The sequence below is a fragment of the Ranitomeya variabilis genome, chromosome 1 (assembly GCF_051348905.1).
Source record: "Ranitomeya variabilis isolate aRanVar5 chromosome 1, aRanVar5.hap1, whole genome shotgun sequence".
Taxonomy (NCBI): Eukaryota; Metazoa; Chordata; class Amphibia; order Anura; family Dendrobatidae; genus Ranitomeya; species Ranitomeya variabilis.
The window spans coordinates 38858331-39146688 of NC_135232.1; positions in this window are offsets into that span (position 1 = coordinate 38858331).

A 288358-nucleotide genomic window follows, 5' to 3' on the forward strand; every position below is an offset into this window, starting at 1 on the left:
TTAGACGAAAAAATGGGTTGTGCTTCTATTGTGGTGATTCAACTCATGTTATATCAGCATGCTTTAAGCGTACTAAGAAGCCTGACAAGTCTGTTTCAATTAGCACTTTACAGTCTAAGTTTATTCTATCTGTGACCCTGATTTGTTCTTTGTCATCTATTACCGCGGACGCCTATGTCGACTCTGGCGCTGCTTTGAGTCTTATGGATTGGTCCTTTGCCAAACGCTGTGGGTATGATTTGGAGCCATTGGAGGCTCCGATACCTCTGAAAGGGATTGACTCCACCCCATTGGCTAGTAATAAACCACAATACTGGACACAAGTGACTATGCGTGTTAATCCGGATCACCAGGAGGTTATTCGCTTTCTGGTGCTGTATAATCTACATGATGTTTTGGTGCTGGGATTGCCATGGCTGCAATCTCATAACCCAGTCCTCGACTGGAGAGCTATGTCTGTGTTAAGCTGGGGATGTAAAGGAACTCATGGGGACGTACCTTTGGTTTCCATTTCATCATCTATTCCCTCTGAGATTCCTGAATTCTTGTCTGACTTTCGTGACGTTTTTGAAGAACCCAAGGTTGGTTCACTACCTCCGCACCGGGAGTGCGATTGTGCCATAGACTTGATCCCGGGTAGTAAATACCCTAAGGGTCGTTTATTTAATCTGTCTGTGCCTGAACACGCTGCTATGCGAGAATATATAAAGGAGTCCTTGGAAAAGGGACATATTCGTCCTTCGTCATCTCCCTTAGGAGCCGGTTTTTTCTTTGTGTCTAAGAAAGACGGCTCTTTGAGGCCGTGTATTGATTATCGACTTTTGAATAAAATCACGGTTAAATATCAATATCCGTTACCACTGCTTACTGATTTGTTTGCTCGTATAAAGGGGGCCAAGTGGTTCTCTAAGATTGATCTCCGTGGGGCGTATAATTTGGTGCGAATCAAGCAGGGGGATGAGTGGAAAACCGCATTTAATACGCCCGAGGGCCATTTTGAGTATTTGGTGATGCCTTTTGGTCTTTCAAATGCCCCTTCAGTCTTCCAGTCCTTTATGCATGACATTTTCCGCGATTATTTGGATAAATTTATGATTGTGTATCTGGATGATATTCTGATTTTTTCGGATGACTGGGACTCTCATGTCCAGCAGGTCAGGAGGGTTTTTCAGGTTTTGCGGTCTAATTCCTTGTGTGTGAAGGGTTCTAAGTGTGTTTTTGGGGTTCAGAAGATTTCCTTCTTGGGATACATTTTTTCCCCCTCTTCCATCGAGATGGATCCTGTCAAGGTTCAGGCTATTGGTGATTGGACGCAACCCTCTTCTCTTATGAGTCTTCAGAAATTTTTGGGCTTTGCTAACTTTTATCGTCGATTTATTGCTGGTTTTTCTGATGTTGTAAAACCATTGACTGATTTGACTAAGAAGGGTGCTGATGTTGCTGATTGGTCCCCTGATGCTGTGGAGGCCTTTCGGGAGCTCAAGCGCCGCTTTTCTTCCGCCCCAGTGTTGCGTCAGCCTGATGTTGCTCTTCCTTTTCAGGTTGAGGTCGACGCTTCTGAAATCGGAGCTGGGGCGGTGTTGTCGCAGAGAAGTTCCGACTGCTCCGTGATGAGACCTTGTGCTTTTTTTTCCCGTAAATTTTCGCCCGCCGAGCGGAATTATGATATTGGGAATCGGGAGCTTTTGGCCATGAAGTGGGCTTTTGAGGAGTGGCGTCACTGGCTTGAGGGGGCCAGACATCAGGTGGTGGTATTGACTGACCACAAAAATTTAATTTACCTTGAGTCTGCCAGGCGCCTGAATCCTAGACAAGCACGCTGGTCGTTGTTTTTCTCTCGGTTTAATTTTGTGGTGTCTTACCTACCGGGTTCTAAGAATGTTAAGGCGGATGCCCTTTCTAGGAGTTTTGAGCCTGACTCCCCTGGTAATTCTGAGCCCACAGGTATCCTTAAAGATGGAGTGATATTGTCTGCCGTTTCTCCAGACCTGCGGCGGGCCTTGCAGGAGTTTCAGGCGGATAGACCTGATCGTTGCCCACCTGGTAGACTGTTTGTTCCTGATGATTGGACCAGTAGAGTCATCTCTGAGGTTCATTCTTCTGCGTTGGCAGGTCATCCTGGAATCTTTGGTACCAGGGATTTGGTGGCAAGGTCCTTCTGGTGGCCTTCCCTGTCACGAGATGTGCGAGGCTTTGTGCAGTCTTGTGACGTTTGTGCTCGGGCCAAGCCTTGTTGTTCTCGGGCTAGTGGATTGTTGTTACCCTTGCCTATCCCGAAGAGGCCTTGGACGCACATCTCGATGGATTTTATTTCGGATCTGCCTGTTTCTCAGAAGATGTCTGTCATCTGGGTGGTGTGTGACCGTTTCTCTAAGATGGTCCATCTGGTTCCCTTGCCTAAGTTGCCTTCTTCTTCCGAGTTGGTTCCTCTGTTTTTTCAAAATGTTGTTCGTTTGCATGGTATTCCGGAGAATATCGTTTCTGACAGAGGGACCCAATTCGTGTCTAGATTTTGGCGGGCATTCTGTGCTAGGATGGGCATAGATTTGTCTTTTTCGTCTGCTTTCCATCCTCAGACTAATGGCCAGACCGAGCGGACTAATGAGACCTTGGAGACATATTTGAGGTGTTTTGTGTCTGCGGATCAGGATGATTGGGTTGCTTTTTTGCCTTTGGCGGAGTTCGCCCTCAATAATCGGGCCAGCTCTGCCACCTTGGTGTCCCCGTTTTTTTGTAATTCGGGGTTTCATCCTCGATTTTCCTCCGGTCAAGTGGAATCTTCGGATTGTCCTGGAGTGGATGCTGTGGTGGAGAGGTTGCATCAGATTTGGGGGCAGGTGGTGGACAATTTGAAGTTGTCCCAGGAGAAGACTCAGCTTTTTGCCAACCGCCGTCGTCGTGTTGGTCCTCGGCTTTGTGTTGGGGACTTGGTGTGGTTGTCTTCTCGTTTTGTCCCTATGAGGGTTTCTTCTCCTAAGTTTAAGCCTCGGTTCATCGGCCCGTACAAGATATTGGAGATTCTTAACCCTGTGTCCTTCCGTTTGGACCTCCCTGCATCCTTTTCAATTCATAATGTTTTTCATCGGTCATTGTTGCGCAGGTATGAGGTACCAGCTGTGCCTTCCGTTGAGCCTCCTGCTCCGGTGTTGGTTGAGGGTGAGTTGGAGTACGTTGTGGAAAAGATCTTGGACTCTCGTGTTTCCAGACGGAAACTCCAGTATCTGGTCAAATGGAAGGGATACGGTCAGGAGGATAATTCTTGGGTCACTGCCTCTGATGTTCATGCCTCCGATCTTGTCCGTGCCTTTCATAGGGCTCATCCTGATCGCCCTGGTGGTTCTGGTGAGGGTTCGGTGCCCCCTCCTTGAGGGGGGGGTACTGTTGTGAAATTGGATTCTGGGCTCCCCCGGTGGCCACTTGTGGAATTTAACTTGTGTGCATCATCCCCTCTGTTCACCTGCTCCTATCAGTTGTGGGAGTCGCTATATAACCTTGCTCCTCTGTCAGTTTCATGCCGGTCAACAATGTAATCAGTAGCCTTTCTGTGCATGTTCCTGCTACTAGACAACTCCCAGCTAAGTTGGACTTTTGTCCTTGTGTGTTTTTGCATTTTGTTCCTGTTCACAGCTGCTGTTTCGTTACTGTGTCTGGAAAGCTCTTGTGAGCGGAAATTGCCACTCTGGTGTTATGAGTTAATGCTAGAGTCTTAAAGTAATTTCTGGATGGTGTTTTGATAGGGTTTTCTGCTGACCATGAAAGTGCCCTTTCTGTCTTCATGCTATCTAGTAAGCGGACCTCGATTTTGCTAAACCTATTTTCATACTACGTTTGTCATTTCATCTTAAATCACCGCCAATATATGTGGGGGCCTCTGTCTGCCTTTTGGGAAAATTTCTCTAGAGGTGAGCCAGGACTGTCTTTTCCTCTGCTAGGATTAGGTAGTTCTCCGGCTGGCGCTGGGCATCTAGGGATAAAAAAACGTAGGTATGCTACCCGGCCACTTCTAGTTGTGCGGCAGGTTTAGTTCATGGTCAGTATAGTTTCCATCTTCCAAGAGCTAGTTCTCATATATGCTGGGCTATGTTCTCTCGCCATTGAGAATCATGACACTGCCCCCTATGTACAAGCATATAACTACTATAATACTGCCCCCTATGTACAAGAATATAACTACTATAATACTGCCCCTATGTACAAGAATATAACTACTATAATACTGCTCCTATGTACAAGAATATAACTACTATAATACTGCTCCTATGTGCAAGAATATAACTACTATAATACTGCCCCTATATACAAGAATATAACTACTATAATACTGCTCCTATGTAAAAGAATATAATATAGCACTATAATACTGCCCACTATGTAAAAGAATGTAACTACTATAATGCTGCTCCCTATGTACAAGGATATAACTACTATAATACTGCCCCTATGTACAAGAATATAACTACTATAATACTGCTCCTATGTACAAGAGTATAACTACTATAATACTGTTCCTATGTACAAGAATATAACTACTATAATACTGCTCCTATGTACAAGAGTATAACTACTATAATACTGCCCCTATGTACAAGAATATAACTACTATAATACTGCTCCTATGTACAAGAGTATAACTACTATAATACTGTTCCTATGTACAAGAATATAACTACTATAATACTACCCCTATGTACAAGAATATAACTACTATAATACTGCTCCTATGTACAAGAGTATAACTACTATAATACTGCCCCTATGTACAAGAATATAACTACTACAATACTGCCCTTATGTACAAGAATATAACTACTATAATACTGCTCCCTATGTACAAGGATATAACTACTATAATACTGCCCCTATGTACAAGAATATAACTACTATAATACTGCCCCTATATACAAGAATATAACTACTATAATACTGCTCCTATGTAAAAGAATATAATATAGCACTATAATACTGCCCACTATGTAAAAGAATGTAACTACTATAATGCTGCTCCCTATGTACAAGGATATAACTACTATAATACTGCCCCTATGTACAAGAATATAACTACTATAATACTGCTCCTATGTACAAGAGTATAACTACTATAATACTGTTCCTATGTACAAGAATATAACTACTATAATACTGCTCCTATGTACAAGAATATAACTACTATAATACTGCCATACTGCCCTTATGTACAAGAATATATCTACTATAATACTGCTCCCTATGTACAAGGATATAACTACTATAATACTGCCCCTATGTACAAGAATATAACTACTATAATACTGCTCCTATGTACAAGAGTATAACTACTATAATACTGCTCCTATGTACAAGAATATAACTACTATAATACTGATCCTATGTACAAGAATATAACTACTATAATACTGCTCCTATGTACAAAAATTTAACTACTATAATACTGCTCCTATGTACAAGAATATAACTACTATAATACTGCTCCTATGTACAAGAATATAACTACTATAATACTGCCCCTATGTACAAGAATATAACTACTATAATACTGATCCTATGTACAAGAATATAACTACTATAATACTGCTCCTATGTACAAAAATTTAACTACTATAATACTGCTCCTATGTACAAGAATATAACTACTATAATACTGCTCCTATGTACAAGAATATAACTACTATAATACTGCTCCTATGTACATGAGTATATCTACTATAATACTGCCCCTATGTACAAGAATATAACTACTATAATACTGCTCCTATGTACAAGAGTATAACTACTATAATACTGTTCCTATGTACAAGAATATAACTACTATAATACTGCCCCTATGTACAAGAATATAACTACTATAATACTGCTCCTATGTACAAGAGTATAACTACTATAATACTGCTCCTATGTACAAGAATATAACTACTATAATACTGCCCTTATGTACAAGAATATAACTACTATAATACTGCTCCCTATGTACAAGGATATAACTACTATAATACTGCCCCTATGTACAAGAAAATAACTACTATAATACTGCCCCTATATACAAGAATATAACTACTATAATACTGCTCCTATGTAAAAGAATATAATATAGCACTATAATACTGCCCACTATGTAAAAGAATATAACTACTATAATACTGCTCCTATGTACAAGAATATAACTACTATAATACTGCCCCTATGTACAAGAATATAACTACTATAATACTGATCCTATGTACAAGAATATAACTACTATAATACTGCTCCTATGTACAAGAATATAACTACTATAATACTGCCCCTATGTACAAGAATATAACTACTATAATACTGCCCCTATGTACAAGAATATAACTACTATAATACTGATCCTATGTACTAGAATATAACTACTATAATACTGCTCCTATGTACAAAAATTTAACTACTATAATACTGCTCCTATGTACAAGAATATAACTACTATAATACTGCTCCTATGTACAAGAATATAACTACTATAATACTGCTCCTATGTACATGAGTATATCTACTATAATACTGCCCCTCCGTACAAAAATCCTGTTTTTTTTAAAGATGCTCAGTTTTTCCTGCACCACTGCTTGAGGAAAATGTCTCCTAAAAACTGGCAGCAGGTTTTGGATTTGATTTTGAGTCCATCTTCAGCCTGAAATAATGCAAGTAGCTCATCATTAATAATACAAGCCCACAAGTCCATGTCCATTACTAATCCAGCCATTGCCCATATATCTGCTCCGTCAAGAGTCACTCTCATCTCATCAAATCATAAAACCTTTGTAATATCTGTCTTCAGATATTTCTTGGCCAAGTCTAGACATTTTCACTTCTGTGTCTTGTTCAGTGGTGGTCGGGCTCGGCCTCCTAGTCTCGGCCGTGTCTCTGAGCGCTGAACATCTTGTACTTCTGGCCTCCAGACAAACAGTTCTGGAATATGACAACATTGGAGGATAATGGCTTTCTGGTCAATTCACATCTGACTTTTCACCTATCTTTGGCAATTTTTCTGCAGGTTTTTGTTATCAACACCTTTTTGCTCCCTGTTGATTTTTTGCTGCAAAATATTTTCGGGTTCTCTGATCACCCCGATATGTGAACAATCTCAGGACCTGCCTCCTCTGTAGTCTAGTAACAATGTGACTTTTCAGAGTCAGGTAAATCTCTATGTTGGTCCATTTTTCCTGAGGAAAACAAGCTGCCTAATGAATTCTGTACACTCTGATAAAGGGAGTTGTACCCTTAGGCCACCCCCCCATGACGCTAATACACATCATATGATCTGCTTCATCCAATCAGCATTCACATTTATACAGCGCAGAGGTAGAAAAATCTGCAGAAAAATGATAAAAGTGAAAATACTCACTGCCTACTAATCCTGCACACAGTGTATAATACCGCTTGTCAAGGATAACAGCCGTGGTGTCACGCAGATCCCACAGATGACACTGGTGACTGGTGCTGCCTCCAATCATCAGGGCAATTACACAATTGAATGAGGAATGATGGATGAGGCTACGGCTGCTTACACTACAAGACCAGTTATTGGGGAACTCATAGCCATGGCCATGGTATGATATATACATCTCCAGTTCCAACACATGGAATATATACAAACCCCAGCAGGGTCACTGCCAGCTTCAAAATAACAAAAGAACTATTAGCAGTCACCACCAAATGTTTATAAAGGCAGATTGGACACCCCTGATACAGATAGCACATGGCTTCAGGTGTGCGGTTTACAGAGCAAAAGGAACAGAGCTATTACATTTTATATATTTAATCCGGAAAGGTAGAGATTGTTTATAAAAATACTAGATGGGGCCCGATGCTACCGCATCAGGAGGGCGATAATGTCACGATGGGGGCAGGTGTTGTGAATTCTGTTCTCGAACTCCCTCCTGTGGTCATGAATGGTACTTCGGCGAGTTCTGTCCATGGACTCCCTCTGGTGGCTGTGAGTGGAGCTGCTGGTTCTGAGGTTCCTTCTCCAGCTGACCTCATTTAGTTCTAAGCTGGCTGCTCTATTTAACTCCACTCAGATCGTTACTTGATGCCAGCTGTCAATGTTCTAGTACTGGTTCAGTTCTCTCTTGGATCTTGCAGATGACCTGTCTACTCCAGCAAAAGCTAAGTCCCTGCTAGTTAAATTGTTTATCTCTGTTTTCTTGTCCAGCTTGCTATCATGATTTTGCCAAGCTAGCTGGAAGCTCTGGGATGCAGAGTGGCACCTCCGCTCCGTGAGTCGGTGCGGGGGTCTCTTTTGCACACTCTGCGTGGTTTTTATAGTTTTTTGGTGCTGACCGCAAAGTTGCCTTTTCTATCCTCAGTCTGTTTAGTTAAGTCTGGCCTCCTTTGCTGAAACCTGTTTCATTCCTGTGTTTGTGACTTCCATCTTAACTCACAGTTAATATTTGTGGGGGGCTGCCTGTTTTCTTTGGGGAATTTCTCTGAGGCAAGGTAGGCTTTATTTTCTATCTTTAGGGGTAGTTAGCTCTTAGGCTGTGAAGAGGCGTCTAGGCAGAGTCAGGTACGCTCCACGGCTATTTCTAGTTGTTGTGATAGGATTAGGGGTTGCGGTCAGCAGAGCTCCCACTTCCCAGAGCTGGTCCTGTATTACTAGTTTGCTCATCAGGTCATTCCTAGTGCTCCTAACCACCAGGTCACCATAACAGGCAGGCTTTGCAGCATTGAGAATCTCCCCCCCATGTGCTCACCCACCTATCCACTCTCTCTTTCCCCATGTGTTGACTTCCCCAGTCTGTGCTCTCTTCTTTGACCTGTCTACCCTATGTACTAACCCCCCTGTCTGCTCTCTCTCCTTCCTGTGCTGTGTTCTCCACTCATGTCCTGTACCGTTTGAGCTGTCTCCCCCTGTGCTCTGTCTCTCTCACCCCTGTGTGCTTTCTCTCTCTCCCCCATCTGCTGTCTTCTCCTCTCATGTAATCTCTTCTTTCACCTGTTTACCCCATGTGCTCTCTTATATGGCCAGACACAGACAATTTTTAAAATGAGCTTTCGTTCGTGGGAAAACCCCTTTAATGTGACCGGCTTCCTCTGCCTGTAGACACTCCGTGCATCAGCCGCCGGGATCAGCCGAATGATTCACTGCGCCTGTGCGGAATTTGCGCAGGCGCAGTAAATCAGACTGCCGCCATCTTTGTGCAGACAGATAGCCGTCGTTACATTAAAACTGCGCATGCGCTCCTCCTGTACAAAGATGGCAGTGGTCAGTGAATCATTCGGCTGATCCCGGCGGCGATGTGTTTGTGACGGTGTTCTGCTGGTGGTAAGCCGCAAGAGGCTGAGCACGGCGTATACTGTCATGATTCCCAATGGCAGGGACTTAGGCAAAAACGGACTAGCTCTAGGATGATGGAATCTCAGATGACCGCGATACTGAACCTAACACACAACTAATAGTAGCCGGGGGGCGTACCTACGTTTTATCCCTAGACGTCTCGCACCAGCCGGAGATCTAGCTACCCCTAGTAGAGGAATACACAGACCTGGCTTGCCTCCAGGGAAACCCCAAAAGTGATAGTAGCCCCCCACATATAATAACGGGTAGGTAAGAGGAAAACACGTACGTAGTATGAATATAGGTTCAGCAAAGAGAGGCCCTCTGACTAGATAGCAGAAAATACAAAAGAGGACTTCGCGGTCACCTCAAAACCCTAACAAGCCATCCTGAAATTACTTTAACTCCGATATCAACTCATGACACCGGAGTAGTAATTTCAGATCACTAGAGCTTCCAGCAGCAAGAGTATATAAATGCGTGCTGGACAAACAAACACAAAAAAAATGCAGAAGATCCAACTTAGCTGAATTGCAGACTTGGAGCAGGTAGCAAGCAACAGAGGTACTCTGGTAACATTGATTGCCGGCACTAGAATGACTGAAAAGCCAGACTAAATAGGAAACTCCCAATTCCTGATGGGAACAGGTGCACTGGAAATAAAAGACAAAAGTAAGCCAGTACCACCAGTAGCCACCAGAGGGAGCCAAAAACAGAATTCACAACAGTACCCCCCCCCTTAAGGAGGGGGCACCGAACCCTCATGAGAACCACCAGGGCGATCTGGATGCGCCCTATGAAAGGCGCGGACCAAATCAGAGGCATGAACATCAGAGGCAGTCACCCAAGAATTATCTTCCTGACCGTATCCCTTCCATTTAACCAAATATTGAAGTCTCCGTCTGGAAACGCGAGAGTCCAAAATCTTTTCCACAACATACTCCAATTCACCCTCCACCAGCACAGGAGCAGGAGGCTCAACAGAAGGAACAACCGGTACCTCGTACCTCCGCAACAACGACCGATGGAAGACATTATGAATGGTGAAAGATGCTGGTAGGTCCAAACGAAAAGATACCGGATTAAGAATCTCCAAAATCTTATAAGGACCTATGAACCGAGGTTTAAACTTAGCAGAAGAGACCTTCATAGGGACAAAACGAGAAGATAACCACACCAAGTCCCCAACACGAAGACGATGACCCACACGACGATGACGATTAGCAAACTGCTGAGTCTTCTCCTGAGACAACTTCAAATTGTCCACCACATGACTCCAAATCCGGTGCAGTCTATCCACCACAGTGTCCACTCCAGGGCAATCCGAAGATTCCACCTGGCCAGATGAAAAACGAGGGTGAAACCCTGAATTGCAAAAGAAAGGAGAAACCAGAGTGGCAGAACTGGCCCGATTATTAAGGGCAAACTCTGCCAACGGCAAAAAGGCGACCCAATCATCCTGATCAGCAGACACAAAACACCTCAAATAAGTCTCCAAGGTCTGATTAGTTCGCTCCGTCTGGCCATTAGTCTGAGGATGGAATGCAGACGAAAAAGACAAATCAATGCCCATCCTGGCACAGAACGCTCGCCAGAACCTAGACACAAATTGAGATCCCCTGTCAGAAACGATGTTCTCCGGGATACCATGTAAACGAACCACATTCTGAAAAAACAAAGGAACCAACTCCGATGAAGAAGGCAATTTGGGCAAGGGTACCAAATGAACCATCTTAGAAAAACGGTCACAAACCACCCAAATGACGGACATTTTCTGAGAAACTGGAAGGTCCGAGATAAAGTCCATAGAGATGTGCGTCCACGGCCTCTTCGGAATAGGCAGGGACAACAACAATCCACTAGCCCGAGAACAGCAAGGCTTGGCCCGAGCACAAACATCACAAGACTGTACAAAAGTACGCACATCCCGAGACAGGGAAGGCCACCAGAAGGACCTGGCCACCAAATCTCTGGTACCAAAGATTCCAGGGTGGCCTGTCAACACAGAAGAATGAACCTCCGAGATGACTCTACTGGTCCACTCATCTGGAACAAACAGTCTCCCAGGCGGACAACGATCAGGCCTATCAGTCTGAAACTCCTGCAAAGCACGTCGCAAGTCTGGGGAGACAGCAGACAAAATCACCCCATCCTTAAGGATACCCGTAGGCTCAGAATCACCAGGGGAGTCAGGCTCAAAACTCCTAGAAAGGGCATCTGCCTTCACATTTTTCGAACCCGGCAAGTATGAAACCACAAAATTAAACCGGGAGAAAAACAACGACCAGCGCGCCTGTCTAGGATTCAGACGCCTGGCAGACTCAAGGTAAATCAGATTCTTGTGATCAGTCAAGACCACCACCTGATGTCTAGCACCCTCAAGCCAATGACGCCACTCCTCAAATGCCCACTTCATAGCCAAGAGCTCCCGATTACCGACATCATAATTTCGCTCGGCGGGCGAAAACTTTCGAGAGAAGAATGCACATGGTCTCATCACTGAGCAATCGGGACTTCTCTGCGACAAAACCGCCCCCGCTCCAATCTCGGAAGCATCAACCTCGACCTGAAAAGGGAGCGAAACATCAGGCTGGCGCAACACAGGGGCAGAAGAAAAGCGGCGCTTAAGCTCCCGAAAGGCCTCCACAGCCGCAGAGGACCAATTGGCAACATCAGCACCCTTCTTAGTCAAATCAGTCAGAGGCTTAGCAACACTTGAAAACCCAGTTATAAATCGAGGATAGAAATTAGCAAAGCCCAAGAATTTCTGAAGACTCTTCAGGGAAGTAGGCTGCATCCAATCACAAATAGCCCGAACCTTGACAGGATCCATCTCAATAGAAGAAGGGGAAAAAATGTACCCCAAAAAAGAGATCTTCTGAACCCCAAAAATACACTTTGAACCCTTTACAAACAAAGAATTGGCCCGCAAAACCTGAAAAACCTTCCTAACCTGTAGAACATGCGACTCCCAGTCATCCGAAAAAATCAAAATATCATCCAAATACACAATCATAAATTTATCCAGATATTCACGGAAAATATCGTGCATAAAGGACTGAAAGACTGAAGGAGCATTAGAAAGACCAAAAGGCATTACCAAATACTCAAAATGGCCCTCGGGCGTATTAAATGCAGTTTTCCACTCATCTCCCTGCTTAATCCGCACCAAATTATACGCACCCCGAAGATCAATCTTAGAGAACCACTTTGCCCCTTTAATACGAGCAAATAAATCAGTCAATAGAGGCAAAGGATACTGGTATTTGACTGTAATCTTATTCAACAGGCGATAATCAATACAGGGCCTCAGGGAGCCATCTTTTTTACCCACGAAAAAAAAAACCTGCTCCTAAAGGGGATGAGGATGGACGGATATGTCCCTTTTCCAAGGACTCCTTAATATACTCTCTCGCATAGCAGCATGCTCAGGCACAGACAGATTGAACAAACGACCCTTAGGAAATTTGCTGCCAGGAATTAAGTCTATAGCACAATCGCAATCCCTGTGAGGAGGGAGAGAACTAAGTTTAGGCTCCTCAAAAACATCACAATAGTCAGACAAAAATGCTGGAACTTCAGAGGGAGTAGATGAAGCAATGGAAACCAAAGGTACTTCCCCATGAGCCCCCTGACATCCCCAGCTTAACACAGACATTGTTTTCCAGTCAAGGGCTGGATTATGAGTTTGCAACCATGGCAATCCAAGCACTAAGACATCATGCAAGTTATGCAACACAAGGAAGCGAATCACCTCCCGATGGTCAGGAGTCATACACATAGTCACTTGTGTCCAGTATTGTGGTTTATTCCTAGCCAATGGTGTGGAGTCGATACCCTTCAAAGGGATAGGGACTTCCAAAGGCTCTAGGCTAAACCCACAGCGCCTGGCAAAGGACCAATCCATAAGACTCAAGGAAGCGCCAGAATCCACATAGGCATCCACGGTAATAGATGATAATGAACAAATCAAAGTCACCGACAAAATAAACTTAGACTGTAAAGTGCCAATTGCAAAAGACTTATCAACCTTTTTTGTGCGTTTAGAGCATGCTGATATAACATGAGCAGAATCACCACAGTAGAAGCACAACCCATTTTTACGCCTATAATTCTGCCGTTCACTTCTGGACAGAATTCTATCACACTGCATATTCTCCGGTGCCTGCTCAGAAGACACCGCCAAATGGTGCACAGGTTTGCGCTCCCGTAAACGCCGATCAATCTGAATAGCCATTGTCATGGACTCATTCAGACCTGTGGGCGTAGGAAACCCCACCATGACATTTTTAACGGCGTCAGAGAGACCTTCTCTGAAATTCGCCGCCAGGACGCACTCATTCCACTGAGTAAGCACAGACCATTTTCGAAATTTTTGACAATATATTTCAGCTTCATCATGCCCTTGAGAGAGGGCTATCAAGGCTTTTTCAGCCTGAATCTCCAAATTAGGTTCCTCATAGAGCAACCCCAGTGCCAGAAAAAACGCATCCACATTGAGCAGCGCAGGATCCCCTGATGCCAATGCAAATGCCCAATTCTGGGGGTCACCCTGCAACAAGGAAATAACAATTTTAACCTGCTGAGCGGGGTTTCCAGCGGAGCGAGATCTCAGAGAAAGATACAATTTACAATTGTGCTTAAAATTCAAAAAACGAGATCTATCTCCAGAAAAAAACTCAGGTATAGGAATCTTGGGTTCAGACATAGGAGCATGTATAACAAAGTCTTGGATATTTTGAACTTTAGAAGCAAGAGTATTCAGGTTTGAAGCTAAACTCTGGATATCCATTTCTCAACAGCTGAGATCTGAGCCATTCAGGGATTAAGAGGAGAGAAAAAAAACAAAAACAGCAGATTACAATTATGGCTAGACAGAACTTCTGAGTAAAAAAAAAAAAGGTGTCAGAAACTTCTTTTTTCTCTCTTTCTTCAGCCAATACCTTTAATACATTTTGGCCGGCAATACTGTCATGATTCCCAATGGCAGGGACTTAGGCAAAAACGGACTAGCTCTAGGATGATGGAATCTCAGATGACCGCGATACTGAACCTAACACACAACTAATAGTAGCCGGGGGGCGTACCTACGTTTTATCCCTAGACGTCTCGCACCAGCCGGAGATCTAGCTACCCCTAGTAGAGGAATACACAGACCTGGCTTGCCTCCAGGGAAACCCCAAAAGTGATAGTAGCCCCCCACATATAATAACGGGTAGGTAAGAGGAAAACACGTACGTAGTATGAATATAGGTTCAGCAAAGAGAGGCCCTCTGACTAGATAGCAGAAAATACAAAAGAGGACTTCGCGGTCACCTCAAAACCCTAACAAGCCATCCTGAAATTACTTTAACTCCGATATCAACTCATGACACCGGAGTAGTAATTTCAGATCACTAGAGCTTCCAGCAGCAAGAGTATATAAATGCGTGCTGGACAAACAAACACAAAAAAATGCACAAGATCCAACTTAGCTGAATTGCAGACTTGGAGCAGGTAGCAAGCAACAGAGGTACTCTGGTAACATTGATTGCCGGCACTAGAATGACTGAAAAGCCAGACTAAATAGGAAACTCCCAATTCCTGATGGGAACAGGTGCACTGGAAATAAAAGACAAAAGTAAGCCAGTACCACCAGTAGCCACCAGAGGGAGCCAAAAACAGAATTCACAACAGTATACAGTGTGTGTAGTGTGTATGTCATATACAGTGTGTGTTTGTGATTGTGTGTGTGTGTGTGGTGCATACGGCATATACAGTGTGGTGTGTGTGGTAGGACGGTGTTCCGCTGGTGGTACCATGCAAGAGGCTGGTACCACCAGCAGTTTCCATATTGAGACACCCATCCCTTCGGTGTCCCAATATGGTGGTCGGTGAACTTCCAGCCCTTGGAATTCTGGGATCCAGACACATCTGGACGGAACAGGATGTGAAGACATTACAATTTAAGTATATATTAAGATACAAAATAGGAACAAAACAATACAATATATACAATTACATAAAATATAAGAAATATTGAAAGAAAATGATTAAACCTGAAGTTGCAGGAATGGCTCTTATCTTTATGGAGCGCTCTGTTTCGGAAAATGGAAAGCTTTCACAGCAAACTATGTTTTCCAGAGTGACAAAGACAGACACCCAACTTCTGCTCTTTATTAGGTCAAAGTTACGCCCACATTCCTCCCCTTGATGAACTCCTGTGGGAGATGTTTGTTGGACGTGCTCGGCCCTTCATAATTTTATAAGATCCCCAACTTACAGGATATCTTTGCCCTGGAGGTCCCAGGTGGTAGATATTGATGTCACATGTCTAATCACGATTTCACAAATCAAACATGACTTGGATAGCATCATCTATTGGACCGTCATTAAGATGGAGGGTTTTACTAGCCTTATGGTAATGCAAGTGAATGCATTTTGTTTGTCCCTTCACTATGACACCAGAAATCTATATCCCATGAATATCAGATAGATGCAAACCGCAAATATTCTGGACACTGGAGTCAGAATGTATACTGCAGTTTTCCAGTTTTTCTTTAAAGAAAGGAAGCTTATGCCTCTTTGTAAATGGATCCCCATGTTGGTATCTGGTTCCTAGAGTAGATTTTCCTATTTTAATTACCTGGTTTCTGCAGGGGGGCACAACTTCAATGGAGATTACATGTCAGATCTTCTCCTTTATTTCCCATGCTATAATTAATTTCTCCCTAGCTGTTATTAGTATCACATGTTCAATGTGTAGTCCTACTTCAAAGTAAGTGTCAGGGAGTGTTTTCTCTCTTCTTGATATATCTTATGGATTTTATTTTTCTCTATGATACTGCTCCTTCATAAACGAATATAACTAATAAAATACTGCACCTGTGTTTAAGCATATTTTTCCTTTGTATAAGAATGTTACTGTTTTTATAAAGATATGTGAACATGTTGATTTTTTGATGCATGTTTCCTTTGCATTTTTGTTCCAGCAAAGTGTATGAAATTTCTGAACTCTCATACACTCACTACTTAGTTTTTCCTTGCAGATTTGAAGCATTTTCACATTTGTAGCAGGTCAATGCCTTCAGCATTTTACAGCGTTTTTCACTTTCAATTCTAATGAACGGAGAACAAAATGTCATAAAAAACATCTGCAAAAACACATAAAAAATGTGGCACAAATGCAGACTGTGAGCAGCTTTTTTCACGACAAAACATCAATATTTGCAGCCGATTTTTCTTTGTTGAAATTTTCATGCTATCACACCCTCTTACTACACTATTTGTCATTGTCGCCTATCCCCTGTGCAGCCTCCAGTGACTACAGTTTGTACACTAACTTTTCTTCATGTTATCCCCTTTTCCTCAACCTTGTCTCTTACTATCACCTCCCTTCTATGCTGTCTCCAGGCTACATGTAATTCAGGAACTTTTCTTTATGTTATCACTTGCCCTTTACTAAAAACTGTTTTGTTACTGTCACTTTTCCTCTATGCATCATCCATTGACCACAGGTAACAGAGGAACTTTTCTTCATGTTATCGCCCCTTTTTCTTCAACCGGTCTCTTACTATCATCTCCCTTCTATGCAATCTCCAGGGATCACAAGTAATACAGGAACTTTTCTTCATTATATCACTTCTCCCTTACTAAACACCCCTAGTTACTATAATACAGGAACTTGTCTTCATGTTATCTCCCCCCCTTACTAAATACCACCTGTTACTGTCACCTCTTCCCTATGCAGCCTTCAGTGACCACAGGTAATTTAGGAACTTTTCTTCATGATAGCACTCCTCCCTTACTAAATACCACCTGTTACTGTAATACAGGAACTTTTCTACATGTTATCACCCCTCTTACTAAATACCACCTGTTACTATAATACAGCAACGTTTCTTCATGATATCACCGCTCCCTTACAAAAAACCACCTGTTACTAAAATACAGTAACTTTTTTTTATGATATTACCCCTCCCTTACTAATACCACCTGTTATTATAACACAGGAACTATTCTTCATTATATCACCCCTCCTTACTAAACACCATATGTTACTATATGTATGTTAAATATGCTTATTCTGCACATTCATTTAAATTAGGACTTAACCAGGTGCGTTATTCTTAAAAGAAAAATGTCGTCATATTCACATAAAAAGTATAGTGGTTTATTGATTGTCCATAGAAAAATCACCTTGCAGCAAAAACATAAAACAGATGAAAATAGTTACGAACGGATTGTCCATGTGTAGAGAACAGCATTAGTTACCCCTCTTTCCCAAGTCCTGAGTGGAAGCCATCTGTCTGTGTGTCTGAAGTTTGAAGGTCATCATGGCTGCAGCTACCAGCTGTTGCTTCCTCGTCAGACATCCATGGAGAGAATGAGGTGAAGATGGGAGGTGACAGTCCCACGTGACAAAAGACCCCCACACCCTCCTAAGAGACACTTATATATCTTCTCTACAGATCACGTGTTGCCCTGTATATGGAGTGGACTTATGCTCTGAGCTCCTATATACATAAATAGCTTTTGTAACGTCAGCATGAAGCAATGTGTTCTATACTGCATCAAGACCAAGAATAAGTCAATTAATTAATATTTAACAATGTAACAACTCTGCTGGCATCACGGCATGGCCTCTCATCTCTCACACTATCTTACCCACTGCTCCAGGCCATGATGTGGTTTCTGTTTCTTGCCAGCTCCATATTCTGTTCCTCTGCTCTCTGCATGCTTCCTGGCTGTGTGTATAGGGGGCGGTGCCTGAACTCTCTGGTTCTTATAGGAATCAGGTGCACCTGTCTAATCTGTTCCTGACCAATTACTAAGAGGCCTCCAGTATTTAGTGCAGCTCCACCCAGTGGACTGGGCCTGTGCAATGTGTTAGCTCAGTTTGTGTTTTGCTTCTGAGTTTGCCAGGCCTTGCTCTGTGTTACTCCCTCTCTGGAGGCTTTTCTCCTTGTCTTGCCTTGATCTTGTTGTCCGCCCTCCAGGAGGCAGAATATCTTGGTCCCTGTGTCTTTGTCCTTGTGTCTTGTTCCATTGCCTTGTCTGTACTTAGTCATATCTCGGTCTTCTTGTCTGTGGCTTCCTTCCCTGCTGTGTCTTTCCTTGTGTTCTCAGTCTGCTTTTGCTCCGCACTCTTGTGCCTCTGCCTGCTCTGTAGCTTTGTGGCTTTACCTCTGCTCCACACTCCTGCGGTTCTGCTCCGTTCTACTCTGCTTAGCTTCTGCTGCTGCAGTAATCTCTTGCTGCAGCTCCTCTCCACATTCCTTGTGGCTCTGCTCTGCTTTGCTGCTGCAGAAACCTCTTGCTGCAGCTCCTCTCCACATTCCTTGTGGCTCCGCTCTGCCTAGCTTCTGCAGAAGTCTCTTGCTGCAGCTCCTCTCTGCATTCCTTGCGGTTCTGCTCTGCTTACCTTTTGTTGTTATGCTATCTCTTGCTGCTCTTCCGCTCCTATCTGCAGCCTTGCACTTCTCTTCCTGTGTGAACAGGTCCCAACCTGTTCCTTCATTCTCCTTTCCTTCTGGCTTATTTCCGTACCTGCATCTCCTGTGTGAACAGGTCCCTACCTGTTCCTTCATACACCGCACCTTCATACACCATTCCTGCCAGTCCTGTGTTCCTGCCATCCCTGACAGTCCTGTGTTCCTGCCAATTCTGTGTTCTCTGCCGTATTCCTGCCAGCCCTGTGTTCTCTGCCGTGTTCCTGCCAGCCCTGTGTTCTCTGCCATGTTCCTGCCAGCCCTGTGTTCTCTGCCGTACCTACCAGCCCTGTGTCTCTGTCGTTCCTGCCAGTCCTGTGTCTCTGCCAGCTCTGTGTCTCAGCCGTGCCAGCCTACTCGTCTGAATCTCATCCGTGTTCATCTGCTAGTCCTGCCTGATGCCCGCACCAATCCCAGTGTTCCTGATTCCCAAGTGGGATCAGCAGCCACAGCCAGACACCACTCTGGAGTAGCACCTGGCAGCTGCCTGCTGCACAAGCCTGACCTCACCATCAGAGGCTCCAGGGAAAACTCAGGCAGCTGTCATAGTCACGCCCCTTCCAGGGTAGTCTGGTTTGTGGCACAGTGGGGCCGCAAACCCCCCGAGCTCACGCCCACCAGTCAGGGCATGAGCGTGACACTATAATACAGCAACTTTTCTTCATGATATCACCCCCTTACTAAGCACCACCTGTTACTATAATACAGTAAATTTTCTTCATGATATCACCCTCCCCTACTAAACATCACCTGTTACTATAATACAGGAACTGTTCTTCATGATATCACCCCTCCTTACTAAACACCACCTATTTCTATAACACAGGAACGTTTCTACATGTTATCACCCCCTCTTACTAAACACCACCTTTTACTATAATAAAGGAACTTTTCTTCATGATATCATTCCTCCCTTACTAAACACCACATGTTACTATAATACAGGAACTTTTCTTCATGATATCATTCCTCCCCTACTAAACATTACCTGTAACTACAATGCAGGAACTTTTTTAAGCTATCTCTCCCCTTATTATACACAACCTGTTACTATAATACAGGAACTTTTCTTCATGTTATTACCCCCCTTACTAAACACCACCTGTTACTATCACCTCTTCCCTATGCAGACTCAGGTGACCACAGGTAATTCAGGAACTTTTTTTCATGATATCACTCCTCCCTTACTAAACACTACATGTTACTGCAGCGCCCCAGAGTCCTGGTCGTTGCAGTACTGTGGCTCCGCCGCTAAGGGGGGCTATGGTACGTCTGATGGCACTGAAGGAGTTCATCTGACCAGGTATCACATACACCAATACATTTCACAGTCGGGCCTCCAGGGGGAGCTAAGGGTGCTATTTATTAGGCCACTCCTCACCGTGTGGGTAAACTGGGGGTCAGGCAGGAAGTTAGACAGAAAGCTGACTGGGTTGGAACCAGGCAACACCTTGTGGCAGGGGGTGTTGTGGGGAAGATTCGGTAGGGTCCCTGTCAGGTTTGGGACCCTGACAGAGGCCTGGCAACAAGAAAGAACGTAACGGGACCGCGCCTGCTCAGCATAGCGGCGGTGCCCTAAGAAAGGATCAGAAGCGAGATATATTGTGCTGAGTGAGAAACGAGATCAAAGCAAGAAGGAGAATACCAGTAGGAGTCGTGCTGTAAGACCGAGGCAACATCCTACTGAGGCGCACAACCGGCGGCCGGAACGCCGAGGAAGTATTCATATATCTAGCTCCAGGCAATACTTCAAACCAACGGCAGGACAGTCAGTCACAGGTGGGCTGTCTCACCTAAATCACCTATGCAGACATGGGGGGCAACCTGTGGAGAGGGGCGACGCTAGGGTCCTGGAAGAGCTCCGAGCCTACCCGTCATACGGGTGCGTCCCAACCATAACACCGGGAGGGACGGAGGATTAGCAGAACATCATCTAATCGAGTTGTTGTGAGGGAACACGAGAAACAGACACAACAGTTGTGGGGACTATCCCGTAAGCACAGCAGGGGAGGACCACAATACATAGCGCTAGCAGGAAGGCACAGATTTCCACCTGCAAGGAGAACTCTGGAGGTGCCATCGGACCGGCCGGACTTGCGCAGCCTGGTGAGCTGTATTCCGGACTGAGGACCCAGAGACCTTCAGTAAAGAGGTAAAGAGACTGCAACCTGTTGTCCTCGTTATTTACTGCACCACACCACCACCACTATCTACATCTGTCACTGTACGCCCCTCAGCAGGGTCACGGACCGGGCCTAGCCACCGTGACAACCCCAGAGCAGAGACTCAGAGGCCCGGTACCGGGTACCCCTCGGCCCTGCGGCAGTGGGGGCGCTACATTACTATAATACAGGAACTTTTCTACATGTTATCACCCCCTCTTAATAAATACCACCTGTTACTATAATACAGCAACTTTTCTACATGATATCACCCCTCTTCTAAACACCACCTGTTACTATAATAAAATAACTTTGTTACTATAATAAAATAACTTTGATACATGTTATCACCCTCTCTTACTAAATACCACCTGTTACTATAATACACAACTTTTCTCCATGATATCACCCCTCCCTTATTAAACACCACCTGTTACTATAATACAGAAACTTTTCTCCATGATATCACCCCTCTATTACTAAACATCACCTGTTACTATAATACAGGAACTTTCTTCATGACATCACCCTTCCTTACTAAACAACACCTGTTACTATAATACAGCAACTTTTATTCATGATATCACCTCCCATTACTAAACACCACCTGTTACTATAACCCAAGAACTTTTCTACATGTTATCACCCCCTTACTAAGCACCACCTGTTATTATAATACAGGAACTTTTCTTCATGACATCAACCCTCCTTACTAAACACCACCTGTTACTATAATACAGGAACTTTTCTTCATGATATGACCCCTCCCTTACTAAACGCCATCTGTTACTATAATAGAGCAACTTTTCTTCATGATATCATCCACTTACTAAACATCACCTGCTACTATAATATAGGAACTATTCTTTATGATATTACCCCTCCCTTACTAAACATCACCTGCTACTATAGTACACAAACTTTTTTCTACATGTTATTGCCCCCCTTGCTAAACACTGTTACTATAATGCAGCAACTTTTCTTCATATCACCCCTCCCTTACTAAACATCACCTGTTACTATAATACAGGAACTTTTCTTTATATTACCCCTCCCTTACTAAACACTACCTGTTACTATAGCACACAAACTTTTTTCCAAATGTTATCTCCCCCCTTGCTAAACCTCACCTGTTACTATAATACAGATACTTTTCTTCATGATATCACCCCTCCCTTACTAAACACCACCTGTTACTATAACACAGGAACTTCTACATGTTATCACCCCCCTTACTAAACACCACCTGTTACTATAATACAGGAACTTTTTTCCATTATATCACCCCTCCCTTACTAAACACCACCTGTTACTATAATACATGAACTTTTCTTCATGACATCACCCCTCCTTACTAAACACGACCTGTTACTATAACACAGGAACTTCTACATGTTATCACCCCCCTTACTAAACATGACCTGTTACTATAATGCAGGAACTTTTCTTCATGATATCACTCCCCTTACTAAACACCACCTGTTACTATAATACAGGAACTTTTTTCCATGATATCACCCCTCCCTTACTAAACACCACCTGTTACTATAATACAGGAACTTTTTTCCATTATATCACCCCTCCCTTACTAAACACCACCTGTTACTATAATACATGAACTTTTCTTCATGACATCACCCCTCCTTACTAAACACGACCTCTTACTATAATGCAGGAACTTTTCTTCATGATATCACTCCCCTTAGTAAACACCACCTGTTACTATAATACAGTAACTTTTTTCCATGATATCACCCCTCCCTTACTAAACACCACCTGTTACTATAATACAGGAACTTTTTTCCATTATATCACCCCTCCCTTACTAAACACCACCTGTTACTATAATACATTAACTTTTCTTCATAACATCACCCCTCCTTACTAAACACCACCTGTTACTATAATACAGGAACTTTTCTTCATGATATCACTCCCCTTACTAAACACCACCTGTTACTATAATACAGGAACTTTTCTTCATGTTATCACGCCCCTGTCATGATATATTTTTGGATTTGTGGCAGCTCTGGTTCCACTTTGTTTAAATGTAGCTTTATTCCTTTCAGTCCATCAGGGGTTAATGTCAGTTCCCCCCACTGGCAATCTGGTGTAACTGCAGTGTTGCTGGGTCAGCTGATGTGGGTGGTGACCACTCCTACCATCCTTTAAATGGTCACCTGATGCATCAGCTGGTTGTTGGTGATAGGTCTATCTTCAGTGACAAAGCCTGAGTGAGGAGCTCTTTGGATGCAGTGGTGCCTTTATTCTGCTGTGCGGTGCTTTGCAGCAGAGAAAGCTAAGTGTTTATTTCCTTGTCCCTTTCGTGTTTGTCACTATCCCCGTGTGTTAATATCTGCAGTGGTAAGGCTAGCGCTCCTTGCCGGCCTGTGAACTAGACAGGGCAGTGTGAGGTGACAACTAGGGATGAGGTATCCTGACGGCAGTGGGGGGAAGGATCCACTTAAAGCGTTAGGGGAGTGCAGGGACAGGTTCAGTCTTGAGCTCAGGGGTGTCCCTTTCTTCATTTCCCTATTGGTAGGGCCTTTCTCCCCCCTTTTCCATCCCATTGTTGGTGTGTTGTGTCGTCCGCTTACCGAACCCCCGTAGCGGTCACTTTATATACCATGATAGCCCCCTCACTAAACACCACCTGTTACTATAATATAGGAACTTTTTTCATTATATCACCCCTCCTTACTTAACAACCGCTTGTCACCTCTTCTCTATGCATCCTCCAGTGACCACAGGTCATACAGGATCTTTAATTTATGTCATTGCCCTGCCTTCCAATAAAATAGTATATTTGCCCACTGATTTTCATATTTTATCAGGGACATCTTGTATGTGAATTCACCTTTTCACCTAATCAGGACATTTTGTTGACTTTGTGACTCAAATGTCCACTGTCATTTAGACCATGTAAATTTATATTGCCTTTAGTTCTGGTGAATATTTGATGATATGTGCATTTTTATTTATATACAAATACGTAACGTACAAATTTTGCATTCTATTACTAACAAATCCATTTCCAAAATGTCTGTTATATACTATAAGGAAAAACGTGTGAGAGAGTAGCGCTTTTTTGAGCATAGTAGGTGAGTATTAATGTGACCACTAAAAGAAAAGCCTCTCACCTGCTAATGTTATGCAGGTTGGGCACAAGTACATAAACCTCATGAACAACTGATGGATGGCTCAGCTGACTTTGTTGCTATGGAAAAGTCTTTCAGGGAGAGTTCCAAGAGAATGTAATCAGATTATTATTATTATTGATTCCATGGTCTGTACATGAAAAGGGGTTACATACAAATTACAGATATCACTTACAGTAAGCAAACTAACAATTACAGACTGATACAGAGGGGCGAGGATCCTGCCCTTGTGGGCTTACATTCTACAGGATGGTGGGGATGGAGACAATAGGTTGAGGGTTGCAGGAGCTCCGGAGTTGGTGAGGCGGCAGCTTCAGTAGTGGTGAGGAGGCAGCGGGGTCAGTGCAGGCTGTAGGCTTTCCTGAAGAGGTGGGTTTTCAGGTTCCGTCTGAAGGATCCGAATGTGGTTGATAGTCCGTTGTGTTGGGGCAAAGAATTCCAGAGGATGTGGGATAATAATAATAATAATCTTTATTTATATAGCGCCAACATATTCCGCAGCGCTTTACAGTTTAACAGTTTCAAACACAACAGTCATAGGTAACAACGCTAACAATACAATAAAGCAAAATAAGATGACCCTGCTCGTGAGAGCTTACAATCTACAATGAGGTGGGGAGATACAAAGTACAGGGGTGTATTTACAATGATGTATTTACAATGATGGTCCAGCCATCTTCAGGGAGTGGGGGGTAGATGGGGATAGTGAATGGGCTACACACACACAAACATAAAATGGCTTTGATTAGTTAACATGATAGGCCGCTCTGAACAAATGTGTTTTGAGCGAGCGCCTAAAACTATGCAAGTTGTGGATGGTCCTAATATCTTGGGGTAGAGCATTCCAGAGGATTGGCGCAGCACGGGGGAAGTCTTGGAGTCGGGAGTGGGAGGTACGGATTAGTGCAGAGGTTAGTCGAAAGTCGTATGCAGAGCGCAGCAGTCGGCTAGGCCGATAGACAGAAATGAGGGAGGAGATGTAAGGGGGTGCCGCACTATGGAGAGCTTTGTGGGTGAGAACAAGTACTTTGAATTGTATCCTGTAATGAATGGGCAGCCAGTGTAATGACTGGCGAAGAGCGGATGCATCTGAGTAACGATTAGCCAGATGGACAACCCTGGCTGCTGCATTAAGGATAGACTGGAGAGAGGAAAGTCGAGTAAGGGGGAGGCCAATTAATAGAGCATTGCAGTAGTCCAGGCGGGAGTGGATTAGGGCGACAGTGAGGGTTTTTGTTGTCTCCATGGTGAGAACAGGTCAGATTCTAGAGATGTTCTTTAGGTGTAAGTGGCACGAGCAGGCAAGAGATTGTATGCGGGAGCTGAAGGAGAGATCGGAGTCAAACATAACACCCAGACAGCGCACCTGCGGCCGGGGTGTTATTATGGTGCCACCCACGGAGAGGGAAATGTCAGATTTAGGGAGGTTAGTAGAAGGCGGGAGCAGAAGAAGTTCAGTTTTGGAGAGGTTGAGTTTCAGATAGAGAGCGGACATGATGTTGAGACTGCGGACAGTCAGTGGCGTTCTGTAGTACAGCGGGGGTAAGGTCAGGGGATGGCGTGTATAGTTGTGTGTCATCAGCATAAAGATGGTACTGAAAGCCAAATCTGCTGATGGTCTGTCCAATTGGGGCTGTGTAGAAGGAGAAGAGAAGGGGGCCAAGCACTGAGCCCTGGAGGTACCCCGACAGTGAGAGGAAGAGGAGATGAAGTGGAACCAGAGAATAGAACACTGAAGGAGCGGTCAGAAAGATAGGAGGAGAACAAGGAGAGAGCAGTGTCCTTAATGCCTAGTGACTGGAGCCTAGAGAGTAGGAGAGGGTGGTCAACAGTGTCGAAAGCTGCAGAAAGGTTGAGGAGAATGAGCAGAGAGTGGTCACCATTACATTTTGCTGTCAGAAGGTCATTGGTCACTTTGATGAGTGCAGTTTCTGTCGAATGTAGGGGGTGGAAACCGGACTGTGAAGGGTCTAGGAGGGAATGAGTGGAGAGGTAACGGGTAAGGCGGGAGTAGATCAGGCTCCAAGAGTTTTGAGATGAAGGGGAGATTGGAGACCGGTCTGTAGTTGTTTGTGCAGGATGGGTCGAGGGTGGTTTTTTTTAGTAATGGAGTAATGATAGAGTGTTTGAAGGAGGAGGGGAAAATGCCAGAGGAGAGGGAGAGATTAAAAATTGTAGTTAGGTGATTTGTGACGACTGGAGAGAGAGACTGGAGGAGGTGTGAGGGAATGGGGTCGGTGGTGCATGTAGTCGGACGAGAAGGGGAGAGGAGCTTGGAGACTTCTTCTTCTGTGATGGGATCAAATGGGGAGACTGAGCCAGGGGAGATGCAGGGAGGGATGGGAGTCAGTGAACTTGGTGTCTGGGAGCGGATTTCCTGATGGATATTGTCTATTTTCTCTATAAAGTGGGAAGCCAGGTCATCAGCACAAATGTCTGTGATAGGGTCTTGTGCTTTTGGCCTGAGGAGGGAGTGAAAGGTGTTAAAAAGTTTCCTTGGGTTGTTGGATAGTGAGGAGATCAGGGTGGTGTAGTAGGACTGTTTGGCGAGGTGAAGGGCAGAGTTATAGGTCCTTAACATAAATTTGAGGTGGATGAAGTCTTCTGGTGTGTGAGTTTTCCTCCATAAGCGTTCAGCACTCCTAGAGCATCGTAGGAGAAATTGGGTTTGCGATGTGAGCCAGGGCTGTTTTACTTTGTGTTTGGAGGTTCTGAGGGTGAGGGGAGCTACTTGGTCAAGGGTGCTTCTAAGAGTGTCGTTGTAGTGATGTACAGCCAGATCAGGACAGGAAAAAGAAGAGATTGGGGACAATGATGAGCATAGGGAGTCTGAAAGTGTATGAGGGTTAATGGCATGTAGATTTCTGAATGTGTGGTAGGTAGGAGAGTTCTGGGGTGGGCGAGGAATTGTGAGTGTGAAGAATAGAATGTTGTGGTCAGAGAGGGGAAGCGGTGAGATATCTAGGTAGGAGATTGAACAGAGCCGGACAAAGACCAGGTCCAGGGTGTTACCGTCTATGTGTGTTTCAGAGGTTGAGAGCTGTGAGAGGCCGAGAGAAGTGGTTAGTGATAGAAGCTGGGATGCAGATATGGAAGTGGGGCTGTTAATGGGGACGTTGAAGTATCCCAGGATAAGGGTTGGTAGTTCTGAGGACATGAAGTGCGGCAGCCAGGCTGAGAAGTGGTCCAGGAAGTGGGTGGGTGAGCCTGGGGGCCGGTATATGACCGCTACTCTGAGGGAGAGGGGACGAAAGAGCCTGATGGTGTGGACCTCAAACGAAGGGAATGAGAGTGATGGAACTGGGGGTATAACCTGGAACGTGCATTGTGGGGACAAGAGTATGCCGACCCCACCACCAGGTCTGTTTGTGGGTCTCGGGGAATGGGAGAATTGTAAGCCACCATGGGAAATGGCAGCAGGGGAGACAGTGTCAGAGTCCTGGATCCAGGTTTCAGTGAGGGCCAACAGATTCAGAGAGTTGTTCACAAAGTAGTTGTGCAGGAAAGGAAGCTTGTTATATACAGACCATGGTATATTCTGGAGAAGTCTTGGAGGCGGTTGGGTGAGGAGCAAATAAGTGTGGAGGAGAGAAGGAGGTCTTGGGAGGACCGGAGATTACGTGAGGGAGCATATCGGGAGATTAGTTCAGAAATATATGGAGGAGACAGGTTATGGATGGCTTTGTAGGTCAGTATTAGTAATTTGAACTGGATACGCTGAGGGAATGGGAGCCAGTGAATAGATTTTCAGAGGGGGGAAGCGGAGGAGTAGCGAGGAGAGAGATAAATTAGTCAGGCAGCAGAGTTAAGGATGGACGGGAGAGGTGCAAGGGTGCTAGCAGGGAGGCCACAGAAAAGGATGTTGCAGTAGTCGAGGCGGAAGATGATGAGGGCGTGCACAAGCATTTTAGTAGATTGAAGGTTGAGGAAAGGACGGATTATGGAGATATTTTTGAGCTAGAGGCAACAGGAGGTGGAAAGAGCTTTGACAGAAATCCAGGTAAATGGCACTAACAAAGGCAAAAACTGTATCATTTTATCCCTGATGAAGCATGTTGTGCGAAACATGTGTCAGGCAGGCTGAGCACCTTGACTTTCCCCTTGCCTTTAACACCTGAGGAAGGCTAGGTATAGTCGAAACGCATTGTGTTTTTATTAAATTTTTATTTTTGTGAACTCTCTCTCTCTCCATATGCACAGTGACACTGCAAGAGCTGAACACACAGTGTAAGTGCAGGTACGCTATGATCCATATCTGCTTTCTACAATGCTGCTTGTTGCACACTGGATTGCATAGTATTGAGCAGCCACAGCATGCAGCAGAGAGTGTTGAGAGTGCACACTCAATGACATGGTGTGTGCTCCCTTCAGGTGCGCAGCATGTTTATTGAAGGGGTGAAAGGAACCTTTGGCCACTTTAAGTGGAATCTGTCAGCATCATTTTGCAATGTAATCTGAGAGCTGCATGATGTAGGGGCTGAAATCCTGAAAACAGCAATGTACCACTTACTGGACTGCTTGATGCAGTTTTGATGCCACCACAGTTTTCTCTGCTGTAGATCTAGTAGAGCTCAGAATGCTAAACCCTGTATAACTTCGCCCACATCACTGATTGGAAGCTTCCTATGTACATTATCAGCAAGCTGCCAATAAGGGTTGTGGGCGGGCTTATACAGATTAGCTTGACTGGCCTGCACCTGAGACCTAGTCTGGCAGTGATAATCTCCTGCTAATAAAACACTGATTGTATTGAAACTACAGTGCACAGCCTAGTAAGTGACACATCTCTGGAATCAGTTCTCAGCCCCTAAATCATGCTGCTCTCAGATTAATAGCAATAACCTGATGACTGATTCCCTTTAAGGATACTCTGAAGAGTCCTTGTATGCATACTATATGAAATAAACCATTTTTTTCTTTACAATTAAAGAAGTATAATCTATATTGTAGGTGAGAGTTTTATAGAGCTTAGTTATGTCCTCTATTGGACTGTATAATTATAGTAGTTTAAATTGAGGGTTTCCTTAAGAGCCTAACTATAAAAAAAATTAAAAAAATTAAAATTTGCCCATTTTCTTTACAAATTTCTTGATTGGGGTCTGTAATAGAAAAATCCTCCTGGTGAAATTAATAGCTGTATTTTTGTAACCTAATGACTGCTCTTTCAATGCCATGCTGAAGAAGCTGTAACGTTTGGCGGATGAATGATGTCTTGGCGCTGAGTGCACGGCTCGCTACAATGATATCAGCAACTTCTTTTCCGAGAGCACAATGTTACTCTGCATATACACAAGAGGCTGGCAGAAGGCTCTGATCTTATCCCATGTATCCTTTACACAACATCTGCCCGAGTGCACAAGGATCCAGAGGAATGTCTTTACAAGGTGTAAAAGTACAAGGAGGCAGCCGCACTTGGCAAGAAGCTGAGGAAGAATAAACTTATCACTGCAGAGCTATGAAGGAAACAATCTGGGGCTCAGATGTCACTTACAGGATGACACATCATAAGATGTCCAGAAAACTCCGTCCTTTCATCTGCTTAACCTGCAAGACGCACACAGGCTCTAAGGTTATGTTCACACGTTGCTTTTTTGCTGCGTTTTTTTTTCCTCGGCAGCCTTAAAAAATCAGGTTTTGCTGCATATTTGCTATGCTTTTTGTTGCGTCTTTTTGTCTCTTGTGCATGCTTATAAAATTTAGCCAAAAATTTAGACAGCAGCACCTAATCTACAAAGAATGTAAAACAAAATCTGTACAGAGTGCAAAGACAGAATGACATTTTCACATCTTCTATACTTACATACAGATGGCACCACTGGGACCAAGAAGGAGGCACTGGGATCAAGATGGCGGCACTGGGACCAAGACGGAGGCACTGGGATCAAGATGGCGGTACTGGGACCAAGACAGCAGCACCTAATCTACAAAGAATGTAAAAAAAAATTAGTACAGAGTGCAAAGACAGAAAGACATTTTCACATCTTCTATACTTACATACAGACGGCACCACTGGGACCAAGACGGCGGCGATGGGACAAAGACGGCACCACTGGGATCAAGACGGCGGCACTGGGACCAAGACGGAGGCACTGGGATCAAGATGGCGGTACTGGGACCAAGACAGCAGCACCTAATCTACAAAGAATGTAAAATAAAATGAGTACAGAGTGCAAAGACAGAAAGACATTTTCACATCTTCTATACTTACATACAGACGGCACCACTGGGACCAAGAAGGAGGCACTGGGATCAAGATGGCGGCACTGGGACCAAGACGGAGGCACTGGGATCAAGATGGCGGCACTGGGACCAAGACGGAGGCACTGGGATCAAGATGGCGGTACTGGGACCAAGACAGCAGCACCTAATCTACAAAGAATGTAAAAAAAAATGAGTACAGAGTGCAAAGACAGAATGACATTTTCACATCTTCTATACCTACATACAGACGGCACCACTGGGACCAAGAAGGAGGCACTGGGATCAAGATGGTGGCACTGGGACCAAGACGGAGGCACTGAGATCAAGATGGCGGTACTGGAACCAAGACAGCAGCACCTAATCTACAAAGAATGTAAAATAACATGAGTACAGAGTGCAAAGACAGAAAGACATTTTCACATCTTCTATACTTACATACAGACGGCACCACTGGGACCAAGAAGGAGGCACTGGGATCAAGATGGCGGCACTGGGACCAAGACCGAGGCACTGGGATCAAGATGGCTGTACTGGGACCAAGACAGCAGCACCGAATCTACAAAGAATGTAAAAAAAAATGAGTACAGAGTGCAAAGACAGAAAGACATTTTCACATCTTCTATACCTACATACAGACGGCACCACTAGGACCAAGAAGGAGGCACTGGGATCAAGATGGTGGCACTGGGACCAAGACGGAGGCACTGGGATCAAGATGGCTGTACTGGAACCAAGACAGCAGCACCTAATCTACAAAGAATGTAAAATAAAATGAGTACAGAAAGCAAAGACAGAAAGACATTTTCACATCTTCTATACTTACATATAGACAGCACCACTGAGACCAAGACGGCGGCGATGGGACACAGACGGCACCACTGGGATCAAGACGGCGGCACTGGGACCAAGACGGAGGCAGTGAGACCAAAATGGAGGCACTGGGACCAAGACGGCGGCACTAGGACCAAAATGGAGGCACTGGGACCAAGACGGCGGCACTAGGACCAAGACGGAGGCACTGGGATTAAGACGGTAGCACTGGGGCCAAGATGGAGGCACTGGGATCAAGAGGGCGGCACTGGGACCAAAACGGCGGTACTGGGGCCAAGACAGCAGCACCTAATCTACAAAGAACGTAAAAAAAATCTGTACAGAGTGCAAAGACAGAAAGACATTTTCACATCTTCTATAGTTACATATAGACGGCACCACTAGGACCAAAACGGCAGCGATGGGACCAAGACGGCACCACTGGGACCAAGAAGGCGGAACTGGGACCAAGACAGAGCACAGGGATCAAGACGGCAGCACTGGGACCAAAACGGAGGCACTGGGATCAAGACGGTGGCACTGGGACCAAGACAGAGGCACTGTGATCAAGATGGCGGCACTGGGACTAAAATGGAGGCACTGGGATCAAGACGGTGGCACTGGGACCAAGACGGAGGCACTGTGATCAAGACGGCGGCACTGGGACCAAAACGGAGGCACTGGGACCAAGACGGAGGCGCTGGGATCAATATGGCGGCACTGGTACCAAAACGGAGGCACTGGGACCATGACGGTGGCACTGGGACCAAGACGGTGGCATTGGGATCAAGACGGCAGCTCTGGGACCAAAACGGCGTCACTGGGACCAAGACGGCGGCACTGGGACCAAGACGGCGGTACTGGGACCAAGACCGCAGCACCTATTCTACAAAGAATGTAAAAAAAAATCTGTACGGAGTACAAAGTGCAAAGACAGAAAGACTTTTTCACATCTTCTGTACATACATATAGACGGCACCACTGGGACCAAGACAGCTTGGATGGGACCAAGACGGCGGCACTGGGACCAAGATGGCAGCACTGGGACCAAGACGGAGGCACTGGGATCAAGACGGCGGCACTGGGACCAAAACGGAGGCACTGGGACCAAGACGGCAGCACTGGGACCAAGACGGCGGCAGTGGGATCAAGACGGTGGCACTGGGACCAAGACGGCGACACTGGGACCAAGACAGTGGCACCGGGATGGCAGCAACAAACAGTCTAGAAGCAACAGAAAAAAAACATAAGTACAGAATGCAGTGAGAGACAGACAGACCTTTTCAAAGCTTCTATACTTACATCCTGCCTTCCTCCAATATCCTGTGCCCGCATCAAGAGTCTTGAGAGTAATGGACTTCCTGTCTCCAGGCCCCCTTTTATACAGCTGGCAATTTTCAGGTGGTTACATCATTTCCAAGTCAAAAATTAGTCAGAAGTATGCATGCATATCGAACGCAAGCGTACGCATGTCCTTGCGTAACCATGCGTTCCCATAGACAGTAATGCGTTTTTTGATGCAATCATCCGCAATCGTATGCATGCGGACAATTTCTCAATTTTTGCCGCTACAAAAAATGCAACATGTTGCATTCGCCGGAACCCGCTGCACACCTCCAACCGATGCATGCGTACGAATCCGCAAGCGAACACATGCAAAAACGTGTCACTGCATACATAAAGATATGTACGCGTGATGCATGTGGATCGATGCGGATCGTACGCTGCACACACAGACGCCAATGTGAAACCGGCCTAAACATAGCCTAAGACTTCAATGTGCACAGAAGCTGCAGAATCCCCAAGAGTAAGTTCTATTTGCATTATGAGAGTTTTATAGACCTTACACCAATTTGTTCTTTTACAGCACATTGCATTTTTATATACAAAAGCAGGTTTTTATAAAGTGCCGCAGGTTAAAGCTATAGTAGTTATATTCTTGTACATAGGAGCGGTATTATAGTAGTTACTAGATGGTGGCCCGATTCTAACGCATCGGGTATTCTAGAATATGCATGTCCACGTAGTATATTGCACAGCCCACGTAGTATATTGCCCAGTTACGTAGTATATTGTCCAGTGACGTAGTATATTGCCCAGGCACGTAGTATATTGCCCAGTGAAGTAGTATATTGCCCAGTGACGTAGTATACAGCACAGAGCCACGTAGTATATTGCACAGCGACGTAGTATATTGCCCAGCGACATAGTATAATGCCCAGCGACGTAGTATATTGCCCAGTTACGTAGTATATTGCCCAGTGAAGTAGTATATTGCCCAGCCACGTAGTATATTGCCCAGTTACGTAGTATATTGCCCAGTAACGTAGTATACAGCACAGAGCCACGTAGTATATTGCACAGCGACATAGTATACAGCACAGAGCCACGTAGTATATTGCCCAGCCACGTAGTATATTGGCTAGTCACGTAGTATATTGCCCAGCTACGTAGTATATTGCCCAGCCACGTATGTCACAGGTTAAAAAATAAAAAATAAACATATACTCACCTTCTGAGGGCCCGTTGTAGTTCTGTCGCCTGTGTGCACTGCACGCGGCAGCTTCCGGTCCCAGGGTGTGATGACGTCGCGGTCACATGACCGTGACGTCATGGCAGGTCCTTCTCGCACAGGCGCGCAGGACCTGTGATGACGTCGCGGTCACATGACCGTGACGTCATGGCAGGTCCTTCTCGCATACCATCCTTGCCACCGGAACCTGCCGCTTGCATGGAGCGGTCACTGGAGTGTCGCGAGGAGCGGGAAAGGCGGCGGAAGGTGAGTATATAATTATTATTATTTTTTTTAATTATTTTTAACATTAGATGTTTTTCCTATTGACGCTGCATAGGCAGCATCAATAGTAAAAACTTGGTCACACAGGGTTAATAGCGGCGGTAACGGAGTGAGTTACCCACGGCATAACGCGGTCCGTTGCCCCTGGCATTAACCCTGTGTGAGCGGTGACTGCGGGGAGTATGGAGCGGTCGCCGGGCACTGACTGCAGGGGAGTAGGGAGGGACTAATCGGACTGTGGCCGTCGCTGATTGGTCACGGCAGCCATGACAGGCAGCTGGCGAGACCAATCAGCGACTTGGATTCCATGACCGACAGAGGCCGCGACCAACGAATATCCGTGACAGACAGAAGGACAGAAAGATGGAAGTGACCCTTAGACAATTATATAGTAGATATTCTTGAACATAGGGTCAGTATTACAGTAGTTATATTCTTGCACATAGGGGCAGTATTATAGTAGTTATATTCTTGTATATAGGGACAATATTATAGTAGTTATATTTTTGTACATAGGAGCAGTATTATAGTAGTTATATTCTTTAACATAGGAGCAGTATTATAGTACTTATATTCTTGTACATAGGAGCATTATTATAGTAGTTACATTCCTGTACATAGGAGCAGTATTATAGTATTTATATTTTTTTACGTAGTCTTGACAGACTTAAACCCTCCACATAGTGTTTTCTTACACATTCACCCCCCCCCCGTTCTCCTCACACATTTCAGACATGCAGCCGTGGGAGCTCAAACATATTTTTCAAGCATGCAGAAGACAATTGGTTAGCGGCCAACCATGGTCAGATAACAATTTGCCCAAAAAATTTTTTAAGCCACCTCGACAATGTAGATTCTTTTGAAAGAGCACTACTCTACTCTAAACTATTAAACATTTCTTAAAATATCCAATACTCTTTTTTGGTATATTTTTATTTAAGGAAATGAGTCATACATTTTTTAAAAATGAGCAATAGTACCACATACAAAGGACAAATACCATCACACAGAGGCTGGAACATATATTACCACCACATAGTGATCGAATGATACCACATGCAGGGGATAAATGCTGTCACACCATGACCAGACCACAATTTACCACCACATAGTGACCAAATAATACCACATACAAGGAACAAATACCGTCACACCATGGCCGGACCACATATTAACACCACTTAGTGGACGAATTATACCACATACAAGGGACAAATGCCACACCATGGCCTGACCACATATTACCACCACGTAGTGATCAAATGATACCCCATACAAGAAACACATATCACTACACCATGACCAGACTACATATTACCACCATATACTGACCGAATAATACCACATATAGGGAGAAATACCAACACACCATGGACAGACCACATATTACCACCACACAGTGATAGAATAATACCACATACAAGGGATAAATACTGTCATGGACGGACCACATATTACCACCACATAGTGACTGAATAATATAATGTACAAGGGAGAAATATCGCCACACCATTACTAGACCACATATTACCACCATATAGTGAAAGAATATTACAATACTGATCATTAATAAAAAAAATAACAACATTACCATAAGGGCCATTATAGACAGGAGCTCTGTACATAGTGTACAATGTATAGTATCAGTATACAGGTAATACAAGGATCACTTTGGACATTATACACAGGAGCTCTGTATGTAGTTTCAGTGTACAGGTAATACAGGGATCACCAGTGACATGATACACAGGAGCTATGTATATAGTGTCAGTGTACAGGTAATACAATGATCACCAGTGACATTATACATCGGAGTTCTGTATATAGTGTACAGTGTACAGGTAATCCAATGATCACCAGTGACATTATACATAGGAGCTCTGTATATAGTGTCAGTGTACAGGTAATACAGGAATCACCATTGCGATTATACACAAGAGCTCTGTATACAGTGTCAGTGTACAGGTAATACAATGATCCCCAGTGACATTATATATAGGAGCTCTGTATATAGTGTACAGGAAATACAGTGATTATCAGTGACATTATACACAGGAGCTCTGTATAAAGTATACAGTGTACAGGTAATACAGGAATCACCAGTGACATTGTGCACAGGAGCTCTGCATACAGTGTCAGTGTACAGCTAATACAGTGATCTTCAGTGACATTATACACAGGAGCTCTGTATATAGTGTACAGATTATACAGTGATCATCAGTGACATACACAGGAGGTCTGTATATAGTGTCAGTGTACGGGTAATACAATGATCACCAGTGACATTATACACAGGTCATGGCATCGAGAATTGCCTTAACGTGGCTGCCAGGTACATATGAATTGTCCAATTTATGCACTAAACATTCTCAATTTTTCATATTTCTAGTGCAGTGATGCAATTCAATTTTCATATTTTATGTTTGCATGCTATAGCGCTACAGAGTGCTGCCTTATCTGTTTCTTTGTGAGTTGGCGACTCTAGGTAACCCCCTGTTCAGACCTGATTTATGCTTGGATGTGACGGTCAATTTTTTTTATTATTATACACAGAGGTCCTGTGTATAATGATATACTCAAGAGTGACGTCGCTAGTTGAAGTTCTTCATTTTCGCTTTTCTTCTTCATCCAGCACAGATCGCCATCACGTCTTCCAGCCAGAACTTGTCTCTGCAGAAAATAACACAGTTATCTAGAGCACATTCCACCAATTTCTCCCCAACTTCTACACTGTGCCAGATGAAGAAAAAAAAGAAAAAAGCGACAGTGTTGCCCTGTACAGTAACAGGACCCGACCTCCCCCACTGAAAACAGTATCCTCAAAAATAGATACACCAGAGGAGTAATAATATCCCTTAATTAGCCCCTACAGTAACAATGTCCCACATCCTGCTCCCATATCTCATTCCTGGCCCCTTGTGTCTCATTTCTTCCCCATGTGTCTCCATTCTGCCCCATGTGTCTCCTTTCTGTCCCATGTCTCCATTCTGCCTATGTGTTTCCATTCTGCCCCAGGTGTATATATTCTGCCCCAGGTGTATCTATTCTGCACCCATGTCTCCATTCTGCCCCACATGTCTCCATTCTGCCCCATGTCTCCATCTTGTCCCCATGTGGCTCCATTCTGCCTCCATTTGGCTACATTCAGCCTCCTGTGTATCTGTAAAAAAAAAGTTTCTCCTTACCTGGCCACAGTTGGCGTCCTCTCCTTTATCCATCAGAGACGCTGACACAGCGGCGCATGGCAGTGACTTCATACACTGGCAACTTGCGCGTCGTCGTCAACTGCCGGCCCGTGGAGAGGTGCACATTTACCCTGTGGCCATTAACAGACACAACATAGGATAACAACAAAATGGCCAAATATTCTGTATAAAGGAAGCAAATAAATAATAGTAATACATGTAAATAACGTAGTTGACACTATTTTGATTAAAAAAAAAATCGGAAAAGCCATCCCACCGCTGTTATGTCTGCCAGAGCACAATAGAATGCCAGTGCCAGGTAGACAAATACCTGAACCTGACAGGTCCCTGTTCAGACTAGTAAAAGCCCTTCTGTGACCCTGGTCTGTCCCTGCCTGACCGTGGAGGTTGGTACCCTAAGATAACGCTATGGCACCCCCACTCAACGGCGGCTTACCCTGAATGTTCAGAGCAGCTCTTGGGATCACTTGAGTAGTAGTTCCATAAGGAGTGAAGAAGTTTGTTAAAAAATATTGCAGTGTCTCCATTTTCTGAGAACCGTAACCTTTCATTTTTCTGTAGATCGAGCTGTGTGAGGCCTTGTTTTTTGTTTGTCGAGCTGACGATTTTATTGATACCAATTTGTGGTACATACAATGATCGGTTGATTGGTTTATATTGCTTTTTTTTCTTTTTTAAAGAGGTGAGGTGACCGAAAAAATACAGTTCTGAGGTTTTGATTTTTTTTTTTCCTTTATAGGATTTTCCATCCCTTGTGTGAGGAAAGAGTATTAGAATTGTATGCAGCTGTTGCTTTGTTATTGATATCATGATATTTTTATAATTATCCCTTTTTTTACATTATGTAATTATAGTTATACTTTTACATCTGCCTATATTACTATAATTATATTTTTACAGTTTTATTATATTGTTCATTTTGTGCGTTTTTTATTGTATTATATTTTTATTTTCAGACTGTTTTATGCTTTATAATATGATTTCAGCATTACATTTTTACACGTTATTATAATAGTTATTTCTTTTCACGTTTTATAATTTTAAACACTTATTTATTTTTTTTAATTACCCATTTTTTTTTACATCTTATTATATTATTATATTTATTTTGTTACTTTTGATTATATTTATCAATTTTATAATTTGTTTTACACTTATAAAAACCGAGGAGCTACAAAAAATAATAAAATATATCTTATTATTATTATATTATTTTACTTTTTTTCTTCATCTTTACCATTTATTTTATCTATTATTTTTTTACACTTATATTTTATTCTTTTTTTATACTTCCTCACATTTTTAGATCTTATTATATTATTTGACTCTATTTATTCATTTTTACATTTTATTGTATTATTTTGATGCGCCGATATATATATATATATATATATATATATATATATATATATATATATATATATATATATATATATATATATATATATATATATTATTTTAATTACTCAATTTTATAACTTATTTTTATTATTTTATTGATCAATTTTTACATTGTTTCAAATTATTTTATACATTTATATTGCATAATTGTTTGGAAGATTCTCATTTTTTATGTCTTATATTAATTTATTGCACTTACTTTTCATTATTAGATTTAATTCTGTTCACATTTTATTACATTCTTATATTTTATTAGATTAACAGCTACATGTTTTTTATGTTTTATTATATTATGATATTTATACATTTTTTTTACGTTATTATAGTTATTTTGAATTTTTTTATTATTAAAAAACGTACACTTCCCAGTGGATTTGCAATGTGTCACTAAGTATGTGTACCCTTGAAACCTTGTGCCTTTGTACGCTGGCACTGTCCAGAGGGGCTGTTCATTAGGGCACTGACTTGTCATGTGTATTATGAAAAATAGCATCCGTTTGGTGTAATTTTTCTCCATTAATAAGTCTCTCAGTGACTGCTCCATCCCATGTCATGTGGAGAATGCAACATGTTCATAAGTCTGTGGGTTTAGCGCGTACCCTTGGCTGTGTTCAGGGCACTTATCATTTTTTTTAATCAGCCTCTGTATTAAACAAGAAGAGTTGCGAGGAAAACAGGGCTCTCAGACGTAAACTCAATTTACTCCGGAAACGAGGCCCATTATTAACCCCACCAGTAAAGTCAGCGGTGCATATAAATGGAGGAAAATCAGTAATGGGTCCTAAGTATACTAGATTGACATTATTAACTGGCATACAAAGGGCATTTGTTACCCAAGCATTCTACACTATCAAAGATATCAAATTAATATAATTTTCATTAGACGCTAATTGGCCGTAAGAGCGGAACTATTTCATCTATTAGCAGCGCTCTTCTATCCAAAATACCGTAGATCTTTCTATATTTTTTCTTTTAGCAAATGGGTAACAAGTCTTTACAGTTTATTAACCCATTACTTGCCAAATTAAATTTTTTACAAGTACGGATATTTCCGAAAAGGGTGTCCCAATATTTAATTAAAAATGACAATGACATGATTTCCTATTTTGAAAACATTCATTTTACAAACACAACACAAAAAATTGGACCTAATTATAAAAATTATAAAATCTTAGTTGCTAGAAGCTAAAGATTAGGCGTCCCTAAAAAAGGACATTGGTAGATAATGGGTTAACCAAGCGCGATACGATAATGAATGAAAATCAATGGAACTGGTTTCAAAGGTTCTATCATCACTGTAGGATAAGAAGTGTAATAAAAGACTACATAACATGAAGACATTAAAAAGTATTTACATTTTTAAGCATAGTTATTATTTTCTTTTGAATTATTCTTACATTTAAAACTATGATTTATTTTTAGGTTTAACCCCTTTACGCACCATTATGACCAGGCCAAATTTTACAATTCTGACCAGTGTCACATTCCGAGCTAATAACTCTGGAACGCTTCAATGAATCCCACTGATCCTGAGAATGTTTTTAGTGACATACTGAACTTCATGATAGTGGTAACATTTATTTGATATGACTTGCGTTTATTTGTGAAAAAAATAGAAATTTGGCAAAAATTTAGAAAATAAAAAAAAAGTTAAATTTAAATTTAATGCCCTTAAATCAGAGTTATGTCCCACAAAATAGTAAATAAATAACATTTCCCACATGTCTAATTTACATCATCCTAATTTTTGAAACATATATTTTTTTTTTGTTAGGAAGTCATAAGGCTTAAAAGTTGACCAGCGATTTCTCATTGTTCCAACAAAATTTACAAAACAAAATGTGATGTGGTCCCTAAAACAAATGAAGTGACTTTGAGGGGCCTATATTACAGAAAATACTCAAAAGTGACACCATTCTAAAAACTGCACCCCTCAACGTGCTCAAAACCACATTCAAGAGGATTATTAACCCTTCAGGTGCTTCAAAGGAATTAGTGGAATGTGCAAGAAAAAAATGAACAGTTAACTTTTTTTCAAAACAAATTTAATTTAGACCACAAGGATAAAAATTTTTAGGATAAAAATGGACCACAAAATTCATTATGAAATTTCTCCTGAGTGCGCTAATACCCAGTGTGTGGGGGATAAATTCTGTTTGGGTGCACGTCAGGGCTTGGAAAAGAAGGAGCGCCATTTCACTTTTTGAATGTAAAATTTGCTGGAATAATTAGCGGACCCCATGTCGTGTTTGGAGAGCCCCTGATGTGCCAAACAGTGGAAACCCCCCACAAGTTACACCATATTGGAAACTAGACCCATCTGGAAACTTATCTAGAGATGTGTTTAACATCTTGAACCCACAGGAGCTTCACAGAAGTTTATAGCGTTGAGCCGTGAAAATAAAAAAAATAACATTGCTCCCACAAAAATATTATTTTAGCCCCAAGTTTTGAATTTTCACAAGGGTAAAAAGAAAATTTGCACCATACAATTTGTTGTGAAATTTCTTCTGGGTAAGCCGATACCCATTATGTGGGGGAAAACTAGTAATTGGGTACACATTAGGGTTAAAGGGAAGGAGCGCCATTTGACTTTTTGTATGAAAAATTTGCTGAAATAATTCACGGATGCCATGTTGCGTTTGTAGAGGCCCTGATGTACCTAAACAGTGCAAATCCCCCACAAGTGATACCTTTTGTGAGGGACGAGAGAGACTCCATTTTGGATTTATTAATTCAGGCCCCATACATTATAGAGATCTCCTTTCACAGCAGGTTTGTGGCCCCCACCCTTGGGATAAGTACACAATTCCTAAAAGAACAGAACTTTGCCATATGGCTAGGGAATTAGAGGCCAGGTGTTAATGAAGGCGAGGAGGAGCGGAGCGGAGCTGGGACCCCCTGCAGTCTTTTATGCAAGGTGGCCAACATCAATTAGCTATCAATAGAAGCTCTAGGCTGAGCGCCATTGACACCTAGAGATGAATTATGAGAGTACTGTGCATCTCAAGGTTAAGTCCAATATACCACCAGAACCCTGGGAGCCCTCTGCACACACTCCTGTGTCTCATTTTTCTCTAGCTGTCCCGGATATCGAGCTATCAAGACTGGCTCTCCAGAACCACTTAGCTGACCCAAGTTTGGACTCTCCATATTGGTCCAGCCCCAACAAACCCGTTGAGACTTCAGTCATCCTGTTTGGACCTCCCACTAGGAAGTTATGACCCATCCCAGATATTGGGAATTATTTCAGCTAAGAGGTCAAGGAGCGAGATTTCAGTCAAATCCAGAGGGGCAGTGGCGAATATGGGAGGGGGCGATCTAGTGGTTAAAAGCTAGCTACACACCTTTAGCCAGTGTCCTTGTTCTGCCACGGAAGCCACGTCATGTCACACGTGAAGACGGACCAGAAACTAAGAAGGTGCCTGTGGATACGAGAGCTTCCCTTCATCCACAAGTTATAAGGAATGGTAATGTGACACATACTGCTAACTGCAATCTTATACCGATACCCTACCTTTATCTGTACTTCTGGCTGTAATATCTGTATATTACTCTGTATATATTTGCATTATCTTGTGCGCCTTTCAGTAATTAAAATATCAATTAATTTTGGGCTGCTCTTTTAGCTAGAAACCCGATTTTCCATATCCTTAAGTCCGGCTAGTACATAAACACTACCTGGTGTTGCTTTCTGACCTGATATAAGCTTGTTAATGGACCGGGCTTATATCTAATGAGGAACTGGTGGCAGCATACTGTCCTGGTGTTGTTGGGGGATCCTGACTGTGTAAGCTCTGTCACAGATTGGTGACGGTGGGGGGATATCCGTATCCCCCGGCTCTCTTGTGTTTTTCTTCACACCATTCATTTTAGAAACTAGACCCCTCAAGGAACTTATCTAGATGTGTGGTGAGCACCTGGAGCCTCCAGGTGCCTCACAGAAGTTTATAACTTTGAGCCGTGAAAAAAAAAATTCTTCCCACAAAAATGTTCTTTTAGCTCCAATTTTCTTTTATTTTTACAAAGGTAACAGGAGAAAATACTCATTTGTTGTGTAATTTTTCCTGAGTATGCCGATACCCCATATGTAGGGGAAAACTACTGTTTGGGTGCACGGCAAGGCTCCCAATTGAACCATTTGACTTTTTGGAGCAAAACTTTGGCTGTAATAACTAGCGGACATCATGTTGGATTTAGAGAGCCCCTGATGTGCCTTAACAGTGGAACCCCCCCCAAAAGTGACCTATATTTGGAAACTAGACCCCTCAAGGAATATATCTAGATGTGTGGTGAGCACCTTGAATCCCCAGGTTCTTCACAGAAGATTATAACGTAGAGCAGTAAAAATAAAAAAATAAATTCCCACAAATTTTCAGCCCCATTTTTTTTATTTTTACAAGGTTAACAGGAGAAAATGAAACCCAAAATGTATTGTGCACTTTCTTCTGAGTAATGCAGATACCTCATATGCGGGGGGGGGGGGGGGGGGAAACTACTGTTTAGGCGTACGGCAGGGCTCAGAAAGGAAGAAGGGAAGTGTTTTGGAATGCAAAATTTGATGAAACAGTCTGTGTATGTCATGTTCAATTTGGAAAGTCCCTGATATCCCTAAACAGTGCAAAACCCCCACATGTGACCCCATTTTGGAAACTAGACCCCTCAAGGAATATGTTTAGATGTGTGGTGAGCACCTTGAACTCCCAGATGCTTCACAGACGTTTATAACATAGAGCCGTGAAGATAAAAAAATACATATTTTTCCCATAAAAATTTTAATTTAGCCCCAATTTTTTATTTCCAAAAGGGTAACAGGACAAAATAGATCCCAAGTTTGTTGTGTAATTTCTGCTGAGTACATTAATACCCCATATGTGGTCAAAAACTACACAGTGAAAAGGTCAGAAAGGAAGCACCATATTGGATATTAATTTTGCTGGACTGGTTTGAGAATGTTATTTCACATTTTACAAACTACACTTGTCAATTAATTCATCTAGGGGTGCAGTGATCATATTGACACCATAGTTGTGTCACAGAATTTTATACTATTGGACTATGAAGAAAAAATAATTAAATGTTTACCACCAAAATTTTGTTTTAGCCCCAGATTTTACATTTTCACACAGCAAAATGGGTAAAAATGGCACCAAAATTTGTCACACAATTTCTGCTGAATGTTGACACACCCATATGTGGCTGTACAGTACTGCTTAGGCATACAGCGAGACTCAGGAGGGACAGAGTGCTATTTGCCTCCTGAAGTGCAGATTTTCCTAGAATAGTTTGCGTACTCAATATACATAGCCCCTAGGTGCCAGAAAAGCAGAATCCCCCGTCAAGTGACACCATTCTGGAAATTAAACCACTTTCAGAAATTGTCTACAGTGGTAGTGCCGATTTTGACACCATAGGTGTTTTCCAGAAACAAGCAGCAGTGGATGTTGCTGAGTGAAAATTGCAAACTGTCGTTGCAGTCCATAGTACATTATAGTGACCAGTACATTGTAGTGACTAGCTCGTGCTTCTGGAGACACACACCCATAAATTAGGTGGGCTGTCATCACTACAAAAATGTTAAACATGTGGACACTAAATGTGGGGCTCAGTAGGGAGGGGGCATTTGAACTTGCAAGAACAGAATTTGCTGAATTTCTTTTAGGGGCAAGGAGCCACTTCGCTTTTCCAAAGCCGTTGTAGTACCAGTAACATGAAAAACTGGTATATTTCCGGTAACAGATTATGTATTTAAGTGGAAATTTGCTTTTTTTGTAGATTAATTTGAAGCTTTTTTTGGGAACATTTTACATAACATTTGGGATCATATTTATCCTACGCTTATATTGGGGTTTTCAGCTAAATCTCTGAGTAATTTGATTCTGATGAACCCCCGAGTGATTCCTTCACTACAGTGAGGCAGCAGAGTTACTCTGAACTCTGTCTGGCCTCTGTTTAGCGTTGTCCTTTACAAAAGTGCACAAAGCTGCGGCGGACCGTGCTTTTATGCATGTCTAAAAAGATGGACACCGCTGGATTATAAGCCAGACAGTGTCCAAAGTGCCTCCATCTGTCTCATTATAGGGACTCTTCTGCCAGGGGTTCCGTCTGAATCACAGATTTCAAAGATTTACACAGAAACGCTGCTGTAAGCACTCAGTGTAGAACGCAGGATAAATGTGAGATGAGCCTTATTGCAATCTTTGGGAGGCAGAATGAAAAAATCAACAGCAGGTGAATAATTGATTTTATTTATTTTTTACTCTGCTCCTTGTGCTAAGTGATAAGACGACTTCATTCTTCTGGTCAGTGCGATTACAGCGATACCACATTTATATCTTTTTTTATATGTTGAAGCTTTTACACAATAAAAACTATTGTAGGAAAAATAATTGTTTTTACATCACTTTATTCTAAAATGTATAACTTTTTTATTGTTTGGCTGATGGAGCTGCTTTGTAGCTTTTTTGTGTGGGGAAAAGATGACGTTTTCAGGGTTTCACAGTTATAATATATATGTTTTTATGATTTTGTGATGTTTTAAAAAATATTTTTGCATTTTTTTTATGTTTTTCTTTACGTTTTTTACTTAAACCCACTATGGGGCTTTCACTTTTTGCTGTCTGATCGTAGTTTTAAAGCATTGCAATATATTGCCCTGCAGGCACTAGTTAGTTAGATCATGCACTGTGCATGATCTAATTTACTTGCTAGTGCCTGGTGACTCGGATGTTATTGTGACCATGGCAAACCATCAGGGTTTTCTCCACCTCCACCACCAGTTCTTGCACCCCCTTCTCATGATCCTCCATCTCCTAATTGTCATTTTGGAGCACATGTCATCTATATCAGTAGTTGATTGGAGGACAGAGGGGACTGGAAGATGAGGTGGTGGATGATGAAGTCACTGACCCAATCTGGGAAGGTATCATGCAGCGTGTGGACAAGAGAGCAGGGGGGGAGGAATCCACAGCACTGTAACAGGCAGGAAGAGGCAGTGAGGTGACCAGAGGGAGAATCCGGACAACTGTTCCCCAGGGCACCAAAATGTGGCAGTTAGGTGTTCTCCAGTCTGTCGCTTTTTTTTTTAAAAAGTGCGGACAATAAAAGATTGGTCATTTGTATCCTGTGTTGTACCAAGACTAGCAGGGGCCTGACAACTACCAGCCTGACCACCACCAGCATGCTCAGTCACATGACATCAAAGCACCCGACTAGGAGGGCCGAGCACAGCGTTCAGCTGTCCCTATTACAGGCCTTGGAACACAGACGCAAATACGCAGCCACCCACCGATAGATCCAAACTAAAAACGGTCAAATTTCCAGACTGCTTGCCCTGGAAGTGTTGCAGTTTAGGCTTGTGGACACTAAGGCTTTCTGCAACTCATGGCGGCAGCCATCCCTCGGTACTCGGTCACCAGCCACCACTATTTTTCCTGGTGTGCCATCCGCACACGTACTATTCCTGGCCCACTTCCTCAACTTAGTAGTTCAGTGGTTTCTGAAAAGCTACCAAGATTTGCCTGTGCTACTTTTGAAGGTACTCCGCGTGTGTGCCCATTTTTGCAAGTCACCTACAGCTGCCACCGGTTTGTCAGTGCTGCAACAGCACTTGCAAGTGCCAGCTCACCTACTGTTGAGCGACTTGACCATATGATGGAACACCACATTACACATGTTGGCAAGACTTTATGAGCAGCAAAGGGCAGTAGTTGAATACCAGCTACAACATGCCAGTCAGTATTCCTATTTGCCTCTATGCTTAGCATCTGTTGAGTTTGCTTGGATGTTTGACATCTGTGAGGTTCTACAAAGCTTTGAGGAATTAACCAAGATGATGAATGTTGATGATCTTTGTTTGTCGGCCAAGTGGAGATGGAGGAAGACAGTGCACAGAGTTATGATACCCAGGCCATGCTCATTTTATCTTCTCAGCATGTCTTGGATAATAATGAAGAGGAGGAGGCTGAGGAGGAGGAAGAACAGGAGATGGTTGCCTGCGCTACAAAAGGATACTACCCACACCAGCTTTATCCCATCTGTTCAGTGTGGATGGGCTGAAGAGGAGGAAGAGAGGGAGGAGGATGAAGAGATAGCGAGCCATCCTCCTGGTGGGGACAGGGAAATCTTGTTTGTAGGGAGTCCGGCACACATGGCTAACTTTATGACCTACTGTCTTTCCCATGACCCTTGCGTTGTACGCATTTTGGCCAATACTGGCTACTGGTTGTTCACCCTTCACGACCCACACTGCAAGGAAAACTTTCCATTTCTCCTTCCTGTGGTGGAGAGGTCAAGTAAAATAGTGCAATACTGGAAGGTCCTAGTCGAACAATTAGTACAAAATTTCCCATCTGACAATGTTGTTGGCATAGGTCACAGTTCCTTGGGCAACCAAGGAGGAGAAGCGATGGATACATGCACCAAGTCCAACAAAGACAGGGGAACACCATCAAAGGTCTGAGACAGTTCAACAGACCATCCCAGCAGCCATGCCCAGATGTGCAGGGTAGTCTTACAAGGAAATAAACGTTTTGGAAGATGATGAAGGAGTACCTTGCTGACTGAAGCAGAGGGAATTAGACTTTGGTGACTTTCTCTGCTTTAGTCAAGTTTGATAAATCTCTTTTACTCTTATATAAACCCCAGAACTTCCTGTTTGATGTTATTACCAGGATTGCACAACACAGACTGTGACATCACAATTAATGATGTTACTAAGGCTAGGTTCACACGTTGTGACCACACTGTGAGTGAGATGTGCTTGCAATGCACCTAGAATCTACTCCAGCACAGAGATTTGCATGGTTTTCAAATGGCAAGAGTTAAAAACACTTTTATTGGTAATTGTGGCCATGTGGTCATCTGCTATTGGACTGTACAAACATACGGCTATAGCAAATAAAAGTGATTTTAGCTGAAGTCATTTGAATTTTGTGCCAATCCCCATGATCTAGTACGGTGGTTCCCAATGCAATAGCCCTGATATGGAGCTATTCCGTTCCCTGTTATCCACTCCCATGCAGTGTCCACAGCCGATTGAACAACCACAGACAACAGGTCTCGGCCTCTTGGGGATAACAGCTGCTTTACTTCAGCAGAACGGGGAGATATAACATGTACTAATGGTTTACAGTTCACATGGGGAATCAACGGCCAATACAGTTCAGAATTGGATTCTGACACAGAATTGAGATACTGGAGCCTTAAGAACTGGTATTAGTAAGGAGCAGTACTTGCAGGTAATTATAAGAGAGTTCAAAGTCTTTTGGGGAATATGAGTAGAAGAGGAGATGCATAGTAAGGGTATTTACAGTCCTGGTGTCCTGTATCCATTTCACAGCTTGTCGCGGTCCATGATGAGAAATACTTGAAGTAAATAATGGATAATTTGCGGTAAGGTGGGAGACCCTCAATTTCCTCAACATGTGGGGCAATAGGTTCTTCTGCGCTCTTCAGTGCGACCTAATGCTGGAGAAGCATGGGTAAATCCAGACAGCGCAAGACCCAGGGTTAAAAGGAAAATTTAAAAGTCTTTAGCCATCTTGGCTGTAGAAGCCAAGGGAAAATTCCTAGGTGTTAGGCCTGGCTATAAGTCTTTAGATGAATAACATGAAAAGAAGGATGAACCTCCAGGCAAGGCGCCTGGAGGGGGTGAGAAGACCCCTCACATGAGGTCTGCTCTGGGTGACATCTTGTACCAGGGAACTTTTTAGATCCCTGACTTGTCTAGACAGAGACTGGAGGTAGCTCCTCTTATTGAATCTTGGTGACAGGGTCACTGACCAATAGGATCTATGCTCAGTTCTGTGTGAGATCGTACATTGTGAGAATAATATAAATCATGCATTTCACTAGCAGATGGTGCTGGATCCCACCAAAGGAAAAGTGCACTTAATAGAACATTGAAACACATATCTGGCTTAGAAATATATTAGATTAGTGAGTTTTGGATTCACTTAAACCATATAACAGTAAGAGGATAACTTAGGAGTGAGTTGCAGTGTACAGAAGCTACTCACGGTCCAGGGTTACTTGAAGGGACATACACAGTCTGGACCGGGTCACTACACTAACCTTTCTTATCCTGCGAACCACATTCAGCTCTGAGAGATGGCTGAGAGCCACATCCAGGCCACTCTCCACCGTAGAGATCCGCAGAGTCCACCATTATTGGTATGATGACCTTATGCCCCCTCCTTTTTAGGCAGTATAAATACATTCAAAGGTTCCCATCTCACCCTCATTTGGTGTTTTCGTATCCATCACACCCTCCACACTATTGTGCTTATTGACAAGTTTACTATATTTATTTCTCCAGTACTCCCCTTTTCTTCACAAGTATATGCACGTCCACATGTTCTCTTTTGTGCAGGGTTACTCACAATAGTCACCATCCGGAGACCTTCTCTTCATAGCTAGTTGCTAAATCAGGCGCTAATGCACCAAGTTGGCTGACAGCCGTGAGCCACACATCTTGCGTCCAGGAACCACATGTGGCTCCAGAGCCACCTGTATGGGGCATCACTGGTCTAGGGAATAAAGTTTTCCTAGAGGTGAGAGTCAAGCTGGTGTAGTGAGACTTTTTAGCCCAGCAGTGCTCCCTTGGAGAATAATAAATAGCCTCTTGGAAGTAGACAAGAAAGACACTGAAAGAAAGGTGAAGAAAGCTAGAACTTGCCAATCAGAATATTTGACAAAATATGACCCTTGTGTAATTCTATTCTCCCTGAATGGATTTAAATGTTGGTTTTCCATTTGTAGTTCCAATTAATGTAAAGTAGAATTGTCAGGGGGTTACCACAACAGAGGGGAGCCAAAACACCACAGCGTCTGATTGCTCCTACTCCTGTGCTGAAAAAAGCACTTCATCTTATTTTCAAATTATATTAATGTTTTGGGCAGAACAGTGGTTAATCGGCCATGTTGGGAGCTCTGGGAGTCGGTTAGCAACTCCTATCCCCTATATAATTTAGGTCCTGATTGAAACCCATGTCAGAACTAGCTTATGCTGCATGGCTTGGAGGAGAGGTGCTTATATGAGAAGGAGTTGTGAAGGAGTTATCTGTGACTGTTGCATGGGTTTGTAAGAGTGATGATTCCCTTCCCTCCTCTTACTTTGGTTTTTCCCCATCCTCCACTCCCCGATGCATTCCTCTGTTATATGTGAGTGAATATTTGTATGCCTGCTATTTTCATGTACCCTTGTTTGTGTTGCCTTGTTCGTCGGGTTGATGTACTGTGGTGCATGGCAGCTCCCTTCTTCCCTGGGTGGGGTAAGGGAACAGACGGAGGGTTGATTCAGGAAAAAAGGCAAGGGTGTAGTCCCGGCATCTTCACCTTCAGAAGTGTCCCGGGGAATAGGGCGAGCTACGGAACCCCTTAGTGTTAGGGACATGGAAGGAGTCCCTGATCTCGGGTCACCTGACAGATGAGTCGTGACAAGAATATTTTATATCATATTTTTCTCATCCATGCTCCCAATATGTAAGATATTCCTTGTTTTAAAATGAATGCTGTCAAGTCTATAGTGATGTCACTTCCTGCCACTGTGGTAGCCAATCCCTGCTGGACTCAATGCAAATTCATTCACAGTGGCAGCACATGGCGAGGATTGACTGTGATGTCGTTGCACGTGTTGCAAAACAAGGAGAACTGGAAACCAACTTGATGTTTTGTGATAGGGATAAAGTGAGAAGACTAAAGCTCGAATTTTGTCCAGGAAATTTTATTTGAATTAAATATACAATGGTGTTCAAAAGTTTTAGTCAGTTGTGGAAAAAATGCCGCAGAGTAAAAATGCTTTCAAGAATAGAAGTGTTAATAGTTTATTTTTTATCAATTAACAAAATGCTTAGTGAATGAGCCATCTTTGGCATCTTTCGGCACCCATCATCTTTAGTGCCTCCTACACTGATAAGGCTAAGCAACATTATGACGTCATTATGAGACACAAAAGATACTGGACTCCAAAGATAGTCCAGTGAAGACCAAACTGGTGACTGGACGAAAGAAGATAAGTGGGAGTATACAATTTTTATCCCCTTCTTTGCTCTTTTGAATCCAGCAAAATGGTGGCCATGTTCAATTCTTTCTAATTGAAACCACAAAACGTTGAATCCAAACTTTTTGGGGAAATTCAAGGCAAATTTGATGTCAGATCCCCAATATTATCAAATAATAAGTGAGTTGGTAGACTAACAGATGGTCCCATGTAGGCTCAATTCATACACCCTAGTGGCCAGTTATGGAGGAGTTGAATGGTGTGGATTGTGGGTATCATTTTCAGTTTTTTTTATGTGACCAAAATGGTGTTGAAAAATGTTTTATTGATGGTTTGTTTTGTTATATTGAGTAAATGTGGCTTAATTGTTAAAGCCAAAAGCATCCAAAATGCCGTTGGATGATATCTAGGGGATGTGGAACATCTTTATTCACAGTCATTTTGATTAACATAAATTATAATAAGGTGAATATTTCCTCTTTAGGAGAGAAAAATCCAGATCTTAACATGTCAGCAGATATTTAACCTACCCATTGTCTGCCAAACTACGGCTTTGGACCAAAGTTATGCTGAGATCCTTTGAAACTATTAAATGTTAGTTACTTCAAAAAGCAAAATTCTGTTTGAGCCAAATAACTCTTAAAGATCTTTGTGAAAATCTACTTCTTATGACCGTCATTTGGGAGCTTGTCATCCTGGAGTACAGCAAAAGTTCTATCTAGATGCCCTTGGCCCGTTGCCCAGTACAATGAATACCAGGACAGCAGCTGTCTCCTTTGATAGTATAATTCAAATCATAGAGCTTTGCCCCTCTCTTGTCCAGCCAGACGTAAAATAATTTGGTTTCTCGAATGGTAAACAGTCTACAAACGACAGTCTTAGACTAAACACTTGAAGAGTTTGTGCTATCGGAGATGAATTTCCGACACAAATTTCCTTTTCCTTAGGAAGACATAGGTTACCGTACAAGACGAGTACAGATGTCATAGGCTACATTGTCTAGACGAGCCAGATGTTTTCTATAGTGTCTTGCACAAAAGGAGGATGCTTGTCTTAAACCTTACCAGCATATATGCAATAAAGGAGGTGTAACTTTTGTACTGCAAGGCCAAGCTTGTAATGAGGCCCCCCAACCAACCATGTGTTATTTATAATATTGGTATCTTGCTAGGTGGCAAATCGACTGAAATTGACCTAAAATATCAATAGTTTAATGAGCATGCTCTGTGATACATGCTGTGCTGGAAGAATGTGGAAGGAGGAGACGGTGACATGCTTGATGCTTCCATCATCTATTATCAATCTTGGATCTTGGGTTATCTGTCTCTAGTTCTAGAATAAATCTGTTTCCCTTCATTACAATTATTTTCTCTTCTTCTATCTTCAAGAACATGCTGTTCCCCTACCTCCAGTCTTCCTGCTTGCTGGGCGACATTGGACTCCTGAAGATTGACAGTTCAGATCAGCGGCATGGTTCCACTGCTGGTCGAAATTGTGCCCTCTCCCATGAATTGAGAGATAATTTTTCTTCTGCAGAATACAGTAGAAGGAGCAAAGGGGCCCTGAAACTGTCTGGATCCAGTGATACAGGAAGCTTCAGAGCAGCGCTTGCAAGCTGTAAAGCAAAGAGCTTGTAAGTACTTCGCTCCATGAAATCTTTCAGGGGTGAGCAGTAAACTATATTATTAAAAATCCCTCCATGTTTGAGCAGCGTTTTATGTAATTGATGGATGAGAATTGATGGACAGATTGGGTAAGGGCCAGTTAAAGGGGACATCAATTATTGGAACATGAGGTCTTTTTTTTTTTTTTATTAAACAGAGCTACGCTTCTCCAAAGGGCTTGAGCAGACGACCATAGTTTTGTTCCATGTGCAACCCGATGTTATTCAATGAGGTTGTGCACATGTCCAATTATTTTCTTTGGGCTGAGTAGTCAGAGGATGAAAATTGCAGCATGTACGATTTGCCTCCGATAAATGCATCTCACGTGGCCATTCAATACTATGGATCCATGAAAAAGATCGGACCCCACTTGGATGACATCCGAGTGAGGTCTAATTTTCATGGTCAGACAGAATAGAGAATTTTTAAAAAATCCCAATAAAAACGGATCCCACTCTGATCATACGCTGAGCAGAGTCTGAGTAGCATAATCGGATAGTTTGTCTCCGATGGCGAACATACGGTCGTGTGAACCTAGTCATAGGCTGTATTTCGTATTTCAACACATTCACATTCAAGTAAATGGCACCAGACACAACCTACAGTAGGGTCACGCGATCGTTCTCCATGAGAGAGTCCGATTATGCTACTCAGAGTGGGATACGTTTTTCTTGAATGTGTAAAATTAAAAAAATAATAATAATAATTCTCCATTATGTAGGTCCATGAAAATTGGACATCACTGGAATGTCATCCGAGTGTGATCCAATTATTTTCACCGATCCATAGACTTGAATGACCAAGTGCGATCTGATCAGATCATGCATGCTGCGATTTTTTTTTGGGAACACTTGGTCAGAGGACAAAAAAATTTAACATGTGCACAGCCTCATTAAATAACTTTGTGTGATGGTGTGATATGCTTTGTGGGTATCATTTTTGTGTATATTTCTATTTTACTGATTATCATGGTGTTACTGTATCTTGTAGGATGAGTTGTTATTTGCCATCTGATATTCTCACCACAGTTCTGTATTGTTATCTCTCCACAGGGTCAGTGAATAATGTTGTTTGCTAATATGCTAATGACATGTTGACCTAGCTTGTTGAAACAATGAGCCCCTGAGACCTTCCCCCTCCTGACCTGTGAATAAGGGGGGAGACTTGTAAATATCAGGGAGGTGAGACACAGAGATCAGTCTTGTGTGGAACCTTGATGTGAAGAGCATATCAGAGAGAAAGAAGGGAATATGGACTGCTATCCTCTGTGCTGGATTGTTGGACTTTTATTCTGTAACTGAACTGCATTTGTATTCTGGAATATTTTATCCTTTGTGTGATGGATCGTATATATGGACCTTTCGTGTTTCACCTAAATAAAGGTCTTGGAATTGTTCACTATTCTCTTGCTCTGTTGATTGTGTGTGAAGGAACCTGTGACACTTTGATTCTAGTGCAATCCAATATTTCGACAGATTGTATTTGGACCGAAACTACGATCACCTGCATGAGTTTTATGGAGAATAGTGGCCCTTGTTTGGCAAAAATATATCCTTTTTTTCTAATTTGGTCTAACCAATACTCCCAATATTTGATAATCATAGGATGACATATAAGAACATGACCCACATACTGTTTTACAGGGAGGTAGTTTAAAGCTTGTCCTATATAATAATGAATGAATGAATTAATGAATGAATTAATGAATATCTGCATATATTTATTTATTCTTCCCATCATTTTGTGATGTCTGCACCTAATTTAGTGCAGTTTACAGCTTAGGAAAAAGGTGCCATTTTTTTAAGCCTCATACACATACAATCCCAGAACAAAATACATAAAATCCCTCCATCTGGTCCACCCAACCCCATAAGTTAATTATCCAGGATATTCTGAAACGTCTTTGCAGCTGTTGTTTTCCTGGGTGTCGTAGGAATTTTTGTGAAAATGAAATAGATTTTTTTTTTGTAATTACTGTTGCACATCAAAAGTCTTTTTCCATCTGGCACTTTAAATAAGTAAAATAACGCCCCATAATATATTAAGCTCTTGCTTCTTCCTATGGGAAATCCATTATTGTTGGCTATTTAGAGAGGAATAGCAGATGTAAGATATGTAGCAGTAAACGCACCTTGCAAAATGGACCATTATTTATTGTGCTAGTTATTGTTTTGCTACCTGGATTCAATGCTAATGGAAAAATCCCAGGAAAGTCAATATTTTATTATTATTGTTTTTATTATTATTATTATTATTATTATTATTTATTTTTTATAATGTAATATTTTTAGAATAATCTGTTATTATGTTATTCTTTTATTTTGCAAAAATATTGTTATTTTAGGCATTTGTTTTGTGACAAACCCCCTTAAACACCATAATACATAATATCCTATTTGTTAAGATGGACATATGCCTCAAAATTCCACCTAATCAAACCAACAATTCAATACCTCTTGACTATTGGATCATTCATTTGATACATTTTTTCAGTAACAGGATATGATAGCTTGCAGATATTAGCAGATCCAATCATCAGTGTCACCAAATTTTTTCAGTCCATTGGATTGCCTTGTGGCCGTAACATTGGTCCAATTTTGCAATGCATTCTGGTCACAACAGCTGGACCTCTGGCTTTTAAAACCGTAATAAACTTAAATCATCATAAAAGACACAATGACCTTTGTTTTGTTCACTTGATTCACTCAAGGTCCAAAATTTTAGCTGACTGAACATGATCTAATGATAATTTTCCTGAAATAGGTGGCCAAATTAGATCAAGAAGGGCTTAATTGAACCTAATATTTTTGTATCCATGCATTTTGGACAAAAATAGTGGGTGGAGAAATTATTCCTTTCTTTCGAACTTTGAAATAATTCCTTCTCTTACTTTGGAATAACCAAGGGTTGTAAATATAGGAAGGAAACCATGGCCAGCCAGGCATTTCTATGGAGTAGACCTTCTAGGGAAAATGAGTCTGCCAGAATGGCAACCACTCTTACAGGCTGTCCATTATGGTCAAAGGGTCTCGAAAAGGATAACATTTGTAAAGTTCATGCCCTTGAAGAGAGAATAGAAGTTGTCTTCAAAAAGCAAACCCTTTAAGTTTGATGAAGTAAGAAGATATAAAAAGCTGAGCAATGGTTGAGAATAGGAGATAGTAGGTTGTCATGATAGCATAAAAGATATTGAAAGCCAGTTGAGTTGGCCAAAAATTACATGACGAACATGGATATGAGTTCTGACTTGAGTCCACCAGTTTGGAACCTCTTTTCCAGGCTTTTCATTCCAGAGAAGGGTCAACATCTCTGGGACATCCATATAGCCTTATAACACACATGGACAGTGGTCGTCTTCACTAGCCAAACCATTTAGGTATGAAGAAGTATGAGAATATGAAAAATTTGATAGAATATTGAAAAAAGAAAATATTGGGGTGGAGTAGTAGTATGATAGATATAAAAAAAAAATTGAGTTGGCCAAAAATTACATGGTGACCATTCATATGAATTATGGCTTGAGTCCATTAGGATTGAAATCCCTATTACAGGCTCTTTATTTCTCAGCATCTCTATGAGGTCCATATGTTCCAATAGGGCACATGGACACAGGTTGTCTTCACAAATCAGCCAATATTAGGAAGCAAAAGCATATGAAAAAATTTGATAAGATGGTTGATGACAGAGTATAGTAGATGGCATCGTAGTATAAAATAAATGGTTAGCCATTTGAGTTGACCAAGACTCTTGGTGTAGATGGAGAAAAGTAGAAAGTCTTGAGGAGGACAAGGAGATGAAATGGTATGGCAATTTGAAAAACTGGGTTATTAGGAAGGATGGGTAGCAAAGGATACACTGAGAAGAAAGAGTAATTGGTTTCATTAAAAAGCCAGAAGATCATCGTTATCATCCATAAATGTGGAAAGAGATTAAAGTGGGTTAGTAGAACAACGTGCTTTACCAGTCAATGGTCCCATTCCCACACACAAACAAGTTGTTAGGGCTGGCGGAACACACAGAGTAAATACAGAGATAGTATAGGTGCGTTCGCAGCCCGGGGTCCACCGTGCTGGAGTGGAACCTGCTGCTAGTAAATGGCGGCACTATATGGCGGTACTACGCCAGAATAGACACGGATTCTGTCACCCGGTCTGTATAAGAGTGAACTCTGTTGCTTCACAGAGTCGCCGGGATTAAAGATAACGCTGTGCCCTGTTAGCATTCACAGGGCGCAGCAAATAGATACTAGTGGGATCCCTGCAACTCACCCCCACTATGCTGGTGGTTGATCCCACTCTGACCCTCGGTGGCTTTTGAGCCCGCGCCAGAGGACGCCCTGAGTCAGATGCTGGGATCAAACGGGAGCTCCCACCCTACACTGATGGATTGTCAGGAAACGCTAAAGATAGCCGCACAGAGTGCGTACAGTACCGCAGCGGCGGTCACTGCAGGATAGATGCAGTATATTTTGTGCCTGGTGCAGGATGGCACTAACTGGCACTAGACAGCTACAACACTCACGAGCATTCAACATCTCTAGGGATGGGAATGGTTCGGAGCTTTCACCAGAACAGGCATACATCCACACTCACAAAAATACAGATTTATACTAGCGCATGGCCGTGCGGCCATGCAAAGCTTTTATAGCTGTAGCACTCAAGGACCTTCCTAGTGGTCCAATAGGAGCTGCTACAGGACCTGAGTGTGTGACCCCCGACCTCCAATGGGAGGTCGTCCTGTGGATATGCTCAGTATGGGAAAAGCAGGACTTAGGCTACTTTCACACTAGCGTTAACTGCAATCTGTCACAATGCGTCGTTTTGCACAAAATAACGCATCCTGCAAAAGTGCTTGCAGGATGCGTTTTTTCTCCATTGACTAACATTAGCGAAGCATTGCGACGGATTGCCACACGTCGCAACCGTCGTGAGACGGTTGCGCCGTGTTGTGGCGGTCCGCCGGGAGCAAAAAACGTTACATGTAACGTTTTTTGCTCCCGACGGTCCGCTTTTTCCGACCGCGCATGCGCGGCCGGAACTCCGCCCCCACCTCCCCGCACTTCCCCGCACCTCACAATGGGGCAGCGGATGCGCTGGAAAAATGCATCCGCTGCCCCCGTTGTGCGGCGGAGATAACGCTAGCGTCGGTGACCTCGGCCCGACGCACTGCGACGGGCCGAGCCCGACGCTAGTGTGAAAGTAGCCTTAGTCCCTGAAATGCCTGCTCGCTGCTGGTCAGTACTGCCTGGAAAGGCAGCAGTAACCAAGCACACAGTATCAGCTTGAGCCAGACGCTGGGACCGATGTCTCTGCTGAGCAGGCTCCACCGTGGTTGGAGGAGAATGGGAGACCGCAGCGGACATGGTTCGAGATTCCCCCTGTGCAGCGGTGGGAACTCGACTCAACACAAGTGTTTTCAATATGTTTGCACAGAATAATCATTACCCGAATTATAAAAACCCACAATTTGGAGTTAATTTTGCTTCCATGTCTTACCCTGCCTCTTCTTCCATTCTCTCAATTGTTGGTAATGACATATCATAGACAAACATATTATAATTCAATAGAATCAAGCAAATCCTATCCGCTCATTACAGCTTTTAGCACGGCACAGCTATTTCTGTATTTTTTTTTGTTCCTAAAACACTTTATAAATATTCAAAAATGCCATTAAAAAAAAGTAAAAAAACCACCCCCTCTCTATTTCAGCAAATGGATGGCAAACAAGCGCTAACAGTCGTTTCAGCACAATTACAGGGTTAAGGGGTGAGGAATACAGAATAGGAAGCAGTGGCTGAGTTCTCTTTACATACATTTCACTGCGGCAGCCATGCATAATTCATAGAGAATTAGTCGGTGAGAAATTAAACTGTAAGAAATTATTGATTTGCTTGCATAGACAATTAAAAAAAATAAGCACTTTATGGACACAGGGGAGGGGCGAGGCACGACGGTACCTTGGAGCGATACAAGTTGCTTTACAATTTGCAGGCTTTTATCGGAGCTTGATTTGGCAGTGATCTGACACGTGCTGAAACCGCCTAATGTCATTAAAAGTTCCCGAGGATTATGCCTCTCTCTATGAGCACATAGATTGCAGGAAGCTTACATAACCCTCATCCATAAAAATGCTGCAAACATTTTAAAGCCTGTTTGATGCATGAAAAAAATTCTATAAGCAAAGCACGTTTCCTGGTAAAACATAGGGAGTTCTTGTCGGCCAGGTGTTCTGTAAGACTAGGGGCCCCGCTGGTGTATAGATGTGTACGGAATATAGAAAAGGGAAAACATGCATGAACCGCCTGTAGCTGCAGTTAGAATGGGGGCAAATACACCTTGGAGCATTTTGAGTCATTTTATGGCTTTCCACATATACAGTAGAGTGAAATATTTGAAGAATAACACCCAAAATTGCAGTAAAAATGCTACTAAAAGAGATGGTCTTGTTTGTACTTACGCGTGTAATACGCTTTTATGGGTCCAGTGTGGTTGCATGTGTATAATGTGTATGTATGTTTACAATGTTGCTGAATGTGTGTAATGTGCATGTACAGTATGTGTGTAATGTGTATGTAAATGTGTATTGTGTTTGTATGCATGTAATGTGTAAGTATGTGGATAATATATTTATATATTTGCAATGTGCTTGTATGTGTATATTGTGATTGTATGTGTGTAATGTGCTTGCATGAGTGTAATGTGCTTGTATGTGTGTATGTATGTGTTTACTGTGTATGTATGATTGTAATGTGTGTATGTGTATAATATGCATGTATAAGTGTCATGTTTATATATATGTCTGACATGATTATATGGGTGCAATGTGCTTGTATTTATGTAATGTGTAAGTATGTGTAATGTAACTGAATGTGTGTGTGAGCATGTTGTGGGATGCAGTTACAGAAAGGAGGCAGAGCAAGGGTTAATGTAAATTTTTACTTGAACAACGTATACTCCAGGCAGGGAGGAGGGAAAAGACAGGCAGCGCTATGGTAGGTGATATGGGCACAAAGGGTATGCTGGGGGAGATAATGGGGCAACTGTATAACAAATGTTCATGAAGATAAACTTATCAATATGACTGCTTCCTGGTTGTAGATTTGTGCGGTGGTGCCAATGTGGTTAGCACTAGGGTTGAGCGACTTTCATTTTTTTAAGATCGAGTCGGGTTTTGCGAAACCCGACTTTGTCCAAAGTCGAGTCGAGTGAAGTCGGCCGATTATTGCGAAAAGTCGGGGATCGACCGAAACACGAAACCCAATGCAAATCAATGGGGAAGCATAGTCGGCAGTGAGTGGAGGCCAGGAAAACACCTACAGTGCCCATTTTAATGCCAAAAACATCCATTCTTGTTTCTGAAGCTTGTCAATCTTAATTAACTTTATAATAATAGTTGGGCATTGGAAATTGGGGGTCATTTGGCAAAAGTTGTGGGGGGTAGGGCTGGTTCAAGGTTTTAGTGGGCCCAGGAAACGTGGACTACGTCACGGCGGTGGAGCAGTGAGAGGTAAGTATTTCAACTTTGCAAGTGCTGTGATCCTGAGCAAGCAGGGGGGGGCCACTCGTTCGCATTGGCACTGGCACAGGGCCCCTCAAAGTACGGTGGTGTGTTTGCACGGCGGGGGCGCCTCCCACCGGCAGCGACACTTTTGCGTACTCTGAGGGGCCCTGTGCCTGTGACGTCGCCAACGAGTATGCCCCCCTACCTGTTGAAGAAACCTGCACTTTCATCTGCACCTTCCTCTTTGTCCCTGTGTAAGGTGGTATAACATGCGGGAAGGGGAACCTGACTTTCAGCAGGGTCAGATTGTGGCTGTGTAGCGTGCAAGGGGAATGTAGTGGTCTTGGTCAAAGTACCACAAGACTCATCTAGCACCGGCTGGGCAATGGGCAGGATGAAGCGGAAACACTGATATAGGCCCAAATAATAAAGTGGGTAAAATGCAGGTCAAAATTGGTAACAGGACTAACCAGGTGGCATTGCTTAGTTCAGTGGATTAGAAAACCCAGGAGCGGCAGACAGACACCATTAGTAGGGCCGAACCACACTAGTAGGCCCTATGCAGTTTAATATTACAAATGAAGGCCGAAAGCCTGAAGATTAAAGGTCATGAAAATAACACAGGACAACACCAAGGTGCGGCACACACCGTTACTAGGCCCAACCAAAGTAGTAGGCCAACTGCAGTTTAATTATTTAAAATGTAAGCCGAAAGCCTGAACATTGAAGGTCGGGACAACAAAACAGGAGAAAACCCAGTAGCGTCAGACACCGTTTTAAGGGCCCAACCACACATTTTAAAAACAACTACTTAACAAGAGCTTTAAGATTGAAGCTCAGCTTTATACAGTGGAGGACAACACCATGGAGCGGCACACACCGTTAGTAGGCCCCAACCACCAATTTTTACCAACAAATACTTAATGAGAGCCAGAAGGTTGAAGCTCAGCTTTATACAGTGGAGGACAACACCAGGGAGCGGCAGACACCGTTAGTAGGCCCCAACCACCAATTTTTACCAACAAATACTTAATGAGAGCCAGAAGGTTGAAGCTCAGATTTATACAGTGGAGGACAACACCAGGGAGCGGCAGACACCATTAGTAGACCCCAACCACCAATTTTTACCAACAAATACTTAATGAGAGCCAGAAGATTGAAGCTCAGATTTATACAGTGGAGGACAACACCAGGGAGTGGCAGACACCGTTAGTAGGCCCCAACCACCAATTTTTACCAACAAATACTTAATGAGAGCCAGAAGGTTGAAGCTCAGACAAGGAAACCTGGAGGAGAACACCAAGGAGGAGGAGAACACCAAGGAGGAGGAGAACACCGTTACTAGGCCCCAACCCAAGTAGTATGGCAACTGTAGTGTTACATTTAAAAATACTTAATGAGAGCCTGAAGGTTGAAGCTCAGACAAGGAAACCTGGAGGAGAACACCAAGGAGGAGGAGAACACTCAGGAGGAGGAGAACACCCAGGAGCGGCAGACACCGTTAGTAGGCCCCAACCACCAATTTTTACCAACAAATACTTAATGAGAGCCAGAAGGTTGAAGCTCAGATTTATACAGTGGAGGACAACACAAGGGAGCGGCACACACCGTTAGTAGGGCCCAACCAAAGTTGAAGGCCAAATGCAGTTTAATATCTGCTACTATAGGCCGAAAGCCAAAAGGTTGAAGCTCAGCTTTATACAGTGGAGGACAACACCAGGGAGCGGCAGACACCGTTAGTAGGCCCCAACCACCAATTTTTACCAACAAATACTTAATGAGAGCCAGAAGGTTGAAGCTCAGATTTATACAGTGGAGGACAACACCAGGGAGCGGCAGACACCGTTAGTAGGCCCCAACCACCAATTTTTACCAACAAATACTTAATGAGAGTCAGAAGGTTGAAGCTCAGATTTATACAGTGGAGGACAACACCAGGGAGCGGCAGACACCGTTAGTAGGCCCCAACCACCAATTTTTACCAACAAATACTTAATGAGAGCCAGAAGGTTGATGCTCAGATTTATACAGTGGAGGACAACACCATGGAGCGGCACACACCGTTAGTAGGGCCCAACCAAAGTTGAAGGCCAAATGCAGTTTAATATCTGCTACTATAGGCCGAAAGCCAAAAGGTTGAAGCTCAGCTTTATACAGTGGAGGACAACACCAGGGAGCGGCAGACACCGTTAGTAGGCCCCAACCACCAATTTTTACCAACAAATACTTAATGAGAGCCAGAAGGTTGAAGCTCAGACAAGGAAACCTGGAGGAGAACACCAAGGAGGAGGAGAACACCCAGGAGCGGCAGACATCACTAGTAGGCCCCAACCAAACTAGTAGCCCAAATGCAGTTTCCTATTTTTTTAAAAAGCCCAAAAACCTGAATTGAGGACAATTTTAATTAGGGACTGCAGACAGACTTAGTAGGCTGTCCCCTGTGGACCATGCATCCACCACATTAACCCATTGCGCCGTAATGGACACGTAACCTTCCGTGGCCATGCCTACAGGTCCATGCGTCTGTTGTCAGGTGCACCTTTGTACTCACAGATTGCCAGAGTGCATGGACAATGCGGTCTTTTACATGCTGGTGGAGGGTTGGGATGGCTTTTCGCACAAAAGAAGTGTCGACTGGTTAGCTTGTAGCGTGGTACAGCGTAGTCCATCATGGCTTTATTAATATTAAATAAAATATATAAATAGGCTCTATGAACTTTTAAATAGGTTCCAGGGGTACACGGGCAGCATTGGTGTGGTCAGCGGAGGACAATTGCAAGGAGGGACCGCAGACAAGCTTACTAGGCCTAAAATAAATAAAAATAGGCTCTAAGCAGTTTTAAATAGGTTACATGGGTACACAGGCAGCATTGGTGTGGTCAGCGGAGGACGATTGCGAGGAGGGACCGCAGACAGGCTTACTGGGCCTAAAATAAATAAAAATAGGCTCTATGCAGTTTTAAATAGGTTACATGGGTACACAGGCAGCATTGGTGTGGTCAGCGGAGGACGATTGCAAGGAGGGACCGCAGACAGGCTTACTGGGCCTAAAATAAATAAAAATAGGCTCTATGCACTTTAAAATAGGTTACATGGGTACACAGGCAGCATTGGTGTGGTCAGCGGAGGACGATTGCAAGGAGTGTCTGACACAGTTAGTACTCCCAAAAAATAAATAGATGTTAATGTCTCGCAAAACAACAAAACAAAAAAACAAAAGTGTGGCATACTTAGGTACAGGGGTGGGCTCCTCTGCTGAGTTTCAGACATAGTAATTTGGCACTAAGTATTTACTGGTGTCAATATAGGACACTGACCCAGACTATTTTAACTAGCATCATAGATGTCAACAAATTGGTATTGTCAGTGCCAGGCATTGAATGATGTCAGCGCATAGACTAAACAGTGGTGGAGCTGTGAGAGATAATTTTGCACGTGGTAGAGCACAGTTTGAGCTGGGGGGGGGGTGAACGCTCTTGTGGCCGGCGGTACCGTCCCAGGGCCCCTCATGTTACAACGGTGTGTCTGACGTTGGGTGCGCGCCACCACCACCAGAGACACTTTATTGTACTATGAGGGACCCAGTGGCAGTGCCATCGACCAAAAGCGGGCACACCCACCTCTTCAGACAAACGGCACTCTAACGGGTGCTTGCGCCAAGTGGCGAGACTACGGCCCCGTGGGGGGAGTTTTCCCATTGAGGGAGGTGTCGTATGCTGGACAAACAGCTGCTGCAAATTAAGAGATTGGAACACTCAGTAAGACCAGTCCACAATCAAGACCTTTTCATAGAAAAGCTAGGTGTCAGCCGGGAAAGGTGGGGCAAAATAATTTGAAATCCAGGAGTGGTTCATTTTAATGAAGGTTAGATCATCCACATTTTGGGTAGCCAGACGAGTCCTTTTTTCGGTTAATATTGAACCAGCAGCACTGAATACTCTTTCTGATAGCACACTAGCTGCTGGGCAAGCAAGCTCCTGCAATGCATATTCTGCCAATTCAGGCCAGGTGTCTAATTTGGATGCCCAGTAATCAAATGGGAATGACGGTTGAGGGAGAACATCGATAAGGGATGAAAAATAGTTAGTAACCATACTGGACAAATGTTGTCTCCTGTCACTTTGAATAGATGCTGCAGTACCTGTCCTGTCTGCGGTCATTGCAAAATCACAACCTGGTCAGAAAACCCCTCTGTCCAACGCCACTTCTGATCTGTGCACCTCTAACACCTCTGCCCTGTAGCCCCCTGCAGCTCGTGTGAGAACCATCACCGGCGCTGTGTGCTGGGAATGCCTGAATCAAACGGTCTACAAGAGTTGCTTGTTTGGTTGCTAATATTTGTTCGAGGTTCTCATGTGGCATAATATTTTGCAATTTGCCTTTATAGCGAGGGTCAAGGATGCAGGCCAACCAGTAATCGTCATCGGTCACCATTTTAATAATGCGTGGGTCCCTTTTGAGGATACGTAAGGCATGGCCATGTGGGCCAAAGTTCCAGTTGTCAAATCTGCGGTTGTGCTGGTTTGAGGGGCAGTTACAGGCAAATCTACGTCACTTGTCTCCCTTAAAAAACCAGAACCCGGCCTTGCAACGCCACTAATTTCTGTTGGCCCAGGAGAAGCTTCCTCATTAAAAAAGTACTCATCCCCATCATCCTCCTACTCCTCCTCTTCGCCCGCTATCGCGTCCTCTACACGGCCCTGACCAGACAATGGCTGACTGTCATCAAGGCTTTCCTCTTCCTCGGCTGCAGACGCCTGCTCCTTTATGTGCGTCAAACTTTGCATCAGCAGACGCATTAGGGGGATGCTCATGCTTATTATGGCGTTCTCTGCACTAACCAGCCGTGTGCATTCCTCAAAACACTGAAGGACTTGACACAGGTCTTGTAGCTTCGACCACTGCACACCTGACAACTCCATGTCTGCCATCCAACTGCCTGCCCGTGTATCCTCCCACAAATACATAACAGCACGCCTCTGTTCGCACAGTCTCTGAAGCAGTTGCAGTGTGGAGTTCCACCTTGTTGCAACGTCGATGATTAGGCAATGCTGGGGAAGGTTCAAAGACCGCTGATAGTTCTGCATACGGCTGGAGTGTACGGGCGAACGGCGGATATGTGAGCAAAGTCTGAGCACTTTGAGGAGCAGGTCGGGTAACCCCGGATAACTTTTCAGGAAGCACTGCACCACCAGGTTTAAGGTGTGAGCCAGGCAAGGAATGTGTTTCAGTTGGGAAAGGGCTATGGCAGCCATGAAATTCCTTCCGTTATCACTCACTACCTTGCCTGCCTCAAGATGTACAGTGCCCAGCCATGACTGAGTTTCTTTCTGCAAGAACTCGGACAGAACTTCCGCGGTGTGTCTGTTGTCGCCCAAACACTTCACTGCCAATACAGCCTGCTGATGCTTGCCACTAGCTGTCCCATAATGGCACACCTGGTGTGCAACAGTGGCAGCTGCGGATGGAGTGGATGTGCGACTGTGGTCTGTGGACGAGCTCTCACTTCTGCAGGAGGACGAGGAAGAGGAGGAGGGGGGGCGAACGCCTACAGCCAACTGTTTCCTTGACCGTGGGCTAGGCAGAACTGTCCCAATATTGCTGTCCCCTGTGGACCCTGCATCCACCACATTCACCCAGTGTGCCGTGATGGACACGTAACGTCCCTGGCCATGCCTACTGGTCCATGCATCTGTTGTCAGGTGCACCTTTGTAGTCACAGACTGCCTGAGTGCATGGACGATGCGGTCTTTAACATGCTGTTGGAGGGCTGGGATGGCTTTTCTAGAAAAGAAGTGTCGACTGGGTAGCTCGTAGTGTGGTACAGCGTAGTCCATCAGCGCTTTGAAAGCTTCGCTTTCAACTAACCGGTAGGGCATCATCTCTAATGAGATTAGTCTAGCAATGTGGGCGTTCAAACCCTGTGTACGCGGATGTGAGGATGAGTACTTCCTTTTCCTAACAAGAGTCTCATGTAGGGTGAGCTGGACTGGAGAGCTGGAGATCGTGGAACTAGCGGTGGTGCCGGTGGACATGGCAGACTGAGAGAGGGTTGGAGATGGTATTCTTGCCGGTGCCCTACATGCATTGTTTCCTACTTCGAACCTGGTGATTCCCTGACTGCTTTGGCCTGGAGACAAAAGCTGCACAGATACTGCAGGTGTTGCGGGAAATGATGGGCTTACAGTGAGGGAAGGGATGTAGCGTTGCTGACTAGCTTCATTGGCCGAGGGTGCTGCAACCTTTAGGCACGTTTGGTAGTTAGTCCAGGCTTGCCAATGCATGGTGGTTAAATGTCTATGCATGCAACTTGTATTTAGACTTTTAAGATTCTGACCTCTGCTTAAGGTAGTTGAACATTTTTGACAGATGACTTTGCGCTGATCATTTGGATGTTGTTTAAAAAAATGCCAGACTGCACTCTTTCTACTATCAGATACCTTTTCAGGCATTGCAGACTGAGCTTCTTTAACCGGATGGCCACGCTGTCCTCCCACTAGTTTTGATTTTGCCACGCGTTTTTGGCCAGATACGGGCCCGGCAGATGGAACCTGTTGTGATGTTGATGCCTGCTGCGGCTCCTCCTCCTCCTCCACTTCAGAACTACTGCCTCCTGCACCCTGTTCCCCCAATGGCTGCCAATCGGGGTCAACAACTGGGTCATCTATGACCTCCTCTTCTATCTCGTGTGCAACTTCGTCTGTGTCACCGTGTAAGCCGGTGGTATAGCGTTCGTGACGGGGCACCATAGTCTCAGCTGGGTTTGATTCTGGCTCAGTACACTGCGAGGGCAATGTTCTGGTCTGAGTCAAAGGAACAGCATAGTAATCTGGCTGTGGCTGTGCATCAGTGCACTCCATGTCCGATTCAACTTCTAATGGGCATGGCCTGTTAACTGTTTCACTGTCTAACCCAGGAACGGTATGTGTAAAGAGCTCCATGGAGTAACTCGTTGTGTCTCCTGACGCATCCTTCTCTCTTGTTCTGGGTGAAGAAGACAAGGAAGCGACTTGTCCCTGACCGTGAACATCCACTAACGACGCGCTGCTTTTACATTTAGCACTTTCAGAAGAGGAGGCAAAAGAGCTAGAGGCTGAGTCAGCAAGGAAAGCCAAAACTTGTTCTTGCTGCTCCGGCTTTAAAAGCAGTTTTCCTACTCCCAGAAAAGGGAGCGTTCGAGGCCTTGTTTAGCCAGACGACGAACCTGGCTCAACAACTCGAGACTTAGGTGCTGTACTGCTTTTACCTCGACCACCTGATGCTCCACCACCACTACCATCATTACCAGCTGACAATGACCACCCACGGCCACGACCTCTTCCACCAGACTTCCTCATTGTTTGCAAAACGTAACCAAAGTAACGGTATTTGTTACTGTAAAACAACTTATAAGGTGAACTCAAACTTCTGTAGGATTTATATATACCTTTATAGGTGGCTGACACTGAAAGGAAAATCAGGCCCAATGTTACACACTAGGTTTTCTGTGCCCCAATAATTTGAGACAGATGGCACACACAGGACCAGCACCCAAGCAGAAATGCCAATCTTAATCTCACACTATTTTTTTTTCAGGGAGAATTAAAAAAAAAAAAAAATTAACAGTATTACACACTAGGTTTTCTGTGGCACACAATGAGAGACAGATGCCACACACAGCACTGGCACAGAGGCAGACTTGCCAATCTTTATCTCCCACTATTTTTTTTTTTCAGGGAGAATTAAAAAAAAAAAATGGCCCAGTATTACACACTAGGTTCTCTGTGGCACACAATGAGACAGATGCCACACACAGCACTGGCACAGAGGCAGACTTGCCAATCTTTATCTCCCACTATTTTTTTTTTTTTTTCAGGGAGAATTAAAAAAAAAAAAAATGGCCCAGTATTACACACTAGGTTTTCTGTGGCACACAATGAGAGACAGATGCCACACACAGCACTGGCACAGAGGCAGACTTGCCAATCTTTATCTCCCACTATTTATTTATTTTTTTCAGGGAGAATTAAAAAAAATAAAAAAAATGGCCCAGTATTACACACTAGCTTTTCTGTGGCACACAATGAGAGACAGATGCCACACACAGCACTGGCACAGAGGCAGACTTGCCAATCTTTATCTCCCACTATTTATTTATTTTTTTTCAGGGAGAATTAAAAAAAAAAAAGGGCCCAGTATTACACGCTAGGTTTTCTGTGGCACACAATGAGAGACAGATGCCACACACAGCACTGGCACAGAGGCAGACTTGCCAATCTTTATCTCCCACTATTTATTTATTTTTTCAGGGAGAATTAAAAAAAAAAAATGGCCCAGTATTACACACTAGGTTTTCTGTGGCACACAATGAGAGACAGATGCCACACACAGCACTGGCACAGAGGCAGACTTGCCAATCTTTATCTCCCTGCAGTAATCTCAGAAAAGTATGGCAGGCAGCTATAGAAAGGACTGCTGCACACAAGTGTGGACAAACAAACAAGATAGCTGTGCAGAAAGGAAGGAACAACAGGATTTGTGCTTTGAAAAAAGCAGTTGGTTTGCACAGCGGCATACACACACAGCAACGCAGCTATCAGGGAGCCTTCTAGGGCAGCCCAATGAGCTACAGTGCTGAGGAAAAAAAAATGTAGCTTCCACTGTCTCTGCAAACAAAAGGTGGTGTTGGACAGTGGAAATCGCTACAGCACAAGCGGTTTGGGGGTGACTGTACCCTGCCTAACACTATCCCTGCTTCTGACGAAGCGGCAGCAACCTTTCCCTACGCTCAGAACAGCAGCAGTAAGATGGCGGTTGGCGGGAACGCCCCTTTATAGCCCCTGTGATGCCACAGAAAGTAAGCCAATCACTGCAATGCCCTTCTCTAAGATGGTGGGGACTGAGATCTATGTCATCACGCTGCCCACACTCTGCGTCCACCTTCATTGGCTGAGAAATGGCGCTTTTAGCGTCATTGAAACGCGACTTTGGCGTGAAAGTCGCGTACCGCATGGCCGACCCCACACAGGGATCGGGTCGGGTTTCATGAGACGTCGACTTTGCCAAAAGTCGGCGACTTATGAAAATGACCGATCCGTTTCGCTCAACCCTAGTTAGCACATGTTGATTCCGGTGTTGTGGAATCCCCGTTGTCTTGCATGGGTCCCTGGGTCCGGGGTTCGGGTAGCAGAGTGAAGAGCAGGTTCCAATGCTGATGGAGCTTAACGACAGACATATTTGGATGGGAAAACGCACAGTTCATGGTGAGTCACCCGATCCTTCTTAGGTGGCACACTCGTGATATTTACTGTCCTGCTGAGTTAGGTACCTTCAGCAGCAGGAGCCAAAGGACAACAGACAGTTCTCTGGTCACAGTTTCTAGAAGTCGCAGAGGGAATCTTATAGCGCTGACTTGCGCTGTCACGGTGCTCAGGATGTGGAGCATCAAACTCCACCTGCTGCACGCTGAGTGCTCCCGCCAAGTCTGTCTGCTTTTTTGCGTGCTCTCCCCTTTTTAGTCCAGCTACCCCCTGCTGTTGATTGCAAAGTTCGGTCCGGGTTTCTAAGTTCTCCCCAGACAACAAAGGTGACAGTGCCGACAGTTCCGGCCCCGGCGAGAGGAAGCTACCCCGAGTCCAATCCCTCTTCTTACACTCCCCCTCTCCTTTTGCTCACAATTCCATGGGTGAGAATTCTTGTAGTTTGCGTTGACATTCTATTAGTCCTTGAACGATTTGTTGCCAAATATATTGGTCCTGATTGTATGCGCTGGGGGGAATCCCGGCTGTGGCCCACTCTGTGTGCCTCAAATCAGAAGGAGTAGTTGAATCAGATTGGGTAGTCGAGTCGGGCTGAACAGACAAGGGCTGGGATGATCCCATTTCCATTGGAGCTACAACTTCGGGAACCTCGGGAGCTTCAGGAATTTCAGGACCTTCAGGAACCTGTCCCTGTTCCAGATTTACAGGCGGCAGATCAGATGACTCTTCTTCGCAAACAGCAATGGGCGGAGAGGACATTTCAGGAGCACTTTTCTCCTCTTCAATTTGGATCTCTCGACATGCAGGAATGCAGCATATTCCGGTGGACTACTCGAGTGTAGGCATCTGCTTCACCCTCAGGTGGATTTCATAGACGGGCCCTTCCGAGCTGATTCTCCGCTTCACGCGATACAGGATTTTTTCCCACTGGTAATCCAGTTGGTCCTTTGGACGTTTATCTCAGACCAACACTCGGTCTCCGGCTTCGAGAGCTGTCCCTCGCAGAGGAGCTGTCTCTGGATGCTCAAGTTCTCAGAACCTGGTCTGCAGATGATGACAATGTTCTCGGACCCAGGTGGACACCCCGTCCATGAGTAGTCCTCCTCTGGATCCAACTCCAGCTTGGTAATCTCTTTTCCTGGCCGGATGAACAGCAGGAAATATGGCGTGTACCCGGTGGTGCAGTGTACTCGCTTGTTATATACCCACACTAATGCCAACAGCTCCAGTTTGAGCGAACTGTAGTTGTCCAGATTCGGTTTGGAGTCGTGTAAGGATCTGTTTGCATAGGCGATCATCCGCTCTTTTCCATCTTGGATATGAGACAACACAGTTCCGAGTCCATGCAGGCCTCCATCAGTGTGGAGAATAAATGGCTGGGAGAAGTCTGCATAGGCTAACACTGGCGCTTCAGTCAAAGCCACCTTCAGAGCTCGAAACACTTTCTCCTGGCATTCTCCCCAATGGATAGTCTTGTTCTTTGCACCATATGGTACCCCTTTCAGTAGTTCTAGTAGCGGGTTCACAATGTGAGTAAAGTTCTTCACAAATCGCCCAGTGAGCCCCAGGAAGGCCCCAGATCTTTCACGGTCTTCGGGATGGGCCAATCTTGTATTGTGTAACAATTATAGCATTACACTCAGTAACCTCCTGGCTTGAGACAAATAAGGCAGCAGAACCAGAGTTCAGTGTAAAGTCTGTATTTTACACACAAAACGTAGGTGCAGCATGTGAGCACAGTGCAAATAAACACAGCAGCAAGGTGACGTCAGAAGAAGTTCATAGGCTGCACTATTGCAGACAATGCAGATAAACTTGAATGCAGCATGAGAGCAACAGTTCAAATCAACACAGCAAACTAGATGAATTCAGAAGAAGTTCATAGGCAGCTCTGCTGCATGTAAAATCTCATGGTCAAGGCACTCACTGTGAAATGCTGATACAAAGACCGTTCAGATCAGGGCTAGCAGTCTCAGAATAAGGGTCCGGAAACAGTGCAGAGCCAAGAGTCCAGAACAGTCAAATATACCGGCACTGAATACCAATGAAGTTTAGCAGAAGCGAGCCAAGCTTACGTGTCCTGGCAGGCAGGCAGAAGCACAGAGACACTGTTCGTAGCACAAGCACCACTGCAAGCTGGGAAGGTTCGCTGGAAAGGCCGAGCCGGATTCACTGGAGAGGATCAGTCTCTAGGAACACAGAGCCAGGAATTCTTAGCAGAATACACAAGAAAGGACTGGGAGGGGAACCAGGGTTATAATAAAGACATGGAAGGCGGATCACATGAGCAGAAGCGAGGCAGCAGACACCATCTTGGAAAAGGGCAAAAAGCACTACAGATGAAATAGGGAATCCAGAGTCCTGACATTCTGTGGCAATTTTCTCACGGGACAGTCTCACCCTGTCTACAGAGATGACATGTCCCAAGTGCTGAATCTGGGTGCGGAATAAATGACACTTCTGAGGCTTTACTTTCAAATCATGTCTATGTAGACGGCTCAGCACTTGTTCTAGTTTTTGCAGATGTTCCTTGAACGTGCCAGCATACACAATGATATCATCTAGATAGATGAAAGTGGTCTCAAAGTTTAAATCGCCTAGGCACCTCTCCATAAGTTGTTGGAACGTAACAGGAGTGTTAGCCAGGCCAAACTGCATCCGGTTGAATTCATATAGGCCCATAGGGAGTATGAAGGCCGTCTTTGCTCGGTCATGCTTACACATAGGTTCTTGCCAATAGCCACTGGCTAGATCCAATGATGAGAAGTATTTTGCGCTCCCTAGTGCAGACAATGATTCCTCAATCCCGGGTAAGGGATATGAATCTTGCACCGTGCAGGCATTAAGTTTGCGGAAGTCCACACAGAAACGTAAAGTTCCATCTTTCTTTCGCACCAGCATGATGGGAGCAACCTACGGGTTCTGCCTCTCTTGAATGATACCATTCTGTAGCATCTGTGTTAGCATTCCCTTCACCTCCTGGTCCATTTGTGGTGGGATTTCCTTGTATCGTTCTCTGATGGGTGGGGCATTGGCGTTCGGTATGTCATGGGTGATTGCCTTAGTGCAGCCAAAGTCGTCCTCATGACATGCAAACACATCTTGATATCGCCCTAATAGAGCTTCTACTTGTGGGACCTGCTGTGGTGTGAGTTTTGTTAGTTCAGCCCGCATTTGTTCAAGAATACGGCATCTTTCTTGCAAATGCTGAGGTTCTGGTGCCAAAGACGTGTCTACGGTCACGGTCCAAGGATCTCCCTGTTTCACTCTCAACTGTACGGCTTGTGGTGGTATCAGCTCTTCTGGCATACCCAGAATTTGAGCAACTTCACTCCGGGGTGGGAGCGTGAGATTATCTTCTCCCAGATTGACACATTGCACTGGGACCATCCCGTCATGCACCGTAGCTAACGTCCATGCAACAAGGAGCCCTGGAGGTAGTTGCTCCAGACAAGTTGGCTCTATCTTTATCTCGACTCCTTCCAGAGGGGTACACGCTCGGAAGGGCAGAGTGAGCACGGTCTGTCCTGGTGGTAGAACTAAGTTGGCGGCAGCTGGAATGATCACTTTCCCCAACATCTTCCTGTCACTAGAGGTTTCTTGAGCTTGGGCCATACGAATTAGCTGCTGGAACACCCTCCTAGGTTTTTGACACAGACAGAGATTTACATCCAGACCACCCCTGCCACCGGGATAGGTAAGTGATTGGCAGCCGTTAACTTTATCACCGGGCCCCATTCAGGACATATAGCTTCAGGGAAATGTCTCCGAAAGTAAGTTTCAGACATCGTGGTCACCTGTGAGCCTGTGTCAACGAAACATCGTATAGCCCGACCATCCATTTTGGCCCAGACGAGAGCGCACATGGAAACTAGACTAGTGGGACTTCTGATTCTCCTTCTAGACTGTTAAGGCTCCGGGCAGCGTCCCCCAGCCTCGGAGCCTGCTAGTTTAATGGACGGTGCCATAGGGGGGCGGTTTCGTCATATACAGACCCGAGCCAAATGTCCAAGCTCACCACAGTTGTAGCAAGTGCGGAGTTCTTCTCTGCGGGACGTCCTTACCTCACTACAAGGTTCAGGGCCAGATCTGCTCCCAGGCGAGTTTGATGGGGCTGCTTTCTTCTTTGATTCAGATAATTCTTCTTGTATGCCCTGGATTTCTTTCAGCAACTCTTCCACCCATGTCGGTTTGGTGGCCATTGTCACAGATACCTCTCCACTCCGGACCTTCCCCACTGGGACTGTCACCCTTTGCTACTGCTAGGGCATGCGCACCTCGCTACCTACTTCAGAAAAGGTCATGCGTGGATTTATCCGCAAGCGCTCGTGCAAGCCCTGTTTCAGTAGTACGTCTCGCAAACCCATCACAACTGGTCTCGCAGTACTACGTCAATAGACCCTATACCCACGCCATCTTTTCTAGTAATAGCAGTGTGGATCTCCTGTAGTGCAATCATGTACTGGGTCACTGCCTCCCCCTCCTTTTGTACCCAGCAAAATAACTGCATGCGTAACTCCCCTATGTCCCTTGGGTCTCTGTGTGTCTCTTCCAGTATCTGCAAAACTTTATTAAAACTGTCCCGTTCTCGAGGGGGAGCATAACATAGCAGAATCCCTTGCCTCTCCATCTAAAGCCATCATGACAACCTCCGCCTCTAATACAGGAGTCTGTTATGATCTGGTGGCCTAGGAGCAGCATGAGACGTACTCTGGAGAAGGTGGTACCTGTACTGACCGCAGACCCTGAACCTAACACCGCAACTAGAAGTAGCCGTGGAATGTACCTAGCGCTCCCTAGACATCTTGACACAGCCGGAGGACTAATTACCCCTAGAGATAGAAAAGGGAAAACTATCTTGCCTCAGAGAAAATCCCCAAAGAATAGGCAGCCCCCCACAAATATTGACTGTGAGAGGAGAGGGAAAAAACATACACAGACTGAAATCAGAATTTAGCAAAGGAGGCCACTTCTAGCTAAATAGAAAGGATAGGACAGAGTACTATGCAGTCAGTATTAAAACACTAGAAAATATCCACCACAGAAAATACAAAAACTCCACAGCTAACTAAAGATATGGAGGGTATATCTGCATCTCCAGAGATACCAGCTTGGCTAAACAAATCCTTATACAGATCAAGCTGGACAAGACAAAAACATGGAAAAGAACTGAACAATAAGGCCACAGCATGTGGACAGCAAAAAATCAAGGCCAGAACTTATCTTTGTTGAGAAGAACTGCAAAGCAGGAGAGACCAGGCAGAGATGTGAATCCTCCAGGAACAATGGACAACTGGCACTGACTAAAGGGTGAAGCAAGACTAAATAGCCCAGTCAAAATTGCACAAAGTGAACACACCTGATAAATGCTGCGATTCAGAGACAGCAGCGCTACCACTTACAACCACCGGAGGGAGCCCAAGAGCAGAATTCACAACATTACCCCCCCTTGAGGATGGGTCACCGAACCCTCACCAGAGCCCCCAAGCCGATCCGGATGAGCCAAATGAAAGGCACGAACCAAATCATCAGCATGAACATCGGAGGCAACAACCCAAGAATTATCCTCCTGGCCATAACCCTTCCATTTGACAAGATACTGAAGCTTCCGCCTCGAAAAACGAGAATCCAAAATCTTCTCAACCACATACTCCAACTCCCCATCAATCAACACCGGGGCAGGAGGATCAACAGAGGGAACAACGGGCACCACATATTTCCGCAACAAAGATCTATGAAAAACATTATGGATGGAAAAAGAGGCTGGAAGGGCCAAACGAAAAGACACTGAATTGATAATCTCAGAAATCCTATAAGGGCCAATAAACCGAGGCTTAAACTTAGGGGAAGAAACCTTCATAGGGACATGACGGGAAGACAACCAGACCAAATCCCCAACCCGAAGCCGGGAACCAACACACCGACGACGGTTAGCAAAACGCTGAGCCCCCTCCTGAGACAACACCAAATTGTCAACAACATGAGCCTGTCATGAGCCATGCTGCAACCTGTCAACCACAGAGTCCTCCTAGGACAATCAGAAAGCTCAACCTGCCCTGAAGAAAAATGAGGATGAAAACCAGAGTTACAAAAGAAGGGTGAAACCAAGGTAGCAGAACTAGCCCGATTATTAAGGTCAAACTCGGCTAATGGCAAGAAAGCCACCCAATCATCCTGATCAGCAGAAACAAAGCATCTCAAATAGGTTTCCAAGGTTTGATTAGTTAGCTCGGTTTGACCATTTGTCGGAGGATGAAATGCGGAAGAAAAAGACAAATCAATGTCCAGCCTAGCACAAAAGGCCCGCCAAAACCTAAAAACAAACTGGGAACCTCTATCGGACACAATGTTCTCCGGAATGCCATGCAAACGAACCACATGCTGAAAAAACAACGGAACCAAATCAGAAGAGGAAGGCAACTTAGGCAAAGGTACCAAATGAACCATCTTAGAAAACCGGTCACAAACCACCCAGATAACTGACATCCTCTGGGAAACCGGAAGATCCGAAATAAAATCCATAGAAATATGCGTCCAATGCCTCTCAGGGACTGGCAAAGGCAAAAGCAACCCACTAGCGCGGGAACAGCAAGGCTTGGCCCGCGCACAAGTCCCACAGGACTGCACAAAAGAACGCACATCCCGTGACAAAGAAGGCCACCAAAAGGACCTACCAACCAAATCTCTGGTACCAAAAATCCCAGGATGACCGGCTAACACAGAACAATGAACCTCCGAAATCACTTTACTAGTCCATCTGTCAGGAACAAACAATTTCCCCACTGGACAGCGGTCAGGTTTATCAGCCTGAAATTTCTGAAGAACCCGTCGTAAATAAGGGGAGATGGCAGAAAGAATCACCCCTTCCTTCAGAATACCGACCGGCTCAAGGACCCCAGGAGAATCAGGCAAAAAGCTCCTAGAGAGGGCATCAGCCTTAACATTCTTAGAACCCGGAAGATACGAGACCACAAAATCAAAACGGGAGAAAAACAGGGACCATCGGGCCTGTCTAGGATTCAGCCGTTTGGCAGACTCGAGATAAATCAGATTCTTATGATCGGTCAAGACCACAATACGATGCTTGGCCCCCTCAAGCCAATGTCGCCACTCCTCAAATGCCCACTTCATAGCCAACAACTTACGATTGCCGACATCATAATTGCATTCCACAGGCGAAAACTTTCGAGAAAAGAAGGCACACAGTTTCATCAAGGAACCATCAGAATTCCTCTGAGACAAAACGGCCCCTGCCCCAATCTCAGAAGCGTCAACCTCAACCTGAAAAGGAAGAGAAACATCCGGCTGACGCAACACAGGGGCAGAAGTAAATCGGCGTTTAAGCTCCTGAAAGGCAGAAACAGCTGCAGAGGACCAATTCGTCACATCAGCGCCTTTCTTCGTCAAATCGGTCAGGGGTTTAACCACACTGGAGAAGTTGGCAATGAAACGGCGATAAAAATTAGCAAAGCCCAAAAATTTCTGAAGGCTCTTCACGGATGTGGGCTGGATCCAATCATGAATGGCCTGAACCTTAACCGGATCCATTTCTATAGATGAGGGAGAAAAAATGAAACCCAAAAAAGAAATCTTCTGTACTCCAAAGAGGCACTTAGACCCTTTCACAAACAAGGCATTATCACGAAGGATCTGAAATACCATCCTGACTTGTTTCACGAGACTCCCAATCATCTGAAAAAAATCAAAATATCATCCAAATATACAATCATGAATTTATCAAGATAATTCCGAAATATATCATGCATGAAGGACTGAAACACAGATGGAGCATTAGAGAGTCCGAATGGCATCACAAGGTATTCAAAATGGCCTTCGGGCGTATTAAACGCAGTTTTCGATTCGTCACCCTGCTTAATACGAACAAGATTATATGCCCCTCGAAGGTCAATCTTAGTAAACCAACTAGCCCCCTTAATCCTAGCAAACAGATCAGAAAGCAAAGGCAAAGGGTATTGGAATTTGACCGTGATCTTATTCAAGAGGCGATAATCAATACAGGGTCTCAAGGAGCCATCTTTTTTGGCAACAAAAAAAAAACCTGCTCCCAATGGTGAAGAAGATGGCCGAATATGCCCCTTCTCCAAGGACTCCTTAACATAGCTTCGCATGGCGGTATGTTCTGGCACAGACAGGTTGAAAAGTCGGCCCTTAGGGAACTTACAGCCCGGAATCAAGTCAATAGCACAATCACAGTCCCTATGCGGTGGAAGGGAACTGGACTTGGGCTCATTGAATACATCCTGGAAATCTGACAAAAACTCAGGAATTTCAGAAGAGGGGGAGGAGACAATTGACATCACAGGAACATCACCATGAACCCCCTGACAACCCCAACTAGTCACAGACATAGATTTCCAATCTAATACCGGATTATACACCTGTAACCATGGGAAACCCAGCACAATAGCATCATGCAAATTATGCAACACCAGAAAACGACAATCTTCCTGATGGGCTGGCGCCATGCACATGGTCAGCTGTGTCCAAAACTGAGGTTTATTTTTAGCCAACGGTGTAGCATCAATGCCCCTCAAAGGAATAGGACTCTGCAAAGGCTGCAAGGGGAAACCACAACGTCTGGCAAATTCTAAGTCCATTAAGTTTAGAGCGGCGCCTGAATCCACAAATGCCATGACAGAAAATGACGATAATGAGCAGATCAAGGTCACAGATAACAGAAATTTAGGTTGTACAATACTGATGGTAACAGAACTAGCGATTCTCTTGGTTCGCTTAGGGCAATCAGAAATAACATGAGCAGAATCGCCGCAGTAAAAACACAACCTATTCTGACGTCTGAATCCTTGTCGTTTAGCTCTAGACACAATCCTATCACACTGCCTAGGCTCAGGACTCCGCTCGGAAGACAATGCCATAGTGTGCACAACTCTGCGCTCGTGCAAGCGCCGATCAATCTGAATGGCCAGAGACATAGAATCACTCAGACTAGCAGGCGTGGGGAACCCCACCATAACATCTTTAACGGATTCAGATAGACCCTTTCTGAAGATTGACGCCAAGGCATCCTCATTCCATTTAGTCAGTACAGACCATTTTCTAAACTTCTGGCAATATGATTCTGCTGCTTCTTGACCCTGAGACAGGGCCAACATGGTCTTCTCAGCATGATCCACTGAATTAGGTTCGTCATACAATAACCCAAGCGCCTGAAAAAAGGTGTCTACATTAAACAACGCCGGATTCCCAGGTTCCAGGGCAAATGCCCAATCCTGGGGGTCACCACGCAGCAGAGATATAATAATTTTAACCTGCTGGATGGGATCACCAGAGGAACGGGGTTTCAGAGCAAAAAATAGTTTACAGTTATTTTTAAAGCTCAAAAATTTGGACCTATCCCCAAAAAACAAATCAGGAGTTGGAATTCTAGGCTCTAAAACTGGAGTCTGAACAATATAATCGGAAATACCCTGTACTCTAGCAGCAAGTTGATCCACACAAGAAGCCAATACCTGAACATCCATACCAGCGCCGAACTCCTGAGCCACCCAGAGGTAAAGAGGGAAGAGAAAAAAAAAACACAACAGACTACAGAAAAAAAATGGCTCAGCACTTTCCTTCCCTTCTTCTGAGATGCGGTTAACTCATTGTTGGCCAGTTGTACTGTTATGATCTGGTGGCCTAGGAGCAGCATGAGACGTACTCTGGAGAAGGTGGTACCTGTACTGACCGCAGACCCTGAGCTTAACACCGCAACTAGAAGTAGCCGTGGAATGTACCTAGCGCTCCCTAGACATCTCGACACAGCCGGAGGACTAATTACCCCTAGAGATAGAAAAGGGAAAACTATCTTGCCTCAGAGAAAATCCCCAAAGGATAGGCAGCCCCCCACAAATATTGACTGTGAGAGGAGAGGGAAAAAACATACACAGACTGAAATCAGAATTTAGCAAAGGAGGCCACTTCTAGCTAAATAGAAAGGATAGGACAGAGTACTATGCGGTCAGTATTAAAACACTAGAAAATATCCACCACAGAAAATACAAAAACTCCACAGCTAACTAAAGATATGGAGGGTATATCTGCATCTCCAGAGATACCAGCTTGGCTAAACAAATCCTTATACAGACCAAGCTGGACAAGACAAAAACATGGAAAAGAACTGAACAATAAGGCCACAGCATGTGGACAGCAAAAAATCAAGGCCACAACTTATCTTTGTTGAGAAGAACTGCAAAGCAGGAGAGACCAGGCAGAGATGTGAATCCTCCAGGAACAATGGACAACTGGCACTGACTAAAGGGTGAAGCAAGACTAAATAGCCCAGTCAAAATTGCACAAAGTGAACACACCTGATAAATGCTGCGATTCAGAGACAGCAGCGCTACCACTTACAACCACCGGAGGGAGCCCAAGAGCAGAATTCACAACAGGAGTCATGGGGTGCATCCTCATCATCTCCCAGATTCGCTCAGTCGAGCTCCATAACATGGTGTTGTTCCCATTGAACTTTGGGAGGTTACTTAACATTGCACCCAGGGAAATACTGGACCTTGGGCCCCCCCAACTGCTTGGTCTGCTGCCTCCATGCTGTTGGACTGCATCCTGCCGACTATGCCAAGTGTGAGCAGGTTGCGGGATGCAGTTACGGAAAGGAGGCAGAGCAATGGTTAATGCAAACTTTTACTTGAACAGGGTATACTCCACGCAGGGAGGAGGGAAAAGACAGGCAGAGGTATGGTAGGTGATATGGGCACAAAGGGTATGCTGGGGGAGATAACGGGGCAACAGTATAACAAATTTTCATGAAAATAAACTTATCAGTATGATGGCTTCCTGCTTGCAGAGTCTTAGATTCGTGCGGTGGTGCCAATGTGGCGAGCACGTGTTGATTCCAGTGTCGTGGAATCCTCGTTGTCTTGCACGGGGTCCTGGGTCCAGGGTTCGGGTAGCAGAGTGAAGAGCAGGTTCCAATGCTGATGGAGCTTAATGAAGCTCGGCAGACGTATCCAGATGAGAAAAGGAACAGTTCATGGTGAGTCACCCGGTTCTTCTTAGGTGGCATGCGCGCAATATTTACTGTCCTGCTGAGTTGGGTACCATCAGCAGCAGGAGCCAAAGGACAATAGACAGTTCTCCAGTCACAGTCTCTAGAAGTCACAGCGGGAATCTTATAGCACTGGCCTGTGCTGTCACAGTGCTTGGGGTGTGGAGCATCAAACTTCCGCCAAGTCTGTCTGCTTTTTTGCGCGCTCTCCCCTTTTTAGTCCAGCTACGCCTCCTGCTGTCAAGTGCAAAGGTCAGTCCGGGTTTCTAAGTTTTCCCCAGGCAACAAAGGAGACAGTCCCGACAGTTCCGGCCCCAGCACGAGAAAGGTACCCCCAATCTGGTCCCTCTTCTTACATGTGTACTGTGCATGTATTAGTGTAATGTGTCTGCTAAGGTATAATGTGCATGTTTGTATGTAATGTGTACATATGTAATTTACTTGTATATGTAATGGGCTTGTATGTGTGTAGTGTTTTTATATGTGTGTAGCGTGCTTGTTTGTGTGTCATGTGCATATATGTATTTATTGTGTATGCATGTGTTTAATGTGCTTGCATGAGTGTAATGTGCTTGTATGTCTGTAATGTGAATGTATGTTTATACTGTGCATGTACAGTATGTGTGTCATGTGCTTGTAGGAGTGAAATATGTAAGTATGTATGTAATGTGCATGTATGTGTGTAGCGTGTTTGTGTGTATCTAATGTGCATGTGTGCAATGTATGTGTATATGTGTAATGTGCTGCATGTGTGTAATATGCTGCTGTTATGTGAGTAATCTTTTTGAACGAGTATAATATACGTGTTTGTGTGTAATGTGCTTGTATGTGTATATTGTGTATGTATGAGATTAATGTGCTAGTATCAGTGTATTATGCTTGTATGTGTGTAATGTTTAAGTATGTGTATATTGTGTATACATGTGTGTAATGTGTGTTTATGTGTGTAAGGTGCTTGTATGAGTGTAATATGTAAGTATAGGTGTAATGTTTTTGAATGTGTGTTTTTGAATGTGTGTTTTTGAAAGTGTAAGTATGTGGGCAATGTGCTTGTTTATGTATAATGTGTAAGTATGTGTGTAAAGAACTTGTATGTGTATAATTTGTATTTTGTGTGTAAATAACTTGTATGTCTATTGTGTATTTCTGTGTATAATGTGCTTGTATATGTGTAAGGTGTATATACAGTATGTGTGTAATGTGTATGTATGTGTGTAATGTGTATGTTTGTGAGTAATATGCTTGTATGTGTGTAATGTGTTTTATGTGTGTAATGTGCATACATTTGTGTAATGTGTATATAATAAAGATGAGCAGATCGATCCGTGGATCATTGAGTTTACGTTGAATTTCCTGAAATTCGAGGTTTCAAGAGAATTGGAACATTTTGAGATTACTGTAGATTCACAGTTCGCAAAAAAAAAAAAAAAAACTTGTTCGGCACGATTTCCCACACTGCTGAAGCATCAGTGAGCATGTTAACTTCATTTTGGCCCTGCAGCAATGATATAGAGTTGATTATCATACCGTGTGCAGTGATGGTCAGTGCCTGGGTCATCTGAGATCACTGTTTCACACAGCCTAAATTTTTGAAGACTTTTTTGAGGGTTATATACCAACAAAATGTACCCAAGAAGATGTAATACCCTATGGATGAGCAATATAATACAGATACATTTTAAACAAGTTTTTGAGGGTTATATACCAAGGAAATATACTCCAGATCACGAAATAGTCTATGGGTTAGCAATATAATAGCGATAAAATGTTGAACAAGTTTTTTGAGGCTTTCACAGAAGTGAAATGTACCCAATAAATTGTAATACTCTATGAGGGATGAATACAATAAAGATAAATTTTAATTAGTTTTTCGATGATTATATACCAGTGAAATATATGTAAGAACACGTAATACTGAATGGCTGAGAAATCTAACCTAGCAAAATTGTTAAACTTTTTTTTGAGTCTTAAATATCACAAAAATGTACCCCAGAACACGAAATAGTGTATGGGTAAGAAATGCTAATAAACAAGCAACATTTTCAAACACTTTTTTTGTACTGTTATCCACAACAAAAATGGGACAGAAAACATGTAATACTGTATGGATGAGTAATTTAATTCTTGAATTATTTGTCTACGCTGATTGTACTTTTTACATACCATCATAATGCAACAGTAGTCATGTTAAACTGTATGGATGAGTCATTCCATAAACAAATTTTGAACTAAAATATAGGCGGGCGGGCCTCATTATTATGTTGAATATTACAAACACTTTATGTGCTGCTTTTATCTAGTGGTGTGGAAAAGTGTGGGCTTGTCTGCATTCTCTGTTGACAGGCGAAAGCTCCTGTCTGTTATGACCCCCTTCCCGGTGGCAGTACAAACCCAGACAAGACACTAGCGGCAGGGCACCACAACACCTCCAAGGCATAGAGGGACAGGTCATGCCAGGTGTCCAGCCTTGAGACCCAATTATTGAAAATCGCAGATGAATTAGGGAGTACACTGGTTTTGTCAGCCAAGCATTGCTTGACCATCTTTTAAAACTTTTCCCTTCTTGTCAAAAATATCCAGTAATCAGGCCCTGGGTGCTAGGCTGATGTCATGAAATTGGTCCACGCCTACGACAGTGTACCACTGTCTTTGCCGTGTATCTCCTTGGCCTCTCCTCCTAGGTTGGGCAAGGAAGCTGGCCCCCTGCTGCTAGCATTAATTGATTGTAATTTTTTCAATATATTTTCCACCATGGCCTTCTGGTATAGCACCAATTTAGAAGACCTCTCCACCTCAGGAAGAAGATATGCAAAGTTCTCCTTGTAGCATGGGTCTAGCAGGGTGAACAACCAGCACTCTTTTTTGGCCAAGATGAATGTAACGTGGGGGTCACGAGAAAAGCAGCGGTATATAAAGTCGGTCATATGTGCCAAGCTCCATAAAGCCAACACTTCCCTATCTCCACCATGATGATGACTCTCAATCTCCTCCTCCTCCCTCTCTTAATCCTCATTCCCATCCTCAGCCCATCCACGTACGAGAGATGGGACGAAGATTGTGTGGCTACTAGCCTCTGTTGTGCTAGCCATAAGCTCCTGTTTCTCCTCAGCGTCCACCTTCTCATTGATACCCAATCCACGCTGAGTAGATGAGTTGAGGCTGGGCTGGCTACAATCTTTCTGTTATGTCTTCCTCCATCCCCAGCTACTCCGCATGCAAAGTTTCATGTTTAATTGTGAGCAGCGACTGTTGATGTAGGTACAGAAGCAGGATAGTTCTGGTGATTATGGAGTCATCGCCGCTCACCATCTTTGTGGAGTCCTCAAAGTCTTGGAGAATCACACAAATGTTAGATATCTATGCCCACTGTTCAGTTGTTATATGCAAAGGCTGCTTAGAATGCCAACGGGCATGTTGGAGCTGGTACTCAACCACTAGCCTCTCCTGCTCACAAAGCCTTGCCAGCATGTGCAATGAGGAGTTCCACAGCATGGTAATGTCGAACACCAGTCGGTCAGCTGTCACTTGCATGCGCTGCTGTAGGACTGGCACTGTAGATAACTTGCGTAAATGGGCGTTGATGCGGCGTATCTTGACTAGACGCTCTGGCAAATCTGTGTATGCTTTCAGAAACTGCTGAACTACCAAGTTGAGCATATGTGCCAAGCATGGTACTTGTTTGTGCTTGCCAAGATTAACGGTCACCACCAGGTTACGGCCATTATCACACAAGACCATGCCTGGTTGAAGGTTCAGTGGCAAAAACCACAGATATGTCTGGCCTGTTATTCCTTTAAGTAACTCTGCCTCAGTGTGTGGTTTGTCCCCTAGACAAATTAGCTTCAGCAGAGCCTTTTACATCTTCGCTGAGGCAGTGCTGCAGAGCTTCCAGCTTCCGGCTGATATGGATGATGTGCTCTGAGATAGCACATTGGAGATGGAGGATGAGGAGGAGCAGGAGGCGGTGCAGGTAGTGCTGTAGGAGGTGGAGGAAACTCTGATAGAAGTAGTGTCCAACAAGTATCCAGTGCGATTGAAGACCAAAATCAGTTGAGCTTATTGGTGGAAACTGGAAAATGATAAAGGTTCTTCGTTCAACCCTTTAGGAAGAGAACCAGAAGGGGCGGTCGGAGGTGTAAGACGGCAACCGTTCTGCAAATGGAAACAAGTGTCATGGAGACAATAATGGAGGAATTAGACATGGACAATACCACCGTAAATCTTACAGACCATTAACTGGATAAAAATTGTGTCTCGGTCCTTTCTAAAGGTTTGGAGTTCTGTATTCCTAGTGAGTTTGACATCGTGGAGTTCAAAGTTGATTTATTCAAAGCAATTTGTAAAATACATTTGTATGAGTCATTTGTTTCCTCGCAATCACACCCCTAACCTTCCCCTCCAGGAAAAATACCCTGAAAGATTGGTTCTTTGGGTTTCATGGTTGAAGAAGATATGCCCTTGAACTCAGCTTCAGTAGCGGGTGATGCCGCTCTCCGGTTGAGTATCAATGATAAAAATTGTAATGCAGATAATAAGATCTCTAATGTCCCCTCGAGACCTTTTGTTAGTGGGTTGAAATCTAAATATATGCCACCAGTATCACCGGGAAATGTCATTGACATCTTCCATGATCAAATATTTAAAGATATGGAGGCACTCATATATCCTAAATCACCATTCAACCTGATGATGGGGGAAGAAAGGACGTTGAAAACAATAAGCTTGGAGGATATGATAGTCAGACAAGCTGATAAGGGAGGCAATTTAGTACTACTCACAAGGGATTACTATCTACATGAGGCACAGACAGCTTGCCGACACGGACACATATATAATGTTCCCTTTTGACCTTACAAATTAATTTCTTTAAGAATTACTTTCCTTTCTGAGACACCATGTTGATTTAGGCACCATTGCATACAAAAAGGCCGAAAAGTTGTTTCCTGAATTTCCTAAAAAAAACCATATTGGTACTTCATACCAAAACTCCACAAATCGCGAACAAACCCTCCAGGTTGCCCCATAGTTTCTGGGATAGGGTCTCTAACAGAATCCATTTCTCAGTATATGGACTGGCTGTTCCGATCACTCCTAAAAAGCATACCCTCCTACTTGAGAGATACTGGTGATTTCCTTTGGACATTACAGGAGTTAACCTGGCGAGAAGGCTTCTCAATAACATCCATTGATGTCGAAAGCCTTTACACCAGAATCCCTCAGTAGCAGGGTGTGGAGGCGGTACGCTCAATTTTGTGAAGTACCGTTAATACTGGGGAATTTATTGATTTTACTTGTGGAGCTCTAAATTTCATTCTGAAACATAATGCCTTTAAGTTTCTAGACACATGAGAACTGGTACGGCCATGGGCACGCCAGTAGCATGCACATTTGCAAATCTTTTTCTTGCTGTGTTTGAGCAAGGTGTCATCTACACAGGATGAAATCCCTTCTTGAAATACAGTTGTGCTCAAAAGTTTACATACCACGGCTTCATTTTTGTTTTCTTGACCTTTTTTCAGATAATATGAATGATAACACCAACCCTTTTTCTCCACTCATGGTTAGTGGTTGGTTGAAGCCATTTATTGTCAAACTACTGTGTTTCCTCTTTTTAAATCATAATGACAACTCAAAACATCCAAATGACCCTGATCAAAAGTTCACATACCCTATTCTTAATACCATGTATTGCCCCCTCAAATAACAATTACAGCTTGAAGTCTTTTGTGGTAGTTGTGGATGAGGTTCTTTATTTTCTCAGATGTAAAGCTGCCCACTCTTCTTGGCAAAAATTCTCCAGTTCCTGTAAATTCCTGGGCTGTCTAGCATGAACTGCACGTTTGAGATTTCCCCAGAGTGCCTCAATGATATTGAGGTCAAGAGACTGAGATGGACACTCCAGAATCTTCACTTTGTTCTGCTGTAGCCAATGACAGGTCGACTGGGCCTTGTGTTTTGGATCTTTGTCACATTGGAATGTCCAAGTACGTCCCATGCGCATCTTCTGGGCTGATCTTTGCAAATTTGTCTTCAGTGTTTGCTGATAACGTGCTGCATTCATCTTTCCTTCAACTTTGACCAAGTTTCCTATGCTTTTGTAGTCCTCACATCCCCAAAATATCAGCGATCCACCTCCGTGCTTTACAGTAGGAATGGTGTTCCTTTCATCATAGACCTTATTGACCTCTCTCCAAATGTAACATTTATGGTTATGGCCAAAAAGTTCAATTTTGGTCTCATCACTCCAAATTACCTTGTTCCAGAAGTTTTGAGGCTTGTCTCTGTGCTGTTTTGTGTATTGTATGTGAGATACTTTGTGGCATTTGTGCAGTAATGGCTTTCTTCTGGCGACTCGGCCATGCAGCCCATTTTTCTTCAAGTTCCTCCTTATTGTGCATCTTGAAACAGCCACACTGCTAGTTTTCAGAGAGTCCTGTATTTCAGCTGATGATATTTGTTGGTTTTTCTTTGCATCCTGAACAATTTTCCTGGTAGTTGTGGATGACATTTTTGTTGGCCTACCTGACCGTGGTTTTGTTTTTACAGAGCCCCTCATTTTCCATTTGTTAATCACAGTGTGAATGCTGCTGCCTGACATTATCAATTCCTTGAATATCTTTCTGTATCCCTTTCCTGTTTTATACAGTTCAACTACCTTTTCCCGTAGATCCATTGACAATTCTTTTACTTTCCCCATCACTCACAATCCAGAAACATCAGTGACTGGATGAAAGATGCAAGAGTCTGAGTGGAGAAAAAGGTTTTGGTGTTATTCATATTCTCTGAATAAAAGGCCAAGAAAGCCAAAATTCTGCTGGGGTATGTAAACTTTTGAGCACAACTGTATATATATATATCTATATAAACAATTATAGCAACAGTATAGAGAAATCTGCTCCACTGCTACATAATTCCATTAGGATTATGAATAAACTGTGAAATTAGTCATGAGTGATTAATATTTTAATCTCAGGTTTCTGCCAGTCTTCACAAGTCACTTAACCTTTCATTTTGCCCTTGTGAACCTATCAAAAATCTTTAATGCATTTTATCGTTCTTCAATCTGATGGAGCCCAGTAATTTTACTTGTGTTTACAGCATCGCAGTACATGACTGACACAGTATTTATTAATATTTCAGTCAGTATTTTATCTGTCATCTGCGAGTGAGAGAAGGAAATATCAGTGCATGAATCAATCGAATGGTGCAAGAAAACGGCTCATTAGTAATGTTCTGTGTGCCGTGTGTCCAATTAAAGGAAACTTTTCATGTGTGTAATTTCAGTCGTAATAATTAAATATAAGTTTGTAAAAGATAAATAATGTTCATTGAAAAATGTTGTAATTTTTATTTTTAGCAGATTCCATGGGGCCGCCGTATTGGAGATACACACTTCAATATTTTGACAGCGCAGTGGGACGTGTACGCTTTTTGGTAGCTGCAATGAATGGGCGCTAACAGTTAAAAAATGAAAATCATCAGAAGCAGGGATATAGTTAGGGAGGGAAGATTAACCCCCAAACTGCTTGTGCTGTAGCGATTTCCACTGTCCAACACCACATTTTTTTGCAGGGACAGTGGAGGCTATATCTTTGTGCATCAGCTCTGTAGCTTATTAGGCTGCCTTATAAAGACTCCCTGATAGCTGCATTGCTGTTTGCACTCTGCTGTGAAAACCAACTGCTTTTTTCAAAGCAAAAATCCTGTTGCTCCTTTCTGCACAGTTATCTTGTTTATTTGTCCACACTTTTGTGTGCAGCAGTCCTTTTTATTGCTGCCATACTTGTCCTGAGATCATTGTAGGGAGATTGAAATTGTACTACAGTCCTTGTATTTTTTCATATATCTTCCAGCCTCTTTCTGCCCCTTACATTGTGTTGTTTTATACACTGGGCCTGAGTTTTGGTTCAGTCTCCCCAAAAAAAAAGTGAGATTCAAATTCTCACAAAGTGGATATACTTCAGTCCTGTTAGTTTGTCGTATATCAGCCAGCCACTTTCTGCCACTTACATTGTGTTGTTTTATGCACAGGGCCTGAGTTTTGGTTCAGGCTCCCCCCAAAAAAAGGGAGATTTAAATTCTCAACAAGTTTATATACACCTTCTACCTTGTTTTACAGTACCATATAACGGTTGTTATTTTAGTTAGATTTTACAAAAAAATGAGGAAGTCTGGTGGAAGAGCCAGTGGGCGGTGGTTGCCAGCTGGTACTGATGGTGGTGTTGGTGCATCTGGTGGTAGTGGGAAAAGCAAAATAGCAGCTAAGGCGGGAGGTGTTGAGCCAGCGTCATCGTCTGGCTACACAAGGCCTCGAAGACTCCCTTATCTGGGAGTAGGAAAACATCTTTTAAAGCCGGAGCAGCAGGAAAAAGTTTTGGCTTTCCTTGCTGACTCAGCCTCTAGCTCTTTTGCCTCATCTTCAGAAAGATCCAAATATAAAAGCAGCGAGTCGTCAGTGGATTCTCCCAGTCAGGAACAAGACGTTTCCTTGTGTCCTTCACCCAAACGAAAAGTGAAGGATGCGTTAGGCGACACTACAGGTTACTCCACGGAGCTCTTTACACATACCGTGCCTGGGTTAGAAAGGGAAATAGTTAACTGCCCATTACAAGATGAATCGGACATGGAGTGCACAGATGCACAGCCACAGCTAGATTATTATGCTGTTCCATTGACTCAGATCACTACATTGCCCTCGCAGTGTACTGAGCCAGAATCTGACCCTGATGAGATTATGGTGCCCCATCCCGAACGCTATAGCACCTTACACGGTGACACAGAGGAAGGTGCACATGACATTGAAGAGGAGGTGATAGATGACCCAGTTGTTGACCCAGATTGGCAGCCATTGGGGGAAGAGGGTGCCACTGCCAGTAGCTCAGAAGCGGAGGAGGATGATCCGCAGCAGCCATCTACATCGCAACAACTGTCATCTGGCAGGCCCGTCTCAGGCCAAAAACGTTTGTCAACCAAAAAAACAGTTTTAGGACAGTGTGGCCATCCGGTGAAAGTAGCACAGCGTGCAATGACTGAAAAGGTATTCCATAGTAGGAAGAGAGTAGTGTGACAATTTTTTAACCAAGATCCGAATGATCAGTCAAAAGTTATCTGTAAGAAATGCTCAAAGACCTTTAGCAGAGGGAAGAATATTCAAAATTTAAATACAACGTGCATGCGTACACATTTAACCAGCATGCACTTGCAAGCCTGGACTAGCTACCAAACATCCCGTACCGTTGGTGCACCTGCTCAGAATGAAGGTAGTGAGCAACGCTACATTGCTTCCCTCACTGTAAGCCCACCGGTTAGGACACCACCAGCAGCAAATGTGGAGGTATCGAAGCAAGGCCAAAGCAGTCAGGGAATCACAAGGTTATTGGTAGGAAACACTGTATGTAGGCCAACATCAAGAATACCATCACCAACCCTCTCTCAATCCGCCATGTCCACCACCACCACCACCGCTAGTTCCACCATATGCAGCTCTCCAGTCCAGCTCACCCTACAAGAGACTCCCGTTAGGAAACGAAAGTACTCATCCTCTCATCCGCATACACAGGGTTTGAGCGCCCACATTGCTATACTAATCTCGTTAGAGATGATGCCCTACCGGATGGTTGAAAGCGAAGCTTTCAAAGACCTGATGGCCTACGCAGTACCACGCTATGACCTACCCAGTCGGTACTTCTTTGCGAGAAAAGCCATCCCAGCCCTCCACCAGCATGTCAAAGACCGCATTGTCCATGCACTGAGGCAATCAGTCAGTGGAAAGGTGCACCTCACAACAGATGCATGGACCAGTAGGCATGGCCAGGGACGTTACGTGTCCATCACAGCGCACTGGGTTAATGTGGTGGATGCAGGGTCCACAGGGGACAGCCATAGTGGGACAGTTCTGCCTAGCCCACGGTCTAGGAAACAGTTGGCTGTAGGCGTTCGCCACCCCTCCTCCTCCTCCAGAAGCGAAAGCTCGTCCACAGAGCGCAGTCGCACGACCACTCCATCCGCAGCTGTCAGTGTTGCACACGAGGTGTCCCATTATTGAACAGCTAGTGGTAAGCGTCAGAAGGCTGTGTTACAAATGAAATGTTTGGGCGACAACAGACACACCGCGGAAGTACTGGCCAAGTACATGCAGCAACAAACTCAGTCATGGCTGGGCAGTGTACATCTTGAGGCAGGCAACGTAGTCAGTGATAATGGAAGGAATTTTATGGCTGCCATAGCCCTTTCAGAACTGAAACACATACCTTGCCTGGCTCACACCTTGAACCTGGTGGTGCAGTGCTTCCTCAAAAATTATCCGGAGTTACCAGCCCTGCTCCTGAAGGTGCGAAGACTTTGCTCGCACATCCGCCGGTCACCCGTACACTCCATCCGTATGCTGAACCATCAGTGATCGCTGAATCTTCCCCAGCACCGCCTAATAATTGACGTTGCAACAAGGTGGAATTCCCCACTGCACAAGCTTCAGAGGCTGTGCGAACAGAGGTGTGCTGTAATTAATTTGTGGGAGGATACACATACACGGGCAGGCACTTGGATGGCAGACATGGAGTTGTCTGGTGTGCAGTGGTCGAAGCTACAAGACCTCTGTCAAGTCCTTCAGTGTTTTGAGGAATGCACACGGCTGGTAAGTGCAGACGACGCCATCATAAGCATGAGCATCCCACTAATGCGTCTGCTGATGCAAAGTGTGATGCCCATTAAGGAGCAGGCGTCTGCAGCCGAGGAGGAGGGAAGCCTTGATGACAGTCAGCCATTGTCTGCTCAGGGAACTCTCCTGGATGAGGTGGCGGACGAAGAGGAGGAGGAGGAGGATGATGGGGATGAATATTTATGGGAGGAGGATGCTTCTCAGGGGGCAATAGAAACTGGTGGCGTTGCAAGGTCAGGTACAGGGATTTTTCGGGACACAAGTGATGTTGATTTGCAAGAAAGTGCTCTTCAACCCAGCACAAGCAGTGAATTGACACCTGGAACATTGGCCCACATGGCTGAGTATGCCTTGTGGAGCGGCCCCCAGACGCAGGGCAGCGGGGTACTCGGTACCGGGTCTCTCGGTTCTGGGGATGTCACGGTGGCCTGACCCGGTCCGTGGCCCTGCTAAGGGGCGCCCAATTAAAGATGTAGGTGACGGTGTAGGTCGCAGTAAATAACGAGGACACGGGGTTGCAGTCTCTTTACCTCTTTACTGAAGGCTTCGGCATCCACAATTCAGAGCACTGCTAACAGGGCTGGCTGAGACCGGAAGGTCCGAAGGCACATCCAGAGATCCCTTTGCAGGTGGAAATCAGTAGCCTACCTACTAGCGCCTGGGTGTTGTAGTACTTCCCTGCTGAGCACCACGGAATAGTCCTCACAACTGTCGTGTATGTTTCTGTTCTTTCTCTCCGTCCCCCAGATGATATGGATAGGACGCACCCGTATGACGGGGTAGGCCTGGAGTTATTTTATAGGGACCCTAAAGACGCCCCTCTCCCACAATTGCCTCCGTTGTCTTCATTAGGTGAAAAGGTGAGACAGCCAACCTAGAGTTAACTGCCCTGCCGTAGTTCAAAGTAATGCGTAGAGTCTATTACTTCCTCGGCGTTCCGGCCGCCGGCTACGCGCCTCCGAAGGATGTTGCCGATCTCGGGGCACGACTCCTTCTGGTTCTGTCGCCTTTGTGCTGTGATCTCGTTTCTCACTTCTCCACAATATACTTCGCTTCAGGGCCGGACTGGGACTAAAATTCAGCCCTGGCATTTGAAGTCACACAGGCCCACTTGTCGCATGGTGACTGTATAATATCTTTGTACACTTGTAGGCTACAAGAAGTGAGGGGAGTGTAACACGACTATATAACATATAACTACAGCTGTATCCAGCATTACAGCTCAGTCCCCATAGAATGTGATACAGCACAGCCCCCATAGACTATAATACAGCACAGCCCCCATAGACTATAATACAGCACAGCCCCCATAGAATGTAATACAGCACAGCCCCCATAGAATGTAATACAGCACAGCCCCCATAGAATGTAATACAGCACAGCCCCCATAGAATGTAATACAGCACAGCCCCCATAGAATGTAATACAGCACAGCCCCCATAGAATGTAATGCAGCCAGCCCCATAGAATGTAATACAGAACAGCCCCATAGAATTTAATGCAGCACAGTCCCCATAGAATGTAATGCAGCACAGCCCCCATAGAATGTAATGCAGCCAGCCCCATAGAATGTAATGCAGCACAGCCCCCATAGAATGTAATGCAGCCAGCCCCATAGAATTAAATGCAGCACAGCCCCATAGAATATAATGCAGCACAGCCCCATAGAATATAATGCAGCACAGCCCCATACAATATAATGCAGCACAGCCACCATACAATGTAATGCAGCCAGCCCCATAGAATATAATGCAGCACAGGCCCATAGAATGGAATGCAGCCAGCCCCATAGAATATAATGCAGCACAGGCCCATGGAATGGAATGCAGCCAGCCCCATAGAATATAATGCAGCACAGGCCCATGGAATGGAATGCAGCCAGCCCCCATAGAATGTAATGCAGGCAGACACCATACAATATAATGCAGCACAGCCCCCATAGAATGTAATGCAGGCAGGCAGCCCCCCATAGAATGTAATGCAGGCAGGCAGCCCCCATAGAATGTAATGCAGGCAGGCAGCCCCCATAGAATGTAATGCAGGCAGGCAGCCCCCATAGAATGTAATGCAGGCAGGCAGCCCCCATAGAAAGTAATGCAGGCAGGCAGCCCCCATAGAATGTAATGCAGGCAGGCAGCCCCCATAGAATGTAATGCAGGCAGCCCCCATAGAATGTAATGCAGGCAGGCAGCCCCCATAGAATGTAATGCAGGCAGGCAGCCCCCATAGAAAGTAATGCAGGCAGGCAGCCCCCATAGAATGTAATGCAGGCAGGCAGCCCCCATAGAAAGTAATGCAGGCAGGCAGCCCCCATAGAAAGTAATGCAGGCAGGCAGCCCCCATAGAAAGTAATGCAGGCAGGCAGCCCCCATAGAAAGTAATGCAGGCAGGCAGCCCCCATAGAAAGTAATGCAGGCGGGCAGCCCCATAGAAAGAAATGCAGGCAGGCAGCCCCCATAGAAAGTAATGCAGGCAGGCAGCCCCCATAGAAAGTAATGCAGGCAGGCAGCCCCCATAGAAAGTAATGCAGGCAGGCAGCCCCCATAGAAAGTAATGCAGGCAGGCAGCCCCCATAGAAAGTAATGCAGGCAGGCAGCCCCCATAGAAAGTAATGCAGGCAGGCAGCCCCCATAGAAAGTAATGCAGGCAGGCAGCCCCCATAGAAAGTAATGCAGGCAGGCAGCCCCCATAGAAAGTAATGCAGGCAGGCAGCCCCCATAGAAAGTAATGCAGGCAGGCAGCCCCCATAGAAAGTAATGCAGGCAGGCAGCCCCCATAGAAAGTAATGCAGGCAGGCAGCCCCCATAGAAAGTAATGCAGGCAGGCAGCCCCCATTGAAAGTAATGCAGGCAGGCAGCCCCCATAGAAAGTAATGCAGGCAGGCAGCCCCCATAGAAAGTAATGCAGGCAGGCAGCCCCCATAGAATGTAATGCAGGCAGGCAGCCCCCATAGAAAGTAATGCAGGCAGGCAGCCCCCATAGAAAGTAATGCAGGCAGGCAGCCCCCATAGAATGTAATGCAGGCAGGCAGCCCCTTCCCCCAATAGCTCCACAATCCAGTCATCACTCATTGATAAAAAAAAAACCAAACACTCTACTCACCTCTCTCCTCGTGCCCCGCGCTGCTCCTGGCTCCCGTCTCGGCAGCTGCAGTCTGCCCGCCCGGTCACACAGCAGGTGCGCGATGATATGACGTCATCGCGCACCCGCTGTGTCAGCGGCAGGCAGAGCGGGGAATGATGGGAGAGGAAGCGTCAGCAGACGCTCTCTCCTCCATCATTGCATTCAACTGTACCGGCGTCTATGACGCCGGTATAGTTGAATGCGGGGCCGGGAGTGTGCCGCGACAGCTTGGGGAGTGTGCCGACAGCGGCACATTCGAGCGGCCCACTACTGCCATCGGCCCTTCTGGCATTTGCCAGAACTGCCCTATGGCCAGTCCGGCCCTGCTTCGCTTCGTGTCCTTTCTTAAGATGCCGCTGCAATGAGGTGCAGGCACGGCTCCGTAACGATCTGTCCTGTGCTAGGCCACTGTCAGGATCCCACCCCTGACAGGGACCTCCCTGTGTCCTTCCAAGCAACCTCTTCTCTCACTAGATGTTACCTGGGCAAAACCCAGTCAGCTTCTTCCTAACTTCCTATCCAAACCCCAGTTTTACCAGAGTGTGAGGAGTGGCCTAATACAGGCATGTCAAACTCAGGGTACCCTGAGGGCCACATGAGTAACAAGAGGTTGTTGCGAGGGCCGCACTCAGCAGCTAATGTCACACATGTATTTTAACAGCAGTCATGAAAACAAGATATGAAGTAGTAATATGTAACAGCAACATATATTTGCAGTGCGCAACAGCAACTAATATATTTAACAAAAATACAGCAATTAAAAACTAAACATTTATTTGGACAGGCCACAAACTGCAGGAGACGGAGCCGAGCAGAGACTAAAACAGATGAAAACACCAGAAGGTGAGTATCAGACAGGGGGCAGGGGACGCGGATTTTCAGCACCGCTCCAGCAATGAAATAAAAAATGATGCTGGAGTGGTGCTGTAAATGTGATGCAGCTCTTGGTTACTGTATGCGGGCTCCTTATACTAATACTCATAAAAGACCCAGGTGGTACGTATCAAAAGCCCCCGACCCCCATCTCCAGCCTCCCCAGACAGCAAATGTTATGTGATGGCGTACATATAATATCAGAACTAAACATTATAATATTCAGCCCCCAGTGACCTGTCCCCCCTCCCCCACTTCAGTCCCAATACTCCCATCAACTCACATCCACCCCCTCAGTGCCCTGTCCCACCTAACCCACCTTCTGCCCCCACAATACCCCCTTGGTCTCACATTCACCCCCCCAGTACCCTGTCCCCCCTCACTCACTTTCAGCCCCCACAATACCCCAACGGTCTCAGTGACATACCTGAATTTAATAAACCTAAAATGTTCCATCCCCAGCACTTACTGATAACGTTTGCACTGCAGGCAGGACCAGGAAGTGTGAGTGAAATGTGTTATGATCTGGTGGCCTAGGAGCAGCATGAGATGTACTATAGAGAAGGTGGTACCTGTACTGACCGCAGACCCTGAACTTAACACCGCAACTAGAAGTAGCCGTGGAATGTACCTATCACTCCCTAGACATCTCGACACAGCCGGAGGACTAATTACCCCTAGAGATAGAAAAGGGAAAACTATCTTGCCTCAGAGAAAATCCCCAAAGGATAGGCAGCCCCCCACAAATATTGACTGTGAGAGGAGAGGGAAAAAACATACAAAGACTGAAATCAGAATTTAGCAAAGGAGGCCACTTCTAGCTAAATAGAAAGGATAGGACAGAGTACTATGCGGTCAGTATTAAAACACTAGAAAATATCCACCACAGAAAATACAAAATCTCCACATCTAACTAAAGATATGGAGGGTATATCTGCATCTCCAGAGATACCAGCTTGGCTAAACAAATCCTTATACAGACCAAGCTGGACAAGACAAAAACATGGAAAAGAACTGAACAATAAGGCCCACAGCATATGGACTGCAAAAAATCAAGGCCAGAACTTATCTTTGTTGAAATGAACAGCAAAGCAGGAGAGACCAGGCAGGGATGTGAATCCTCCAGGAACAATGGACAACTGGCACTGACTAAAGGGTCAAGCAAGACTAAATAGCCCAGTCAGAATTGCAAAAAGTGGACACACCTGATGAATGCTGCGATCCAGAGACAGCAGCGCTACCACTTATAACCACTGGAGGGAGCCCAAGAGCAGAATTCACAACAGAAATGCAAGGTGTGGGCACTAGGACCCAGCGTGCCTGAGCCAATCCCAGCGTGCACAGAGTGAAGAAAACTGCAGCCAGAGGAAAAGCTTCATGATCAGGTCAGAGGGGCGAAACCATTCACTGCAGGGGGGAGACTCTGCAGCCGCCACTGTGCGAGCAGCGTGCAGAGTCTCCGTCAGACGGGAGCACACATTATACTGCTGTTCTCCTATGCAGTGTTCTGCCCTGGCTCCCAGTGGGCCCCTTCATGTGACAGGGCCCGGGTGATGGCCCCCTCTGCCCCCCCAGTAGCTACGCTAACAGCACCAATGGCAGGTTACATACAGATGGTGTTCCACCAGTTCATAGAGTAACAGCTCTCCATTTGCATCACAATCAGGGCCGCCATCAGGGCATTACAGCCGTGACTGGCGTATGGGGCCCGGTGGGCAGAGGGGCCCGCATCGGGCCCCGTCTCATCTGCCCATCGGGCCCCTACCGGCAGCCGCAGGCTGAACCGGGCCCTTAGCTGCGGCCGGCGCTGCAGCGCTATTGAAGTGCGGGCCCGAGCCCGCACGTCAATAGTTAACAGCCGCCAGCCAATCTGAGGCTGGCAGCTGACGTCAGCCGCAGCGTGCATGTCGCCGGCGTCTGACTTCATTGTCACGCAGCAGAGAGCAGGAGCGCGGGACGGGAGGTAAGTAGAACTTTTTTTTTTTTTTTTTTTAATTGAGAGCGGCGATCCGGCGGGGGGGGGGGGGGGGGGCCCAGGGCAGAGCGCTGGACACAGGAGGGGGCAGAGCGCTGGACACAGGAGGGGGCAGAGCGCTGGACACAGGAGGGGGCAGAGCGCTGGACACAGGGGGGGCAGAGCGCTGGACACAGGAGGGGGCAGAACGCTGGACACAGGGGGGGCAGAGCGCTGGACACAGGAGGGGGCAGAGCGCTGGACACAGGAGGGGGAAGAGCGCTGGACACAGGAGGGGGCAGAACGCTGGACACAGGAGGGGCAGAGCGCTGGACACAGGAGGGGGCAGAGCGCTGGACACAGGAGCGGGCAGAGCGCTGGACACAGGAGGGGGCAGAGCGCTGGACACAGGAGGGGGCAGAGCGCTGGACACAGGAGGGGGCAGAGCACTGGACACAGGAGGGGGCAGAGCGCTGGACACAGGAGGGGGCAGAACGCTGGACACAGGAGGGGGCAGAGCGCTGGACACAGGAGGGGGCAGAAAGCTGGACACGGGCAGAAAGCTGGACACAGGGGCAGAAAGCTGGACACGGGCAGAAAGCTGGACACAGGGGCAGAAAGCTGGACACGGGCGCAGAAAGCTGGACACGGGGGCAGAAAGCTGGACACGGGGGCAGAAAGCTGGACACGGGGGCAGAAAGGAGAAACGGGGCATGATTGGAGACATGGGGCAGGATGACAGACACTGGGGCATGACTGGAGACACTGGGGCAGGAATGGAAACAGATGGGGCAGAATTGAGAAATGGGGGCCTGATTGGAGACGGGGCAGAATGGTGATACGGGCATGATTGGAGACACTGGAGGCAGGATTGGAGACAGATGGGGCAGGATCATGGGGCAGGATGGATACGATGGAGACAGATGGGGCAGGATGGGGAGATCATATGGGGCAGGATGGATACTCATTAGGGCAGGATGGGAGAACATATGGCTGACCCCAGTAATGAGACACACGGGGCCAGGATGGCAAATATTATTACCATAGGGGCTAATTAAGGGATATTATTACTGCAGTGATGTATTTATTTTATTTTTTGAGTACACTGTTTTAAATGGAGGGGCGGTCCTATTACTGTGTAGATTGACACTATGTCGCCTTCTTCATGTGGTGTAATGTAGAAGTTGGGAAAATTAAGTAATGTGTTCTGCAAGTGGAACTCGAGATAACTGTTATTTCCTGCAGAAACAAGTCCTGGCTGCATGAAGTGATGGTGGTCTGTGCGGGATGAAAGATGAAGGACTTCACCTAGAGACGTCACTGGTGAGTCAGTGTGTTACCTATACATTGACACTATACACTGTATACTATATACAGAGGTCCTGTGTATAATATCACCAGTGATCACTGGATTACCTATAGACTATATACAGAGCTCCTGTGTATAATGTCACTGGTGATCACTGTATTACCTGTACACAGACACTGCATACTAAGTACAGATCTCCTGTGTATAATGGCACTTATGGTGATAGTATTGTGCTTTTTTTTTATTATTGATCAGTATTGTAGTATTCAGTCACTATGTGTTGGTAATATGTGGTCTGGTCATGATGTTGTGGTATTTGTTCCTTGTATTTGATATTATTCGATCACTGTGATTGTAATATGTCATCTGGTCATGGTGTGGCGGTATTTGTGCCTTGTAGATAGTATTATAGGTCACTGTGGTGATAATATGGTGTCTGGTCATGGTGCTGTGGTATCTGTTCCTTGTATGTGGTATTATAGGTCATTTTAAAAATTGAAAAATAAAAATATACCTAAATTGTACTGCATATTTTAACAAATATTTAATAGGTTACAGTAGAGTAGGGCCCGGCCAAAAGTGTCTACCTTGTCATTTTGGTGGCTTAAAAAAATCTATTGGCCAAAACAAAAGCTGCCGGCTACATGTGTGATCTGGTGATGGGATCTGTCAATTTGTGATAGGTGAGAAGTGGAGATTTTCCAAGAGAGAGCGGTGGGACTGTGGACAGTTCGAGGGGTGGAGCGTGGAGGCGGGGCTGGGGTGGAGCCTGGGTGGAGTCTCAAGGGGGCCCCGGAAATTTTGCCAGTATGGGGCCCCGAAATTTCTAGTGGCAGCCCTGATCACAATTATTTATAATCTGAGTGCTCACCCCTCTCTTTAGTTTTTAATGGTTACATACAGGAGGGCCACTCACTTGCTTGGACTTTGCCTGTGCGGCAGTGGGTCCCTTCTTCCTCAGCACAGTCACAGTATCCCAGTCACTCTCAGCCACGACTCTTCCTCCGCTCACAACAAAACTGACTTAGGTGATCAGCAGCCACGCGAGCCGCAGATGTACAAAACTCACGATCAGCACTTCCGGGTCGTCATTCATTGGCCCATATCCCTGCATATGACCTGCTTACGTGATCAGCAGCCGACCAAAGTACACGCGTCATGGATTGACACGGAGCTAGTTGGTCTGCTGCTGATCACGTAAGCAGGTCATATGCAGGGATATGGGCCAATGAATGACGAGCCGGAAGTGCTGATCATGAAGTTTTGAGCATCTGCGGCCCGCACAAAAGTCTCAAACTTTGTGTTTAGAGACAAAGTTTGAGACTTTTGTGAGGGCCGCAGATATGCCTGTGAAGGGCCGCATGCGGCCCTCGGGACGCGTGTTTGACATGCCTGGCCTAATACATAGAACCTTTTGCTCCCCCTGGTGGCCAGAGTGTGAAGTGTAATGTGTGACTTTGATACCTGGTCAGGTGAACTCCTTTAGTGCCATCAGACGTACCATCACTCCCCTTAGTGGCGGAGCGACAGTACTGCAACGACCAGGACTCTGGGGCGCTGCACTTGCGTATCCTAAAAAGGGACCTCCGCATTATCAAAATGATGACCGATGACGATTACTGGTTGGCCTGCCTCCTGGATCCATGCTATAAAGGAAAATTACAAAATATCATGCCACATGAGAACCTTGAACAAATATTGGCTACCAAACAAGCAACTCTTGTAGACCGTTTGATTCAGGCATTCCCAGCACACAGCGGCGGTGATGGTTCTCACACGAGCTGCAGGGGGCAACAGGGCAGAGGTGTTAGAGGGGCACAAATCCGAAGTGGCGTTGGACAGAGGGGTTTTCTGACCAGGTTGTGGAGTGATTTCGCAATGACCGCAGACAGGACAGGTACTGCAGCATCTATTCAAAGTGACAGGAGACAACATTTGTCCAGTATGGTTACTAACTATGTTTCGCCCTTATCGATGTTCTCCCTCAACCGTCATTCCCCTTTGATTACTGGGCATCCAAATTAGACACCTGGCCAGAATTGGCAGAATATGCATTGCAGGAGCTCGCATGCCCTGCTGCCAGTGTGCTATCAGAAAGAGTCTTCAGTGCTGCTGGTTCAATACTGACCGAAAAAAGGACTCATCTGGCGACCCAAAATGTTGATGATCTAACCTTCATTAAAATGAACCAATCATGGATTTCTAATTATTTGGCCCCACCTTCCCCTGCTGACACGTAGCTTGCCTGAAAAATGTCTTGCTTTTGGCCTCCTCTTACTGACTGCTCCAATTCCTCCATTTGCAGCTGCTGAATGTCCACCATAGGCCATTTTTATACCTCCCTAAATGGGCTGACTCCCCCCACAGGGCCGTGGTCACCACCTGGCGCAAGCACCCGTGCGAGTGCCGTTTGCCTGGACAGGTGGATGTGCCCACTCTTGGGCGACGGCACTGGCACAGGGTCCCTCATAGCACAATGAAGTGTCTCTGACAGTGGTGGTGCACAACCAACGTCAGACACACCGTCATAATATGAGGGGCCCTGTGCCAGTACCGCCGCCCACGAGAGTGTTCCCCCCCCCAGCTCGAACAGTGCTCTACCACTTGCAATACTTACCTCTCCCTGCTCCAACACTGTGTAGTCTGTGCTGTTAAATCCTTCAGTGGCACTGCCAATACAAGTTTGTTGAAATGATAGATGATAGTTAAAATATACAGGGACCCTGGGCCTCCATTTAGACCAGTTAATACTTTGCGCCTACTACCACTGTCTGCTACTCAGCAGAGGAGCCCACCCCTGTACCTAGCTATGCCACCTGTTTATTTATTAACAATTTTTTGGCAGACATTTATCCCACTTTATTATTTGGGCCTACCAACTTAGTCTACTACTCATTACAATTTTCCGACACTGAGCAAAGCAATGTCGCCTGTTTATTTATGAACAATTTTTTGGCAGACATTTAGCCTACTTTATTATTAGGGCCTACTAACTGTGTCTGCCACTCATTACAGTTTTCCTCCACTGAACAAAGCTATGCCGCCTGTTTAGTGCTGTTACCAATCTTGAACTGCATTTAGTCCACTTTATTATTTGGGCCTACTAACTGTGTCTCATCCTGCCCATTGCCCAGCCACTGCTAGATGAGTCTGCTGGTACATTGACCCAGACCACTACATTCCCCTCGACTTTACACAGCCAGAATCTGACCCTGCTGAAAGTCAGGTTCCCCTTCCCGCATACTATACCACCTTACACGGGGACAAAGAGGAAGGTGCAGATGAAAGTGCAGGTTCCTTCATCAGGTGGGGGGGGGCATACTCGTTGGCGACGTCACTGGCACAGGGCCCCTCAGAGTACGCAAAAGTGTCTCCGCCGGTGGGAGGCGCCACCCGTCATCAAACACACCGCCGTACTTTGAGGGGTCCTGTGCCAGTGCCAATGCCAACGAGTGGGCCCCCCTGCGTGCTCAGGATCACAGCACATGCAAAGTTGAAATACTTACCTCTCCCTGCTCCACCGCCGTGACGTATTTCGCGTTTCCTGGGCCCACGAAAATCTTGAGCCAACCCTACCCCCCCCACAACTTTAGCCAAATGACCCCGTTTTCAATGCCTAACTATTATTATAAAGTAAATTAACATTGACAAGCTTAAGTAATAAGAATGGATGTTTTTGGCATTAAAATGGGCACTGTAGGTGTTTTCCTGGCCTCCACTCACTGCCGACTTTGATTCCCCATTGACTTGCATTGGGTTTCATGTTTCACCCGACCCGACTTTTGACAAAGTCAGGTTTCGCGAAACCCGACTCGATCCGAAAAAAGTAAAAGTCGCTCAACTCTACCTTGGACCACTGAGCAACAGTCCAGTTTTTTTTCTCCTTCGCCCAGGTAAGACACTTCTGGTGTTGTCTATTGGTCATGAGTGGCTGACACAAGGAATGTGACACTTGTAGCCCATGTCCTGGATACGTCTGTGTGTGGTGGCTCTTGAAGCAATGACTCCAGCAGCAGTCCACAATTTGTGACTCTTCCCCAAATTTTTGAATGGCCTTTTCTTAACAATCCTTTCAAGACTGCGGTTATCCCGGTTACCTTTTTCTACCACACTTTTTTCTTCCATTAAACGTTCCATTAATATGCTTGGATACAGCACTCTGTGAACAGCAGCTTCTTTAGCAATGACCTTTTGTGGCTTCCCCTCCTTGTGGAGTGTGTCAATGACTGCCTTCTGGACATCGGTCAGGTCAGCAGTCTTCCCCATGATTGTGGAGCTACTGAAACAGACTAAGGGACCTTTATAAATGCTTAAGAAGCCTTTGCAGGTGTTTTTTGTTACTGAGATAATGACTTTTGGGTTTTCATTGGCTGTAAGCCATAATCATCAACATTAACAGAAATAAACATGTGAAATAGATCACTCTGTCTGTAATGACTCTATATAATATATGAGTTTCACTTTTTGTATTGAAGAACTGAAATAAATTAACTTTTTGATGATATTCTAATTTTGTGAGAAGCACTTGTACTTGCTATGACGCTTCCTGGTATTACATACTGGTGTCCCCTGCAGTTACATAGTTGTTATGGTGCCACCTGATGTTACATACATGCTATTGCGTCCCCTGGTGTTACATACTTGTTATGGTGCCCCCTGGTGTTACATACTTGTTATGGCGCCCCCTGGTGTTATATACTTGTTATGGCGCCCCCTGGTGTTACATACTTGTTATGGCGCCACCTGATGTTACATACATGCTATTGCGTCCCCTGGTGTTACATACTTGTTATGGCGCCCCCTGGTGTTATATACTTGTTATGGCGCCCCCTGGTGTTACATACTTGTTATGGCGCCACCTGATGTTACATACATGCTATTGCGTCCCCTGGTGTTATATACTTGTTATGGCGGCCCCTGGTGTTACATACTTGTTATGGCGCCCCCTGGTGTTACATACTTATGGCGCCCCCTGGTGTTATATACTTGTTATGGTGCCACCTGGTGTTACATACATGCTATGGCATCCCCTGGTGTTACATACTTGTTATGGCGCCACCTGGTGTTATATACTTGTTATGGCGCCCCCTGGTGTTATATACTTGTTATGGTGCCACCTGGTGTTACATACATGCTATGGCGCCTCCTGGTGTTATATACTTGTTATGGCGCCCCCTGGTGTTATATACTTGTTATGGTGCCCCCTGGTGTTACATACTTGTTATGGCGCCCCCTGGTGTTATATACTTGTTATGGCGCCCCCTGGTGTTATATACTTGTTATGGTGCCACCTGGTGTTACATACATGCTGTTGCGTCCCCTGGTGTTACATACTTGTTATGGCGTCCCCTGGTGTTACATAATTGTTATGGCGCCCCCTGGTGTTATATACTTGTTATGGTGCCACCTGGTGTTACATACATGCTATGGCATCCCCTGGTGTTATATACTTGTTATGGTGCCCCCTGATGTTGCATACATGCTATGGCGTCCCCTGGTGTTACATACAGTTAAGTCCATATATATTTGGACAGAGACAACATTTTTCTAATTTTGGTTATATATGGACTTAACTGTACTTATTATGGCGCCCCCTCATGTTACATACTTGTTATGGTGCCCCCTGGTGTTACATACTTGTTATGGTGCCCCCTGATGTTACATACATGCTATGGCGCCCCCTGGTGTTACATACTTGTTATGGCGCCCCCTGGTGTTACATACTTGTTATGGCACCCCCTGGTGTTACATACTTGTTATGGCGCCCCCTGGTGTTACATACTTGTTATGGCCCCCCTCGTGTTATATACTTGTTATGGCGCCCCCTGGTGTTATATACTTGTTATGGTGCCCCCTGCTGTTACATACATGCTATGGCCTCCCCTGCTGTTACATACTTATTATTGCACTCCCTGGTGTTATATACTTGTTGTGGGGCCACCTGATGTTACATACGTGCTATGACGCCCCCTGGTGTTACATACTTGTTATTGCACTCCCTGGTGTTACATAGTTGTTATGGCGCCCCCTGCTGTTACATACTTGTTATTGCACTCCCTGGTGTTATATACTTGTTATGGTGCCCCCTGATGTTACATACATGCTATGGCGTCCCCCTGGTGTTACATAGTTGTTATGACGTCCCCTCGTGTTACATACTTGTTATGGTGCCACCTGATGTTATGTACGTGCTATGACGCCCCCTGGTGTTACATACTTGTTATTGCACTCCCTGGTGTTACGTAGTTGTTATGGTGCCACCTGATGTTACATATGTGCTATGGCGCCCCCTGGTGTTACATACTTGTTATGACGCCCCCTGGTGTTACATACTTGTTATGACGCCCCCTGGTGTTACATACTTGTTATGACGCCCCCTGGTGTTACATACTTGTTATTGCACTCCCTGGTGTTACATACTTGTTATGGCGCCTCCTTGTGTTACATACTTGTTTTGGCGCCCCCTGCTGTTACATACTTGTTATGGCGCCCCCTGCTGTTACATACTTGTTATGGCGCCACCTGATGTTACATACTTGCTATGACACCCCCTGGTGTTACATACTTGTTATTGCACTCCCTGGTGTTACATAGTTGTTATGGCGCCACCTGATGTTACATACTTGCTATGACGCCCCCTGGTGTTACATACTTGTTATGACGCCCCCTGGTGTTACATACTTGTTATTGCACTCCCTGGTGTTACATAGTTGTTATGGTGCCACCTGATGTTACGTACGTGCTATGGCCTCCCCTGGTGTTACATACTTGTTATGGCGCCCCCTGGTGTTACATACTTGTTATGACGCCCCCTGGTGTTACATACTTGTTATGACGCCCCCTGGTGTTACATACTTGTTATTGCACTCCCTGGTGTTACATACTTGTTATTGCACTCCCTGGTGTTACATACTTGTTATTGCACTCCCTGGTGTTACATACTTGTTATGACGCCCCCTGGTGTTACATACTTGTTATGACGCCCCCTGGTGTTACATACTTGTTATTGCACTCCCTGGTGTTACATACTTGTTATGGCGCCTCCTTGTGTTACATAGTTGTTATGGTGCCACCTGATGTTACGTACGTGCTATGGCCTCCCCTGGTGTTACATACTTGCAGATGCTTTACCTTCTTTTGTATCAGTAAACGTGATCATTTCAGTGATAAGCTGTGATGAGTTCCACTATGGGACAATGTAAACACCGGATTAAAGTGGTTTCCATCAGACGAGAATAGGAAAGCAGGTAGTCTCTATAATAACACTGCTTGTGTCAGCAACTTAAAGACAATCTGTCCACTTTCCAGACATCCATTTAGATTAGAAAATACTTGTATCCCTCATCATGTACAGTCATGGCCGAAAGTGTTGACACACTTCAGATTGTTCCAGAAAATGAAGTGTTTCTGCGAGAAAATTATTGCAATTACACTTCTTGATATACACATGTTTATTTCCATTGTGTGTATTGGAACAACACAAAACAAGAGAAAAAAGGCAAATTGGACATAATTTCACACAAACCCCCAAAATGGGCTGGGCAAAATTGTTGGCGCCCTCAACTTAATATTTGGTTGCACACCCTTCGGAATATATAACTGCAATCAATCACTTCCTGTAATCATCCACAAGCTTCTTATAGCTGCCAGCTGGAATTTTGGAGCACTCTTCTTTTCCAAACTGCTACAGGTCTCATATGTGAAGGCGCCTTCTCCCAGGAACAATTTTAAGTTCTCTCCACAGGTGATCAATGGGATTTAGATCCGGACACTTTGCTGCCACGTGAGAACTCTCCAGAGCTTTGTTTCCATCCATTTCTGAGGGCTTCGTAAAGTATGTTTGAGGTCATTGTCCTGCTGGAAAATCCATGACACAGAACACAAACTGTTGTGAAATTGGATTTTGGGCTCCCCCGGTGGCCACTGGTGGAATTGAACTGGTGTGCATCATCCCCTCTGTTCACCTGTTTCCATCAGGATGTGGGAGTCGCTATTTAACCTTGCTCCTCTGTCACTTCCATGCCGGTCAACATTGTAATCAGAAGCCTTTCTGTGCATGTTCCTGCTGCTAGACAACTCCCAGCTAAGTTGGACTTTAGTCCTCGTTTGTTTTTGCATTTTGTTCCAGTTCACAGCTGTAGTTTCGTTTCTGTGTCTGGAAAGCTCTTGTGATCTGAAATTGCCACTCTGATGTTATGAGTTAATACTAGAGTCTTAAAGTAATTTCAGGATGGTATTTTGATAGGGTTTTCAGCTGACCATGAAAGTGCCCTTTCTGTCTTCCTGCTATCTAGTAAGCGGACCTCAATTTTGCTAAACCTATTTTCATACTACGTTTGTCATTTCATCTAAAATCACCGCCAATATATGTGGGGGCCTCTGTCTGCCTATCGGGGAAATTTCTCTAGAGGTGAGCCAGGACTATATTTTCCTCTGCCAGGATTAGTTAGTCCTCCGGCCGGCGCTGGGCGTCTAGGGATAAAAAACGTAGGCAACGCTACCCGGCTACTGTTAGTTGTGCGGCAGGTTTAGTTCATGGTCAGTTTAGTTTCCATCCTTCCAAGAGCTAGTACTTATGTTTGCTGGGCTATGTTCTCTTGCCATTGAGAACCATAACAGTTTGACCGGCCCAAAAAGGGTTAAATTAATTGACAGAGAAAGGAGAGAAAAGAGAAGTCTGCTGAAGATTTTTTTTTTTTCCCTTCCCTTCAGTTCTGAGTGTGCTTGTAATTGAATCTCTTGCAAGTCTGCCTATATTGCAGCCTTTCTCTCTCTCTCTCTCCTTCTAATCCTGGAATGGCTCTGTGTTCACCTGTTTAAAATGGATATTCAGAGTTTAGCTGCAGGTTTGAATAATCTCACCACGAAAGTTCAAAATTTACAAGATTTTGTTGTTCATGTTCCTATATCTGAACCTAGAATTCCTTTGCCTGAATTTTTCTCGGGGAATAGATCTTGCTTTCAAAATTTCAAAAATAATTGCAAGTTGTTTTTGTCCCTGAAATCTCGCTCTGCTGGAGATCCTGCTCAGCAGGTCAGGATTGTGATTTCCTTGCTCTGGGGCAACCCTCAGGATTGGGCTTTTGCATTGGCTCCAGGGGATCCTGCGTTGCTCAATGTGGATGCGTTTTTTCTGGCCTTGGGGTTGCTTTATGAGGAACCTCAGTTAGAGCTTCAGGCGGAAAAGGCCTTGATGTCCCTATCTCAGGGGCAAGACGAAGCTGAAATATACTGCCAGAAATTCCGTAAATGGGCTGTGCTTACTCAGTGGAATGAGTGCGCCCTGGCGGCGAATTTCAGAGAGGGTCCCTCTGATGCCATTAAGGATGTTATGGTGGGGTTCCCTGTGCCTGCGGGTCTGAATGAGTCCATGACAATGGCTATCCAGATCGATAGGCGTCTGCGGGAGCGCAAACCTGTGCACCATTTGGCGGTGTCTACTGAGAAGATGCCAGAGAATATGCAATGTGATAGAATTCTGTCCAGAAGTGAACGGCAGAATTTAAGACGAAAAAATGGGTTGTGCTTCTATTGCGGTGATTCAACTCATGTTATATCAGCATGCTCTAAGCGTACTAAGAAGCTTGATAGGTCTGTTTCAATTGGCACTTTACAGTCTAAGTTTATTCTATCTGTAACCCTGATTTGTTCTTTATCATCTATTACCGTGGATGCCTATGTCGACTCTGGCGCCGCTTTGAGTCTTATGGATTGGTCCTTTGCCAAACGCTGTGGGTATGATTTGGAGCCTCTTGAAACTCCTATACCCCTGAAGGGGATTGACTCCACCCCATTGGCTAGTAATAAACCACAATACTGGACACAAGTAACTATGCGGATAAATCCGGATCATCAGGAGATTATTCGCTTTCTTGTGCTGTATAACCTACATGATGTGTTGGTGCTTGGATTGCCATGGCTGCAATCTCATAACCCAGTCCTTGACTGGAAAGCTATGTCTGTGTTAAGCTGGGGTTGTAAGGGGACGCATGGGGACGTACCTGTGGTTTCCATTTCATCATCTATTCCCTCTGAGATTCCTGAATTCTTGACTGAATATCGTGACGTTTTTGAAGAACCTAAGCTTGGTTCATTACCTCCGCACCGGGAGTGCGATTGTGCCATAGATTTGATTCCGGGTAGTAAATACCCTAAGGGTCGTTTATTTAATCTGTCTGTGCCTGAACATGCTGCTATGCGAGAATATATAAAGGAGTCCTTGGAAAAGGGACATATTCGTCCTTCGTCATCTCCCTTAGGAGCCGGTTTTTTCTTTGTGGCTAAGAAAGATGGCTCTTTGAGACCGTGTATTGATTATCGGCTTTTGAATAAAATCACGGTTAAATATCAATATCCGTTGCCACTGCTGACTGATTTGTTTGCTCGCATAGAGGGGGCCAAGTGGTTCTCTAAGATAGATCTCCGTGGGGCGTATAATTTGGTGCGAATTAAGCAGGGGGATGAGTGGAAGACCGCATTTAATACGCCCGAGGGCCACTTTGAGTATTTGGTGATGCCTTTTGGTCTTTCAAATGCCCCTTCAGTCTTTCAGTCCTTTATGCATGACATTTTCCGTGATTATTTGGATAAATTTTTGATTGTGTATCTGGATGATATTTTGATTTTTTCGGATGACTGGGACTCTCATGTCCAGCAGGTCAGGAGGGTTTTTCAGGTTTTGCGGTCTAATTCCTTGTGTGTGAAGGGTTCTAAGTGCGTTTTTGGGGTTCAAAAGATTTCCTTTTTGGGATATATTTTTTCCCCCTCTTCCATCGAGATGGATCCTGTCAAGGTTCAGGCTATTTGTGATTGGACGCAACCCTCTTCTCTTAAGAGTCTTCAGAAATTTTTGGGCTTTGCTAACTTTTATCGTCGATTTATTGCTGGTTTTTCTGATGTTGTTAAACCATTGACTGATCTGACTAAGAAGGGTGCTGATGTTGCTGATTGGTCCCCTGCTGCTGTGGAGGCCTTTCGGGAGCTTAAGCGCCGCTTTTCTTCCGCCCCTGTGTTGCGTCAGCCTGATGTTGCTCTTCCTTTTCAGGTTGAGGTCGACGCTTCTGAAATCGGAGCTGGGGCAGTTTTGTCGCAGAGAAGTTCCGATTGTTCCGTGATGAGACCTTGTGCCTTTTTCTCGCGTAAATTTTCGCCCGCCGAGCGGAATTATGATGTTGGGAATCGGGAGCTTTTGGCCATGAAGTGGGCTTTTGAGGAGTGGCGTCATTGGCTTGAGGGGGCTAGACATCAGGTGGTGGTATTGACTGACCACAAAAATCTAATTTATCTTGAGTCCGCCAGACGCCTGAATCCTAGACAGGCGCGCTGGTCGTTGTTTTTCTCTCGGTTTAATTTTGTGGTGTCCTACCTGCCGGGTTCTAAGAATGTTAAGGCGGATGCCCTTTCTAGGAGTTTTGAGCCTGACTCCCCTGGTAACTCTGAACCTACAGGTATCCTTAAGGATGGAGTGATATTGTCTGCCGTTTCTCCAGACCTGCGGCGGGCCTTGCAGGAGTTTCAGGCGGATAGACCTGATCGTTGCCCACCTGGTAGACTGTTTGTTCCTGATGATTGGACCAGTAAAGTCATTTCTGAGGTTCATTCTTCTGCGTTGACAGGTCATCCTGGAATCTTTGGTACCAGGGATTTGGTGGCAAGGTCCTTCTGGTGGCCTTCCCTGTCTCGAGATGTGCGAGGCTTTGTGCAGTCTTGTGACATTTGTGCTCGGGCCAAGCCTTGTTGTTCTCGGGCTAGTGGATTGTTGTTGCCCTTGCCTATCCCGAAGAGGCCCTGGACGCACATCTCGATGGATTTTATTTCGGATCTTCCTGTTTCTCAGAAGATGTCTGTCATCTGGGTGGTGTGTGACCGTTTCTCTAAGATGGTCCATTTGGTTCCCCTGCCTAAGTTGCCTTCTTCTTCCGAGTTGGTTCCTCTGTTTTTTCAAAATGTGGTCCGTTTGCATGGTATTCCGGAGAATATCGTTTCTGACAGAGGAACCCAATTCGTGTCTAGATTTTGGCGAGCATTCTGTGCTAGGATGGGCATAGATTTGTCTTTCTCATCTGCTTTCCATCCTCAGACTAATGGCCAGACCGAGCGGATGAATCAGACCTTGGAGACATATTTGAGGTGTTTTGTGTCTGCAGATCAGGATGATTGGGTTGCTTTTTTGCCTTTAGCGGAGTTTGCCCTCAATAATCGGGCCAGCTCTGCCACCTTGGTGTCTCCTTTTTTCTGTAATTCGGGGTTTCATCCTCGATTTTCTTCTGGTCAGGTGGAATCTTCGGATTGTCCTGGAGTGGATGCTGTGGTGGAGAGGTTGCATCAGATTTGGGGGCAGGTAGTGGACAATTTGAAGTTGTCCCAGGAGAAGACTCAGCTTTTTGCCAACCGCCGGCGTCGGGTTGGTCCTCGGCTTTGTGTTGGGGACTTGGTGTGGTTGTCTTCTCGTTTTGTCCCTATGAGGGTTTCTTCTCCTAAGTTTAAGCCTCGATTCATCGGCCCGTACAAGATATTGGAGATTCTTAACCCTGTGTCCTTCCGTTTGGACCTCCCTGCATCTTTTTCTATTCATAATGTTTTTCATCGGTCATTGTTGCGCAGGTATGAGGTACCGGTTGTGCCTTCCGTTGAGCTTCCTGCTCCGGTGTTGGTTGAGGGCGAGTTGGAGTACGTTGTGGAAAAAATCTTGGACTCCTGTGTTTCCAGACGGAAACTCCAGTATCTGGTCAAATGGAAGGGATACGGTCAGGAGGATAATTCTTGGGTGACTGCCTCTGATGTTCATGCCTCCGATCTGGTCCGTGCCTTTCATAGGGCTCATCCTGATCGCCCTGGTGGTTCTGGTGAGGGTTCGGTGCCCCCTCCTTGAGGGGGGGGGGTACTGTTGTGAAATTGGATTTTGGGCTCCCCCGGTGGCCACTGGTGGAATTGAACTGGTGTGCATCATCCCCTCTGTTCACCTGTTTCCATCAGGATGTGGGAGTCGTTATTTAACCTTGCTCCTCTGTCACTTCCATGCCGGTCAACATTGTAATCAGAAGCCTTTCTGTGCATGTTCCTGCTGCTAGACAACTCCCAGCTAAGTTGGACTTTAGTCCTCGTTTGTTTTTGCATTTTGTTCCAGTTCACAGCTGTAGTTTCGTTTCTGTGTCTGGAAAGCTCTTGTGATCTGAAATTGCCACTCTGATGTTATGAGTTAATACTAGAGTCTTAAAGTAATTTCAGGATGATATTTTGATAGGGTTTTCAGCTGACCATGAAAGTGCCCTTTCTGTCTTCCTGCTATCTAGTAAGCGGACCTCAATTTTGCTAAACCTATTTTCATACTACGTTTGTCATTTCATCTAAAATCACCGCCAATATATGTGGGGGCCTCTGTCTGCCTATCGGGGAAATTTCTCTAGAGGTGAGCCAGGACTATATTTTCCTCTGCCAGGATTAGTTAGTCCTCCGGCCGGCGCTGGGCGTCTAGGGATAAAAAACGTAGGCAACGCTACCCGGCTACTGTTAGTTGTGCGGCAGGTTTAGTTCATGGTCAGTTTAGTTTCCATCCTTCCAAGAGCTAGTACTTATGTTTGCTGGGCTATGTTCTCTTGCCATTGAGAACCATAACAACAAACCCAGCTCTCTGACACTGAGCACTACATTGCGACCCAAATTCCTTTGGTAAGCTTCAGATTTCATGATGCCTTGCACACCACATTCTAGGCAGCCAGTGCCAGAGGCAGCAGAACAACCACAAAACATCTTTGAACCTCCACCATATTTCACTGTAGGTCCTGTGTTCATTTCTCCGTAGGCTTCATTTCGTTTTCGGTAAAAAGAATGATGTGTTTTACCATAAAGCTCAATATTAGTCTCATCTGTGCCCAAGACACTTTCCCAGAAGGATTTTGGCTTACTCACGTACATTTTAGCAAACTGCAGTCTAGCTTTTTTATGTCTCTGCGACAGCAGTGGGGTCCTCCTGGGTCTCCTGCCATAGTATTTAATTTCATTCAGATGTGGATGGATAGTTTGTGCTGACACTGAAGCACCCTGAGCCTGCGGGACAGTTTTAATTTCTTTGGAACTTGATTGAGGCTGCTTATCTACCATCCGGACTATTCTGATTTTCAACCTTTCATCAATTTTTCTCTGCCGTCCATGTCCAGGGTTGTAAGCTACAGTGTCTTGGCTTGTAAACTTGATTATGTTGCACACCGTGATCAAAGGAACATCAAGATATCTAAAGATGGACTTGTAACCTTACTTTGAGTTTGTTGATATTTTTCAACAATTTTGGTCTCATGTCCTCAGGACAGTTCTTTTTCTGTTCTTTATGCTTAGTGTGGCACACACAGACACACAATGCAAAGATTGAGCCAACTTCTTCCCATTTTATCCGGTTTCAGGTGTGATTTTCATATTACCCACACCTGTTACTTGCCATAGGTGAGTTTGAATGAGCATCACATGAAACAAAGTTGTTTACCTGCAATTTTGGAACGGTGCCAACAATTTTGCCTGACCCATTTTTGGGGATTTATGTGAAATTATGTCCAATTTTTCTTCTATGGTTTTTTTTTCGTGTTCTTCCAATACACAGAAAGGAAATTAACATGTGAATAACAAAACATGTTTATTTACAATAACGTTTAGGAAGAAATACATCATTTTCTGGATCAATTTCAAGGGTGCCAACACTTTTGGCCGTGACAGTAACAGTTTTAAAGCATTTTTTCTTACATCTCTTCGTTATGCTGTTATTCCTTCTAGAAATTTATGAAAAGAAATTGTAATTTTGGGGCTGCCAATTTTGAGTGTGTCTCTTCACAGTGAGATACTATCCAATCAGTGCAGATAGTACCAGAACGTGTAGGGACACAACCCTTTGTGGTAACACTCAGTTGTAAATTTATTCAAATATTTAACATACAGACTACCAGAGGATTGGCCCAGTGAACTAATCTATAACCCATTCTCAATGTGTGATGTATAGGTAGGTGTCGTTGTATGCAGCAGGCCTGAAGCTTAGCTACTGTGGGTCAGAGGGATCAGTCGCCCTGGGCCCTGCAGTTACAGGGGCCTACACAGAGTGATCACCACCCTAAACTATTTTGCCATGCTGTGCATGTCGATACAGTTATTAAACATGTTGGCAGATATGCAACAGATACAGACTTATTTGTGTATAGGAGGAGTTTACACTTTTCTGACAGTAGATGGCGATGTTGTTACTGTTATATGCTTAGTTGCATGTAATGCATATACTTGTTGTACTTTGGTTTCACTTTCTCTCTGGTAAAAGGTCCATTGGACTTCCTGTTCTGCTGTATTAAGAAGCTGATGCATGTACCTCATGTTCTGTGTAGATAAAAGTTGAATTACCCCATATAATCTACTCTCACAAGTTTCTTCTGCAAACAAACTATGAAACAAAACACTGATGTAAAGCAGACATGGTTTCCCTGCACTACCGCTCCCCGTTCTGTAGGCAGGTCGCTTTAGGTCTGTGGCCTACAGAACAGCAGGGAGATGCACTAGTGGAGGTGATGTCATCACCGGGTGTCATACACCACTTTGGATCCACACTTTCATCCTGTCTGCCGGCGGGCTCGCCAGACCCAGGCTTAGGTTAGCATAATATGTTTTATACCTTATACAGTGTGGGGGCCATAATCCAGTGTGGTACGAAGTGCATGGCACAGGCAATGAGTATTAATTGGTAATATTTTGCTTGCATTTTTATATTTTCACAGGAGAGGAGGAAGCGATTTTTTTTTACCAATGTTTTCCAATCACTCAACGAACGGTTGTTTTGACACAATTGTAGAAAAATACAGAGAACCGGCACTAGGCACATGTAAATCGATCAACTCTGCTTCTCAAGACAGGATTCGTTGCGGACTATCTGAAGTGTGCAAATAGCAATCCACAGGTGGTGCTCCACTGAAGAAAATGTATATAAACGATCCAATGAATAGAAGAAAAAAGTGGCACTCACCAGGATATTGCTGAACAGTGATGCGTCCTTTATTGTAGTTTCACAACATGACAGGCTTTACATGGAGAAACAGCTGGTAAGTAGAGGGGTACGGGGAGTGAGGAGAGGACTACGGCCGTTTCGCGCTCGTGCGCGGACTTGGACCCGTGGAAGCGCACGAGTGCGAAACGGCCGTAGTCCTCTCCTCACTCCCCGTACCCCTCTACTTACCAGCTGTTTCTCCATGTAAAGCCTGTCATGTTGTGAAACTACAATAAAGGACGCATCACTGTTCAGCAATATCCTGGTGAGTGCCACTTTTTTCTTCTATTCATTGGAACGGTTGTTTTGTGTTTCAGCAGGTGATCGCCATCATGCTGTTCACACTGCATTGTTTTACTAAGATTTTGCAAAACTGTGGCATAATGATGCTTTTTTTCCCATGGTTGCAGCAAAAAAACCCGCAATGTATCGTGGGAACGCAGTCTGATCCTAGATGATAATCAGAGAACAAGCATTCTAATTAACGCTCATTCACAACGATAGGATTGTCTAAGTGAGCCTTTACATATGGCGCCTAAAGGCTTGTTCAGACAAGGGCGTAATCGTCCCGTGTGATGTGCAAATGTTTTTCATGGATCCATAACGATTGCTAAAATAAAAAAACTGTACTTTACCTTTTCTAATTTATTAAATTGTTCTTGTAAAAATGGATGTTGTATGAACAAAAAATAAATGGCATATGGATATAGAAAGTAGACACATGGATATAGAAAGCAGACATACTGATGGCACACGGATGTAAAAAATGGACACATGGATGGCACTTGGGTCTTAAAAATAGACATACGGATGGCACATGGACATAAAAAACAGTCATACAGATGGCACGTGGACGTAAGAGTGGAAACATGGAGAATACATGGATGTAAAAAACTGACATACTTGATGGCACATGGATGGAAAAAGGGAACACATGGATGGTATAATGGATGCAAAAAATGGACACATGGATTGCAACTAGACCTAAAAAACAGACTTTTGGATCGCACATGGCCATAAAGAACAGATATACAAGATGGCACCTGGACGTAAAGAGCAGACATATGGATGGCACAGGGACGTAGAAAACAGACATACAAGATGGCACCTGGGTGTAAAAAACACCCAGGATGACACATGGCTATAAAAAGCACACATAAAGATGGCACATGGATATAAGAAAATGGATATTCGGATGGCACATGGATGTAGAAAAGAGACATATATGGATGGCATATGGACGTTAGAAAAAGAAAATAAAGCTAGCACATGGCCATAGAAAATGAACACACAGATGGCACATGGAAGTAAAAAACCCATATATATAGCACATGGACTTAATAAAATGAACACATGGATGCAACATGGGTGTAGGAAACAGACATATGGATGACACAGGGACATAAGAAAACAGACATACAAGATGGCATATGGACATAAGAAACAGACATATGGATGACACAGGGACATAAGAAAACAGACATACAAGATGGCATATGGACATAAGAAACAGACATATGGATGACACAGGGACATAAGAAAACAGACATAGAAGATGGCACATGGACATGAAAAACGGACATACGGATGAAACATGGACTTAAAAAATGACACGGCTAGCACATGAACGTTAACGACAGACATATGCATGGCACATGGATGTAAAAAATGGACACATGGATGGCACATGGACATGAAGAAATAGACATACTGAGGGCACATGGACATATAAAACAGGCATACTCTACATGTAGCACAATGACATATAAAAAAGACATGCTCATGGCACATGAGCAATATGAAGAGACATATGTATGGCACATGGACATATGGAAACAGACATACCGATGGCACATGGATATAAAAAACGCGCACATGTGTAGCGCCCCCACTGCCGCAGGGCCGAGGGGTACCCGGTACCGGGCCTCTGAGTCTCTGCTCTGGGGTTGTCACGGTGGCTAGGCCCCGGTCCGTGACCCTGCCGAAGGGCGCACAGTATCTGATAATGATGATAGATGGATGTGGATGGTGGTAGTGCGGTGTTGCGGTGTAGTGCCGGTCGCAGTAAATAACGAGGACACCAGATTGCAGTCTCTTTACCTCTTTACTGAAGATCTCTGGGTCCTCAGTCCGGAATACGGTTAACCAGGCTGCGCAAGTCAGGCCAGTCCAAAGGCACCTCCAGAGTTCTCTTTGCAGGTGGAAATCTGTGCCTACCTGCTAGCGCTATGTGTTGTGGTCCTTCCCTGCTGTGCTTACGGAAAGTCCCCACAACTGTTGTGTCTGTTTCTTAAGTTCCCTCACAACTCGATTAGATGATGTTCTGCTAATCCTCCGTCCCTCCCTGATGTTACGGTTAGGACGGCACCCGTTTGATGGGTAGGCTCGGAGCTCTTCCGGGACCCTAGAGTCGCCCCTCTCCACAAGTTGCCCCCCAAGACTGCATAGGTGATTTAGGTGAGACAGCCCACCTGAGACTGACTGTCCTGCTGTAGGTTTGAAGTATTGCCTGAAGCTGTATATAGAAACACTTCCTCGGCGTTCCGGCCACCGGTTGTTTGCGCCTCAGTAGGATGTTGCCTCGGTCTTACAGCACGACTCCTACTGGTATTCTCCTTGTTGCTTTGATCTCGTTTCTCACTCAGCACAATCTATCTCGCTTCTGATCCTTCCTTGGGCACCGCCGCTATACTGAGCAGGCACGGTCCCGTTACGTTCTTTCCTGTAGCCAGGCCTCTGTCAGGATCCCACCCCTGACAGGGACCCTACTGAATCTTCTCCCACAACACCCTCTGCCACAAGGTGTTGCCTGGTTCCAACCCAGTCAGCTTTCTTCCTAACTTCCTGCCTGACCCCCAGTTTTACCAGTATGTGAGGAGTGGCCTAATGAATAGAACCCTTAGCTCCCCCTGGAGGCCCGGCTGTGAAATGTATTGGTGTCTGTGATACCTGGTCAGATGAACTCCTTCAGTGCCATCAGACGTACCATAGCCCCCCTTAGCGGCGGAGCCACAGTACTGCAACGACCAGGACTCTGGGGCGCTGCACTCCCCCCCGGTTAAATCCAGTACTCCTGGACTGGGAAGAAAACAACAATACAGGTTAGCAAAAAGACATACAATTTTGTTGAGTGCAATAACAATAAGCATATTTGAACAGAGCTTCCCTTTATGGGAGGTGAGGACACTTGAACGTTACAAACATAGTTAAACATTATAAATTACAGGCTATAAACAACTCCTGTTACCCAACCGGGTATTCTACTTAGTGCAAAATTGTTGAACAATAATTTAACATTGCCTTTAAGGATGTACACTCTAAATCCACTAAAGACCTTCTTATAACACATTATAAGGCTTGAGCAACTGTGCTACATTCTCCTACTTTACGTCTGCAGGACCGCCTGTCCTAGCTGCTCCAGGCCTGCTGCCTCTCCTTTCTTTACAGGACCGCCCCTTTCAGCCCAGGCCTACTGCCTTTTCAACTACTATACACAGTATAGAACATAACATTACTTTCAGTTTGAAATCACTGAGCCATCCCTGTATGGCTCCTAAGAGGACTCACTGACTAACCCCGTACGGGTTCACTTTCTGTCCTCATCTTTCTATCAACCTCATTAAACATTTCCTACAATTAACTCGTTGGTTACATATAACTTCTTCACATCAGCATCATTACTTTCTCTTTTAAGACATCATTAGCACTTTACTGTTTTAAGGCAGTATTACTCGTAAGTACACAGGTGCACATCCCCTTTAAGAGGGGACCAAGTCTTTATGAGGTAGCGCATCTTCTCAAGCTACCAGTCCATACTCAGCAAAGGCTCCGGTGCGGTATCTTCGCAAAGAGTCCTTCTTTAAGTAAAACCAGTAGAGTTAACCCTGGACGGGTTTAGCAGCAAAACAGTAGAACAGTAACTATTTACATTGGTAAAGCGTTCTTGCTTACTCAGTCTTGTAGTGTAGGGGGTGGTCTTCTTCCAGGCCTCACCCGGCCAACGGGTCGCCTTGGTGTGGCAAGGGCCGGTCCTGGCCCCAGCAGCGACAGGATCCCTCGCCGGGATGCACTCCTAGCTTGTGGGCGAGCGCGACCCAGAGGCACGCGGTGGACCCTGACCTCCGGAGGTTCCGCGGGGATGGGCTCCGGCACCTTCTCCACAGAAGGTTCGTCCTCCGGCGTTCCAGTAGCAGCCTGCAGGGCGACGCACCGCTGGACACCCCGAGCTATCCAGCCTATTCCACCCGCTTCCCTCCTCCACCGGGTGTAGGTCACGGCATCGCCAGGCTCCAGGTCGGCGTCATACCTTCCTCCACAGGGCTCGACTTCTTCACGGTCAACGCGGACCTGCAGTGGCTCCCCGATCTCTTGGATAACTCCCTTTCCGTGTCGGGAGTTAAAGGAGACCACCACACCCCAGTGGGACGGTGGGGTTTCTTCCACACTGGTTAGATCAACCTGGGCTGCAGGCTGAGGTCTGTTCCGCCAGGCTGCCATGAGGCGCCGCAGATGTTCGGCCTCCGGCAGGATCCTCAGGCCCGATACACGCAGCTCACACTCTGCCGCGGCCTGGATGGAGGAAGCAGGGGACACTGGAGACAAGCGGACCTCCGTAGGCCGGCCCAGCTGAGCGATCACACGGGCATCGGCTTCCAAGCGGTAGGCTATCCGCCGGGCCTCGGCTGCGGTCACGCACTCCTCGGACGGCGGCCGGGGAGGTCGGCCCATCGTTGGCTCCGCAAGGGTCAGCTCCCGCAGTGATGGCGTATCCTGGCTTGCATCGGGCTGTACAGCCTCTCGCCGAGTCTGGTCATTCTCATGCGGTGCTCCCGGCGTCACCATTTTCGCTTCTTCTCCAGTGTCCTCTTCCCGCGGTCTCTTTCGTGGGCGGCCCCGTCTCCATGGTCTCCACCCTCCAAACAAGATCAGGAGGCGGACCTCAGCTGTTGACGAACACGTCCTCAGGACACAGAAATATTTAGACTGGGCGGCCATTGTCTTTCGCGCTTGTCTACGCCCACTCCACGCCCCTCTTCTTCTCCTGCGCTCTCCTCAGCGCTGTAATGGTGGCGGATTTTGGCGGTAAATGGCACAGCACAGTCCTTGCAATAAAGTACAGTCCAAGCACAATAAATCACAGTTCCAAGGCACACATGACCTGATTCTTCAGGCTTAAGTAGATCCTGTTCGTGACGCCAAGTTTTAGCGCCCCCACTGCCGCAGGGCCGAGGGGTACCCGGTACCGGGCCTCTGAGTCTCTGCTCTGGGGTTGTCACGGTGGCTAGGCCCTGGTCCGTGACCCTGCCGAAGGGCGCACAGTATCTGATAATGATGATAGATGGATGTGGATGGTGGTAGTGCGGTGTTGCGGTGTAGTGCCGGTCGCAGTAAATAACGAGGACACCAGATTGCAGTCTCTTTACCTCTTTACTGAAGATCTCTGGGTCCTCAGTCCGGAATACGGTTAACCAGGCTGCGCAAGTCCGGCCAGTCCAATGGCACCTCCAGAGTTCTCTTTGCAGGTGGAAATCTGTGCCTACCTGCTAGCGCTATGTGTTGTGGTCCTTCCCTGCTGTGCTTACGGAAAGTCCCCACAACTGTTGTGTCTGTTTCTTAAGTTCCCTCACAACTCGATTAGATGATGTTCTGCTAATCCTCCGTCCCTCCCTGATGTTACGGTTAGGACGGCACCCGTTTGACGGGTAGGCTCGGAGCTCTTCCGGGACCCTAGAGTCGCCCCTCTCCACAAGTTGCCCCCCAAGACTGCATAGGTGATTTAGGTGAGACAGCCCGCCTGAGACTGACTGTCCTGCTGTAGGTTTGAAGTATTGCCTGAAGCTGTATATAGAAACACTTCCTCGGCGTTCCGGCCACCGGTTGTTTGCGCCTCAGTAGGATGTTGCCTCGGTCTTACAGCACGACTCCTACTGGTATTCTCCTTGTTGCTTTGATCTCATTTCTCACTCAGCACAATCTATCTCGCTTCTGATCCTTCCTTGGGCACCGCCGCTATACTGAGCAGGCACGGTCCCGTTACGTTCTTTCCTGTAGCCAGGCCTCTGTCAGGATCCCACCCCTGACAGGGACCCTACTGAATCTTCTCCCACAACACCCTCTGCCACAAGGTGTTGCCTGGTTCCAACCCAGTCAGCTTTCTTCCTAACTTCCTGCCTGACCCCCAGTTTTACCAGTATGTGAGGAGTGGCCTAATGAATAGAACCCTTAGCTCCCCCTGGAGGCCCGGCTGTGAAATGTATTGGTGTCTGTGATACCTGGTCAGATGAACTCCTTCAGTGCCATCAGACGTACCATAGCCCCCCTTAGCGGCGGAGCCACAGTACTGCAACGACCAGGACTCTGGGGCGCTGCACATGGATGGCACATGGACATACAGATGGCTTAGGGATGAAAAATATTCTATGAAATGAAGTATTTTTGCCTATGCTTGTCTGAAGCTGGCCTAAGGCACAGGAGAGGCTGCTCACTGTGCTATGTCATTATTAAATGGCAGTGGTTTGGTGCATTCATACGTTATTATTACAGAAGAGACACAAATTAAATTTTTTTTAAATAATTTTTTAGTTCTGACTTTGGAAATAGGTATGTGTTACAGGTCTTTACAATCCCCTATCATCGTACCATCTAGTCCAGTTGTTCAGCCCTTTAAAGCTCGAGTTAGTTACTTGGTCTCGGCAGGATTTCACAGATTTTCCGAGAGCCTACTGAGAACATCTCCGTAACTTTTGAGTGACATTCTGATTTCCTGACCCTCAAAGCTCAATATATTTTCTTTCGACATCACCGGGGGATAGGGGAACCCTACTTGAACTCCAGGCATTCGCCTATTTGATCAGGTCTTCACACTGTCGCAGAATGTAATCAGAGGCGGCTCAGGCTGACTTTGACCTATTCCGCTTACGAGATAAAACATGAAATTGAGGACATGTCCATGACGGCGGAGAGACGCATTACCGGATATTCCTCTAGATCCAATTTACAAGCCATTTGTGTATATAGACGTGGATGAATATTAGGAGCGCGCGGCCTACGTTCCCCGTCATGTAACGCTCTCTAAACTGCGTAGGATTTTTGTGGAAATGCACTTTCAAGATTGAATAGAGTATGTGGAGTGCGGGCGAGCGGGGGCTGCCTCACCCTGAGCCAAGCCGTGCGTGATAAATCTCTGCCTTATCTGAACGTTACAGTCGTGCCATCACTATTATTTGGTATTAAGTATCAGAGAGGGAGTAAGCGGGTTCCCACTGGCAGCCAGTTTTGTTGATTGCAACGAGCCCCGCTGGGATGTTAGAATTATTGCCAGATCTTTGCTAGAACTTCCAAACCTGTAGAAGCTTCCAAACGGCTTAATTTTCAATTTCTTCTCTTTGACTAAAGGCTTATATATTTTTTTTTTCTATATTCAATCAGAAACGCAAAGAAAACAAACAATTAGTACAGGAAAAGCTCTCCGCTTTTATGTGGAACTAATGAATAGGATAAAGTCCAATTTGGCATGACAGAAGGAAATAAATGGGCCACCAATGGATGACTACTGCTTGACCGTCCTTGCTTCATTCTTAGGCACATAAATACACAAGACTAGGCGGAACAATAGCAGCTCGCTCCCGTGTTAATTCCCTGTAAATTGCTGTATAACCTCATTCTGCATCACAGGCCAATGATACAATATAGAATAATATAGAGGGGATGGGAAGGAGAAATGGTGGCAACATCTAGAGGAAGAGATTCACCAGGGGGAGCTCATGTGTCACATACATTAAAGAGGTAGTGAGTGACCTCTACTCATCCATCGATAGATAGGAAATACTGTGAGAGATAGATAGATAGATAGATAGATAATAGATAGATAGATGATACATAATAGATAGATAATAGATAGATAATAGATAGATAGATGATACATAATAGATAGATAATAGATAGATAGATAATAGATAGATAGATGATACATAATAGATAGATAATAGATAGATATGAGATAGATAGATAGATAGATAGATATGAGATAGATAGATAGATAGATAGATAGATAGATAGATAATAGATAAATGATTGATAGATGATAGATAGATAGATAATAGATAGATAGATAGATAATAGATAGATATGAGATAGATAGATAGATATGAGATAGATAGATAGATAGATAGATAGATAGATAGATAGATAGATAATAGATAAATGATTGATAGATGATAGATAGATAATAGATAGATACATAAATGATATATAATAGATAGATGATAGATACAGTAGATAGATGATAGATAATAGATAGATAATAGATATATGATAGATAATAGATAGACAAATAGATAAATAGATAGATAGATAGAGATAGATTATAGATAGATAATATATAGATAGATAATAGATAGATGATAGATGCAGTAAATAGATAATAGATATATGATAGATAATAGATAGATAAATAGATAGATAATGATATATATATAAAATTAGATAAATAATTAGATATATTATATAGATATGAGATAGATAATAGAGAAATAGAAAATACGATAGATCTAAAGATAGGATATAGATAGATAAATACTCAGATAAAAAAAAGAAATAAAAGATGTGAGGCAGATAGATAGTGATAGATCAATAATAGAAAAATCGGTAGCATAAATAATATGAGATAGATGATAGAAATAGATGATAGAAAGAAATGCAAAACTGTTTATAAAAGATTAATATCAAAGGTGTGTAGATAAGTATGAGATATGCATAAAAAAAAGCCCAGCAGCGCTCGGTGACGGCCAAGGCATACAGAAACAATGGAAACATTAACTAAGCATTGTTAGGGTACGTTCACACAGGACTTTTTTGCTGCTTTTTTTTGCTGCTTTTTTTAATGCTAATTTAGGTGCGTTTTTTTGGTGCGTATTTGGTGCGTTTTTGGGGTACGTTCACACAGGACTTTTTTGCTGCAGATTTTTGCTGCAGTTTTTTGCTGCAGTTTTTTTTTTATGCCAATTTTCAGCTGCTAGGACACCTCACAATGGCTCTTCACACCTCACAATGGCTCTTCACACCTTACTACCAGGAACTCCCTCACAATAGATCACAATCAGGACACCTCACAATGGCTCTTCACACCTCACAATGGCTCACAATGGCTCTTCACACCTCACTAACCACACCCCTAAGCTCTTGGCTGTGAGATCCCTTCCTGCTGGCCATGATTTTCTGCACAAAAAATGCAGCAAATAATGCTACATGCGTTTTTGCAGCGTTTTTGCAGCGTTTTTTTCATCACCCATTCAAGTCAATGGGTGAAAAAACGCTGCAAAAACGCAGCAAAAACGCTGAAAGAAGTGACATGCCCTATGTCCAAAAAAAGCAGCAAAGCAGAAAATACTGATCAAACAAAAAACCAACGTGTGTGCATGAGATTTCTGAAATCTCATAGGCTTTAATGGTACTGTAAAAAGCAGCTGAAAATTAGCATAAAAAAAGCAGCAAAAAAAAGCAGCAAAAAAGTCCTGTGTGAACGTACCCTTACTCAGTAAGATGTACTTACAAAAAAAGCGAAGGTTGTTAGCTAGTGATGAGCAAGCACTGAAATGCTCGGGTGCTCGTTGCTCGGGTCGAGCAGATTGGAATACTCGGGTACTCGACCCGAGCAACGAGCCCAATGTAAGTCTATGGGAAACCCGAGTATTTTTACCGCGATCCCCCCCGGGGGTCCTTTTAAGGTCTAAAAACGTCTGAAAATGATGGAAACACTGCTCAAATGACACAGGGACATCATGAGGGTCGCCCCTCAAAGCATTTCTGGCTCCAAGGTCACAGCTGTAAGCAATGTTGTCAGAGTTTCACGCCATTTTTGCAGGTGCACCAAAAAACATACAAAAATGAAGCCAAGATGGATTTTGCTGGGAAATATGTTAAGGTACATCCTTTCCAGGCTAATGACTTGTATATAAGGCAAAAATGTTCCTCCACCACTTGGGCTATGTTCACACGCAGCATTTTTGATGCGTTTTTCAACTTTAACATTGCTTTCAACCAATACAAATGCATTCACTGGGAAATGTAATGTAGCAGCCCTAGCTGGGCATGTGGTGTGTGACACGTAAGGAGACACATCTTGTTTCATTTAAGAAGGAGGGACTCTTAAAGTCACAGAGCCTATTTTTATAGGGGCATCAGGCGGCATTAATATTCTTAAAGGGCCATTATTAAACAGTGGGTCTCCTATGCTGTTATTGCCTATGCAGTGAGTGGCTGGGCTGCCAAAAAATACAATGGAACACAATACCCCTTTCACGAGAGGTACAGTAGGGCTTCCTGAAAAAGTGTTGCATTGAATGCAAGGCCTGCCCTGCTATCAAGTCATGTGCACACCAATAAGCCTTTGAACCCAGTTGGCTGGGTATTTCCACTTGTGTTCCAATGACTGGGGTATAGACAACTGAAGGCTGTGCTGGGACAAGGACGTGGACGCGCTTGCTGATGGTGCTGCTTTACTGTGGGCAACAACAGGTGCAGGGCTAGAGGCATCTTCACATGCATGGTGGACTGGGGATTGGCTTCTATGCAAAACAGTGGAAGAAGCAGTGGTGTCACCTGCAGACAGTGGTCCTGGAGTCTGGGGTTCGTCCCACAAAGTCGGCTGCTTTGCTGCCATGTGTCTGATCATGCTGGTGGTGGTCAGGCTGGTAGTTTTGCTACCCCTGCTGATGTGGGCATGGCAGGTGCTGCAAATGGCCTGTTTGGGGTTATCGGCAGAGTTTTTAAAAAATAACCAGACTTGGGAAGATCTAACAGTTGGAATGGCAACTTCCCTCATGCTGGTGTTACAGTGAATGGATGCACGCCTTCTGTCTTTGGCCACCACACTGCTTCTTCCTGCCTGTTGGGGTGATATGCTTCCTTTCCCATGTGTGCTGCTGTCCTCGCTCTGCATGTCCTCCTGCCAGGTTGGGTCAGTCACTATGTCATCCACTACCTTGTCTTCCACATCCGCACCCTGCTCCTCCTCCTGACTTTCTGGCAATTGTGTCTCATCATCATCCACCTCTTGTGACACTTTCCAACCATCGCCTTCATGTGACCGTGGCTGGTCAAAGCTTTGGGCATTGCTACATGCGATCTCATCTGGCCCAACTTCAAGTTGACCGGCCTAGAATCTGGAATCTTGAAAGGGAAAATTGAACATTGTCGTACTGTCCAAGTGTGGGATCAGTTGTCTCAGGGCACTCGGCTTGGTGGGAGGTAGGAGGATTAGGGTGAGGAATATCCAGTCCATACTCACGGCTACTCAAACTTGACCATGTTGAAGACATAGTGGTGGTGGTGGTGGCTAAGTGACTGGAAGCATTATCCGCTATCCAACCAACAACCGTTTCACACTGCTCTGGCTTCAATAGTGCTGTGCTGCGATCCCCTAGAAACTGGGACAGGAAGGTCGAGCGAGAAGATGTGGGTCTCTCCATGGCTCGTCCTCCACATGCACCATCAGCATCACGTCCACTTCTCCGTCCCTTGCCTTGCCCATTTTAAATGGACTACTGAACTATTTCAAAAGCTCAACACAAATGTATTTATTTGGAGCAAAATTATATCTGATCAGCATGCCTTCAAAGCTACAATTTGTCCACCACAGATACAACAGGCCGCAGCCACAAATAACAGACTGTATAATTATTTTTTCTGTTGTATGTGAAATTTTGAAAAAAAAGAACAAGGCTAGCACACAGAACTATGATACGTATGCTTGCAAATCTACGATTTTTCCACCACAGATACAACAGGCCGCAGCCACAGATAACAGACTGTATAAAATATTTTTTGTTTTTTGGTGAATTTTTGAAAAAAACAAAAAAAACAAAAAGGAGAACAAGGCTAGCGCAGAATTATGATACGTTTGCCTGCGAAACTACGATTTTTCCACCACAGATACACCAGGCTGCAGCCACAGATAACAGACTGTATTTTTTTTTTCTCTTGTATGTGAAATTTGGCAAAAAATAAAAAATGAGTACAGCAAGGCTAGCAGACAGAACTATGACACTCATGCCTGCAATGCTACAATTTTTCCACCAAAGATACACCAGCCATCAGCCTCAGATAACAGACTGATCTAAATGTGGCCTTGATTTTTTTTGGCTCAACTAAATTGTGTCAACAAGTTGGCTATGACACACAAAAAAGATTTTTTGGCGCACTCACATCTGATGCCTGGGACCAAAAAATAAAATGGTAGATTTGCATGTTCTTCGATTACAATAACCTGGCTGTAGTAGGCAGCATGACCAAGCAAATAAATGTTGAAATAAGGGGGCTATGGATTGCTTTAGAATAAAAAGAGCAGGTATAAGGTGAAAAAAACAAAACACAGAAAACAGCAGCTAGGTATATATTACATAAACAGCAGCAGACAGTAATGGAGCTTTTGGAGGTATGCTGTTATAGCTATGTACTCACATACAGTGCCTGCAGGCCTTGCACTGATGTGGATATATACACATAGACTCCCCTGCCTACCTAGCACTGCAATCTCTGGATCCCCAAATTAGCCCTAAAAAGGACTGTTGGTTTCTCAGGAGTTGCGGACTGAACAGTTGCAGACCTACACTAACTATTAAAAGGACGATTCTGACTCTATCTCAGCAGCAGCTCTCCCTACACTCGCTAAGTCCGGAGCAGAATGCGGCGAGCAGGGAGGCGCCAGGTCTCTTATAGGCCTGATGACGCTGTGTGGCCAGCCAATCACTGTAATACGACAACAAAGATGGCTGCGGCATTACAGTGCATGGCTGACAATCCCTGCACTGTCATTGGCACTCTAAAGAGTGCCAGAATTCCAGGGCGGAGACCCGAGCTCCCGCCGAATAATCCCGGATATACTCGGTGCTCGTCGAGTACACCGAGCATAGTGATACTCGGGCGAGCACTGAGTAGTGGCGAGCACGTTCGCTCATCACTAATAATGATAGATCAATAATAGAAAAATCGATAGTAGAAATAGTATGAGATGGATGATAGAAAGAAATGGAAAGATGTTTATAAAAGATTAATATCAAAGATGCAGATACTGTAAGTATGAGATATGCATAAAAAAAGCCCAGCAGCGCTCTGTGAAGGTCGAGACATACAAAAACAATGGAAACATTAACTAAGTATTGTTACTCAGTAAGATGTACTTACAAAAAAAGCGAAGATTGTTAGTGCATCAATTGGCCAATTCATGTGCGCCCAACAACCACAGCAAGGTGACACTTCTCTTATGGGTCCTATCTAGAGACAAGCAATTATTTCAATGTTTGGTTCGGATTACGATCGTCGAATTTGCAATATTCGCCATTTTATTTGTCGAATATTCGCCGAACGTAGCATAATGTCATTGGATTCTATATGAGGCAAAAATAAACACATACACTCCTTCAAACAAGCTGCCGAAACACATCAAATTAGGGGCAGACACCAGGAAAGTGGCCTCAATTCACCCACAGTACAACTTTTAGAATGAGACAGCAGCAATCAGCCAGGCATGAGGCATTAGGGTCTGGGCCACCATTTACAGCATTGAATTGAACTTCAAATTAAGACGAGGTGGGTGAGGGGTCGGTGTACGCCTCCTGTGCTGAGAGCCCTGATACCACATGCAACAGCTCAATGTGCCTTGATGCACAGCCACACTCAAGTAGCACAAATATCAGTTTCGTAGACTACTATTGTCAGAAAATTGTAAGGATAGTAACACGGGTAGTTTACTCAAAGGAAGTGGAGGCCTGCAGATCTCAGAGGCCTACTGCTACAGACAACACACATGAAGGAGACCCACTCAAGAGTCTACACATTTCAAAAAATTTGTCGCAGACACCACCAAAGTGGCATCAATTGCAATAGAGAAGAACTAGTATAATGGGGACCGACACCTCTACCACTACAGCTAACCCAGCAGATGGAGACTGTAATGGGCAAAGTGGTGGAACCCCTGTGCCGTAGCCCGCAGAAAGCCTGTAGGAGTGTAACTAGGTGGCCTACCAAATCTGACCTCACATCAGCGGCAGCAGGGGAAAAATGTGACCTAAGGAGGGACAAGGAGGTGTCACCAGGTGCTACTCCAGGGCTGACCTTGAAGCATATGACCACACAAGGTAATTAGTAAAATATATATATGCAGCGCCCCAGAGTCCTGGTCGTTGCAGTACTGTGGATCCGCCGCAAAGGGGGGCTATGGTACGTCTGATGGCACTGAAGGAGTTCATCTGACCAGGTATCACATACACCAATGCATTTCACAGTCGGGCCTCCAGGGGGAGCTAAGGGTGCTATTTATTAGGCCACTCCTCACCACTGTGGGTAAAACTGGGGGTCAGGCAGGAAGTTAGAGAGAAAGCTGACTGGGTTGGACCAGACAACACCTGGTGGCAGAGGGTGTTGTGAGGGAAGATTCGGTAGGGTCCCTGTCAGGTTTGGGACCCTGACAGAGGCCTGGCTACAAGAAGGAACGTCACGGGACCGTGCCTGCTCAGCATAGCGGCGGTGCTCTAAGAAAGGAATAGAAGCGAGATATATTGTGCTGAGTGAGAAACGAGATCAAAGCAAGAAGGAGAATACCAGTAGGAGTCGTGCTGTAAGACCGAGGCAACATCCTACTGAGGCGCACAACCGGCGGCCGGAACGCCGAGGAAGTATTACTATATTCAGCTTCAGGCAATACTTCAAACCAACGGCAGGACAGTCAGTCAAAGGCGGGCTGTCTCACCTAAATCACCTATGCAGTCTTGGGGGGCAACTTGTGAAGAGGGGCGACTCTAGGGTCCCGGAAGAGCTCCGAGCCTACCCGTCATAAGGGTGCCGTCCTAACCGTAACATCAGGGAGGGACGGAGGATTAGCAGAACATCATCTAATCGAGTTGTGAGGGAACTTAAGAAACGGACACAACAGTTGTGGGGACTTTCCGTAAGCACAGCAGGGGAGGACCACAACACATAGCGCTAGCAGGTAGGCACAGATTTCCACCTGCAAGGAGAACTCTGGAGGTGCCATTGGACCGGCCGGACTTGCGCAGCCTGGTGAACTGTATTCCAGACTGAGGACTCAGAGATCTTCAGTAAAGAGGTAAAGAGACTGCAACCTGGTGTCCTCGTTATTTACTGCACCGCACCACCACCACCATCCGCAACCATCATTTGCTGCGCGCCCCTGAGCAGGGTCACGGACCGGGCCTAGCCACCATGACAACCCCAGAGCAGAGACTCAGAGGCCCGGTACCGGGTACCCCTCGGCCCTGCGGCAGTGGGGGGGCGCTGCAAACTTGGCGTCATGAACAGGATCTACTTAAGCCTGAAGAATCAGGTCATGTGTGCCTTGGAACTGTGATTTATTGTGCTTGGACTGTACTTTATTGCAAAGACTGTGTGTTGCCATTTACCGCCAAAATCCGCCGCCATTACAGCGCTGAGGAGAGCGCAGGAGAAGAAGAGGGGCGTGGAGTAGGCGTAGACAAGCTGAAGAGCGCGAAAGACCATGGCCGCCCAGTCTAAATATTGTTGCATCCTAAGGGCGGGCCCATCAACAGGGGAGATCCGCCTCCTGATCTTCTATGGCGGGCGGAGACCGAAGAAACAAAACTATGACTCAGATGAGGTGGGACTGGAGACTGGAGAAGGCCTGCAGAAAAGGATGGCCCTGCATCGACCCCCGTCACCGGAGGATTATTCGGATATGCCCCCGCTGGAGGATCTGGATCCGTGGGAGCTGTCGATGGGGCACCCTTTGCCTGCACAGTCCCCAGCTCGTGTGCCCCCCTCAGGGGAAAGGAGTGACGCTGGAGGAGTCACCCCAGGTAGGGGTACTGAGTGCCGCGACCCCCAGGGAGATCGCCTCACCTCTGCACCAGACCCGGCCGCCGCTGCGGCCACTGGCGCTCCAGCATTCCTGCCGCCTGCTCACAAAGAACCGGGGGGGCCAGACATGGGGCCCTTCCCTTGGGGAGAGTACAGGAATCACCTAATTGCGGAGTTCCAGCGAGAAGTGGAATGGGAGGCGCGTGGTGAGCTGCTGGAGGGCTCCCTGCCGAAGTGGGGCATCGTGATTGTTTACCTGCCCCAGACAGGAAAGGGCTTCGTGCAGGAGATTGGGACAGCCCTGAGAGTCCGCATCACCCGGGATGAAGTGGAGCCCTGCCTGTGCGGAGACGGCGCCAAGTCCTTCATGAAGCCGGGGGATGTGGTCACATATCGCCAGCACCTAAAGGGGAGCAGCTGGTGGGCCCGGGATATGCAGCGCTGCACCGCCGTTCTGGCGGTATCCCGAACCGAGGGGGAGGAGCTCGCCGCTGAAGCTGCTGCTGCCGCTGCCGCCGCTGCCAGCATCATCCATCCACCCACACAGACCCTCATAGCAGCGCACGACCTGGTCGTAAATAGTTTGCACTTTCTTAAAGGTGCTCCCTACTGGTTTTACTTAAAGAAGGACTCATTGCGAAGATACCGCACCGGAGCCTTTGCTGAGTACGGACTGGTAGCTTGAGAAGATGTGCTACCTCATACAGACTGGATCCCCTCTTAAAGGGGATGTTCACTTGTTGCTCTTAAAGAATGGCATTGCTTTAAGACAGATAGATGGCAATAATGTCTTGACAAAAAGAAAATGATGATGATGCTCACGTGTAAAAGTTATATGCATCCAACTAGTTGATTGTAAGAAATGTTCAATAATGTTAATGGAAGGATGAGGACAGGAAGTGAACCCGTAGGGGTTAGTGGTGAGTCCTCTTAGGAGCCATATAGAGATGGCTCAGTGATCTCAAACCGAGAGAAAAACATGTTCTATACTGTGTATAGTAGTGGAAGGACAGAAGGCTCGGGCTGAAAGGAGCGGTCCTGTGATAGAAAGGAGAGGCAGTAGGTCTGGAGCCGTTAGGACAGGCAGTCCTGCAGATGTAAAGTAGGAGAATGTAGCACAGTTGCTCAAGCCTTATAATATGTTATAAGAAGGTCTTTAGTGGATTTAGAGTGTACATCCTTAAAGGCAATGTTGAATTAATGTTTAAAATTTTGCACTTAGTAGAATACCCGGTTGGGTAAGAAGAGTTATTTATAGAAAAGTTATTTAAAAGTATTTAACCATGTTTGTAACGTTCAAGTGTCCTCACTAGGGTTGAGCGAAACGGGTCGATCATTTTCAAAAGTCGCCGACTTTTGGCTAAGTCGGCGTCTCATGAAACCCGATCCGACCCCTGTGCTTGTCGGCCATGCGGTACGCGACTTTCGCACCAAAGTCGCGTTTCAATGACGCGAAAAGCGCCATTTCTCAGCCAATGAAGGTGAACGCAGAGTGTGGGCAGCGTGATGACATAGATCCTGGTCCCCACCATCTTAGAGAAGGGCATTGCAGTGATTGGCTTGCTGTCTGCGGCGTCACAGGGGCTATAAAGGGGCGTTCCCGCCGACCGCCATCTTACTGCTGCTGATCTGAGCTTAGGGAGAGGTTGCTGCCGCTTCGTCAGAAGCAGGGATAGCGTTAGGCAGGGTCCACTAACCACCAAACCGCTTGTGCTGTAGCGATTTCCACTGTCCAACACCACCTTCGGTGTGCAGGAACAGTGGAAGCTATTTTTTTTTTTTTTTTTCCTCAGCGCTGTAGCTCATTGGGCTGCCCTAGAAGGCTCCGTGATAGCTGTATTGCTGTGTGTGTAGTGTACGCCACTGTGGAAACCAACTGCTTTTTTCAAAGCACATATCCTCTTGTTCCTTTCTGCACAGCTATCTTTTTTGTTTGTCCACACTTTTTATTTAATTTGTGCATCAGTCCACTCCTATTGCTGCCTGCCATACCTGGCTTAGATTACTGCAGGGAGATAGTAATTGTAGGACAGTCCCTGTTTTTTTTTTTTGTTTTTTTTTTGTGGGAGATTAAGATTGGCATTTCTGCTACAGTGCCATCCCTGTGTGTGCCATCTCTCACTGAGTGGGCCATAGAAAGCCTATTTATTTTTTCCGTGATTTGTGTTCTAAATTCTACCTCAACACAAAAACACTACATCAATCAGTGGGAGAAAAATATTGGCCTCAGTCAGGGCTTGTGTGCCACTGCTGTGTGTGCTATCTCTCATTCAGTGGGCTATAGAAAGCCTATTTATTTATTTATTTTTTTTTCTTATTATTTGGTTTCTAAAGTCTCCCTGAAAAAAAAAAAAAAATAAAAAAACAGTGGGAGAGTAATATTGCCCTTTCAGCTTGTGTGCCAGTCTTGACTCCTGGGTGTGCCACCTCTCTCTCATTCAGTGGGCCATAGAAAGCCTATTTATTTTTTTGGTTTTTTTAATATTATTTGGTTTCTAAAGTCTCCCTGAAAAAAAAAAAAACATAAAAAAACAGTGGGAGAGTAATATTGCCCTTTCAGCTTGTGTGCCAGTCTTGACTCCTGGGTGTGCCACCTCTCTCATTCAGTGGGCCATAGAAAGCCTATTTATTTATTTTTTTACATATTATTGGGTTTCTAAAGTCTCCCTTAAAAAACAAAAAATACATAAAAAAACAGTGGGAGAGTAATATTGCCCTTTCAGCTTGTGTGCCAGTCTTGACTCCTGGGTGTGCCACCTCTCTCATTCAGTGGGCCATAGAAAGCATTTTTTTTTTTTCCTTGATTTGTGTTCTAAAATCTACCTCAACACAAAAACACTACATCAATCAGTGGGAGAAAAATATTGGCCTCAGTCAGGGCTTGTGTGCCACTGCTGTGTGTGCTATCTCTCATTCAGTGGGCTATAGAAAGCCTATTTATTTATTTATTTATTTTTCTTATTATTTGGTTTCTAAAGTCTCCCTGAAAAAAAAATAAAAATAAAAAAACAGTGGGAGAGTAATATTGCCCTTTCAGCTTGTGTGCCAGTCTTGACTCCTGGGTGTGCCACCTCTCTCTCATTCAGTGGGCCATAGAAAGCCTATTTATTTTTTTGGTTTTTTTAATATTATTTGGTTTCTAAAGTCTCCCTGAAAAAAAAAAAAACATAAAAAAACAGTGGGAGAGTAATATTGCCCTTTCAGCTTGTGTGCCAGTCTTGACTCCTGGGTGTGCCACCTCTCTCTCTCATTCAGTGGGCCATAGAAAGCATTTTTTTTTTTCCTTGATTTGTGTTCTAAAATCTACCTCAACACAAAAACACTACATCAATCAGTGGGAGAAAAATATTGGCCTCAGTCAGGGCTTGTGTGCCACTGCTGTGTGTGCTATCTCTCATTCAGTGGGCTATAGAAAGCCTATTTATTTATTTATTTTTTTTTCTTATTATTTGGTTTCTAAAGTCTCCCTGAAAAAAAAAAAAAAAAAAAAAACAGTGGGAGAGTAATATTGCCCTTTCAGCTTGTGTGCCAGTCTTGACTCCTGGGTGTGCCACCTCTCTCTCATTCAGTGGGCCATAGAAAGCCTATTTATTTTTTTGGTTTTTTTAATATTATTTGGTTTCTAAAGTCTCCCTGAAAAAAAAAAAAAACATAAAAAACAGTGGGAGAGTAATATTGCCCTTTCAGCTTGTGTGCCAGTCTTGACTCCTGGGTGTGCCACCTCTCTCATTCAGTGGGCCATAGAAAGCCTATTTATTTTTTTTTTTAAATATTATTGGGTTTCTAAAGTCTCCCTTAAAAAACAAAAAATACATAAAAAAACAGTGGGAGAGTAATATTGCCCTTTCAGCTTGTGTGCCAGTCTTGACTCCTGGGTGTGCCACCTCTCTCATTCAGTGGGCCATAGAAAGCATTTTTTTTTTCCTTGATTTGTGTTCTAAAATCTACCTCAACACAAAAACACTACATCAATCAGTGGGAGAAAAATATTGGCCTCAGTCAGGGCTTGTGTGCCACTGCTGTGTGTGCTATCTCTCATTCAGTGGGCTATAGAAAGCCTATTTATTTATTTATTTTTTTTCTTATTATTTGGTTTCTAAAGTCTCCCTGAAAAAAAAAAAAAAAAAAAAAACAGTGGGAGAGTAATATTGCCCTTTCAGCTTGTGTGCCAGTCTTGACTCCTGGGTGTGCCACCTCTCTCTCATTCAGTGGGCCATAGAAAGCCTATTTATTTTTTTGGTTTTTTTAATATTATTTGGTTTCTAAAGTCTCCCTGAAAAAAAAAAAAAACATAAAAAAACAGTGGGAGAGTAATATTGCCCTTTCAGCTTGTGTGCCAGTCTTGACTCCTGGGTGTGCCACCTCTCTCTCATTCAGTGGGCCATAGAAAGCCTATTTATTTTTTTGGTTTTTTTAATATTATTTGGTTTCTAAAGTCTCCCTTAAAAAAAAAAAATACATAAAAAAACAGTGGGAGAGTAATATTGCCCTTTCAGCTTGTGTGCCAGTCTTGACTCCTGGGTGTGCCACCTCTCTCTCTCATTCAGTGGGCCATAGAAAGGCTATTTATTTTTTTGGTTTTTTTAATATTATTTGGTTTCTAAAGTCTCCCTGAAAAAAAAAAAAAACATAAAAAAACAGTGGGAGAGTAATATTGCCCTTTCAGCTTGTGCGCCAGTCTTGACTCCTGGGTGTGCCACCTCTCTCTCTCTAATTGTGGGCCATAGGAAGCCTTTTTTTGTTTGTTTTTTTTTTAATATTATTTGGTTTCTAAAGTCTCCCTTAAAAAACAAAAAATACATAAAAAAACAGTGGGAGAGTAATATTGCCCTTTCAGCTTGTGTGCCAGTCTTGACTCCTGGGTGTGCCACCTCTCTCTCTCATTCAGTGGGCCATAGAAAGGCTATTTATTTTTTTGGTTTTTTTAATATTATTTGGTTTCTAAAGTCTCCCTGAAAATAAAAAAAAAAAAACTTAAAAAAACAGTGGGAGAGTAATATTGCCCTTTCAGCTTGTGCGCCAGTCTTGACTCCTGGGTGTGCCACCTCTCTCTCTCTAATTGTGGGCCATAGAAAGCCTTTTTTTTTTTGTTTTTTTTTTTGTTTTGTTTTTAATATTATTTGGTTTCTAAAGTCTCCCTGAGAAAAAAAAAAAAATAAATTAGGTGGGAGATTAATATTGACATTAGTGCTTGAGTGACAGTCCTGCGTGTGTGTCATCTCTGTGATTTTGTGCCACAGAAAACAGAGTGTGTAACATTGTGCCTGATTTTCCTTGTGGTCTCACCAACCTGTTAAGGGATATTGAAATCATACTGAAGTTATAGCTCACCGTGTAAGTTGTTTGACAGCAACAAATAAAGTTACTTTGGTTAAGATTTTAAAACAATGAGGAAGTCTGGTGCAAGAGGTCGTCGTGGGCGTTCATTGTCAGCTGGTAATGATGGTAGTGGTAGTGGAGCATCAGGTGGTCGTGGGGATAAAAATATTCCACCTAAGTCTGGAGCTGTGGAGCCAGTTTCGTCGTCAGGCTACACAAGGCCTCGAACGCTCTCTTTTCTGGGAGTAGGAAAACCGCTTTTAAAGGCGGAGCAGCAACAGCAAGTTTTGGCTTACATTGCAGACTCAGCCTCTAGCTCTTTTGCCTCCTCTTCCGAAACTGGTAAATGTAAAAGCAGCGCGTCGCTTGTGGATGTTCATGGTCAGGGACAAGTCGCTTCCTTGTCCTCCTCAGCAAAAACTACAACAAGAGAGAAGGATGCAGCAGGCGACACAACGGGTCACTCCATGAAGCTCTTTACACATACCGTCCCTGGCTTAGAAAGTGAAACATTTAACAGGCCATGCCCATTACAAGTATATTCTGACATGGAGTGCACTGATGCACAGCCACAGCCAGAGTACTATGCTGCTCCTTTGACTCAGACCACCACATTGCCCTCTCAGGGTACAGATCCACAATCAGACCCTGATGAGACTATGTTGCCCCGCCACGAACGCTATACCACCGACCGACACAGTGACACAGACGAAGTTGCACACGAGCTCAAAGAGGAGGTAATAGATGACCCAGTTATTGACCCCGATTGGCAGCCATTGGGGGAACAGGGTGCAGGCGGCAGTAGTTCAGAAGCGGAGGTGGAGGAGGGGCCGCAGCAGGCATCAACATCGCAACAGGTTCCATCTGCCAGGCCCGTATCTGGCCCAAAACGCGTGTCAAAGCCAAAACCTGTTGGAGGACAGCGTGGCCATCCGGTTAAAGCTCAGTCTGCAATCCCTGAAAAGGGATCCGAGTCTAGGAAGAGTGCAGTCTGGCATTTTTTTAAACAACATCCAACTGATCAGCGCAAAGTCATCTGTCAAAAATGTTCAACTAGCTTAAGCAGAGGTCAGAATCTGAAAAGTCTAAATACTAGTTGCATGCATAGACACTTAACCACCATGCATTTTCAAGCCTGGACTAACTACCAAACGTCCCTTAAGGTTGTAGCACCCTCGGCCAATGAAGCTAGTCAGCAACGCAACATCCCTTCCGTCACTGTAAGGCCACCATTTTCCGCACCACCGGCAGTATCTGTGCAGGTTTCTTTGCCAGCCAAAAGCAGTCAGGGTCAGGGAACCACCAGTTTTGTAGGAGGAAATATTGCATCTAGGGCACCGGCGGAAACAATACCGTCTCCAACCGTCTCTCAGTCTGCCATGTACACCGGCACACCCGAAAGTTCCACGATCTCCAGCTCTCCAGTCCAGCTCACCCTACATGAGACTCTGGTTAGAAAAAGGAAGTACTTATCCTCGCATCCGCGTACACAGGGTTTTAACGCCCACATAGCTAGACTAATCTCGTTAGAGATGATGCCCTACCGGTTAGTTGAAAGCGAAGCTTTCAAAGCCCTGATGGAGTACGCTGAACCACGATACGAGCTACCCAGTCGACACTTTTTTTCCAGAAAAGCCATCCCAGCCCTGCACCAGCATGTTAAACAGCGCATCGTCCATGCACTCAGGCAATCTGTGAGTACAAAGGTGCACCTGACTACAGATGCATGGACCAGTAGGCATGGCCAGGGACGTTATGTGTCCATCACGGCACACTGGGTGAATGTGGTGGATGCAGGGTCCACAGGCGACATCAATTTAGGGACAGTTGTGCCTAGCCCACGGTCTAGGAAACAGTTGGCTGTAGGCGTTCGCACCCCCTCCTCCTCCTCCTCCTCGTCCTCCTGCAGAAGCTACAGCTCTTCCACAGAACGCAGTCTGCCAACCACTCCATCGGCAGATGACACTGTTGCACACCAGTTGTCCCATTATGGGCCAGCTACTGCCAAGCGTCAGCAGGCTGTATTGGCTATGAAGTGTTTGGGCGACAACAGACACACCGCGGAAGTTCTATCCGAGTTCTTGCAACAAGAAACGCAGTCGTGGCTGGGCACAGTAGATCTTGAGGCAGGCAAGGTAGTGAGTGATAACGGAAGGAATTTCATGGCTGCCATCTCCCTTTCCCAACTGAAACACATTCCTTGCCTGGCTCACACCTTAAACCTGGTGGTGCAGTGCTTATTGAAAACTTATCCTGGGTTCTCCGACCTGCTCCTCAAAGTGCGTGCACTTTGCTCACATATCCGACGTTCGCCTGTACACGCCAGCCGTATGCAGACCTATCAGCGGTCTTTGAACCTTCCCCAGCATCGCCTAATCATAGACGTTGCAACAAGGTGGAACTCAACACTGCACATGCTTCAGAGACTGTGCGAACAGAGGCGTGCTGTTATTTATTTGTGGGAGGATACACGGGCAGGCAGTAGGATGGCAGACATGGAGTTGTCAGGTGTGCAGTGGTCTAAGATACAAGACATGTGTCAAGTCCTTCAGTGTTTTGAGGAATGCACACGGCTGGTTAGTGCAGACAACGCCGTAATAAGCATGAGCATCCCCCTAATGCGTCTGCTGATGCAAAGTTTGACGCACATAAAGGAGCAGGCGTCTGCACCAGAGGAAGAGGAAAGCCTTGATGACAGTCAGCCATTGTCTGGTCAGGGCAGTGTACAGGACGAGGTAGCGGGCGAAGAGGAGGTGGAGGACGAGGAGGATGATGGGGATGAGTATATTTTTAATGCCGAACCTTTCCCGGGGGCACAGGAAATTGGTTGCGTGTCACGGCCGGGTTCTGGTTTTTTGAGGGACACAAGTGACGTAGATTTGCCTGCAACTGCCCCTCAACCAATCACAACCGGAGATTTGACAACTGGAACTTTGGCCCACATGGCGGATTATGCCTTACGTATCCTAAAAAGGGACACACGCATTACGAAAATGATGAACGATGACGATTACTGGTTGGCCTGCCTCCTTGATCCACGCTATAAAGGCAAATTGCAAAATATTATGCCACATGAGAACTTGGAACTAATATTAGCAACCAAACAATCAACTCTTGTTGACCGTTTGCTTCAGGCATTCCCAGCACACAGCGCACGTGATCGTTCTCACACGAGCTCCAGGGGGCAGCAGACTAGGAGTGTTAGGGGTGCACACATCAGAAGTGGCGTGGGACAGAGGGGTTTTCTGACCAGGTTGTGGAGTGATTTTGCTATGACCGCAGACAGGACAGGTACTGCTGCATCAATTGAAAGTGACAGGAGACAACATTTGTCCAGTATGGTTACTAACTATTTTTCATCCCTTATCGATGTTCTCCCTCAACCGTCATTCCCATTTGATTACTGGGCCTCCAAATTAGACACCTGGCCAGAATTGGCAGAATATGCATTGCAGGAGCTTGCTTGCCCGGCAGCAAGTGTCCTATCAGAAAGAGTATTCAGTGCTGCAGGTTCAATATTAACCGAAAAAAGGACTCGTCTGGCTACCCAAAATGTTGACGATCTAACATTCATTAAAATGAACCACAACTGGATTTCGAAATCTTTTGCCCCACCTTGCCCGGCCGACACCTAGCTTTCCTATGAAAAGCTCTTGCCTGTGAATTACTTTTCTAATGTCTAATTTGCTGCAGCTGATTGTACAGCATACGACATGTTTACACCTCCCTAAATGGCAAAACTCCCCACACGGGGCCGTGGTATCGCGACTTGGCGCAAGCACCCGTGAGACTGCTGTTTGTCTGAAGAGGTGGGTGTGCTCGCTTTTGGTTGACGGCATTGCTACTGGGTCCCTCATAGTACAATGTAGTGTCTCTGGCGGTGGTGGTGCGCACCCAACGTCAGACACACCGTTGTAACATGAGGGGCCCAGGGGCGGTCCCGCCGGCCTCAAGAGAGTTCCCCCCTACCCCAGCTCAAAATGTGCTCTACCACGTGCAAAATTATGTCGCACAGCTCCACCAATCTTTAGTCTATTCGCTGACATCATTCAATGTCTGGCACTGACAATACAAATTTGTAGACATCTATGATGCACCTTAAAGTAGTCTGTGTCTGTGTCCTATATTGGCACCATTAAATAGTTACTGCCAAATTACTATGTCAGAAACTCAGTAGATGAGCCCACCCCTGTACCTAAGTATGCCACCTTTTTTTTTGTTTTGGTTGTTTTGCGAGACATTAACATCTATTTATATTTTGGGAGTACTGGGACAGACACTCCTTGCACTACTCCTCCACTCACCACCAAGCTGCCTGTGTATCCATGTAACCGCTGTAAAGGTACCATGAGCCTATTGTTTGTTATTTTAGGCCTTTGATAGCCTGTCTGCGGTCCCTACTTTAAATACTCCTCCACTGACCACCAAGCTGCCTGCCCGTGTATCCATGTAACCGATGTAAAACAGCCATGAGCCTATTGTTTGTTATTTTAGGCCTTTGATAGCCTGTCTGCGGTCCCTACTTTAAATACTCCTCCACTGACCACCAAGCTGCCTGTGTATCCATGTAACCGCTGTAAAACTGCCATGAGCCTATTGTTTGTTATTTTAGGCCTTTGATAGCCTGTCTGCGGTCCCTACTTTAAATACTCCTCCACTCATCACCAGCTGCCTGCCCGTGTATCCATGTAACCGCTGTAAAGCTGCCATGAGCCTATTGTTTGTTATTTTAGGCCTTTGATAGCCTGTCTGCGGTCCCTACTTTAAATACTCCTCCACTGACCACCACGCTGCCTGCCCGTGTATCCATGTAACCGCTGTAAAACTGCCACAAGCCTATTGTTTGTTATTTTAGGCCTTTGATAGCCTGTCTGCGGTCCCTACTTTAAATACTCCTCCACTGACCACCAAGCTGCCTGTGTATCCATGTAACCGCTGTAAAGCTGCCATGAGCCTATTGTTTGTTATTTTAGGCCTTTGATAGCCTGTCTGCGGTCCCTACTTTAAATACTCCTCCACTCATCACCAGCTGCCTGCCCGTGTATCCATGTAACCGCTGTAAAGCTGCCATGAGCCTATTGTTTGTTATTTTAGGCCTTTGATAGCCTGTCTGCGGTCCCTACTTTAAATACTCCTCCACTGACCACCAAGCTGCCTGCCCGTGTATCCATGTAACCGATGTAAAACAGCCATGAGCCTATTGTTTGTTATTTTAGGCCTTTGATAGCCTGTCTGCGGTCCCTACTTTAAATACTCCTCCACTGACCACCAAGCTGCCTGTGTATCCATGTAACCGCTGTAAAGCTGCCATGAGCCTATTGTTTGTTATTTTAGGCCTTTGATAGCCTGTCTGCGGTCCCTACTTTAAATACTCCTCCACTCATCACCAGCTGCCTGCCCGTGTATCCATGTAACCGCTGTAAAGCTGCCATGAGCCTATTGTTTGTTATTTTAGGCCTTTGATAGCCTGTCTGCGGTCCCTACTTTAAATACTCCTCCACTGACCACCAAGCTGCCTGCCCGTGTATCCATGTAACCGCTGTAAAACTGCCATAAGCCTATTGTTTGTTATTTTAGGCCTTTGATAGCCTGTCTGCGGTCCCTACTTTAAATACTCCTCCACTGACCACCAAGCTGCCTGTGTATCCATGTAACCGCTGTAAAGCTGCCATGAGCCTATTGTTTGTTATTTTAGGCCTTTGATAGCCTGTCTGCGGTCCCTACTTTAAATACTCCTCCACTCATCACCAGCTGCCTGCCCGTGTATCCATGTAACCGATGTAAAACAGCCATGAGCCTATTGTTTGTTATTTTAGGCCTTTGATAGCCTGTCTGCGGTCCCTACTTTAAATACTCCTCCACTGACCACCAAGCTGCCTGTGTATCCATGTAACCGCTGTAAAGCTGCCATGAGCCTATTGTTTGTTATTTTAGGCCTTTGATAGCCTGTCTGCGGTCCCTACTTTAAATACTCCTCCACTCATCACCAGCTGCCTGCCCGTGTATCCATGTAACCGCTGTAAAGCTGCCATGAGCCTATTGTTTGTTATTTTAGGCCTTTGATAGCCTGTCTGCGGTCCCTACTTTAAATACTCCTCCACTGACCACCAAGCTGCCTGCCCGTGTATCCATGTAACCGCTGTAAAACTGCCATAAGCCTATTGTTTGTTATTTTAGGCCTTTGATAGCCTGTCTGCGGTCCCTACTTTAAATACTCCTCCACTGACCACCAAGCTGCCTGTGTATCCATGTAACCGCTGTAAAGCTGCCATGAGCCTATTGTTTGTTATTTTAGGCCTTTGATAGCCTGTCTGCGGTCCCTACTTTAAATACTCCTCCACTCATCACCAGCTGCCTGCCCGTGTATCCATGTAACCGCTGTAAAGCTGCCATGAGCCTATTGTTTGTTATTTTAGGCCTTTGATAGCCTGTCTGCGGTCCCTACTTTAAATACTCCTCCACTGACCACCAAGCTGCCTGCCCGTGTATCCATGTAACCGATGTAAAACAGCCATGAGCCTATTGTTTGTTATTTTAGGCCTTTGATAGCCTGTCTGCGGTCCCTACTTTAAATACTCCTCCACTGACCACCAAGCTGCCTATGTATCCATGTAACCGCTGTAAAGCTGCCATGAGCCTATTGTTTGTTATTTTAGGCCTTTGATAGCCTGTCTGCGGTCCCTACTTTAAATACTCCTCCACTCATCACCAGCTGCCTGCCCGTGTATCCATGTAACCGCTGTAAAGCTGCCATGAGCCTATTGTTTGTTATTTTAGGCCTTTGATAGCCTGTCTGCGGTCCCTACTTTAAATACTCCTCCACTGACCACCAAGCTGCCTGCCCGTGTATCCATGTAACCGATGTAAAACAGCCATGAGCCTATTGTTTGTTATTTTAGGCCTTTGATAGCCTGTCTGCGGTCCCTACTTTAAATACTCCTCCACTGACCACCAAGCTGCCTGTGTATCCATGTAACCGCTGTAAAGCTGCCATGAGCCTATTGTTTGTTATTTTAGGCCTTTGATAGCCTGTCTGCGGTCCCTACTTTAAATACTCCTCCACTCATCACCAGCTGCCTGCCCGTGTATCCATGTAACCGCTGTAAAGCTGCCATGAGCCTATTGTTTGTTATTTTAGGCCTTTGATAGCCTGTCTGCGGTCCCTACTTTAAATACTCCTCCACTCATCACCAGCTGCCTGCCCGTGTATCCATGTAACCGCTGTAAAACTGCCATAAGCCTATTGTTTGTTATTTTAGGCCTTTGATAGCCTGTCTGCGGTCCCTACTTTAAATACTCCTCCACTCACCACCAAGCTGCCTGCCCGTGTATCCATGTAACCGCTGTAAAACTGCCATGAGCCTATTGTTTGTTATTTTAGGCCTTTGATAGCCTGTCTGCGGTCCCTACTTTAAATACTCCTCCACTGACCACCAAGCTGCCTGCCCGTGTATCCATGTAACCGCTGTAAAACTGCCATAAGCCTATTGTTTGTTATTTTAGGCCTTTGATAGCCTGTCTGCGGTCCCTACTTTAAATACTCCTCCACTGACCACCAAGCTGCCTGTGTATCCATGTAACCGCTGTAAAGCTGCCATGAGCCTATTGTTTGTTATTTTAGGCCTTTGATAGCCTGTCTGCGGTCCCTACTTTAAATACTCCTCCACTCATCACCAGCTGCCTGCCCGTGTATCCATGTAACCGCTGTAAAACTGCCATGAGCCTATTGTTTGTTATTTTAGGCCTTTGATAGCCTGTCTGCGGTCCCTACTTTAAATACTCCTCCACTGACCACCAAGCTGCCTGCCCGTGTATCCATGTAACCGCTGTAAAACTGCCATGAGCCTATTGTTTGTTATTTTAGGCCTTTGATAGCCTGTCTGCGGTCCCTACTTTAAATACTCCTCCACTGACCACCAAGCTGCCTGTGTATCCATGTAACCGCTGTAAAACTGCCATGAGCCTATTGTTTGTTGTTTTAGGCCTTTGATAGCCTGTCTGCGGTCCCTACTTTAAATACTCCTCCACTCATCACCAGCTGCCTGCCCGTGTATCCATGTAACCGCTGTAAAACTGCCATGAGCCTATTGTTTGTTATTTTAGGCCTTTGATAGCCTGTCTGCGGTCCCTACTTTAAATACTCCTCCACTCACCACCAAGCTGCCTGCCCGTGTATCCATGTAACCGATGTAAAACTGCAGTATTTTGCTTATAAAAAAGAAAATACTGGAGAGATATTAAATGCAGACATTTTAACATTAAAAACAAAAACACATACAACAAAAAACTGGTACAGTACAAAAATTGGCCACCAGCTACAAAAACTTTCTCCTGCAAGTAGTTAACTGAAAGGTTTTTTTCCATTGAAAACACAGATATGGCATCCACCGAGTGTTGTCCTGTCGCGTCTTCTTTATATTATTGCCAAGAAGCTGCAACTGAATAAAGCTGAGCTTCTACCTTCTGCCTCTTATTAACTGCTTTTTTTAAAAAAAATTGTCCACCAGCTACAAAAACTTGCTCCTGCAAGTAGTTAACTGAAAGGTTTTTTTCCATTGAAAACACAGATATGGCATCCACCGAGTGTTGTCCTGTCGCGTCTTCTTTATATTATTGCCAAGAAGCTGCAACTGAATAAAGCTGAGCTTCTACCTTCTGCCTCTTATTAACTGCTTTTTTTTAATAAAATTGGCTGTTCCGGCCTACTAAAGGTGTCTGTCTGCCCCTGCCTGGTGTTGTCCTCAACTGAATAAAGCTGAGCTTCAACCTTCTGTTCCAAATTACCATTTTTAAAAATGCAATTGGCTGTTCCGGCCTACTAAAGGTGTCTGTCTGCCCCTGCCTGGTGTTGTCCTCAACTGAATAAAGCTGAGCTTCAACCTTCAGTTCCAAATTACCATTTTTAAAAATGCAATTGGCTGTTCCGGCCTACTAAAGGTGTCTGTCTGCCCCTGCCTGGTGTTGTCCTCAACTGAATAAAGCTAAGCTTCAACCTTCTGTTCCAAATTACCATTTTTAAAAATGCAATTGGCTGTTCCGGCCTACTAAAGGTGAATGTCTGCCCCTGCCTGGTGTTGTCCTCAACTGAATAAAGCTGAGCTTCTACCTTCTGCCTCTTACTAACTGCTGTTTTTTTAAAAAATTGGCTGTTCCGGCCTACTAAAGGTGTCTGTCTGTCCCTGCCTGGTGTTGTCCTCAACTGAATAAAGCTGAGCTTCAACCTTCTGTTCCAAATTACCATTTTTAAAAATGCAATTGGCTGTTCCGGCCTACTAAAGGTGAATGTCTGCCCCTGCCTGGTGTTGTCCTCAACTGAATAAAGCTGAGCTTCTACCTTCTGCCTCTTACTAACTGCTGTTTTTTTAAAAAATTGGCTGTTCCGGCCTACTAAAGGTGTCTGTCTGCCCCTGCCTGGTGTTGTCCTCAACTGAATAAAGCTGAGCTTCAACCTTCTGTTCCAAATTACCATTTTTAAAAATGCAATTGGCTGTTCCGGCCTACTAAAGGTGAATGTCTGCCCCTGCCTGGTGTTGTCCTCAACTGAATAAAGCTGAGCTTCTACCTTCTGTTCCAAATTACCATTTTTAAAAATGCAATTGGCTGTTCCGGCCTACTAAAGGTGAATGTCTGCCCCTGCCTGGTGTTGTCCTCAACTGAATAAAGCTGAGCTTCTACCTTCTGTTCCAAATTACCATTTTTAAAAATGCAATTGGCTGTTCCGGCCTACTAAAGGTGAATGTCTGCCCCTGCCTGGTGTTGTCCTCAACTGAATAAAGCTGAGCTTCAACCTTCAGTTCCAAATTACCATTTTTAAAAATGCAATTGGCTGTTCCGGCCTACTAAAGGTGTCTGTCTGCCCCTGCCTGGTGTTGTCCTCAACTGAATAAAGCTGAGCTTCAACCTTCAGTTCCAAATTACCATTTTTAAAAATGCAATTGGCTGTTCCGGCCTACTAAAGGTGTCTGTCTGCCCCTGCCTGGTGTTGTCCTCAACTGAATAAAGCTGAGCTTCAACCTTCAGTTCCAAATTACCATTTTTAAAAATGCAATTGGCTGTTCCGGCCTACTAATGGTGTCTGTCTGCCCCTGCCTGGTGTTGACCTCAACTGAATAAAGCTGAGCTTCAACCTTCAGTTCCAAATTACCATTTTTAAAAATGCAATTGGCTGTTCCGGCCTACTAAAGGTGTCTGTCTGCCCCTGCCTGGTGTTGTCCTCAACTGAATAAAGCTGAGCTTCTACCTTCTGCCTCTTACTAACTGCTGTTTTTTTAAAAAATTGGCTGTTCCGGCCTACTAAAGGTGTCTGTCTGCCCCTGCCTGGTGTTGTCCTCAACTGAATAAAGCTGAGCTTCAACCTTCTGTTCCAAATTACCATTTTTAAAAATGCAATTGGCTGTTCCGGCCTACTAAAGGTGAATGTCTGCCCCTGCCTGGTGTTGTCCTCAACTGAATAAAGCTGAGCTTCTACCTTCTGCCTCTTACTAACTGCTGTTTTTTTAAAAAATTGGCTGTTCCGGCCTACTAAAGGTGTCTGTCTGCCCCTGCCTGGTGTTGTCCTCAACTGAATAAAGCTGAGCTTCAACCTTCTGTTCCAAATTACCATTTTTAAAAATGCCATTGGCTGTTCCGGCCTACTAAAGGTGTCTGTCTGCCCCTGCCTGGTGTTGTCCTCAACTGAATAAAGCTGAGCTTCAACCTTCAGTTCCAAATTACCATTTTTAAAAATGCAATTGGCTGTTCCGGCCTACTAAAGGTGTCTGTCTGCCCCTGCCTGGTGTTGTCCTCAACTGAATAAAGCTGAGCTTCTACCTTCTGCCTCTTACTAACTGCTGTTTTTTTAAAAAATTGGCTGTTCCGGCCTACTAAAGGTGTCTGTCTGCCCCTGCCTGGTGTTGTCCTCAACTGAATAAAGCTGAGCTTCAACCTTCTGTTCCAAATTACCATTTTTAAAAATGCAATTGGCTGTTCCGGCCTACTAAAGGTGAATGTCTGCCCCTGCCTGGTGTTGTCCTCAACTGAATAAAGCTGAGCTTCTACCTTCTGTTCCAAATTACCATTTTTAAAAATGCAATTGGCTGTTCCGGCCTACTAAAGGTGAATGTCTGCCCCTGCCTGGTGTTGTCCTCAACTGAATAAAGCTGAGCTTCAACCTTCAGTTCCAAATTACCATTTTTAAAAATGCAATTGGCTGTTCCGGCCTACTAAAGGTGAATGTCTGCCCCTGCCTGGTGTTGTCCTCAACTGAATAAAGCTGAGCTTCTACCTTCTGCCTCTTACTAACTGCTGTTTTTTTAAAAAATTGGCTGTTCCGGCCTACTAAAGGTGTCTGTCTGCCCCTGCCTGGTGTTGTCCTCAACTGAACAAAGCTGAGCTTCCACATTCTGGCTTTCGCCCTATACTATCAGATATTAAACTGCATTTGGCCTACTAGTGTGGTTATGCCCTTGAAACAGTGTCTGCTGCTCTTGGGTTTGCTACTCCACTGAACAAAGCAATGCCGCCTGTTTAGTCCTGTTACCAATTTTGAACTGCATTTAGCCTACTTTATTCTTTGGCCCTATATCTGTTTCCTCCTCATCCTGCCCATTGCCCAGCCACTGCTAGATGAGTCTGCTGGTACATTGACCTAGACCACTACATTCCCCTTATACTCTACACAGCCAGAATCTGACCCTGCTGAAAGTAAGGTTCCCCTTCCCGCATGTTATACCACCTTACACAGGGACAGAGAGGAAGGTGCCGATGAAAGTGCAGGTTCATTCATCAGGTGGGGGGGCATACTCGTTGGCGACGTCACTGGCACAGGGCCCCTCAGAGTACGCAAAAGTGTCGCTGCTGGTGGGAGGCGCCCCCGCCATGCAAACACACATCGCTGTACTTTGAGGGGCCCTGTGCCAGTGCCAATGCGAACGAGTGGGCCCCCCCTGCTTGCTCAGGATCACAGCACTTGCAACGTTGAAATACTTACCTTTCCCTGCAACACCGCCGTGACGTAGTCCGCATTTCCTGGGCCCACGAAAAACTTGAGCCGGCCCTACTCCCCCCACAACTTTTGCCAAATGACCCCCAATTCCCTATGCCCAACTATTATTATAAAGTTAATTAAGATTGACAAGCTTCAGAAACAAGAATGGATGTTTTTGGCATTAAAATGGGCACTGTAGGTGTTTTCCTGGCCTCCACTCACTGCCGACTATGCTTCCCCATTGACTTGCATTGGGTTTCGTGTTTCGGTCGATCCCCGACTTTTAGCGATAATCGGCCGACTGCACTCGACTCGACTCTGGACAAAATCGGGTTTCACAAAACCCGACTCGATCTTAAAAAAATGAAAGTCGCTCAACTCTAGTCCTCACCTCACATAAAGGGAAGCTCTGTTCAAGTATGCTTATTGTTATTGCACTCACAAAAATTGTATGTCTTTTTGCTGACATGTATTGTTGTTTTCTTCCCAGTCCCGGAGTACTGGATTTAACCGGGGGGAGTGCAGCGCCCCAGAGTCCTGGTCGTTGCAGTACTGTGGCTCCGCCGCTAAGGGGGGCTATGGTACGTCTGATGGCACTGAAGGAGTTCATCTGACCAGGTATCACATACACCAATACATTTCACAGTCGGGCCTCCAGGGGGAGCTAATGGTGCTATTTATTAGGCCACTCCTCACCACTGTGGGTAAAACTGGGGGTCAGGCAGGAAGTTAGAGAGAAAGCTGACTGGGTTGGACCAGACAACACCTGGTGGCAGAGGGTGTTGTGAGGGAAGATTCGGTAGGGTCCCTGTCAGGTTTGGGACCCTGACAGAGGCCTGGCTACAAGAAGGAACGTCACGGGACCGTGCCTGCTCAGCATAGCGGCGGTGCTCTAAGAAAGGAATAGAAGCGAGATATATTGTGCTGAGTGAGAAACGAGATCAAAGCAAGAAGGAGAATACCAGTAGGAGTCGTGCTGTAAGACCGAGGCAACATCCAACTGAGGCGCACAACCGGCGGCCGGAACGCCGAGGAAGTATTACTATATTCAGCTTCAGGCAATACTTCAAACCAACGGCAGGACAGTCAGTCAAAGGCGGGCTGTCTCACCTAAATCACCTATGCAGTCTTGGGGGGCAACTTGTGGAGAGGGGCGACTCTAGGGTCCCGGAAGAGCTCCGAGCCTACCCGTCATACGGGTGCCGTCCTAACCGTAACATCAGGGAGGGACGGAGGATTAGCATAACATCATCTAATCGAGTTGTGAGGGAACTTAAGAAACGGACACAACAGTTGTGGGGACTTTCCGTAAGCACAGCAGGGGAGGACCACAACACATAGCGCTAGCAGGTAGGCACAGATTTCCACCTGCAAGGAGAACTCTGGAGGTGCCATTGGACCGGCCGGACTTGCGCAGCCTGGTGAACCGTATTCCGGACTGAGGACTCAGAGATCTTCAGTAAAGAGGTAAAGAGACTGCAACCTGGTGTCCTCGTTATTTACTGCACCGCACCACCACCACCATCCGCAACCATCATTTGCTGCGCGCCCCTGAGCAGGGTCACGGACCGGGCCTAGCCGCCGTGACAACCCCAGAGCAGAGACTCAGAGGCCCGGTACCGGGTACCCCTCGGCCCTGCGGCAGTGTGGGGGCGCTGCAAACTTGGCGTCACGAACAGGATCTACTTAAGCCTGAAGAATCAGGTCATGTGTGCCTTGGAACTGTGATTTATTGTGCTTGGACTGTACTTTATTGCAAAGACTGTGTGTTGCCATTTACCACCAAAATCCGCCGCCATTACAGCGTTGAGGAGAGCGCAGGAGAAGAAGAGGGGCGTGGAGTAGGCGTAGACAAGCTGAAGAGCGCGAAAGACCATGGCCGCCCAGTCTAAATATTGTTGCATCCTAAGGGCGGGCCCGTCAACAGGGGAGATCCGCCTCCTGATCTTCTATGGCGGGCGGAGACCGAAGAAACAAAACTATGACTCAGATAAGGTGGGACTGGAGACTGGAGAAGGCCTGCAGAAAAGGATGGCCCTGCATCGACCCCCATCACCGGAGGATTATTCGGATATGCCCCCGCTGGAGGATCTGGATCCGTGGGAGCTGTCAATGGGGCACCCTTTGCCTGCACAGTCCCCAGCTCGTGTGCCCCCCTCAGGGGAAAGGAGTGACACTGGAGGAGTCACCCCAGGTAGGGGTACTGAGTGCCGCGACCCCCAGGGAGATCGCCTCACCTCTGCACCAGACCCGGCCGCCGCTGCGGCCACTGGCGCTCCAGCATTCCTGGAGCGCCAGCATTCGAGGAAGCCGAGGGCGAAACGCGCGTTGGGGCGCGAGTGTGTGCACGTGGATCTAAGCATGGGTAAGGACCTTTGATGGGAACATTGTTTTTTCATGGGGCATCGGTGTGTTCACCTCATAATGAGGTAGCTATATTTATTGTGGCACCTTAGGCATTAAGCACTTTAGCGGACTACTGATTTATTATGATTGTTCCGGTACCCCCCATCTGAATGCTCATGCTATTTCCATGGTGCAGCACTTTTTAGTGGGTGCACTGTTATGACCCCAATGGCAGAGGGTCTCAGAATTTATTACCAAGTCTGCAAACACAAAAAACCAGCTCATAGGGCAGTGGTAACTAGGCTGACCGTATACCTGAACCTAGCACAACAAATAGCAGCAGCCGGGGAACGTACCTACGTTGGTTCTAGACGTCTCGCGCCAGCCGGAGAACTAACTAACCCTAGAAGGGAAAAGATAGACCTTTCTTGCCTCCAGAGAAAAGACCCCAAAAGTTGGATACAAGCCCCCAACAAATAATAACGGTGAGGTAAGAAGAAAAGACAAACGTAAGGATGAACTAGGTTTTTAGCAAAGAGAGGCCCACTGACTAATAGCAGAATATAGGAAGATGACTTATACGGTCAGCAAAAACCCTATCAAAATTTCCACGCTGGATATTCAAGAACCCCCGAACCGTCTAACGGCACGGGGGGAGAATATCAGCCCCCTAGAGCTTCCAGCTATATCAGGAATCACATTTGGTACAAGCTGGACAGAAATAAGAGCAAATGCAAATAACCAAAAAATAAGGAAGCAGGACTTAGCTTATTTTGCAAGAACCAGGACCAGCAGACAGGAGCAAACAGAAAGGAACTGATTACAACGATGCCAGGCACCAGACTGAAAATCCAGGGAGCTTAAATAGCAACACCCCTGGACTAACGAGCCAGGTGGGTACCAAGCTAGGGAAAGAAGCTCAAAGTGTCATGTTGCTAGTGACCACAAGAGGGAGCCAAAAAGTCCAATTCACAACAGTACCCCCCCTTAAGGAGGGGTCACCAAACCCTCACCAAGACCACCAGGACGATCAGGATGAGCAGCGTGAAAGGCACGAACTAAATCGGCCGCATGAACATCAGAGGCGACCACCCAGGAATTATCCTCCTGACCATAGCCCTTCCACTTGACCAGATACTGAAGCCTCCGTCTGGAGAGACGAGAATCCAAGATCTTCTCCACCACGTACTCCAACTCGCCCTCAACCAACACCGGAGCAGGAGGCTCAACAGAAGGAACCACAGGCACAACGTAGCGCCGCAACAAAGACCTATGGAACACTTTGTGAATGGCAAATGACACCGGAAGATCCAAGCGAAAGGACACTGGATTAAGGATTTCCAAAATCTTATAAGGACCGATGAAGCGAGGCTTACATTTAGGAGAGGAGACCTTCATAGGAACAAACCGAGAAGACAGCCACACCAAATCCCCAACACGAAGTCGGGGACCCACACCGCGGCGGCGGTTGGCAAAATGCTGAGCCTTCTCCTGTGACAACTTTAGGTTGTCCACCACATGATTCCAGATCCGCTGCAACCTATCCAGCACAGAATCTACCCCAGGACAGTCAGAGGGCTCAACATGTCCCGAGGAAAAACGAGGATGAAAACCAGAGTTGCAGAAAAATGGCGAAACCAAAGTAGCGGAACTAGCCCGATTATTAAGGGCAAACTCAGCCAATGGTAAGAAGGTCACCCAATCATCCTGATCTGCAGAAACAAAACACCTCAAATAAGCCTCTAGAGTCTGATTTGTTCGCTCCGTTTGGCCATTAGTCTAAGGATGAAAGGCAGACGAAAATGACAAATCAATGCCCATCTTAGCACAAAAGGATCGCCAGAACCTGGAAACAAACTGGGATCCTCTGTCAGACACGATATTCTCAGAAATGCCATGCAAGCGAACCACATTCTGATAGAATAAAGGAACCAGATCGGAAGAGGAAGGCAGCTTAGGCAAAGACACCAAATGGACCATCTTGGAAAAGCGATCACATACCACCCAAATGACAGACATGCCCTGAGACACCGGAAGATCTGAAATGAAATCCATGGAAATGTGTGTCCAAGGCCTCTTCGGGACAGGCAAAGGCAAGAGCAACCCGCTGGCACGAGAACAGCAAGGCTTAGCTCGAGCACAAGTCCCACAGGACTGCACAAATGACCGCACATCCCGTGACAAGGAAGGCCACCAAAAGGACCTAGCCACCAAATCTCTGGTGCCAAAAATTCCCGGATGCCCTGCCAACACCGAGGAATGAACCTCAGAAATGACTCTGCTGGTCCATTTATCAGGAACAAACAGTCTGTCAGGTGGACAAGAGTCAGGTCTACCAGCCTGAAATCTCTGCAACATACGTCGCAAATCCGGAGAAATGGCTGACAAGATTACTCCCTCTTTAAGAATACCAGCTGGCTCTGAAACTCCAGGAGAGTCAGGCACAAAGCTCCTTGAAAGAGCATCAGCCTTCACATTCTTTGAACCTGGTAGATACGAGACCACAAAGTCAAAACGGGAGAAAAACAATGACCAACGGGCCTGTCTAGGATTCAGGCGTTTAGCAGACTCGAGATACATCAGATTCTTGTGATCAGTCAAGACCACCACACGATGCTTAGCACCCTCGAGCCAATGACGCCACTCCTGAAATGCCCACTTCATGGCCAACAACTCCCGATTGCCAACATCATAGTTCTGCTCAGCAGGCGAAAACTTCCTAGAAAAAAAAAGCACATGGTCTCATTACAGAGCAACCAGGGCCTCTCTGCGACAAAACGGCCCCTGCCCCGATCTCAGAAGCATCCACTTCAACCTGAAAGGGAAGTGAGACATCAGGCTGGCACAAAACAGGCGCCGAAGTAAACTGGCGCTTCAGCTCTTGGAAAGCTTCCACGGCTGCAGGAGCCCAGTTAGCAACATCAGAACCTTTCTTGGTCATATCCGTCAAAGGTTTAACAACGCTAGAAAAGTTAGCGATAAAACGACGGTAGAAGTTAGCAAAACCCAAGAACTTCTGAAGACTCTTAACTGACGTGGGTTGAGTCCAATCATGAATAGCTCGGACCTTGACTGGGTCAATCTCCACCGCAGAAGGGGAAAAAATAAAACCCAAAAAGGGAACCTTCTGTACTCCAAAGAGACACTTTGAGCCCTTAACGAACAAAGCATTCTCACGCAAAACCTGAAACACAGTCCTGACCTGCTTAACATGGGAGTCCCAATCATCAGAAAAAAACAGAATATCACCAGATAAACAATCATAAATTTATCCAGATACTTCCGGAAGATATCATGCATAAAGGACTGAAAAACTGAAGGAGCATTAGAGAGCCCAAAAGGCATCACCAAGTACTCAAAATGACCTTCGGGCGTATTAAATGCAGTTTTCCATTCATCTCCTTGCTTAATGCGCACAAGGTTGTACGCACCACGAAGATCTATCTTGGTGAACCACTTGGCACCCTTAATCCGGGCAAACAAGTCTGACAACAGAGGCAAAGGATACTGAAATTTAACAGTGATTTTATTCAGATGCCGATAGTCTATACAAGGTCTCAAAGATCCGTCCTTCTTGGCCACAAAAAAGAATCCCGCACCAAGAGGGGAAGAGGATGGACGGATATGCCCCTTCTCCAGAGACTCTTTGATATACGAACGCATTGCGGTATGCTCAGGTACAGACAGATTAAATAATCTTCCCTTAGGAAATTTACTACCTGGAATCAAATCTATAGCGCAGTCACAATCCCTATGAGGAGGAAGAGCACTGGACCTGGACTCGCTGAAAACATCCTGATAATCAGACAAATACTCAGGAACTTCCGAAGGAGTAGAGGAAGCAATAGACACCGGCGGGGAATCACCATGAATTCCCTGACAGCCCCAACTCGACACTGACATTGCCTTCCAATCCAAAACTGGATTATGGGTCTGTAAACATGGCAGACCCAAAACGACCAAATCATGCATTTTATGCAGAACAAGAAAACGAATCACCACCCGATGTTCAGGAGTCATGCACATGGTTACCTGTGTCCAAAACTGCGGCTTATTTTCCGCCAATGGCGTAGCATCAATACCTCTAAGAGGGATAGGATTTACCAACGGCTCAAGTACAAAACCACAGCGCTTGGCAAATGACAGATCCATAAGACTCAGGGCAGCACCTGAATCCACAAACGCCATAACAGGGTAGGAAGACAATGAGCAAATTAAAGTCACAGACAAAATAAATTTAGGTTGCAGATTACCAATGGCGACAGGACTAACAACCCTTGTTAGGCGTTTAGAGCATGCTGATATAACATGTGTAGAATCACCACAGTAAAAACACAACCCATTCAGACGTCTATGATTTTTCCGTTCATTTCTAGTCTGAATTCTACCACATTGCATTAAATTAGGTGTTTGTTCAGACAACACCACCAGAGGATTAGCGGCTTTGCGCTCCCGCAAACGCCGGTCAATCTGAATAGCCAGCGCCATGGAATCATTTAGACTTGTAGGAATGGAGAAACCCACCATCACATTCTTAATGGCTTCAGAAAGGCCATTTCTGAAATTTGCGGCCAGAGCACACTCATTCCACTGAGTAAGCACGGACCATTTCCGAAATTTTTGGCAATACACTTCAGCTTCATCCTGGCCCTGAGAGATAGCCAGCAAGGCTTTTTCTGCCTGAATTTCAAGATTGGGTTCCTCGTAAAGCAACCCGAGCACCAGAAAAAACGCATCAATATTTGCCAATGCCGGATCTCCTGGCGCTAACGAGAAAGCCCAATCCTGAGGGTCGCCCCGCAAGAAAGAGATAACAATTTTAACTTGCTGAGCTGAGTCTCCAGACGAACGGGGTCTCAGAGATAGAAACAATTTACAATTATTCCTGAAATTCCTAAACTTAAATCGGTCTCCAGAAAACAGTTCAGGAATAGGTATTTTAGGTTCTGACATAGGACTACTGGTAACAAAATCTTGAATACCCTGCACACGAGCAGCAAGCTGATCCACACTAGTAATCAAGGTCTGGACATTCATGTCTGCAGCAAGCTCAAGCCACTCTGAGGTAAAGGGGAGGAAGAAAGAAAAAAAAAAAAACTCAGAATTTCCTTCCGCCGTGACAACCCCAGAGCAGAGACTCAGAGGCCCGGTACCGGGTACCCCTCAGCCCTGCGGCAGTGGGGGGGCGCTGCAAACTTGGCGTCACGAACAGGATCTACTTAAGCCTGAAGAATCAGGTCATGTGTGCCTTGGAACTGTGATTTATTGTGCTTGGACTGGACTTTATTGCAAAGACTGTGTGTTGCCATTTACCGCCAAAATCCGCCGCCATTACAGCGCTGAGGAGAGCGCAGGAGAAGAAGAGGGGTGTGGAGTAGGCTGTCATGATTCCCAATGGCAGGGACATGGGCAAAAACGGACTAGCTCTAGGAAGATGGTATCTCAGGTAACCGCGATGCTGAACCTAACACGCAAATAAAAGTAGCCAGGGGGTGTGCCTACGTTGTATCCCTAGACACCTCGCGCCAGCCGGAGAGCTAACTACCCCTATAAGAGGAATACACAGACCTGGCTTGCCTCCAGGGAAACCCCAAAAGTTATAGTAGCCCCCCACATGTAATAACGGTTAGGTAAGAAGAAAACACAAACGCAGTATGAATATAGATTCAGCAAAGTGAGGCCCTCTGACTAGATAGATGAAAATACAAAAGAGGACTTCGCGGTTATCTCAAAACCCTAAGCAGCCATCCTGAAACCACCTTAACTCCGTTATCAACTCATGACACCGGAGTAGTAATTTCAGATCACTAGAGCTTCCAGCAGCACGAGAAATATAAATGCATGCTGGACAAAACAAACACAAAAAGCCAAAGATTTCAACTTAGCTGAATTGCAGACTTGGAGCAGGTAGCAAGCAACAGAGATGCTCTGGTAACATTGATTGCCGGCACTAGAGTGACTGAGAAGCCAGACTAAATAGGAAACTCCCAATTTCCTGATGAAAACAGGTGCACTGGAAACACAAGACCAAAGTCAACCAGTACCACCAGTAGCCACCAGAGGGAGCCAAAAAACAGAATTCACAACAGTACCCCCCCTTAAGGAGGGGGCACCGAACCCTCATGAGAACCACCAGGGCGATCTGGATGTGCCCTATGAAAGGCGCGAACCAAATCAGAGGCATGAACATCAGAGGCAGTCACCCAAGAATTATCCTCCTGACCGTATCCCTTCCATTTAACCAGATATTGAAGTCTCCGTCTGGAAATACGAGAGTCCAAAATCTTCTCCACAACATACTCCAATTCACCCTCCACCAGCACAGGAGCAGGAGGCTCAACAGAAGGAACAACCGGTACCTCGTACCTCCGCAACAACGACCTATGGAAAACATTATGAATGGTGAAAGATGCTGGAAGGTCCAAATGAAAAGACACAGGATTAAGAATCTCCAAAATCCTATAAGGACCTATGAACCGAGGTTTGAACTTAGGAGAAGAGACCTTCATAGGGACAAAACGAGAAGACAACCACACCAAGTCTCCAACACGGAGATGATGACCCACATGACGATGACGATTAGCAAACTGCTGAGTCTTCTCCTGAGACAACTTCAAATTGTCCACCACATGACTCCAAATCCGGTGCAGTCTATCCACCACAGAACCCACTCCAGGACAATCCGAAGACTCCACCTGACCAGACGAAAAACGAGGGTGAAACCCTGAATTGCAAAAGAAAGGAGAAACCAGAGTAGCAGAACTGGCCCGATTATTGAGGGCAAACTCTGCCAACGGCAAAAAGGCGACCCAATCATCCTGATCAGCAGACACAAAACACCTCAAATACGTCTCCAAGGTCTGATTAGTTCGCTCCGTCTGGCCATTAGTCTGAGGATGGAACGCAGATGAAAAAGACAAATCAATGCCCATCCTGGCACAGAACGCTCACCAGAACCTAGACACAAATTGAGATCCTCTGTCAGACACGATGTTTTCCGGGATACCATGTAAGCGAACCACATTCTGAAAAAATAATGGAACCAACTCCGATGAAGAAGGCAATTTGGGCAAGGGTACCAAATGAACCATCTTAGAAAAACGGTCACACACCACCCAAATGACGGACATTTTCTGAGAAACCGGGAGATCCGAGATAAAGTCCATAGAGATGTGCGTCCACGGCCTCTTCGGAATAGGCAAGGACAACAACAATCCACTAGCCCGAGAACAGCAAGGCTTGGCCCGAGCACAAACATCACAAGACTGTACAAAGGTACGCACATCCCGAGACAGGGAAGGCCACCAGAAGGACCTGGCCACCAAATCTCTGGTACCAAAAATTCCAGGGTGGCCCGCCAACACAGAAGAATGAACCTCTGAGATGACTCTACTGGTCCACTCATCTGGAACAAACAATCTCCCAGACGGACAACGATCAGGCCTATCAGTCTGAAACTCCTGCAAAGCACGTCGCAAGTCTGGGGAGACAGCAGACAAAATCACTCCATCCTTAAGGATACCCGTAGGCTCAGAATCACCAGAGGAGTCAGGCTCAAAACTCCTAGAAAGAGCATCTGCCTTCACATTTTTCGAGCCCGGCAAGTATGAAACCACAAAATTAAACCGAGAGAAAAACAATGACCAGCGCGCCTGTCTAGGATTCAGACGCCTGGCGGACTCAAGGTAAATCAGATTCTTGTGATCAGTCAAGACCACCACCTGATGTCTAGCACCCTCAAGCCAATGACGCCACTCCTCAAATGCCCACTTCATAGCCAAGAGCTCCCGATTACCGATATCATAATTTCGCTCGGCGGGCGAAAACTTTCGAGAGAAAAATGCACATGGTCTCATCACTGAGCAATCGGGACTTTTCTGCGACAAAACCGCCCCCGCTCCAATCTCGGAAGCATCAACCTCAACCTGAAAAGGGAGCGAAACATCAGGCTGGCGCAACACAGGGGCAGAAGAAAAGCAGCGCTTAAGCTCCCGAAAGGCCTCCACAGCCGCAGAGGACCAATTGGCAACATCAGCACCCTTCTTAGTCAAATCAGTCAGAGGTTTAGCAACACTTGAAAACCCAGTTATAAATCGACGATAGAAATTAGCAAAGCCCAAGAACTTCTGAAGACTCTTCAGGGAAGTAGGCTGCGTCCAATCACAAATAGCCCGAACCTTGACAGGATCCATCTCAACAGAAGAAGGGGAAAAAATATACCCCAAAAAGGAGATCTTCTGAACCCCAAAGATACACTTTGAACCCTTTACAAACAGAGAATTGGACCGCAAAACCTGAAAAACCTTCCTAACCTGTTGAACATGCGACTCCCAGTCATCCGAAAAAATCAAAATATCATCCAAATACACAATCATAAATTTATCCAAGTATTTACGGAAAATATCGTGCATAAAGGACTGAAAGACTGAAGGAGCATTAGAAAGACCAAAAGGCATTACCAAATACTCAAAATGGCCCTCGGGCGTATTAAATGCAGTTTTCCACTCATCTCCCTGCCTGATCCGCACCAAATTATACGCACCCCGAAGATAAACCTTAGAGAACCACTTTGCCCCTTTAATACGAGCAAATAAATCAGTCAGTAGTGGCAAAGGATACTGGTATTTGACTGTAATCTTATTCAACAGGCGATAATCAATACAGGGCCTCAGGGAGCCATCTTTTCTACCCACGAAAAAAAAACCTGCTCCTAAAGGGGATGAGGATGGACGGATATGTCCCTTTTCCAAGGACTCCTTAATATACTCTCGCATAGCAGCATGCTCAGGCACAGATAGATTGAACAAACGACCCTTGGGAAACTTGCTGCCCGGAATCAAGTCTATAGCACAATCGCAATCCCGGTGAGGGGGGAGAGAACTAAGTTTAGGCTCCTCAAAAACATCACCATAATCAGACAAAAATGCCGGAATTTCAGAGGGAGTAGATGAAGCAATGGAAACCAAAGGTACTTCCCCATGAGCCCCCTGACATCCCCAGCTTAACACAGACATTGTTTTCCAGTCAAGGACTGGATTATGAGTTTGCAACCATGGCAATCCAAGCACTAAGACATCATGCAAGTTATGCAACACAAGGAAGCGAATCACCTCCCGATGGTCAGGAGTCATACACATAGTCACTTGTGTCCAGAACTGTGGTTTATTCCTAGCCAAAGGTGTGGAGTCGATACCCTTCAGAGGGATAGGAACTTCCAAAGGCTCTAGGCTAAACCCACAACGTCTGGCAAAGGACCAATCCATAAGACTCAAGGAAGCGCCAGAATCCACATAGGCATCCACAGTAATAGTTGATAATGAACAGATCAAAGTTACAGACAAAATAAACTTAGACTGGAAGGTGCCAATTGCAAAAGACTTATCAACCTTTTTTGTGCGTTTAGAGCATGCTGATATAACATGAGCAGAATCACCACAGTAGAAGCACAACCCATTTTTACGCCTATAATTCTGCAGTTCACTTCTGGACGGAATTCTATCACATTGCATAATCTCCGGTGCCTGCTCAGAAGACACCGCCAAATGGTGCACAGGTTTGCGCTCCCGCAAACGCCGATCAATCTGAATAGCCATAGTCATGGATTCATTCAGACCTGTGGGCGTAGGAAACCCCACCATGACATCTTTAACGGCGTCAGAGAGACCTTCTCTGAAATTCGCCACCAGGGCGCACTCATTCCACTGATTAAGCACAGACCATTTTCGAAATTTTTGACAATATACTTTAACTTCATCATGCCCATGAGAGAGGGCTAGCAAGGCCTTTTCAGCCTGTATCTCCAAATTAGGTTCCTCATAGAGCAACCCCAGTGCCAGAAAAAACGCATCCACATTGAGCAGCGCAGGATCCCCTGGTGCCAATGCAAATGCCCAATTCTGGGGGTCACCCCGCAACAAGGCAATAACAATTTTAACCTGCTGAGCGGGGTCTCCAGCGGAACGAGATCTCAGAGAAAGATACAATTTACAATTGTGCTTAAAATTCAAAAAGCGAGATCTGTCTCCAGAAAAGAACTCAGGTATAGGGATCTTGGGTTCAGACATAGGAGCATGTATCACATAGTCTTGGATATTTTGAACCTTAGAGGCAAGAGTATTAAGATTAGAAGCTAAACTCTGGATATCCATTTCTCAACAGCAGAGATCTGAGCCATTCAGGGGTTAAGAGGAGAGAAAAAAAAAAAACAGCAGATTGCAATTATGGCTAGACAGAACCTCTGAGTAAAAAAAAAAAAAAAAAAGGGTCAGAAACTTCTTTTTTTTTTTTTCTCTCTCCTTCTTTAGCCAATACCTTTAATACATTATGGCCGGCAATACTGTCATGATTCCCAATGGCAGGGACATGGGCAAAAACGGACTAGCTCTAGGAAGATGGTATCTCAGGTAACCGCGATGCTGAACCTAACACGCAAATAAAAGTAGCCAGGGGGTGTGCCTACGTTGTATCCCTAGACACCTCGCGCCAGCCGGAGAGCTAACTACCCCTATAAGAGGAATACACAGACCTGGCTTGCCTCCAGGGAAACCCCAAAAGTTATAGTAGCCCCCCACATGTAATAACGGTTAGGTAAGAAGAAAACACAAACGCAGTATGAATATAGATTCAGCAAAGTGAGGCCCTCTGACTAGATAGATGAAAATACAAAAGAGGACTTCGCGGTTATCTCAAAACCCTAAGCAGCCATCCTGAAACCACCTTAACTCCGTTATCAACTCATGACACCGGAGTAGTAATTTCAGATCACTAGAGCTTCCAGCAGCACGAGAAATATAAATGCATGCTGGACAAAACAAACACAAAAAGCCAAAGATTTCAACTTAGCTGAATTGCAGACTTGGAGCAGGTAGCAAGCAACAGAGATGCTCTGGTAACATTGATTGCCGGCACTAGAGTGACTGAGAAGCCTGACTAAATAGGAAACTCCCAATTTCCTGATGAAAACAGGTGCACTGGAAACACAAGACCAAAGTCAACCAGTACCACCAGTAGCCACCAGAGGGAGCCAAAAACAGAATTCACAACAGTAGGCGTAGACAAGCTGAAGAGCGCGAAAGACCATGGCCGCCCAGTCTAAATATTGTTGCATCCTAAGGGCGGGCCCGTCAACAGGGGAGATCCGCCTCCTGATCTTCTATGGCGGGCGGAGACCGAAGAAACGAAACTATGACTCAGATGAGGTGGGACTGGAGACTGGAGAAGGCCTGCAGAAAAGGATGGCCCTGCATCGACCCCCGTCACCGGAGGATTATTCGGATATGCCCCCGCTGGAGGATCTGGATCCGTGGGAGCTGTCGATGGGGCACCCTTTGCCTGCACAGTCCCCAGCTCGTGTGCCCCCCTCAGGGGAAAGGAGTGACGCTGGAGGAGTCACCCTAGGTAGGGGTACTGAGTGCCGCGACCCCCAGGGAGATCGCCTCACCTCTGCACCAGACCCAGCCGCCGCTGCGGCCACTGGCGCTCCAGCATTCCTGGAGCGCCAGCATTCGAGGAAGCCGAGGGCGAAACACGCGTTGGGGTGCAGGTGCATGCACGTGGATCTAAGCATGGGTAAGGACCTTTGATGGGAACATTGTTTTTTCATGGGGCATCGGTGTGTTCACCTCATAATGAGGTAGCTATATTTATTGTGGCACCTTAGGCATTAAGCACTTTAGCGGACTACTGATTTATTATGATTGTTCCGGTACCCCCCATCTGAATGCTCATGCTATTTCCATGGTGCAGCACTTTTTAGTGGGTGCACTGTTATGACCCCAATGGCAGAGGGTCTCAGAATTTATTACCAAGTCTGCAAACACAAAAAACCAGCTCATAGGGCAGTGGTAACTAGGCTGACCGTATACCTGAACCTAGCACAACAAATAGCAGCAGCCGGGGAACGTACCTACGTTGGTTCTAGATGTCTCGCGCCAGCCGGAGAACTAACTAACCCTAGAAGGGAAAAGATAGACCTTTCTTGCCTCCAGAGAAAAGACCCCAAAAGTTGGATACAAGCCCCCAACAAATAATAACGGTGAGGTAAGAAGAAATGACAAACGTAAGGATGAACTAGGTTTTTAGCAAAGAGAGGCCCACTGACTAATAGCAGAATATAGGAAGATGACTTATACGGTCAGCAAAAACCCTATCAAAATTTCCACACTGGATATTCAAGAACCCCCGAACCGTCTAACGGCACGGGGGGAGAATATCAGCCCCCTAGAGCTTCCAGCTATATCAGGAATCACATTTGATACAAGCTGGAAAGAAATAAGAGCAAATGCAAATAACCAAAAAATAAGGAAGCAGGACTTAGCTTATTTTGCAAGAACCAGGACCAGCAGACAGGAGCAAACAGAAAGGAACTGATTACAACGATGCCAGGCACCAGACTGAAAATCCAGGAAGCTTAAATAGCAACACCCCTGGACTAACGAGCCAGGTGGGTACCAAGCTAGAGAAAGAAGCTCAAAGTGTCATGTTGCTAGTGACCACAAGAGGGAGCCAAAAAGTCCAATTCACAACAGTGCACCCTTTTTCTCCTCATTGTACATACTCAGGTTTTGTTAAATTACAATTGTTGTTAAAATTGACTTGGTACTGTTCTTGCATACGTTTTAACCAATAACAATAAAGGTATATATATTTTATTAATTACCTTGTGTGGTCATATGCTTCAAGGTTGTGTTTTAATAAGTTAGTTGGAAGCATCACTTCTTTATATTCTGAGTAGCTTTAAGGGGTTGTCCTAAAGTCTACTATGTTATAGATCCCTGAGATTGTGTATCCAGGGCTGACCTGCAGAGAGTGGCAGCTAACCCCCTAGAGCAGGTAGGCTGTGTCAGCCCAAAGGAGGGATGAAGAATGCAGACAGGCACTGTAGGGACACTGGAACCACGGGTGCAGATGGGACCAGCTGGGGAACAGAAAAGCACTGGCAAGTGCAGGCTGGACCGGGTGTTACACAGATGGGCGCTGGCAGGTGCGATCTGGATCGACTGATGGACAGAAGAGCACAGACAGGTACGAGCATAGACAAGCAGATGGGCAGACCTGGGGAGCCTGAAATTTAAGAAGCAAGCAATGCAAACTAACAACATTGTTCAGGCATCTCCATATTGGAGGCGGAGCCTTAAAAAGAAGGTGTTGCCCATCTATAGGCTGGGAATACCTTAAGGCGATGTGCACAGTCCCATTAAGAGGGATGGAGCACGCGCAAAATAACCATAGTACCCGGGCCCAAAACTGAATCTTGGGGGACACAGACACATAGGGGGCAAGATAAGGATGTAGTGTGTGAGTGGCAGACACTGAATGTCCTGTCTGTTAGGCATGAGGAGATCTGTTGTGAATTGGACTTTTTGGCTCCCTCTTGTGGTCACTAGCGACATGACACTTTGAGCTTCTTTCTCTAGCTTGGTACCCACCTGGCTCGTTAGTCCAGGGGTGTTGCTATTTAAGCTTCCTGGATTTTCAGTCTGGTGCCTGGCATCGTTGTAATCAGTTCCTTTCTGTTTGCTCCTGTCTGCTGGTCCTGGTTCTTGCAAAATAAGCTAAGTCCTGCTTCATTATTTTTTGGTTATTTGCATTTGCTCTTATTTCTGTCCAGCTTGTACCAAATGTGATTCCTGATATAGCTGGAAGCTCTAGGGGGCTGATATTCTCCCCCCGTGCCGTTAGACGGTTCGGGGGTTCTTGAATATTCAGCGTGGAAATTTTGATAGGGTTTTTGCTGACCGTATAAGTCATCTTCCTATATTCTGCTATTAGTCAGTGGGCCTCTCTTTGCTAAAAACCTAGTTCATCCTTACGTTTGTCTTTTCTTCTTACCTCACCGTTATTATTTGTTGGGGGCTTGTATCCAACTTTTGGGGTCTTTTCTCTGGAGGCAAGAAAGGTCTATCTTTTCCCTCCTAGGGTTAGTTAGTTCTCCGGCTGGCGCGAGACGTCTAGAACCAACGTAGGTACGTTCCCCGGCTACTGCTATTTGTTGTGCTAGGATCAGTTATACGGTCAGCCTAGTTACCACTGCCCTATGAGCTGGTTTTTTGTGTTTGAAGACTTGGTAATAAATTCTGAGACCCTCTGCCATTGGGGTCACAACAGTATGCCAGGCCAAAGGTGAATGTCTTAATGCATTGCAGAAGTGGGATAATAAGAAAGGAAATTCTGAGTTTTTTTTTTTTTTCCTTTCTTCCTCCCCTTTACCTCAGAGTGGCTTGAGCTTGCTGCAGACATGAATGTCCAGACCTTGATTACTAGTGTGGATCAGCTTGCTGCTCGTGTACAGGGTATTCAAGATTTTGTTACCAGTAGTCCTATGTCTGAACCTAAAATACCTATTCCTGAACTGTTTTCTGGAGACCGATTTAAGTTTAGGAATTTCAGGAATAATTGTAAATTGTTTCTATCTCTGAGACCCCGTTCATCTGGAGACTCAGCTCAGCAAGTTAAAATTGTTATCTCTTTCTTACGGGGCGACCCTCAGGATTGGGCTTTCTCATTAGCGCCAGGAGATCCGGCATTGGCAAATATTGATGCGTTTTTTCTGGCGCTCGGGTTGCTTTACGAGGAACCCAATCTTGAAATTCAGGCAGAAAAAGCCTTGCTGGCTATCTCTCAGGGCCAGGATGAAGCTGAAGTGTATTGCCAAAAATTTCGGAAATGGTCCGTGCTTACTCAGTGGAATGAGTGTGCTCTGGCCGCAAATTTCAGAAATGGCCTTTCTGAAGCCATTAAGAATGTGATGGTGGGTTTCTCCATTCCTACAAGTCTAAATGATTCCATAGCGCTGGCTATTCAGATTGACCGGCGTTTGCGGGAGCGCAAAGCCGCTAATCCTCTGGTGGTGTTGTCTGAACAAACACCTGATTTAATGCAATGTGGTAGAATTCAGACTAGAAATGAACGGAAAAATCATAGACGTCTGAATGGGTTGTGTTTTTACTGTGGTGATTCTACACATGTTATATCAGCATGCTCTAAACGCCTAACAAGGGTTGTTAGTCCTGTCGCCATTGGTAATCTGCAACCTAAATTTATTTTGTCTGTGACTTTAATTTGCTCATTGTCTTCCTACCCTGTTATGGCGTTTGTGGATTCAGGTGCTGCCCTGAGTCTTATGGATCTGTCGTTTGCCAAGCGCTGTGGTTTTGTACTTGAGCCGTTGGTAAATCCTATCCCTCTTAGAGGTATTGATGCTACGCCATTGGTGGAAAATAAGCCGCAGTTTTGGACACAGGTAACCATGTGCATGACTCCTGAACATCGGGAGGTGATTCGTTTTCTTGTTCTGCATAAAATGCATGATTTGGTCGTTTTGGGTCTGCCATGGTTACAGACCTATAATCCAGTTTTGGATTGGAAGGCAATGTCAGTGTCGAGTTGGGGCTGTCAGGGAATTCATGGTGATTCCCCGCCGGTGTCTATTGCTTCCTCTACTCCTTCGGAAGTTCCTGAGTATTTGTCTAATTATCAGGATGTTTTCAGCGAGTCCAGGTCCAGTGCTCTTCCTCCTCATAGGGATTGTGACTGCGCTATAGATTTGATTCCAGGTAGTAAATTTCCTAAGGGAAGATTATTTAATCTGTCTGTACCTGAGCATACCGCAATGTGTTCGTATATCAAGGAGTCTCTGGAGAAGGGGCATATCCGTCCATCCTCTTCCCCTCTTGGTGCGGGATTCTTTTTTGTGGCCAAGAAGGACGGATCTTTGAGACCTTGTATAGACTATCAGCTTCTGAATAAAATTACTGTTAAATTTCAGTATCCTTTGCCTCTGTTGTCAGACTTGTTTGCCCGGATTAAGGGTGCCAAGTGGTTCACCAAGATAGATCTTCGTGGTGCGTACAACCTTGTGCGCATTAAGCAAGGAGATGAATGGAAAACTGCATTTAATACGCCCGAAGGTCATTTTGAGTACTTGGTGATGCCTTTTGGGCTCTCTAATGCTCCTTCAGTTTTTCAGTCCTTTATGCATGATATCTTCCGAAAGTATCTGGATAAATTTATGATTGTTTATCTGGATGATATTCTGTTTTTTTCTGATGATTGGGACTCCCATGTTAAGCAGGTCAGGACGGTGTTTCAGGTTTTGCGTGAGAATGCTTTGTTCGTTAAGGGCTCAAAGTGTCTCTTTGGAGTACAGAAGGTTCCCTTTTTGGGTTTTATTTTTTCCCCTTCTGCGGTGGAGATGGACCCAGTCAAGGTCCGAGCTATTCATGATTGGACTCAACCCACGTCAGTTAAGAGTCTTCAGAAGTTCTTGGGTTTTGCTAACTTTTACCGTCGTTTTATCGCTAACTTTTCTAGCGTTGTTAAACCTTTGACGGATATGACCAAGAAAGGTTCTGATGTTGCTAACTGGGCTCCTGCAGCCGTGGAAGCTTTCCAAGAGCTGAAGCGCCGGCTTACTTCAGCGCCTGTTTTGTGCCAGCCTGATGTCTCACTTCCCTTTCAGGTTGAAGTGGATGCTTCTGAGATCGGGGCAGGGGCCGTTTTGTCGCAGAGAGGCCCTGGTTGCTCTGTAATGAGACCATGTGCTTTTTTTTCTAGGAAGTTTTCGCCTGCTGAGCGGAACTATGATGTTGGCAATCGGGAGTTGTTGGCCATGAAGTAGGCATTTGAGGAGTGGCGTCATTGGCTCGAGGGTGCTAAGCATCGTGTGGTGGTCTTGACTGATCACAAGAATCTGATGTATCTCGAGTCTGCTAAACGCCTGAATCCTAGACAGGCCCATTGGTCATTGTTTTTCTCCCGTTTTGACTTTGTGGTCTCGTACCTACCAGGTTCAAAGAATGTGAAGGCTGATGCTCTTTCAAGGAGCTTTGTGCCTGACTCTCCTGGAGTTTCAGAGCCAGCTGGTATTCTTAAAGAGGGAGTAATCTTGTCAGCCATTTCTCCGGATTTGCGACATGTGTTGCAGAGATTTCAGGCTGGTAGACCTGACTCTTGTCCACCTGACAGACTGTTTGTTCCTGATAAATGGACCAGCAGAGTCATTTCCGAGGTTCATTCCTCGGTGTTGGCAGGGCATCCGGGAATTTTTGGCACCAGAGATTTGGTGGCTAGGTCCTTTTGGTGGCCTTCCTTGTCACGGGATGTGCGGTCATTTGTGCAGTCCTGTGGGACTTGTGCTCGAGCTAAGCCTTGCTGTTCTCGTGCCAGCGGGTTGCTCTTGCCTTTGCCTGTCCCGAAGAGGCCTTGGACACACATTTCCATGGATTTCATTTCAGATCTTCCGGTGTCTCAGGGCATGTCTGTCATCTGGGTGGTATGTGATCGCTTTTCCAAGATGGTCCATTTGGTGTCTTTGCCTAAGCTGCCTTCCTCTTCCAACCTGGTTCCTTTATTCTTTCAGAATGTGGTTCGCTTGCACGGCATTCCTGAGAATATCGTGTCTGACAGAGGATCCCAGTTTGTTTCCAGGTTCTGGCGATCCTTTTGTGCTAAGATGTGCATTGATTTGTCATTTTCGTCTGCCTTTCATCCTCAGACTAATGGCCAAACGGAGCGAACAAATCAGACTCTAGAGGCTTATTTGAGCTGTTTTGTTTCTGCAGATCAGGATGATTGGGTGACCTTCTTGCCATTGGCTGAGTTTGCCCTTAATAATCGGGCTAGTTCCGCTACTTTGGTTTCGCCATTTTTCTGCAACTCTGGTTTTCATCCTCGTTTTTCCTCGGGACATGTTGAGCCCTCTGACTGTCCTGGGGTAGATTCTGTGGTGGATAGGTTGCAGCGGATCTGGAATCATGTGGTGGACAACCTAAAGTTGTCACAGGAGAAGGCTCAGCATTTTGCCAACCGCCGCCGCGGTGTGGGTCCCTGACTTCGTGTTGGGGATTTGGTGTGGCTGTCTTCTCGGATTGTTCCTATGAAGGTCTCCTCTCCTACATTTAAGCCTCGCTTCATCGGTCCTTATAAGATTTTGGAAATCCTTAATCCAGTGTCCTTTCGCTTGGATCTTCCGGTGTCGTTTGCCATTCACAATGTGTTCCATAGGTCTTTGTTGCGGCGCTACGTTGTGCCTGTGGTTCCTTCTGTTGAGCCTCCTGCTCCGGTGTTGGTTGAGGGCGAGTTGGAGTACGTGGTGGAGAAGATCTTGGATTCTCGTCTCTCCAGATGGAGGCTTCAGTATCTGGTCAAGTGGAAGGGCTATGGTCAGGAGGATAATTCCTGGGTGGTCGCCTCTGATGTTCATGCGGCCGATTTAGTTCGTGCCTTTCACGCTGCTCATCCTGATCATCCTGGTGGTCTTGGTGAGGGTTCGGTGATTCCTCCTTAAGGGGGGGTACTGTTGTGAATTGGACTTTTTGGCTCCCTCTTGTGGTCACTAGCGACATGACACTTTGAGCTTCTTTCTCTAGCTTGGTACCCACCTGGCTCGTTAGTCCAGGGGTGTTGCTATTTAAGCTTCCTGGATTTTCAGTCTGGTGCCTGGCATCGTTGTAATCAGTTCCTTTCTGTTTGCTCCTGTCTGCTGGTCCTGGTTCTTGCAAAATAAGCTAAGTCCTGCTTCATTATTTTTTGGTTATTTGCATTTGCTCTTATTTCTGTCCAGCTTGTACCAAATGTGATTCCTGATATAGCTGGAAGCTCTAGGGGGCTGATATTCTCCCCCCGTGCCGTTATACGGTTCGGGGGTTCTTGAATATTCAGCGTGGAAATTTTGATAGGGTTTTTGCTGACCGTATAAGTCATCTTCCTATATTCTGCTATTAGTCAGTGGGCCTCTCTTTGCTAAAAACCTAGTTCATCCTTACGTTTGTCTTTTCTTCTTACCTCACCGTTATTATTTGTTGGGGGCTTGTATCCAACTTTTGGGGTCTTTTCTCTGGAGGCAAGAAAGGTCTATCTTTTCCCTTCTAGGGTTAGTTAGTTCTCCGGCTGGCGCGAGACGTCTAGAACCAACGTAGGTACGTTCCCCGGCTACTGCTATTTGTTGTGCTAGGATCAGTTATACGGTCAGCCTAGTTACCACTGCCCTATGAGCTGGTTTTTTGTGTTTGCAGACTTGGTAATAAATTCTGAGACCCTCTGCCATTGGGGTCACAACAGTGATCCAACAAAGGGCCAAGTCTGTAATGGCAAGAGATTAGAAATTCTGTAGTTAAAGGGAATGGTACACTGTGTCAAAGGCAGATGCCAGTGTAATAATTATAGGGGATAACTCAGGAGACTCTTTGCGTGGAACAAGACAACTACAGGACACAGTTTTATAATTGGTGAAGTCTATATTATCACACGGTGATTCAAACAGGTGCAGAGAGAAACTCAAGTCCACAACACTTGGTGCAAATAATAAACGCAGCTTAGCAGTCTATAGGAAACTTCAGAGGACAATGCAATCAAGCAGAAAGTCTATGAAGCACAGTTATTCTTGAGGATACTTGACACGAATAAATCCTTGTCTTAGTCCAGGCACAGATAGCTATGCTTATTAGGCAGTTCAAATCATATCTTAGCTCAACCAGGGAGGCCTGGTTAATAGTCTCAGGTTATTGCAAAGCAGCAACAGCTTACATGACCAGCAAATGCAGATGGAAGTAAACACGAACAGCAGATGAAGGAGGATTACTAGAAACTTGTGTATGCAGCAGGAACTCAGAGCAGAGTAGCAGGATCACCACACAGGTTCACAGGAGCAGGTGTACAGCCAGGGAGTAATCAGAGGTCAGGAGCTGGATGCAAGGCAGAATACTCTAGCACAGACTGAAGGCTGGGGTGGAGTTTTATATCAGGAGACACAGTGCACATGAGACCAAAGATGCCATCTTGGAAAAGGGCAGTAATGCACAAAAGGTAAAAAAATGTTCAGAGTCCTGGACAATCCTGGACCTGGTTTCTCAGGGAATCTCTGATGAAAAGGAGAAATCTTCTGTTGGGCATTGATGTTTTCCACAGGTTCCCAAGAGTCTTCCTCAGGGGGATATCCCTGCCATCTTATCAGATATTGGAGCCGATTCCTGCGAATCCTGGAATCAATAATTTCCGCCACCACGAATTGTTCTTGCCCATCAATCACCACAGGCTGCGGAGGTGGCACAACACGTCCCTGGAAGGTATTAGGAGATACAGTAGTAGTAAAGATACATGAAAAACTGGGTGTACCTTCATTGTCCTAGGCAGCTTCAGCCGGCAGGCCACAGAGCTCACAATACCAATGAATTTCTGTCCAAGTTTTTGTGAAGGAACGTTTAACTGCAGATTCTTAGTTGCTAACCACACAGAATCTCCTACCTTGAACATGGGTGCAGGTCTACGGAATCTATCAGCCGATCTCTTATAACGTTCTTGAGCTGTGGTCAGGGATTCCTTCAGAACCTCCAGATTCTGTCTCATCGCCGTCAGCCTTTCCTCCACTGCCGGAACCGGAGAATTAATTGGAGACCTAGGTAAAATACACGGATGATAACCCAGATTGGCAAAGAAAGGTGTAAATTTAGTGGAGGCGCTCTGAGAATTATTATATGAAAATTCGGCTAACGGCAACAACTCCAACCAATCATCCTGGAGATGGCTGACATAACATCTTAGATATTGTTCCAGCGTCTGGTTGGTACGCTCAGTCTGACCATTTGTCTGGGGATGGTAAGCAGAAGAGAGACAGACATTAATATTGAGTGTAGAGCAAAACCCCTTCCAGAATTTTGAAGTGAACTGTACTCCACAGTCAGAGATGATCTCATCCGGAACCCCGTGCAACCGAAAGACATTCTGTACAACCAAGTTCACTGTATCTTTAGCTGAGGGGAGGCCGGTGCACGGAACAAAATGAGCAGCTTTAGTCAAGCGATCAACTACCACCATGATTGTATTCATGCCCCCCGATGTAGGCAGCTCCACAATAAAGTCCATTGATATAGACCCCCAAGGGTGGGACGGAACAGGTAATGGTTGTAGAAGACCCGTAGGTGCCACATGAGGAGTCTTGTAACGGGCACATACCTCGCAAGAGAGAACATAGTCCTTGGTATCCTTCAGGCAAGTTGGCCACCAAAAGAATCGGCTCAGGAACTCTTGTGTCTTCTGTACCCCCCTGTGACCAGCCAACTTGGAGTCATGTACCAACTTGAGGATCTGCAGACGGACGACCTCCGGGACGTAGATACGTCGATCTCTGAATCACATGCCACCCTTAAAGACAAGATTAATATCCACAGGTGGGTTGGCCAGAAATACATCACCTTCATAGGCCTCCCTGCATTCCTTCCACAAGTCCTGATCGTGGATAACTCTGATGAAATTGGCATCAGATAGAATGGTCTTGGACGGGGCTCCAGGTACGGAATCCGCAGCATGGATTCGGGATAAAGCATCAGCCTTCCCATTACGAGAACCTGGACGGTACGAGATAACAAAGGTAAATTGATTTAAAAATAAGTTCCAACGAGCCTGACGAGGAGAAAGGCATCTAGCGGATCTAAGGAACTCTAGATTGCGATGGTCAGTTAGCACTATGATCTGTTGTGCAGCTCCTTGCAGATGATGCCTCCATTCTTTGAAAGCCGCAATAATAGCCAGCAATTCCTTGTCTCCCACATCGTAATTCTTCTCTGCTGAGGTTAGTCTATGGGAAAAGAAAGCACAAGGATGTAGCAGACCCTTCTCTCCAGTTCTTTGGGAGAGAATACTCCCCAAAGCATTATCAGAAGCGTCCACCTCCACAATGAAAGGAAGCGTTGTATCTGGGTGTATCAACAGCGGTGCTGATGTGAAACAGACTTTAAGCCGATCAAAAGCTTCTTGAGACTGTGATGAACACTTAGAGGGCTTTTCCTTCTTTGTCAAGGAAGTAATGGGATGGACAATATCAGAAAAATTTCGAATGAAGCGTCTGTAGAAATTTGCAAAACCAATAAAACGTTGGACCTCCTTAACGTTCTTGGGTACCGGCCAGTAAAGGATAGCCTGAATCTTACCAGATTCCATGTTCAGCCCCTGGGGAGAGATGATATAACCTAAGAAGTGTATCTCAGAACGATGGAACTCGCATTTCTCCGGCTTAGTATACAGATGGTTCTCTTTCAGACGTCTTAAAACAATTTTGACATGTTCTTCATGTTCATGTAGAGAGTCCGAAAAGATTAGTATATCGTCCAAATAGATCACTACAAACTGGTCCAACAAATCTCTGAAAATGTCATTAGCAAGGTGTTGAAATGTTGCAGGGGTGTTACAAAGCCCGAAGGGCATCACAAGAGATTCAAAGTGTCCATACCGGCATCTGAATGCTGTCTTCCACTCATCCCCTGGACGAATACGCACCAAATTATAAGCCCCACGAAGATCGAGTTTAGAGAACACCTTAGCATGGCGGACTCTTTCCAGTAATTCGGGAATCAGAGGCAAAGGGTAACGGTTTCCTATGGTTACCTTATTGAGTTCTCGATAGTCAACACAGGGTCTCAGGGTCCCATCCTCCCATCCTTCTTCTTTGTGAAAAAGATAGGAGTCCCTGCTGGTGAGGAAGAAGGACGTACTGTATGAAGCCTTTGGCCAGATTTTCATCAATATACTCTTTTAAGGCTTGAAGCTCAGGTACCGCCAAAGGGTATACGTTGCCAAAAGCAATGGCTGCCCCGGGAAGCAGCTCAATGGGACAGTCATAATGCCTGTGTGGAGGAAGCTGATCTGCATTCTTCTTGTCACAGATGTCAGAGAACTCTTTATAAGCTGGAGGTAAAGAAAATACCTGTACATGTGGTTCCGTAGTCGTGGACTCAGGGACAGCTTCTGTTAACGCTGAGTTGCTCCTTGTTGGGAAGATAATCTCCTTGGTCTCGAAGTTGATAATTGGGTTCTGAGAACGCAACCAAGGAATGCCTAAAATCACAGGAAAATGAGGAGAAGAAATTAGCAAGAAAGAAAGTTGCTCCTGATGATTAGGCTCCAACAAAATTTCAAGGGGTACGGTCTCCTGATCCACAGGCCCAGAGATTAAAGGTGACCCATCCACTGTTTCCATGGTAATTGGAGAGGCTCTTTGCTGAATTTTAATACCATGTTCCTTGGCAAATGCGATATCCATGAAATTGTCAATCATAGCTGAACTGGAAATCCACTGTTCTGAACACAGGATCTTAATAGGGAGAGAACAGTGAGAGATCTTTTTCTTCAGCTCCTTGGGGGCTGAAGTCATAGAAAGTGAATGGAATACAGCGTTTAAAGGCAGGCTACATTCAGAGATGTCAGATTCATCATCACAGTTGTCATACTCCCCTACTGCTGCTAGCACCTTGTTAGGCCGTCTAGGACACTTAGGACAATTGATCAAGAAGTGGTCAGACTGGCCGCAGTAGAAACATAGACTTTCACGCAGGCGATGCTTCCGGCGCTCATTGATCTCGCGCCTCTGAACGGAATCAATTTGCATGGGCACCTCCTCCACCTCCCGAGAGGTTTTACCTGCAGGCTCTTTGGAAGGAAGGGAAAAGTTAGAAACACGGTTATATGCAGCAGATTTCTCCTGCTTACGCTCAGTAAGGCTAATGTCTATGCGCACACAATGCTGTATAAATGTCTCTAGCTCTTGTGGTGACTCAGAGCGGGCTAGTTCATCTTTTACAATACTAGACAGACCCCTTTTAAAAATAGGCAATTGTGCATAACTGTCCCAATTGGTGTCTACCGCCAATCTCCTGAATTCAGTGGCATACTCAATAACAAAACGTTTAGCCTGGCGTATAGACAACAAAGCAGATTCAGCGGTTGCACGGCGATTAGGGTCATCAAACATTAATGCCATAGCAGCCAAGAAATCATCCAAGTCATTTAACCGTGGGTCACAAGACTCAATTATCGGATTCGCCCAGGCGAGCGCTCATGAGGTCAGTAGCATTATTACACACAATACTTTGGATCTATCAGTAGGAAAATGGTCAGCATGCACATCAAAATATAGCATACATTGATTCACAAAGCCACGAAATTTGTCGCGATCAACATTAAATCTGAATGGGGGCAACTTAGGTGGGCCAGCTGGTGGCGGTTCCCCAGAGGGTAAAGTCACTCGTGCAGCTATTTGCGTGCTTATGTACTGAAAAGCCCATCCATACTGGGACTCTATGCCAGCAAGTTTGTTTCCCTGGGCTGTCATGCGGTTGCTCAAGTCCTGCAAAGTTTGTCCAAACACTTGTTGATTGTGTTAAAAGCTTCCAAACTTCTTTTGCAGACCTTCCACATCTTTCTGCAGTAATCTAATTATGGAAAACACCTGCTCTAATTTGCTTTCTGCAGTCATTGTTCCAGCAGTCTCCTTTTTTTTTTTTTTAGGCTAGAGTATCCTGTAATAATTATAAGGGATAACTCAGGAGACTCTTTGCGTGGAACAAGGCAACTACAGGACACAGGTAAAGTCTATATTTCACACAGTGATTCAAACAGGTGCAGAGAGAAACTCAAGTCCACAACACTTGGTGCAAATAATAAACGCAGCTTAGCAGTCTATAGGAAACTTCAGAGGACAATGCAATCAAGCAGAAAGTCTATGAAGCACAGTTATTCTTGAGGATACTTGACACGAATAAATCCTTGTCTTAGTCCAGGCACAGATAAATATGCTTATTATGCAGTTCAAATCATATCTTAGCTCAACCAGGGAGGCCTGGTTAATAGTCTCAGGTTATTGCAAAGCAGCAACAGCTTACATGACCAGCAAATGCAGATGGAAGTAAACACGAACAGCAGATGAAGGAAGATTACTGGAAACTTGTGTATGCAGCAGTAACTCAGAGCAGAGTAGCAGGATCACCACACAGGTTCACAGGAGCAGGTGTATAGCCAGGGAGTAATCAGAGGTCAGGAGCTGGATGCAAGGCAGAATACTCTAGCACAGACTGAAGGCTGGGGTGGAGTTTTATAGCAGGAGACACAGTGCACATGAGACCAAAGACTCCATCTTGGAAAAGGGCAGTAATGCACAAAAGGTAAAAAATGTTCAGAGTCCTGACAGCCAGGTCCAGGAGAAGGAGGAGGACAAACTAGTGTCGCTTTGATTTGGTGGTTGTAGGTTGGTGTTTACTTTAGTCAGGGCAGTTCCAGTGGAATGGTGCGTTCTGAAGCCATATTGTAGGCGGTCAAAGATGGAGCAAGAGGAGAAGTGGGTGGACAGTTCAAAATGGACATGTTGTTCCAGTAGTTTGGAGGCATAGGGGAGAAGTGAGATGGAGCGATAGCACAGAGGATGGGTCAAGAGTGGGCTTTTTGAGGATGGGTGTGATCGAGGTATGTTTTAATCAGGAGAGAAATACACCAAATTTAGTGACAGGTTGAAGAGTTGGGTTAGGCTTGTGATGAAGACTGTGGTAAGTTTTGGAATGAGGTGGAACCTTACTGGGTCAAATTCACAGGGGGTGAGGCAAAGTCTTCAGCTGAGATGAGAGGAGAGGGAGGGGGAGTTGGTGGATGGAGGAGAGAATTTAAAGTGTTGAATAGCTGTTTAGGGTTGTGAGACAGGTATGATATAAGAGATGAGAAGTAGGTTTGTTTTGCTGCAGTGAGAAATTGCGCAGCATTTTTACAACTTCTGTTACTGTACGGACTACAACACTCCCTCTCTATGGCAGCCACACAGCGGTATGCTTTGGAGATGAGGGCCAGAAAGAACATGTACTCCATTAGATAGCAAGTATTGCATCAAGTAGCTTCTGCTCCTCTTCCTCTTAACATCACACACAGTACAGTTCTCAGATGTGGCACCCCTATTACCCTTGTTTTCCCCCATGTTACAACTCTCCAACTGCACATCTGGCTGTAGGGAACCACAGATGTCTGAGTCTGCAGATCTGTTCACACATTCCATGCCATGACCATCGGAAGTGTACTCCAAAGATTCACAGAGTCAAGAGGAGACAAACATCTGCATCGATGCCCACATTTTTTATTAGTTTGATCCAGGGCCAGAAGAAGTAGGGGCCGAACAAAATCCTAACCCTCCTTAACAGACGTTAACCTCATGGGGTGGAGGTGATCCTGATGAGACTCAGACACTTAAGACGCTCGCCGACTGCACTATGCTGTCAGGTCCAAGAGAAGGAGGAGGGTAGCTCTCAGGGTGAGGAATGGGAGAACAGAGAAGATGATGAGGTAGTAGGTCCCACTTGACGTAAATCCATGCAGCTGAGTAGCTCAGCAGAGGAGGAGGAGGAGGAAGACCAGGAGGTTGCATTGCAACACAAGGTCATGAGCCAAACAATGCTCTTAATTTTTACAGGTTGTGTATGGCTCTCAACTATATATTTTTTTCAGAGTTCCTACAAAGAATTTTGGAGTATAATGCCCCGAAACAATACATAAAGAATCAGGTCACACAAGCCCCCCGAAAAAGTCCTTAGCGTGAAACGTGCATTGGGGCTAAGGACCTAGCGTGCACCTCATCTGTGTCCCACATCGGTAAGCACTAGGGTTGAGCGACTTTCATTTTTATAAGATCGAGTCTGGTTTTGTGAAACCCGATTTAGTCCAGAGTCGAGTCGAGTGAAGTCGGCCGATTATCGCTAAAAGTCGGGGATCGACCGAAACACGAAACCCAATGCAAGTCAATGGGGAAGCATAGCCGGCAGTGAGTGGAGGCCAGGAAAACACCTACAGTGCCCATTTTACTGCCAAAAACATCCATTCTTGTTTTCTGAAGCTTGTCAATCTTAATTAACTTTATAATAATAGTTGGGCACTGGAAATTGGGGGTCATTTGGCAAAAGTTGTGGGGGGTAGGGCTGGTTTAAGGTTTTAGTGGGCCCAGGAAACGTGGACTACGTCATGGCGGTGGAGCAGGGAGAGGTAAGTATTTCAACGTTGCAAGTGCTGTGATCCTGAGCAAGCAGGGGGGGCCCACTCGTTCGCATTGGCACTGGCACAGGGCCCCTCAAAGTACGGCGGTGTGTTTGCATGGCGGGGGCGCCTCCCACCAGCAGCGACACTTTTGCGTACTCTGAGTGGCCCTGTGCCAGTGACGTCGCCAACAAGTATGCCCCCCCCACCTGATGAAGGAACCTGCACTTTCATCTGCACCTTCCTCTTTGTCCCTGTGTAAGGTGGTATAATATGCGGGAAGGGGAACCTTACTTTCAGCAGGGTCAGATTCTGGCTGTGTAGAGTACAAGGGGAATGTAGTGGTCTAGGTCAATGTACCAGCAGACTCATCTAGCAGTGGCTGGGCAATGGGCAGGATGAGGAGGAAACAGATATAGGGCCAAAGAATAAAGTAGGCTAAATGCAGATCAAAATTGGTAACAGGACTAAACAGGCGGCATTGCTTTGTTCAGTGGAGTAGCAAACCCAAGAGCAGCAGACACTGTTTCAAGGGCATAACCACACTAGTAGGCCAAATGCAGTTTAATATCTGATAGTATAGGCCGAAAGCCAGAATGTGGAAGCTCAGCTTTGTTCAGTTGAGGACAACACCAGGGAGGGGCAGAAGCCGTTAGTAGGCCCTAAACACCATTTTGTTTTTTAAAAAACACTTAATGAGAGCCAGAAGGTTGAAGCCCAGCTTTATTCAGTTGAGGGCAACACCAGGGAGGGGCAGACACCGTTAGTAGGCCGTAACCAAAGTTGAAGGCCAAATGCAGTTTAATATCTGATACTATAGGCTGAAAGCCAGAAGGTTGAAGCACAGCTTTATTCAGTTGAGGGCAACACCAGGGAGGGGCAGACACCGTTAGTAGGCCCTAACCACCATTTTGTTTTTTAAAAAACACTTAATGAGAGCCAGAAGGTTGAAGCTCAGCTTTATTCAGTTGAGGACAACACCAGGGAGGGGCAGAAGCCGTTAGTAGGCCCTAAACACCATTTTGTTTTTTAAAAAACACTTAATGAGAGCCAGAAGGTTGAAGCACAGCTTTATTCAGTTGAGGGCAACACCAGGGAGGGGCAGACACCGTTAGTAGGCCCTAACCACCATTTTGTTTTTTAAAAAACACTTAATGAGAGCCAGAAGGTTGAAGCTCAGCTTTATTCAGTTGAGGACAACACCAGGGAGGGGCAGAAGCCGTTAGTAGGCCCTAAACACCATTTTGTTTTTTAAAAAACACTTAATGAGAGCCAGAAGGTTGAAGCACAGCTTTATTCAGTTGAGGGCAACACCAGGGAGGGGCAGACACCGTTAGTAGGCCCTAACCACCATTTTGTTTTTTAAAAAACACTTAATGAGAGCCAGAAGGTTGAAGCTCAGCTTTATTCAGTTGAGGACAACACCAGGGAGGGGCAGAAGCCGTTAGTAGGCCCTAAACACCATTTTGTTTTTTAAAAAACACTTAATGAGAGCCAGAAGGTTGAAGCCCAGCTTTATTCAGTTGAGGGCAACACCAGGGAGGGGCAGACACCGTTAGTAGGCCCTAAACACCATTTTGTTTTTTAAAAAACACTTAATGAGAGCCAGAAGGTTGAAGCTCAGCTTTATTCAGTTGAGGGCAACACCAGGGAGGGGCAAACACCGTTAGTAGGCCGTAACCAAAGTTGAAGGCCAAATGCAGTTTAATATCTGATACTATAGGCTGAAAGCCAGAAGGTTGAAGCACAGCTTTATTCAGTTGAGGGCAACACCAGGGAGGGGCAGACACCGTTAGTAGGCCCTAACCACCATTTTGTTTTTTAAAAAACACTTAATGAGAGCCAGAAGGTTGAAGCTCAGCTTTATTCAGTTGAGGGCAACACCAGGGAGGGGCAGACACCGTTAGTAGGCCGTAACCAAAGTTGAAGGCCAAATGCAGTTTAATATCTGATACTATAGGCTGAAAGCCAGAAGGTTGAAGCACAGCTTTATTCAGTTGAGGGCAACACCAGGGAGGGGCAGACACCGTTAGTAGGCCCTAACCACCATTTTGTTTTTTAAAAAACACTTAATGAGAGGCAGAAGGTTGAAGCTCAGCTTTATTCAGTTGAGGCCAACACCAGGGAGGGGCAGAAACCGTTAGTAGGCCCTAAACACCATTTTGTTTTTTAAAAAACACTTAATGAGAGCCAGAAGGTTGAAGCTCAGCTTTATTCAGTTGAGGGCAACACCAGGGAGGGGCAGACACCGTTAGTAGGCCGTAACCAAAGTTGAAGGCCAAATGCAGTTTAATATCTGATACTATAGGCTGAAAGCCAGAAGGTTGAAGCACAGCTTTATTCAGTTGAGGGCAACACCAGGGAGGGGCAGACACCGTTAGTAGGCCCTAACCACCATTTTGTTTTTTAAAAAACACTTAATGAGAGGCAGAAGGTTGAAGCTCAGCTTTATTCAGTTGAGGCCAACACCAGGGAGGGGCAGAAACCGTTAGTAGGCCCTAAACACCATTTTGTTTTTTAAAAAACACTTAATGAGAGCCAGAAGGTTGAAGCTCAGCTTTATTCAGTTGAGGGCAACACCAGGGAGGGGCAGACACCGTTAGTAGGCCCTAAACACCATTTAAAAAAAAAAAAACCAAACAGCAGTTAATGAGAGGCAGAAGGTTGAAGCTCAGCTGTATTCAGTTGAGGACAACACCAGGCAGGGGCAGACACCGTTAGTAGGCCGGAACCACCAATGTGTTTAAAAACAGCAGTTAATCAGAGCAGGAAGGTAGAAGCTCAGCTTTATTCAGTTGAGGACAACTTGAATTAGGGACTGCAGACAGACTTAGCAGGCTGTCCCCTGTGTGGACCATGCATCCAATACATTAACCCATTGAGCCACAAAGGACACGTAACCTTCCGTGGCCATGCCTACAGGTCCATGTGTCTGTTGTCAGGTGTACCTTTGTCAGTGTAGGCCTAGTGGAAGGAGGGACCGCAGACAGGCTTCGAAGGCCTAACATAATAAAATGGGCTGGCTGTAGGCACTTTAAAATTGGTTCCAGGGGTACACGGGCAGCAGTGGTCTGGTCAGTGTAGGCCTAGTGGAAGGAGGGACCGCAGACAGGCTTCGAAGGCCTAACACAATAAAATGGGCTGGCTGTAGGCACTTTAAAATTGGTTCCAGGGGTACACGGGCAGCAGTGGTCAGGTCAGTGGAGGCCTAGTGGAAGGAGGGACCACAGACAGGCTTCCAAGGCCTAACATAATAAAATGGGCTGGCTGTAGGCACTTTAAAATTGGTTCCAGGGGTACACGGGCAGCAGTGGTCAGGTCAGTGGAGGCCTAGTGGAAGGAGGGACCGCAGACAGGCTTCGAAGGCCTAACATAATAAAATAGGCTGGCTGTAGGCACTTTATAATTGGTTCCAGGGGTACACGGGCAGCAGTGGTCAGATCAGTGGAGGCCTAGAGGAAGGAGGGACCGCAGACAGGCTTCGAAGGCCTAACACAATAAAATGGGCTGGCTGTAGGCACTTTAAAATTGGTTCCAGGGGTACACGGGCAGCAGTGGTCTGGTCAGTGTAGGCCTAGTGGAAGGAGGGACCGCAGACAGGCTTCGAAGGCCTAACACAATAAAATGGGCTGGCTGTAGGCACTTTAAAATTGGTTCCAGGGGTACACGGGCAGCAGTGGTCAGGTCAGTGGAGGCCTAGTGGAAGGAGGGACCGCAGACAGGCTTCCAAGGCCTAACATAATAAAATGGGCTGGCTGTAGGCACTTTAAAATTGGTTCCAGGGGTACACGGGCAGCAGTGGTCAGGTCAGTGGAGGCCTAGTGGAAGGAGGGACCGCAGACAGGCTTCGAAGGCCTAACATAATAAAATAGGCTGGCTGTAGGCACTTTATAATTGGTTCCAGGGGTACACGGGCAGCAGTGGTCAGATCAGTGGAGGCCTAGTGGAAGGAGGGACCGCAGACAGGCTTCGAAGGCCTAACACAATAAAATGGGCTGGCTGTAGGCACTTTAAAATTGGTTCCAGGGGTACACGGGCAGCAGTGGTCTGGTCAGTGTAGGCCTAGTGGAAGGAGGGACCGCAGACAGGCTTCGAAGGCCTAACATAATAAAATAGGCTGGCTGTAGGCACTTTATAATTGGTTCCAGGGGTACACGGGCAGCAGTGGTCAGATCAGTGGAGGCCTAGTGGAAGGAGGGACCGCAGACAGGCTTCGAAGGCCTAACACAATAAAATGGGCTGGCTGTAGGCACTTTAAAATTGGTTCCAGGGGTACACGGGCAGCAGTGGTCTGGTCAGTGTAGGCCTAGTGGAAGGAGGGACCGCAGACAGGCTTCGAAAGCCTAACAATAAAATAGGCTGGCTGTAGGCACTTTATAATTGGTTCCAGGGGTACACGGGCAGCAGTGGTCAGATCAGTGGAGGCCTAGTGGAAGGAGGGACCGCAGACAGGCTTCGAAGGCCTAACACAATAAAATGGGCTGGCTGTAGGCACTTTAAAATTGGTTCCAGGGGTACACGGGCAGCAGTGGTCTGGTCAGTGTAGGCCTAGTGGAAGGAGGGACCGCAGACAGGCTTCGAAGGCCTAACATAATAAAATAGGCTGGCTGTAGGCACTTTATAATTGGTTCCAGGGGTACACGGGCAGCAGTGGTCAGATCAGTGGAGGCCTAGTGGAAGGAGGGACCGCAGACAGGCTTCGAAGGCCTAACACAATAAAATGGGCTGGCTGTAGGCACTTTAAAATTGGTTCCAGGGGTACACGGGCAGCAGTGGTCTGGTCAGTGTAGGCCTAGTGGAAGGAGGGACCGCAGACAGGCTTCGAAGGCCTAACATAATAAAATAGGCTGGCTGTAGGCACTTTATAATTGGTTCCAGGGGTACACGGGCAGCAGTGGTCAGATCAGTGGAGGCCTAGTGGAAGGAGGGACCGCAGACAGGCTTCGAAGGCCTAACACAATAAAATGGGCTGGCTGTAGGCACTTTAAAATTGGTTCCAGGGGTACACGGGCAGCAGTGGTCTGGTCAGTGTAGGCCTAGTGGAAGGAGGGACCGCAGACAGGCTTCGAAGGCCTAACATAATAAAATAGGCTGGCTGTAGGCACTTTATAATTGGTTCCAGGGGTACACGGGCAGCAGTGGTCAGATCAGTGGAGGCCTAGTGGAAGGAGGGACCGCAGACAGGCTTCGAAGGCCTAACACAATAAAATGGGCTGGCTGTAGGCACTTTAAAATTGGTTCCAGGGGTACACGGGCAGCAGTGGTCTGGTCAGTGTAGGCCTAGTGGAAGGAGGGACCGCAGACAGGCTTCGAAGGCCTAACATAATAAAATAGGCTGGCTGTAGGCACTTTATAATTGGTTCCAGGGGTACACGGGCAGCAGTGGTCAGATCAGTGGAGGCCTAGTGGAAGGAGGGACCGCAGACAGGCTTCGAAGGCCTAACACAATAAAATGGGCTGGCTGTAGGCACTTTAAAATTGGTTCCAGGGGTACACGGGCAGCAGTGGTCTGGTCAGTGTAGGCCTAGTGGAAGGAGGGACCGCAGACAGGCTTCGAAGGCCTAACATAATAAAATAGGCTGGCTGTAGGCACTTTATAATTGGTTCCAGGGGTACACGGGCAGCAGTGGTCAGATCAGTGGAGGCCTAGTGGAAGGAGGGACCGCAGACAGGCTTCGAAGGCCTAACACAATAAAATGGGCTGGCTGTAGGCACTTTAAAATTGGTTCCAGGGGTACACGGGCAGCAGTGGTCTGGTCAGTGTAGGCCTAGTGGAAGGAGGGACCGCAGACAGGCTTCGAAGGCCTAACACAATAAAATGGGCTGGCTGTAGGCACTTTAAAATTGGTTCCAGGGGTACACGGGCAGCAGTGGTCAGGTCAGTGGAGGCCTAGTGGAAGGAGGGACCGCAGACAGGCTTCCAAGGCCTAACATAATAAAATGGGCTGGCTGTAGGCACTTTATAATTGGTTCCAGGGGTACACGGGCAGCAGTGGTCTGGTCAGTGTAGGCCTAGTGGAAGGAGGGACCGCAGACAGGCTTCGAAGGCCTAACACAATAAAATGGGCTGGCTGTAGGCACTTTAAAATTGGTTCCAGGGGTACACGGGCAGCAGTGGTCAGGTCAGTGGAGGCCTAGTGGAAGGAGGGACCGCAGACAGGCTTCCAAGGCCTAACATAATAAAATGGGCTGGCTGTAGGCACTTTATAATTGGTTCCAGGGGTACACGGGCAGCAGTGGTCTGGTCAGTGTAGGCCTAGTGGAAGGAGGGACCGCAGACAGGCTTCGAAGGCCTAACACAATAAAATGGGCTGGCTGTAGGCACTTTAAAATTGGTTCCAGGGGTACACGGGCAGCAGTGGTCTGGTCAGTGTAGGCCTAGTGGAAGGAGGGACCGCAGACAGGCTTCGAAGGCCTAACATAATAAAATAGGCTGGCTGTAGGCACTTTATAATTGGTTCCAGGGGTACACGGGCAGCAGTGGTCAGATCAGTGGAGGCCTAGTGGAAGGAGGGACCGCAGACAGGCTTCGAAGGCCTAACACAATAAAATGGGCTGGCTGTAGGCACTTTAAAATTGGTTCCAGGGGTACACGGGCAGCAGTGGTCTGGTCAGTGTAGGCCTAGTGGAAGGAGGGACCGCAGACAGGCTTCGAAGGCCTAACATAATAAAATAGGCTGGCTGTAGGCACTTTATAATTGGTTCCAGGGGTACACGGGCAGCAGTGGTCAGATCAGTGGAGGCCTAGTGGAAGGAGGGACCGCAGACAGGCTTCGAAGGCCTAACACAATAAAATGGGCTGGCTGTAGGCACTTTAAAATTGGTTCCAGGGGTACACGGGCAGCAGTGGTCTGGTCAGTGTAGGCCTAGTGGAAGGAGGGACCGCAGACAGGCTTCGAAGGCCTAACACAATAAAATGGGCTGGCTGTAGGCACTTTAAAATTGGTTCCAGGGGTACACGGGCAGCAGTGGTCAGGTCAGTGGAGGCCTAGTGGAAGGAGGGACCGCAGACAGGCTTCCAAGGCCTAACATAATAAAATGGGCTGGCTGTAGGCACTTTATAATTGGTTCCAGGGGTACACGGGCAGCAGTGGTCTGGTCAGTGTAGGCCTAGTGGAAGGAGGGACCGCAGACAGGCTTCGAAGGCCTAACACAATAAAATGGGCTGGCTGTAGGCACTTTAAAATTGGTTCCAGGGGTACACGGGCAGCAGTGGTCAGGTCAGTGGAGGCCTAGTGGAAGGAGGGACCGCAGACAGGCTTCGAAGGCCTAAAATAACAAACAATAGGCTCATGGCAGTTTTACAGCGGTTACATGGATACACGGCAGGCAGCTTGGTGGTCAGTGGTGGAGTATTGAAAGTAGGGACCGCAGACAGGCTATCAAAGGCCTAAAATAACAAACAATAGGCTCATGGCAGTTTTACATCGGTTACATGGATACACAGGCAGCTTGGTGGTCAGTGGAGGAGTATTGCAAGGAGTGTCTGTCCCAGTACTCCCAAAATATAAATAGATGTTAATGTCTCGCAAAACAACCAAAACAAAAAAAAAGGTGGCATACTTAGGTACAGGGGTGGGCTCATCTGCTGAGTTTCTGACATAGTAATTTGGCGGTAACTATTTAATGGTGCCAATATAGGACACAGACACAGACTACTTTAAGTTGCATCATAGATGTCTACAAATTTGTATTGTCAGTGCCAGACATTGAATCATGTCAGCGAATAGACTAAAGATTGGTGGAGCTGTGCAACATAATTTTGCACGTGGTACAGCACATTTTGAGCTGGGGGAGGGGGGAACTCTCTTGAGGCCGGCGGGACCGCCCCAGGGCCCCTCATGTTACAACGGTGTGTCTGACGTTGGGTGCGCACCACCACCGCCAGAGACACTACATTGTACTATGAGGGACCCAGTAGCAATGCCGTCAACCAAAAGCGAGCACACCCACCTCTTCAGACAAACAGCAGTCTCACGGGTGCTTGCGCCAAGTCGCGATACCACGGCCCCGTGTGGGGAGTTTGGCCATTTAGGGAGGTGTAAACATGTCGTATGCTGTACAATCAGCTGCAGCAAATTAGACATTAGAAAAGTAATTCACAGGCAAGAGCTTTTCATAGGAAAGCTAGGTGTCGGCCGGGCAAGGTGGGGCAAAAGATTTCGAAATCCAGTTGTGGTTCATTTTAATGAATGTTAGATCGTCAACATTTTGGGTAGCCAGACGAGTCCTTTTTTCGGTTAATATTGAACCTGCAGCACTGAATACTCTTTCTGATAGGACACTTGCTGCCGGGCAAGCAAGCTCCTGCAATGCATATTCTGCCAATTCTGGCCAGGTGTCTAATTTGGAGGCCCAGTAATCAAATGGGAATGACGGTTGAGGGAGAACATCGATAAGGGATGAAAAATAGTTAGTAACCATACTGGACAAATGTTGTCTCCTGTCACTTTCAATTGATGCAGCAGTACCTGTCCTGTCTGCGGTCATAGCAAAATCACTCCACAACCTGGTCAGAAAACCCCTCTGTCCAACGCCACTTCTGATGTGTGCACCCCTAACTGTTGTGAATTTGGATTCTGGGCTCCCCCGGTGGCTACTGGTGGAATTGAACTGGTGTCTTCATCTTCTCTGTTCACCTGTTCCCATCAAGATGTGGGAGTCGCTATATAACCTTGCTGCTCTGTTAGTTGCTTGCCGGTCAACAATGTTATCAGAAGCCTCTCTGTGCTTGTTCCTGCTCCTAGACAACTACTAGATAAGTTGGACTCTTGTCCATGTTTGTTTTTGCATTTTGTTCCAGTTCACAGCTGTAGTTTCGTTACTGTGTCTGGAAAGCTCTTGTGAACGGGAATTGCCACTCTGGTGTTATGAGTTAATGCCAGAGTTTTAAAGTAATTTCTGGATGGTGTTTTTGATAGGCTTTTCAGCTGACCATGAAAGTGCCCTTTCTGTCTTCTGCTATGTAGTAAGTGGACCTCAAATTTGCTAAACCTATTTTCATACTACGTTTGTTATTTCATCTCAACTCACCGCCAATACATGTGGGGGGCCTCTGTCTCCTTTCGGGGTATTTCTCTAGAGGTGAGCTAGGACTAATATTTTCCTCTGCTAGCTTTATTTAGTCCTCCGGCTGGGCTGGGCATCTAGAATCAACGTAGGCATGCTACCCGGCCACTGCTAGTTGTGCGTTAGGTTTAGTTCATGGTCAGCTCAGTTCCCATCTTCCAAGAGCTAGTTCCTATATATGCTTATGCTATGTTCTCTTGCCATTGAGATCATGACAGTTTGACCGGCCCGCAAAGTGTTAATTGTTTGGGCTGAAGCAGGAGAAAAAGAAGTGTTGAAGGGAAATTTTTTTTTTTCCCCTCAGAGTTTTGCTGCCTAGCCCTTAATTGCTGTCTAGCTGCTTCTTACCTCCTCTTAACCCTTGAATGGCTCTGTGTCCACCTGTTTGTAATGGATCTTCAGAGTGTAACTGCAGGTTTGAATAATCTCGCCACGAAGGTACAAAATTTGCAAGATTTTGTTTGTCATGCACCTGTATCTGAGCCGAGAATTCCTTTGCCGGAATTTTTCTCGGGGAATAGATCCGGGTTTCAGAATTTTCGAAATAATTGCAAATTATTTTTGTCTCTGAAATCTCGCTCTGCCGGAGACCCTGCACAGCAGGTCAGGATTGTGATTTCCTTGCTCCGGGGCGACCCTCAAGACTGGGCTTTTTCATTGACACCAGGGGATCCTGCGTTGCTCAATGTGGATGCGTTTTTTCTGGCCTTGGGGTTGCTTTATGACGAACCTCATTTGGAGCTTCAGGCAGAAAAAACTTTGATGTCCCTATCTCAGGGGCAAGATGAAGCGGAAATTTACTGCCAAAGATTCCGTAAATGGTCTGTGCTTACTCAGTGGAATGAGTGCGCCCTGGCGGCGACTTTCAGAGAGGGTCTCTCTGATGCCATTAAGGATGTTATGGTGGGGTTCCCTGTGCCTGCGGGTCTGAATGAGTCCATGACAATGGCTATTCAGATCGATAGGCGTTTGCGGGAGCGCAAACCAGTGCACCATCTGGCGGTGTCCACTGAGAAGTCGCCAGAGAGTATGCAGTGTGATAGAATTCTGTCCCGAAGCGAGCGGCAGAATTTTAGACGGAAAAATGGGTTGTGTTTCTATTGTGGTGATTCTACTCATGTTATATCAGCATGCTCTAAGCGCACTAAAAAGCTTGGTAAATCTGTTTCCATTTGCACCTTACCGTCTAAATTTATTCTATCTGTGACCCTGATTTGCTCTTTGTCATCTATTACCACGGACGCCTATGTCGACTCTGGCGCCGCTTTGAGTCTTATGGATTGGTCCTTTGCCAAACGCTGTGGGTATGATTTAGAGCCTTTGGAGACTCCTATTCCTCTGAAGGGGATTGACTCCACCCCATTGGCTAATAATAAACCACAATACTGGACACAAGTAACTATGCGTATTAATCCGGATCACCAGGAGATTATTCGCTTTCTGGTGCTGTATAATCTACATGATGATTTGGTGCTAGGATTGCCTTGGCTGCAATCTCACAACCCAGTCCTCGACTGGAGAGCTATGTCTGTGTTGAGCTGGGGATGTAAGGGGGCTCATGGGGATGTACCTGTGGTTTCCATTTCATCATCCATTCCCTCTGAAATTCCTGAGTTCCTGTCTGACTATCGTGACGTCTTTGAAGAATCCAAGCTTGGTTCGTTACCTCCGCACCGAGAGTGCGATTGTGCCATAGATTTAATCCCGGGTAGTAAATACCCAAAGGGTCGTTTATTTAATCTGTCTGTGCCTGAACATGCTGCTATGCGAGAATATATAAAGGAGTCCTTGGAAAAGGGACATATTCGTCCATCGTCATCTCCCTTAGGAGCCGGTTTTTTCTTTGTGTCAAAAAAAGACGGCTCTTTGAGACCATGTATTGATTATCGGCTTTTGAATAAAATCACTGTTAAATATCAATACCCATTGCCGTTGCTGACTGATTTGTTTGCTCGCATAAAGGGGGCCAAGTGGTTCTCTAAGATTGACCTTCGTGGGGCGTATAATTTGGTGCGAATCAGGCAGGGGGATGAGTGGAAAACCGCATTTAATACGCCCGAGGGCCACTTTGAGTATTTAGTGATGCCTTTTGGTCTTTCTAATGCTCCGTCAGTTTTCCAGTCCTTTATGCATGATATTTTTCGCGATTATTTGGATAAATTTATGATTGTGTATCTGGATGATATTCTGATTTTTTCGGATGACTGGGACTCTCATGTCCAGCAAGTCAGGAGGGTTTTTCAGGTTTTGCGGTCTAATTCTTTGTGTGTGAAGGGTTCTAAGTGTGTTTTTGGGGTACAGAGGATTTCCTTTTTGGGATATATTTTTTCCCCCTCTTCCATTGAAATGGATCCTGTCAAGGTTCAGGCTATTGGTGATTGGACGCAACCCTCTTCTCTTAAGAGTCTTCAGAAATTTTTGGGCTTTGCTAACTTTTATCGTCGATTTATTGCTGGTTTTTCGGATATTGCTAAGCCATTGACCGATTTGACTAAGAAGGGTGCTGATGTTGCTGATTGGTCCCCTGATGCTGTGGAGGCCTTTCGGGAGCTTAAGCGCCGTTTTTCCTCTGCCCCTGTGTTGCGTCAGCCTGATGTTGCTCTACCTTTTCAGGTTGAGGTCGACGCTTCTGAGATCGGAGCTGGGGCAGTGTTGTCGCAGAAAAGTTCTGACTGCTCCGTGATGAGGCCTTGTGCCTTCTTTTCCCGTAAATTTTCGCCCGCTGAGCGGAATTATGATGTTGGGAATCGGGAGCTTTTGGCCATGAAGTGGGCTTTTGAGGAGTGGCGCCATTGGCTTGAGGGGGCCAGACATCAGGTGGTGGTATTGACTGACCACAAAAATTTGATTTATCTTGAGACCGCCAGGCGCCTGAATCCTAGACAGGCGCGCTGGTCATTATTTTTCTCTCGGTTTAATTTTGTGGTGTCATACCTACCGGGTTCTAAGAATGTTAAGGCGGATGCCCTTTCTAGGAGTTTTGAGCCTGACTCGCCTGGTAACTCTGAGCCCACAGGTATCCTTAAGGATGGAGTGGTATTGTCAGCCGTTTCTCCAGACCTGCGGCGGGCCTTGCAGGAGTTTCAGGCGGAGAGACCTGATCGTTGCCCACCTGATAAACTGTTTGTTCCTGATGATTGGACCAGTAGAGTCATCTCTGAGGTTCATTCTTCTGCGTTGGCAGGTCATCCTGGCATTTTTGGTACCAGGGATTTGGTGGCAAGGTCCTTCTGGTGGCCTTCCCTGTCACGAGATGTGCGAGGCTTTGTGCAGTCTTGTGACGTTTGTGCTCGGGCCAAGCCTTGTTGTTCTCGGGCTAGTGGATTATTGTTGCCCTTGCCTATTCCTAAGAGGCCTTGGACGCACATCTCGATGGATTTTATTTCAGATCTGCCTGTTTCTCAGAAGATGTCTGTCATCTGGGTGGTGTGTGACCGTTTTTCTAAGATGGTCCATTTGGTTCCTCTGCCCAAGTTACCTTCTTCTTCCGAGTTGGTTCCTCTGTTTTTTCAAAATGTTGTTCGTTTGCATGGTATTCCTGAGAATATCGTTTCTGACAGAGGGACCCAATTCGTGTCTAGATTTTGGCGGGCATTCTGTGCTAGGATGGGCATAGATTTATCTTTTTCGTCCGCTTTCCATCCTCAGACGAATGGCCAGACCGAGCGGATTAATCAGACCCTGGAGACATATCTGAGGTGTTTTGTGTCTGCTGACCAGGATGATTGGGTTGCTTTTTTGCCATTGGCGGAGTTCGCTCTCAATAATCGGGCCAGCTCTGCCACTTTGGTGTCCCCGTTTTTCTGTAATTCGGGGTTTCATCCTCGATTTTCCTCTGGTCAGGTGGAATCTTCGGATTGTCCTGGAGTGGATGCTGTGGTGGAGAGATTGCATCGGATCTGGGGGCAGGTGGTGGACAATTTGAGGTTGTCCCAGGAGAAGACTCAGCTTTTTGCCAACCGCCACCGTCGTGTTGGTCCTCGGCTTTCTGTTGGGGATTTGGTGTGGTTGTCTTCTCGTTTTGTCCCTATGAGGGTCTCTTCTCCTAAGTTTAAGCCTCGGTTTATCGGCCCGTATAAGATATTGGAGATTCTTAACCCTGTTTCCTTCCGTTTGGACCTCCCTGCATCCTTTTCTATTCATAACGTTTTTCATCGGTCATTATTGCGCAGGTATGAGGTACCGGTTGTGCCTTCCGTTGAGCCTCCTGCTCCGGTGTTGGTTGAGGGTGAGTTGGAGTACGTTGTGGAGAAAATCTTGGACTCTCGTGTTTCCAGACGGAGACTCCAGTATCTGGTCAACTGGAAGGGATACGGCCAGGAGGATAATTCTTGGGTGAATGCATCTGATGTTCATGCCTCCGATCTGGTTCGTGCCTTTCATAGGGCCCATCCTGATCGCCCTGGTGGTTCTGGTGAGGGTTCGGTGCCCCCTCCTTGAGGGGGGGGGTACTGTTGTGAATTTGGATTCTGGGCTCCCCCGGTGGCTACTGGTGGAATTGAACTGGTGTCTTCATCTTCTCTGTTCACCTGTTCCCATCAAGATGTGGGAGTCGCTATATAACCTTGCTGCTCTGTTAGTTGCTTGCCGGTCAACAATGTTATCAGAAGCCTCTCTGTGCTTGTTCCTGCTCCTAGACAACTACTAGATAAGTTGGACTCTTGTCCATGTTTGTTTTTGCATTTTGTTCCAGTTCACAGCTGTAGTTTCGTTACTGTGTCTGGAAAGCTCTTGTGAACGGGAATTGCCACTCTGGTGTTATGAGTTAATGCCAGAGTTTTAAAGTAATTTCTGGATGGTGTTTTTGATAGGCTTTTCAGCTGACCATGAAAGTGCCCTTTCTGTCTTCTGCTATGTAGTAAGTGGACCTCAAATTTGCTAAACCTATTTTCATACTACGTTTGTTATTTCATCTCAACTCACCGCCAATACATGTGGGGGGCCTCTGTCTCCTTTCGGGGTATTTCTCTAGAGGTGAGCTAGGACTAATATTTTCCTCTGCTAGCTTTATTTAGTCCTCCGGCTGGGCTGGGCATCTAGAATCAACGTAGGCATGCTACCCGGCCACTGCTAGTTGTGCATTAGGTTTAGTTCATGGTCAGCTCAGTTCCCATCTTCCAAGAGCTAGTTCCTATATATGCTTATGCTATGTTCTCTTGCCATTGAGATCATGACACCTAACACTCCTAGTCTGCTGCCCCCTGGAGCTCGTGTGAGAACGATCACGTGCGCTGTGTGCTGGGAATGCCTGAAGCAAACGGTCAACAAGAGTTGATTGTTTGGTTGCTAATATTAGTTCCAAGTTCTCATGTGGCATAATATTTTGTGTTGTGAAATTGGATTCTGGGCTCCCCCGGTGGCCACTTGTGGAATTGAACTTGTGTGCATCATCCCCTCTGTTCACCTGCTCCTATCAGGATGTGGGAGTCGCTATATAACCTTGCTCCTCTGTCAGTTTCTTGCCGGTCAACAATGTAATCAGAAGCCTTCTGTGCTTGTTCCTGCTACTAGACAACTCCCAGCTAAGTTGGACTTTTGTCCTTGTGTGTTTTTGCATTTTGTTCCTGTTCACAGCTGTTGTTTCGTTACTGTGTCTGGAAAGCTCTTGTGATCGGAAATTGCCACTCTGGTGTTATGAGTTAATGCTAGAGTCTTAAAGGAATTTCTGGATGGTGTTTTGATAGGGTTTTCTGCTGACCATGAAAGTGTCCTTTCTGTCTTCCTGCTATCTAGAAAGCGGACCTCGATTTTGCTAAACCTATTTTCATACTACGTTTGTCTTTTCATCTAAAATCACCGCCAATATATGTGGGGGCCTCTGTCTGCCTTTTGGGAAAATTTCTCTAGAGGTGAGCCAGGACTGTCTTTTCCTCTGCTAGGATTAGGTAGTTCTCCGGCTGGCGCTGGGCATCTAGGGTTAAAAAACGTAGGCATGCTACCCGGCCACTTCTAGTTGTGCGGCAGGTTTAGTTCATGGTCAGTATAGTTTCCATCTTCCAAGAGCTAGTTCTCATATATGCTGGGCTATGTTCTCTCGCCATTGAGAATCATGACAGTTTGACCGGCCACAAAAAAGGGTTAAATTACTGGCTGAGAAAGGAGAGAAAAAAGAAGTCTGCTACAATTTTTTTTTTTTTTTCCTCTAGTTCTGAGTGTGCTCTTAATTGAATCACTTGCTAGTCTGCTTATACTGCAGCCTTCCTCTCTTTTTCTCCTTCTAATCCTTGAATGGCTCTGTGTTCACCTGTTTCAAATGGATCTTCAGAGTGTAGCTACAGGTTTGAATAATCTCGCCACAAAGGTACAAAATTTGCAAGATTTTGTTGTTCATGCACCTATGTCTGAGCCTAGAATTCCTTTGCCTGAATTCTTCTCGGGGAATAGATCTCACTTTCAAAATTTTAAAAATAATTGCAAATTGTTTTTGTCCCTGAAGTCTCGCTCTGCCGGAGACCCTGCACAGCAGGTCAGGATTGTAATTTCCTTGCTCCGGGGCGACCCTCAAGACTGGGCTTTTGCATTGGCACCAGGGGATCCTGCGTTGCTCAATGTGGATGCGTTTTTTCTGGCCTTGGGGTTGCTTTATGAGGAACCTCATTTAGAGCTTCAGGCGGAAAAGGCCTTGATGTCCTTGTCTCAGGGGCAAGATGAAGCTGAAATATACTGCCAAAAATTCCGCAAAAGGTCTGTGCTTACTCAGTGGAATGAGTGCGCCCTGGCGGCGATTTTCAGAGAAGGTCTCTCTGATGCCATTAAGGATGTTATGGTGGGGTTCCCTGTGCCTGCGAGTCTGAATGAGTCCATGACGATGGCTATTCAGATCGATAGGCGTCTGCGGGAGCGCAAACCTGTGCACCATTTGGCGACGTCTACTGAGAAAACGCCAGAAAATATGCAATGTGATAGAATTCTGTCCAGAAGCGAGCGGCAGAATTTTAGACGAAAAAATGGGTTGTGCTTCTATTGTGGTGATTCAACTCATGTTATATCAGCATGCTTTAAGCGTACTAAGAAGCCTGACAAGTCTGTTTCAATTAGCACTTTACAGTCTAAGTTTATTCTATCTGTGACCCTGATTTGTTCTTTGTCATCTATTACCGCGGACGCCTATGTCGACTCTGGCGCTGCTTTGAGTCTTATGGATTGGTCCTTTGCCAAACGCTGTGGGTATGATTTGGAGCCACTGGAGGCTCCGATACCTCTGAAAGGGATTGACTCCACCCCATTGGCTAGTAATAAACCACAATACTGGACACAAGTGACTATGCGTGTTAATCCGGATCACCAGGAGGTTATTCGCTTTCTGGTGCTGTATAATCTACATGATGTTTTGGTGCTGGGATTGCCATGGCTGCAATCTCATAACCCAGTCCTCGACTGGAGAGCTATGTCTGTGTTAAGCTGGGGATGTAAAGGAACTCATGGGGACGTACCTTTGGTTTCCATTTCATCATCTATTCCCTCTGAGATTCCTGAATTCTTGTCTGACTTTCGTGACGTTTTTGAAGAACCCAAGGTTGGTTCACTACCTCCGCACCGGGAGTGCGATTGTGCCATAGACTTGATTCCGGGTAGTAAATACCCTAAGGGTCGTTTATTTAATCTGTCTGTGCCTGAACACGCTGCTATGCGAGAATATATAAAGGAGTCCTTGGAAAGGGGACATATTCGTCCTTCGTCATCTCCCTTAGGAGCCGGTTTTTTCTTTGTGTCTAAGAAAGACGGCTCTTTGAGGCCGTGTATTGATTATCGACTTTTGAATAAAATCACGGTTAAATATCAATATCCGTTACCACTGCTTACTGATTTGTTTGCTCGTATAAAGGGGGCCAAGTGGTTCTCTAAGATTGATCTCCGTGGGGCGTATAATTTGGTGCGAATCAAGCAGGGGGATGAGTGGAAAACCGCATTTAATACGCCCGAGGGCCATTTTGAGTATTTGGTGATGCCTTTTGGTCTTTCAAATGCCCCTTCAGTCTTCCAGTCCTTTATGCATGACATTTTCCGCGATTATTTGGATAAATTTATGATTGTGTATCTGGATGATATTCTGATTTTTTCGGATGACTGGGACTCTCATGTCCAGCAGGTCAGGAGGGTTTTTCAGGTTTTGCGGTCTAATTCCTTGTGTGTGAAGGGTTCTAAGTGTGTTTTTGGGGTTCAAAAGATTTCTTTCTTGGGATACATTTTTTCCCCCTCTTCCATCGAGATGGATCCTGTCAAGGTTCAGGCTATTGGTGATTGGACGCAACCCTCTTCTCTTAAAAGTCTTCAGAAATTTTTGGGCTTTGCTAACTTTTATCGTCGATTTATTGCTGGTTTTTCTGATGTTGTAAAACCATTGACTGATTTGACTAAGAAGGGTGCTGATGTTGCTGATTGGTCCCCTGATGCTGTGGAGGCCTTTCGGGAGCTCAAGCGCCGCTTTTCTTCCGCCCCAGTGTTGCGTCAGCCTGATGTTGCTCTTCCTTTTCAGGTTGAGGTCGACGCTTCTGAATTCGGAGCTGGGGCGGTGTTGTCGCAGAGAAGTTCCGACTGCTCCGTGATGAGACCTTGTGCTTTTTTTTCCCGTAAATTTTCGCCCGCCGAGCGGAATTATGATATTGGGAATCGGGAGCTTTTGGCCATGAAGTGGGCTTTTGAGGAGTGGCGTCACTGGCTTGAGGGGGCCAGACATCAGGTGGTGGTATTGACTGACCACAAAAATTTAATTTACCTTGAGTCTGCCAGGCGCCTGAATCCTAGACAGGCGCGCTGGTCGTTGTTTTTCTCTCGGTTTAATTTTGTGGTGTCGTACCTACCGGGTTCTAAGAATGTTAAGGCGGATGCCCTTTCTAGGAGTTTTGAGCCTGACTCCCCTGGTAATTCTGAGCCCACAGGTATCCTTAAAGATGGAGTGATATTGTCTGCCGTTTCTCCAGACCTGCGGCGGGCCTTGCAGGAGTTTCAGGCGGATAGACCTGATCGTTGCCCACCTGGTAGACTGTTTGTTCCTGATGATTGGACCAGTAGAGTCATCTCTGAGGTTCATTCTTCTGCGTTGGCAGGTCATCCTGGAATCTTTGGTACCAGGGATTTGGTGGCAAGGTCCTTCTGGTGGCCTTCCCTGTCACGAGATGTGCGAGGCTTTGTGCAGTCTTGTGACGTTTGTGCTCGGGCCAAGCCTTGTTGTTCTCGGGCTAGTGGATTGTTGTTGCCCTTGCCTATCCCGAAGAGACCTTGGACGCACATCTCGATGGATTTTATTTCGGATCTGCCTGTTTCTCAGAAGATGTCTGTCATCTGGGTGGTGTGTGACCGTTTCTCTAAGATGGTCCATCTGGTTCCCTTGCCTAAGTTGCCTTCTTCTTCCGAGTTGGTTCCTCTGTTTTTTCAAAATGTTGTTCGTTTGCATGGTATTCCTGAGAATATCGTTTCTGACAGAGGGACCCAATTCGTGTCTAGATTTTGGCGGGCATTCTGTGCTAGGATGGGCATAGATTTGTCTTTTTCGTCTGCTTTCCATCCTCAGACTAATGGCCAGACCGAGCGGACTAATCAGACCTTGGAGACATATTTGAGGTGTTTTGTGTCTGCGGATCAGGATGATTGGGTTGCTTTTTTGCCTTTGGCGGAGTTCGCCCTCAATAATCGGGCCAGCTCTGCCACCTTGGTGTCCCCGTTTTTCTGTAATTTGGGGTTTCATCCTCGATTTTCCTCCGGTCAAGTGGAATCTTCGGATTGTCCTGGAGTGGATGCTGTGGTGGAGAGGTTGCATCAGATTTGGGGGCAGGTGGTGGACAATTTGAAGTTGTCCCAGGAGAAGACTCAGCTTTTTGCCAACCGCCGTCGTCGTGTTGGTCCTCGGCTTTGTGTTGGGGACTTGGTGTGGTTGTCTTCTCGTTTTGTCCCTATGAGGGTTTCTTCTCCTAAGTTTAAGCCTCGGTTCATCGGCCCGTACAAGATATTGGAGATTCTTAACCCTGTGTCCTTCCGTTTGGACCTCCCTGCATCCTTTTCGATTCATAATGTTTTTCATCGGTCATTGTTGCGCAGGTATGAGGTACCGGTTGTGCCTTCTGTTGAGCCTCCTGCTCCGGTGTTGGTTGAGGGTGAGTTGGAGTACGTTGTGGAAAAGATCTTAGACTCTCGTGTTTCCAGACGGAGACTCCAGTATCTGGTCAAATGGAAGGGATACGGTCAGGAGGATAATTCTTGGGTCACTGCCTCTGATGTTCATGCCTCCGATCTTGTCCGTGCCTTTCATAGGGCTCATCCTGATCGCCCTGGTGGTTCTGGTGAGGGTTCGGTGCCCCCTCCTTGAGGGGGGGGTACTGTTGTGAAATTGGATTCTGGGCTCCCCCGGTGGCCACTTGTGGAATTGAACTTGTGTGCATCATCCCCTCTGTTCACCTGCTCCTATCAGGATGTGGGAGTCGCTATATAACCTTGCTCCTCTGTCAGTTTCTTGCCGGTCAACAATGTAATCAGAAGCCTTCTGTGCTTGTTCCTGCTACTAGACAACTCCCAGCTAAGTTGGACTTTTGTCCTTGTGTGTTTTTGCATTTTGTTCCTGTTCACAGCTGCTGTTTCGTTACTGTGTCTGGAAAGCTCTTGTGATCGGAAATTGCCACTCTGGTGTTATGAGTTAATGCTAGAGTCTTAAAGGAATTTCTGGATGGTGTTTTGATAGGGTTTTCTGCTGACCATGAAAGTGTCCTTTCTGTCTTCCTGCTATCTAGAAAGCGGACCTCGATTTTGCTAAACCTATTTTCATACTACGTTTGTCTTTTCATCTAAAATCACCGCCAATATATGTGGGGGCCTCTGTCTGCCTTTTGGGAAAATTTCTCTAGAGGTGAGCCAGGACTGTCTTTTCCTCTGCTAGGATTAGGTAGTTCTCCGGCTGGCGCTGGGCATCTAGGGTTAAAAAACGTAGGCATGCTACCCGGCCACTTCTAGTTGTGCGGCAGGTTTAGTTCATGGTCAGTATAGTTTCCATCTTCCAAGAGCTAGTTCTCATATATGCTGGGCTATGTTCTCTCGCCATTGAGAATCATGACAATTTTGCAATTTGCCTTTATAGCGTGGATCAAGGAGGCAGGCCAACCAGTAATCGTCATCGTTCATCATTTTCGTAATGCGTGTGTCCCTTTTTAGGATACGTAAGGCATAATCCGCCATGTGGGCCAAAGTTCCAGTTGTCAAATCTCCGGTTGTGATTGGTTGAGGGGCAGTTGCAGGCAAATCTACGTCACTTGTGTCCCTCAAAAAACCAGAACCCGGCCGTGACACGCAACCAATTTCCAGTGCCCCCGGGAAAGGTTCCGCATTAAAAATATACTCATCCCCATCATCCTCCTCGTCCTCCACCTCCTCTTCGCCCGCTACCTCGTCCTGTACACTGCCCTGACCAGACAATGGCTGACTGTCATCAAGGCTTTCCTCTTCCTCTGGTGCAGACGCCTGCTCCTTTATGTGCGTCAAACTTTGCATCAGCAGACGCATTAGGGGGATGCTCATGCTTATTACGGCGTTGTCTGCACTAACCAGCCGTGTGCATTCCTCAAAACACTGAAGGACTTGACACATGTCTTGTATCTTAGACCACTGCACACCTGACAACTCCATGTCTGCCATCCTACTGCCTGCCCGTGTATCCTCCCACAAATAAATAACAGCACGCCTCTGTTCGCACAGTCTCTGAAGCATGTGCAGTGTTGAGTTCCACCTTGTTGCAACGTCTATAATTAGGCGATGCTGGGGAAGGTTCAAAGACCGCTGATAGGTCTGCATACGGCTGGCGTGTACAGGCGAACGTCGGATATGTGAGCAAAGTGCACGCACTTTGAGGAGCAGGTCGGAGAACCCAGGATAAGTTTTCAATAAGCACTGCACCACCAGGTTTAAGGTGTGAGCCAGGCAAGGAATGTGTTTCAGTTGGGAAAGGGAGATGGCAGCCATGAAATTCCTTCCGTTATCACTCACTACCTTGCCTGCCTCAAGATCTACTGTGCCCAGCCACGACTGCGTTTCTTGTTGCAAGAACTCGGACAGAACTTCCGCGGTGTGTCTGTTGTCGCCCAAACACTTCATAGCCAATACAGCCTGCTGACGCTTGCCAGTAGCTGGCCCATAATGGGACAACTGGTGTGCAACAGTGTCATCTGCCGATGGAGTGGTTGGCCGACTGCGTTCTGTGGAAGAGCTGTAGCTTCTGCAGGAGGATGAGGAGGAGGGGGTGCGAACGCCTACAGCCAACTGTTTCCTAGACCGTGGGCTAGGCACAACTGTCCCTAAATTGATGTCGCCTGTGGACCCTGCATCCACCACATTCACCCAGTGTGCCGTGATGGACACATAACGTCCCTGGCCATGCCTACTGGTCCATGCATCTGTAGTCAGGTGCACCTTTGTACTCACAGATTGCCTGAGTGCATGGACGATGCGCTGTTTAACATGCTGGTGCAGGGCTGGGATGGCTTTTCTTGAAAAAAAGTGTCGACTGGGTAGCTCGTATCGTGGTTCAGCGTACTCCATCAGGGCTTTGAAAGCTTCGCTTTCAACTAACCGGTAGGGCATCATCTCTAACGAGATTAGTCTAGCTATGTGGGCGTTAAAACCCTGTGTACGCGGATGCGAGGATAAGTACTTCCTTTTTCTAACCAGAGTCTCATGTAGGGTGAGCTGGACTGGAGAGCTGGAGATCGTGGAACTTTCGGGTGTGCCGGTGTACATGGCAGACTGAGAGACGGTTGGAGACGGTATTGTTTCCGCCGGTGCCCTAGATGCAATATTTCCTCCTACAAAACTGGTGATTCCCTGACCCTGACTGCTTTTGGCTGGCAAAGAAACCTGCACAGAATCTGCCGGTGGTGCGGAAAATGGTGGCCTTACAGTGACGGAAGGGATGTTGCGTTGCTGACTAGCTTCATTGGCCGAGGGTGCTACAACCTTAAGGGACGTTTGGTAGTTAGTCCAGGCTTGAAAATGCATGGTGGTTAAGTGTCTATGCATGCAACTAGTATTTAGACTTTTCAGATTCTGACCTCTGCTTAAGCTAGTTGAACATTTTTGACAGATGACTTTGCGCTGATCAGTTGGATGTTGTTTAAAAAAATGCCAGACTGCACTCTTCCTAGCATCGGATCCCTTTTCAGGGATTGCAGACTGAGCTTTAACCGGATGGCCACGCTGTCCTCCAACAGGTTTTGGCTTTGACACGCGTTTTGGGCCAGATACGGGCCCGGCTGATGGAACCTGTTGCGATGTTGATGCCTGCTGCGGCCCCTCCTCCACCTCCGCTTCTGAACTACTGCCGCCTGCACCCTGTTCCCCCAATGGCTGCCAATCGGGGTCAATAACTGGGTCATCTATTACCTCCTCTTCGAGCTCGTGTGCAACTTCGTCTGTGTCACTGTGTCGGTCGGTGGTATAGCGTTCGTGGCGGGGCAACATAGTCTCATCAGGGTCTGATTGTGGATCTGTACCCTGAGAGGGCAATGTGGTGGTCTGAGTCAAAGGAGCAGCATAGTACTCTGGCTGTGGCTGTGCATCAGTGCACTCCATGTCAGAATCTACTTGTAATGGGCATGGCCTGTTAAATGTTTCACTTTCTAAGCCAGGGACGGTATGTGTAAAGAGCTCCATGGAGTGACCCGTTGTGTCGCCTGCTGCATCCTTCTCTCTTGTTGTAGTTTTTGCTGAGGAGGACAAGGAAGCGACTTGTCCCTGACCGTGAACATCCACAAGCGACGCGCTGCTTTTACATTTACCAGTTTCGGAAGAGGAGGCAAAAGAGCTAGAGGCTGAGTCTGCAATGTAAGCCAAAACTTGCTGTTGCTGCTCCGCCTTTAAAAGCGGTTTTCCTACTCCCAGAAAAGAGAGCGTTCGAGGCCTTGTGTAGCCTGACGACGAAACTGGCTCCACAGCTCCAGACTTAGGTGGAATATTTTTATCCCCACGACCACCTGATGCTCCACTACCACTACCATCATTACCAGCTGACAATGAACGCCCACGACGACCTCTTGCACCAGACTTCCTCATTGTTTTAAAATCTTAACCAAAGTAACTTTATTTGTTGCTGTCAAACAACTTACACGGTGAGCTATAACTTCAGTATGATTTCAATATCCCTTAACAGGTTGGTGAGACCACAAGGAAAATCAGGCACAATGTTACACACTCTGTTTTCTGTGGCACCAAATCACAGAGATGACACACAAGCAGGACTGTCACTCAAGCACTAATGTCAATATTAATCTCCCACCTAATTTATTTTTTTTTTTTTTTCAGGGAGACTTTAGAAACCAAATAATATTAAAAAAAAAAAAAAAAAAAAAAAAAATGCTTTCTATGGCCCACTGAATGAGAGATGGCACGCACAGGAGTGGCACACAAGCCCTGACTGAGGCCAATATTTTTCTCCCACTGATTGATGTAGTGTTTTTGTGTTGAGGTAGATTTTAAAACACAAATGAAGGAAAAAAAAATTAGGCTTTCTATGGCCCACAATTACAGAGAGAGAGGTGGCACACCCAGGAGTCAAGACTGGCGCACAAGCTGAAAGGGCAATATTACTCTCCCACTGTTTTTTTAAGTTTTTTTTTTTTTATTTTCAGGGAGACTTTAGAAACCAAATAATATTAAAAAAAAACAAAAAAAAAAGCCTTCTAAGGCCCACTGAATGAGAGATGACACGCACAGGAGTGGCACACAAGCCCTGACTGAGGCCAATATTTTTCTCCCACTGACTGATGTAGTGTTTTTTTATTAAGGTAGATTTTAAAACCCAAATCAAGGAAAAAAATAAATAGGCTTTCTATGGCCCACAATTAGAGAGAGAGAGGTGGCACACCCAGGAGTCAAGACTGGCGCACAAGCTGAAAGGGCAATATTACTCTCCCACTGTTTTTTTAAGTTTTTTTTTTTTTATTTTCAGGGAGACTTTAGAAACCAAATAATATTAAAAAAAAACAAAAAAAAAAGGCTTTCTATGGCCCACTGAATGAGAGATGACACGCACAGGAGTGGCACACAAGCCCTGACTGAGGCCAATATTTTTCTCCCACTGATTGATGTAGTGTTTTTGTGTTGAGGTAGATTTTAAAACACAAATGAAGGAAAAAAATAAATAGGCTTTCTATGGCCCACAATTACAGAGAGAGAGGTGGCACACCCAGGAGTCAAGACTGGCGCACAAGCTGAAAGGGCAATATTACTCTCCCACTGTTTTTTTAAGTTTTTTTTATTTTATTTTCAGGGAGACTTTAGAAACCAAATAATATTAAAAAAAAACAACAAAAAAAGGCTTTCTATGGCCCACTGAATGAGAGATGGCACGCACAGGAGTGGCACACAAGCCCTGACTGAGGCCAATATTTTTCTCCCACTGATTGATGTAGTGTTTTTGTGTTGAGGTAGATTTTAGAACACAAATCAAGGACAAAAATAAATAGGCTTTCTATGGCCCACTCAGTGAGAGATGGCACACACAGGGATGGCACTGTAGCAGAAATGCCAATCTTAATCTCCCACAAAAAAAAAAAAAAAAAAAAAACAGGGACTGTCCTACAATTACTATCTCCCTGCAGTAATCTCAGCCAGGTATGGCAGGCAGCAATAGGAGTGGACTGATGCACAAATTAAATAAAAAGTGTGGACAAACAAAAAAGATAGCTGTGCAGAAAGGAAGGAACAAGAGGATATGTGCTTTGAAAAAAGCAGTTGGTTTCCACAGTGGCGTACACACAGCAATACAGCTATCAGGGAGCCTTCTAGGGCAGCCCAATGAGCTACAGCGCTGAGGGAAAAAAAAAAAAAAAATTGCTTTCACTGTCCCTGCACACCGAAGGTGGTGTTGGACAGTGGAAATCGCTACAGCACAAGCGGTTTGGTGGTTAGTGGACCCTGCCTAACGCTCTCCCTGCTTCTGACGAAGCGGCAGCAACCTCTCCCTAAGCTCAGAGCAGCAGCAGTAACATGGCGGTCGGCGGGAACGCCCCTTTATAGCCCCTGTGACGCCGCAGACAGCAAGCCAATCACTGCAATGCCCTTCTCTAAGATGGTGGGGACCAGGATCTATGTCATCACGCTGCCCACACTCTGCGTTCACCTTCATTGGCTGAGAAATGGCGCTTTTCGCATCATTGAAACGCGACTTTGGCGCGAAAGTCGCGTACCGCATGGCCGACAAGCACAGGGGTCGGATCGGGTTTCATGAGACGCCGACTTAGCCAAAAGTCGGCGACTTTTGAAAATGAACGACCCGTTTCGCTCAACCCTAGTAAGCACTGTATCTAGCACTTTAATAGGCACTCTGCACTTTTTCTTCAGGCTGTGTATTTGGATGCCTGATGTCTGCCTCAACTGTGAACTGTAACTGTGGGTACACCTTGAGATACTGCACAGACTTCTGATTTCTCTTGTTAGTGCAGCGCCCCAGAGTTCTGGTCGTTGCAGTACTGTGGCTCCGCCGCTATGGGGAGCTATGGTGCGTCCGATGGCACTGAAGGAGTTCATCTGATCAGGTATCACAGACACCAATACATTTCACAGCCGGGCCTCCGGGGGGAGCTAAGGGTGCTATTCATTAGGCCACTCCCCACCATAGTGGGTAAACTGGGGGTCAGGCAGGAAGTTAGATCAGAAAGCTGACTGGGTTGGAACCAGGCAACACCTTGTGGCAGAGGGTGTTGTAGGGGAAGATACAGTAGGGTCTCTGTCAGGGGTGGGATCCTGACAGAGGCTTGGCAACGAGAACGAACGTAACGGGACCGTGCCTGCTCCGGGTAGCGGCGGTGCCCAAGAAAGGATTAGAAGAGAGATAGATTGTGCTGAGTGAGAAACGGGATCACGCAAAGGAGAAATACCAGTAAGACCGAAGCAACATCCTACTGAGGCGCACTACCGGTGGCCGGAACGCCGAGGGAGTAGAATAACATTCAGCTTCAAGCAATACTCCAAACAGCGGCAGGACAGTCAGTCTCAGGCGGGCTGTCTAACTCAAATCACCTATGAAGTCTTGGGAGGCAATTGTGGGAGAGGGGCGTCTCTAGGGTCCCGGAAGAACTCCAGGCCTACCCGTCAAACGGGTGCCGTTCCTACCCGAACCTCAGGGAGGGACGGAGGATTAGCAGAACATCATCTAGTCGAGTTGTGAGGGAACTTAAGAAACAGACACAACAGTTGTGGGGTACTTTCTGTAAGCGCAGCAGGGAAGGACTACAACACATAGCGCTAGGGGGAAGGCACAGATTTCCTCCTGTGAAGAGAACTCTGGAAGTGTCATTGGACCGGCCGGACTTGCGCAGCCTGGTGAGCCGTATTCTGGACTGAGGACTCAGAGATCTTCAGTAAAGAGGTAAAGAGACTGCAACCTGGTGTCCTCATTATTTACCGCGACCTGCACCCCACAACTGCACCGTTACAACACCACTTATTGCACCGGACGTCCCCCACTGACAACCCCAGAGCAGAGACTTAGAGGCCCGGCTCCGGGTACCCCTCGGCCCTGCGGCAGTGTGGAGGCGCTCCATTAGCATAAATGCTATCCCACTTTCAGTTCCCAAATGGGGCAACTCCTGGTACACACAATATGACATGCAGGTATCTGGATTTGTAAGCCTAGAGAGACTTTTTATTTACAGCAATGCAGATTTGCATAGTGCTTGAATTGTGGTTTCATTTTTGTCATCACTATTTATCCATCTTTATTACTGTATGTTTTACATGTTTTTCTCTGTAAGTTTAATAAAATTTTGACATTTTCATTTAAGTTGTTACTAGATTCTTTCTTTAATCAGTGTTTCGGGTCATTATACTCCAAAATGCTTTGTAGGAACTATTAATCATGGGTGTTGCCCCCTTTGTGCTGTTTACTAGCATCTTTTCCCATACAGGGATCTAACATACTAATTTCTGAGATGTCGGTTTTTGTTAAACTACATATTTTTTTCAGTATGCCTATACCCAGGAGGTATTGCAGTCCCTCCTTCTAATTCTTAGGAGCCCTTACACTTAGTGCATAGGCTTTATGAGTAGGCTTTAATAGTGTAGGGATAGCAGCTGGAGAAGGTGATATTTTAGAATTAGAGGCATATAGGCAAGGTTTTTTGCCTTACGGTCCTTGCTGCTGCAAGCCTAAAACCAAAAGTCCTTTTTAGGGCTACATTTATTCTTTTCCCTATTAATACTGCTGTTACCTGCATTGATTGTAGGGAGACTTACACCAGGAGGGATAGTACAGTATTAGAGGCATATAGACAGGGTTTATTTTTAACTTCTTTCATAGGTCTACTGCTGCCGCAGTAAAACAAAAGTCCTTTTCAGGGCTACATTTTATTATTTTCCAGGGAAAGGGAAGAGGATGTCCTGCTGATGGTGAACACTTAGGCCATGGCCGTGGGCCAGGGCAAATTGTGTCTGCTGCAGGAGTGGGTCAAGGAGTCCAACTCTTTTTAAAAATTTCAAAAACGTTTTTATGAGGCCCTCCTTTAAATTTCTTATAGGATCTATTTCAATCCCTCCTTTAAATTGTTGGTAGGCCTTGCACTAAGTGCATAGGCTTTAGTAGTGCAGGAGTTCCACTCTTTTTAAACTTCTGCCTCTGGGCATGAGCCTCTGAGAAAATGGCCTTGGACAGTGACTCACCGCGCACTTTCTGCGGATGTACGGTAGGTCCTCCTCTTCCAGGGCCGGTGTGCTGACGCTCTACCAGTCACTATCTTCAACTCATCTGCTCTAACCCTCCGCACTTCACTAATTACAGTTAATGCAACCTTCTCCATCTTATTATTATTTCGGGGTGTTTCTTCAATTTTTAATACAGCAATGGTAGTAAGATTTTCACTTTCCACATATTCTTCATTCAGCACGTCAACAGCTTTAGTTTTATTCAAGTCAAGTTCTTGCTTTTTCTATTTCTTGTTGTCTAATGTCATCTGATTGAAATGAGTGGTCCTTCTGTCACATAAATCTCTTTCAGAGTCCTCAACATGATCGCTTCTTTCCATGAATTCATTGACAAATTCTGTCCCTTTGTACAATATTTTCAAAATTCTAACAAAATTTATTCTGAGGCCATCCTCTACATGTATTCCAGGGTGTATTGCAATCCTTCCTTTAATTTTTTTTATAGCCCTTGTGCTTAGTGCATATGTTCTACCAATATATGAGTTTCACTTTTTAAAAAAATTGTAACAAAATTTATTCTTAGGCCCTCCTCTCGTGTCTCCCAAGGTGTATTGGAGTCCCTCCTTCATTTTTTCGCAGTACTTGCACTTATTACATAGGCTTTATGAGTCTAGGAGTCCCACTACCTGACAGTTTTAGCAGAATGTATATGAGGCCCTCCTTTATGTCTAATACAGGATGTATCGGAGTCCCTCTTCCTTCTAATTTTGGTAGCTCTTGCATTGCCTACATAAGCTTTGTCAATGTATATACATATATAGTAGGGGTTCCAGCTCTCTGGTAGTCATGTAGATATGCACAGGTGCAAGGTGTTTATATTAAAACAGAATAAAGTTTATTGTCCATCATAAACTTTACAACTCCAAATTGAAAACAGCCTTTTTTCACCACAAATAAATAACAAAACAGTCCTTTCTCTTGGTAAGTCAAAGTAAATCACATGGTCTCACAAACTTATTATTATAGGAACCTCTATTTTTCCCCAGCCTCAGCACGCTACTCTTCTGAGCTAACCCAGCTACCTGATATTAGGCTTGCAAGACCTGGACTGGAGTATAGGAGCAACCATTCCCACCCAGTCTCTTTTGGTCGTTCCTAAATCCCTGATCTAAAATTCAGGCAAAACAAAAATCTCAGTAACCCATTGTTATTGGTGCGTTTTAACCCAGGACTTACAGTACATCAATGAGGCCAGCCAACTCAGTGACATATATGTGCCATCCAGGACCTTACCTCCTACTATATTACCATATATATATACAGTATATATAAGATAGAAAATATAAGAAATATAGATATGAGACAGACACTTGTTGGCTGCTTATGTGCCTTCTTTTTCTTGGTGTCACCAATCCCAGTGACTACAGTGTCTCCTTTCTGATTATTTCACACCTAGTAAAGCTATGGCATAGAGAGCTGACTTCTTGTAGACGAAGAACAGTACGATTATTATTTGTTACTGTTGGATTCACAAGTACAGAACGTATTCGTATTACTATCCTTAGCTTTCAATCATCAGGCTGTATAACATTACAAATAACTCATGTAGAAGAGCTGCTGGCACCATTCACGTCAGAGGTCGGAAGACTTAGCTGTAAACACGCTGAAGATAAAACAACCCAATTTATTATCACTGCCAGGGGTGAACAGAGGGTGTGTCATAAAGGAACTGCCCAGAATTAGAAAACAGAGTCCCTTATTCATAAAGAATGACACATTAAAATAAGACACACTGAACTATAAAATGCAGATGCTTTTCCTTATTCTTGCCCAATTTCTTTAAGACCTACCATTACGATACCACTAAAGACAGTTCAGCTCACCTGGGTAGCGACCATGCTACATTCTTTGTGGCAAAGAAATAAAATGATCAGATTTGGTCGAAGTCAATCCACAATATCATACCATGTTCCTGCACCCTCTTAATATCGACCATTACCACTAATATGTTGACTTTAACTTGTTTTCTCCAGCTCACCTGTCAGCTTTTCTGTTTAGACTGAGACAGGGTCAGCAGAGTAATCTCATTATGTCACAAACGTGGATCATGGACACACTACACACTACACCACTACTTACCAGGGTAAGTCTGGACCATGGTCCAGACTTAGCCTGGTAGGGGCATGTCTAAGCAGCCACCCGTTTTTTGCTAGAGCTCCTGATGGTGGTGCTAAGCTTCAGCTGCAGGTGGCCACCAGATACCACTCAATGGGCAGTCTCTGGTACTGTGGCAGTGAACCTCAAGGGTCAGGATCACAGACACAGACTCGGCATCTAAGGGAGGACAAGATACTGATATATGTTCAAACCACTGAGGTTTCAAGGTCAGGTACCACAGGAATGGCTTCAGGCACAGTTAACACTGACAATGGGAACAGGTTCTAGGTTAGACAACACTGGTCTCACGAATAAGTTCATGTTTAGACTTATCGAGTTCTATAACATGTTCAAGGTCTAAAAGAATAGGTTCAGGAATATGCAATCTCAGAGAGCTGCTTCTGCGCAGGTACGGGTGGCGCCATCTGGGAGGAGGAAATTTGTTTCTCTTCTCCAGCAAGATGGCACCGCTGATGCCTGCGCAATAGCTACTACTCAGGAACCCTTTTTAAATTTATTTTTTTTAACTTTCTCATTAACATCAAGAAGTTATTAACTGGACACTAAACATGTGATTATGCTGCAGAGCAGGGGCCATGGCTGGTGCCTGCCTGCAGAAGCGTTTTCTTTTTTCTTCGGTATGTACAGGTATTCATTATGCGACCTAGGTGGCAGGTCACGGAGGGATCAGTGACCTGTCAGCAGTCTCTCAGCATTATTGTTAATGTTGGGATTTTCATAAAATCCTGAAGGGCTGAGAACATCCCACAACCAGGTCAGCAAAGTGTGTGTGTGTAACTTAGGTGCTTATAAAAGGTGAAGGAGAAGTATGATCTGTGTTATTGTAGAGAGATACACATCGGCGTATGCATGATTCCCATTCACTGGACTTTTTCAATCAAAGTGCTCTCCTTCACTGAGCTGAATCATTTCTGTGATCACCATAGTAAGTTTCTCTGTTATTCCATATGTAATTGTATACTCTGTATTGTTTTCTCCCCTTTGTAAAATCTTTTGCATACTTTTATAAACACTGCCTATCGTTCTGGATTAAATATTAAATGTAATAGTTTTGTACCTTTTGTTCTGTAAACCACACTCCTGAAAGCCATATGCCTCCTGTCAGACCCCCAGTCAGCCTGTATAAATGACTGGTGGTGGCAGTGAGTAATTGTTGGTTTGAGTTAGAAGTGACCGTATCGGGAGTATATACATACTGTATATTCCATGTGTCAAAATGAGAGGTGAATATACCATATGCTCACAGTTAGTTTCGCAATAACCAGCCTGTGGTCTCTTCCGTTAATTGTAGGTCAAACGCGTAATTGTCCAGATGATATGAGGCAGAATAGAGCTGTTGATGACAAAAAGATAGCAATGTTACTCCCCTGGCTGTGATTTTTGACAATTTCTGTGTGATCTCTCCAGGGCATTCCTTGACAATTGGTGGCAGAGGTGGGATTCTGCAGTGGTCTCCTTGGTGTCATCCCTTGACACCCTCTAAATAACTCAACACACAGCCATTAATGTCTAAGCTGCTAGCAACAAAAGTGAGTACAACCTTATTTGAAAATGGCCAAATCATGCCCTAGTGTCAATATTTTGTATTACCATTATTATTTTCAAGCACTGCCTTAACTCTATTGGGCATTGAGGTCATTGGATTTTTATAGGCTGCCAATGGATTCCTCTTCCACCCCTCCATGATGACATCATGGAGCTGCTGGATGTTAGAGATCTTTGCTCCTCCACCTTCCACTTCAGAATGCCCCACAGATGCTAAATAGGGTTTAGGTCTGGAGACATGTCCAGCACCATTACCCTCAGTTTCTTTAGTAAGGCAGTGGTCCTCCTGGAATTGTGCTTGGGCTCTCTATTATGTTGTCGGTGACCCAGTATCCAAAGGTAGGGGATCATGCTCTGCTTCATTATGTCACAGTACATATTGGCATTCATCGTTCCCTCAATGAACTGTAGCTCCACACAGCAGGCAGCACTTATGCAGCCCCAAACCATTACACTACCACCACCATGCTTGACTGTTAGCAAGACACACTTGTTTTTATACTCCTCACTGGGCTGCCGCCACACAAACTTGACACCATCTGAACCAAAGAAGTTTATCTTGTTCTCATCAGACCACAGAACATGGTTCTAGGAATCCATGTCCTTAGTCTGCTTGTCTTCAGCAAACTGTTTTCCGGCGTTCTTGTGCATCATCTTTAGAAGAGGCTTACATCTGGGATAACAGCCATGCATACCAACCTTTAACATCTGAAGCAATGCTGGTAGCACTCATACATCTATTTAGAAAAGACAACTTCTGGACATGGCGCTCAGCATGTGCACTCAACTTCTTTGGTCTACCATGGCAAGGCAAGTTCTGAGTGGAATCTGTCTTTTTAAATCACTGTATGGTCTTGGCCATTGTGCTGCAGCTCATTTTCAGGGTGTTGATAGTGTGCTTATAACATAGAACATCTTTATGTACAGCAACTATTCTCTATTTCAGATGCTCGGTGAGTTCTTTGCCTTGAGGCGCCACGATGAACTTCCAGTGACCAGTATGAGAGCGATAACAGCAAATTTAACACACTTGCTCCCCTTTCACACATGAGACCTTACAAAACTAATGAGTCACATGACACTGGGAAGGGAAATGGCTAATTGGGTATAATTTGGCCATTTTCACTTTGGTGTCTTCTCACTTTTGCCGCCAGCAGTTTAGATATTAATGGCTGAGTGTTGAGTTATTTAGAGGGCACCAAATTTACACTGTTATACAAGCTGTATGCTGACTACTGTACATTGTAAGAAAGTGTCATAACTTCACTGTTGTGCCATGAAAAGATATAATAAAATACTTACAAAAATATGGGAGGTGTACTCACTTTTGTGATATACTGTATAATTCAATAAAATTCAAATTTGGAAAATTTGAGCAAATTCAGGCAGGAATTTTGATGACAATATAATGAGCCCTGATTGCCGTTAACAGGAGCAAATTTTGTGCTCTGAGCTCTCGCGATCCCCAACGAATAATTAACGGATGGGCTGGGAAAGGGATAGGAAAATAAATAAAACATTGTACTCATCTAACCTCTCACCTGTCCCTGTTGCCGCAGCTCCCTGGCGTTTCTTCATGTTTTCCTGGGCACGTGTTCCACTTCGTAGCCTATCTTCTCTCCACTTTTTGCTGACATTACTTGATAGGACTTTTGATGGGCGAGTATGCTCAGCACTGATCAAACATTTGGGAAAGGGAAGAGAATGTCCTGCTGATGGTGAACACTTAGGCCATGGCCGTGGGCCAGGGCAAATTGTGCCTGCTGCTGGAGTGGGTCAAGGAGTCCAACTCTTTTTAAAATTTTCAAAAACGTTTTTATGAGGCCCTCCTTTAAATTTCTTATAGGATCTATTTCAATCCCTCCTTTAAATTGTTGGTAGGCCTTGCACTAAGTGCATAGGCTTTAGTAGTGCAGGAGTTCCACTCTTCTTAAACTTCTGCCTCTGGGCATGAGCCTCTGAGAAAATGGCCTTGGACAGTGACTCACCGCGCACTTTCTGCGGATGTAGGTCCTCCTCTTCCAGGGCCGGTGTGCTGACGCTCTACCAGTCACTATCACTATCAACTCATCTGCTCTAACCCTCCGCACTTCACTAATTACAGTTAATGCAGCCTTCGCCATCTTATTATTATTTCGGGGTGTTTCTTCAATTTTTAATACAGCAATGGTAGTAAGATTTTCACTTTCCACATATTCTTCATTCAGCACGTCAACAGCTTTAGTTTTATTCAAGTCAAGTTCTTGCTTTTTCCCATCTTGTTCTATTTCTTGATGTCTCATGTCATCTGATTGAAATGAGTGGTCCTTCTGTCACATAAATCTTTCACAGTCCACAACATGATCGCTTCTTTCCATGAATTCATTGACGAATTCTGTCCCTTTGTACAATATTTTTCAAAATTCTAACAAAATTTGTTCTGAGGCCATCCTCTACATGTATTCCAGGGTGTATTGCAATCCTTCCTTTAAAATTTTTTATAGCCCTTGTGCTTAGTGCATATGTTCTACCAATATATGAGTTTCACTTTTTAAATAAATTGTAACAAAATTTATTCTTAGGCCCTCCTCTCGTGTCTCCCAAGGTGTATTGGAGTCCCTCCTTCATTTTTTTCGTAGTACTTGCACTTATTACATAGGCTTTATGAGTCTAGGAGTCCCACTACCTGACAGTTTTAGCAGAATGTATATGAGGCCCTCCTTTATGTCTAATACAGGATGTATCGGAGTCCCTCTTCCTTCTAATTTTGGCAGCTCTTGCATTGCCTACATAAGCTTTGTCAATTTATATACAGTATATATAGTAGAGGTTCCAGCTCTCTGGTAGTCATGTAGATATGTACAGGTGCAAGGTGTTTATATTAAAACAGAATAAAGTTTATTGTCCTTCATAAACTTTACAACTCCAAATTGAAAACAGCCTTTTTTCACCACAAATAAATAACAAAACAGTCCTTTCTCTTGGTAAGTTAAAGTAAATCACATGGTTTCACAAAACTTATTATTATAGGAACCTCTATTTTTCCCCAGCCTCAGCACGCTACTCTTCTGAGCTAACCCAGCTGCCTGATATTAGGCTTGCAAGACCTGGACTGTAGTATAGGAGCAACCATTCCCACCCAGTCTCTTTTGGTCGTTCCTAAATCCCTGATCTAAAATTCAGGGAAAACAAAAATATCAGTAACCCATTGATATTGTTGCTTTTTAACCCAGGACTTACATCACTGAGGCCAGCCAACTCAGTGACATATATCAGCCATCCAGGACCTTACCTCCTACTATATTACCATATATATATATATATATATATATATATATATATATATATATATATATATATATATATATATACACAGTACAGACCAAAAGTTTGGACACACCTTCTCATTTAAAGATTTTTCTGTATTTTCATGACTATGAAAATTGTACATTCACACTGAAGGCATCAAAACTATGAATTAACACATGTGGAATTATATACTTAACAAAAAAGTGTGAAACAACTGAAATTATGTCTTGTATTCTAGGTTCTTCAAAGTAGCCACCTTTAGCTTTGATGACTGCTTTGCACACTCTTGGCATTCTCTTGATAAGCTTCAAGAGGTAGTCACTGGGAATGGTTTTGACTTCACAGGTGTGCCCCGTCAGGTTTAAAAGGTGGGATTTCTTGCCTTATAAATGGGGTTAGGACCATCAGTTGTGTTGTGCAGAAGACTGGTGGATACACAGCTGACAGTCCTACTGAATAGACTGTTAGAATTTGTATTATGGCAAGAAAAAAGCAGATAAGTAAAGAAAAACGAGTGCCCATCATTACTTCAAGAAATGAAGGTCAGTCAGTCCGAAAAATTGGGAAAACTTTGAAAGTGTCCTCAAGTGCAGTGGCAAAAACCATCAAGCGCTACAAAGAAACTGGCTCACATGAGGACAGCCCCAGGAAAGGAAGACCAAGAGTCACCTCTGCTTCTGAGGATAAGTTTATCTGAGTCACCAGCCTCAGAAATCGCAGGTTAACAGCAGCTCAGATTAGAGACCAGGTCAATGCCACACATAGTTCTAGCAGCAGACACATCTCTACAATAACTGTTAAAGGGACTCTGTCACCTGAATTTGGAGGGAACAATTTTCAGCCATAGAGGTGGGGTTTTCGGGTGTTTGATTCACCCTTTCCTTACCCGCTGGCTGCATGCTGGCTTCAATATTGGATTGAAGTTCATTCTCTGTCCTCCGTAGTACATGCCTGCACAAGGCAATCTTGCCTTACGCAGGCGTGTACTATGGAGGACAGAGAATGAACTTCAATCCAATATTGCAGCCAGCATGCAGCCAGCGGGTAAGGAAAGGGTGAATCAAACACCCGAAAACCCCGCCCCTGTGGCTGAAAATTGTTCCCTCCAAATTCAGGTGACAGAGTCCCTTTAAGAGGAGACTGTGCAGCAGGACTACATGGTAAAATAGCTGCTAGGAAACCACTGCTAAGGACAGGCAACAAGCAGAAGAGACTTGATTGGGCTAAAGAACACAAGGAATGGACAATAGACCAGTGGAAATCTGTGCTTTGGTCTGATGAGTCCAAATTTGAGATCTTTGGTTCCAACCATCGTGTCTCTGTGCGACTCAGAAAAGGTGAACGAATGGACTCTACATGCCTGGTTCCCACCGTGAAGCATGGAGGAGGAGGTGTGATGGTGTGGGGGTGCTTTGCTGGTGACACTGTTGGGGATTTATTCAAAATTGAAGGCATACTGAACTAGCATGGCTACCACAGCATCTTGCAGCGGCATGCTATTCCATCCGGTTTGCATTTAGTTGGACCATTATTTATTTTTCAACAGGACAATGACCCCAAACACACCTCTAGGCTGTGTAAGGGCTATTTGACCAAGAACGAGAGTGATGAGGTGCTACGCCAGGTGACCTGGCCTCCACAGTCACCAGACCTGAACCAATCGAGATGGTTTGGGGTGAGCTGGACCGCAGAGTGAAGGCAAAAGGGCCAACATGTGCTAAGCATCTCTCGGAACTCCTTCAAGATTGTTGGAAGACCATTCCCAGTGACTACCTCTTGAAGCTCATCAAGAGAATGCCAAGAGTGTGCAAAGCAGTCATCAAAGCAAACGGTGGCTACTTTGAAGAACCTAGAATATAAGACATATTTTCAGCTGATTCACACTTTTGTGTTAAGTATATAATTCCACATGTGTTAATTCATAGTTTTGATGCCTTCAGTGTGAATGTACAATTTTCATAGTCATGAAAATGCAGAAAAATCTTTAAATGAGAAGGTGCGTCCAAACTTTTGGTCTGTACTGTATATATAAGATAGAAAATATAAGAAATATAGATATGAGGCAGACACTTGTTGGCTGCTTATGTGCCTAATTTTTCTTGGTGTCGTCAATCCCAGTGACTACAGTGTCTCCTTTCTGATTATTTCACACCTAGTAAAGCTAAGGCATAGAGAGCTGACTTCTCGTAGACGAAGAACAGTACGATTATTATTTGTTACTGTTGGATTCACAAGTACAGAACGTATTCGTATTACTATCCTTAGCTTTCAATCATCAGGCTGTATAACATTACAAATAACTCATGTAGAAGAGCTGCTGGCAACATTCACATCAGAGGTCGGAAGACTTAGCTGTAAACACGCTGAAGATAAAACAACCCAATTTATTATCACTGCCAGGGGTGAACAGAGGGTGTGTCATAAAGGAACTGTCCAGAATTAGAAAACAGAGTCCCTTATTCATAAAGAATGACACATTAAAATAAGACACACTGAACTAAAAAATGCAGATGCTTTTCCTTATTCTTGCCCTATTTCTTTAAGACCTACCATTACGATACCACTAAAGACAGTTTTGCTCACCTGGGTAGCGACCATGCTACATTCGTTGTGGCAAAGAAATAAAATGATCAGATTTGGTCAAAGTCAATGCACAATATCATACCATGTTCCTGCACCCTCTTAATATCGACCATTACCACGAATATGTTGACTTTAACTTGTTTTCTCCAGCTCACTTGTCAGCTTTTCTGTTTAGACTGAGACAGGGTCAGCAGAGTAATCTCATTATGTCGCAAACGTGGATCATGGACACACTACACCATGGTCCAGACTTACCCTGGTAGGGGCATGTCTAAGCAGCCACCCGTTTTTTTGCTAGAGCTCCTGATGGTGGTGCTAAGCTTGAGCTGCAGGTGGCCACCAGATACCACTCCATGGGCAGTCTCCGGTACTGTGGCAGTGAACCTCAAGGGTCAGGATCACAGACACAGACTCGGCGTCTAAGGGAGGACAAGATACTGATATATGTTCAAACCACTGAGGTTTCAAGGTCAGGTACCACAGGAATGGCTTCAGGCACAGTTAACACTGACAATGGGAACAGGTTCTAGGTTAGACAACACTGGTCTCACGAATAAGTTCATGTTTACACTTAGCGAGTTCTATAACATGTTCAAGGTCTAAAAGAATAGGTTCAGGAATATGCAATCTCAGAGAGCTGCTTCTGCGCAGGTACGGGTGGCGCCATCTTGGAGGAGAAAATGTGTTTTTCTTCTCCAGCAAGATGGCACTGCCACTGCCTGCTCAATAGCTACTGCTCAGGCGCCCTTTTTAACCCTAGAACGCATGACATTAAAAATATGCATATTAACGTATTGGGGGCCCTTGCGGCCCCCATGCACATAATGTAGAAAAACACACTTAAATAACTTTCACAAGTTTATTTCAAAATTGCTCAATAAAATATGAATAGTGGACAAAATTTTAATTATAATTTTTCACAGAAAACACCAAAAAATCTTTTTTTTCCCAAATTTCACACAAAGACATGAAAACACACAAAAACGCATAGAAATCTATAGCAATCTAGCTGCAGCTACATTTTTATTCTAACTTTCTTTTCTATTATATTAGTCTTCCAAACAATTCTGACATGTTATTTTTTCAGAAGAGTGTTCTTTGCAAACAGTTTCCTTACAAGTGGAACAATATCGCTCAGTTTTCCTCTCTATGTTTCTTGGACACATGAAACAACGCTTTCGTTTCCTTTCTCCTGGCTCTGGAATAATCTGAAACTGTACGTCACACCGTTTCATTGCTTCTTTAGTTTGCTTTGGCAAGCATTTCAAGTCGCTTCACTCTATCATGTGAGGCATTACAAGTTCATGATAAAGGTCCTTCAAGAATACGCGTCTCCTGTCCTTCCTCTGTGCATGAAATTCCGGATGAGTTTCTGTATAAATAATGAATGAATTTAGGGCTGCTACATCAAGCATATTTGAAAATAGTACTACAGGCCATCGTTTTGTTTGCCTCTTACACGAATATTCTCCCACCATCTCATCCATTTTGTCTACACCTCCTTTTGTTGTATTGTAATGCAGGATGATTTCTGGTTTCAATTTTTTGTCATTGCTGTCAACACTGCAATCGTGATGCATGGTACTGAGTAAAATTACAGATTTCTCCTTCTTCGCCTTGTAAGATACCAAAGTCGCTTTGAATCCAAAGACACTCTCATAAAGTGCTCGCTGACGATTGTGTTTCAGTGCTTCTGGAATTTCTCATCTGTTTTGCTTTATAGTACCAACAAGTGTAATGGCTTTTGCAAGCAGAAAATTGCCTAGTTCAACATTGGTGAAATAATTGTCCATGGTAATGTTTCTACCTGAATTGAATATTGGAACAGCAAGAGTAGGGTTGAGCGAAACGGGTCGATCATTTTCAAAAGTCGCCGACTTTTGGCTAAGTCGGCGTCTCATGAAACCCGATCCGACCCCTGTGCTTGTCGGCCATGCGGTACGCGACTTTCGCGCCAAAGTCGCGTTTCAATGACGCGAAAAGCGCCATTTCTCAGCCAATGAAGGTGAACGCAGAGTGTGGGCAGCGTGATGACATAGATCCTGGTCCCCACCATCTTAGAGAAGGGCATTGCAGTGATTGGCTTGCTGTCTGCGGCGTCACAGGGGCTATAAAGGGGCGTTCCCGCCGACCGCCATCTTACTGCTGCTGATCTGAGCTTAGGGACAGGTTGCTGCCGCTTCGTCAGAAGCAGGGAGAGCGTTAGGCAGGGTCCACTAACCACCAAACCGCTTGTGCTGCAGCGATTTCCACTGTCCAACACCACCTTCGGTGTGCAGGGACTGTGGAAGCTATTATTTTTTTTTTTTCCCCTCAGCGCTGTAGCTCATTGGGCTGCCCTAGAAGGCTCCGTGATAGCTGTATTGCTGTGTGTACGCCACTGTGGAAACCAACTGCTTTTTTCAAAGCACATATCCTCTTGTTCCTTCCTTTCTGCACAGCTATCTTTTTTGTTTGTCCACACTTTTTATTTAATTTGTGCATCAGTCCACTCCTATTGCTGCCTGCCATACCTGGCTTACATTACTGCAGGGAGATAGTAATTGTAGGACAGTTTTTTTTTTTTTTTTGTTTTTTTTTGTGGGAGATTAAGATTGGCATTTCTGCTACAGTGCCATCCCTGTGTGTGCCATCTCTCACTGAGTGGGCCATAGAAAGCCTATTTATTTTTTCCGTGATTTGTGTTCTAAAATCTACCTCAACACAAAAACACTACATCAATCAGTGGGAGAAAAATATTGGCCTCAGTCAGGGCTTGTGTGCCACTGCTGTGTGTGCTATCTCTCATTCAGTGGGCTATAGCAAGCCTATTTTTTTATTTTTTTTTTTAATATTATTTGGTTTCTAAAGTCTCCCTGAAAAAAAAAAAAAAAACCTAAAAAAACAGTGGGAGAGTAATATTGCCCTTTCAGCTTGTGTGCCAGTCTTGACTCCTGGGTGTGCCACCTCTCTCCCTCTCATTCAGTGGGCCATAGAAAGCCTATTTATTTATTTTTTTAAATATTATTGGGTTTCTAAAGTCTCCCTTAAAAAACAAAAAATACATAAAAAAACAGTGGGAGAGTAATATTGCCCTTTCAGCTTGTGTGCCAGTCTTGACTCCTGGGTGTGCCACCTCTCTCCCTTTCATTCAGTGGGCCATAGAAAGCCTATTTATTTTTTCCGTGATTTGTGTTCTAAATTCTACCTCAACACAAAAACACTACATCAATCAGTGGGAGAAAAATATTGGCCTCAGTCAGGGCTTGTGTGCCACTGCTGTGTGTGCTATCTCTCATTCAGTGGGCTATAGCAAGCCTATTTTTTTTTTTTTTTTTTTAATATTATTTGGTTTCTAAAGTCTCCCTGAAAAAAAAAAAAAAACCTAAAAAAACAGTGGGAGAGTAATATTGCCCTTTCAGCTTGTGTGCCAGTCTTGACTCCTGGGTGTGCCACCTCTCTCCCTCTCATTCAGTGGGCCATAGAAAGCCTATTTATTTTTTTTTTTAAATATTATTGGGTTTCTAAAGTCTCCCTGAAAAAACAAAAAATACATAAAAAAACAGTGGGAGAGTAATATTGCCCTTTCAGCTTGTGTGCCAGTCTTGACTCCTGGGTGTGCCACCTCTCTCCCTTTCATTCAGTGGGCCATAGAAAGCCTATTTATTTTTTCCGTGATTTGTGTTCTAAATTCTACCTCAACACAAAAACACTACATCAATCAGTGGGAGAAAAATATTGGCCTCAGTCAGGGCTTGTGTGCCACTGCTGTGTGTGCTATCTCTCATTCAGTGGGCTATAGCAAGCCTATTTTTTTTTTTTTTTTTTTAATATTATTTGGTTTCTAAAGTCTCCCTGAAAAAAAAAAAAAACCTAAAAAAACAGTGGGAGAGTAATATTGCCCTTTCAGCTTGTGTGCCAGTCTTGACTCCTGGGTGTGCCACCTCTCTCCCTCTCATTCAGTGGGCCATAGAAAGCCTATTTATTTTTTTTTTTAAATATTATTGGGTTTCTAAAGTCTCCCTGAAAAAACAAAAAATACATAAAAAAACAGTGGGAGAGTAATATTGCCCTTTCAGCTTGTGTGCCAGTCTTGACTCCTGGGTGTGCCACCTCTCTCCCTTTCATTCAGTGGGCCATAGAACGCCTATTTATTTTTTCCGTGATTTGTGTTCTAAATTCTACCTCAACACAAAAACACTACATCAATCAGTGGGAGAAAAATATTGGCCTCAGTCAGGGCTTGTGTGCCACTGCTGTGTGTGCTATCTCTCATTCAGTGGGCTATAGCAAGCCTATTTTTTTTATTTTTTTTTTTATATTATTTGGTTTCTAAAGTCTCCCTGAAAAAAAAAAAAAAACCTAAAAAAACAGTGGGAGAGTAATATTGCCCTTTCAGCTTGTGTGCCAGTCTTGACTCCTGGGTGTGCCACCTCTCTCCCTCTCATTCAGTGGGCCATAGAAAGCCTATTTATTTTTTTTTTTAAATATTATTGGGTTTCTAAAGTCTCCCTGAAAAAACAAAAAATACATAAAAAAACAGTGGGAGAGTAATATTGCCCTTTCAGCTTGTGTGCCAGTCTTGACTCCTGGGTGTGCCACCTCTCTCCCTTTCATTCAGTGGGCCATAGAAAGCCTATTTATTTTTTCCGTGATTTGTGTTCTAAATTCTACCTCAACACAAAAACACTACATCAATCAGTGGGAGAAAAATATTGGCCTCAGTCAGGGCTTGTGTGCCACTGCTGTGTGTGCTATCTCTCATTCAGTGGGCTATAGCAAGCCTATTTTTTTTTTTTTTTTTTTAATATTATTTGGTTTCTAAAGTCTCCCTGAAAAAAAAAAAAAACCTAAAAAAACAGTGGGAGAGTAATATTGCCCTTTCAGCTTGTGTGCCAGTCTTGACTCCTGGGTGTGCCACCTCTCTCCCTCTCATTCAGTGGGCCATAGAAAGCCTATTTATTTTTTTTTTAAAATATTATTGGGTTTCTAAAGTCTCCCTGAAAAAACAAAAAATACATAAAAAAACAGTGGGAGAGTAATATTGCCCTTTCAGCTTGTGTGCCAGTCTTGACTCCTGGGTGTGCCACCTCTCTCCCTTTCATTCAGTGGGCCATAGAAAGCCTATTTATTTTTTCCGTGATTTGTGTTCTAAATTCTACCTCAACACAAAAACACTACATCAATCAGTGGGAGAAAAATATTGGCCTCAGTCAGGGCTTGTGTGCCACTGCTGTGTGTGCTATCTCTCATTCAGTGGGCTATAGCAAGCCTATTTTTTTTTTTTTTTTTTTTATATTATTTGGTTTCTAAAGTCTCCCTGAAAAAAAAAAAAAAACCTAAAAAAACAGTGGGAGAGTAATATTGCCCTTTCAGCTTGTGTGCCAGTCTTGACTCCTGGGTGTGCCACCTCTCTCCCTCTCATTCAGTGGGCCATAGAAAGCCTATTTATTTTTTTTTTTAAATATTATTGGGTTTCTAAAGTCTCCCTGAAAAAACAAAAAATACATAAAAAAACAGTGGGAGAGTAATATTGCCCTTTCAGCTTGTGTGCCAGTCTTGACTCCTGGGTGTGCCACCTCTCTCCCTTTCATTCAGTGGGCCATAGAAAGCCTATTTATTTTTTCCGTGATTTGTGTTCTAAATTCTACCTCAACACAAAAACACTACATCAATCAGTGGGAGAAAAATATTGGCCTCAGTCAGGGCTTGTGTGCCACTGCTGTGTGTGCTATCTCTCATTCAGTGGGCTATAGCAAGCCTATTTTTTTTTTTTTTTTTTAATATTATTTGGTTTCTAAAGTCTCCCTGAAAAAAAAAAAAAAACCTAAAAAAACAGTGGGAGAGTAATATTGCCCTTTCAGCTTGTGTGCCAGTCTTGACTCCTGGGTGTGCCACCTCTCTCCCTCTCATTCAGTGGGCCATAGAAAGCCTATTTATTTTTTTTTTTAAATATTATTGGGTTTCTAAAGTCTCCCTGAAAAAACAAAAAATACATAAAAAAACAGTGGGAGAGTAATATTGCCCTTTCAGCTTGTGTGCCAGTCTTGACTCCTGGGTGTGCCACCTCTCTCTCTCTAATTGTGGGCCATAGAAAGCCTTTTTTTTTTTTTTTTTTTTAATATTATTTGGTTTCTAAAGTCTCCCTGAAAAAAACAAAAACATAAATTAGGTGGGAGATTAATATTGACATTAGTGCTTGAGTGACAGTCCTGCGTGTGTGTCATCTCTGTGATTTTGTGCCACAGAAAACAGAGTGTGTAACATTGTGCCTGATTTTCCTTGTGGTCTCACCAACCTGTTAAGGGATATTGAAATCATACTGAAGTTATAGCTCACCGTGTAAGTTGTTTGACAGCAACAAATAAAGTTACTTTGGTTAAGATTTTAAAACAATGAGGAAGTCTGGTGCAAGAGGTCGTCGTGGGCGTTCATTGTCAGCTGGTAATGATGGTAGTGGTAGTGGAGCATCAGGTGGTCGTGGGGATAAAAATATTCCACCTAAGTCTGGAGCTGTGGAGCCAGTTTCGTCGTCAGGCTACACAAGGCCTCGAACGCTCTCTTTTCTGGGAGTAGGAAAACCGCTTTTAAAGGCGGAGCAGCAACAGCAAGTTTTGGCTTACATTGCAGACTCAGCCTCTAGCTCTTTTGCCTCCTCTTCCGAAACTGGTAAATGTAAAAGCAGCGCGTCGCTTGTGGATGTTCACGGTCAGGGACAAGTCGCTTCCTTGTCCTCCTCAGCAAAAACTACAACAAGAGAGAAGGATGCAGCAGGCGACACAACGGGTCACTCCATGGAGCTCTTTACACATACCGTCCCTGGCTTAGAAAGTGAAACATTTAACAGGCCATGCCCATTACAAGTATATTCTGACATGGAGTGCACTGATGCACAGCCACAGCCAGAGTACTATGCTGCTCCTTTGACTCAGACCACCACATTGCCCTCTCAGGGTACAGATCCACAATCAGACCCTGATGAGACTATGTTGCCCCGCCACGAACGCTATACCACCGACCGACACAGTGACACAGACGAAGTTGCACACGAGCTCGAAGAGGAGGTAATAGATGACCCAGTTATTGACCCCGATTGGCAGCCATTGGGGGAACAGGGTGCAGGCGGCAGTAGTTCAGAAGCGGAGGTGGAGGAGGGGCCGCAGCAGGCATCAACATCGCAACAGGTTCCATCTGCCGGGCCCGTATCTGGCCCAAAACGCGTGTCAAAGCCAAAACCTGTTGGAGCACAGCGTTGCCATCCGGTTAAAGCTCAGTCTGCAATCCCTGAAAAGGGATCCGAGTCTAGGAAGAGTGCAGTCTGGCATTTTTTTAAACAACATCCAACTGATCAGCGCAAAGTCATCTGTCAAAAATGTTCAACTAGCTTAAGCAGAGGTCAGAATCTGAAAAGTCTAAATACTAGTTGCATGCATAGACACTTAACCACCATGCATTTTCAAGCCTGGACTAACTACCAAACGTCCCTCAAGGTTGTAGCACCCTCGGCCAATGAAGCTAGTCAGCAACGCAACATCCCTTACGTCACTGTAAGGCCACCATTTTCCGCACCACCGGCAGTATCTGTGCAGGTTTCTTTGCCAGCCAAAAGCAGTCAGGGTCAGGGAATCACCAGCTTTGTAGGAGGAAATATTGCATCTAGGGCACCGGCGGAAACAATACCGTCTCCAACCGTCTCTCAGTCTGCCATGTACACCGGCACACCCGAAAGTTCCACGATCTCCAGCTCTCCAGTCCAGCTCACCCTACATGAGACTCTGGTTAGAAAAAGGAAGTACTTATCCTCGCATCCGCGTACACAGGGTTTTAACGCCCACATAGCTAGACTAATCTCGTTAGAGATGATGCCCTACCGGTTAGTTGAAAGCGAAGCTTTCAAAGCCCTGATGGAGTACGCTGAACCACGATACGAGCTACCCAGTCGACACTTTTTTTCCAGAAAAGCCATCCCAGCCCTGCACCAGCATGTTAAACAGCGCATCGTCCATGCACTCAGGCAATCTGTGAGTACAAAGGTGCACCTGACTACAGATGCATGGACCAGTAGGCATGGCCAGGGACGTTATGTGTCCATCACGGCACACTGGGTGAATGTGGTGGATGCAGGGTCCACAGGCGACATCAATTTAGGGACAGTTGTGCCTAGCCCACGGTCTAGGAAACAGTTGGCTGTAGGCGTTCGCACCCCCTCCTCCTCCTCCTCCTCGTCCTCCTGCAGAAGCTACAGCTCTTCCACAGAACGCAGTCTGCCAACCACTCCATCGGCAGATGACACTGTTGCACACCAGTTGTCCCATTATGGGCCAGCTACTGCCAAGCGTCAGCAGGCTGTATTGGCTATGAAGTGCTTGGGCGACAACAGACACACCGCGGAAGTTCTGTCCGAGTTCTTGCAACAAGAAACGCAGTCGTGGCTGGGCACAGTAGATCTTGAGGCAGGCAAGGTAGTGAGTGATAACGGAAGGAATTTCATGGCTGCCATCTCCCTTTCCCAACTGAAACACATTCCTTGCCTGGCTCACACCTTAAACCTGGTGGTGCAGTGCTTATTGAAAACTTATCCTGGGTTCTCCGACCTGCTCCTCAAAGTGCGTGCACTTTGCTCACATATCCGACGTTCGCCTGTACACGCCAGCCGTATGCAGACCTATCAGCGGTCTTTGAACCTTCCCCAGCATCGCCTAATCATAGACGTTGCAACAAGGTGGAACTCAACACTGCACATGCTTCAGAGACTGTGCGAACAGAGGCGTGCTGTTATTTATTTGTGGGAGGATACACGGGCAGGCAGTAGGATGGCAGACATGGAGTTGTCAGGTGTGCAGTGGTCTAAGATACAAGACATGTGTCAAGTCCTTCAGTGTTTTGAGGAATGCACACGGCTGGTTAGTGCAGACAACACCGTAATAAGCATGAGCATCCCCCTAATGCGTCTGCTGATGCAAAGTTTGACGCACATAAAGGAGCAGGCGTCTGCACCAGAGGAAGAGGAAAGCCTTGATGACAGTCAGCCATTGTCTGGTCAGGGCAGTGTACAGGACGAGGTAGCGGGCGAAGAGGAGGTGGAGGACGAGGAGGATGATGGGGATGAGTATATTTTTAATGCCGAACCTTTCCCGGGGGCACAGGAATTTGGTTGCGTGTCACGGCCGGGTTCTGGTTTTTTGAGGGACACAAGTGACGTAGATTTGCCTGCAACTGCCCCTCAACCAATCACAACCGGAGATTTGACAACTGGAACTTTGGCCCACATGGCGGATTATGCCTTACGTATCCTAAAAAGGGACACACGCATTACGAAAATGATGAACGATGACGATTACTGGTTGGCCTGCCTCCTTGATCCACGCTATAAAGGCAAATTGCAAAATATTATGCCACATGAGAACTTGGAACTAATATTAGCAACCAAACAATCAACTCTTGTTGACCGTTTGCTTCAGGCATTCCCAGCACACAGCGCACGTGATCGTTCTCACACGAGCTCCAGGGGGCAGCAGACTAGGAGTGTTAGGGGTGCACACATCAGAAGTGGCGTTGGACAGAGGGGTTTTCTGACCAGGTTGTGGAGTGATTTTGCTATGACCGCAGACAGGACAGGTACTGCTGCATCAATTGAAAGTGACAGGAGACAACATTTGTCCAGTATGGTTACTAACTATTTTTCATCCCTTATCGATGTTCTCCCTCAACCGTCATTCCCATTTGATTACTGGGCCTCCAAATTAGACACCTGGCCAGAATTGGCAGAATATGCATTGCAGGAGCTTGCTTGCCCGGCAGCAAGTGTCCTATCAGAAAGAGTATTCAGTGCTGCAGGTTCAATATTAACCGAAAAAAGGACTCGTCTGGCTACCCAAAATGTTGACGATCTAACATTCATTAAAATGAACCACAACCACTGGATTTCGAAATCTTTTGCCCCACCTTGCCCGGCCGACACCTAGCTTTCCTATGAAAAGCTCTTGCCTGTGAATTACTTTTCTAATGTCTAATTTGCTGCAGCTGATTGTACAGCATACGACATGTTTACACCTCCCTAAATGGCAAAACTCCCCACACGGGGCCGTGGTATCGCGACTTGGCGCAAGCACCCGTGAGACTGCTGTTTGTCTGAAGAGGTGGGTGTGCTCGCTTTTGGTTGACGGCATTGCTACTGGGTCCCTCATAGTACAATGTAGTGTCTCTGGCGGTGGTGGTGCGCACCCAACGTCAGACACACCGTTGTAACATGAGGGGCCCTGGGGCGGTCCCGCCGGCCTCAAGAGAGTTCCCCCCTACCCCAGCTCAAAATGTGCTCTACCACGTGCAAAATTATGTCGCACAGCTCCACCAATCTTTAGTCTATTCGCTGACATCATTCAATGTCTGGCACTGACAATACAAATTTGTAGACATCTATGATGCAACTTAAAGTAGTCTGTGTCTGTGTCCTATATTGGCACCATTAAATAGTTACTGCCAAATTACTATGTCAGAAACTCAGTAGATGAGCCCACCCCTGTACCTAAGTATGCCACCTTTTTTTTTGTTTTGGTTGTTTTGCGAGACATTAACATCTATTTATATTTTGGGAGTACTGGGACAGACACTCCTTGCACTACTCCTCCACTCACCACCAAGCTGCCTGTGTATCCATGTAACCGCTGTAAAGCTGCCATGAGCCTATTGTTTGTTATTTTAGGCCTTTGATAGCCTGTCTGCGGTCCCTACTTTAAATACTCCTCCACTCACCACCAAGCTGCCTGTGTATCCATGTAACCGCTGTAAAGCTGCCATGAGCCTATTGTTTGTTATTTTAGGCCTTTGATAGCCTGTCTGCGGTCCCTACTTTAAATACTCCTCCACTCATCACCAAGCTGCCTGTGTATCCATGTAACCGCTGTAAAACTGCCATGAGCCTATTGTTTGTTATTTTAGGCCTTTGATAGCCTGTCTGCGGTCCCTACTTTAAATACTCCTCCACTGACCAGACCACTGCTGCCCGTGTACCCCTGGAACCAATTATAAAGTGCCTACAGCCAGCCCATTTTCTTATGTTAGGCCTTTGAAGCCTGTCTGCGGTCCCTACTTTAAATACTCCTCCACTGACCACCAAGCTGCCTGCCCGTGTATCCATGTAACCGCTGTAAAGCTGCCATGAGCCTATTGTTTGTTATTTTAGGCCTTTGATAGCCTGTCTGCGGTCCCTACTTTAAATACTCCTCCACTCACCACCACCAAACTGCCTGCCCGTGTATCCATGTAACCGCTGTAAAACTGCCATAAGCCTATTGTTTGTTATTTTAGGCCTTTGATAGCCTGTCTGCGGTCCCTACTTTAAATACTCCTCCACTGACCAGACCACTGCTGCCCGTGTACCCCTGGAACCAATTATAAAGTGCCTACAGCCAGCCCATTTTCTTATGTTAGGCCTTTGAAGCCTGTCTGCGGTCCCTACTTTAAATACTCCTCCACTCACCACCACCAAGCTGCCTGCCCGTGTATCCATGTAACCGCTGTAAAACTGCCATAAGCCTATTGTTTGTTATTTTAGGCCTTTGATAGCCTGTCTGCGGTCCCTACTTTAAATACTCCTCCACTCACCACCACCAAGCTGCCTGCCCGTGTATCCATGTAACCGCTGTAAAACTGCCATAAGCCTATTGTTTGTTATTTTAGGCCTTTGATAGCCTGTCTGCGGTCCCTACTTTAAATACTCCTCCACTGACCAGACCACTGCTGCCCGTGTACCCCTGGAACCAATTATAAAGTGCCTACAGCCAGCCCATTTTCTTATGTTAGGCCTTTGAAGCCTGTCTGCGGTCCCTACTTTAAATACTCCTCCACTCACCACCACCAAGCTGCCTGCCCGTGTATCCATGTAACCGCTGTAAAACTGCCATAAGCCTATTGTTTGTTATTTTAGGCCTTTGATAGCCTGTCTGCGGTCCCTACTTTAAATACTCCTCCACTCACCACCACCAAGCTGCCTGCCCGTGTATCCATGTAACCGCTGTAAAACTGCCATAAGCCTATTGTTTGTTATTTTAGGCCTTTGATAGCCTGTCTGCGGTCCCTACTTTAAATACTCCTCCACTGACCAGACCACTGCTGCCCGTGTACCCCTGGAACCAATTATAAAGTGCCTACAGCCAGCCCATTTTCTTATGTTAGGCCTTTGAAGCCTGTCTGCGGTCCCTACTTTAAATACTCCTCCACTGACCACCAAGCTGCCTGCCCGTGTATCCATGTAACCGCTGTAAAACTGCCATGAGCCTATTGTTTGTTATTTTAGGCCTTTGATAGCCTGTCTGCGGTCCCTACTTTAAATACTCCTCCACTCACCACCACCAAGCTGCCTGCCCGTGTATCCATGTAACCGCTGTGAAACTGCCATGAGCCTATTGTTTGTTATGTTAGGCCTTTGATAGCCTGTCTGCGGTCCCTACTTTAAATACTCCTCCACTGACCACCAAGCTGCCTGCCCGTGTATCCATGTAACCGCTGTAAAACTGCCATAAGCCTATTGTTTGTTATTTTAGGCCTTTGATAGCCTGTCTGCGGTCCCTACTTTAAATACTCCTCCACTCACCACCACCAAGTTGCCTGCCCGTGTATCCATGTAACCGCTGTAAAACTGCCATGAGCCTATTGTTTGTTATTTTAGGCCTTTGATAGCCTGTCTGCGGCCCCTACTTGCAATACTCCTCCACTGACCACAATGCTGCCTGGAGTGCCTGCCTGTGTATCCATGTAACCGATGTAAAACTGCCATGACTGCCTACTGTTTGTTATTTTAGGCCTTTGATAGCCTGTCTGCAGCCCCTACTTGCAATACTCCTCCACTGACCACACCAATGCTGCCCGTGTACCCCTGGAACCTATTTAAAAGTTCATAGAGCCTAGTTATATATTTTATTTACTATTAATAAGGCCATGATGGACTACGCTGTACCACGCTACAAGCTAACCAGTCGACACTTCTTTTGCGAGAAAAGCCATCCCAACCCTCCACCAGCATGTAGAAGACCGCATTGTCCATGCACTCTGGCAATCTGTGAGTACAAAGGTGCACCTGACAACAGACGCATGGACCTGTAGGCATGGCCACGGAAGATTACGTGTCCATTACGGCGCAATGGGTTAATGTGGTGGATGCATGGTCCACAGGGGACAGCCTACTAAGTCTGTCTGCAGTCCCTAATTCAAATTGTCCTCCACTGTCTAAATCGGAACTTCCACCTTCTGGCTTTCGGCCTATAGTATCAGAAATTAAACTGCATTTGGCCTTCAACTTTGGTTAGGGCCTACTAACGGCTTCTGCCCCTCCCTGGTGTTGCCCTCAACTAAATAAAGCTGAGCTTCAACCTTCTGCTCCAAATTACCATTTTGAAAAATGCAATAGGCTTTTCCGGCCTACTAAAGGTGTCTGTCTGTGTGCCCCTGCCTAGTGTTGTCCTCAACTAAATAAAGCTGAGCTTCAACCTTCCGGCTCTCATTAAGTGGTTTTAAAAAAAAAAAATGGTGGTTAGGGCCTACTAACGGCTTCTGCCCCTCCCTGGTGTTGCCCTCAACTAAATAAAGCTGAGCTTCAACCTTCTGCTCCAAATTACCATTTTGAAAAATGCAATAGGCTTTTCCGGCCTACTAAAGGTGTCTGTCTGTGTGCCCCTCCCTGGTGTTGTCCTCAACTAAATAAAGCTGAGCTTCAACCTTCCGGCTCTCATTATGTGGTTTTAAAAAAAAAAATGGTGGTTAGGGCCTACTAACGGCTTCTGCCCCTCCCTGGTGTTGTCCTCAACTAAATAAAGCTGAGCTTCAACCTTCCGGCTCTCATTAAGTGGTTTTAAAAAAAAAAAATGGTGGTTAGGGCCTACTAACGGCTTCTGCCCCTCCCTGGTGTTGTCCTCAACTAAATAAAGCTGAGCTTCAACCTTCCGGCTCTCATTATGTGGTTTTTAAAAAAAAAATGGTGGTTAGGGCCTACTAACGGCTTCCGCCCCTCCCTGGTGTTGCCCTCAACTAAATAAAGCTGAGCTTCAACCTTCTGCTCTAAATTACCATTTTGAAAAATGCAATAGGCTTTTCAGGCCTACTAAAGGTGTCTGTCTGTGTGCCCCTGCCTGGTGTTGTCCTCAACTAAATAAAGCTGAGCTTCAACCTTCCGGCTCTCATTAAGTGGTTTTAAAATAAAAAAATGGTGGTTAGGGCCTACTAACGGCTTCTGCCCCTCCCTGGTGTTGCCCTCAACTAAATAAAGCTGAGCTTCAACCTTCTGCTCCAAATTACCATTTTGAAAAATGCAATAGGCTTTTCCGGCCTACTAAAGGTGTCTGTCTGTGTGCCCCTCCCTGGTGTTGTCCTCAACTAAATAAAGCTGAGCTTCAACCTTCCGGCTCTCATTATGTGGTTTTAAAAAAAAAAATGGTGGTTAGGGCCTACTAACGGCTTCTGCCCCTCCCTGGTGTTGTCCTCAACTAAATAAAGCTGAGCTTCAACCTTCCGGCTCTCATTAAGTGGTTTTAAAAAAAAAAAATGGTGGTTAGGGCCTACTAACGGCTTCTGCCCCTCCCTGGTGTTGTCCTCAACTAAATAAAGCTGAGCTTCAACCTTCCGGCTCTCATTATGTGGTTTTAAAAAAAAAAATGGTGGTTAGGGCCTACTAACGGCTTCTGCCCCTCCCTGGTGTTGCCCTCAACTAAATAAAGCTGAGCTTCAACCTTCTGCTCCAAATTACCATTTTGAAAAATGCAATAGGCTTTTCAGGCCTACTAAAGGTGTCTGTCTGTGTGCCCCTGCCTGGTGTTGTCCTCAACTAAATAAAGCTGAGCTTCAACCTTCCGGCTCTCATTAAGTGGTTTTAAAAAAAAAAAATGGTGGTTAGGGCCTACTAACGGCTTCTGCCCCTCCCTGGTGTTGCCCTCAACTAAATAAAGCTGAGCTTCAACCTTCTGCTCCAAATTACCATTTTGAAAAATGCAATAGGCTTTTCCGGCCTACTAAAGGTGTCTGTCTGTGTGCCCCTCCCTGGTGTTGTCCTCAACTAAATAAAGCTGAGCTTCAACCTTCCGGCTCTCATTATGTGGTTTTAGAAAAAAAAATGGTGGTTAGGGCCTACTAACGGCTTCTGCCCCTCCCTGGTGTTGTCCTCAACTAAATAAAGCTGAGCTTCAACCTTCCGGCTCTCATTAAGTGGTTTTAAAAAAAAAAATGGTGGTTAGGGCCTACTAACGGCTTCTGCCCCTCCCTGGTGTTGTCCTCAACTAAATAAAGCTGAGCTTCAACCTTCCGGCTCTCATTATGTGGTTTTAAAAAAAAAAATGGTGGTTAGGGCCTACTAACGGCTTCTGCCCCTCCCTGGCGTTGCCCTCAACTAAATAAAGCTGAGCTTCAACCTTCTGCTCCAAATTACCATTTTGAAAAATGCAATAGGCTTTTCAGGCCTACTAAAGGTGTCTGTCTGTGTGCCCCTGCCTGGTGTTGCCCTCAACTAAATAAAGCTGAGCTTCAACCTTCTGCTCCAAATTACCATTTTAAAAAATGCAATAGGCTTTTCCGGCCTACTAAAGGTGTCTGCCCCTCCCTGGTGTTGTCCTCAACTGAACAAAGCTGAGCTTCCACATTCTGGCTTTCGCCCTATACTATCAGATATTAAACTGCATTTGGCCTACTAGTGTGGTTAGGCCCTTGAAACAGTGTCTGCTGCTCTTGGGTTTGCTACTCCACTGAACAAAGCAATGCCGCCTGTTTAGTCCTGTTACCAATTTTGAACTGCATGTAGCCTACTTTATTCTTTGGCCCTATATCTGTTTCCTCCTCATCCTGCCCATTGCCCAGCCACTGCTAAATGAGTCTGCTGGTACATTGACCTAGACCACTACATTCCCCTTGTACTCTACACAGCCAGAATCTGTCCCTGCTGAAAGTAAGGTTCCCCTTCCCGCATGTTATACCACCTTACACAGGGACAAAGAGGAAGGTGCAGATGAAAGTGCAGGTTCCTTCATCAGGTGGGGGGGCATACTCGTTGGCGACGTCACTGGCACAGGGCCCCTCAGAGTACGCAAAAGTGTCGCTGCTGGTGGGAGGCGCCCCCGCCATGCAAACACACCGCCGTACTTTGAGGGGCCCTGTGCCAGTGGCAATGCGAACGAGTGGGCCCCCCCCCTGCTTGCTCAGGATCACAGCACTTGCAACTTTTAAATACTTACCTTTCCCTGCAACACCGCCGTGACGTAGTCCGCATTTCCTGGGCCCACGAAAAACTTGAGCCAGCCCTACTCCCCCCACAACTTTCCCCCAATTCCCTATGCCCAACTATTATTATACAGTTAATTAAGATTGGCAAGCTTCAGAAACAAGAATGGATGTTTTTGGCATTAAAATGGGCACTGTAGGTGTTTTCCTGGCCTCCACTCACTGCCGACTATGCTTCCCCATTGACTTGCATTGGGTTTCGTGTTTCGGTCGATCCCCGACTTTTAGCGATAATCGGCCGACTGCACTCGACTCGACTCTGGACAAAATCGGGTTTCCCAAAACCCTACTCGATCTTAAAAAAATGAAAGTCGCTCAACCCTAAGCAAGAGTTTTGACTATTTCAGACCTTAGATCCTACTGTACTGGTGTACCAACCTCTTTGCCACAGTAGATTATGCCATTTATACCATAATAATTTGCAGAATCACACATCCAGAAGATTTTTATTCCGTACTTGGCCGGCTTGCTGGGCATGTATTGTATGAACTTGCAGCGTCCTCTGAACGGTACAAGTTGCTCATCTACAGTAACATTAGTACTAGGATTGTAAAGTTTTGTGCAATTTTTGATAAATATGTTCCAGATATAACTGACAGGGGCTAATTTGTCTGTTTCAAACCTCGCTGCACGAGTTCGCTTATCATCAAAGCGAACGATTCTTCTAATTTCCTCATATCTGCCCACTGACATTGTCACCTCTAGCCTTTGCAAGCTTCTTAGAAACAGAAACTGAAAATGAATCAGATTTCCTCTCAACAGCTTATCTTATCACAGGTCCTTCAGCAATTAGCTCACAGTGTATACTGTCCTCAGTACTCTATACACAGCTCATTACTGTGTTCCGAAGGACCTGGGGTGATGTCATGGCCTTATCACTCCCTCCAAAAATCACATGACATCCTCACATGTTATTATCCACACCCTGGCCCCTCCACCAGCATTACTGAGTACAAATAAAGTAACTTGAGACACAAACACTACTGAGAACATGATAAAAATAGCGGGGGCCTAAAAGGCCCCCAATTCGTACAGATGTAGTTTTCACCAAACAAGCATTGTTACACCATAATACTTATGAAAAAAATTATATGATCAACTGGATATTATCAACAACGACATACTTGAGGAATACCTGGAGTTTCAAAATTCTAACTAAAGTAATTTTGCAGATAATAGCAAAAATGTAAGCATGGGGGCCTAAAAGGCCCCCAATATACGTTCTAGGGTTAAATTTTTTTTTTTTACTTTCTCAATAACATCAAGAAGTTATTAACTGGACACTAAACATGCGATTAGGCTAGGGTCACATTGCGTTAGGGCAGTCCGTTTAGTGCATAGCGCTACGGACTGCGCTAACGCAATGTTCCAAAAGGGATTGCGTTAGCCGATCCTGCTAGCGCAGATCCCCGATCTGCGCTAGCAAGGAACGGACCGCAAACGCTGCAAGCAGCGTTTGCGGGCCGTCACTCAAATGACGGCACATCGCTAGCGCACGCCCAATGTGGGCGCTAGCGATGTGTTCGGCATTACAGGCAATGGCGGCGTTAACGGACTACGTTACACCGCGTTATGCCGCGGTGTAACGTAGTCTGTTAAACGCGGTCACATAATGCAATGTGACCCTAGCCTTATGCTGCAGAGCAGGGGCTACGGCTGGTGCCTGCCTGCAGAAGCGTTTTCTTTTTTCTTCGGTATGTACAGGTATTCATTATGCGACCTAGGTGGCAGGTCACGGAGGGATCAGTGACCTGTCAGCAGTCTCTCAGCATTATTGTTAATGTTGGGAATTTCATAAAATCCTGAAGGGCTGATAACATCCCACAACAGGTCATCAAAGTGTGTGTGTGTAACTTAGGTGCTTATAAAAGGTGAAGGTGAAGTATGATCTGTGTTCTTGTAGAGAGATACACATCGGCGTATGCATGATTCCCATTCACTGGACTTTTTCAATCAAAGTGCTCTCCTTCACTGAGCTGAATCATTTCTGTGATCAGCATAGTAAGTTTCTCTTTCATTCCATATGTAATTGTATACTCTGTATTGTTTTCTCCCCTTTGTAAAATCTTTTGCATACTTTTATAAACACTGCCTATCGTTCTGGATTAAATATAAAATGTAATAGTTTTGTACCTTTTGTTCTGTAAACCACACTCCTGAAAGCCATATGCCTCCTGTCAGACCCCCAGTCAGCCTGTATAAATGACTGGTGGTGGCAGTGAGTAGTTGTTGGTTTGAGTTAGAAGTGACCGTATCGGGAGTATATACATACTGTATATTCCATGTGTCAAAATGAGAAGTGAATATACCATATGCTCACAGTTAATTTTGCAATAACCAGCCTGTAGTTTCTTCCGTTAATCGTCGGTCTAACGCGTAATTGTCCGGATGATATGAGGCAGAAGAGAGCTGTTGATGACAAAAAGATAACAGCAGTGTGATCCCCCTGGCTGTGATTTTTGACAATTTCTGTGTGATCTCTCCAGGGCATTCCTTGACAATTGGTGGCAGAGGTGGGATTCTGCAGTGGTCTCCTTGGTGTCATCCCTTGACACCCTCTAAATAACTCAACACACAGCCATTACACACACATGTCTAAGCTGCTAGCAACAAAAGTGAGTACAACCTTATTTGAAAATGGCCAAATCATGCCCTAGTATCAATATTTTGTATTACCACTATTATTTTCAAGCACTGCCTTAACCCTATTGGGCATTGAGGTCATTGGATTTTTATAGGCTGCCAATGGATTCCTTTTCCACTCCTCCATGATGACATCATGGAGCTGGTGGATGTTAGAGATCTTTGCTCCTCCACCTTCCACTTCAGAATGCCCCACAGATGCTAAATAGGGTTTAGGTCTGGAGACATGTCCTGCACCATTACCCTCACTTTCTTTAGTAAGGCAGTGGTCCTCCTGTAATTGTGTTTGGGGTCTCTATCATATTGTCGGCAACCAAGTATCCAAAGGTAGGGGATCATGCTCTGCTTCATTATGTAACAGTACATATTGGCATTCATGGTTCCCTCAATGAACTGTAGCTCCACACAGCAGGCAGCACTTATGCAGCCCCAAACCATTACACTACCACCACCATGCTTGACTGTTAGCAAGACACACTTGTTTTTATACTCCTCACCTGGCTGCCGCCACACAAGCTTGACACCATCTGAACCAAATAAGTTTATCTTGTTCTCATCAGACCACAGAACATGGTTCTAGGAATCCATGTCCTTAGTCTGCTTGTCTTCAGCAAACTGTTTTCCGGCGTTCTTGTGCATCATCTTTAGAAGAGGCTTACATCTGGGACAACAGCCATGCATACCAACCTTTAACATCTGAAGCAATGCTGGTAGGACTCATACATCTATTTAGAAAAGACAACTTCTGGACATGACGCTCAGCATGTGCACTCAACTTCTTTGGTCTACCATGGCAAGGCAAGTTCTGAGTGGAATCTGTCTTGTTAAATCACTGTATGGTCTTGGCCATTGTGCTGCAGCTCATTTTCAGGGTGTTGATAGTGTGCTTATAACATAGAACATCTTTATGTACAGCAACTATTCTTTATTTCAGATGCTCGGTGAGTTCTTTGCCTTGAGGCGCCAACATGACCTTCCAGTGACCAATTTGAGAGCGATAACACCAAATTTAACACACGTGCTCCCCTTTCACACATGAGACCTTGCAAAACTAATGAGTCACATGACACTGGGAAGGAAAATGGCTAATTGGGTATAATTTGGCCATTTTCACTTTGGGGTCTTCTCACTTTTGCCGCCAGCAGTTTAGACATTAATGGCTGAGTGTTGAGTTAGTTAGAGGGCACCAAATTTACACTGTTATACAAGCTGTATGCTGACTACTTTACATTGTATGAATGTGTCATAACTTCACTGTTGTCCCATGAAAAGATATAATAAAATACTTACAAAAATATGGGAGGTGTACTCACTTTTGTGATATACTGTATAATTCAATAAAATTCAAATTTGGAAAATTTGAGCAAATTCAGGCAGGAATTTTGATGACAATATAGTGAGCCCTGATTGCCGTTAACAAGAGCAAATTTTGTGCTCTGAGCTCTCCCGATCCCCAACGAATAATTAACGGATGGGCTGGGAAAGGGATAGGAAAATAAATAAAACATTGTACTCATCTAACCTCTCACCTGTCCCTATTGCTGCAGCTCCCTGGTGGTTCTTCATGTTTTCCTGGGCACCTGCTCCACTTCGTAGCCTATCTTCTCTCCACTTTTTTGCTGACACTACTTGTTAGGACTTTTGATGGGCGAGTATGCTCAGCACTGATCAAACATTTGGGTGTTTGACCGAGCATCGAGCAGTGCCTAGAATCGCAAGGTGCTTTGGGTCCCTGTAATAAGCTCATTTGTTTCTGAGCCACAAGTCGCACTGAAGTCAAGAATTCCCCTGCTGGAAACGCACGGACTCCAATGTCAGCCGGACTCTTTGTGAGCTCTATCCCTCTCTCTTATCTACATCAACCAATGTATACACCATATGTATACAGCCCCCTCCAGAGACCCAGCCACAGCAGCACAGAGGGTGTCCAGAGAGCCATCAATAGCAAAAGCAGCACAGGGATGTCAGGAGAGGCACAACCACAGCACCACAGATATCAGGAGAGCCAGCTACAGCAGCACAGATGATGTCAGGAGAGCCAGCTACAGCAGCACAGAGGATGTCACAAGAGCTGGTCACAGCAGCATGGAGGATGTCAGGAAAGCCAGCCACAGCAGAACGGAGGATGTCAGGAAAGCCAGCCACAGCAGAACAAAGGATGTCAGGAGAGCCAGCCACAGCATGAGAGAGGATGTTAGCAGCAGGGACAGGTGAGGGTCTAGGTGAGCATTATTTATTTTTAATACATTCCAAGTTCAGCGGGTGATCACAGTCGCAGAGCCCTGCCACTTCTCTGAAATGAAGCGTCATCAGTGACGCTAGTTTGAAGGGTTGGGATAGTCTTGTGCGATGTGCACAATGACAGTGCACTCTCTGTTCCTGGCTCAAATCAACAGTAATGAGCCAGCAACAGAGCTCGTTGTTAGAATGCCCAGCATGCAGAGACTAGTGACATCATTCACTTGTGGGAGCAGCGCTGGTCTCTGCGCGCCAGGTATTCTGCTCTGTTGCCAGGTCATTACAGCTGATCTGAGCCGGCAGGAGAGAGTGTGCTGTCATTGTGCACATTACTCGGTGAACAGCGCACAGGGACTATCTCAGCCCCTGAAACAAGCATCACTGATGACGCCTCATTTCAGGGAGGGAGCAAAGGCTGTGCTAGGAATCTCAGCCTCTGCCCTCTGATGACGGTTTGTTTGAGCATCCCAGCATGCACTGGGATTCTTAAAAAAACACCATAAAAAAGGAAGCAGAATAAAAGAGAGAAAAGCAGTTAGATAGTGTTGTGAGAGAAGGCTAGGGAATTGTTAAATCAAATGTATTAGAAAATAGTTTAGATTATCGCATCAAATAGATAGGGATTAAGGATGAAAATTAATTTGAATTTCAGACCACCCCTTTAATATTACAGATAAGCAGATCAGCCAAAATAGAAAGATGCCTGTTTGCATGGATTTTCCAGGGAATTTAATGACCCTTGTTCTGCTCTTGAGTCTTTCCAGGAAATCAGTAGATGCAATGAGGAACGGACGGATGACAGTGAGGAGCGGAGGGACTGATGAGGTGAGCGGTGAGATAAGTATAAGGGTTTTTATTTTAACCTTTTGATGGCCTTTTACAGTTTAGAAAAATGGCCGCTAGCAGCTACGACCTTGCTCAATCTACGCAGAAGCAAATTGCAAAAAAAATCTGCATTTTCATGAATGCGGACTTTTGTAATATTCAAGTAGAATTCAATAATGCTCTAATTTATTCTCTCCTCTCTACTGAATACCATATCTTCAAAATGGTCAAAAAATGAAAAACAAAGACTGTAACAAAAATAAAACTACCCTACTCGTAGTTTCTTTCTCTACATCTTAGCTAGATGAAAGAGATTTCGACCCCATGCTTTATGTGCTAAATTAAGAAAGTCATTTATCAGGTTTCCTGTTCACTAATGAAAATGTTTAATATTTTTGGAAATGTATAAATTGGCTCCTATAGTGATAACTACTTGAGAATATTTAGCTTTTTTTTAAAGAAACCATTGTGCTTAATTCATTGCAAGTTCTATACGTAGAGGACAAATTCCAACTCCGCGAGTCAGCCCCTCGCCTGCAGTACGGAGCAATCCTGTGGTTTGCCTCTTGTTGTCCAAACAGCTGTTCTTGATAGACCTCCCTGCAGGTATCTGTTTGGATATTAGTGATGCTTCACATGACGGTACATCAGAAGAAATGAATGTGTAATTACATTACAGCATGCTTCATCTACGTAGACTCACTTTCCCTAAGTCGCTGATAACTGGCTCAATGGGATGAAGTTTCTGAGACGGCGGTGGGTAATATATTATCCGGAATGTATAAATATGGAGAAGAAGCCCTTCTTTAACTCAATCTCAAGGTGAACTTTACAGTTTGAAGGGAAGATTATCAATAAAAAATCCATCCAGTTTACTGTAAAATAAAGCCCTCCTGACTCGAAACGTAATGAGGTCTAGATAGGAGTTGCTCTTCATAAATCAATATAGTCACCTTGTAGTCGCAGCAATCAAATTACCATCAATTTTCCGGGTAACTGGTTGAAGTCTTGACAAGACTCCATGAATAAGGTTGAAAAAAAATGTATAAACTGTTACGGATAAAGGACAATCATGTCTTCGAATGAAGAAAACATAGAGGCTTAATGCCTATAGGACCAAATTCATTTTGGGTTTAGGACCATTCATGACTTTGTTTTTTCTTTCCATTTTGGAATTTAGAATTTTGATGATTTTTGCAGAACTTCACCATTTTAGAATATGTATATATGTTTACTTTTAAAATTTCTGAATTAAAGCAAACAACAAACATATTCCACCATAGCTTTCCCCCACCCTGTACATTTGTTTTAACTCTTTCATTACAGGTTGATTTTTATTTCATTTGTATCCTACTCTTTTTCTAAGAGCCATAACTCTTTTATTTTTCCATCATCATTTTTCTTGCAGTTTTGAATTACACCATTTATTTTACCATATAATGTACTGAAAAATGGAAAAAAAATTCACAGTGGGATGAAAAGGTGAAAAATGTTGTCACTATTTTTGGAGTTCATTTCTATAGCATTGATTGTGTGGTAAAATTGACCTGGCGATATGATGCTTCAAGTCACTATGATTATGCAAAATTACGTTTTTTTTATTTCTTTTATATTTTAGTGGTAAATAAATTCATAATTTCATCAACCTTCTTTTTTGTTTGGGTGCTATTGTGAGACCAGTAACTTTTTTAAAAGTTGATGCATATGTGCGCTTCTCTTTTGTGTGGCGAGCTGACATACCGTATTTTCCGGCGTACAAGACGACTTTTTAACCCCTGAAAATCTTCTTAAAAGTCGGGGGTCGTCTTGTACGCCGGGAATCGCCTTGTACGCCGGGTGTATATGGTGGGTGGGGGGGGAGTGATCCTGATGACGACGAGGGGGCGTCTCACAGAAAAGTGAGTATCCCCCATTACCTTATCATAGCGCTGCAGCGTGGGGTCTCTGTGCTGGGAGCGGCGGCGGCTGCTGTGCTGTGCTGTGGCGGCTCCTCTTCTGCAGTGTGGGGCCTCTGGTGCTGTGGGGCGGTGGCGGCGGCGTATCTTCATGCAGTCGGGGCTCCTCCGGCATCTCAGCCTGGAAGCCCCGCCGGCAACTCCATCGGTACAATGCGCTGGCCTCCGGGAAAATGGCCGCTGCTTAGATTCAGATCTCGTTGAGATCTGAATCTGAGCATGCGCAGCCCCCAGCGGCCGGGCCACCGCATCGCACCTATTGAGCTGCCTCCGGGAAAATGGCCACTGCTCAGATTCAGATCTCGTCTCCCGAGATCTCGGGACGAGATCTGAATCTGAGCAGCGGCCATTTTCCCGGAGGCCACCTGACCGCATTGTACCCATGGAGTTGCCGGCGGGGCTTCCAGTCTTTGAGATGCCGGAGGAGCCCCGACTGTATGAAGATACGCCGCCGCCACCGCCCCACAGCACCAGAGGCCCCACACTGCAGAAGAGGAGCCGCCACAGCACAGCACAGCACAGCAGCCGCCGCTCCCAGCACAGAGACCCCACGCTGCAGCGCTATGATAAGGTAATGGGGGATACTCACTTTCCTGTGAGACACCCCCTCGTCCTCATCAGGATCACTCCCCCCCCCCCAAAAGGCACATATTCACCGGCCCTATAAGACGACATAGGGTGTATAAGAAGACCCCCGACTTTTAAGAAGATTTTATTTTTTAACTGGTAAAGTTGGGGGGTCGTCTTATACGCCCAGTCGTCTTATACGCCGGAAAATACGGTATATACAGATATTATTTTGGGGTATGTAGTACAATGTTTTCATTGATTTTCATTGCATTTTTTGTTGAAGGTGTAGTGACAGAAAGTCAAATTTTATTGACTTTCATGGACATGCTGATACCAAATATAAATGGTGTCTCACCTTTCGTCAGTCACTTTTTTGTTGAAAGGGTCCCTTGACAATAAGATAATTATAAAGCTTCCACTAGTGTTCAATTTTTATCTCTATAAGTATTTAATTTCCTGCAGCACCACCACAAGTGAAATAAAGCTACTAGATCTCACTTGGTCAGGTGGATCCTCAAAACAGCAATTCAGGGCGGACACATGGATGCAGGGCATTGGCACAGCAGATGAGACGGAACGTGGAATAGAATGAAACCAGATAACAGGAAACGCTGGATGACAGAAAAACAGAGGAAAGACGCATCGGAAGTCACTGAACCATAAGAGCAGATGAAGAACAAAACAGCATGACTGAAGCCGCACATAGATGTAGGTTGTGGAATTCATAGCATATTGTAATGTAATGTGAACAAACTAAAATACCGGTTCCTAATGCTTACAGCAAATAATGGATTTACTAGGAGCACATAGAATGAGTAGATGCAAATTTAAAAATCCACAACAGATTGCAGTGTAATATGAACAGATTCTAATAGCAGTTTCTAGTGTTAAAGCAAATGATGGAGTAACCAAGATCAAAGAAGCAGTAGATGCAACTTTAAGAATCCACAGCAGATGGCAATGTAATGTGTACACACTACTAAGAGTTCGTAAAGCTTACAGCAAATGATGGAACATTGTGGAACATTGGTGCAAATTATATAGGGTGATTCAGTGTGACTACCATTTTATCAGGAAAAATTGCTGTAACTTCCAAAAGAGCTTGTCAATTGTACTAAAATTTTAACTATACATACTTTGGTTCATGAGAAATGAGAGTGCAATGAATCTCAGCGACAGTGACGAAAAACATCCTTGCGCCAAGTGGTCTCGCCGACTTGTTGCCATATTGGTCTTCTCTACTACGAAATGTGCTTGCTGTATACATTTCTGCGCTTTGGTAGTTTATGTGTGGTGCTAGCATTTCACTCCTGCCGAATTCCTTCTTCATTTGCTAACAATGTACAGGAGCGTGTTTGTATCCTGAAAATTTATTTGGAAAACTGAGTCCTTATAGAGGTGCCAAAGTGAATTTCTAAGGAAGTTTGTTGGTCGAAATCCACCGTCCAAGCTGTGTCTTCTGTCATTGGTTAATAAGCTAGAAAGCACAGTAAAATTACTGGATAGGCATGATGGACGATGTCTGAAAATGTTCAAAAAATGTCCGAAAAAGATGTGACACGGCGACTTCTGGCATCTTCACGTAAATCATTGCACAGGCTTTCTCAGGAGACAGGCATGTTATATTCCACATATCAACGAATGGCCGAGAAAGGTCATATATGCCTGTACAGAGTCATTGTCGATCATGAATTGAAAGGACCAGATGAAGAGAAAATAATTTGTTATTGACATATTTTTTTTGGGGGGGGAATTTGAAGGGTTGGGTGTACAGTAGCAAGCCACAAATATTACAGGCACATACAGCAAGAAATTCAGGCTGTGACCCCAGACTTTCAACAGTATTGAACGGCTAGTGCAGGCGTGATTGGAAGTTAATGGTGGACATTTAAAACATCAGTTTCTCATAAACAAAGGTATGTACAGTCCAGTTTTCAGTATGATAGATGGGCCCTTTTAGAAGTTACAGCAATTTTTCTGGATAAAATACAGACTGAATCACCCTGTAGAAATCACAGGAGTCTGAAAATAAGATAGAAGCAGACGAAAGTGGCAAAGTACAAACAAATGGCAAGTGAACACATTACATTCTCAATGCTCAGACACAGGGTTGTGTCCAGGTGGGCCTTAAAAGGCATGGGGAGATGATTTCACTTAGAAACTCTGGGCCACTTGTAAGTCCCGACGTGGAGCACAGCAAAATAGCAATAGCGGAAGGAAGTGGAGCCCAGTACAGAAGACAAGACAGGTGCATAACAAAAGTATTACACAAAGAGTCCATTCAAATTAATGGGTAGTCTGTTACGTGAAGGACAGGTCAGGTCCTTCAGTGCTAGAGACACTCTTAAAACTTCTTAGCATTCTGATCAAAGATCAAAAATGGAGATCCCAACTATTATTAGATCAGAATCAGAATTCCCTATTACATTAAATTAATTTTCTAAACTGGATGTCTCCTTTAAGAGCCATGTCAAAGTGGCATGAAAAATTTGACAATTCCAGGTCTTTGTTCGTTTCATGATATTTTAGGACCTCTAGGTCACTCCAGAAGGTTGTTTTCTATAGAAAGAGTCAAGAGTGGAAATAGAATGGGAAAAAGTAGACAAAAGTGAAATAAAAAAAAATAGAAAAATTATCTTTTGGATTTCAGATGATTTCTTTGAGGGAACACAGATGCTTTTCTTTCTGAAACACATTGTTTAAGGATCATCTCGAAGACAGGCATGGGGATGAGCTATATACGGTTTGGGACTTCTGGTTTATCTAATATTTCAGAACAAACTTTTCCCAGCTCTTGATAATTATCAATAATCCCTTTTTGGCCTCAATGGTCTAACTCAATAAATTATTAGTACACTATAAAATATTTACTATGAATATTTTCAGAATTTATTAAAAAAAAACCTGACATCTGCATAATCTAGGTCATAATAGAATATATGGTTGGCTGTGTGGCTCCCAATGATTTCTATGTTAAACCCTGTTTTACATATACCGTGAATATATCATAATAATACTGACAGTAGGGGAGGATTGTGTTGAATCTGTAGGAGACACTGACTTAGTATTAAGTGTTAATCAGCTATACCAAAGACCAAGCTTCATGTAAATATTTATTGCTTTGCAGACAATGAGATACGAAGTATGATGACAGCAGAAGAAGAGGAAGATTCAGACTTTGCTGCAACAGTGACCTGTATATAAGAGCAGCAGGGGAGGAGGATGTTGACCTTGTTGAAGACAGTGACTTTTCCACTAATAACTAATGTTAGTGAGGACAAGACTGTATCTATTAAGTGTTGAAATGGGTAGGATGGAATATCCTGAAGCAAATCAGAAGAAGAATTATAACAGCAGCAGAAAAATGGTGGTCATGACTTATGATAGGAGTTGTGCCTGAACAATCTGTAAATAATCAGATGATTGGAATGATGACAATAGCAGGTTAGGAGAATGCAGACTTGTAAAATGCAGTGACCTGTCCACTCATTATTAATTTTAGTTAGTTAAGGACTGTGTATGACAAAGTCCGGGTCATAGATTGGGTAGGATAGAATACTCAAGCGCTAATGAGATGAGGAATGGTGACAGCAACAGGAGAGAGTTGAATGGGGCAGTGACTTATTTGTTTATCTAATTACTATGCTAAAGACCAGGTTTCATGTAAAATGGCAATATAATTGATGCTCTGAAGACAGGCAAATGATGGAAAAGAAGAGAGCAGCAGCAGCAGGAGAGGATGATGTTGACCTTGTTGAAGACAGTGACTTTTCCACTAATAACTAATGTTAGTGAGGGCAAGACTTTATCTATTAAGTGTTGAAATGGGTAGGACGGAATATCCTAAAGCAAATCAGAAGAATTATAACAGCAGCAGAAAAATGGTGGTCAGATTTTGAAGGAGGCAGTGACTTGAATACATATTAGTATACTGCAGACTAGGCTACATGTAATGAACAGGCAATGTAATTATTGCCAAAACTGGGAGTGCTTGAGGATTGGAGTTGAGAAATACTACTGCAGGCAGGAATGATGATGGAAATTATGGGGTATACAGAGGAGGAATATACAGACCTTATTGAAGGCAGTGACCTGTCCACTCAGTGCCAGTTATGACAGGACTGTATAGCAAGAGATGTATTACAAAGAGAAAGAATTCCTGATAAGTTGGGAAGAAATCATCTGAGGTAATGAAGGCAGCAGCAGGAGACTAGTGAGCAGACCTTCCAGTAGAAAGTGAACTATCCACTGTCATTATTTAATTAAAGATCTGGCGTTTTGTGATGGGGCGGTAATGTGAACTCCCCAAATTCAAACAGATAATGGGAGGATGTCAGCCGTAGGAGAGGATGACGTTAATTTTGTAGAAGAACTCTGTATGTGAGACAACTTTGTCATAAATGTGGTCAGCATAGAATAGCCAGGAACCAATTAAATGGGAAGGGTAACAGCAGAACAAGAGTATGATGAGCTTGAAGCAAGCACTGACCTATAGTCTCATGTTTAATGTTACGGGGGAAATGTTTAATTTAACCAAAGTTGTATACTTGTATTAGTTAATATGGGGAATCATGGTGGCAGCAGGGGACTGGTGAGCAGAATTTGATGGAGGCAGTGACTTTTCATAATGAGCAGGGGTACCTTATTAAGCTTAGTTAGCTCTATAACCTCAGACAAACTCAAGTTTAGTACATCTGTACATATAAATATTCTGATTTATATTGATCTGGCATAACAAATGATCTATCATGTAAGTATTTTTTCTGTCCTATAATTAATCTACCCCTCTATTTCTGGAAAACATAATTTTTGCATTTTTTATGTCAAAGCACGTCTGTTTCTGCGGACCAGTCACAAAACTTTATACGGGCAAAACTCCAACCTGACTGTAAACTCAATTTTGCCGGGTTGATATATTGAAGCTGACACATTTCACCTGGTTAATAGTGAGACTGGGAACATAGATTTCATTTTGTACACTGTGTAAAGCATCAAGAATTCGAAGCATTCCCGAACCTTCCCTCACATGGGGTCATCTGCTTTTTGTCTGGTTTATGTGTCAACAAGTTTTGCTTTGACTTTACTATTTTTATTATTTTTTTTAAAGTTTTCCAAAAAAGTTAGCCTGTGTGTAATTCTATTTTTTTTTATTCTGTTTTATTTCTGAAGGACGCTCTGTACTGGGGGAAATTTATAGAATTTTAGCTTACAACTTAAAAAGAATTCAAGACTTGCAAAGTGAACTTTCTCTTTCAATAATAGGAGTTTGAAGCCTTTCATCTATAATTTAAATATTGTACTCGGGGAATAGTTTCAGTCGAGTGTATTCCCTCATTTCATTGAAATTAATACAATTAAGTTGTAGGCTTTAGTGTCTCACCATGAGTAACCATGTAGGACGTTGACTAATGTGTGCAAATGTGTTCTTCTGCCCATGTTTAATGGGCACCAGCCACATGGACAAACATTACTTGATACCTCCAACTAAGGTGGATCGTTTCAACTCCACAGATTTGTTATCAGAAACCTAAAGAAAGCCATTGCCCCAATCGAGAGGGTCTTAATGGGACAGTTGAGGGAAGCTCGGAGAAAATGCATCATGATATGATAAAGGAGAATAGGCGCATGACTGGCTGGAGGGGAGCTGGTGGCACATGTATCCAGGGTGTGTTGTAAGAAAATTACTTTGCTTTTGCCATTGTACTACCTAATTTTTCATCTTCTGGAATGCCACCAGAGGCAAGAAGACCAAGACCATGGAATTCCATTGGATATCAAGTTTAAACCATAAGTCTTGAAGACAAAGTTCTGAACATCATAGAATAAGACTTAATACGTCTACAACACAAATGTATTTCTTTATAATTTCCAATTTTGGCTGTTGGGCAAATTTTAAGGCACAAGTTCTACAGTTTCTTATCATTTCTTTCCATGAATGTCAGCCTTATATTATTTAATTTATTTGAAATTTTAATTTCAATGTATAATATCAATAACTTGTGTTAATTGTCCTGGCTCCTGGTCTTCACAAATCTTCCATCTTCCGCAGCTAGCTCTCTCTGCTATCATTCGGGTTGGGTTATGATGTGTGTCTGCCAATCTGGCTGTGCATTTCTTGGGTGCTGTCTACACTCTCTAGTGCAAAAAAATACCTGTCTGCCAGTCCGGCTCACCTGTTTCTAATTGCTGCCCGTACAGCCGGCACTGCTGCTACATCAAGTTTCCTGTCTGCCAATCCGGCTCTGCTGTTCCAAGGTGCTCATCTGCAAATCCTGTTCAGCTGTTCAACATGCTGTCCGGTTATTGTGTTCCTCTGTATGTCTGCTCTAATACCTCTAGTTCATGTTTTCCACACCTATGGCTTAGCCAATCTATCTCACCATGTGAGCCATGGCAATTATATTACTTCGTTGATCAACCATCATGGTAATGTAACCAACGGTCCAAGAAATGTATGTTCCTTGGATGTGAACCTATAAGATAAAGCCTCTACAATGGTTGCACTTAGGTTTTTGGTGCAAAACGTCATTCTCTTTCTGCCATGTTGCTTTTTGCTTGGTTTCTCCCATACCTACTTGATTAGAAAAAATTGTATGATAGGTTAGAGATCAAAGTTAGAATCTTTCTTCCCCTATATTAGGAATACTTTGAAAAACATGGTTTCAGAAACAAGCTATTCTACCAATAAAATGATCCTTGTGGATTTAAAACCTCCTGGTGAGTCGCTTTGGCCAACAGAAGTGGGTCTAAGCCAAGGATACCCCTCCATGATGCCCATAAGTCTATACCGGACCAGGAGGCTTCTGAAGACAACCCCTTTGAGAGTCTTCAGTCCTATCAATTTTGGGTTTAACCAAGTCTTTAGAATTTAGAATGATTGACACTACTAGAGGCTTCATGCCACCAAAACCAAGATTTGCCTATTCTTACATTATTCTTACATAACGTTTACAACGTATTGCGAACTGATAAGCTGAAATAATAAATATCACAACCGCACACGGAGGAGAGGTGCACTCGGCACTAGTTAATCTGTGTTCAAAGCCTGTTCCTATCATCCTAAATCATGTTTAAAAGGAATCTGTTCCTGAAAAGATCACCTTGTAATTATAAATGTTCTTTTCATTCCACGACTCCCTCGGCTTCCTTTGCTCTTGACACATTCACCTACCACTGTTTCCCACCTGTCACTAATCACACAAACAGCATTATCTTCTGAACCATTAGGCATTCTGTAAATGCTTTATTTATTCCACGAGCCAGAAATAAAGTCTTCAAATATTAGAACACTATCAAAGTATCGAATGACATCTCGGAAGAAGAAAGTGAATTTAAATGTGAGCTACACGCTGCTGAAGACGAACGGAAAAAGTCTACAAGATTGTTAAAAATACCGTGTATTATAAATAAAATAATCATGAGAATGGCAGCAGAAGTAGAGAAGGCTGGTTTTGAGGGGAGCAGTGACTTGATTATTTTAGGAAACATGGAGCAACTGGGCAGGTAATAATTAATGGAAACAATCATTTATTGGGAATTATGAGGGCAGAAGAGGACTGTGCTTTTATGCGGGCAGTAAGGAGGCAATTTAATTACCGTAATGGGGTTCATGTGATGAAGTGGGAAATGAGAGAACACAATGTAACCACTCATATCATGGGAATTATGACAGCAGGAGAGGAGTGTTTGGGTTTTGTGAGGAGTAGTGACTTGATTTGATTATTTTAGCAGGGACAGAACTTCATGTGAAAAAGTTGGTAATAGTAAAACGCAATGTAACAACTATTATCATGGGACTTCCGACAGCAGAAGAGGACATAGGTACAAATGATTAGGTAGCCAATGATAGAACATGATATAAACATTTGTTTGGGCAGATGACAGCAGTGGAGGAGTGTGCTGGTTTTGTGGGAAGCAGTGACTTGATTTAATTACTTTAGCAGGAACAGAACTACATGTGAAAGAGTTGGCAATGATAAAACGCAATAAAACATTTCATATCCTCTGTAGGAGAGGAGGGTGCTGGTTTTGTTGAGAAGCAGTGACCTGATTCGATTATTTTAGCAGGGACAGAATTACATGTGGAAAGGTTGGCAATGATAAAACGCAATATAACATTTCATATCATGGGAACTATGTAGGAGAGGAGTGTGCTGGTTTTGTTGAGAAGCAGTGACTTGATACATTTTTTTTTAGCAATGACAGAGTTACATGTGATGACGTGGGCAATGATAGAAGACAATAAATAGTGACCACTCATTTTAGGGGACAGTAGACAGCAGTGGAGGAGTGCTCTGGTTTTGTGAGGGCGAGTGACTTGAATTGAATATTTTAATAGGGACAAAGCTGCATATAGCTAGGATGGCAATGAAAGAAGACAATGCAAAAACTCATCATGGGACACGTGACAACAGGAGAAAAGTGTGTTGGTTTTGCAAGGAGCATTGACTTGACTAAATGAGTAAAATAACGTCTGTGCTGTCATTTGAGGAAAAGTAATATTGCAGCAAAGACGTGATAAATTCAACCAAGATTTACCATATCTTGAGAATGAGAAGGGTAGAACTGCACTGTAATTTTTCTGTGGGGAGCAGAGATTAGATTTATTTGCTTTGATGAAGACAGAGCGATATGTGATGAAGAAGGCAACGACAAAACACGATGTAACTACTTGTTTCACTGGACAGATGGCAGCAGTGGAGGAGTGTTCTGGTTTTGTGAGGATTAGTGACTTAATTTGATTATTTTAGCAAGGACAGAACTTCATGTGAAAAAGTTGGTAATGTTTTAACGCCATGTAACAACTGTTATAATGGAAATGATGACTGCAGGAGAGGAGTGTGCTGGTTTTGTTGGCAACCAGTGACTTCAGATGATTTTTATTTTTAATAAGAGCAGATTTACATGTGATGGATTAGGCAATAATAGAACACAATGAATTACTTGTTTCACTGGACAGATGACAGCAGTGGAAGAGTGTTCTGGTTTTATGTGGAGTAGTGACTTGATTTAATTTTAGCCGTGACAGAACTACCTGTGACAAAGTTGACATTGATAAATCACAATGTAACACCTGATATCATGGGAATTATGCCAGCAGGTGAGGAGTGTATTGGGTTTGTTGGGAAGCAGTGACTTCATTAAATGCGTTTATTATAAATGTAATTATGGCAATGGCCATAGCAGGAGAATTCTCCAAAAAGTAAGAAGTACTTGTCAGGAGCCTTCCCAGTGTATACAGCCAATGTAGAGCATGGATGTAATGTGAACAGTGCCTTAGACATTTGTGGGAGCGTGCTCTTGTTTTTTTTTTTTTGCTGCTGACCTGTCCGTGCTCCAGAGCTGTCATTTCTGCCACACAGTCACCATCACAATGAGGCTTGCAGTGGGCATGTCATGAGATGCCTGGGGCAGAACATGTGGTTGTGCAGCCCTGCAAGGTAAGGCCAGTCTCACACGTCCAGATTTATCTGGTAGGCCGGTTTCACACGTCAGTGTCTCCGGTACGGGAGGTGACAGTTTTCTCACGTACCGGAGACACTGACTCATGTAGACACATTAAAATCAATGTGTCTCTGCACATGTCAGCGTGTTTTCACGGACCGTGTGTCCGTTTGAAAAACACGGAGACATGTCAGTGTTCGTGGGAGCGCACGGATCACACGGACCCATTAAAGTCAATGGGTCCGTGTAAAACACGTACCGCACACGGATGCTGTCCGTGTGCCATCCGTGTGCCGTGCAGGAGACAGCGCTACAGTAAGCACTGTCCCCCCAGCTTGTGGTGCTGAAGCCGCCATTCATCCCTTCTCTCCAGCAGCGTTCGCTGGAGAGAAGGAATGAAAAATCATTTTTTTTTTCTTTTTTTTGCGGGTCCATGTGTCCGGGTGTGCACGTAGGCCATCCGTGTGTCATCCGTGTGCTGTCCGTGTGTCATCCGTGTGCTGTCCGTGTTTCTCCTCTGTGGGCTGTCCGTGTTTTGAAACAATTTGTTTCAATTTTAACCCTATGACTTTAAAATCGCACATGGACAGCACATGGACAGCATCCGTGTGCGGTATGTGTTTACATGCACCCATTGACTTTAATGGGTCAGTGTGATCCGTGCGCTCCCACGAACACTGACATGTCTCTGTGTTGTGCACACGGACACACGGTCCGGGAAAACACATTGACATGTGCAGAGACACATTCATTTTATTGTATCTACGTGTGTCAGTGTCTCCGGTACGTGAGGAAACTGTCACCACACGTACCGGAGCCACTGACGTGTGAAACCGGCCTAAGAAGAACAACCTGTGTCTTTACATTAGCCTCCCAGTTACAATATGAATATAATGTGTCATCAAAAAGATTACTAATTGTTTCAGTAAAAAATTTTTATTAAAAAATTGATGATGTTCGCTTTCATGCTTTCTTATCAATATCTATGTAAAAACATAAATCTTTCACACTGACCACTAGGTTTTTATAATAAATAGTGATGAGCGAGTATACTCATTGCTCGGGTTTTCCAGAGCACGCTCGGGTGACCTTCGAGTATTTGTTAGTGTTCGGAGATATAGTTTTCATCGCGGCAGCTGAATGATTTACTGCCACTAGCCAGGCTGAGGAGGAGGTGAGCTGTGACATCACCTATTGTGAATGGTGGATCCTGTGTTATCTACTGTATGTGATGATCACCTCCTCCTCCTGTACAATGACTGATAACACCTCTATATACAGTAGATAACTGTTGTGAATTTGGATTCTGGGCTCCCCCGGTGGCTACTGGTGGAATTGAACTGGTGTCTTCATCTTCTCTGTTCACCTGTTCCCATCAAGATGTGGGAGTCGCTATATAACCTTGCTGCTCTGTTAGTTGCTTGCCGGTCAACAATGTTATCAGAAGCCTCTCTGTGCTTGTTCCTGCTCCTAGACAACTACTAGATAAGTTGGACTCTTGTCCATGTTTGTTTTTGCATTTTGTTCCAGTTCACAGCTGTAGTTTCGTTACTGTGTCTGGAAAGTTCTTGTGAACGGGAATTGCCACTCTGGTGTTATGAGTTAATGCCAGAGTTTTAAAGTAATTTCTGGATGGTGTTTTTGATAGGGTTTTCAGCTGACCATGAAAGTGTCCTTTCTGTCTTCTGCTATGTAGTAAGTGGACCTCAAATTTGCTAAACCTATTTTCATACTACGTTTGTTATTTCATCTCAACTCACCGCCAATACATGTGGGGGGCCTCTGTCTCCTTTCGGGGTATTTCTCTAGAGGTGAGCTAGGACTAATATTTTCCTCTGCTAGCTTTATTTAGTCCTCCGGCTGGGCTGGGCATCTAGAATCAACGTAGGCATGCTACCCGGCCACTGCTAGTTGTGCGTTAGGTTTAGTTCATGGTCAGCTCAGTTCCCATCTTCCAAGAGCTAGTTCCTATATATGCTTATGCTATGTTCTCTTGCCATTGAGATCATGACAGTTTGACCGGCCCGCAAAGTGTTAATTGTTTGGGCTGAAGCAGGAGAAAAAGAAGTGTTGAAGGGAAATTTTTTTTTTTTCCCCTCAGAGTTTTGCTGCCTAGCCCTTAATTGCTGTCTAGCTGCTTCTTACCTCCTCTTAACCGTTGAATGGCTCTGTGTCCACCTGTTTGTAATGGATCTTCAGAGTGTAACTGCAGGTTTGAATAATCTCGCCACGAAGGTACAAAATTTGCAAGATTTTGTTTGTCATGCACCTGTATCTGAGCCGAGAATTCCTTTGCCGGAATTTTTCTCGGGGAATAGATCCGGGTTTCAGAATTTTCGAAATAATTGCAAATTATTTTTGTCTCTGAAATCTCGCTCTGCCGGAGACCCTGCACAGCAGGTCAGGATTGTGATTTCCTTGCTCCGGGGCGACCCTCAAGACTGGGCTTTTTCATTGACACCAGGGGATCCTGCGTTGCTCAATGTGGATGCGTTTTTTCTGGCCTTGGGGTTGCTTTATGACGAACCTCATTTGGAGCTTCAGGCAGAAAAAACCTTGATGTCCCTATCTCAGGGGCAAGATGAAGCGGAAATTTACTGCCAAAGATTCCGTAAATGGTCTGTGCTTACTCAGTGGAATGAGTGCGCCCTGGCGGCGACTTTCAGAGAGGGTCTCTCTGATGCCATTAAGGATGTTATGGTGGGGTTCCCTGTGCCTACGGGTCTGAATGAGTCCATGACAATGGCTATTCAGATCGATAGGCGTTTGCGGGAGCGCAAACCAGTGCACCATCTGGTGGTGTCCACTGAGAAGTCGCCAGAGAGTATGCAGTGTGATAGAATTCTGTCCCGAAGCGAGCGGCAGAATTTTAGACGGAAAAATGGGTTGTGTTTCTATTGTGGTGATTCTACTCATGTTATATCAGCACTAAGCGCACTAAAAAGCTTGGTAAATCTGTTTCCATTTGCACCTTACCGTCTAAATTTATTCTATCTGTGACCCTGATTTGCTCTTTGTCATCTATTACCACGGACGCCTATGTCGACTCTGGCGCCGCTTTGAGTCTTATGGATTGGTCCTTTGCCAAACGCTGTGGGTATGATTTAGAGCCTTTGGAGACTCCTATTCCTCTGAAGGGGATTGACTCCACCCCATTGGCTAATAATAAACCACAATGCTGGACACAAGTAACTATGCGTATTAATCCGGATCACCAGGAGATTATTCGCTTTCTGGTGCTGTATAATCTACATGATGATTTGGTGCTAGGATTGCCTTGGCTGCAATCTCACAACCCAGTCCTCGACTGGAGAGCTATGTCTGTGTTGAGCTGGGGATGTAAGGGGGCTCATGGGGATGTACCTGTGGTTTCCATTTCATCATCCATTCCCTCTGAAATTCCTGAGTTCCTGTCTGACTATCGTGACGTCTTTGAAGAATCCAAGCTTGGTTCGTTACCTCCGCACCGAGAGTGCGATTGTGCCATAGATTTAATCCCGGGTAGTAAATACCCAAAGGGTCGTTTATTTAATCTGTCTGTGCCTGAACATGCTGCTATGCGAGAATATATAAAGGAGTCCTTGGAAAAGGGACATATTCGTCCATCGTCATCTCCCTTAGGAGCCGGTTTTTTCTTTGTGTCAAAAAAAGACGGCTCTTTGAGACCATGTATTGATTATCGGCTTTTGAATAAAATCACTGTTAAATATCAATACCCATTGCCGTTGCTGACTGATTTGTTTGCTCGCATAAAGGGGGCCAAGTGGTTCTCTAAGATTGACCTTCGTGGGGCGTATAATTTGGTGCGAATCAGGCAGGGGGATGAGTGGAAAACCGCATTTAATACGCCCGAGGGCCACTTTGAGTATTTAGTGATGCCTTTTGGTCTTTCTAATGCTCCGTCAGTTTTCCAGTCCTTTATGCATGATATTTTTCGCGATTATTTGGATAAATTTATGATTGTGTATCTGGATGATATTCTGATTTTTTCGGATGACTGGGACTCTCATGTCCAGCAAGTCAGGAGGGTTTTTCAGGTTTTGCGGTCTAATTCTTTGTGTGTGAAGGGTTCGAAGTGTGTTTTTGGGGTACAGAGGATTTCCTTTTTGGGATATATTTTTTCCCCCTCTTCCATTGAAATGGATCCTGTCAAGGTTCAAGCTATTTGTGATTGGACGCAGCCCTCTTCTCTTAAGAGTCTTCAGAAATTTTTGGGCTTTGCTAACTTTTATCGTCGATTTATTGCTGGTTTTTCGGATATTGCTAAGCCATTGACCGATTTGACTAAGAAGGGTGCTGATGTTGCTGATTGGTCCCCTGATGCTGTGGAGGCCTTTCGGGAGCTTAAGCGCCGTTTTTCCTCTGCCCCTGTGTTGCGTCAGCCTGATGTTGCTCTACCTTTTCAGGTTGAGGTCGACGCTTCTGAGATCGGAGCTGGGGCAGTGTTGTCGCAGAAAAGTTCTGACTGCTCCGTGATGAGGCCTTGTGCCTTCTTTTCCCGTAAATTTTCGCCCGCTGAGCGGAATTATGATGTTGGGAATCGGGAGCTTTTGGCCATGAAGTGGGCTTTTGAGGAGTGGCGCCATTGGCTTGAGGGGGCCAGACATCAGGTGGTGGTATTGACTGACCACAAAAATTTGATTTATCTTGAGACCGCCAGGCGCCTGAATCCTAGACAGGCGCGCTGGTCATTATTTTTCTCTCGGTTTAATTTTGTGGTGTCATACCTACCGGGTTCTAAGAATGTTAAGGCGGATGCCCTTTCTAGGAGTTTTGAGCCTGACTCGCCTGGTAACTCTGAGCCCACAGGTATCCTTAAGGATGGAGTGGTATTGTCAGCCGTTTCTCCAGACCTGCGGCGGGCCTTGCAGGAGTTTCAGGCGGAGAGACCTGATCGTTGCCCACCTGATAAACTGTTTGTTCCTGATGATTGGACCAATAGAGTCATCTCTGAGGTTCATTCTTCTGCGTTGGCAGGTCATCCTGGCATTTTTGGTACCAGGGATTTGGTGGCAAGGTCCTTCTGGTGGCCTTCCCTGTCACGAGATGTGCGAGGCTTTGTGCAGTCTTGTGACGTTTGTGCTCGGGCCAAGCCTTGTTGTTCTCGGGCTAGTGGATTATTGTTGCCCTTGCCTATTCCTAAGAGGCCTTGGACGCACATCTCGATGGATTTTATTTCAGATCTGCCTGTTTCTCAGAAGATGTCTGTCATCTGGGTGGTGTGTGACCGTTTTTCTAAGATGGTCCATTTGGTTCCTCTGCCCAAGTTACCTTCTTCTTCCGAGTTGGTTCCTCTGTTTTTTCAAAATGTTGTTCGTTTGCATGGTATTCCTGAGAATATCGTTTCTGACAGAGGGACCCAATTCGTGTCTAGATTTTGGCGGGCATTCTGTGCTAGGATGGGCATAGATTTATCTTTTTCGTCCGCTTTCCATCCTCAGACGAATGGCCAGACCGAGCGGATTAATCAGACCCTGGAGACATATCTGAGGTGTTTTGTGTCTGCTGACCAGGATGATTGGGTTGCTTTTTTGCCATTGGCGGAGTTCGCTCTCAATAATCGGGCCAGCTCTGCCACTTTGGTGTCCCCGTTTTTCTGTAATTCGGGGTTTCATCCTCGATTTTCCTCTGGTCAGGTGGAATCTTCGGATTGTCCTGGAGTGGATGCTGTGGTGGAGAGATTGCATCAGATCTGGGGGCAGGTGGTGGACAATTTGAGGTTGTCCCAGGAGAAGACTCAGCTTTTTGCCAACCGCCACCGTCGTGTTGGTCCTCGGCTTTCTGTTGGGGATTTGGTGTGGTTGTCTTCTCGTTTTGTCCCTATGAGGGTCTCTTCTCCTAAGTTTAAGCCTCGGTTTATCGGCCCGTATAAGATATTGGAGATTCTTAACCCTGTTTCCTTCCGTTTGGACCTCCCTGCATCCTTTTCTATTCATAACGTTTTTCATCGGTCATTATTGCGCAGGTATGAGGTACCGGTTGTGCCTTCCGTTGAGCCTCCTGCTCCGGTGTTGGTTGAGGGTGAGTTGGAGTACGTTGTGGAGAAAATCTTGGACTCTCGTGTTTCCAGACGGAGACTCCAGTATCTGGTCAAGTGGAAGGGATACAGCCAGGAGGATAATTCTTGGGTGAATGCATCTGATGTTCATGCCTCCGATCTGGTTCGTGCCTTTCATAGGGCCCATCCTGATCGCCCTGGTGGTTCTGGTGAGGGTTCGGTGCCCCCTCCTTGAGGGGGGGGTACTGTTGTGAATTTGGATTCTGGGCTCCCCCAGTGGCTACTGGTGGAATTGAACTGGTGTCTTCATCTTCTCTGTTCACCTGTTCCCATCAAGATGTGGGAGTCGCTATATAACCTTGCTGCTCTGTTAGTTGCTTGCCGGTCAACAATGTTATCAGAAGCCTCTCTGTGCTTGTTCCTGCTCCTAGACAACTACTAGATAAGTTGGACTCTTGTCCATGTTTGTTTTTGCATTTTGTTCCAGTTCACAGCTGTAGTTTCGTTACTGTGTCTGGAAAGTTCTTGTGAACGGGAATTGCCACTCTGGTGTTATGAGTTAATGCCAGAGTTTTAAAGTAATTTCTGGATGGTGTTTTTGATAGGGTTTTCAGCTGACCATGAAAGTGTCCTTTCTGTCTTCTGCTATGTAGTAAGTGGACCTCAAATTTGCTAAACCTATTTTCATACTACGTTTGTTATTTCATCTCAACTCACCGCCAATACATGTGGGGGGCCTCTGTCTCCTTTCGGGGTATTTCTCTAGAGGTGAGCTAGGACTAATATTTTCCTCTGCTAGCTTTATTTAGTCCTCCGGCTGGGCTGGGCATCTAGAATCAACGTAGGCATGCTACCCGGCCACTGCTAGTTGTGCGTTAGGTTTAGTTCATGGTCAGCTCAGTTCCCATCTTCCAAGAGCTAGTTCCTATATATGCTTATGCTATGTTCTCTTGCCATTGAGATCATGACAGATAACGCAGGATTCACCATACACTATAGGTGATGTCACAGCTCACCTTCTCCTCCTGTACAATGACTGATAACACCTCTATATACAGTAGATAACACAGGATCCACCATTCACAATAGGTGATATCACAGCTCACCTCCTCCTCCTGTACAATAACTGATAACACCTCTATATACAGTAGATAACACAGGATCCACCATTCACAATAGGTGATATCACAGCTCACCTCCTCCTCCTGTACAATAACTGATAACACCTCTATATACAGTAGATAACACAGGATCCACCATTCACAATAGGTGATGCCACAGCTCACCTCCTCCTCCTCCTGTACAATGACTGATAACTCCTTTATATACAGTAGATAACACAGGATCCACCATTCTCAATAGATGATGTCACAGCTCACCTCCTCCTCCTGTACAATGACTGATAACACCTCTATATACAGTAGATAACACAGGATCCAACATTCACAATAGGTGATATCACAGCTCACCTCCTCCTCCTGTACAATGACTGATAACACCTCTATATACAGTAGATAACACAGGACCCAGCATTCACAATAGGTTATGTCACAGCTCACCTCCTCCTCCTGTACAATGACTGATAAATAACACCTCTATATACAGTAGATAACACAGGATCCAGCATTCACAATAGGTGATATCACAGCTCACCTCCTCCTCCTGTACAATGACTGATAACACCTCTATATACAGTAGATAGCACAAGATCCACCATTCACAATAGGTGATGTCACAGCTCACCTTCTCCTCCTGTACAATGACTGATAACACCTCTATATACAGTAGATAACACAGGATCCACCATTCACAATAGGTGGTCACAGCTCACCTCATCCCCCTTCGTTCACAATATTCTTTGCACAGATTACAGAATGCCTAGTTTATACTTCTAAACAAGCATAAAGGGTCTGAGTTAGTCCACATAGACAACAAGATGTCAAAGTCTAAAATAAGCTCTAGTGGCCTGAGAAAAAAATACAAATCATATTATTCTCATTTTATAAAATATTCAATTAACTTAAAAACTTAATTTAAACAATATTTTATTTTTTGATGACACATTCCCTTTAGACTTACCTTCTTGCTGTCATTGCCTATAACAACTGTTTTTTCACCTATTCGTATTGTGTCTGGTTTTACCTCCAATGAATTTTTTCCAGGGAATTAATCTTTGCCCCAGTTAGGGTTTCACAATTCAGCTGATTTCTTCGACCCTAACCATAGTCATAAAAAGGAGGTTGATATACAGTAATGGCCCAAAGTATTGAGACTGACACAGATTTTAGTTTTCACACAGTTTGCAACTTCAGTTTTTGCAGTGGCAATTTGCATTAACTCTAGAATGTTATGAACAGTGATCAGGTGATGAAAAAAATTAAGGCAATCAAAAGAACGATGTTCAAAGAGAAAGGTCCACTTGCTGTGACGAAGCCTTCAGCGTGCCCAGGAAAGTCCAGCATGAAGAGCTAGCTATGTCATCAGTTCAACACCTGTGCAGAGCTTGCTCAGGAATGGCAGCAGGCAGGTGTCAGTGCATAGTGAGCCCGTTCTGTGAGCCCCTTGAGACATTTGTGTGATTACAGTGATGAATATGCGGCTCCACCCCTATGGGAGGTGGAGCCGCATATTCATCACTGTAATGAGGGGTACCACGTGACCACTCATACAGGACAAGCTGCGACGCTGAGAGGAAGCATCGAGGGAGCTGGGTGAGTATTTTATTTCCAGCGGGCGGGCGCACAGGGGGTGGGAGGGGAGAGGTTACCGGGAACCTGATTTTAACCACAAAAAAAAAGAAAAAAACAATGATTTTTCATTCCTTCTCTCCAGCGAACGCTGCTGGGGAGAATAAATGAATGGTGGCTTCAGCACCACACGCTGGGGGGACAGCGCTTACTGTAGCGCTGTCTCCTGCATGGCACACGGACGGCACACGGACAGCATCCGTGTGCGGTATGTGTTTACATGGACCCATTGACTTTAATGGGTCCGTGTGATCCATGCACTCCCACGAACACTAACATGTCTCCGTGTTTTTCAAACGGACACACGGTCTGTGAAAACACGCTGACATGTGCAGAGACACATTGATTTTAATGTGTCTACGTGAGTCAGTGTCTCCGGTACGTGAGAAAACTGTCACCACACGTACCGGAGCCACTGACGTGTGAAACAGGCCTCACGTTTATGTCATATGTTGTATCCCTGCATTTGTTGCGGCACATGATAATTTATTTAAAGGGGATGTTCACTATATGCTATATTGCCCCCACTGATTTAAACCTTGTAAAAAGTATTTTTGTAAATACCTCTTGTTACCATCTTTGCCGTTGAGTGGCGTTATCGCTGACCGCTTACTTGGGATTACGTGACCCCGGCTGCAGCCGCTGCTGATGTCATGTTAAGTTCCAGAAACCCTTGCATCACCTGGGCTTGACCCAGTCACGCACACCCCTCCTGATTGATTGGGCTGTGGGTGGAATTTCACCGCACGTCGCCGCCCAGTAGCCAGCGCACGTTTTCGGCTAATGAAAGAGGAGAGAGGGAAAGCGCGCGCCGGATACTGGGCTGTAACGTGCTATGAAACTCTGCCCACAGTCCAGCCAATCTGAAGGGGTGCTTGCGACTGGGTCATGCCCGAGTGATGCAAGGGATTGTGGAACTTGGCATAAAATCAACGGATGTCAGCGATGGCTGCAGCCGGGGTTATGTGATATACAGCAGTCTGAGTATCCCTATGTGTTACGGGTGTGTCAGATGTAATACACTGTCGCTCTGCATCTGGCTGCAGAAGGTCTCTGCATTTGGCATTACAGACACCTACTTGTTCCTTCTGACTCTTGGACCTCCCTCTGGCTGTAGTTGACACACCTGGACCTGGCTGTTTATAAATCCCCAGTCTGCTTCAGGGAATCACTGGTGATATTCACATTTTTCTCTCGTGAAGGCTTGGCGCTATAGCAGTCAGCTAACTTCTCTGGAGCTGTTTGAGGACATTTGATGTTAACTCTCCATGTCTGTGCAGCGCCCCAGAGTCCTGGTCGTTGCAGTATTGTCGCTCTTCCACCAGGGGGAGTGATGGTACGTCTGATGGCACTAAAGGAGTTCAGCTGACCAGGTATCACAGTCACACATTACACTTCACACTCCAACCACCAGGGGGAGCAAAGGGTTCTATGTATTAGGCCACTCCTCACACTCGGGTAAAACTGGGGGCTGGATAGGAAGTTAGAGAACGCTACTGGGTGGGTCCCAGGAAAGACCTGTCAGGCAGACAGGGAGAGAAGGAGGAATATCTGAGCTGCAGACAGAGGTCCCTGTCAGGGGTGGGATCCTGGCAGAGACTGAGCGAGAGATAGAACGTTACGGAGCTGCGCCTGCACCTCATTGCGGCAGCATCCTAAGAAAGGACAAGAAGCGGAGTATATTGTGGGGAAGTGAGAAACGAGATCACAGCACAAGGAGATAATACCGGGAGGAGTTCTGCCTTAAGATCGGCAACATCCTTCTGAGGCGCGTAGCCGGTGGCCGGAACACCGAGGGAGTAATAGACTCTACGCATTACTTCAAACTACGGCAGGACAGTTAATTCCAAGTTGGCTGCCCAACCTTTAACCTATTGAAGACAACGGAGGCAAATTGTGGGAGAGGGGCGTCTCTAGGGTCCCTATAAAATAGCTCCAGGCCTACCCCGTCATACGGGTCGTCCTATCCATACCATCTGGGGGACGGAGAGAGAATATCAGAAACATACAGTACATGACAGTTGTGAGGACTATCCCGTGGTGCTCAGCAGGGAGATACTACAACACGCAGGCGCTAGTAGGAAGGCTACTGATCTCCACCTGCAAAGGGAACTCTGGATGTGCCTTCGGACCGGCCGGATTCAGCCAGCCCTGTTAGCAGTGCTCTGTATTGTGGACGCTGAAGTCTTCAGTAAAAGGTAAAGAGACTGCAACCCTGTGTCCTCGTTATTTACTGCGACCTACACCATCATCATCTACCTTACTGGGAAGCCCTGGAGACATACTTCACCTGTGAGAAGGTATACCATCTAGCTGCCATTCCATCACCCCAGTGGACCCCTAGCAGCGTCGGTCACCCTGACCGAATACCACAGGTGGCGTCACGAACACTTGACAAACTCATAACCCCTTTAATTGGACGCCCCTTAGCAGGGCCACGGACCGGGTTGGGCCACCGTGACATCCCCAGAACTGAGACAGAAGGGACTCGGTACCGAGTACCCCACTGCCCTGCGCCTGGGGGCGATCCAACTTCTCAAGCTACGTTCATTCTAGTTGTCTATCTTTTTGTCTTTAGTTTGCAGTGTGGACTGACTAGTGCTTATCCCACCCCCTGCCTATCCAGGGCTTAGCTCTAGAGAGATACAGGGCTTGGGTTTTCTGCTCGGCGATTGGTGAGGAACTAATTTAGGAATGGTAAGGCAGGTAGGGTGCTATTAGATCTGCCTAGGGGTCTCCAATCAGCCTTTCCCTAGTGTCTGGACTTACTTTCCCTCACCCCTTTGTGTTGCACTTAGATTTCCCACACTGTGCGTGACAGTATGTGATTTATATAGCAGACCTCTCACTCCTTGCATTCTACAAATGTTATGTGAACAGTGATGATTTTTCCAATTTGAGGAGATATGAAGTGCCCGTCATTACGATCCTCCTACGAAAGCCAGCTTGTGGCCTGTGTTCATAGGAGATCATGATTACTGCTATACATAGCAAGGCTGAAACACTGCTATGCATTAAACAAGCAATCAGATCAGACGATCAAAACTTCAAGTCCCCTAAGGGACTATTAGATACAGTGAAAAGTAAAAAAAAGTTTTTTAAAAATCTGAAAAAACCCCCCAGAAAGGTTCAAATCCCCACACTTTTGCCCTATTGAAAATAAAACAACAGAAATAAAAATACACATATTTAGTATAGCTGCCTATGTAAAAATCCAATCTATCAAACTATAAAATAAATGTATCCAATCGGTAAATGGTGTAACCAGGAAATATTAAACAGTCTGTTTCGGCAGTCTCAACATTGCAATAAAATGTAGATAGGAGGCGATCAAAACATCGTATGTTCCCCAAAATGGTATCAGCTCAGCGCGCAAAAAAATAAGCCCTCCTGAAAAATGAAAATATTACGAGTCTCAGAAAATGGCAACAAATGCAAAAAAAAGATGTTATTACAAATTTCAGATTTTTTTTCCAACACTTAAATTTAAAAAACAACCACATGATTGGTATCTGCTGAATCATACTAACCTGGAGAATCACATTGCCAGGTTGGTTTTACCATATAGTGAACATGCCAAATAAAAAACCCAAACATTTTTTTGTAATTGCACTTTTTTTGCAGTTTTACTGAGCTTGGAATTATTTTTCTTGTATTTCAGTGCAGTATTTGGCACAATGAATGGTGTTATTCAGAAGAACTACTTGTCCCGCAAGAACTAAAAGCCCTCATATGGCTCAGGGGATAAAAAAATGTATGGCTCTTGGAAGATGGGGAGGAAAAAACAAAAACAAAAAAAATGGAAAATCGCCCATGGGTGAAGGGGTGAATGACTCTCCAACTTGAATCCATTGCTCCATAATGGCTACATTTCGACCCTGGGCCATAGTGGAAACACGAAAGTACCATAAAGGGTCAAAGCTGTATCTCGCAGAAGAGAAACAAAGACATTATATAAAGGTCTTTCATTTACTATCAATTTTGACTAATTTTGCATGGGTGAAAAATCCTTTTAAGGCTGCATTTCGATATAAATTTAATATAATACAACTCAATTTTTAAAGAGGCATTTTTAAAGTCTCTACCAGCATCCTCTATTTAGGTTAATGTTTACAGAAAATGAGACAGAATAAGTAACAGATGAGTAAAAGTCAAAATCAATGTGACTAATGGACTAAAAGCCAGTATCCAAAAAGGCAGACGTCCGCTTCAAAATCGCAACTGCACCGATTGATAGTAACATACAATATATGCTTCAAAAATGTGTAATGGATAAAACTTCTCTTGTATTACTAAGGTCCCTGCTCATAATAGCTGATACTCTGCAGGAGACAGGACCATGCCCCTAGGAAGGAGCAAGCATGGAGAAACGCGCGTCAGGGAAGCGGGACACTGCATACTCGCCACTCTTAATCGACTCCACGGTGACATTTACCTCTATACTTCTAAGGTAATACCTTCTACCAACAGATGCACCTTGAAGAGAAGCTTAGTAGGTGCTGATGGGTAATTTCCATGCTAAGCAATAGGGCGGAATCCTCATCACATATGGTAAATAGAAAAATATTTATAGCAGAGTATTGTTTTCTATGCAGAGGTTTTTTTTAAGCCCAATTTAGTATGTTCAACACATAATCAGGTGTGCAATGCCCCCTTGAGGTATTCCTTGTTCTATGACATGTCTTTTTAAGTAATTTTATTTTATGAATTTCTCTAATAAACTTGTGTAGTTTTATTACAACATAAATCTCTTCTTGTCTGTCCTAAGAGGGTTTCTACAGATGTAGCTGGTTTATATATGCTGTACAGGAGAGAAGACCCTGCCCATAAGAGCTGACACTCTACAGGAGAGAGGACCCTGCACATAAGAGCTGACCCTCTACAGGAGAGAGGACCCTACACATAAGAGCTGACACTCTACAGGAGAGAGGACCCTGCACATAAGAGCTGACACTCTACAGGAGAGAGGACCCTGCCCATAAGAGCTGACACTCTACAGGAGAGAGGACCCTGCCCATAAGAGCTGACACTCTACAGGAGAGAGGACCCTGCCCATAAGAGCTGACACTCTACAGGAGAGAGGACCCTGCACATAAGAGCTGACACTCTACAGGAGAGCAGGCCCTGCACATAAGAGCTGACACTCTACAGGAGAGAGGACCCTGCACATAAGAGCTGACACTCTACAGGAGAGAGGACCCTGCCCATAAGAGCTGACACTCTACAGGAGAGAGGACCCTGCACATAAGAGCTGACACTCTACAGGAGAGAGGACCCTGCACATAAGAACTGACACTCTACAGGAGAGAGGACCCTGCACATAAGAGCTGACACTCTACAGTAGAGAGGATCCTGCACATAAGAGCTGACACTCTACAGGAGAGAGGACCCTGCACATAAGAGCTGACACTCTACAGTAGAGAGGATCCTGCACATAAGAGCTGACACTCTACAGGAGAGAGGACCCTGCACATAAGAGCTGACACTCTACAGGAGAGAGGACACTGCACATAAGAACTGACACTCTACAGGAGAGAGGACCCTGTACATAAGAGCTGACACTCTACAGGAGAGAGAACCCTGCACATAAGAGCTGACACTTTACAGGAGAGAGGATCCTGCACATAAGAGCTGACACTCTACAGGAGAGAGGACACTGCACATAAGAACTGACACTCTACAGGAGAGAGGACCCTGTACATAAGAGCTGACACTCTACAGGAGAGAGGACCCTGCACATAAGAGCTGACACTCTACGGGAGAGAGGACCCTTCACATAAGAGCTGACACTCTACAGGGGAGAGGACCCTACACATAAGAGCTGACACTCTACAGGAGAAAGGACCCTGCACATAAGAGCTAACACTCTACAGGAGAGAGGATCCTGCACATAAGAGCTGACACTCTACAGGAGAGAGGACCCTTTACATAAGAGCTGACACTCTACGGGAGAGAGGACCCTGCACATAAGAGCTGACACTCTACAGGGGAGAGGACCCTAAACATAAGAGCTGACACTCTACAGGAGAAAGGACCCTGCACATAAGAGCTAACACTCTACAGGAGAGAGGACCCTGCACATAAGAGCTAACACTCTACAGGAGAGAGGATCCTGCCATAAGAGCTGATACTCTACAGGAGAGAGGATCCTGGCATAAGAGCGGATACTCTAGAGGAGAGAGGATCCTGCACATAAGAGCTGACACTCTACAGGAGAGAGGTCCCTGCACATAAGAGCTGACACTCTACAGGAGAGAGGACCCTGCACATAAGAGCTGACACTCTACAGGAGAGAGAGGACCCTGCACATAACAGCTGACACTATACAGGAGAGAGGACCCTGCACATAAGAGCTGACACTCTACAGGAGAGAGGACCCTGCACATAACAGCTGACACTCTACAGGAGAGAGGATCCTGCACATAAGAGCTGACACTCTACAGGAGAGAGGATCCTGCACATAAGAGCTGACACTCTACAGGAGAGAGGACCCTGCACATAAGAGCTGACACTCTACAGGAGAGAGTATCCTGCACATAAGAGCTGATACTCTACAGGAGAGAGGACCCTGCACATAAGAGCTGACAGTACAGGAGAGAGGACCCTGCACATAAGAGCTGACACTCTACAGGAGAGAGGACCCTGCACATAAGAGCTGACTCTCTACAGGAGAGAGGACCGTGCACATAAGAGCTGACTCTCTACAGGAGAGAGGACCCTGCCCATAAGAACTGACACTCAACAGGAAAAAGGACCCTGCCCATAAGAACTGACACTCTACAGGAAAGAGGACTCTGTACATAAGAGCTGACTCTCTACAGGAGAGAGGATCCTTCACATAAGGGTTGACTCTGTACAGGAGAGAGGACCTTGCCCATAATAGCTGACACTGTACAGAAGAGAGGATTCTGCACATAAGAGCTGACACTCGACAGGAGAGAAAAAGTCTAAAATGTATAACTAAATTTTTTTTACATAATTTAAAAAAAAAAATAAAATGAAAACTAATTTGTTGGGTAAATAACTGAAACAGGTTTTAATCAAAGTAACAATAAAAATGTTGAACTGTGGCGCACCAGGGTCCTGGTCGTCACAGTAGCATTGCTTTCCTCGCGGGGAGAGTGATGTTACATTTGGAAGCGATGAAGGATATCTTTTATCAGGTAATCACAATGCATACAACATGTTCACACTCCAGGCCAGAAGGGGGAGCTCTAAGCCTAGTATAGGGTGGACTCCTCTATATATACTGTGGTTTAGAGGGAAAGAGAGGTCAGACTGTCAGAGAGACAGAAGAGAGCGGACCGGCATAGCGTGTCAAAAGGTCTGAAGGGGCCGTGTAGTCTGAAGTACTACAGCCCCTGGAAAGAGACATACAGAAAGCCGAACATTGTTCAGTGAGCGTGCAGGAGAGCAAAGCACAGGAAAGTGACACCAGGGGGAGGGCAGCAGCGAGCAGACTGTCTCCTTGGCAAAACGCAGATAACTGGTAGCCGGACCACCGAGGTTGTAAGGGACTCTAAGACTTACATCAGAAACCGGCAGGACAGCTGAACTACAAGTTACCTGTTCACCACACACCTGAGACACAGTAACACATAGAGCCCGGGGCGTGCTAGAGTCCCTGTAAAAAGCTCGAGTTACCTGTCATGCAGGTATTGTCCTATTCTATATGGGGGACAGAGAGAAGAACTCTGAGGACCTTATCTGAAGCCATAGGCAGTAAGGGACTACAACACCACCGCACTAGAGGAAGCCTTTTAACTCCACCTGGTCAAGGGGACTCTGGATTCGCTTCCAAGCCGGCCGGACCCTGCCTACCCTGTGATCTGGTACCCTGGATTGTGACTGCCTGAAGTCTTCAGTAAACCAGGTAAAGAGACTGCAAACCTGTGTCCTCGTTTTTTACTGCACCATTCACCATCTTCCATCTACACCCCGGGAGCCCTGGGGATATACTTCACCTGTGGGAAGTTATACCATCTAGCTGCCATAACATCATCCCAGAGGACCCCTTAAAGTAGCGTCGGTCCCCACTGACCGTATACCACAGGTGGCGTCACGAACATAAACTTTATTCAATTTCCCCTTTTACATGGGCACCCAAGGCCATGGACCGGGTCACCACTGTGACATCACCCTGTGAACACTGGACTCGGTACCCGGTACCCCACAGCCTTGGCGGGCGACTCAGAACCCCTAAAGTAAAACTTAGCACACTCCCCCATTGACCATGTAATTGTATTTTCTTGGGTTGCAGCCCCAGACTGTGAGATATTTTGCGGTTCCACACGGCTAATATAACGGTCATGTTTTTCCTTCTTTACTGTACAAACGTAGATTCCTCATCTTCATAATTGCAAAGGAGTTGGAAACACCGGATGGGAGAATATGACAGCAGTCTCAGGTTATTCCGTGTGATACACTACTGGGTCCTCTGCCTCTCAGCCGCCCATGAGTACAGCCTGGCAAGTGCTGACTGTAACATTTCCATTGTATGGTTTATGCTAAATATGCATATCTTAATTGCATTAGTCAAAATAATTAGCTAATATATTTTTGCATAATGACGAGGTAAGCAAATATCACTATAGCTCAGTGCTTCGTGCCTGAGTAAATCTGAAAAATTAATAGTCTCCCAATTTTCTAATTATCAGCTTGTATTCCGTACCCAAACAATGGTACACCAGGGCTTCTGAGAATCGGTAAACTTCTACGCACCTGTGTTTGTTTTTTGCCACTTTTTTTTTACCCTATTAAAATTGAAAAATCTTTATCTGTGATATTTCTAAAAAAAAAAGTAAAATAAAAAATCTACTCAATCGCCTTCATTTATTACCGGTGACACAGTGGGTAGGTTATTATAACATAATTAGACACAATGGATAATTAGAAGACGACTAATAATAAAAGGAAAGATAATTCCATTCGGTGAAATCGTATGAAAAGAGATGTCCTTAATCCTCCGAATGGAAATTTTAATGGTTTAACCTTTTTAATTATGTATTCTTAAGCGCTGTTGGTTTAGACGTAAAATAAACAAACAAGATGTTACAGGAGGCGAGAAATTAATGAACGGTTAAATCCCTATGTCTAACGTAGGGGACGTATCATTTGGTGAGTAATTAAAAGAAAAGGCCAAAAGAAAAAAAATAATGCTGTCTTATTCAAGTGAATGACACGGGATATGCGGGACTACAAAGTAGTAAAATTGCCAAAGGGTCCCCCAGCTGAAACCCCCCCAGTAATTAGAAGTTTGCCTAATTTTTCAACAGCACCACCTCAGGAGCAATGCAGCATTACACCGACGCACTGCGCGGGTCAGGGTCACCAGAATAAGGCCGGCGTCACACTAGTGAGTTTTACGGACGTATGAGCGCATAAACTACATCCGTAAAATACGCATTACACACGGCCCAATAATTCTCTATGGCCCAGCTCCTATCTGCCGTATATTATGCATCCGTAATATACGGTCTTGTACGGCCGTAGAAAATCGCAGCATGCTGCGTTTGTCACCGTATTGCGCAAAAAAAATCGCCAATGAAAGTCTATGGGGGCGAGAAAAATACGGATTCCACACGGACCAGCAGTGTGACTTGCCAGAAATACGCAGCGGTGTTAGAGAAAAGCCGGTAATTCAGTTGCCGGCTTTTCATTTCTCCTTCACAAACCCGACAGGATATGAGACATGGTTTACATTATAGTAAACCATCTCATATCCGTTTTTTTTGCATATTCCACACTACTAATGTTAGTAGTGTGTATGTGCAAAATTTGGGCGCTGTAGCTTGTAAAATAAAGGGTTAAATGGCGGAAAAAATTGGCGTGGGCTCCCGCACAATTTTCTCCGCCAGAGTGGTAAAGCCAGTGACTGAGGGCAGATATTAATAGCCTAGAGAGGGTCCATGGTTATTGGCCCCCCCTGGCTACAAACATCTTCCCCCAGCCACCGCAGAAAAGGCACATCTGGAAGATGCTCCTATTCCGGCACTTGGCCACTCTCTTCCCACTCCCGTGTAGCGGTGGGATATGGGGTAATGAAGGGTTAATGTCACCTTGCTATTGTAAGGTGACATTAAGCCAGATTAATAATGGAGAGGCGTCAATTATGACACCTATCCATTATTAATCCAATAGTATGAAACGGTTATTAAAACACACACACATTATTTTAAAGTATTTTAATGAAATAAAGACACAGGTTGTTGTAATATTTTATTATACTGGTAATCCACCTGAAGACCCTCGTTCTGTAACAAAGGAAAAATAAAAAAGCAACAATATCTCATACCTTCTGTCGCTCAGGTCAAGTCCCACGAAGTAAATCCATCTGAAGGGGTTAAATCACTTTACAGCCAGGAGTTCTGCTAAAGCAGTGCTCGTGCCTGTAAAACCCCCGGGGAATGAATGAAAATCAGGGTGACCTGTAGTTACCTTGAGTTGCGGTGATGTGCCCTCTGCTGGATGTCCTCATATGAACTCGAGTGTGGGAACTATTCCCAGGCTCCAGTTCATGAGGACATCCAGCAGAGGGCACATCACCGCAACTCAAGGTAACTACAGGTCACCCTGCTTTCCATTCATTCCCCGGGGTTTTTACAGGCACGAGCACTGCTTTAGCAGAGCTCCTGGCTGTAAAATGATTTGACCGCTTCAGATGGATTTACTTCGTGGGACTTGACCTGAGCGACGGAAGGTATGAGATATTGTTGTTTTTTTTATTTTTCCTTTGTTACAGAACAAGGGTCTTCAGGTGGATTACCAGTATAATAAAATATTACAACAACCTGTGTCTTTATTTCATTAAAATACTTTTAAATAATGTGTGTGTGTTTTATTAACCGTTTCGTACAATTGGATTAATAATGGATAGGTGTCATAATTGACACCTCTCCATTATTAACCTGGCTTAATGTCACCTTACAATAGCAAGGTGACATTAACCCTTCATTACCCCATATCCCACTGCTACACGGGAGTGGGAAGAGAGTGGCCAAGTGCCAGAATAGGCGCATCTTCCAGATGTGCCTTTTCTGGGGTGGCTGGGGGCAGATGTTTGTAGCCAGGGGGGCCAATAACCATGGACCCTCTCTAGGCTATTAATATCTGCCCTCAGTCACTGGCTTTACCACTCTGGCGGAGAAAATTGTGTGGGAACCCACGCCAATTTTTTCCGCCATTTAACCCTTTATTTTACAAGCTACAGCGCCCAAATTTTGCACATACACACTACTAACATTAGTAGTGTGGAATATGCAAAAAAAAAAGGGGGATATGAGATGGTTTACTGTATGTAACCATGTCTCATATCCTGTCGGGTTTGGGAAGGAGAAATGAAAAGCCGGCAATTGAATTACCGGCTTTTCACATATCTCGCGCTGAATTAAATATAAATACAGAATATATATATATATATATATATATATATATATATATATATATGTGTATGTCTCAATGACATATATATATATATATATATATATACATACTGTATATATGTTTTAACGAACATTTGAGCACATAAATCCATTAGATGTCGGTTTTGCAAGCCTGCGAGAAAATATCGCAGTACGGATGCCATACGGATTACATACGGAGGATGCCATGCGCAAAATACGCTGCCACACCCTGCCTACGGATGACATATGGATCACTATTTTTGGAACATTTCTGCGTATTACGGCCGTAAAATACGGACCGTATTTTCATGCGCTGAGTGTGACGCCGGCCTAAGAGAGATGCTCAATAAAATAGGAGGTTTCTGAATGGGGGAATCCCCTCTACTAATTCTTAGGCTTCTTTTACACTTGCCATTTTTGAAGCCCCAATACATTTCTATGGGGGCAGCAAAAATTCATCGGCGCGCCGCATGCCATACGGCCGTGAGGGCCGTATTTACGGCCGGGAAAAAATATCAAGCCTGCTCGATATTTTTCACGGCTTACGGACACGGCCCCCATTGAAAATCAATGGGGCCGCAAAAACAACGTAAGCTTGTTTTTGCGGTGCACCGTGAATACCGTTTTTGCGGAATGCCGTTTTTTTTGTTTCAATACTTTTTCAGTAGTATTTGAAACCAGAAAAACGGCGGTCCGCAAAAAGTCCTGCAAAAACGGGCCCCAAAAATCACGGCAAGTGTAAAAGAAGCCTTAAAAGAGTATTTGAAAATGTTAGCGACATATACAGAGAAAGCTGCTGCTTTTTATTAAGTGTTTATTTCACCCCAGAAGTTGATTCAGAGCGGGACTGCTCAGTACTGCTGAGTAATGTCCTCCATGCTTCTGCTTTTTAGTGTTTATGTCAAATCAGTGCTGGATTCAAAGCTATCCTCTTCAGTACGAATAAATAATGTCCTCCATGATGCTTCTTTCTAGTGTTTTTCTCATATCAGTGATGGATTTACAGCTATGCTCTTTATTACTGATGTGTAATGTCCTCCATGCTGCTGTTTTCTAATGTTTATCTTACATCAGTGCTGGATTCATAGCTACACTGTTTAATACTACTATATAATGTCCTATATGCTGCTGTTTATCTGACATCAGTACTGGATCCACAGCTAGATTGTTCAGTACTGTTGAATAATATCCTCCACGCTGCTGCTTTCTAGTGTTTATCACAGCTACATTGTTCAGTACGAGTGAATAATGCCCTCCATGATGCTTATTTCTAGTGTTTGTCTCACATCAGTGATGGATTCACATCTACACTATTCAGAACTACTGTTTAAGTTCCTCCATGCTGCTGCTTTCTAGTGTTTATCTCAAATCAGTACTGGATTCACAGCCTTTCTATTCAGTATGGCTTAATAATTTCCTCCATTCTGCTCTTTCTAGTGTTTTTCTCACATCAGTGCTGGATCCACAGCTACACTGTTTAATACTGATGTATAATGTCCTCCATGCTGCTGCTTTCTAGTGTTTATCTTACATCAGTGCTGGATCCACAGCTACATTGTACAGTATTGCTGTATAAAGTCCTCCACCCTGCTGCTTTCTAGTGTTTACCTCATATCAGTACTGGATCTACAGCTACATTGTTCAGTACTGCTGTATAATGTCCACCACACTGCCGCTTTCTGGTGTTTATCTCCCATCAGTGCTGGATCCACAGCTACACTGTTTAGTATTGCTGTATGATGGCCTTCATGCTGCTGCTTTCTAGCATTTACCTCACATCAGTACTGGGTTCACAGCTATGCTGTGTAATACTGCTATATAATGTCTTACTTGCTGCTGCTTTTTAGTGTTTATCTCACATAAGAGCTGCATCCACAGCTACACTGTTCAGAACTTCTGTGTAATGTCCTCCACGCTGCTGCTTTCTAGTGTTTATCTCATATCAGTACTGGATCCACAGCTACATTGTTCAGTACTGTTATATAATATCCTCCACGCTGCTGCTTTCTATTGTTTATCTCACATCAGTGCTTGGTCCACAGCTACACTGTTTAATATTGCTGTATAATGTCCTTCATGTTGCTGCTTTCTAGTATTTATCTCACATCTGTGCTGGATTCACAGCTATATTGATCAGTGCTGTTATATAATGTCCTTCATGCTTCCGCTGCTGCTGAAGATGTGCTACATAAAAACAGGAGAGCAGGAATCCCTCATGTTTTTGTGTGCTGTGTTTGGGAAACATCACAGCAGACGGTCTCTATTGGAATAAGTCATGATAAAATAGTGAAATATAGTTAAAAATAATTGTGAAGCTTGCAGAATAATCATGGTTAATCACATTCATGAATATCTTAGCTTGTTTTTTAAAAAATAACGTTTTTTTTAAATTCCCCCCCTGAGGTCCAGCACTGAATCTTCGTCGTTGGCTGCTCCATTGTCGATACCATAAATATTAAAACCCCTTTAATTTATGGAGGGGCTTTCATGATCACCAATCGCTTACAACAATTCATCTTCTAACTTTTACATTTTGGTTAAAGTGCCTACCTGTTCCAAAATCAGTTCCCACCATTCACATATAGAACCCACCTAACATCACATTGGGATCAGGAGCCTTAAAGGCAATTCCATTTTTTTTTTTTATAGTGCGGGACTAAATGGGGGTAGGAAACCAACAGTGAATATCTGGAATTAGAGCTTGTTAATATGTTGTCTTGTCCTGGAACGTAAATCAATAATTTTCTTATTACAGATTATACTTGTATGGTATTATATTGTAGTGAACATGTTCTTTGTAGAATTACCTATTCAATTTGTCAAAACTTTATTGATCCAGACTCGTGATTATGTGGCTGGCCCTGGTGGACTGTACAGTATTAGCGCTTTTGTGTGTCTCGTAATTACACTGTACAACATGAAGATTCCTTGTAATGGACCCAGTGGAATATTGTATACAACGTATGTACAGGGAGCATGACAGTGACAACACATCATCTACCAAACATTTATAAATTGGGTGTTATTGCTAGGAAGTGAGTAAGACTGAGGCTTAAAGGGATCCTGTCAGTAGGTTCGTCCCTCCTGAGCTGTCTATATGGGCACGTAGGTAATAGGAAGCTGAATAAAATGATACCCTGATATCTACGATCTGATGCCTTATGCCAGAGAAATCCACGTTTTTCTTAATATGTAAATGAGCTGTTAAGATCTATGGGTGGTACATAGATCTCCCTGAGAATCTGCCTCTGAAGCTTATTTTATATTAAAGGGGCGTTACGAGTGTGAGACATGTAATGACTGACAGTCTGCTCTCCTGATCTACAAGTTCTCCTTAATTGACAGTTACAGTTCTCCACAGAATGTTATAATCACCAACTGTCATCTCATATCTCAGTAATGGGAAAATCCGTATTCCCTGAATACACATTTTACTCTTGAATAATGGGAGTTAATCATTAGTCCAGGAAGAGAAAGAAGCAGATTTCTCTGATACGACATATTCCAAATTAGATTATTTTTACATTTACTATCGATTTCTGAAAAAAAAATAAATAAAATGATGGTTACTCTTTCAGGGTTAAATGGCCACTAATGCGTTTTATTTCCATATTTAATAAGCAGAAAATCGGCTTCACAAATATAAATCCAGACATCACATGGAGGTAAAGCTGCAGGGAAAAAGATGTTTTCATTTGCAAATGGAGTCATTCCTTAGACATAGAATTAGGATATTCTCTCTTGAAATGACACAAGTTGTGGTTAACCGGCGGCTTTCTTTATTGTGCCTCTAGACGCTTCCGATTGTGGCTGCGCACAATTACATCTTGCAGGCATAAAACCTACAGAACATGGCAGACAATCGTTTTTAATTTGTAGCAAACACAAATCCTTTTCAGCAAATGATTAGTCATTTACATATGTTTGAAAGCATCGGCTCCTAAGCCACTCCTCGGAGGATTCCTTCTTGACCGGATTTTAAGACGAACCAGGGCACCTGCACGCACAGGTGGATGTAGCTCATTTTAATATGAATGTCGGACTGGCAGGAAGCCAGGAGAATCTGGTCTGGTTGGGGGGATCCCAGAGGAGGCGTTGGAAAGACGTCTGGAACAACCCCTTACTACTCTCTAAAGAAAAGAATGTAAGCCTCCTCATCGACATCGTGTGTCCAGAAATAATGAAAACCGAAGCGGATTGCTGTATACTGTGTATGTCCATATATCGCTCTCATTCTTATCACATGTATTAAAATACGTTACCATAAATCAGAAGAGAGCCATGATGTGACCAAGAAGGCATAACAACGGAAACATGCCGCCATATACTATACGTCTAATCGTATCTCTTAGATATTTATTACCAAAATTTAGGTTAATTGTGAAGTCCTGGCACCCACAGAATTTTGGATGATGTCCTCTGGCATCTTAAACCAAGAGTAGATCAAAAAAGTAAAAAAAGAAGAAAGAAACAAGAAAAAATAGCAAATAAAAAAGTAAAGAAGAAAATAAAAGAACAAAGAAAAAGATTTAAAAAAGAAGAAAAAGCAGTAGATATGGGCAAATCAATTTGAGAGACTCGGGTCCATTGGCCAGGTCAGTTATCTCTGGCCTTTGGAGGATGGGCTCAAAATCCGCTGGGATTCTTTCGAAGGTTTTGATTAGTGATTTCATCGTTGTGGTGTGATAAACAGATGATGTTGCGCCAGACACGGAGGATAAGATATACACGAGCCTCCCATCCAGTCACTAAAGACTATCAATCTGCCGGTAGACTGGATTCCCGCAAATCAATCTGCCAATCTTTAATCAGCAGAACATTATGTCTGTAGCCTGGTGAAGTCTCCATTGATCGGACTTGTTTTTCCCACACATCCCACAGCTGATTGATCGGATTGCGATTAGTGAAGGCAAGTTGTCACCTTCAACCTTCCAACAGGGTTTCCAACCTCCTGGAGAGTGACTTCAGTGGAGTGGAGCCGACAGAGAGAAAGATTGCCTCCGGAGATAGGGAGCAATCCGCCGGTGAAGAACTAAGACAAGTCTGACTGGAAGAGGGAGCCACACGCCAGAAGATGTGCCATGGTAGGAGTTTCGTCTGTTGTTGTGGTGGGGCAGGCTGAGGAGGATGAAAGGTGGTGAACATGGTAAAAGTCACTAATGTCTGAGAGAAGCCTAACTCTTTTATGTTAACAAAGAAGAGAGCTGTTGTAGTGCTGTGTTCGGAGTTTGGCAAAGTTCTCCTTCACTGGTGGACAAAGACAGAAGAGGACCATTCGGCAAGAACAATATATGTGCGCTTTGCAGCCCAATAGTTCATGATAATGCACAATTCCACATGTTTTGGAGGTAGAAGTGACCCCCTTACCTCTTGGGCCCTTATGTAGCAGTACTGGCTGCACCAATAAAATGTCCACTTTTGCTCACATGTGTTGGTGGACTGCTACATCATATCCTTCTTGGTCAGACATCTTATAAGGTTTTAATAAGTAGGAGATTGCTGGTGGGTCGGGATGAAGCAGTGCGCTGTCCACATCGCATAAAAAAACATCAATAGTTTGTTTACTTAATGGCCTGGAACTGAAAACCAGAATAAAATAATTGCTCTAAAGAAGCTATTGTGCAATTGTTTCTTTACATGATGTGGACAGAGTACAGATTCATCCCGACACACCAGCAATCTCCACCCTTATCTCGATTATGTGTTTTTTTTCTGAGCCCCCCTCAGCTGACCTACTTCAGCTCAACTTTGATGTGATCTTTTGTTAGAAATCTACAAAAGGAGTTCAGAAAAATGAGATTCATCCCGACACACCAGAAATCTCCCACTCATCTCTTTTATGTGTCACGATTTCCGAACTTCTGTCAACTGACCTATGACCACATCAAAGTTCAGTTCAACTTTGATGTGATCTTTGGTTAGAAATCAACAAAGAGGCGTTCACAAAAATGCAATTCATCTTGACACACCAGCAATCTCCCACTTATCTCTTATATGTGTCATGTTTTTCGAGCTCTCTCAACTGACCTACGACCACATCAAAGTTCAGTTCAAGTTTGGTGTGATCTTTATTTAGAAATTAACAAAGATAAGTTGAGAAAAATGCAATTTGCAAGAAAATAATGAGCCTCTAAGAACCGAACGGTGCAACATTCTTTATAATATCCAATTACCAAAAAATATCTAAAAACCCAACGGTGCAATATTTTTAATAAAATCTACTTGCAAAAAAATATATACAGGTGCTTCTCATAAAATTAGAATATCATCAAAAAGTTAATTTCAGTTTTTCAATACAAAAAGTGAAACTCATATATTATATAGAGTCATTATAAGCAGAGTGATCTATTTCAAGTGTTTATTTCTGTTAATGTTGATGAGTATGGCTTACAGCCAATGAAAACCCAAAAGTCATTATCTCAGTAAGTTAGAATAATTAACAAAAAAAAACCTGGAAAGGCTTCGTAAGTATTTAGAAATGTCCCTTAGTCTGTTACAGTAGCTCCACAATCATGGGGAAGACTGCTGACCTGACAGGTGTCCAGAAGGCAGTCACTGACACACTCCACAAGGAGGGTAAGCCACAAAAGGTCATTGCTAAAGAAGCCGGCTGTTCACAGAGTGCTGTATCCAAGCATATTAATGGAAAGTGGAGTGGAAGGAAAAAGTGTGGTAGAAAAAGGTGCAAAAGCAACGGGGATAACCGCAGCCTTGAAAGGATTAAGAAAAGGCCATTCAAAAATTTTGGGGAGATTCACAAGGAGTGGACTGCTGCTGGAGTCATTGCTTCAAGAGCCACCATACACAGACGTGTCCAGGACATGGGCTACAAGTGTCACATTCCTTGTGTCAGACACTCATGACCAATAGACAATGCCAGAAGCCTCTTACCTGAGCCAAGGAGAAAAAGAACTGGACTGTTGTCAGTGGTCCAAGGTGTTGTTTTCAGATCAAAGTAAATTTAGCATTTCATTTGGAAATCAAGGTCCCAGAGTCTGGAGGAAGAGCGGAGAGGCCACAATCCAAGCTGCTGGAGGTCTAATGTGAAGTTTCCACAATCAGTGATGGTTTGGGGAGCCATGTCATCTTCTGGTGTAGGTCCACTGTGTTTTATCAAGACCAAAGTCAGTGCAGCCGTCTACCAGGAAATTTTAAAGCACTTCATACTTCCCTCTGCTGACAAGCTTTTTGGAGATGTAAATTTCATTCTCCAGCTGGACTTGTCACCTGTCCACACTGCCAAAAGTACCAATACCTGGTTTACAAACAACAGCATCACTGTGCTTGATGGGCAGCACTCGCCTGACCTTATCCCCATAGGGAATCTATGGAGTATTGTCAAGAGGAAGATGAGAGACACCAGACCCAACAATGCAGACGAGGCTGAAGGCTGCTGTCAAAGCAACCTGGGCTTCCATAACCCCTCAGCAGCGCCACAGGCTGATCGCCTCCATGACACGCCGCATTGATGCAGTAATTGATGCAATGGAGCCCCGACCAAGTATTGAGTGCATTTACTGAACATACATTTCAGTAGGCCAACATTTTGGATTTTATTCCTTTTCTGACATCAGATGTAATAATCCATCCATGTGTCCTGTGCCTATTTGACGTCTGCAATGTACTGGTCACTACAGCTTACTGGTCACTACAATGCCAGATTGCAATTTTCTCCCTCATATGCGATATCAGCATGCTCAGGAGAAATTACTCAACACATTTTGGAGTCCATTTTTCCTGTTACCCTTGTCAAAATTAGCAAAAATTGGATCTGAAGTAAAATTTTTGTGAAAAAAGATAATGTTAATTAAAAAAAAAATTCCTTTGAAGCACCTGAAGGGTTAATGAACTTCTCGAATGTGGTTTTGAGCACCTTGAGGGGTGCAGTTTTTAGAATGGTGACACTTTTGGGTATTTTTTTTCATATAGACCCCTCAAAGTGACTTCAAATGTGATGTGGTCCCTAAAAAAATGGTGTTGTAATTGTTGTTGGAAAAATAAAAATTGCTGGACAACTTTTAACCCTTATAAGTTCCTAACAAAAAAAATGTGGGTTCCAAAATTGTGCTGATGTAAAGTAGACATGTGGGAAATGTTACTTGTTAACTATTTTGTGAGACATATCTCTGTGATTTAAAGGTATTAAAATTCAAGGTTTGAAAATTGCAAACTTTTCACAAATAAATGTCATGCCGAAGAAATTTTACCACTATAATGAAGTGCAACATGTCACGAAAAAAAAACGGTCTCATAATCATTAGGATCCGTTGAAGCGTTCCAGAGTTATAACCTCATAAAATGACAGTGGTCAGAATTGTAAAAATTGTCCTGGTCATTAGAATGCAATCCACTCACGGGGGTAAAGGGGTTAAAATCATTTTTTTTAAGTTGGAGTTATCAAGTAGTCTAATTTACTGAGATAATGACTTTTGGCTTTTCATTGGCTGTAAGCCATAATCATCAACATTAACAGAAATAAACACTTGAAATAGATCACTCTGAGTGTAGTGACTCTATTTAATATATGAGTTTCACAATTAACTTTTTGATGATATTCTAAGTTTGTGAGAAGCACCTGTAAATTTAATATATATATATATATATATATATATATATATATATATATATATATGTATATATATATATATATACATATATATATATATATGTATATATATATATATATATATATATATATATATATATATATATATGGAATTAGATTAAAAAATATAAATAAATAAAAGTATGACACGTGAAAAAACATGATAACAAACACAATGATAATAATAATAATGATAGAGAACAACTGAAAATAAAATAACTTCAGTATTTGACTGAATGATAAGTCGTAGTACAGTGATTACTTCAGGCATCACATCACCGAGCATCAATCTCGTTCATAAAAAAATGACACTTGGGATAATTACCCGATGGTATCTATTTTTATGTGGTGTATTTAAATTTCATTATTATCTGTTTTTAGCCTATCTGGTAACATAAATGCAGATAGTAAAACCCAAGGAGCTGCTTACGGGGCAGCGTGAGGATTTATATCATATTAATAATGTAAAATATGCAGCTCAACCTATTTCTGCCGATAACTCAAGTGAGCGGCCTTAATTTTTGCTGTCTGGTTTATTTGTGCGCTGGGTCTACAGACACAATTTTCGAGAGTTTTTTTTCTGCATAACATAAAGCTAAGGTACGCTGTGGATTTGCTGACAGTCGATCGGGGATTATGTTTGCTTTGTTTCTCATTAAACAAATGTAATGAATAAATCATTGTTGTTTAATGCTCTTTATGAAGTATCAGATGCCTTCACTTCCAAGCGTTGGTGCGCTGCACCCTTATAAGAGCAGTAACCTATTTTTTTCTTATCATTTCATGTTGCTTAGAACAGAAGAGGGAACAGACAACTTAAGAAACCTTTTTATGTTTGAAGATAAAAGGTTTCTCCCCCCCCTCCCCGTTTTATGTCCTATTACCAAGAATTTCCATTTTCGAACTTGAACAGCCTCTCCAAAATCTTAGATTTTTTTTTTCTCCTAATGTAACTTAAAAAAAAACAACTTTTGTTTTGTGTCAACAGCTTCTATGTAAAACTATGTATCTCCATGGTCACAAATAGAGATGAACCGATCTGACGAGATTTTACTTGGAAATTTGTTTCGAAACTAATTTATTCTCTATCTGGAGACACATAATGAACGAGATGTCTCTGTGCATACACCCGTCGGTCCCGGCCTACCGTACACACCATAAGGTTACTGTGCACATCGTGATGTCACAACGTTACCACAACCTTTCAACGTTCATGTCCAGAGACATCCCGGACATAGTCACAGCCAAAAGTCCTGGCCCATAGTGAGCGTCCATGGTCACATATAAAGATGAGCAAATCTGACTAGATTTTACTTGGAAATCTGTTTCGAAACAAATTTATTCTCTATCTGGAGAGAACATAATGAATGGAAGATCTAGAAAAAAAAAGAAACTAATACTCACCTCGCTGCTTACCTTAACTGCTCACTGTCCTTAGCAACTGTTGCCACCGTGGTCTGAAACACTGACCTTGGACCTCTGGCTGTGGCCAAGCCTGAGATGTCTCTGTGCATATGCCGGTCAGTCCCAGCATACAGTGCACACCATAAGGTTGTAGGCAACATCGTGAAGTCACAACGTCACTACGACCTTACAACGTTCATGCCCAGAGACATCCTGGACATAGTCGCAGTCAAAAGTACTGGCCCAGAGTGAGCGTCTTTGGTCACAGATACAGAAGAGAAGATTTGACTAGATTTTTACTGGAAAATTCATTTTTTTCTCCATCTGGAAAGACCCTAGAGCATAAAGAATGGAAGATCTAAAAGAAAAGCAACTAATACTCACCTCTCCGCTTACCTTCACTGCTCGCTGTCCTTCAGAACCTTTTCTTTTTACCTCCATGGCCTGAAACACTGACTTGGGACCTCTGGCTGTGGTCAGGCCTGTGATGTCTCTATGCATATGCAGCGCCCCAGAGTCCTGGTCGTTGCAGTAATGTCGCTCTTCCACAAGGGGGAGTGATGTTACATCTGATGGCACTAAAGGAGTTCACCTGACCAGGTATCACAGTCACACACTACACTTCACACTCCAACCACCAGGGGGAGCAAAGGGTTCTATGTATTAGGCCACTCCTCACACTCGGGTAAAACTGGGAGTTGAATAGGAAGTTAGAGGAGAACGCTGCCGGGTGAGACCCAGAAAAGACCTGTCAGGCAGACAGGGGAGAAGGAGGAACATCTACGCTGCAGACAGAGGTCCCTGTCAGGGGTGGGATCCTGGCAGAGACTTAGCAAGAGATAGAATGTTACGGAGCTGCGCCTGCACCCCATTGCGGCAGCATCCTAAGAAAGGACAAGAAGCGGAGTATATTGTGGAGAAGTGAGAAACGAGATCACAGCACAAGGAGATAATACCGGGAGGAGTTCTGCCTTAAGATAGGCAACATCCTTCTGAGGCGCATAGCCGGTGGCCGGAACACCGAGGGAGTAATAGGCTCTACGCATTACTTCAAACTACTGCAGGACAGTTAATTCCAAGTTGGCTGCCCAACCTTTAACCTAATGAAGACAACGGAGGCAAATTGTGGGAGAGGGGCGTTTCTAGGGTCCCTATAAAATCAGAAACATACACGACAGTTGTGAGGACTATCCCGTGGTGCTCAGCAGGGAGGTACTACAACACACAGGTGCAAGTAGGAAGGCTACTGATTTCCACCTGCAAAGGGAACTCTGGATGTGCCTTCAGACCGGCCGGATTCAGCCAGCCCCGTTAGCAGTGCTCTGGATTGTGGATGCTGAAGTCTTCAGTAAAAGGTAAAGAGACTGCAACCCTGTGTCCTCATTATTTACTGCGACCTACACCATCATCATCTACCTTACTGGGAAGCCCTGGGGACATACTTCACCTGTGGGAAGGTATACCATCTAGCTGCCATTCCATCACCCCAGTGGACCCCTAGCAGCATCGGTCATCCTGACCGAGTACCACAGGTGGCATCCCGAACACTGTACAAACAACAAACTACATCCTTTAATTGGGCGCCCCTTAGCAGGGCCATGGACCGGGTCGGGCCACCGTGACATCCCCAGAACCGAAAAAGAGGGACCCGGTACCGAGTACCCCACTGCCCTACGCCTGGGGGCGATCCAACTTTGGCGTCACGAACAGGATCTACTTAAGCCTGAAAATCAGGTCATGTGTGCCTAAGAACTGTGTCAGAACTGTATTGGACTGTGATTTATTGCCAAGACTGTGTATTGCCATTTGCCGCCAAAAATTCCCACCAAAACCACCGCCATTACAGCGCCACGAGGAGCGCAGGAGAAGAAGAAGGGCGTGGAGTTGTGGGCATGAACAAACTGAGAAGCGCGAAGAACAATGGCCGCCCAGTCTAAATATTTCTGTACCTTGAGGACGTGTCTGTCAGCAGCCGGGATCCGCCTCCTGATCCTCAATGGAGGGCGGAGACAACGAAAACGGAACCGCCCACGAAGGAGAGAGCAGGAAAAGGGCCAGGAAGAAGAAGTCAGCCACGTGGAGGATGCCATGGCCAGCCGCCCAGGACCAGAGTGTGGGGTCGGAGCAGAAGACTCCCCCAGCTACCCATAGGGCACCGCAGCCAAGCCTTCACCGCCAATGCTGAATCCCTGCAGATTGGGATGGAGGAGCTGATAGATCAGCTCCTGCAGCTGCAGTTGAAGACCAAGGCCCAGTACCAGATGGCGCCTACGGAAGACCTTTCACCACCGGCATCGCTTCCTGCACCGCACCAGAGTTGCTGCCAACCCCACCGCGGATGTCGCCGCCAGCCAAACCAGCCGACCAACACGACACCACTCTGGCCGTTAAGCACGCCAACCCTGCCCCGGCGACGGAGGACTTGTTGATAGGTCCTGTCGCAGCGCCGCATACCCGCAGGACACATAGACTCCAGAGCCTTGAACCCTGGGACCAGGCCACGGGTATGGAGCAGTTCCTAAAGACCCCGATTTCACCAACCACCTTGCCAGGTGAAGTCTACGCAGAGCGGACTGTGTATCGCTGGGTGAACCCCGGGTCAGACTTCATGGGGTTCCCCGGGGTGAAGTCGCATGAAGGGGAGATGGTGGAAGCCCTTAGCTGGGAAGATTATCTGGCCCAGCTTGCCCGACAGTGGGAGGAGAAAGATAAAGAGTACCAGGCCCAACGTGAGGCCCATGACCGATGTGACCTAGCGGTGATAGCCCAGGCCCGCAAGGACCGTACCGCTCACCAAGCCCCGCAAAGGCAGGGCACGATTGTAGCCTTCAAGCTCCAGGGAGGATGGGGCTTCATTAAAGAACAGGGCCTGTACGCTGAAGTCTTCGTGAATCGGAGGGACGTGGAATCCAATCTGCGGGGGGGCCACCCTGACCGAGATCTCTACTCGGGAGACGTAGTCACCTACACCAGGTACTTTGGGGAGAAGGGCTAGTTTGCCTTGAACGTGCATAAGAAGGAAAACACCATAACGCCCCCCATGAAGAGGCCGGTCAAACTGTCTCCTGTGGCAGCGGTGCCCCCTTGTTTTCAGACTACAGCTGTTACCAAAACCACGACCGTTACACCGACGTGCACTATCAGCCGCACTACAACGTGCACGGTCACCACTTCTACTACCGTTGTGACCAAAGAACTGACCCCACTGATGGCCAGTGTTCCAGCTGTCCCGGAGCAAAGGACAGTGGGTACTCAGACCCCAATCTGGAGCGAAGGGGCTCCCTATGTGGCACCTGGTAGCCGCCAGTACCCAGGAGGGTTCCCTCGACCGCTGCTACCCCCTGAACTCCAATAGACCTCGGAGAACCGAAGATTGTAAATAGTTAACTATTTGTTTTCCTGTTTTGCTGCTAAACCCGTCTAGGGTTAATTCTTAAAGGGATCCCTTTGTTGACCCGGGATTCCTATTGTTTCAAGTTTGCACAAGTTGTTTTATTACCAAAGAACTGCGGAATCATGGATGGTGAATGATTCACAAACTGTTGCTGTACTTAGTTTGCACCTTCTTAAAGGTGCTCCCTACTGGTTTTACAAAAAGAAGAGCTTTTTGAAGAGACTGTTCCTGATTACAGCGCAAAAGTTCTTGCTTTAAACAGACTTGCAAATTGATGGTTTGCACTACCTCAGAAGAGACTTGGTTTCCTCTTAAAGGGGATGTTCAATTGTTGCACTTAGCTTAAAACATGATAATGTTGCTTTAAATAGATAGATAAGTAATAATGTTCTTACATAGTAGTAGTATGTAGTTAGAAAGATAGTGATAAGTAGGGTTGAGCGACTTTCATTTTTTTAAGATCGAGTAGGGTTTTGGGAAACCCGATTTTGTCCAGAGTCGAGTCGAGTGCAGTCGGCCGATTATCGCTAAAAGTCGGGGATCGACCGAAACACGAAACCCAATGCAAGTCAATGGGGAAGCATAGTCGGCAGTGAGTGGAGGCCAGGAAAACACCTACAGTGCCCATTTTAATGCCAAAAACATCCATTCTTGTTTCTGAAGCTTGTCAATCTTAATTAACTTTATAATAATAGTTGGGCATAGGGAATTGGGGGTCATTTGGCAAAAGTTGTGGGGGGAGTAGGGCCGGCTCAAGTTTTTCGTGGGCCCAGGAAATGCGGACTACGTCACGGCGGTGTTGCAGGGAAAGGTAAGTATTTAAAAGTTGCAAGTGCTGTGATCCTGAGCAAGCAGGGGGGGGGCCCACTCGTTCGCATTGCCACTGGCACAGGGCCCCTCAAAGTACGGCGGTGTGTTTGCATGGCGGGGGCGCCTCCCACCAGCAGCGACACTTTTGCGTACTCTGAGGGGCCCTGTGCCAGTGACGTCGCCAACGAGTATGCCCCCCCACCTGATGAAGGAACCTGCACTTTCATCTGCACCTTCCTCTTTGTCCCTGTGTAAGGTGGTATAACATGCGGGAAGGGGAACCTTACTTTCAGCAGGGACAGATTCTGGCTGTGTAGAGTACAAGGGGAATGTAGTGGTCTAGGTCAATGTACCAGCAGACTCATTTAGCAGTGGCTGGGCAATGGGCAGGATGAGGAGGAAACAGATATAGGGCCAAAGAATAAAGTAGGCTACATGCAGTTCAAAATTGGTAACAGGACTAAACAGGCGGCATTGCTTTGTTCAGTGGAGTAGCAAACCCAAGAGCAGCAGACACTGTTTCAAGGGCCTAACCACACTAGTAGGCCAAATGCAGTTTAATATCTGATAGTATAGGGCGAAAGCCAGAATGTGGAAGCTCAGCTTTGTTCAGTTGAGGACAACACCAGGGAGTGGCAGACACCTTTAGTAGGCCGGAAAAGCCTATTGCATTTTTTAAAATGGTAATTTGGAGCAGAAGGTTGAAGCTCAGCTTTATTTAGTTGAGGGCAACACCAGGGAGGGGCAGAAGCCGTTAGTAGGCCCTAACCACCATTTTTGTTTTAAAACCACTTAATGAGAGCCGGAAGGTTGAAGCTCAGCTTTATTTAGTTGAGGACAACACCAGGGAGGGGCAGAAGCCGTTAGTAGGCCCTAACCACCATTTTTGTTTTAAAACCACTTAATGAGAGCCGGAAGGTTGAAGCTCAGCTTTATTTAGTTGAGGACAACACCAGGGAGGGGCAGAAGCCGTTAGTAGGCCCTAACCACCATTTTTTTTTTTAAAACCACATAATGAGAGCCGGAAGGTTGAAGCTCAGCTTTATTTAGTTGAGGACAACACCAGGGAGGGGCAGAAGCCGTTAGTAGGCCCTAACCACCATTTTTGTTTTAAAACCACTTAATGAGAGCCGGAAGGTTGAAGCTCAGCTTTATTTAGTTGAGGACAACACCAGGGAGGGGCAGAAGCCGTTAGTAGGCCCTAACCACCATTTTTGTTTTAAAACCACTTAATGAGAGCCGGAAGGTTGAAGCTCAGCTTTATTTAGTTGAGGACAACACCAGGGAGGGGCAGAAGCCGTTAGTAGGCCCTAACCACCATTTTTGTTTTAAAACCACTTAATGAGAGCCGGAAGGTTGAAGCTCAGCTTTATTTAGTTGAGGACAACACCAGGGAGGGGCAGAAGCCGTTAGTAGGCCCTAACCACCATTTTTTTTTTTAAAACCACATAATGAGAGCCGGAAGGTTGAAGCTCAGCTTTATTTAGTTGAGGACAACACCAGGGAGGGGCAGAAGCCGTTAGTAGGCCCTAACCACCATTTTTGTTTTAAAACCACTTAATGAGAGCCGGAAGGTTGAAGCTCAGCTTTATTTAGTTGAGGACAACACCAGGGAGGGGCAGAAGCCGTTAGTAGGCCCTAACCACCATTTTTGTTTTAAAACCACTTAATGAGAGCCGGAAGGTTGAAGCTCAGCTTTATTTAGTTGAGGACAACACCAGGGAGGGGCAGAAGCCGTTAGTAGGCCCTAACCACCATTTTTTTTTTAAAACCACTTAATGAGAGCCGGAAGGTTGAAGCTCAGCTTTATTTAGTTGAGGACAACACCAGGGAGGGGCAGAAGCCGTTAGTAGGCCCTAACCACCATTTTTTTTTTTAAAACCACATAATGAGAGCCGGAAGGTTGAAGCTCAGCTTTATTTAGTTGAGGACAACACCAGGGAGGGGCAGAAGCCGTTAGTAGGCCCTAACCAAAGTTGAAGGCCAAATGCAGTTTAATTTCTGAAAATATAGGCCGAAAGCCAGAAGGTGGAAGTTCCGATTTAGACAGTGGAGGACAATTTGAATTAGGGACTGCAGACAGACTTAGTAGGCTGTCCCCTGTGGACCATGCATCCACCACATTAACCCATTGCGCCGTAATGGACACGTAATCTTCCGTGGCCATGCCTACAGGTCCATGCGTCTGTTGTCAGGTGCACCTTTGTACTCACAGATTGCCAGAGTGCATGGACAATGCGGTCTTCTACATGCTGGTGGAGGGTTGGGATGGCTTTTCTCGCAAAAGAAGTGTCGACTGGTTAGCTTGTAGCGTGGTACAGCGTAGTCCATCATGGCCTTATTAATAGTAAATAAAATATATAACTAGGCTCTATGAACTTTTAAATAGGTTCCAGGGGTACACGGGCAGCATTGGTGTGGTCAGTGGAGGAGTATTGCAAGTAGGGGCTGCAGACAGGCTATCAAAGGCCTAAAATAACAAACAGTAGGCAGTCATGGCAGTTTTACATCGGTTACATGGATACACAGGCAGGCACTCCAGGCAGCATTGTGGTCAGTGGAGGAGTATTGCAAGTAGGGGCCGCAGACAGGCTATCAAAGGCCTAAAATAACAAACAATAGGCTCATGGCAGTTTCACAGCGGTTACATGGATACACGGGCAGGCAGCTTGGTGGTGGTGAGTGGAGGAGTATTTAAAGTAGGGACCGCAGACAGGCTTCAAAGGCCTAACATAAGAAAATGGGCTGGCTGTAGGCACTTTATAATTGGTTCCAGGGGTACACGGGCAGCAGTGGTCTGGTCAGTGGAGGAGTATTTAAAGTAGGGACCGCAGACAGGCTTCAAAGGCCTAACATAAGAAAATGGGCTGGCTGTAGGCACTTTATAATTGGTTCCAGGGGTACACGGGCAGCAGTGGTCTGGTCAGTGGAGGAGTATTTAAAGTAGGGACCGCAGACAGGCTTCAAAGGCCTAACATAAGAAAATGGGCTGGCTGTAGGCACTTTATAATTGGTTCCAGGGGTACACGGGCAGCAGTGGTCTGGTCAGTGGAGGAGTATTTAAAGTAGGGACCGCAGACAGGCTATCAAAGGCCTAACATAACAAACAATAGGCTCATGGCAGTTTCACAGCGGTTACATGGATACACGGGCAGGCAGCTTGGTGGTCAGTGGAGGAGTATTTAAAGTAGGGACCGCAGACAGGCTATCAAAGGCCTAAAATAACAAACAATAGGCTCATGGCAGTTTCACAGCGGTTACATGGATACACGGGCAGGCAGCTTGGTGGTGGTGAGTGGAGGAGTATTTAAAGTAGGGACCGCAGACAGGCTTCAAAGGCCTAACATAAGAAAATGGGCTGGCTGTAGGCACTTTATAATTGGTTCCAGGGGTACACGGGCAGCAGTGGTCTGGTCAGTGGAGGAGTATTTAAAGTAGGGACCGCAGACAGGCTTCAAAGGCCTAACATAAGAAAATGGGCTGGCTGTAGGCACTTTATAATTGGTTCCAGGGGTACACGGGCAGCAGTGGTCTGGTCAGTGGAGGAGTATTTAAAGTAGGGACCGCAGACAGGCTATCAAAGGCCTAAAATAACAAACAATAGGCTCATGGCAGTTTTACAGCGGTTACATGGATACACAGGCAGCTTGGTGGTGAGTGGAGGAGTATTTAAAGTAGGGACCGCAGACAGGCTATCAAAGGCCTAAAATAACAAACAATAGGCTCATGGCAGTTTCACAGCGGTTACATGGATACACGGGCAGGCAGCTTGGTGGTGGTGAGTGGAGGAGTATTTAAAGTAGGGACCGCAGACAGGCTTCAAAGGCCTAACATAAGAAAATGGGCTGGCTGTAGGCACTTTATAATTGGTTCCAGGGGTACACGGGCAGCAGTGGTCTGGTCAGTGGAGGAGTATTTAAAGTAGGGACCGCAGACAGGCTTCAAAGGCCTAACATAAGAAAATGGCCTGGCTGTAGGCACTTTATAATTGGTTCCAGGGGTACACGGGCAGCAGTGGTCTGGTCAGTGGAGGAGTATTTAAAGTAGGGACCGCAGACAGGCTATCAAAGGCCTAACATAACAAACAATAGGCTCATGGCAGTTTCACAGCGGTTACATGGATACACGGGCAGGCAGCTTGGTGGTCAGTGGAGGAGTATTTAAAGTAGGGACCGCAGACAGGCTATCAAAGGCCTAAAATAACAAACAATAGGCTCATGGCAGTTTTACAGCGGTTACATGGATACACAGGCAGCTTGGTGGTGAGTGGAGGAGTAGTGCAAGGAGTGTCTGTCCCAGTACTCCCAAAATATAAATAGATGTTAATGTCTCGCAAAACAACCAAAACAAAAAAAAAAGGTGGCATACTTAGGTACAGGGGTGGGCTCATCTACTGAGTTTCTGACATAGTAATTTGGCAGTAACTATTTAATGGTGCCAATATAGGACACAGACACAGACTACTTTAAGTTGCATCATAGATGTCTACAAATTTGTATTGTCAGTGCCAGACATTGAATGATGTCAGCGAATAGACTAAAGATTGGTGGAGCTGTGCGACATAATTTTGCACGTGGTAGAGCACATTTTGAGCTGGGGTAGGGGGGAACTCTCTTGAGGCCGGCGGGACCGCCCCAGGGCCCCTCATGTTACAACGGTGTGTCTGACGTTGGGTGCGCACCACCACCGCCAGAGACACTACATTGTACTATGAGGGACCCAGTAGCAATGCCGTCAACCAAAAGCGAGCACACCCACCTCTTCAGACAAACAGCAGTCTCACGGGTGCTTGCGCCAAGTCGCGATACCACGGCCCCGTGTGGGGAGTTTTGCCATTTAGGGAGGTGTAAACATGTCGTATGCTGTACAATCAGCTGCAGCAAATTAGACATTAGAAAAGTAATTCACAGGCAAGAGCTTTTCATAGGAAAGCTAGGTGTCGGCCGGGCAAGGTGGGGCAAAAGATTTCGAAATCCAGTTGTGGTTCATTTTAATGAATGTTAGATCGTCAACATTTTGGGTAGCCAGACGAGTCCTTTTTTCGGTTAATATTGAACCTGCAGCACTGAATACTCTTTCTGATAGGACACTTGCTGCCGGGCAAGCAAGCTCCTGCAATGCATATTCTGCCAATTCTGGCCAGGTGTCTAATTTGGAGGCCCAGTAATCAAATGGGAATGACGGTTGAGGGAGAACATCGATAAGGGATGAAAAATAGTTAGTAACCATACTGGACAAATGTTGTCTCCTGTCACTTTCAATTGATGCAGCAGTACCTGTCCTGTCTGCGGTCATAGCAAAATCACTCCACAACCTGGTCAGAAAACCCCTCTGTCCAACGCCACTTCTGATGTGTGCACCCCTAACACTCCTAGTCTGCTGCCCCCTGGAGCTTGTGTGAGAACGATCACGTGCGCTGTGTGCTGGGAATGCCTGAAGCAAACGGTCAACAAGAGTTGATTGTTTGGTTGCTAATATTAGTTCCAAGTTCTCATGTGGCATAATATTTTGCAATTTGCCTTTATAGCGTGGATCAAGGAGGCAGGCCAACCAGTAATCGTCATCGTTCATCATTTTCGTAATGCGTGTGTCCCTTTTTAGGATACGTAAGGCATAATCCGCCATGTGGGCCAAAGTTCCAGTTGTCAAATCTCCGGTTGTGATTGGTTGAGGGGCAGTTGCAGGCAAATCTACGTCACTTGTGTCCCTCAAAAAACCAGAACCCGGCCGTGACACGCAACCAATTTCCTGTGCCCCCGTGAAAGTTTCCGCATTAAAAATATACTCATCCCCATCATCCTCCTTGTCCTCCACCTCCTCTTCGCCCGCTACCTCGTCCTGTACACTGCCCTGACCAGACAATGGCTGACTGTCATCAAGGCTTCCCTCTTCCTCTGGTGCAGACGCCTGCTCCTTTATGTGCGTCAAACTTTGCATCAGCAGACGCATTAGGGGGATGCTCATGCTTATTACGGCGTTGTCTGCACTAACCAGCCGTGTGCATTCCTCAAAACACTGAAGGACTTGACACATGTCTTGTATCTTCGACCACTGCACACCTGACAACTCCATGTCTGCCATCCTACTGCCTGCCCGTGTATCCTCCCACAAATAAATAACAGCACGCCTCTGTTCGCACAGTCTCTGAAGCATGTGCAGTGTTGAGTTCCACCTTGTTGCAACGTCTATGATTAGGCGATGCTGGGGAAGGTTCAAAGACCGCTGATAGGTCTGCATACGGCTGGCGTGTACAGGCGAACGTCGGATATGTGAGCAAAGTGCACGCACTTTGAGGAGCAGGTCGGAGAACCCAGGATAAGTTTTCAATAAGCACTGCACCACCAGGTTTAAGGTGTGAGCCAGGCAAGGAATGTGTTTCAGTTGGGAAAGGGAGATGGCAGCCATGAAATTCCTTCCGTTATCACTCACTACCTTGCCTGCCTCAAGATCTACTGTGCCCAGCCACGACTGCGTTTCTTGTTGCAAGAACTCGGACAGAACTTCCGCGGTGTGTCTGTTGTCGCCCAAACACTTCATAGCCAATACAGCCTGCTGACGCTTGGCAGTAGCTGGCCCATAATGGGACAACTGGTGTGCAACAGTGTCATCTGCCGATGGAGTGGTTGGCCGACTGCGTTCTGTGGAAGAGCTGTAGCTTCTGCAGGAGGACGAGGAGGAGGAGGAGGGGGTGCGAACGCCTACAGCCAACTGTTTCCTAGAC